This window comes from Pygocentrus nattereri, chromosome 6, assembly GCF_015220715.1.
Source record: "Pygocentrus nattereri isolate fPygNat1 chromosome 6, fPygNat1.pri, whole genome shotgun sequence".
In the NCBI taxonomy this organism is placed as follows: Eukaryota; Metazoa; Chordata; class Actinopteri; order Characiformes; family Serrasalmidae; genus Pygocentrus; species Pygocentrus nattereri.
In genome coordinates, this window is record NC_051216.1 from 20,673,399 (window position 1) to 20,925,524 (window position 252,126).

At 39.0% G+C, this 252,126-nt stretch overlaps 4 protein-coding genes across 10 annotated transcripts in view; 1 reads left to right on the forward strand and 3 right to left on the reverse strand.

Annotated features, from left to right (window-relative positions):
* cers6 (ceramide synthase 6) overlaps window positions 1-4,941 on the reverse strand; it is a 35,608-nt gene extending 30,667 nt beyond the window's left edge. For both annotated transcript variants that reach the window (XM_017692277.1, XM_017692276.1), the window contains exons 1-2: window positions 4,627-4,941; window positions 1,172-1,277 (exon numbers count right to left, since the gene is read on the reverse strand). In XM_017692277.1, coding sequence (XP_017547766.1) covers window positions 1,172-1,277; window positions 4,627-4,796 — 276 coding nt within the window. In that variant the 5' untranslated portion in view covers window positions 4,797-4,941. The remainder of the gene's footprint in view (window positions 1-1,171; window positions 1,278-4,626) is intronic.
* Window positions 4,942-9,430: 4,489 nt separating this feature from the next.
* stk39 (serine threonine kinase 39) lies at window positions 9,431-62,750 on the forward strand. Its single transcript, XM_017692278.2, has 18 exons — window positions 9,431-9,832; window positions 12,291-12,403; window positions 13,890-13,998; window positions 14,564-14,705; window positions 15,511-15,566; window positions 17,055-17,164; window positions 17,419-17,520; window positions 18,086-18,219; window positions 18,716-18,764; window positions 18,881-18,946; window positions 27,065-27,187; window positions 28,159-28,188; window positions 28,811-28,867; window positions 33,268-33,329; window positions 50,984-51,036; window positions 51,882-51,950; window positions 52,062-52,126; window positions 61,174-62,750. Exons 1-18 carry the CDS (start codon window positions 9,727-9,729, stop codon window positions 61,246-61,248), a joined length of 1,521 nt encoding a protein of 506 aa, XP_017547767.1. The 5' UTR covers window positions 9,431-9,726; the 3' UTR covers window positions 61,249-62,750.
* A 1,830-nt stretch (window positions 62,751-64,580) lies between these two features.
* Window positions 64,581-174,875, reverse strand: b3galt1b (UDP-Gal:betaGlcNAc beta 1,3-galactosyltransferase, polypeptide 1b). Of its 6 annotated transcripts, XM_037539326.1 has the most exons (5): window positions 173,839-174,169; window positions 118,596-118,645; window positions 97,846-97,938; window positions 68,940-68,978; window positions 64,581-66,930 (listed from the first exon to the last, which is right to left on the reverse strand). In XM_037539326.1, exon 5 carries the CDS (start codon window positions 66,690-66,692, stop codon window positions 65,700-65,702), a length of 993 nt encoding a protein of 330 aa, XP_037395223.1. In that variant the 5' UTR covers window positions 66,693-66,930; window positions 68,940-68,978; window positions 97,846-97,938; window positions 118,596-118,645; window positions 173,839-174,169; the 3' UTR covers window positions 64,581-65,699. The 6 variants fall into 6 exon arrangements, with proteins under 6 accessions (XP_037395223.1, XP_017547663.1, XP_017547662.1 ...); XM_017692174.2 differs by lacking the exons at window positions 97,846-97,938; window positions 173,839-174,169 and adding an exon at window positions 174,856-174,875; XM_017692173.2 differs by lacking the exons at window positions 97,846-97,938; window positions 173,839-174,169 and adding an exon at window positions 174,397-174,525.
* A 9,698-nt stretch (window positions 174,876-184,573) lies between these two features.
* On the reverse strand, window positions 184,574-208,849 carry xirp2b (xin actin binding repeat containing 2b). The gene is made up of 9 exons (XM_017692279.2): window positions 208,718-208,849; window positions 204,366-204,523; window positions 200,975-201,103; window positions 197,696-197,767; window positions 197,051-197,108; window positions 196,836-196,930; window positions 186,978-196,398; window positions 185,056-185,186; window positions 184,574-184,706 (listed from the first exon to the last, which is right to left on the reverse strand). The coding sequence occupies exons 2-8, from the start codon at window positions 204,420-204,422 to the stop codon at window positions 185,095-185,097; spliced, it is 9,924 nt and encodes a 3,307-aa protein (XP_017547768.1). The 5' UTR covers window positions 204,423-204,523; window positions 208,718-208,849; the 3' UTR covers window positions 184,574-184,706; window positions 185,056-185,094.
* Window positions 208,850-252,126: the final 43,277 nt, after the last annotated feature.

The window sequence follows — 252,126 nt, forward strand, 5'->3', positions numbered from 1 at the left end:
TATTACACAGTTTATTATTATTGTTGTTGTTGTTGTTGTTGTTGTTGTTAATAATAATAGTAGTAATAAAAATGTGTTTATGCTCTGCAAATGCTTTGTTTAAAGATTTTCAAGTTAATGTTTTATTTGTCCTGGGCATGGAGCTGTTTGAGGTTTTGGGCTTATCATGGTATCCATGATAGGGTTAAATCCATATCACTGGACAGCATCAGACTGCTGTTGAATTTTACCTTTGTATACCTCTGACACTTTCTATTAACACACTTGACTCTGAGTGAGTAATTTTTATGTACAAAAATTGTGCATAATGTATATCAATCTGGCCTCAATATCCTGGTAACTTGATTACTTAGAAATTGAGGTCTAAATAACAATGTGAGTCACTATTCTTTGAGAAAGGGAAGAAACTGCCTGAAAGTCTTGGTACTATATCACTCATCAGGCCTTTACAATGTGTTGTATACGCTTGTTACAAAGTTATTAAAAAACTCCAGTACAGGTTTTGGGACTCAATATATAATGGGAGTCAATATCTATTGTAAAAACTGTTCTGGAAACTTTCAGTAGTGATTCTTTGAAGCGGAGCTTTAATTCTGATCATATCATTAAAAAAAATCTCAACATCTCTTAGCTGTTCTTTTTGGGACAGCTAAAAATAAGCAAGAAGAGATCTACTGATTATACTTTATTCGTCCATTATCGAGAATGTTCCTTCAACATCAATCACAGTTTAGTATGAAAATAGAGACAGTCAAACTCATAAGGTATTGGAATACCCCTTTCTTCAGGTGTTTATAGTCTAGTGCAAACTAAGAGAACCCCGTTCAAGAATATATCTTTTCCTATTTTGATAAGGTTACTAGACTCTTCTGAGTATTGTATATTATCATAGTCTATCCGTAAAACAGACACATATACTTCTATTCCTATTCTTTCATATTGTATTCTAATATATATCTATTTTTATTTCTGCCTAACTCATGTCTATCTATCCATCTGTTTATCTGTCCATCTATCTAAGACTTGATGAAATGATTGTGAAATGTATCATGGTTCTCCTACGTATATTGTGTGGTTTTGTATTTGGCATTTTATTATGTTTATTATATTGTATGGTTATGCGTATTGGCCACACTAAAATGTAATACTACTAAAAAGGAAGGCTTCATACCTTGGTGATAGCAGTGAAGACCTTCTCCAGAATGGCATTGGGCTGAGCCTTCTGAGGTCCATTTGCTTGTATTTTCAGTGCCAGAGCACAAGGTCTTGCAATGAACCTGCAACAATACAGCAGCACTGTAAAACATCTTGAATACCAGTTTACACAATGACAGCCAGACAAATTCTGACAAAATAAACAGATCAAAATAAACGTGTCAGTGGTGCCTATAGCAACACGTGTTCTGTCGTTTGTCAGATGGAGATCTGTGTTTCTGTGTTGGTATTGTTCCCAGTGAGAATTTATTTTATTTTATTTACAAGTAGGAGGATAAAGCAGAATATCAACCTTATTACAGAGCAGCTTCAAAGATATGATTATATTGTAAGAAATGTAATTAGTCTTATCACTAAGACAATAACAACAAGCATGCTGAATGAATGATGGAAGACGTCTGTAATACTCGGGGCTGAATTTTGAAAAGCTGAACTGTCATCACTAAATAGGATGACATTTTTTTCATGCATGACAGAATAGCTGGCCATAGTTATTTCTTGCTAGTACAGTGCAAAAATGCAAAACAGCTCCTTTCTGGCAGAGAGAAAATACAAAAACACCAAGTCCATCAAGCACATCAAGAACCACAGGACCAAACAAAGAGGAAGTAGAAGCTGACTAAAGCAAAACAATGCATTGACTTGAAAAGCATTTACAGTAAACCTTACACATTTTATTTGAATGGCTTTCAACTAAATTGGTCAGAAGAATTAGACAAGCTAATTGCTATTTTATTTAGTTTAAGTAAATGATTCCAAAAGGCAAACAATCACATTATACTACAAATACTAGAAATGCAACACTCATTTTTACTTTATTATAAAATTTAGATGTAAATAAAGTAATTTAGAATAGTTTGTTGTGAAATGCTCAATTTCCCCCTTTCTCCATTCTTCACTGTAGTGGTGACAGGAACCAGAATTCCAAAGTGTTGAGTGCCACTAAAAGCTACCTCACAGAAAGCTGTTACATAAAGGGGTTGATACCTGAGATAAGACTATGGCCCAAAACCTGGCAAAAAAACCCCATAAAAACCTCTCTTTTCAGATTTATTACCATGTTAACATGACCAGTATTACATACACTCTCAAAACAGAGCGCCTGGCTTTCTTGTATGAAAATGATTCTATAACACCAAAAAGGGTTCTGTTGTTACAAGCTTAGCATCGTGCTACCATTTTCAACAAGTTTTTATATAGAATCATAGACGACACATTCTCCATCAATCTGAAGAATCTTTTTATCATGCTAAGGGATCTTGCAGTGTTCAGGGTTCTATACAGAGCCACTGTCTTTACTAAGGAGCACATGATAGACTTTCTTTTTATAGAGTATGTAAAGACTCAGAACACATGCAGGTTCACTGGTCATTTTGGACAGCAAATTAAAGGGCTATTTTAGCTCTGTAAACACATGTCTTGGTAAACATTATGACCCCTGGTTCCTATCACCACCACTGTAAAGAAAAATAAGTAAAATTTCCCAATTTCCCAAGACTTTTTTGGACTTGGACTCAGATTGACTTGTGTCTGTAAAAGTAGCAGAATGTTTTCATCCCAGGAGCAGAAAAAAACAAAACAAAACAAAAAAACATCCCCAGAGTGTTGAGTAGAGCGCAGCCCAAACTCTGAGAGAGGAACTGATCAAAATACAGAATCTACTTCACACAATGCAGCACTTTCACCAACAATGCATTCAGGGGTCAAGTTAGAATAAACCATAAGTGATCGGGCTAAAAGAAGTTATATGATCTGCGGGTCCATTTTGGCTCTGGACTGAGGTGTCTCAGAGTGAAAAAAGAAAAAACTAACAGCAGGGAAACTTTAATAGCACATTACTGCTAAGATTCCTCACTGCAAGTCTCCTTGTAAACTGACCAATATACAGTAAAAAATAGCAGAGTGTATTCCACAACTAAAATGCAGCTATTCCTTTCAAAAGCATGGCCCATTTTGTGATTAACTAAACAACCCACAGGATGGAAGTTTGGAAATGTAATGAATTATAAACTAATGAGGTATGAGACAATACATCAAATGCGACTAGACATTTTAAAGGATTAGGAAATGCTGCTGATGTCGCCTCTAATTTGGGGTTAAGCGCCTGGGGTCCGTCCTAATCTTGCAGCTGGTATTACCATGCACCCATGACAACAGGATACACAAACAATGAGATATTTCTTTTTTATATACTCTTTCCAATGGAAAGCCTAAAAGAGAGGTGAAAGCTGACTATTTTTTGATCTGTGTTTTAATGCAAGACGTAAATGCATGAGAGGTAACCGATACTGATGTAATCATGGCACTTCATGTGCACATTTTCATTGAATAAGGAAACAACCCTTTCACAACTCTAACTCTGTCTACAAGATAATTCTGCTATGAGCTGCGAAACGGCAGACTGCATGTGTCTTCCCCAAAGGAGGTAAAAGATGCAGTGTGCTGTCCGGGTCAGAATGGGGGGGACTTTAGAGCAGATGGTCCTACACAAGAAGGCAAAATAGCACATTGTCCTGTCCCATGGGGCACTCTTTTCATCTACCGCATAGATGTCATACAGGGGCCTTAAAAGCTGTTTCAGGTTATAAGCAGTTCCAGCAGTTGCTTAGGGGCCCCAGGCCAACAGAGCAGAGATTCTTACTTGTCCCAGTCAAAGTGAATTTTAAGCAGACCCTTCAAGTAAGATGTTGCTTAATTAGGGTCGCCAAATGTTCTGAAAGGGCCCTAGGAGTCTTGTACTCTCTACAATAACACTAAAATCCTTATTGAAACTCATTAGCAGCTATGAAGAAGTATCTGGTCTTTAGAAATATACAAGAAAAGGCAACATGAACACTGCTAGCCATAAAGGTAACAGCTAAAGTGGCATGCTGTGAAGATGAAGAGGGGGAGAAAGTGGCCAGATGCCCAACAGCTTCAGGAGCTTAGCTCTGATTTTATCAGGAAAGTTGAACGAGTACTGAAGCACGGCGCAGCACAGTGTGTTAAGGCTGAGAAACGGGGAGAAAAGGTTAAGAGCGCTGCGCCGCTGCTAACGAGGAAACTACACCGCAGATCCGGCGTGCACGTCGCGCATGGACCCCGTGTCTAGGAGCTTTAGGCCAGCTAGCTCAATGCATCTTACAGATCTGGATCTATCTCTACAAAGCCGCAAAGTTCCCCGCACAAAACAAGCTTTCAGGCTAATGTACAACGTCTTAAAGCGAGCTGGTTTAGCCTAAACCGTTAGTGCATGAAGAAGTGGGCCAGATCGCAGTGCTGTCATTGTCTGGATGCGTGGCTATGTGGCAGTGTGGCTCCCAAAAGGACCCCCGTCCCACTGCCAGACAGACAATGTGCTCTGAATGAAACACCGAGCGGAAAAATCTCCAGCCTGACTCGTTTCCGTGTCGCAGTTAGTCGTGGACGTACCTCTCGAACACGAGTCGGATCATGAAGACGCAGAAGGCTAAAGGACATGCCAGATACAGATCCTCCGCTTGCGGGAAGGTTGACTCATCCGTGTTTTTTAAGTCAGCCCAGGTTACATTGTGAGGCAGCCAAAACCTCTCGTTCCAAAACCACGCCAAAATACCGGCCATTGCCCCAGATTCCTGCCTCCGATCCTCTCGTCTCTGCTGAAGCCTCTGATAAAGTGGACTCAATGGCCGAGGCTCGCTTACAGTCGTCTTTCACGATTGATCTTTGCAGCTCCTGGAGGATGATGGTGATGGTGATGGCATCAGTTTTAACTCCGCCCCTTTGTAGTTTATTTCTCTCCTGCGCGCTTCAGCGTGGAGTGACGCTAGCGGCTTCTCCGTCGCTGATTGGTGGAGACTCTTGTCCCCCCTCCCACCGCTTAAAGGTGCCCCACCGATGGGATGAAAACGTGGTACAGTGTCGCTGTTTTCAGTCTATCGTTGTGATTCCTAAAACAATCCATTAAGGCACTATAACTATCTACGAATTGCAGTCCTTTGCCTGATTTGATAGTCACCGAATAGTGACATCGAGAGCGCTAAGGCTTTGTGGTAATTGCTTACACTTATTTAGAACGTTTTATAACACTTCTAAAGGTATTGCTAATTACAGAAAACCAACACCGTATTTTAACCCTATATGAATACATGTAGCTCTAATTTGTTTGAGCCACGTGCATTTTCTTCTTGGTAAATGGCGCCACCTACTGGACATACTGGACAGAGGAAACTCAGATATTTCAGGTTACCATTAAAGTGCAGATCAAACCAGCCATTAGGGGTGTACTTTGTGTACTTCTGGTGCCGGTCCCAAGCCCGGATAAATGGTGAGGGTTGCGTCAGGAAGGGCATCCGGCGTAAAACTTGTGCCAAAACTATAATGCGGATCACAAATATGATTGCCATACCGGATCGGTCGAGGCCCGGGTTAACAACAACCGCCTCCGGTGCTGTTGACCAGCAGGGTGCCGGTGGAAATTGGACTACTGTAGGTCGAAGACCATCAAAGAGGAGAGGAGGAAGGTGGGTTAGAAGGCAGCGAGAGAGAAGGAAAGGCAGGAGTGTGGAGGTTATAGTAGGGACTCTGAACATAGGGACAATGACTGGTAAAGGCAGAGAACTTGCAGACATGATGGAGAGAAGGAAGGTAGATATTCTGTGTGTCCAGGAGACCAGATGGAAAGGAATCAAGGCCAGGAATATTGGAGGTGGATTCAAACTGTTCTATCATGGTGTAGAGAGGAAGAGAAATGGAGTAGGGATAATCCTAAAGGAACAACTTGGGAAAAGTGTTCTGGATGTAAAGAGAGTGTCAGACAGGATCATGAGCCTGAAGTTAGAGGATGATGGTGTGATTTTGAATGTGGTCAGTTCATATGCACCACAGGTTGGTTGTCAGTTAGAGGAGAAAGAGGAATTTTGGAGTAAGATGGATGAAGTGGTAGATGGTGTGTCTAGAGAGGAAAGATTGGTGATTGGTGCAGACTTCAATGGACATGTTGGTGAAGGGAACAGAGAGGATGAAGAGGTGATGGGTATGTATGGTGTGAAAGACAGAAATGCGGAAGGTCAAAAGGTTGTAGATTTTGCAAAGAGAATGGAAATGGCTGTGGTGAACACGTATTTTCAGAAGAGGGAAGAGCACAGGGTGACATACAAGAGTGGAGGGAGGTGCACACAGGTGGATTATATCCTTAGCAGGAGATGCCACCTAAAGGAGATTGGAGATTGTAAAGTGGTGCCAGGGGAAAGTGTAGCAAGGCAGCATAGGGTGGTTGTCTGTAGAATGAGATTAGAAACAAAGAAGAGGAAGAGAGTGAAGACAGAGCCAAAGATTAGATGGTGGAAGTTGAAGGAGGAGGATGGCTGCAGGCAGTTCAGGGAAAAATTGCAACAGGCCCTTGGGGGCAGTGAGGAGCTACCTGAGGACTGGGAAACTACAGCTAAGGTGGTGAGAGAAACTGGCAAAAATGTTTTGGGTGTTTCATCTGGTCAGAGAAAAGAAGACAAGGAAAGTTGGTGGTGGAATGAGGAAGTCCAGGAGAGTATTCAGAAGAAGATGGCAGCTAAGAAAAAGTGGGATAACCAGAGAGATGAAGGAAGTAGGCAGGAGTACTGTGAGGCTAGTCGCATAGCGAAAAGAATGGTGGCAAAGGCAAAGGCTCAGGCCTATGATGAGCTGTATGAGAGGCTGGACAGTAAAGAAGGAGTAAAGGACTTGTATCGTTTGGCTAAACAGAGAGATAGAGCTGGAAAGGATGTACAGCAGGTTAGGCCGATAAAGGATAGAGAGGGAAATGTACTAGTGAGTGAACAGAGAGTGTTGAGTAGAGGGAAGGAGTACTTTGAAGAACTAATGAATGAGGAAAACGAGAGAGAGAGAGGAGGACAACGGGGGGTGAGATAGTGGATCAGGAAGTGCAGAGAATTAGTAAGGTGGAAGTGAGAGCAGCTTTAAAAAGGATGAAGAATGGAAAGGCAGTTGGTCCAGATGACATACCTGTGGAGGTATGGAGATGTTTAGGAGAGAAGGCAGTGGACTTTTTAACCAGGTTGTTTAACAAAATCCTAGAGAGTGAGAGGATGCCTGATGAGTGGAGAAGCAGTGTATTGGTCCCCATTTTTAAGAACAAGGGTGATGTGCAGAGCTGCAGTAACTACAGAGGTGTAAAGTTGATGAGCGAGAGAAGGTCAGAAGGAGCTACATTGTGTCTTTGTGGATCTAGAGAAAGCATATGATAGGGTGCCAAGAGAGAAACTGTGGTACTGTATGAGGAAGTCAGGTGTAGCTGAAAAGTATGTTAGGGTGGTCCAGGACATGTATGAGGATAGTGAGACAGTGGTGAGCTGTGCAGTTTGAGTGACAAATGGTTTCAAGGTGAAGGTAGGGTTACATCAGAGATCAGCTTTGAGCAATTCTTGTTTGCAATGGTGATGGAAAGGTTGACAGATGAGGTCAGGCAGGAGGCTCCATGGACTATGATGTTTGCAGATGACATTGTAATCTGTGGTGAGAGTAGAGAGCAGGTGGAAGAGAATCTGGAGAGGTGGAGGTTTGCACTGGAGAGGAGAGGAATGAAGGTCAGTAGAGACAAGAAGGAATACATGTGTGTGAATGAGAGGGAGGCAGGTGGAAAGGTGAAGATGCAAGGAGTAGAGGTCGTAAAGGTGGACTTCAAATATCTTGGGTCAACCATCCAGAGCAATGAACAGTGTAGAAAAGAGGTGAAGAAGAGGGTGCAGGCAGGATGAAGTGGGTGGAGACAGGTGTCAGGGCTGATGTGTGACAGAAGGATAGCAGTAAGAGTGAAAGGGAAGGTTTACAAGACAGTAGTGCGTCCTGCTATGATGTATGGTTTGGAGACTGTGGCTCTGTCTAAAAGACAGGAGGCTGAGCTGGAGGTGGCGGAGATGAAGATGCTGAGATTTTCGTTGGGAGTGACAAGGATGGACAAGATTAGAAATGAGCAGATCAGAGGGACAGTGAAGGTGGAGCAGTTTGGAGATAAAGCCAGAGAGGCCAGGTTGAGATGGTTTGGACATGTGTTGAGGAGGAATAGTGGATATATTGGTCAAAGAATGTTGGAGATGGAGCTGCCAGGCAGAAGGAGAAGAGGTAGACCTCAGAGAAGGTTTATGGATGTAGTGAAGGTGGACATGGAGATGGTTGGTGTAAAAGTAGAGGAGGCAGTGGATAGGGCAAGATGGAGGCAGATGATCCGCTGTGGCGACCCCTAAAGGGAGCAGCCGAAAGAAGAAGAAAAGTGCAGATCAGCTGCGTCCATCTTATTCCTTAGGTGTAGCAAATGTTTGACCTTTAAATCATAAATAATATATTTGCGTAAAAGCACATAACTTAAATATATAAATGCTTATATGTAGGTTGTTCTGTCACCCATGACACCTTTGGGTCTCATACTTCCAACCAGCTCAATGATCTGAGTTAGATGTGGTAAAGCGTGCAGTGCAAGAAGCGCTCAGGACTTGGAGGAATCTGCGTTCGGCTAAATGTCGCCCTCTGCTGGACGAAGTGTGTTCATGTGCGTTATGCCGCGTTCAAGTCATCTCAGAATTAAACGATGTCCATCAATAAACCGTTATCTTTCTTCGTGTGTAGTGTTCCCTCTCTCCATACTCTGCATGTTTGAGCGTTTACCCTCATCTACCACACCACATTCAACTCAAGAGCTTAACTTTGGTAATGAGGGTAAAAATGAAGAGTATGTTATCTCCAGATCTGAAATTGGGAACTACTGTGTTAAATAACATAGTCATAAACTCTGGAAGAACAACACAATTCAAGAAGTCTAGGCTGGTTCTGTTCTTGAATTTAAGACATGACTTTCAATTATTATTTAATCATTCAGACCACTATATGTTTTAGCTTAAGAGAACATATTTGTATGTAAAAAATATAATTTAATATGTAATAAAATGTTTAACCATGCCACTGTAAAAAAACGATTGGCAACCAGATTTTTATACTACAGCACAGTTACGGATTACAGAGCGATGTCAGCCTGTTTTAGAGAATAAAGACGGTCACGATGTCAGTTAAAACGGGAACATTTGTAAACACTAAATAAGCTAATATTACAGCGCCCTTTTGCAGAACGTTGTTCCGTGTCACATCTTCGGTTAAAGTTGGAGTAATTCTTTAAAAAAAATGGGTTATTTACTTTAGATTATACTTCACTGGATGGCGCTCAATCCACTCCAGCATTCAGCCAGTGACAGTTATGTTCACTCGACATAGAAAGGAAATAGCTTAAACTTCCTCTTCGAAAGAATTCGCGCATCCGTCACCTTCTCTCTGAATAACTTTTTCTAAGCTGGGTAAACTGAAGAGGAAGCCCTAAGGCAGATGTTAGGCTTTATTTGATGTGCAGTTTGGTGTCTGGGCGGTCCTGCTGCCGTTTCTCTAGCGGGCAGTAACCCTCCCCGGCGGTGTACAGAGGCTGAGGCTGACGCTGCTGCTGCTGTGTGGAGGTGAAAGTGCCAGTAAGCGGAGCTCCGCGCCGTTAGCCTAGCATAGCAGCGCAGCCGCAGCATCATGGCGGAGCAAGGCGAGTCTCCGGCTCCCGGCCAGAATCCGCAACCAGTGCTCACAACCAGCTGGCCGATTGTCAAGGAGGCGTACGAGCTGCAGGAGGTTATAGGTGGGTACGGACGGCTTTAGTGACATTCTGAGCTGCGGCAGTGACGGTTCCGCTACTTGAGGTGCTGGTGTGTTGAATGGCGAAGCGGGCCTACCGGCTTTTTCCTGCGCTAGCGGTACAGCTCCAGCTCCGGTGGAGCAGCCAGCTCACTAATGCAATGCGGATGTGACAGACCGTCATCGCTGAATTTGACCACTGGCTACAACACAAGAGATTCCGCTTTAGACTTCAGACAAATCCGTATAGAAATCTTCTTCTTGGACATCGTTTTAAAGCAGTGTGATAGATTGTCAGCCCTGCTTTCTGTTGGCACGTGTCCAGTAAGGTGTCAGACATTTATTAATGGCATGTAGTGTGTCTGGATCTGGCTCTTTGAAAGCACATCACAGGTAAAGTCTGCTTCAGGTCCTTGAATGTGACATGTCTTAGTCACATTTGAGCTTCCTAGGAAATAGTGTTTAACAGGCTGTTTATAAATACAACCATGTGTATTGTGATCAGTGTCATTGTTGTTATCTCAGGGCATTTCCTGTGTAATATATGCTGCTTGCCTGGGTGCTACACATTCTTATGGTTACATTACTCTAAAAGCTGTTTTGATGGCCGCTTACAGTTTCTTGTTTGCACTGCCAGTGGCCAGCTGTAGTCAGTTATGTGATGTAGCTAAAGCTTTGTCATTAACGTGTTGTGTGTGGCCCGAATCGGCTCATCATTGTGAAATTCTGAAATGTTATTTGATTCACCTTTTCCTTACTCCTTCACTCTCTTACAGACGTCCTCTGTTGGATGATGCTGGCTCACTGCTCCCTGTTGTGTTCATCACTTCACTGATAACTTATATCTGTTTTATTACATCACTGTTTGCTGCTCTTTTCAAATAAAGGCTGTTAAATAGCAGTTGAGCACAGCTTCACACTTCAGAAAGACTCCCATGGCTCAGAGCCATAGATCAAGCTGACCACTGTAGAGGAGCTGTTCAAGGGCCATATCATATCAGCTGATAAGAGGAAGCGCTGTTAGAGAGGTCCCATGCAGTTCATCTGCGCTGTTTTGAATCAGCACTTCTGTACATTCAGGACCCCCTCCTTCTTATCTGTCAGGAGCAGTTGGCATGGTGTGTGTGGTGGGTCACACACTCCTTCGGTGTGAACAGTAGCACTGCGTTTGTGCATGGTAATTGTGAACAGGCCCTCTGTATTGTATGGTGTCTAGTATGATTGGTACATGTGAAGTGTTATCAGCTCTCATTTCCTAGACATTGCATGTTTTTGTAATGTTTGAAGCCACGTACTGTCACTCAGATATAACATGGAGAAGTGACAAAGCTTCCTCATCAGTCAACATCAAGCAGCTTGGTTTTGCATGGGGGTGGCAATATGACCGTATGTTGTTGTTATCAAGATAAATTATGTCGTAAATGTGTCATGAGTATTGTCAATAGGTCTGAACAGCTGTATGTATCATAAATAATTAACAATTATTTGAATCTTTCAAGCTTTTTATTATTTATTTTTGCAAACGTTCAACTAATAATCTTTAGGTCCTCATACCCGTTTTAAAATGTGACCCTACTGTTTTGCTGGGGTGTTTTCACAGATCTAACTTGTTTGTAAAGCTCAGAAAAACGAAATATTGTAAATATTGTGATACTTATTGTACTTCATGAAACTGTCTTCAGGTACCCTAATTGGTAACAAGGGTACTAGTTTCTGGTGTCCACTGGGAGACATGCCCACTCTTTCATCCAGAATTATTTCAACTGCAATACTTGTGGCGCTTCTTGCATGTACAGCCTGTTTCAAATCCCCCTTCAGCAATTTAGTTAAATTCAGATCTGGACTTTGACTAGACTGATTCCATAACCCTCCATTTGTTCCTTTTGAGCCATTCCTTGGTGGATTTATTTGTATGTTTGGGATGTTTGTGCTGTTGGAAGGTCCATTTTTTCAGCTTCAACTTTTTGGCTGATGGCCTCACGTTTTCCTCTGGTATGAAAGAGAATCCCTGGTCAATTCTGTGATTACAAGTTACCCTAATGGTAGCAAAGCAGTTCCATACCATAACATTTCCACCGCCGTGCTTTACAGTTGATATGAGACTCTTCTGATTAAATTATGTCTTTGGTTTTGGGTTTGGCCTCTGGTACTGTGGTCTTTGACTTGCATGTCTGTAGTAGTTTGTTCCAGAAGTTTTGGTTCTTGCCTAGATATTGATTAGCAAACTTGCCCTGATGTTCTTTTAAGACAACAAATGATTCCTTATAGCGCACCTCCCATGTAGATCAAATTTGTACAGTCTCGTTCTAACGGTAGATGCATGCACTTAAATATCCACAGTGACAAGCTACTTGGAGATCCTGTGATTAAATTTTAGGGTGGCCTGGCCTGGCCTGGAAATGTTGGCAGTGGTTTTAAATCTTTTCACAGGGTGTACTTACTTTTTCACTGTGTTTGTATAGGCAGTGGTGCCACAGCAGTAGTCCAGGCTGCTCTCTGCATCCCTCGACAAGAGCGTGTTGCCATAAAGAGGATCAACCTGGAGAAATGCCAGACCAGCATGGAAGAACTACTGGTAAGGCCTGATAAATCCTAAATGATAGTCCTTTAATCTCTGCCTCTGCCTTTTATGTACAATAACAGACACATGCTTTTTTGTTTGTCCAGATTTCTTTATTCTTCTCCCCACACAGAATCCTCTGTTGCTGCACAGTATTAGCTTAGAGTACTCAGCAGAGTTGATGGTATTCAGATATAACCGTTTAAAAGTCACAGCTGGAGCCAGAATATTTGGGTCACAGCTTAATTGACTGTCATTTATGAATGAATGGGTGGAGGATGAATCCGTTATAGAACCGTAACAAATTTAAGCTGACATAGCACATACTTACCTAGTGTGGTAGTGTGTTTGAGTAGTTTGCGCATGGACCACTTTTAGATTTTTGTCATAGGTGAAGTGTATAATAAATAGCTAATCGTGAAGTTGGTTCACTATTTATCAGTAGTCAAGGTTTTAATATCGATAGTGGTATCAGAAAAAAAAGTCATATCATGCCATCTCTAACTCTGATGAATTTTTTTTGTTTAAACTTTTTGCAGGAATTGCTCAACAGTCAAACACTGGATAAGGTGTAAATTCTGAATGATACTTAGCGGCCAGTGGCTTGTGTTTTTTTTTGTTTTGTTTGTTTTATTTATTGTAAGGACACCACTGATGCATAGGGTACAGTAGTTACCTTCCATAATTTTTAGCCATGCATCCAGCTCCACCAGACCCACTAATCAACCATTTTTTATATAGTGGAACTTATCAAATGCTGAATTATCAAAAACAAAACCATAACCTTATTGAAATCTAAAGAGCTTTTAGGGGCATTAAACTCTTCAGACATTGGGTTCCTATCATTGCCATTATGAGCAATTTTGACTCAAAAAAATTGTATAGAATTGAACATTTAACATCAAATTTCTCTGAATGATTTTGGTTAAATCGTAACCGTCTAATTATGCAGACATTTTGAAAAACCTGTTAAATTTATTAAAATCTGTTACATTTATTAAAAATTAAATATTAAAGGGAACAAAACGACAGGCATATGCAAAAATGCACTTGCGCACACGCACACACACACACACACACACACACACACACACACACACACACACACACACACACACACACACACACACAACAGGCCACTTAAACTGACACTGCCATGATTGAGTTGTTTTCCATTGATTCTTTTTTTTTTGGTGCTTTGGGCCTGGAGAGAGATGGTTTGATGAATGAGTCTTCTGCTGCCAGTGTGCTTTGTGAAGACATAGTAAACAATAAACATTTCTATTACTGGCAAATCAGCACATGCAAATGGGCTTGTATTAATTTCTGCTGGACCACTTTAAACAGCCTGCTAAACGGTGGTAAATGTTAAATGATATAGGGTGTATGTTTTCAGTGGCAAATCTTAAGAACACTTGTGAAATTTAATGGACAGAGAATGAGCTTAGTCCTAAACTGGAGAGTCTTAACTTAATGCATACTTTCTTCTTTCTCAATTCAGAAAGAAATCCAAGCAATGAGCCAGTGCAACCATCCAAATGTAGTGACATACTATACCTCTTTTGTGGTGAAGGATGAGCTTTGGCTGGTTATGAAACTTCTCAGTGGAGGTAAGAACCTTTTTAGTTTTTAATAGTTTATTCATTTTTATTTTACTCTTATAAAGTGGTGCTCCCTCTAACTACCTCCAGTGACCTGCTTCTGCACAGATCTTTTTGAACTGTAAGTCAGAAAGGAGCAAAGAACACATTGCTTAGTTTTAAGAGAACTTAAAAATTCCTTTGCAGTGAGAATCTTCTGGTGCTGTAGTGGCTACCTGTCTTTTAGGATGTGGGCTAAAATATGCCTTACCTAGGAGCATGTGAAGCCAACCACCTCACATGCACCATCATAGCAGTTTAGCACATTTGGAGAACAGTACTAAGTACTTAGTTCTCTCTGTATGACCTGGACATCTCTGCTGCCTGTAGCAGCAGAGAGCAGGGAATCATGTCATGGCTTAGCTGGTGCAGCTCACCTGTGCATTGCTAAATATGCTACTTAAGGGGAACATATTAACTGATAGTTCTTAGCAGACTGTATGAGCTGAGCAGAGGTTTAACAGGGGTCTTGCTGTGTCTTTGAGTTTGTTTGAATGTATTCCAGGCTTAACCACCTGTTCCTTTTTGTATTCAGGATCAGTGTTGGATATTATCAAGCACACATGTAGCAGAGGCGAGCACAAAAATGGTGTTTTGGATGAACCCACGATAGCTACCATTTTAAAAGAAGTTTTAGAGGGTCTTGACTATCTGCACAAGAATGGACAGATTCACAGGTAGGAGTCTGCAGTTAATTATTTAATAGTAAATGGACACAGGCATAGCACTGTCAGAGCAAAATCTTGTTACTCCATAATTGGTACTTTTGATAATTAGTTATGATAATTTGAAAACTTTAAAAGTTTAATTCAAGATTTATTTATAAAGCGCTTTTTACAATGGCATTGTCACAAAGCAGCATTTTAGAAAGCCTGAGAGGAACCATGACTCAAAAAGGAAACCCATCCTAATCTGGTCAGCACTGAATAGCGAAACAATAATACAACAAGAGCAAAATGAATAAGGGATCAGATTTGCTAAATAATATGGGATATGGGAATATGTATTTGGATGGAAGTATTCAGATTAACCAGTTATAACTGATAACTGATGACTGCTGCTAGAGGCTTATATGGGTAACAAATGAAAAATCTATGAAAACTCATCACTGTTACTGAGTAATAACAGTGTTAGTGTTACTGTCACTGACTACTGTTAGAGGCCTATCAGAGTAACAAAGGAGAAATAGATCTATAATAAGCAGTAAATACTGGTTTTCATACTCCAGCTGCTCTTTATTTAACATTTCATGAGAAACTAATAGATTTATAGCTAAATCTTGTTTCATTAACTATATAAACTATATAAACTTACATTAAATGACACTAAAAGTTAAGAGTGTTTTTACAGTTACCATTTTGAAGATACCTGGGTTTTGTTCCGGCAGTGACAATATGTTGCTTTTAAAAGCTCAAAAGCTAAGATGCACAATCTCCCTTGTCTTGTTTGACCCAGATATGTTTTGTGAAAATTTGACTTTAGGGATGTGAAAGCTGGGAACATCCTGTTGGGAGAAGATGGCTCAGTGCAGATAGCAGGTTTGCTTTTTTTTAATGCCTCCAGCTGAGATTTGTTTTGAAAGATTAAGAGTAGGATTGAACAAATAAGTATTCTAGTGTTCAAGTACATATATTTGTAAAAGAAGAGGTCTCTCCTGTTGGAAGCTCAGTTCCAGCATAGTGAGAATGTTTAAATGTATTCCCATAGTCTTTTATTATTCTGAATGGTCCAGCAGCAAATGTAATCCGGTGTTAAGTTGTATACTGTGCACCCTACAATTAAGATGGGATTAAAGAATTCCAAGAACTATGACGGTTATTTATAGCTCTACGTTAATTAAGCTTCTTTAGCTGTGAAAATGCTGCAGTAATGAGTTTGGGGAGTTGTTCTGTGTGTAGCCAGCATGCTATTTATAGGCATCGTGAATGAGATCTATGTTGCTTTTCCTTGAAGCACAAAGGTCATGCCAATTAACTTAAATTAAGGAGGTGGGGTTATTAAACCACTTTTTCTCTTTTTTGTTTTTTAATTACATTAAGGAGACCTTAGATGTGAGACTGAGATGCAGATCTGTCACAGGAAGACTTTTTATTTTTCTATTGAACATACTGATTCTCTATTTTACTCAAGTCTTTTGTCTACAGAAATACTCGATTGTATACATTCGATCTGGGTAATTTGGCATTATTTATTGTTATTGTGATAAATCACATTTGATTAAAAAAGAGATCAAAGTTAGTCCGGTTTAATTTAATTTAGTACAGCACAGTGTGAAATGTTGAATACGAATAATTGGATTTATAGTTTTTGATAGCACCTTTAAAATGTGGCACTACTTTGTCTGTTCTAATATATCAAGTGTCAGAAAAAATGAATATCATGAGAGATTTTGTATCATAAAAAACTCCTGAATTGTTATGATCTTACCGGTTGTCATATTACCCAGCTGTTGTATGAATCTTTGTCAGCCCAGTCCATTCTTGTTCTTTGGGCCTCTGGGATGGATAACAGAAAATGGATTTGTGACATAGAAATAGAGCAGAGAATATGCATGGAAAAATAGGCTTGGAATAAGCATATTTCCATGTTGCTTAAGTGTGAAATGCTCCTGATGTGGGTGGTTTCCCTCCTGAGGGGTAAAGTGGCAGATCTAGTGCAGACATATTGATTTACTTTATGTAACAAGCTTTATAACAAGCACTGCTGACCTTGAATGCCATTGATTTGTGTATAGTTCAAACTAGAGAGAGTGCTCTTGAACTGGGCTGTAATAGTTTAATATGTGAGAGAAAATCACCATTGACTTTTTCTGCTTATAGGCTCTGATTATCCCTGCAGGTACCACATGTATAAAGTTTAGTATAGGGGCTAGGAGCATCCGTAAACACAAAACATTGTATAATACAGGGCTAAGTCATATTTATATTTTGCTGCCAAATTTCTCTTAAGTCAATGTAGGAAAAGTGCTGAAACAAGCGTTCAATTATTCATTATTCACTCATTTATCTGTATAATTCTTCCTGCAGACTTTGGTGTGAGTGCATTTCTTGCAACTGGAGGAGACGTAACCAGACATAAAGTTAGAAAAACGTTTGTGGGAACTCCATGCTGGATGGCTCCGGAAGTGATGGAACAGGTGAGACTGTTCATGAAGCCAGTGTCACTGTTACAGTATGTTACTCAGAATGTGCAGATTACCTGCTTTTCCTGGGAGAGGAATAATATTACTCTTGATTTAAGCCAGAAGACAAGAGTAGTTGTTCATGTTTCTCATGACTTAAGCAAGTCAAAGTTTGTGTACTCAACTGTTTTGCCTTTTGACAATGTGTTTTAAGTTTACCCTCTGAATTCATATGAATCATTCACATCAGTCTTGTATCTCAACTCCAGGTACGAGGTTATGACTTCAAAGCTGACATTTGGAGCTTTGGAATTACTGCCATAGAGCTGGCCACTGGATCGGCACCCTACCACCGATACCCCCCTATGAAGGTGATTATCATTATTTCCTGTATAAACTTGTATCCAAAAGTTTGAATACCCCTGGTCAAATTACATGATTTGTTTATATTCTAAGAAAAATAAGTAAACATTCTCTGAAGGGAACCAACTTAAATGTGACATTTTCTGCAAATGTTTGGGAACAGTTTCTATTTATTGACTGATTTTAACATAATGGATAAAATATAAAATGTGCAATAACCTTTGCACAGCCTACATTATATTTTTTTTCCATTTTATCCCAATGTGTTAAATTCAGCAAATAAACAGTAATTGTGCTTTAAAATGTGCAGAAGTGTCTTCTCTGTAAAGCATGAGTACTTGTTATCACTTAGAAAATCACCAAAATATGTAATTTCATCAGGGGCTGCCAAACTTTTGCAAATAATGTTATCTTCTTTCCCATGTTATGTTTTATTGAAGAAGCTTTTGTCAGCTTCTTGAATAAAACGTAATTCCAACAGAGTAAAAATAAGCCTGATACAAGCCTTTAAATCTGTCATTGCAATGCAATTTTGAACAGTTTAATTGCTGATTTCCCCAAATTGTTGTGCAGGTTTTAATGCTGACGCTGCAGAATGATCCCCCAACTCTAGAAACGGGAGTGGAGGACAAAGAGATGTTAAAGAAATACGGGAAATCTTTTAGAAAACTAATTACTCTGTGCCTTCAGAAGGACCCCGCTAAGAGGTACTCACGTTTTTATTTATGTGGAGAAAATAAGATTTAACACTGGGCCACTGCTTGTTTACATTGTTGAACATAACTGTTTGAACTGCTTGTCTACGTTGGTGAACGTATTGAGTTGTTTTACAGTCTACAATAGCATATTCATTAGTTCATTGATTCACTAGATCTTTTTTGCAGTTTGCTACTGTGAGATGACCAATGAAAGTCTGTCTTTATGGTTCAGTTTTCTCCCATACGTTCAATCACAATCAATAGAGAGGTCCAGTTCTTTGGCGCTCAGTGCAGAAACCCTATTAAGGTCAAATTGATACAGATGCACCCATGCCATGTAATGACTTTTTCCAAAGCAGGATCTGTGCAGTTGTATTTCCTCTTAATATATGCTGTTGTATACAATGAACCTTACCTGGATTGAGTGCTGTGGTTATAGAAATCTATTTTAAGAATGTCCACATGTCATCTTTACTTACGCATTTGCTTCTTCATATCTCCACAGGCCCACTGCGTCAGAACTTTTGAAATGTAAATTTTTCCAAAAGGCCAAGGTACAGCTTTATTTATTTATTTTCCTTTCCCTCCCTACTTCAGATCCCCGCCTTTACGCTTTAAAGCTGCCCGCCACCGATTTGTTTTGATCTTTTTCTCTCGTTTGCTATTGCAGAACAGAGAGTACCTGGTTGAGAAGCTGCTTTGTAAAGGACCAAATATAAGCCAAAGAGCCAAAAAGGTATTCTATTCTCATCAAACATTCCTCTGAACTATAACGGTCATCAAAGTAGACCCCGTATCGACTAAACATTGCTGTCATGCATGAGGGGTCGACCAGCATAATGTCTCACTTTAAGTGTACTGCCAGTACACACTGATGTCTACTTTTTCCATTGGATTTAAACACTCTAGCTATAGAGGCAGAACGACCGTTCTTTCCAGTGATTGCATTCAGCACTTTCATGTACGTGACTGCCATGTGATTGTTGTGGTTCACATATATTAGGCATAGGATAGAGATGAAACACTTCAGGCTACAATACTTTCATACTTCTGTTTGTATTACTTAGGCTGAACTTGGAACTTAAAATTAGTGGCTTTTGACCTTTTTATCAAAAGGGGAATTATATTGATGTTTTAAAATTGCTATATATTTCTGTTGTTGAGATGTAAACAAAGCCATTCAGTGGTAATCGAATACTGATTACGGCAAAACTTTCACAGTTAATCACAGCAACAAATGTTGGAAGTCAAAAAAACTCAAGCCTCCAAATACAGTGGTATGACATAACATTTAGATTTGCGGCCTTTAACAGAAGCTCTTAACCAGAGAGCTCTGTTGTGCTTTGTTATCTACTTGGAAAATGAATATCTTTATGAGTGTTTTGCACATAGGTTAAAAAAAGACACTTAATGGCCAGTCATGAAGAAAATAAGAACTTTGCATAGGCTTAAATGATATGAAGTCAAAATGGCTGCAGTATATTTAGCACTGTATATACAGATCAAACATCTGCCTGTACTATACCAAATTGCCTCAGATCTTGTTCATTCTGCAGTCTAAAGAGGGTGTAAAACATTGTTAGCCCTCCAACTCTGGTTGTGTGGATTCCTGACTTCAACGTGCAGAAGAACCAACAGCAGAGGGCGCAGTGAAACAGATGTGAAATGAAAATTGGTGCTTTCAGACTCTGTAGCTGTAGAAACATAACGCAGTGCAGAGAGACACTTTATAACTCAGAATAATCCAGGGCTCACTTTTCACATTGGAGACAACAAAAGGCGGCTGCAGTGTGAAGTCCTGTGTCGTGTTGACATGGTCAAAATGGTCATTCCAGACTATATAATAAGTAGAGCAGATTTACTGGCCTGCTTGATTTTCTAATAATTTTGTTGCAGAAATAAATATGAATGCACAATGATATCTGAGTCATATTTGCATCAGCAGATATTGGCTTTAAAAAATGTATGACTTTGGACTATTGTTTAAATTTGACCGATGTTATCAAACCTAACTGTATTTATTGTACGCTGGAAGAGTAGAATGTTTAAGCGACATTGGAGATACTGCTCTCTGTGCACAATGTAGTTATAAATTGTGCGATAAAGTTGTTGGATGTGACGATGATATGAGATGCGATAAAATATTATTCAAGTAGTCTGAGTCTGGGTAGATGTACCACAAGTACAGACCTTTTTATGCAAATAGAAGTTAACTAACTTCTCTTTTAAGCAAATAGCAAAAGTTTTTAAAAATGCAAGTATCACTATGAAAAATAAAAGTAATGAAATATGAATAACCATCTACACCAGAACTTTAGTGCATTTTTGTGCACTGTAAGGCTGAATATGCCGTGTCACTGATGATTAGATTTCCTGAATAGCTTTTTCTATTCGTGTTTGCAGTCAGGCTACAAGTACAAATTAATATAAAATTAATCCTTTAAAAATTTCCTTATGATGATGCATATTTGTTGGGACATATGTTACTGGCTTATACATTTGGCCATATAGTCAATGTATTTTATAATAATAATTAGACATTTTAATAATAAGAAATTGTAGACATTCTAAACACTGAGCGTAAAAATAGTCATGCCTTCTGAAGCATTTTTGATAGGCTAGTAGTTCAGGATGGAGTAAATTTTGAGCTGGACATGTGTGTTTTGTAGCTGGCTGTTTAGTGCTTAAGTTATTTGGTATTTGACTCAAAATATTAGGCACAAAGCTGAGGATGTTGCCTTTTTTACATTTCTGATTGAAAAATAACAAAATGTTAAAATATCTCTGATCCAATGAATGGGGCTGTGATTGAGGAAAAATGTTTTGTGAGTGCTCTTAGGAGTGGTTTTACTTTACACATTTGTACATGAGCAGTGACGTATCATGACTGGTTACATGAAATAGCATAAGGATCTGCATAGGCTTGAGTCAATGAGTTATTCTCTGATATAGATGAGTTACCTTAATACAAAATTTGTGATTTTCTTCCTTACTTGGGCCATTTTGACCTTCTGGCTGTTCTGCCCATTTTAAGCATTGACAGCCCCAGACTGCTGAACCTTTTTCATACCTTGTGTTGAGTGTTTCTGTAGCTTGTGCTGGCCAGTCTATGTGTGTGTAGGCTGTGAACAAATGCAATCAGGTAGGAGTCAGGAGCTGGAAAATATATCGCTCATGCAGAACGAATGCACTGTCAACTCAAGCATTCAGGAGAGCCTAATGTTTCTGGGCTCTGACAGCAGACAAAGACAAATGGGGTTTAATGCGGGTGCTTAGGTAACAGGGTGCTGCACTTAAACACGGCCATTTGCATGCCAGGCTGCTTCTTACTCTCAGCCTAACTGACTGTGAGATCTGCTGGGCCGGGCAGGACCGTTATCAGCGCTCCTTCTCTCTTTCCACCTCTAGCCCAAAAAATGACAAGATAGTTCCAGCCCCCAGTGCTTGACTCCATTTAGGAAATGGAGAGACTGTCAGTAGAAACAAATGAGAAGGAACACAGATGGAAGGATATGAAGGAAAGGTGTATTGCTTGAAGGGTTATCAATATAGAAACTAAAACAGGGAGACATACACACACCAACATTTTCTCCTGTATTTTAAGACTCTTCTGTAATAAATGGCCTTATTGTAACAGAGACGGGAATAACCTCACTAACGGACACATCCCAGCTTGAATGATACAAATGGATTACTGTATGGCCCAGAGTTATATTTAGAGCCTGTGTCATAAAGCTAAAAGCTCCGTAATCACCACGCCATTGTAATGTTGTGGCATAATTGACGTGGATGATGTGTGATGGCTTTCTACGTTCCTCCGGAGGGCTTTGAGAAAGCTGGTCCTGCACTCAGTAATCGACTCCAGTCAGTGAATTAGCATAGAAAAAGAGAGTAGAAATCTTCCAGTTGTTTGGGTGGGGTAGAGCCTATGAGTACTTGTTAAACTTGACAGCAGTTGCAGTCACTTCAGCTTTAGTATGCAGCGGTGGGGACCTTTGGGAAATGCATTCTAATTGCGCCACTGAAATGTTGATTGTGGCACCACAAGTGAATAATTGGAATTGTAAGTAGACACTGCTTTTTTGGAAGTAATTACTGGCAAGTGTCATCAAGACCACAGCCGTGCATTTTTATTTATCTTTTGCTGCTGTTTGTGGTAATGCCATTATAAAAGTGAATTTCAAAGCTCATGCGTATCACAGTGATATGGACTTTTTCAGCTAGTGAAGTGTTGTTTGAGTGTACATTGAGGGGAAACATTTACTCAGACACATTTGTTTTTTTTAATGAATATCCTTAAAATTTGTACAAATCTTTTGAATCGTGCTTACAAACAAAAATGAATGCAGTGAAGGCAGATATGTTAAAAAATTATAGTAAAAAATATTCAGACAGAAAATAAAAAACGATATATATACATATTTATAGGTTGCATAAAAGTAAAATTCTAGTTGTTTATGCTGCAAAAAAAATTTATCTGAATTGCACCTGCTGTCATTATAAAAGATGCTTGGTGAAAGGGCTTGCTAAAGTTCTCTGGGACACAGTTATCAAACAACACTCGATTGGAAAAAACAACAGAGCCACAGCGAAGACCTTAAACATGCCTGTCAGTGTCATTTGTTAATATAAGTGGAAAGAGGGAAATTTAATCCCATTGACCAAAAACAATGTAGGAAAAAGATACATGTTTTAACAAGACAACAAACTCAAACATGCATGCAAAATAAGTCAGCACGGGTTTCTAAAAAATCCTAAAATCATAAAAAATGGCCTAATCTCCTGGCTTGACGTGCATAGAAAATTTATAGAAGATTTTGAAAGTTCAAGTCCATCAGAGGCCCCCTCATAACCTTGGGGAATAGAAAAAAAGACAACATTGAACCACAATGCTGTGAACAAATCTTTGTTGAATACTTTTTGTCCATATTTATAAGTACAAAGTCAAAAGACATTGTGTGTTTATTTGAAGTGGGTATGTACCGTGGAAGTATATTAAATAACAAAAACAAAAGCTTCTAAAAACTTTGCTTCCCCTGTATGAGTGCAAATATGTGTGTGAGTTTCCAGTTCATGAGAAAGAGAGTGAAACACTATGTCTGATGGCACTGAGTTAGTTACTGTGTCATTTGATTTCCGTGTCACCTGGCCAAACAGAGCTGTAGCTGTGGAACTGACTCCTCAGTTTCTTTTAGCAAATCCCATATTCTCAGGGTCATGATAAAGGGTGATTTATTGCTTTATTGTCGCTTTTTGAGCATAGTGGATGCAACTTTTCATTATTTGGCACTACACAGTTTAGTGAGACTGTACCACAATCAGATGTCATTGTGGTGATGGGTGGTTTATGTGATATTCTATCTAAGAGTGAAAGGAAGTCTCATGACATTGTGATACTGCAGTACAGAATATTGACAGTGTACATGATGGAGATGTGACAAATGCATCGTGGATAGTGGGCAAGATATTAATTATGCCATCTAATGCAGTTGCATTGTTTTAACATGAAAGATGATCAGCAGCAGTCAGCAATGCATTGCAGCAGTGTTCCTTGCTCTTTGCTCTAGTTCTGTTATTAAGTTGTGTGTATATTGTGAAAATACTGAATCATATACTAGGGCTGCCACTATTCATTGTGTAAGTGATCAAGTAATCTAGCAATTATGATTTTAAATTTTTTAAAATTTTAAAAATGGATGGTGGTGTTCACTTACCACATTTACTACTACATAGGCCACCTCTAATTAAGCCTGCAGAATATACAGTTGATCTGTATAAGCAAACAATTAAATGTTTTGCGCAGACCGTAAATTTGTGAGTGCAAACATGCCTGCTGGTGAGGTCCTGCTGGTGTGGATTTACCCCTTTTCCAGTTGTTGTTCACAAAAGCAATTTGAGTGCTAATATCTTCAGTCTACCAAACACAGCTTTATAAGTGCCTGTGGGTATTCTGTTTATCATTGCAATTCCGATTAAGTACTAAATTGATTGGTTAAGAATGTAAATTTTAATCAGTTAACTTTTTAAATTAAGTATACCCAGCATTGCAAATCGAGTCTATCATTTAAACGCTTGATTCTGTTTCTCTCTGTCATTTGCATTACGTACACAGCTAGACAGTGTGTGAAAAGGGAGAGCACAGGGAAATCGGTGTCACCTGAGGACTGTCACCTTGAACACTTCTGAAACCAGATCCCGCTTCCTCTCACTCTCTCTTTATTTCACTTTCTCTGACTTTGTTTAGCAAAGCTGCTGTACCAGGGTCACTGATGTAGCAGTATAGAACTAGTTTAGTGCACTTACCAATTGATTTAGGCACAGTAGTGATTTTCAACTTCAAAGCTGTTTTTAACCATGAATAAAATAAAATAAAGCCTCGTATAACAAGAAACATGTGCTGGTCTAATGACCTTGGAAAGTACAGTGAGGACATAATATGAATAATTCAATGCTTGACCTTACAGGCACAACCATATTATGAGGCAACATCCATCTTCAAACAGCCTTTTGTTGATCTTCATACAATTTGCTCATTTCTAAGTTGTTGTTTCTCTAAGCCAGCATAGGCAGAGGTCATACATAAGCTTGACAGGCAGCTCCCAGCTTACACTGCGCAGTGTCACGGCTTGGTCAGCAGGGGGCAGATAAGTTCTTTAGTTTGGGTTCCTGAGAGCTTTTCTGTCAGTCAGTCTGAAGCTACAACGTCCAGTTTGTTTCTGCAGGACAGATGTGGCCAGTGCCTAATGAGCTCATCATGGGCTATATTACTTTATGGTGTGAATTCATGAGCGATGTTAATGTTCTGTAGCAGAAGATGATGGTATTGCAGCACTTTGTTGGAGTTCCAGTGTTGCAAGAGTATCACTATCCCTTCTTCTCATTTACACTGATTATTCATGATTTGTCTGTTGTTTACACCATATTTGTTGTGATTTATTGAGCTTGTGTATTATACTTTTCTTTAGTGTATTAGAGGGCGACTGAACAATAAAGGTGAATAATTCACTTTGCCAACAGCCATAATCCATTTGGGTATTTTGGCACGCGAAATGCTTGTAAATCATTCTGTGTATGTGTGTAGGCCCAGGGCAGCTGGTCCTCTCATCTTATTCATATGCTCTGAGCTCGCAGATGTTGTTTGTGAGAATGAACCACTGATGTTGATTTGTTTATTTATATATTATTTTGCTGAAGGTGCTTGAGGAGAGGCTAGCGAATACTGGCGTGATGGTGTTTCTGAAAGAGCATCATGCTGAGAGAAAGGAACATGTTCCTTCACTTTAGTCAAGCTTGCTATCTCCTTCTTACCTATAGCTGGCTATTGCTATAATGTGTAGTACATTGTTCTAAGCTCAGGGGCCTTTTCATAGATTGTGTGATGCCTTTTCTCTACAGCTATAGTTGTTGGCAGTTCTCAGAGCAGGTCTCTCCAAAGATGCATTCAGTTTGAGTTCACTGTGTTGTATTCAGTCTTCCCTCAGAATAAAGCTGCTCTTTTAAAGCACCAGTGATCAAATAGACAAGCCTCTAGGCAAGGTTCCATTCTTGCCTATTGCACAGTGCCTCTGGCCACTATATTTCACATTTTGGCTGCTAAGAATGCAGAGCCTTTGGATCAAGTGACCACTTGCCTCTGAGATTTTTTGTTTTTTGCTTATTACTTTTTACATACTAAGGTGTATTATTCAGTAACTACAGGGGCAGAAAGGATGAGCTATTATTAAGTTATGTGTGTAATAAAATTTTAGCCTCTGGTGGGCCCTGGCTATTTAAGGGGTTAACAAACCTGTTTGCTCAGATGCTGAACTAATTGATTCAGTATTCAGTATCCAGTATTCAAATTTTGTCAGTATTTTATACTATAACCACTGTAATAGTTGTAATGATGACTGTAATCACACTCCATGCTTCCATTGACTAGAGTTTACTAATATCACTCTATGAAATAAGATCTGAAATAAAATAAGGTGTTAAATAAGTTGGCATTACACAAAGAGGCCATCAGTACAAAACCTAAACAGTTCCTAATCTGATTAATATGTTTAGAAGGCAAAAATAAAAAGAAGAAAGAGAAGACAACTATATATATATATATATATATATATATATATATATATATATATATATATATATATATATATAATTTAAAATGCATTGTAACTTATGAAGGCAAATGATGGTAATGCCAATGTTTTTATTTATGTGCACAATTCTTATAAATATTTTCTTTGTCTAAGCAATGCCTGACTGTTTTTTTGGAACTAAAGTATGGTTGTTAATTGTAAATATGATAAACGTGTTTCCGTTATTCTGCTGGCTTGAGTGACCAGACCAGTTGACCCTTACGTTTGGCAAACCTATCCTACCACAGCAGAATTTAGAGAAACTGTACATTTAGTGCTCTGGGAGCTGCTATGTTAGAATTATAGTAAGTACATGCTGTTAGTTCTGTATTTATAAGCTGCTGTTAAGACATTGATTCTAATTTTGCTGAGATTCTGGGAATTTTCCATTGATTTTTTTGCCCCATGTAGCATGTTGAAAGTAACGTGTGTCTAATATTTCATTCTGGCTGAACAGTTCATTTTGCACATGCCAGCAGGATTCAGCACCCTGCAATGCTCATAAAACCCTAATAACTCAATGCTGCAACTGTTCCAGTTCAAGAGATAGACAGCAATGCTATTTATTGATGGAAAAGTATATAAGATTGGTTCTTGATGTGAATATAGACAATGCTCTCAACTGAATTAATGTCCCATACAAGGTTAATAAACAATGAGTTGCCTCTGGCCTTTGTAAAACAGTAGGCTGTTAGGGTTCATATTGACATGAGTATGTGTGTCCTGCTAAGGTGAGACGAGTGCCTGGATCAAGCGGTCACTTGCACAAGACTGAGGATGGAGACTGGGAATGGAGTGATGATGAGATGGATGAAAGGAGTGAAGAAGGAAAAGCAGCTGTTAATCAGGGAAGGGTAAGCTTGACCTCATTTTGTATAGTATATTCTATTTATGATGTAGTAATGACCATTTTGGCACATTCACTTACATTTTTGATGCATTTACTGACATACGATTTTTGGCATATTTACTTACATTAAAATGTTGCGACATTTACTAACATGAAATGAAATGTGTTTGCCTTTGCTTTACTATTAGAAGTAAACCTAAATGTGAAATAGCACCTTATTTACATTCGATAGAGTTGTTTTTCCTCTGATATCAGTGTCTACCCTAGTCTTGTAGCGGTAAGCCTTTTTATTTGAACTTTGCTACATAACATCGACATAGCCATGCCACAAACATGTCATGGGAGATGTTATATGCTGTCATTGGTTGTCACAAAACATTATGTCCAGTGATATTACAGCGTTGTGTTAGCATTACCATTAATGCAGACGTACTAAACATTTTATGGCTAATTCAGTTATTTAGCTAAATTTTACATTATGGCCTTCGTGATAAAATTTTCAGGCAATGGCAACATGACATTGTTATATTACTGAACAAAATCTCTCATGACACCTGCATATAGCATTTGCCATAACATGTTTATTGCATTGTAATGTCAGTGTTACACAGTTCATGGATGTGTACATAGATGTGTCTCCACCAGAGGACTTTTGTTTAGGCTTTAAAGTGGGCTGAAGAAGAAGGAGACTCAATATCATCAAAGCTAAGTCCTGTCTTTGATTGGTGTGTGAAGAATGTATAACTCACATTCATCTCAAGTCGGAAATAAAAATCAAACCCCCTCCACAGCAAAGCAGTCGCAAATCAGCGCTCGCTAATGAGGCTAGAGACACATTGCTTCTGTGTATTGTTTATTACAAAATGCAAATGAACCGGTGCTGATTGCACTCCTACACAAATAGCTACATCTGTCTATCATACTTTGTGGGAGAAAAAGAACATAATATAATCCTGTCTTTTAATTGCGTTTCAGTCACGGAGGGTCAAAGACGAAAACCGGGATGTAAGTAGGCCCCTTTTCAGTCATCATATAGTCGTTATCTTTTTACGGCTAACACATCACTGCTGGGTATGTAAGACGCATTTTAGTAGTTATAAATACACAAAAATAAGATAGAAGAAGCCTAAAGAAATAATTTGTCTGACATGTTTTGTCTGTTGCTGTTTTAATTAACTACTCAAGCATTGTTTTATAATGTCATTACGAGTGTCATGGGACTGCATTGTTTGTCTGATAAACCACTCTAAATGATGTACAAATGTAACATATTTGACTGCAGTGGACAAACAAACACTAATTACTAAAAATGAGACACGGCTTATGCTGTTTCTTCCCCTGTGAGTGTATATGTGTGTGTGTGGTAATCATGCACTCATTTTTTTTCTCACTGGATTAGAAAATGTCATGACTTTGGGCTAGGCTTTGTGGCAGTTCAGAAACCATTTCCCAAAAGCTGAATAGCAAAAATGGCCTCGGTGGTTTTAGAGAGAGAGAGAGAGAGAGAGAGAGAGACAGAGAGAGAGAGAGAGAGAGAGAGAGAGAGAGAGAGAGAGAGAGAGAGAGAGATGGAGAGATGTATGTCTCACCGTTCTACTTTTCACTCTGTGTCATTTTGCCTCTGCAGGGGGAAGTGAATGCCAACAATGTCCCTATAGAAGGCCTGTCCATTCAGCATCCCCAGGTAGGGACTATGCGGAAGTGGATGTGATTTGTCTTGATTCAGTAACCTTGCTGCCCCTTGCTGAGAGGTTGTGCAGTCTGTACAGGCCTGTAGGGAGCCTTTTAGCCTTAATAACTGAGGGATCCAGAGTAGGCCTTTGCTCACTGTGTCTTACTATTACATACAGAATAGCTAGCGAGCTATTTCTCTCATCTTTCTTGTTCTTCATCTCTTTCTTTTTCTCTCTCACTCTAAAACATTGCCTTTATTCATTTTGTTGGCTTATTTGACTTTATTGGAAAAAAAAATCTACTGCACAGGAACATTTCTGCTCATCAAGGTACAAACAATGCAAATGTACCCTAACAAAGGTCTTAAGGTTCAACTGTGTAACTTACATAAGCTTTCCCAGAGGAAAAGGTACATGTATATACCTTTTCATAAACTATAAATAAAATAACAAAAGTTTGGAGTCAAGACAAGTGTATAAAGTCAATGCAATGGAAAAAGTGCAATGGAATATGGAATAAATATGTTCTCTAACTAAAGTAGCCATAACTAAAGACATACCTTTAAGGGTACCACCCCAGTGATGTGTGGGGGGGGCACCCCAGTGACTTATTTTTTCCTATAGTGCACAAAATCAGCATATAGTTAGCAGCATGTCAATGTGTAGAATTAAAAATGAAAAGACAAGAATCAAACTATGAATTATGAGTGCAGCACTGATCGAGTAGTCCTTATTGTGATGCTGCACAGTACAGTCAGTGGTATTAAATCAGTAGCTGCAGGGTACATTCCATGTCCTGTTCCACCTTTCTCTAGACTTCAGTCGAGATTTTAACAGGACACTGCTGATATTTGTGTTTTTTCCATCTGAAATATCATTTGTATTTTGTTTGGGAGGTTCAATCTTAAGCCAGTTTAATCTAAATGTTATACATGCCCCATCAACACAACTTATGTAATATTGCACCAGTAGAGGTGGTTCCATACTTGGAATCTTTGGATCCTAACAGTTCATTCAATGCACAATAGCCCATGCAAGCTTTACAGTCCCTGGTTTAAGTGCATGCAGCAAGATGATGCTTAGGCTTGTGTTGCAGATTGAATTTGCATAATCAACTCTTAAATGAATCATCACATTAACGTAATCAAACCATTTTTCTGCAAGTATATTTGTATGTGGCCAAAGCTTTGATGAATTTATGGTGTGGAAGCATTTCCAATAGCCCAACTGAGTGTCCATTGCACCATGAACAGCTTTTGTCTAAACATTCATTAGGCTGCAGTCTGAGAGAGCAGATTGCTGTTTAACAATTAATGCACAAGTAGAGTCCAGGCAAAACACGGAAAGATAAATAGTAAGCTAACTGTTGCATAACAATGCCTGTTAACATCATAGGTGGAAAACACATGATAGCATAAATCCAACTGAGACTAAAACAAGCTACTAATAAGTTCAGACACTGCTGTAAAGCAAATACAAGCCTAAGGGTTGGTAAAGGTGTGCTCTTTACTACAAAACTCTTTACTGCTGTTTGTTTGCAGCAGCCAAGGTTATTTCTGTTTGTGAGAATTGGTGTGAGATGCAGAGAGTTTAAACTGAACCAATGGCTGGTGCCCTGTGGGCATGTGTGGTCAGGTTTAAACACATTGTGAATTAAACAGTAGGGCCCTTGTAGAAATAACACAACAATAGCATTTGCTTTCTTTCTTTTTTCTTTCATTATTTATTTTCTTCTTTATTCCTTTTTATGTATTCTTTTATTTTCTAGCTCTTTAATTTCTCTCAGACTTTCTCAGTGATACTTTTAATTATAAAAAAAAACTGCCGTGAAATGGACTCCGCGGGGCCTTACATGCGTTAAGGGTTGTGCTTCACTTGACCGCATGAAAAGCCAGGTTGTCAGGGGGGGGATCTCTTCAAGCTCAGATGTAATCTGTTACATTGTACAAGCCAGAATACCCAGAATCTAACATAATGAAGTGTTTTGTGTTGTAAAGTGTCTTTGAAAGTTATTGTACAGGTAGGAGGGCAACATGGTGGCACATGGGGTAGCACTCACAACAAGAAGGGCTTGGGTTTGTTTCCATGGCCTTTTGACGAAGATCTCCCTGTGTCTGTGTGGGTTTCCTCCAGTAGCTCTGGTTTCCTCTCACAGTCCAAAGTCATTGCAGTCAGGCTACGTGGAGATGCTAAATATCCCCTTGGTGTGAAATGTATATGTGTGTGTGTCTGCACTGTGATGGACTGCCTTCCACCCATTCAGTACTGAATTCCCCCCACCCCCTACCCTGTGACCCAGGAGGATAAATGAAGATCCCTTCAGAGATCAAGCAATACAATACAACAGGCTACATGTGATTGTCCCACAGCTGTAATGTAAACCTCCAAAAAAGTTAGAAGTTATTTTTTTATATATATAAACTACATGCTCATTCTGAAATTGATGCCTGCAATACTCTGCAAAAAACTGAGATAGGGACAAATTAAAATATGGAATGTTCAAAAACATATTAAACAGATGCTGCAGTCATGCTTGGCTGTAAACTTAGCACTCAGGAAAGGCCTAGTCCTTTATGAGTAAGCTGAGGCTTGCCACTTTGCCAAAACATGTGTCTGTGAATAATCCAATTGTTTAAGAACATTCCACACACCAAAACTGAATACCCATGACCTGTCATCTCTCATACAGCACTGCACGATACTTTAGAAATACTTTGACAAAAGTCAGCAAACACTTTGTCACTGCATCCACAAATGCAGGTTTAATGTCCAAAAACAGAGTCGAGTTCTGTAGGCTCAAGCTCATCTAAAATAGATTGATGCATACAGGAACCGTGTATTGTGATGAGTTGAGTTCAACTTCCTGATTGTTTATGTAAAGGTTGGACATTGTGTTCTCTAAGCCAAAGAGGAAAAAGACTTTACAGAATGCCAAGGTCTGTCATGGAATAGGGGTGTATTAGTGGCCATGTCATGAGTGCACATCTGTAAAGACACCATTAACATGGAATGATATTTACACATTTTGGGGCAACATATGCTACCATCTAGATGATGTCTTTTTCAGGGACACCCATGCTTATTTCAGCATGATGTCATGATTGGCTCCTCCCTCTCCTCCTTGTGCTTTTTGTTTACTTTTTATCGTCCATGTGCTTCTTTGTTTTTTTGTCTAAGTCCAGCCCCCTTGTTGTCTGACTCCGCCCCTGATCATTGCCACCTGTTTTCTGCCTGACAGAAGTAAACAAAAAGCACATGGAGGAGAGGGAGGAGCCAATCGTGACACATAATGCCAAGTCACATTCTGCACTTATTACGACAGCATGGCTGCCTAATCAGAGAATGCTTCCTGCCTGTAGTCCAGAACTGTCTCTCATTGAAAATGAGTGGTTAATTATGAAGCACAAAATACTACATTAAAAGCCCCATATGGTTGTAGAGCTGAAAACGTGCATACTGGCTTGCAAAACTGTATCAGTTGATGTCCCCAAATGATTATTAAGTGTTTTAGAAATGTGTTTCCGGCATTAAATTTGAACAGCATAAAAATATACAGTTCATAAGATAAAACATTAAATATGTTTTTGTACTTTTTCACTTTAAAACAGTTGTAAAAAAAAACTGTAAAAAAAAAACAATGTGCTTTCTGATTTTATTAGCCTTACATGTTCTGTGCCAACTTTTCTGAAATTTAAGTCTGTACAGTGTTTAATACATTGGGGTATAATACAGTGTACTATTGTTCATTGCAACTTACACACACACTTACAAACCTACATGTGCTCACAATAAAAAAAATGTAAATGCAGAGCCCGCACACAAAGCTTGATAAAATGATAATATGACAGAATATTGAACAATAACGATATTAAGTGTCTCAACTATCACACCTATGCAAACACAAGAATGGATACCTTTATGCAGAAAAATACACAGGACAGACAGACAAGCAAGCTTTCACAGGAGAACTTCAGTCATGCATTTTTTATGTTCAACTTTGAATAGCCACTTTTGCCTTGTTGGAGAAGAACTAATAACAGAAAGAGACAGAAGAGATGGACTCTTTGGAGTTTGATTTAATTAATATTTTACACAAACCATTGCAGGAGAACAAATATATTGTTACAGACAACAGAATGGTTAATAAATTAGCCCTTCAGTATACACAACCCCCACCCCAACTTCTGATTTCATTGTTTTCAAAGTAGCTTGGATCTCATTTGGAGATGGTAAGCTCCCCCTGGCTTCCCTGTAATTCGAACACTTAGCAGCTTGTTACACCAGCATAGATAGTCACCATCTTGTAAAATTTAAGTTGATGTCAAGTGGAGTTTAGAAGGTGAAAATATGTGCTTTTTTCTGTTAAGAAATAACTGATTTTTTAAAAAGTTTTTTTTTTATTTCCACCAAGGTTCAACCGTTGGAAAAAAACCCAAGCACTCAGGGTGCTGTGAACATGGTCCTGAGGCTAAGGTAAGCAAAGCACTTGGTTTTCCACTCTCTCTTCATCGGGCTTTCATCAGCTCTTAAAAGATGGAAAAAGCCAGAACCACTCAGGCATGTTGGCTTTCTGAAGCGACCTAATAGCTGTGTTTTGTGTGCTAAAGAGTGTGTGTATGTGTATGTGTGCGTGTGTGTCTGTGTGTCTCTTTTCAAACGATCCCTTTCACGCGGTCTGGTCGAGAGTCCGTGGAGAGGAAGTGCCTAAATTTAGAGTGATATGCTCTGCTGGATGTTCTGCATTGCGTCCGCCGCTCTGGGTGGAAAATGCCCTGCCTGCTCTCATGCCACTCTCCCCTCAGTTTAAGGTATAAAAGAAAGACCAAAAGCTGTTTTCAGATCAGTAACTGATCTGTTGAACTGCTTTCAAATCTGCCATGCGTGGTGGTGAGCAAGAGAGCAAAGGTCACACATCATTTGTTTATTCATTCATCATCTAACCCGCTTATCCTTTTGGGTCACAGGGGTGCTGGAGCCTATCCCGGCACTCATTAAGTAGAAGGCAGGTGACACATCATCTCCTTAGTAATACGCTACTGCTAGAGTGAAGACAAATTCCCATTTGATTTCAAATGAGGGAGTGAACTCAAAGCAGGAAATTTAGCATGTAATTCCTTATTAATATGCAGCTAGACTTCCTTTTTGTTGATTATTTGATTCAGATATTTTTTCTGTGTGATTAGCCCTCTGTCTTCACATCAAAATGAACAGCACTGTATAAAAACTCTGAGTCATAACATTAACCACGCAGCAGAATAAAAATGTAAATGTGAAATTTATTAGGATGCAGTAGGAAGTCAAAGAGATGGCAGTTTTTCCATCTTTGATAAGATAATAAGTGATATATCCAAGCAAGTCTGAGGCTCGGGGCAGGAAGAGAGAGAGCGAGAGAACGATAAAGAGAGGTAGGGGGTATTCTCTCTGGAGCGACCATATTTATAGTTATTGCACTGAATTTAGATCCTCTTCATTTCTTTGCAGCTTAATGTGAGCATAATTTAAAGGCCAGAGTGTCAAGGATAAAGCTTATAGCAACAAATTCTCTTTAAAACCATAAATGTAGCCCATTTTGGAATTTGTTAAAAGAAAATTATGCATGTGCCCAAACACATGGGAGAACAAATAAACAGGCAAAGGATTGCATGCATATTATCACATACTCGCACGCAGACACTCAAATATAATAGACAATAGTGGAAAAAACAGTTTATTTGTTTATTTTTGTACTGCTTTCTCCTGCTGAAAATGGGGGAAAAGCGAAAACAAACAGAGTTGGGATTACTCAGAAGAATGTTTATGGATAGTTGTTTTCCAGTGAAGCTAGACTTGTGGCTGTGTTTGTATGGTGCTCTGGGGTGATGTGATAACAGCTTTTGTTGGCTCCTCCCAAGGTCCCAGTCTAGTGCGCTGAGTGCCCCCCCCAGCCCCACCTCCCAAACACACTAACTAATCTTCTTTTTCACCATACAAATCACACACACAAAAAGGTATACACATGTATGCAGAGTTTTCCATATAACACTCCCCTTTACACTGTGTGCACAATTATTAGGCAAGTGAGTATTTTGACCATTTTATCATTTTTAGGCATATTTTCTAACTCCAAGCTGGATAAACTTGAAAGCTTAATGGATTTAAGCATAGCAGATGATGTGTATCTGTGTAATGAGGGAGGGTGTGGCCTAAGGAGGTCAACACCCTATATCAAGGTGTGCATAATTATTAGGCAGCTTTTTTCTTTAGGCAAAATGGGCCAAAAAAGAGATTGAACTGACTCTGAAAAGTTAAAAATTATCAAAAGTCTCTCAGAGGGATGCAGAACTCTTGAAATTGCTAAGATATTGGGGCTTGATCACAGAACCATCAAACGACTTGTTGCTAATAGTCAACAGGGTCGCAAGAAACGTGCTGAGAAAAAAAGACGCAAATTAACTGCCAAGGATTTTAGAAGAATCAAGCGTGAAGCTACCAGGAACCCATTATCTTCCAGTTCTGTCATATTCCAGAACTGCAACCTAGCTGGAGTATCAAGAAGTACAAGATGTTCAGCACTTTCAAAAAGACAATGATTTTTATGCAGGACAATGCTCCATCACATGCATCCAAGTACTCCATTGCATGGCTAGCCAGTAAAGGAATTAAAGATGAAAAACTTATGACATGGCCCCCTTCCTCACCTGACCTGAACCCAATTGAGAACTTGTGGACAATTCTTAAACGGGAGATTTACAGTGAAGGAAAACAGTACAGCTCTCTGAAGGCTCTCTGAGGCTGCGGTTGCTGCTGCACAAAAAGTTGATCGTCAACAGATCAAGAAACTGACAGACTCCATGAATGGAAGGCTTATCACTGTTATTGAAAAGAAGGGTGGCTATATTGGTCACTAATTTCTTTTTTTTCTTCTCAGAAATGTTCATTGGAAAGCTTTGAGTTGTTTGTTTATAATTCTCACTTGAACAGATGAAAATAAAAAAGTGAGATGGGGAAAATGTGTGTTTTTCATTTAGCTGCGTAATAATTCTGCAGCATTATAGTTGCCCAATAAATGTGCACATATAGATATTCTCCTAAGAAAGCCAAAACTTCACTTTATCTTTCTTAAACATTCATGTTTGAGGTTTATTAACATTTTGGATTAACTGAGAGCACTGTAGTTGGTCATTAATAAAAATAATCCTCAAAAATAAGACTTGCCTAATAATTGTGCACACAGTGTAGTTTGTCAAGTCCCTACACTCTAAAAGAAAGCCAGCTGGAGAGGGGCTCAGGGAAGTGTGATTATTCTAACCTTTCTGTGTAAATGAATGAACTTAGCTTCCAGTTACTGTTTCTCTTCCTTATAGGTTCTCATTTACACTCCTCCAGTTCTGCTTTACTACTTTAATCTAAAGCCAATATATGGTCTAGGCTAATGGCACTTTTAAAGCCAAAAGCTGCAGTACAGGAAGATTTCTAGGCTAGGGATGTGCACAGGTACTTGATTTCACCGTTCAAGGTGCTAGTATTCGAGTACTGAAATCACTATTCAGATCTTACATTTCATTACAGGAAGACAAAAACAATATTCAGCCCAATAATTCGATGACACACCAACTTTTTGTCTTAACTGAACTGTAAAACCTGAAAGTTTTGCTCGGTATTTGTAAGTATGTTATGTTATACTTTACTGCGAAACATGAAACCTAACTTGAGGAATGTTGCCAAGGATGCATTGTTAATGATGTGACAGAGAGGGCAGAAGAGCACAACTATATAGGCTATGATGGTGTCTAGAATCAATTTAAATAATTTAAATATATATACATTTTTTATTTGTAACTACTATGTTGACACACCGTCCACTGAAGAGGTAAAACCCTATAGAAGAAGATGAGTCTCCATCTACATCAAGTATTATACCAGTTACCTGTAGCTCATTAGCTCATCTTAGGCAGCCTCTGTTATGTTACTCATCCTATACGAAAACCTCCTGATTTCCCCTGGCTCTTTATGAATAATAAAACCTGTTTTGAAGTGTATCCCTCTGCATAATGCTAAATAGGGCAAATCTTAATATCAGCGATGCCTAAACCTTTTGTCTTGGGCAGCGTTGGCTGGCTACTAACTTACATGTCATAGCCGTGTTGATGCTAACTTCAATAGCAACAAAATGCTTAACAGTTCTTTCTATGGAAAGGCGCATTTCTAGTTTGGTAATGTGGTCTTCCACACATTAATGAAGATCTTTACATTTTTGGTTCTCAGTTTAAGAAATCGGTAACTATTCGCTGTATTCTTTTTTTAAGATTTACACTGTACTACAGCAAACTGTAATGTTATTCCAGGCATAGTTACCATGGCTAGGCTGTGAAGAACCAACTGGGTGAGCCAGTTTGCTACAACGCTATCCTGAGGCAGACCAGTGCAGCATTTCTAGTTAGTTAATAAAGTCTAGTTAGCTAGGAATATTAAAGACAGAAGCTCACCAATTGTAGGTGATTTAGCAGTGAAGTTGTGAACCCTCCTAGATGACCTGTATTTCTCACCCTATGGCTACCTCAAAACAAATCATTCATTGTGTACTAATGCATCAAGGCACTAAAAACAGTTGTGCTAGGAATGGACTGCTTGCTGCTTGCAAGCACCATCGCGTATACTGATAGATGAAGTAAGAACCCAGAAGCACATGCAAGATATCTCTTCTCAGTTTGGGGCATCATGCGATAGGGGAGTCCTAGGTAGTGGGTGAGAATTTGGAGAAAAATTGCAGTAGAACAGTAGGATCAAACAAGCTTGTGGCACACCAAGTAAGGCAGAGGTATAACAGGGAATACATTAGAGGCTACTGTCAGAGATAATTTGAAGGGCAGTTTTAGAGGGATTGTGTTAGAAGTGTGGTGGGAGTTAAGTGAACAGTTGAGAGGAACCGTAGGCTGCATCATTGATATGCAGTTCGTCTAGAGTGTTTTTTCTGCTATATCTGCTAAAACTCATCAAAGCTTTGATAACTAGCTGATAAGTTGAATCAGATGTGGGAAGGTAAGAAAAATAAGTAAACACTGCTGAAATAGCCCAAAATTCTGAAGTTCATAAACACGCAAAACACTCTATGCTAATATATGAGGCCTGGTTTAACATGCAGTATGTAAGCATCTTATCGCTGCTGTCGGAACAAAAATCTCCATTTTTGTTGTTTTTCAGTTTTTGACATAATTTGAAAATGCCTGTTGCCCTTTACATTGTGTGTAAATTTCATGAAGTGTGGACCAAAAGAAACAGCCAAAAATGACTTGGAATAAGAATATAATCCACTGACTTACATTAAAAGTAAAGTATGTTTTTTCCTTCTCCTGTAAAGTTACCATTTTGGAGATACAAGGTTTTGTTCCGACAGCAGCGTTATACTGTTATATGAGAGTAGCAACATGAGCTGGGCCTACATGCTATTTCTCTCATGCTTTGGCTTGTTTTGCTTCATTAGATCTCATAATGATAGACTCTATCTACACATCAAATTCCATCACATACAGCAGACAGTATCATGACTCGTACTTCTCTTATCAGGCCTGTTCACTCTAAAGGCATTTCCACTCCCATAGCCGTACAAATCACGCTCAATAGGTTTCACTGAGCTCTGTCAGCTCCCATTACCCGTCACGCCGCTGTTTGGCCAATCGCTTTTGACTGCTTTTGTGTAGAAATATGATGTGGATGTTTCCGTACCTCCTGTCTATGCGGGGATCATATGCAGAGCTGTTTATTTGCTGCTAGTGTATAAGCAGCCTTTTTTATGCAGTAGACGGTTGACTGAGCATCACATTACATTTGATGCGCTCCAGTGATACCTTTTTGTGGAGGGTGAATTACATTAGTCGCATTTCACAGATCGGGGATCAGCTGGAAGCTGGGTTTTTTTTTGACAAGTATTTGTGCCATGCGGTACTTTAACTCCACTGTCTCCATTGTAGACATGGTGTAGACGCAGCATAGCAAGGGACAAATATATTATGATGTCAGTAAATAGGGTGCTGAGGTGTAGTGCTTGACTCAGCCTGTAGACCTTATATAGCAGCATCAGGACCTCACATTCTACTCAGAATTAACCACACTGGGGCCTGGAATTTCACTTATGGGTCACAAAGTGACTTCAAATCCCTGTTTCCTAATGCTTTAATGGTCACTTTCCCAGACAGGGATTAAGCCTAGCATTCTAAATGGAGATTCTCTTTTTAAAAGGAACAAATAGTCCAGGACTAGGGTTAATCCATTTCTATGAAACTGTCTGTGAAAGTGGAGAAAGTCTTTCAGAAATGTGTTTTTTGTTTGTTTGTTGTTTTTGCTGTATTTTTATTGTTTATTAAAATGACATTGTTTTTTGTTAAAATTAAAAACATAGCATTGCTGAATCAGAAGAAAAACCCATTCTCAATTACTGTGTGCTACTGCAGATCACCGTGGAAATAATAAATTAAAAGTCTGAGTCGGACTTTATAGGAGTTTTCAGACCACGTCGTGTCTTTTGTGTATTAATGTCACATGCAGGCTCAGATAAACTGGGTGCACAAGTCTCAAAATGTAAAATTAACATTATACTGGTGGAGATAACATGAGAACAATAGATAATTCACATACATCATTGGAAAACACTTCTTTTTTTGACTGAGTTCTCTTTGAAAACTCATTCATCACGCTTACAATCATTTATCCAAATGTAGCCCAACCGATGGGTCTGTAACCCAACCGATGTTACAAAATGTTTTTGCACACTTTGCACGCAATTAGACCAAAGAGGTCTCCAAATCCACAAAACTTACAAAATGTAGGTTTGACAAAGGCATAAGTGCAGAATCTAACCTGTAGATATAGAATGTGTTAAATGATAATGTAATTAATTTCATAACTAACTCTGAAGTTATATATCTAATTACATACTTACATTTGGATAGTTTAGCAAAACCACAGTAATAAGGAATAACTCTGCTTATAAGGGTTAACTTTTGAAAATTAGAATTAAGACACCTCAAACTGTCCTCCAATAGGGAGTTATCTTATTTGACTGTGTCTTACATTTTTTTTCCTCCCTTCATCAGCCACGCCTTCTTTCATCCTCTGATCTGGGCTGCTCCAGTGTTGACAAGGGTGCACATGTGTGTGTCAGACACTGGCTATGTGAAGGCTACAGTGCTAGTGCTCAGGAACCGAGTGGGGGAGATAGGGTTGATAAAGGGGAAAGAGAGAACGCAGGGATGAGGACAGAAAGGGGAAGTGAGATTGATGAAGAGAGAAAGTGTGCTCAGAAAAAGAAAGGAAAAAGAAAGAAGCGGTGTCATGATCTGAAGTTGGGGTTTTGTGCTGAAGGCACAGTTTCACAGTGTGCTGGACAACAGGATTAAGGTTAAGCTGAGAGTGTTCCAGAAAGAGGGAGTCACACTCACACAGGCATTCAGATAACAACTGTAGCATACAAGACAGAATTCAGAACTATGGATCTACTAGTGCTGAGTGTTACTGAAAGTTCAAATTCAATATCACTATATTTCCCAAGCATATTGCAGTATGAGATAATATTTATGTTTGCATTAATAAAGTTACAATATTCATTCTAGTACTCTTTGCTAAAATAATGTCCTACAAACCTGACATAGCTTCTTTAGATTGCTTAGATCTTCTCTACTCATCAAATTGAAGGGAAGCTTAAACAGTTTTGTTAACATTAACCAAACAGAAAACACATTTACAGAAACTTATTTTGTTATGTATTTAAGTTGCTCTTTAGGACCTAAAGCACTCAGCAAACTGTATACATTAGTTAAACAAGTTTTTTGTTATCTATACATATCATTAAAAAAAATGTATTTGATCAGTATTGTTATGTCATATCAATACTGGCCAATCTTAAGCATTCAGTAATTTTCATTATAATTGTACGAATGCAAGGGACTGTATGAATAAAATAAGAGTTAAGGGGTAAAATGTATGAAAGTTTTTGGTTCCCCATGTGCTTGTAAAGCTCAAATCACCTCAACATATTTTCCCTTATAAAAAAGCAGCAAAGAATTAAACCATGTTAAGTTAGACTTTGAAATGAAATTAAGTTCTTAAATTAAAGTTAAAAATCCTCTGCACTCCAGGAGGTCATAAAGCTGCTGCCACACTGATTAGTTAGCTCCTCTGTGGGGAAAAGTGGAGTGCACTGAAGGAAGAAACAATTAATTGTGCTTGAATTATCGAATGAGTCTTTTTTTTCATTCTTCAATAAAAAATAATGAGCGGGGCTGGGCTCTTTAGAGTTATTTTTGTTGTTTTGTTGCCATTGTGAGACTGGTATTAAGGGAGTGCTTGGCACAGTGGATCTGATAAGAAACAAAATCAGAAAGATCAGGCACAAAAGAGGGTGAGAGCACAAGCAAGCACGAAAAAAAGGAAAACAACAAGCAAGAAGCCAATTTCCAGTGACCGCAGGCTTAAGAATATCACCTCTGGGCCGGAACAGGGCCACTGGCCCTCCATCCCGCCTCACAATTGATTGGATGGCTAATTCCATCAAGGCAAACGTCACTTCTACAACTTGAGCCTGGGGGCTGCTAGAGCTCAGATGGTTCAGTTTTTCTCTCTCTGTCTCTCTCTTTGTGAGTGTGTGTGTGTGTGTGTGTGTGTGCGTGTGCGTGTGCGTGTGAGAGAGTGATTGCATACACAGAAAGCTTGACCTCTCAGTGATGTGAAAACATGAACAACTCATCTATAAATGCACCGAATGGCTTTTCTTTCTTCATTCACACCTTCTGCTCAGCCACACATTCGCCCAATCACAGCAGCTAACTGGAAAATGCCTCATGCTCTGATGTTAAAAAAGACTCACATCGAGAACAGAAACACTTCACTTGGGTATGCAAAGCAAAACTTCTACACTTTTGTACATAAATATATACCATCATTTGCACATAGTCATCAGTGTTAACACCTCAGTAGCCAAGCTGATATCCCTGTAATTTACAACCTGTCTTCACTGGGGGTGTGATACGATGTAGCATAGTGATGTTTGCTTTGAAATTCTAGGTTTTTAGTGTTTCTTTAACAGTTTAGTTTTTCTTCAGTAAAAATATTGAAGTGAAATGAACAAACATTAGATAAAACAGGTTTCCTTGTGGAGGCATACAGGGTGTATAAAATAATGGAAGCACCTATAAAATACTCATTTTGGCCATTTATCAGGTGCACCTACTGTACAGATGAACATTGTAGGCTTACATTTACTGGCTGTAGCTCATCTATTGATGTTTATTATGATTAAAGTTGTATGTCTGACTGGATTTTGCAAGTACAGACCCTTTTTCTATAATGGCCACAGAACATAGCCTGGGAAACACTTGTTGGTTGTAGCGCCATGTTCCTACCACTCTAAGTCTGCCACTTTCTTTACCGCACTGTAATCTGTTCCTTTTATTCTCTTTCACTCTTGCTCTTCTTCTTTTCTCTCTCTCTCTCTCTCTCTCTCTCTCTCTCTCTCTCTCTCTCTCTCTCTCTCTCTCTCTCTCTCTCTCTCTCCCTCTCTCTCTCTGTCTGCCTATCTGTCTGTCTCTCTCTCTCTCTCTCTCTCTCTCTCTCTCTCTCTCTCTCTCCCTCCCTCTCTCTCTCTGTCTGCCTATCTGTCTGTCTCTTTCTCTCTCTCTCTCTCTCTCTCTCTCTCTCTCTCTCCCTCTCTCTCTCTCTCTCTCTCTCTCTCTCTCTCTCTCTCTCTCTCTCTCTCTCTCCCTCTCTCTTGCTCTCTCTCTCGCACTCTCTATCTCTGGCATCTGCTCCTGAGGGAGAATAAGTAGGCAGATTGAGATTGAAGGTTCAGGGCCTGTTAGTTAGATGTGGCTATGACAGGCAGCCCTCGTTCGGCAGCCCTCTCCTACTCATGCCAGATAACACACAGAGTCTTTCTCACTTTATCCCTCCTCTCCCGGCTAAGATTTTCACTTCATGCTCCTGCAGATGGCTGCTTGTCAGCTGAGTAACTGATGCGCTTCTAGTACGGTAGTAAATAAAAGCTAGAAGTTAAATCCTAGCGTATGTGTTTTGATAGCAGCTTAGGTTGCAGCCTACATTGTCGCCCATACCCTGCGATACATCCCAAAGTCAGATCCATTACATCAACTTATGCCAACTCTGATATGCACATGAATGTTCGGCTTAAAATGTGTTTCTTAAAACTGTCACTGTGGCGTTGGATTAAACAGTGTGTGGGTGGTAGTAGGGGATATTTTTAAAACTCAAATGAGATCAGTGATAAGTGCTGTCAGCGTAATCTGGGATTGGAGGAAATGAAGCTAATGCAACTGTCAATCTAGTAAATCAGCGCGTTGGTAGAATAGCACAGCTGGAGGGAAGGTTTTAAATACTGATCAGTGTATGACACACACACACATACACACACCCAAAAACACACTCTCTCTCTCTCTCTCTCTCTCTCTCTCCTTTCTCAGTGGACTGAGGCTAGATTTGACTGTTTATATCTTCATCAGCTCATATGAATATCACTTTGACCATTCATTTATGGTTATGCATTATTGTGTTAAGAGTTCAAGAGAGAGATGAGAGTTCTTTTTATCAGATTATTCAACGTAATCTTTAGAGAGGTATGCTAAATTCATTTTACTGTGGCTCCGTGTAGCCAAACTTTAGATTCAGCATAAACTCAAATGGACAAAGAGTAGGTGTGTTTTCACACCTGGTTTGTTTGCTAAAATGTGCACCAGAGTTTGTGGTTTTGTGATATATTTTTAGTTGATTTTACAACCCCAATTCCACTGAAGTTGGGACATTGTGTAAAACATAAAAACAGAATACGATGATTTGCAAATCCTTTTCAACCTATATTCAATTGAATACACTACAAAGACAAGATATTTAATTTTCAGACGGATAAACTTTATTGTTTTTTGCAAATATTCACTCATTTTGGATTTAATGCCTGCAACACGTTCCAAAGAAGTTGGGACAGGGGCAACAAAAGACTGGGAAAGTTGAGGAATGCTCAAAAAACACCTGTTTGGAACATTCCACAAGTGAGCAGGTTAATTGGAAACAGGTGAGTGTCATGATTGGGTATAAAGGGTGCATCCCTGAAAGGCTCAGTCGTTCACAAGCGAGGACGGGGCGAGGTTCACCACTTTGTGAACAACTGCGTGAGCAAATAGTCCAACAGTTTAAGAACAACGTTTCTCAATGTGCCATTGCAAGGAATTTAGGGATTTCATCATCTACAGTCCATAATATCATCAAAAGATTCAGAGAATCTGGAGAAATCTCTGCAAGTAAACGGCAAGGCAGAAAACCAACACTGAATGCCCGTGACCTTCCATCCCTCAGGCAGCACTGCATTAAAAACCATGCAAAGCGAAAGCCATATATCAAAAACACCCAGAAATACCGCTGGCTTCTCTGGGCCCGAGCTCATCTGAGATGGACTGACACAAAGTGGAAAAGTGTCCTGTGGTCTGACGAGTCCACATTTCAAATTGTTTTTGGAAATCATGGACGTTGTGTCCTCTGGGCCAAGGAGGAAAAGGACTGTCCGGATTGTTATCAGCGTAAAGTTCAAAAGTCAGCATCTCTGATGGTATGGGGGTGTGTTGGTGCCCATGGCATGGGTAACTTGCACATCTGTGAAGGCATCATTAATGCTGAAAGGTACATACAGGTTTTGCAGCAACATATGCTGCCATGCAAGCAACGTTCAATGCCTGCTTCAATGCCAAGCCACATTCTGCATGTGTTACAACAGCGTGGCTTCGTAGTAAGAGAGTGCGGGTACTAGACTGGCCTGCCTGGAGTCCAGACTTGTCTCCCATTGAAAATGTCTGGTGCATTATGCCGTGCAAAATACGACAACGGAGACCCCGGACTGTTGAGCAACTGAAGTTGTACATGAAGCAAGAATGGGAAAGAATTCCACCTACAAAGCTTCAACAATTAGTGTCCTCAGTTCTGAAACGCTTATTGAGTGTTGTTAAAAGGAAAGATGATGTAACACAGTGGTAAACATGCCCCTGTCCCAACTTCTTTGGAATGTGTTGCAGGCATCAAATTCAAAATGAGTGAATATTTGCAAAAAACAATAAAGTTTATCCGTTTGAACATATAGATGAATAAATATCTTGTCTTTGTAGTGTATTCAATTGAATATAGGTTGAAAAGGATTTGTAAATCATCGTATTCTGTTTTTATTTATGTTTTACACAACGTCCCAACTTCATTGGAATTGGGGTTGTACATTGCCAAAGTGGACCAAGTTATATTGGCTAGATAATTGATATATTCAATTGGTCAGGAATTTGGCAGAGACACAAACTCTCTGTTACTTTCATGTTTGTCTCCATTAGTAACAAAAAACCTACAGTTTATTAATATTTATTACAATCATTACAATACAATACAATACAATCGAGAACTGCTATTTTTGGTGTGCATCCATGTACAGATGGATCATTCACACCTTTCCAAATGAATCAAACTGAAGAAAAAGTTTGAATGATCTGCACCAAACAAAGTAGGTATGAAAGTACTCGAAGTTACTTTGATTTCACCTTAAGTTGATTCAGTTGACTTGGTAATCCATGAGCATACGAAAATGGTACTAAACTATCAGGGGGCGGTACCCCTCTTGTCACTGAGGTGGTACGCTCAAGGGTACATCTACAGTACTTTTTAGTTAGGTAACGTAATTGTGCTATATTCCATTGCAGTTACATTGTTTCCAAGTTGTGTTGACTCCAGGCTTTTTATTTTATTGTTCCAAACACAAAGGTTATGAAAAGTTACAAATAGACACAAAAAAAATCAATAAATAAAATAAATAAAAAAAATCATAAAAAAAAACCTTAGAGAGATATACTACACCATCACTGTCGATAAGTTGAATTTTATTCAACATTAGATAAACAGCACAGGCTGATCCTAGATCAGCATTATTTCTCTAAGAAGTTTGATATATAAGGGGCAATGTCACTTTTCTCAGGGGAAAAGCACATACTTTATATCACAAATGTGAGTACAGCCCTCACATTTCTGCAGATATTTTATTATATTTTTTTCATGGGACAACACTATAGAAATGAAACTTGGATATAGCTTAAAGAAGTCAGTGTACAGCAGTATAGATTTACTGCCTTCTGATGTCTAAATAGCTGGCAACACAACTGAGTACACCTCAGAGTGAACATGTCCAAATTCTGCTAAAAGCATCAATATTTTGTGTGACCACCATTATCTAGCACTGCCTTAACCCACATGGAATTCACCAGAGCTGCACAAGTTGCTACTGGAATCCTCTTCCACTCCTGCATGATGACATTTAAGCTTTATCCAAGGTTCATTTCTATAGTGTTGTCCCATGAAAAGATATAATAAAATATTTGCAGAAATGTGAGGGCTGTACTCACTTTTGTGATACACAGTATGTGCTTTTCCCCCAAGAAAATTTACATTGCCCGTTATTTATCAAACTTCTTAGAGAAATCATGCTGATCTAGAATCAGCCTGTGCTGTTTATCTAATGTTGAATAAAATTCCATGACATAATAAGACCTAATCTTAGATCAATGCTTTTGAGAGGCTTCTCTTAGTGACAGTGAGAGTTTAGTATAGCTTTCTAAGGATTTTTTTATGATTTTGAGTAGAACAGTGACTTGTAGGTTTGCACAGAGGTATGAGGTTACATTCCAGTATTTTATCAAACATTGAAATGTTTCTTGCTGATATTTTCAGAAGAACAGGTGTGCTTAGAATAACATTTAAATTGGAATTATGCAAATTATTGCTGTTTGTGTTTATATTGTATCACACGCTTCACATTTAATTGGAAACTGTTGAGCATATTTTTTGCACATTGTTGCACCCAGGGTCTTAAAGAATCATGCTGAAACCTATTGAGTTTGGACGTGGGCCATATCTTGGTAAACACAGCTCATTTTTTTAACAGTTAAGTCAGTGTTTGAGATTACCTACAGTCAGAGTGAAGAGATTAGTTTGTAGCTTTCAGTTTAAGGACAGTAAAGTGGCTTTAGATATAATTTATATTAAATCTTCCTACTGGATTAATTACTTCCCTCCAGCTACCTGTTAAACACCATGACCAGCAGGAGAAAAGCAAAAGGCCTTTGTGAATTTGATTCTATTGTCTTGCACTGAAAAATGTCCTCCATAGAGCTGGCAGAATTGCCGCAGCTAGTATTCAAAGTCCTCCATGCTGTGACGCAGCTACGCAGCCATGTCACCTTTCCACTTTGAAATGTCGAGTAGAGTAGAGCGTGAAGAGAAGGCTTGTTTTCAGCAGCAGTGCCAACTCTGGTCCTTTCATTGTCTTCGTGGCAAAGGGCTAGGTGAGACTGTGCATATTATAAGAGTCGCTCCGAGTTGTCTCTGAAACCATCCGGGACGTTTACAGGGTCACAAGTCCCCCATAGCTTACACTGGCAAAAGCCCATCTGATGTTGAGGCAGAACAAAGCGAGGGTCTGTCTCAGCACTGTGCACGGTTACAGGAGAGCAACTCATCATAAACGCGAATCAGCAAGTGCCAGTCCTCTGCCATGCTCACTGAAGAGGTGTGTTCATACTTCATAGGGTTTGAAAATGGAGCTGTGCACAATATATCAGTATTCAATATTCAGGTGTTCTCACAAAGGAAATAATAAAATTGAATACCTGATGTTCTAGGTACAGGGGGCTTGGACTGAAAAGTTTGCTTTGGTGTCTAGGTCTAAAATTTTAGGTCATTAATGTCATAAACGTTGCACCCATAAATATATTGGAGCCCTTCCTTGATGTGAAGGGTGCCCACATTTATAGAATGTTGTATAGACTATATTATTTACAGACAAAGGGGAAAAATGTAACTATTATTGGCCTGAATATATAATTGCGTTTGAATTGAAGTTAGCAGGTAATAACTCTTCAGTGCACGTATAGTCTTTAGTACACATACTGTATATTCACTAATGCCAGGCATTCCCATTCTTCACATTGCAGTCAAAAAGAGGTGTGGTGGAAAACACCTCTGGCCCGCACATGAAAGATTGGAGATTCAGTTCTTTATTGAGGGAAGAATGTCACAAATACTCCTGAGACAAGACTCCTAATTTTACAGTCATTTATTTTAAGTGGTTCTGAATAAGAACATCTGAAATGAAAGGGGAATTTTCCACCAGCTAAGCCAATCAAATCAGTTCTTGTAATCTCACAGCCAGTCATAACCTACCTTGACGTCAGTGAAGCTCTTCCAAGTGTTACCACAGTTCTCTTCAGCAGTGGCAAAGCAGGTCTTGAGAGTAGAAATTTGAGAGAGAAATTCTGCACAGTGTTTGTTTTGTTGGTTGTACTGTCTCTGCTTCCCGATGTAAGATAATAAGTTTTCCAAGACACTGTCACAGTGCCATAAATGAACGCTAACTGCAACAGTCTGCTATCTGCTGTTACTCATCTCAAAAAAAATGTTTTTGTATTAGACACATCATGGCTTGTCAAAAATTAATGTGTGATAGAAAACATATTGAATATAAACTAATAATCCGTTTGATATATTGCAGCAATTTCTACACTGTATTCCCTCTGTTCACACCATACACCCCTGCTGACCAAAGGAGGTCTCTGGTGGTAGGAACCAGCAGTTGTGATATCTAAAACACAAATTTAGCCATTTTATTTTTATTCCTACTTTTATTTTACTTATCATCCAAAATGACTAGTGAACCTACATATGTTCTAAGTTTTATGTGTAATGCTGTTAATGATGAAATAGTGCTAAATCTTTGAGACTGTTTAAAATATTTTTTAGAGATATATCACAACCACCCTGCTTATACCAGTTCTGCCATAAATGAATTTGAATAATACTTAAAACAGTGTATCAGGCACTTTATTCATTACCATTGCATGTAATAGTTTTTTTGTGATGTAGTGTGTAGCTTTTAGAGGCATTAAACTCTTAGGATATCTGGTTCCTATCATGAACATTGTAAACAATTCTGACTTTATAAATTTCTCTAGGATAGAGAATTTTACATCAAACCATCTGAATTATTTAATTATGCAGACATTTTGAAAAATCGGTGGAGTTTCCCTTTAATGTAAATGTTTACATCAGTCACCATGTCTTATTTAGCTGTCAGGCTATGTAAGGCTAATGAATGATTCAGCTTTAGAGTTTTTACTTGTATTACGCTCCCACAATAGTGTTCCAATTATCCATTGTTGTTATCTGCCCAAAAAAAATCTTTATTGGTGGATTCCCATTAGGCATCGTCAGTTTGAAAGAACAGTGCACATCCTCTCAACAAATAAGGGTGGCGTGCAATTCAAATGCAGAAGCTTTAACCTAAAAAAAAAAAACGTGCCAAAATGCACATCATACGAAGCAACATTTCATCTGCCATAAATATCCAGCAGTGTCTGACTGATTACAGTTTGTGTTGTGCGTTATTTAGTGATAATTGTTAAACCAACTACTCAATGTTTAGCCTCAGGCCTTGATAACACAGAGGGATTTAAAGCATGCAGTTGTAGAGTGTATAAGGAAGTGATTGGTGTAGTGATTGGTCTTGCTCTGCTTTAATGCTGCGAGGCTGCCTTCCTTTATTGTGTCAAATCTAATTAATGCAGAGTCAAACTCCAAACCAAATGGCTGGGCGTGCATCCAAACTCACTCCCACTAGTGCTTTTTACACCTAGCTACTTAGATTTGTTCCTCCTCGTAGAAGAACAACAATAACTGTCCTTTCTCTGTCCTGTCTTGGCTTTGTGCTGTTAGAGTGATAAAGTAAGAGTTGATGGAAGGGGGTTAAGGAGCAGACCTGACTGATTTAGAACACAATAAGACTGATGCAATGTTGCCTTTGCTAAAGTAGCATATACATAGAAAGAACAATTAATAAATTATGATTAAGTAAGCTGAAATGGAAAATTGCACTGAATACTTAATTTTAAATAAAATCAATGTAAGTCTGGTGAGCCTTTAAAAAGCACTAATAGTATCACTCAAATTATATGTTTTAGTGAGCGTAATGAAAAAGGTTTTCATTGTGTACGTTTAGGCATTCATTGCTCATTGTTACATTCTAGCATGTAATGGGTGGGAAAAATAATCAATTCGTAGATACATCATGATTCTCTATTGGATGATTCTAAATAGGTTCACAAAACACTGAAATGATTACAGTATTGAAAGCATCAATATTTATATGGAAGGCATCATTAAAGTGCTAACATAAGTTAGCAATATCATGGTGATGTTAATTGGATAAAAAGAGTCATTCAGTTGTGGTTTTCAGCGTTGTCCTTGACACACAGAGATTTCTCTGCATTCCCTGAATCGTTTAATCATATTATGCACTCTAGGGGGTGACTTGCTTTTTTTTTTACATCTCACTAACTGAATTATGCAAAAAATAAAAAAGGTGCTGGAAGGCCCTTTTAAGAAGTGCAGGGAAACAATCCTAATGTAGGCGGTTGATATAAAAAAAATAATATGCAATAAGATGCATTGAGATTAATTTTGTAATCTCATTATGACACCCCAAATTGAAATCATGAGGTACCTAGATATTCCCTCCCCTATTAACATACACATCAGTTTACCACACTAGTGTGTGCCAAATATTGCATACAGGGGTTAAAGTGGGATTTCAGAGGTGGGGGAGCCCTATTTTCTGCAATATGAGAACCATATTCAGTTTGCTTCATTCTCAGCACTGATTTCATGAAAATGTAACTGTCTCTTTCCTTTTACTTTGCTATTTTAGCATTCATCGTTTGTCACTTTTTGCATCATAATTATATCAAATAAAATGTCTCACTACAGTGGCCAATTTTAAACCCCAGATTGTATAGGAACTAGTGAGCTTATACTGCACATTCACATATTGGTATTTATTCTATACACCAACATTTTAATTTTCCAAGTTTAGTATTTTGTATTTAAAACTTTGTTTGCTGTGTATGTTTACATGTGTGTGGTGTGTGTTGCATGCATATCAGATATTCCCAATTGAAACAGCTCAGTTGGGTTGTGGTTGTGATCTTTCTTGGCTGACTCTTAGAGAGACAGGTGGCCTCATCTTTCTCTCCCTCCCTTCCCCCCTCTCTCCCTCTCTCTTCTCACTCTCTCAGGAACTCGAGAAAGGAGCTGAATGACATACGGTTTGAATTCACTCCAGGACAAGGTGAGAGCTGTTCTGAATACATTATATTAACAGAAGATGGCTAGCACCCCTATGGACACTGCACATGATAAGGCATGATAGGCCATCTTGCTATTGTGTGCAGTTTGTGTTTAGTATACAGGTTAAAAAGCCATATAATACAACACTGACATGTGTGCATATTTACACTTACCAGCCACTTTATTAGGTACACCTGTTCATTTGCTTGTTAACACAAATAGCTGATCAGCCAGTCACATGGCCATAACTCAGTGCATGTAGAGGTGGTCAAGACAACTTGCTGGAGTGCAGACCAAGCATCAGAGTGGGGAAGAAAGGTGATTTAACTGACTTTGAATGTGGCATGGTTGTTGGTGCCAGATGGGCTGGTCTGAGTATTTCAGAAACTGCTGATCTACTGGGATTTTCACACACAACCATCTCTAGCGTTTACAGAGAATGGTCCGAAAAAGAGAAAATATCCAGTGAGCGGTAGTTTTGTGGACAAAAATGCCTTGTTGATGTGAGAGGTCAGAGGAGAATGGGCAGACTGGGTCGAGATGATAAAAAGGCAACAGTAACTCAAATAACCAACCAAAATCTCTGAGGAATGTTTCCAACACCTTGTTGAAAGTGAGCCACGAAGAATTATGGCAGTTCTGAAGGCAAAAGGGGGTCCAACCTTTTTCTAGCAAGGTGTACCTAATAAAGTGGCCGGTGAGTGTAATAAATAGTAAATACATTTATTCAAAGTCAGTTTTTCCAATAGTGTCATTATTTCTGGGGGCACTGGGTGTATTCGAGGGATATCTATGCATTTATTTGCCCTTTTCCTGTCATCTCATGGGGTTTGTTTGCCTTTATAGATACTGCTGATGGTGTTTCTCAGGAACTGTTTTCTGCTGGTCTGGTCAATGGACACGATGTTGTAGTTGGTAATGTTACACTTTATTTCCAGCATAGTGTCTAATTCATGTCAAGTAACCGTGTGCCCCTTTAGGATTGCCTTGTATGTGTGACTGTGCATTTTTACACACGTCTTTCAGTTGCTGCTAACCTTCAGAAGATTGTAGAAGACCCAGTTACCTATAAAGTGTTGACCTTTAAGCTGGTGAGTATTTCAGTGGGAAATGCCAAAAAAACACCTTGTCCAGAAGCATAAAAGTACAGAGGAATAAAGTGAACACGATTCTTTTATTTTTAAATCAAAAGTGTCAGCTCAAAACTAATACTCTAAATCAGTAGTTCTCAGTCTTGGTCCTGGAGAACCACTGCTCTGCACATTTTAGATTACCCCTGCTCCCAGAACACCTGATGCAATTAATGAACTAATAAACAAGCCTTTCCTGAGGTGAGCTGGGTGTGTAGAGCAGAGAAATCTCTAGAACAGTCAGGGCACTGATACTCCAGGACTAGAAGTACCACCGCAAACATCTTGGACTGTCTGAGAAAATATGTAAAGCTGTTTAATTGGGCAGTACACATTTATTTGTTCAAATCCATCCAACCATCCATCCATCCATCCATCCATCCATCCATTATCTTCCGCTTGTTCAAAACATTGATAGAATAAAATTAAATGAACAATGAAATGTACTTTTATGTCTTGTCAGTGTATAAGTTTCCAAACCTTTTCACGAGGAAGCCTGGTATTTCTAGACCTGCAAAAAGTTCACTATTAAGCCCTATTCGCACAGGTTTATTTTTACATGTGGGTGAGGTAATGTACTTTTTATCTCTGTTTCTCTGCGTGGGTAAAGATTTAGCCGTCTTTTACCTCCTTTAAGACAAGCACTAGACATAACCCGGGTTATATTAATCCTATGTGAATCGATATGTCTGTAAAATTTTTTGTGGAAAAGGAGTTTTGTTAGAATGAAAGGACTCGAAGAGGCATTTTTTGTGTTCTCTGTGGCTGAAAGTTCATGTCTACCATCCTACTTCAAGCCAACAAGTAAGAACATTAAAACACGTAAAACTTACAGAAAAAAGTTTGATTCTATGATGTAATTTTGACTGTTGGCTATGAATTTCCAAGCTAATGATAATGTAAATGACAGTGCATTCACTAAGACAAGACAGATGGTTAGGATAAATGGAATAACAGCTGTTTCTACTTATTTCAAGAGTAAAGGCAGTCCGTAAATAGAGTAGCCACTCGTATCTCTGAGATTTCTTATCCTGTGAGAATTGGTGATGAACATAACAGATGTCGTGTGGTAAAGGGATGTTACTCAACATCCCTGTGGAAAACCAATCGTGTCTGAACAGTGCTTTAGAAGTTGATCTGCATCACATGATCCCAAACACATTCAGTGATGTTGAGGTCTGGGCTCTGGGCTGGCCACTCCATTGTTTAGAGAACACCAGTAACTTCTTTGCCTTGCGAAAATCCTTTTTCCTTTTCTGAGTAACAGCTTCTTGCTAGCTACACATCCTTTAACCGACCACTTGCAAAATTCAGAGTGATCTCACCGCCCTTAATTATTGTTGCACCGTCCATCAAATTTTCATCATTTTTGATTTTTTCATACAAAGGCACTCGTTAGCATCCATAACACTTGCAATTAGGGGTGGGTATGATAGCAAAAATCACAATACTTGAAGACATTTTCATGATACACGATATGTATTACAGTAAGTTGGAACAGAAAAAAAACATCCACTAGTGTCACATTTAAAAACACATTTTGTCTATATCTTTTAATAATTTTTAAATTTATCTTAAATGTAATCTCCTCAGAAATATCTCCTGAAAGATTAATGACTTGTGTGTAATGGCTGTTTTGACTGGAAATTAAATAAATGAAATGTAACCTTAGACTTTTGAAGAGTACTATACATATACTTACATTACCTCATACTATAGCCTTACACAGTGCTCAGCATGAAAATAGCTATGATAAGAATTTAGTTGTAATTTCTTATCATGTATCTACAGATTTACTCATAAACATTGTTTTGTAAGTGGTGATTCAAAATTCATCACGTGTGCCTCAGACAGCAGCAAGACTATCTAATAGCTTAGTTTGATTTTGTTGTGTAAATGTACATGCTCAAATTAATGCTTTAACAGCTTTTCTAATTAAACACATTAAAAGGAATGCATTAGAGGGAACCCTGCTGAGCTTTTCAAAGTCTGAACAGAAGACTTTCATGAGAAGTACCAGTGATATATGTTCATATTTTCATCATTTTTTGGCAGGGAAATCACTGCCAGATAAAGTAGACAGATGATGCTATAATTCCTTTTTAAGAAGATGATGTTTTTTCCCGCTTGTCATAAATCCTGCGCTAATGTGATGTATGTTTAGTACAGTATGCATAGGTCCATGTCAACGCATGGCCTTGTGCCGTAGGAGTGCAGGAAACATTAAATACTTTACACACATCCCAATGGATAGTGCAATATGGCTGAGGCCGTTTTTTAATCACTCCTTTAGATGGAGTGCTGCAGTGGAGGTAAACAACATCTGTGCAATTGTGTGCTGCTCACCCTGCTCTGATCATCTGTGGTGAAATGTCTCTTCAGCAGCTGCATGCTTGCTCCCTCAGTGCACCCTGATAGCACTGGCAAATCAAGGCTAATCGACTCAGACGTGCTCTTTTAAAGCACGCATCTACACCTGTACTCTTAAAAATAAAGGTTCCTACATTCTTGGATTGGACCTAATGGGAAAAACATTTAATTTACATAATAGGTATTGTTGCTGTGTCCGTCAAACTTTCAGCTCCAGCTATGTGGTACCAACTCTTGTACTGAAAAACGAAAGTCCAGTAGAACTTGTAGGAGCACAGATTTGTTTAATTCAAAAACTAAACTGCCCTTAGAAAATGTACATTCATGTTTGAGAACAGACAAATTATGAATGTAGGCCAGTTTAAAGATAACGAGAAAAGGATTCTGGCTGCCATGATCAATCAAACCAGGGAGGGAGTTCAATCCTTGGTGATGCTACAGCCATGCATTGCCAAGAATCACAGTTGGGCTAACTCTGTCGGGGTGGGTGGGATGGCCCTCCATCTCCACCATCACTCAGCACAAAGCTGGCCAGTGCAGGTGTCTGTTAGTTGACGTAACAGTCCTGGCAGTTAGTGCTCTTTTCCGGGTCTGTTTAGCTCTCCAATGATGTTGTGTTAATGGCAGTTTGAAAAGATGTGGCTGCTGGCTTTACATGACTCTGAGAACACTTATGCTGGTATTGTGTGATGAGAGGCCCTAGCAATTAGGTGGAAATGGACTTAAATGCAGTGGCGAGTAAATTGGGAAAAACACTAAAAATATCAAACCAGGGAAATTGTTCGAAGCCATGCTAAAGCAGTAGGTTTTCACATGAATTAAGTGGGAGGTTTTTGCGATGCTACCCCTTTAGTTGACTAAAGGGTTAGCTAAAGCTAACACTAAAGCTAAAGCATTGTTAGATGCAGGACTCACCATCTTTTATGTATCATTAATCATGTTAAAATGATTTTTATCAAATACAGAATGAGAGGAAAAGAGGGGTGTTGTCACCCCAGATACATTTTCAATCCTTCAGCCCTCATACAATCCACTTTAATGCGACTGATTTATCAAGCTAACTGTCAACAGCTAAGTTAAAAAAAGCAAGCTAGTTAGCTAACTGAACTGAACATTTTCCTGTAACATTATGTATCTTTAGACATCACATTAGCCTTTCAGCCTTTTTATAGTCCTGTTTAATCTGACTCAATTATCAAGTGCTGACTAGGATTGCAACAATGCCATTTTTTCAGGTCATACGAGTACATGTTTTTAGTACTTACCCGTACTGATATCAATACTGAGTAACTTACTTACAATTCAGTAGATGATTGTGTACATGAGTGCAATGTACATTAACAGTTAAATGGCATGCATTAGCTAGCCATGCTGTATTAGTTACCTTGGATCGAGTAGTGTTGCAGTGGAGAAGAGTCGGATTTGATCTGTGTCAGTAAGTAAAGTGTGGTTCATACTTTTGGTCCTCATCTTTCTTTTTCAACAATAGTCTCTTGTGGCACAGTAACAGCAGAATCACTTTCGAGGCTAAAGCCTCTGAGGAGCTCATGTTTGTGTCAGTCTTTTGTTTGAGCTGTTGTTGAAAGTCCTGTAAAGGCAGGCACGCACTGTGTGATTTTAGCATCTTGTTCTTTGGTGACATTGTATGAAAATACTTAGTCTGACTGACATGCTACGTGAAACACAGCCCTTGCAGACAGCAAGCAAACACGCTGAGAAACTGAGCTACAGCACTTTTGCTAACTTGTGCACTATGCGCTGGAACTAAAACCAGGTGGTGATGTGCGTGAGTAGGACAATGCAGTCTGTCTACCACCTGTTTTCCAATGACAATTAAAAAAAATCAATATTTTAACATTTATACCTTGCAGTTCTGTTCAGACAGAGTAAGGTTGGCATATATGGACATTAGTTCTGCAAATGTCGACTTTTTCGCCTGTTTTGTTAGCCTGTTTTTCCACCCATTTTGGGGAAGTGATTGTGTGTGTTTAAAACTGGGTTTAAATCAAGCCGGATATGCCTAGTGGGAATGTGCCAAGACTAAATGTTTAAAGTAACCAATGACTGCCACAGCAGCAGCAGCCCTTCAATCGGAGTTGTTTGTTCGTTACTGTACCAGTATACACTAGGTATGAGTCACAGGTCACATGTAACATGTCACATGGTATCAGGTGGTATCAGATGTTAGTATCAGTGCTTTTTTATATGGCTGAGTATGAGTAAATGAGAATGGTATCGGGCCATCTCAATGCATCTCACTGCTGACTTCTACTGATCTTAGCATTTTTCTTTAGTATAATGTACTGTTAGACATTTAAAAATGATAAAGTTTACCTTACTTAGAGTGTGTTGTTTTACCACTGAGCTGTGAACTACCTCCCAGATGTTTAGGATAGCATAGGTTTAATTAAATATTCTTCTGTAACACCTTTTCCCCATTTCTTAGACTAATTTTCTACCACTGTCGTTCTCACTGCAGATTTGTTTTGAGGAGTTCTGTTAAATTTTTTCTTTGTTTGACTGAGGGAATGTTTAGAGACTCATATTAAACATAATTTTGTGATCAAACAATCAATCAATCAATCAATCAGTTTAGAACATTAACACTTACATTGAGGTTCTTTAAACTTTAAAAAGGTTCTTCTCACTCGCGTATAAACATGGCTCTTTAAAGGACATTCCATTGAAAGGTTATTTAGGGAACCAAATGTAGTTCTTCTATGGCAAGGCTCCAGAAAACCCTCTTCCGAACAGTTATTTTTAAACGTGTATTATATGGTAAAGGGGTTTGTATTAGAGAAAGTAAAGTTTGTTTGATATCAGTTTGAGCCATCCTCCAGAGAGAACTACGTTGAATGGATAAAGTAAAAAAAAAAGCTAGCAGTTACAGTTTCAACAAGGAGCAGCAAGGGAACAGTTGTGCCAGTGAGCTTGGCCGTTTGATATCTCTTGTTAACACCAGCCCTCCCTACACAGTGTGAGACTCAAACAGATATGTACTGCTGTATATTGAGCTGAGAGGAATTGCACTTTCAGTTGTGCAGGTGCACACAGAAACTCACAGAGAGCAGAAAAACAATAAATTCTTCTTTCCTCTTTCCTTTCAGTGTAATTCATAACACTTCACTGGGAGTATTTATGTGGCTGATGTCACTGTATGTAGTTTTATGGTCAGGCCACTCTACAGGCCACAGCTGCCCTGACTGGCTGAGTGGAGTCAGAGGGAAAGCATCGCCCCAGATACGTTTTTCATCACCAGCCTTTCAGCCTTTGTAAAAACACTCACACACTCACACACACCTCTCTTGCCCAACCCAGCTATAAATTGCTGGAAGCTGTCTAGCCCAAAGCTGCTTCTGCAGCTGTCTGAAGCAGGGTGTCTGGGAGAGAGCAAGAGAGATCGATCACCTCTCAGGTCCTCTCCAGCCTCTGAGTGTGTGCTAGCTGTGATAAGACCCTCTCACTGCCCAGAGACACTCAGATTTTACTTTGCATACAGCTGCAAACACTTTCCAGGGACAGAGATGACCCAGACTGCACAGCAGAATTTCATTAGTGGATTTGCTTCTGCTTCTCCAATTTCACCTTCTTCTGTATTTCTCCCTCTTCTTCCTCCAACTGTTGTTGTCTGGGCTGCTTGATTCTTGATTAAATAGAAATGACATTTTGGCTAAGAATTGAGATCAAGATTCTCATTTACAATTATTTGATGCAACAGTTTTAAAGAACAAATGTACATAAAGTCGTATGCAAATGTTTAGAACACCCCTAGTTAACTGACCTTTTGTTGAATTTCTATGTAAAAATAAGTTAACACATCCTCTAAATAGGAAATTTCTAAACATAAAATGTAACATACCTTTTGCACAGGATGTTATGCTTTTTTCTTCAACATGTTGTGTATATGAAGTGTGTATATGAAGTGTCTGTGTTGGCCAAAATTCAAAATTCAGCACACACTAAGCCAAAAACTGCAAAACCTTAAACAAAAACAAAACATTTTTCTACAATAAATAAAACATTTTAAATATACTAAAATTCTTACAGTATTTAGGCTACAGTATGAAACTGTGAAATACAGTGTCCTTAACAGCAAATAATTCAATTGTTCCGTTAGTTATTTGTTACACTTTTGCTCTGTTGTTTGTAAAATGTTTCCTCATTTCAACACTTGGGCCAATTATCTAATATCCCTTGTATAAACCATGAAATAGTTCCACACAGTCGGCATTTTCAGTGTTGATTTGCTGCTGAGTGCAGAAGAGTGAAGGGAATGAGCAGCTTACTACACTGTTTCTGATTTTCATTGCCATTAAAATGATTTGTGAAGTCTTAGATCTTTACAGTTCATTGTAGGCCTATTTAATCTTTGGTGTTTTTTATTATTACAAAAATATGAATGGAATTATACATTAACTGCTTACTAAATAAAATCAAGTATGATTTTAATAACATGACATATATAAACAAAACAGACAAGCTGTTATAAACTGCTGTAGGCCTTGACTCAGGCTGATGATCCTGCACAAGGTGGAGTTATTAGCCCTGAAGTACCTTTTATCATTGAAATTGAGGAAACTGAACCCTAACCAGCAAGATCTCTCTAATGCACACATATCTCAGCATGCTTATACTGTCTGTGGTCAAAGGTCACTGTGAGAATGGGGCATGGGGATGCTCTGTTTTATGCACTGGTTGTTCAAGTAGAAGCACTGCAGCAGATCATGATTTTGCTATAATTCATTGTATAGTCCTAGTTGAGTTTGAAAAAATGGTGTAATACAGTTTTTTTGTTTTCCTTATTTTTTCATTGTTTAAGCCTCCTTTCTTTCCTTCTGCACTTCCATTCCTGTTTTCCTGGTTTGTTGGAAGCTTGTCAAGTTTTTGGTTCCATTTAATGCTGATTGTCTCACTAATCAATACGTTTCTCATAGCTGTTCATGATTTACTCAAGCCAAGTCTGCTTCAGAAAAATAGTAAAGTACTGCAGCTCAAGTCAATATGACATAAAATATTGTGGGTTCTGGTTGGTTCCACTGAGCTTGTCCTCTTGATCAGAGAGCAAAAAAAACAGAACACAAGATCACTGCAGGGAAGTGTGTTACTGAAAGCTTTGGCAGGCGGCCTAGTGTGCGTGTGTGTGTGCACACTGGCGCTGAATTATTTTACTTTATCATTTAGCAGGTGTTCTTACCCATAGCGACTCAACAAATGAAAGTCGAAGAGCAGAAATATTCCTTAACTCTCCATAAGTAGAAATATGTTCATAGCAGTGTACAATGTCCCAGCCCCTTTGTTGTGAACTCATCACATCTGCAGCCTAAAGAGATGAGCTTAAAGTTCGCACCTTGAAAGTGTGAGAGAATCCGCAGTGCGGATATGTGTGGGTAGCTTTTTCTCCCGGTCAAGAGACTGGTCTGAAAATAGATGTGCACAGGTCAGGCTCTCCCTGTGGGGACCATGATTTGCTCAGAGGTGTCAGAATGAATGGATCTAACACCAAGCATGTCTCAGCAGAGACATATATAGACATACACACAGATTCATTCACACCATAGCCTACAGTTCTACCACACCTCAGTGCTCTTGAGCATATAGTGAATGGGCATTGTAATACAGCCAAGCCTATAAAACAATTCACCATAACTTGACCCTAACGGTTAATGTTCTTTGAGAATTCCAAGACATCTGCGTTGCACTTTGCTCTTTAGGCCCTGGAGTTATGCTGTCATGTGTCCACCATTGTAATGTACAGCTTTCACTAATGATTATTATAACAGTCAAGTAATACAATTGATGATTAATCAAGTCATCATAAGGCCAGACAATAAAAATGGATATTTAGCACGGTGCAAAAGTCAGAGATCATCCTTTATTTGAGTTCAGTCTTAGAAGTTGGTTGCGTTCTCTGATTCTCATGATGCAAATAATGATGCTGAGGTCTGGACTCTGGGGTGGTCAGTCCATTGCTCTGAGAACACCAGCAGCTCCTTTGCTTGATTTGCAAATGTTCTTTTTTGTCTATTTCCTTTTCTCAGTAAGGGCGTCTTGACAGCTACACATCCTTTCAGACTCATAATGCTGAGTTGTGTGCTTACAGTGGAAGGATGGACAGAAACACCTGTGGGTTTTTTCAGATCTGAAGCAAGAGTGGAGCTAGATTTCCCAAAGATGTGACTTTGAGATATTTTCAGTATAGTTTATCAGCTTGTGGCAAGTTTTGGTGATCAACCAGGTCCCATTTACTCTAATAACATTCTGAACTCCAGTTTGAGAAACTCTGTGTTTGCTGTGTCTGTGTCGGTTTGTTTTTTCTGTGTCTAGTCTCCTAAAAAAATTAAATAAAAAAAATTGCTGGGTGGTCTCTTAACTAGCATAGTACTGTAACTAAACAGAGCAGTTCATAGGCACTACTACAACAACCTAGAAAGCCCTTTGAAGGATTTTAATCAATATGTGTTTCTAATTAAGATTAATCAAGTGATCTTGACAGACTTAGAGAAATCGAAGATTTATAAATCACTAGCTGCAAAAACTTACATTACTAAATAATAACAAGCTGTATATATTTCACTGCCTAGAGAACTGATGTTGCTGGTGGAATGTTTTTATTAATTGCTTTATTTATGTATTTCCAGGCATCTGGCTGCGACAGCACAGAGATTCCAGATGAAGTGAAGCTGATTGGCTTTGCCCAGTTGAGTGTTACCTGATGGCCTGTCTGTGACAGATGAGGAAGAGGAGGAGAGGAGGAGGGAGGAGGCCCTGTATGAAGAGACTGAATGCCACAGGAAGAGTAGACTGGGTTTAATACCAATCTCCATGCTACTCCTACACGCTCCCAACTCCACATCCTCTCACTCACCTCTTTCCTCTTCACAACCACCTTCTACCCTTCTTAATAAAGTTAGCATCGCTCAATATCCCAGACACACAACCTCCCTTCAGCGCGTACACATGCACTTCCCTAAGCCTCCCCCCGGCCTAAATGCTGTCCCCGCAATGCCTCTCAACAACATTCCACCGCCCACTTCCCCAAGTACAGAGCAGACCTCAGCCCTGCTAACTCGATGCTCTCAGGTGGCAATAGCTAGTGATAAAAAAAAAAAGATTTAGAATTTGTATCATCATTATTATTGTTGTTGTATTACCTATGCTTTCAGCAAAGCTATTATTATTATTATTATTTATTGAAAAAGAGAATGCCTTTTATTTTCTTTTTCTCTGGTCTTTGTGTTGAAAGATTAGCTTTTTTGGTGCGCACATTAATACCATGAAACCTAAAGATTGTGTTAATTCTATTAATAGAATTCCTCCTTCCAAATGTAAGATGTCTTATTTATGGGGAAAAAGCACATTTTCATTATTCCATACTGAATGTTGTTTTAATACAATGAACAGTACTGTACATATAAGAAGTATGTAATTCAGTAAGAATTAATGGATTATTTTTTTTGTTTGTTCCACTGGAAGGATGAGGCGAGACCTGAATGCTGCCATGTGCAAATGTACTGCTTAATTTTTCGGGACAGTGTTGACGCTTAAATGCTAGAGGTGCCTTGTTCATTAATCCGTGCCTAAGAACATAGGTAACAAGCCGAAGCCGTCTAAAGCAGAGACTGCTTCATTGTTGTTAAAGCAGCATTAAGCAGAATTGCTTTTCAGTCGATACCTTCATTTAATAGTATTTTCTCTGGTTAATGGCTAATGGTGAAAATTACAAAGCTGTAATGCACTTTGACTTTGGGCAGTGCAATGTACATGCGCCTGTGTTTCTAGCGCTTTGCCCTTGGAGAATCATCCAGATTTAACCTATAAGGCTTTGTTGTGTAACAATAAATAGATCCGTAACACACCGTAAAAGGTGGAGAAAAACCCAGCTGCTGATTATAAAAAGCAGTGCTGTCATTCCAGTGCATGATCATTTTTAAACTCCACATCCATCTCTGATTTACTTTATAACAAAGAAATGTTCAAAACCAAAAGACAAAGATGAGTCATGAATCCAAAAATACATACACTAGTTCCAAATCAATCTGTTTTCAAACTGAGGTTGAAAATAGTACTAGCTTGAAGTATTTTATGAAGTTGTTTTCTACATGAAGTGTGGGTACCATTTCTGCATATTATTACTCTTGTTCCTTTTCTGTAATCAGCAAGATCAGCAACTTCAGCAAAACAGCAACCAATAAAGAACATGCTATTATTAACAGAATGGATGGCCGGGTGCTGGAATTCAGTATCATTGTCATTGTGCCTTTTCCCAAAGACATTTATAGATTAGCGTCTTCCTTCTACATTCAAAATGAAATTACAAATCGCTTACATTAAACAATACTCACCAACACACATTTGTCACCATCATTCCTGTTGTTTCTAAAGCCGCTTTTCAGAAGTCCTGGCCAGCCAAGCTGTTTGGTGAATTCATATGCAATGAACATGTCTGTGTATATTTTCTTGGATATCAGAATTGACCACACTGTGAAGAATGAATGATCTAGCTCAAGCAATTCTGATCTATATGGTTTAGCTTTGATTATCAACAACTGTGGCAGTGTTTGTGAGAGACCAATAACTTGCTTATTTCTAGATGTACCAGTATCATCACATAGTGACCTATTTTAAGACCGTTTTACTTGCTACTTTGCATTAAAGCTGTAGTGTTTGTTCACAGGGTCAAAAGTCAGCACCATTTAAAGTGCCTACCGACACACAGTTTATATCATATACAAACAGCTGTTGACAGCATGTCAGTCTGAATGCTGACATGTAGTCATAGCATGTACAGACTTTCTTATGCTTTGATTGTTATAGTCCTTTCCTGCGTAGAAGGAAAAAAATGACTGATTCTTGTTCTTAATGGTGCTATGACAACTACACCCACAATCCTGTAAAGAAAAAAAAAGCCATCCTGTATTTCGAAACAGCCTTCATCACTGCACATAATGCCATGAGCTGACAATACCAAAGACTGAACCAGTTTGTCACTGGTGATGATAGAATTTGGCAGTGGCAGTATCTGGCACAACTTCTGATTGCTATATGTCTGCCAAATGACACTACTTGGCAAAGATAGTGGCTGGTGAATCCCTGAGGGTGGACATTGGAGGTGAATTGGAGAGGTGTGCTTTTACTCTTCCTTTCAAATAATTTTAGAATACCACCATCAGCTTTTAAAAGGGTCATTTCTATACCACTTTTCCTTCTATATTGGAGGGCATTTGTAGAAATGCTGCACTTTTTTGCTGTAGCGTGAATCAGACAACTATTTAGAGGGAGTGCGTTTGTGTGATATCTGAGTAAGTCATTATCTAAATAAGCGCTCATCTACAAAATATAGCTGCATACATCATTTCTTTTCTTATGCTTGGTTAAGCATCCCCTCACCTTAACAGCTCCAGTCCTGCCAGGTAAAAAAGTCCAACTTTGTGCTTCATGTTGGAGCAGAACACAACATTGACACTCCCAGATTCCAGGCTGACAGCTGTCTGTATGTGAGTAGTTTACCAGTCTTATTGGAGCACAAAATTTTACTGACCTGAAATCACTAGACCTCACTCTTACTTCTCAGTTTAGATCAGCAGGTGAAATGCTGAAATAGGCCCACAAACTCTGAAAATGTGACACCTGAAATGTGCACCCAGTTCAGCAGAAGTGGGCTAAAACAAGAACTATCCCAATACAATGGTCTAAAGCTCACCCTGAAAGGACTGGCGCTGTTAATAAGGCAAGGAGACGTAACCACGTATAAGACGCAATTAATCGCAGAGCTCAATTATTTTGGGTTTATATTTTTGGATAACATTAATTTGAAGCAAGGAAAACTCAAGAGCTGTGTCATTTTAGAAGTGACACAAATGGCAGAGAGCAAAAGTTGTGTTCATTTTGAATGAGAAGCCCATAAAAGGAAGCAATAATAAAAGGTAAATAGAAAAGCAAATTTTTGAGCAATCAAAATGCATGTAAATCCCAGTAGGTTCTTAGGTCTTAAATGTAAATTAATTAAATTCTAATTAAAAAGATAAACACTTCAAAGAAGCAGCAATATGCTCGAGTACTTTTATGTTAAAAAAAATCCACAGTATAGTACAACAATACAACAACCTCCCATTGGGACAGTTTCCCCATTATCTATGCTTTTCACAGTTAAATGCCACAAATTGCTTAATAGTATGAGTGAATAAAAAAATAAACACATTAAAATTAAATTTTGGCCTCCACAAGTTCTAGAAAATATAATGTCCAGTCATTTTGTTGAAGTGCTTCTTATAGATTGATATGTAACATACAGATGATGATACATTCCTTTAGGGAATGCATTTACAGTGCCGTTTACCAAGTACAGTAAATACACACTATAATGATACTTTTTACTATGTGTTAAGTAATCAATATATAATATGCATATGCAATAGTAATACAAATATGAGCCAGCTAGATCTGAAGGACAGAGTCATTAACCATCGGATACAGGAAGTAAGAAAATAATTTTGTCATAGTTGTTATAAATAAAGAGTTATACATATTCATGTCTATATTTTTTTTCAACAGAAAAGAAGCTTTTTTTTTTTTTTACACAACATGTAAACAAATAGAACTCAGGCGCTTTCACTTGGAACAAAAGCATCTGTTGGAATATTTTCAACAATATATTAACACTGCCATCATTGGTGCTGATCACCATCAACGCTTCTGTATAATTACATCCAACAGAGTTATGTGCAATGAAAAGAAAAATTGTCAAGGACATTCATGTTTGGCCTCATCCAACTCAGAGTGCACCTTTGCTGAGCAGCTGAGCCAAATTTCTACAGTGTAAAAAACTGTTTATGCATGAATTAGCCTTTAAGGTATTCTAAAACAGCATGGTGCACCTTCACTTGATGCAATTAGACTGGCATGGCAGAAACACTCACACTCGCAGTATACTTTTCAGTGCACCTCCCATTTGCATGCCGGCAGTTGGATATTCTCCACTCCAAGCAAAGGCTCAAGGGGGCTAATCAAAACATGAACATTTTCACTCGACTAAATGTCACAGGCTGTTTTCAGGGCTTAAAGAGACGACTGCATGTGCTCTCCATGTTACGCTGCTGCATGTTGCGTCCTTTACATCCTTTATGTATAAAAATGGGCACATATACATTGCAGTTGTTAGGCATTCCTAACACTTGAGATGTTTCTTGCTGGACATGTCGTTCCAGATCCGATGCATCTCCTCAGGGGAGATCTGGTGCACAGTGATGACTCTACGGTATCTACACAGGCTGTAGGCCATTTTCCAATGATTGAAGCCACTGTTCTGATATGGGTGAATGCCAAGTTTCCTCAGACAAACACCTACGTAAACATCCTCCAAATGCAGCAGGCGGGTGTGGAGGGAAGTCTTATAGATCAGGTCGGCCACATCTGCTGAGAACACATAGCCTGTGCCAGAGCAGAATGGTGGGTACTTGCTCTCTGGGTACAGGTCCCTGGGCATATACCACTTACTACGCATGTCCCGAATAGGTGAGCCGTTTATGACATAGCCTGTGAAATACCTCCTCCTGGGCTTGGTAGTGGGTTTTAGTAATTTGTACACCAGGTTGTCCATGTTCACGAAAATATCGCTGTCCGTCTTCATCACATACTTGGCCTGGTTGCAGAAGGTGGCCACCCATCGCATCCCCATCAGGGTCTTGAGGGTCAGGTTATGGTAGGAGTCCACAAAGTCCTCCACTACAATGTCGTGGAAGATCTGACTTTCTTGCTCCACCATCTGATTGAGGACACTATCTGTGCTGCGGCCGAGGAGGAAGAGGGTGATGATGCGAAGGTCACTGAATGTGCTCTCATCACCCCATGTCTCTCGAATCGCCTGGCGAGCATCAAACTCCTTGTGCGTTGTGCTGATGAGGATCACTAGGAACGGCACATTGGTCTCACACTTCTTCGGCTCGTTAATGATGAAATCGAATCTGTGGGGGTTTAACGGCCGTGTTCTGATGTTGCTAAACGTGGTGGTGTTGGCTTTATGGACTTTCACAATCTTCCGTGCAGGAGCAGACAGCTGGCCCACATATGACGATGTGGGTCTGGATATGCTGAGATACCAGAGGGCGCTCGCCCAGCAAACAACTGTCAACACATAAAGGCATGACACTTTTGAAGGCATTCTGAAGCATTTATGCGTGTTTGGGTAGGTAAAACTCAAGTGGCAAACCAGCCATTAGTGACGGTGCTTCAGGCAAAGCAGCACAAGGCTGCATCTGTGTGCCGCTTGACATTAATTGTCAGAAATGGATGGCTTTAGAGAAAAACTCAGCTATTCCCTCTTCATGCAGAAACAGCAAGAAATTGTTGTAGGGCTCCACACTTTCCTCCTGAGACTCCTCCACAAGTTCCATTGAAGTCTGGAAAACAAGAAACAGCATGCATATGCTTTAAATTCTAGATCTCAACCCAGCCGTCAGGGAGCCATTTAGTCCATCTTTTTAAATATAGTCCAGCTCCCAATGCTCCTGAACTACCTCATCAGGATTTGATTACTTGGTGTACGTGTGTTGAGAGACGGTACAGAGCGAAATGTGGCCTGGATGGCAGACCTTGAGTACTAGGTTCAAACCCACTGAACTATTGATTTATTTTTTTTAAAGCATAGTCAATGCAGTCACCATGCACATTTTTTATTTATTTAAATTTTTGTTATTTATTTATTTATTTTTAACACATAGCACATACTGAGTATAACATGAAATTGTAGACCTATATCTTATGGCTTGTACCCATCTACACTGAAGTGTAATGCAGGTGTTATTTTGCAGCACTTTACTTAGATGTCAAAGAAATTATGATTCCCTGCCAGCAAATCAGACCCTGTTTACTCCTGGTCACTTAATGCATGTTGCCCCAGGAAGTGGTCTGAGACACATTTTAGCTAAATGTTATACAAGTGTATGTGCATCCGTCTTCCCAAGCCACATTATACAACCAACATCCTCCTAATACTACAGCAGCACATCTCAGCTGTTCTGATATCGTTGCCACACCCCCACACCCCCAAAAAAAGCTTTAAATTTAATGTGAAGAGATTTTATTCCATTTTTATTCCAATTTATATTATAGATGACTTCTATTAGTCATGGTTTTATGTCATGGGGTGGGCATCAGTCACAGACCTGCCACCACTAAACAGAGCAATGACTGCTCCTACAGTTTCAGCATGTTTCTTCCTCCAAGTTTAATTCAGTAGCCTTCAGCAGCTCAAGCTATTTAAAATAAAACTCCTCATCATTATTCGCTGTCTCGCTAATATACTTTACATTCTAATGCATGTGGTCCATGATCACAGTGACTAATACACGAGGCTAATGATTCTAAATAGCTGTCTTCTTTTACACATTGGTGTAAAGTCGGTCTAAGAAAGCAATAACCATCTTTTCAATAGAACAAGAAAATCAAGGACCACAGGCAACTGGTTGTTTCATTTGAGCTCATTTGTATTTTACGTGCTACACAGCAAGTGAATTTCAATCTAACTGGAGATGACTGATTACTGAGTGTAAATGCATGTGGTTAAACATACACGTAACAAGCAAATGAAAATGGGGTCGAAATGTTCTTCAGAATTAAAACATTACATTTTAGTTCTTTTTAATAAGAAAACAAAACTAGAACGATGGTATGTTTGAAACATTTGCATTTCTTATCCAAATACTTACTAAAATCCAGTGCTGTTCTGAGGAACAGTATATCTGGGTATTATCTCAAGGCTATATCTGGGGTATTAGAATTCTGATACAACTAAGCCCTGCCAAAGAATATGAGTGAGAAATCTGGATGCATTTTGATTTAGTATTCAGCAGTTTAGGAGCTCATATGGAAATGAGTGTGTCTCGACTACTATGAGGACTTGGGGCTTAATACTGTGGTGTTTTTGATAAGGGTGCTGTAACTGCACAGCAGCCAGTTTATTGGCACAAACTCCTCCCAGTGGGGTGGATAACCACATCAACATGTCATAGGAATTGAAGAATACATGGGTTCAGCACAAAGAACTTCTCATTAAATCTAACCATTAGGCAAAAGGCATTTTGTGTTATTTTAGTTTAGAAACAATTTTTTTCACTTAAATCTCCTCTCAATTAACCTCCAGGCTTATTTATCAGTTTCAGTATAAAACATTATTATGAAAGGGAGCAATTGCAGGTGTGGCCTCATTTAACATGTAAAAGTTAAAAGGTGTCATTAGTAAACAGAATCAGAATTTAAACAGAAATATATTTAAAAAAGCACTAACTCAGTCATTTTAAAACACAGGGCAGTTACAAAAAATCACAAATATATGCATTGATTGATAAATCATATGAAATAACACTTTCAAAATACTTTTTTTTTTCTCTGAAATGCTACATTTACTTACCATTTATTAACCAGCTTCTCATAGGGAGACGAGTGTAATCTGAAAAGAAGACATAACAGATCAATCAGCAAAAACACTTCCAATTCATTTATAGTAAAAAAAAAAAACACATAAAATAACGATGTACATACACTGTGTAGCCAAAATATGTAGACATTCTTTCTAGTTAGTGAGTTTAACCATTTCAGACAGCTGTTGCCAAATGATACATAAAGCCAAGCATACAGCCATGCAAACACTAGCAGCAGAATGTGATGTACCGAAGAGCTCATTGGCTTTCAACATTGAAAAGTCATAGGATGCCACTTTTCCACCAAGTCAGTTAATCAAATTTCTGCTCTGGTCAACTGTAAGTGCTGTTTATAGTGAAGCTGAAACATCCAGGAGCAACAACAGCCCAAGCCACATAATCTGTCACACAGAATGGGGCTGCCATTTGGGGAAGGCCTTTTCTCTGTTTTAGCCTGACAATGTCACATGAGATTTATAAAGAAATGGTTTGTTAAGTTTTGTGAGGAGGAACTTGACTAGCCTGCACAGTCCTGACCTGAACCCCACCAAAAACACTTTGCTAAGAATAAGACAGGCATTATAATCAAACTTCAGTGCACCACCTCACTACAGCTCTTGTGGCTGGTTGTGTTGTTTGGTTGTCCACATAATTTTAGTCATGTAGCATACTGAACTCAACAGTCAATATTGCAAGTTAAACCACGTTAATCTGACCTGGCACTGAACCAAAGACTCATCCAATAAAATGTTTCCAAATAAGATTCCAAAGGGAAAGCATCCTTCAGAACACTATGCAAGCATATAATTCTCTGTCCATGGTCCTGAAAGTCTGTTGCCATAGCCCTATGTGCTTTGATTCCGCCAGCACTGCCTGTACTGATTTGGCACTCTCGGGTTTGTTACATTAGCAGTGTTTCAAATGTTATCTGTCTCAGTCAACCCACAGGGACTCTGTCATGTTTAAAATTCCCAATCTAAACTTTGAAACGTGCTCTGAGACAGTAAAAGGTTATGACAGTTCATAAAAGAGAGAGAATACAAAGGTTACTTAAGTAAGCTACCGCAGCCTTGGAGCCCATCTGCTTTAAACAATGCTGACAGTGACAAAGTGTTTGTGCCAGCAATGAATTAAATAATGCTATCAGGCAGGCCGCTCAGTAGAGCCGAGAATAATGTGTCTGTATATGCATAGTTGTGCTGGTAAGTAGGAGCCCAAGCAGGAGTAAACAACCTTATCAAAGTGTTTTGTTTTTTTAACCCTAAGGAGTCTAATATGCAGCTTTGCATTTCTACAGCCCCACATTTTCCTTACGTGATTCCCATGATGGTCTGTTATGCTGTTATTGATTAGATAGACATAGTATGGGTATCGCTATGCACCATCTCCATATATTCATCATATTTCATGGACGGCTAATCAAACTATGGTGAACAGTATACCGAAGGCCATTAAAATTTCACACCATCTCCCTGCTTCAACTCCTCCCTCACAAAGATTAGGGGAAGGGGTGCCCACAGTGTCATTTCCATTCAGACAGCTTTTCAAAAGGCAAGGACTGCACAAAGGAAAGCAGGAGTTCAAGACCAGGTTATGCAGAGCCTTTTTCCACCATGCTTCTCCCCACACAGACATCAGTGACTCATTTCTCACAAAAACAGCAAACAGTAGGCAGAAGATTAGAATATTAATCTCCCTCATAAAGACTTAGCCTTAAACTGCTACAAATCTACTTTTACAGTGTTCCTTTACAGCTTTGTACACCATTAGCTTTGAATTATATTGCGTATAAACCTCATCTTTATTAAGCCCCAAAATAGGCACAAAACACTGCTGACCATCTGCTGTGCAAAGAAGCAAAGCAGTGATATTCCCTTGCCAGTGCACACGCTAACAGGTGCAAACAGAAAATGAAAATTGCATAAATATATAAAGTTGCTGAAATCTTTCAATCTGCACTGTAGGGAAGATGTAAATCCCTGCGAGGACTTAGCTTGAGGGTGCCTAGGGGGTATAGGAGAATTGATTGAGAGTGTGTGTGTTGGTGGTGGTTGAGGGGGGGTATAAGGAAGGAAATGTGATAAAATCACACTCTGCTACATGGACTGCTGCATTCTCATAGTCAGGGCAAGGCAGGAGGGCAGCCACCCAACACCAGCACATTATATTTAAAAGAAACTTCCAGAAAGCAACCAGATAAGATCACCTGCAGGCCAGCTTACGTGATTTGTGACCAGACTTGTCTGCAGGTCACACACACACACACACACACACACACACACACACACACACACACACACACACACACACACACACACACACAAATGATGGTATGGAGATAACAGCAACAGAAGACCTATAGACTTTTTACAATAAGAGCCTGTTTATCAGACAGACAGGGAGAAAGTTTTGTCAGTAAAAGCAGATAAAGACTTCTAAAGGGCAAATGCCTCATGCTGCAACAAGAAACAGCAGCAGATAGCCACTGTCCATCACAGATAAGCACTGTATGGATTTTGTTTTAAAGCTGGCATAAGCCAGGGGTGTATTCAAAGCAAAACACTTTGAGCACATGCATAGCTTCAGGTACTGACTACAGCAGGATCTGTGCTGTGCTGGTCAGGATCATCCTGTTTACTCTCCAGCACTGATCAACTTGGATAATCTCCATCTTGCATCTAATCTCCACTTTCTCCACATGTTTTTTTCATTACCTACTGCTAATTACCAATGGACAATTTTTTTATGTTCTATTATACCTTCCCCCCTCTCTTAATTGAATGCAGTGGTCCCATCTATCCTCTCTGGGAATTTGGGAACCTTTTTTTGTTATAAGAATTTTGCTTAAGGAATGTATTCTTTTTAGGCTGTGGATATGTTAGAGAGAAAGAGGAAAGAAGGAGAGATAAAGAGCACTGTGGCTCTACAAGAGAAAGAATTTCAGGAATCCCATGCCCCACAGGACACACCAAATTAAAGAGCAAGACACCATACAGTACCGTCCAAAATTCAAGAGATTTTTTATTTAATTTCCAATCAAAAGGTATATGATATATATGATGAAGACTTTGTCACATTGTCACCAGAGTAACCAGCGAAATTATTAAATTATTCATTTTGTCAACAGAAAACATTTTAACAGGATTACACAGAGGACTCAACAACTCAATAAATTCACAGTATTTTTTCATCTTTAGTGACTCCCTTTCTTTCCGGGAGACTTGCTCTCAGTTTTTCAAAGAAATTTGCAGGGATATTCTTACATACTTCAAATCTTTAGCCTTAGAAGTTGGTTGCATTTTCTACTTCTCACTATCCAAGTTTCATGTGTTTGGGAGACACTTGGATAGTGAAGTTCTCCAGTTTTCGAAACTGTTTTGTTTCTTTTGTTCATTTATTTGCCTTTGACTTTCCCCATTCTTATTTATGTGGATCATCTTATATGTAATCTCCACAGAAACATGTCTTTGTACATAATGGCTGTATTGACTGGAAATTAAATAGATGAAGGGTGGTCTCTGACTTTTGTATAGAGAATACAGAATCATGAATCATCTGCTCAAAATTTCACCAGCATTTACCACCAGCACTTACTTTGGATTCACTGAAAGAAAATAAGATGCATACAATTCCAAATGGCCTAAATAGCAATGTTTCTTCTAGACTGATGTTTTCAATCAATATTAGAAATCAATATTAGCAGACTGATACTTTTTGTAAGAAAGAACAGGAAAATTATCAATGAAATGGAGAACACACATACCCAACTCTGCAAGCTCCTGGTGATGATTAACCTTCATACTGCAACAGAATTGTTGACAGAATGAAATCATAAATAATAAATAGAAAAAAAATGTAAAATAAATCCACAGGTGCGGTGCTCATTTGTGTGACTGACAGGAGCTCAGCATTGCAGCAGAAAAGGTAGTGTGAAGCAGTGGACAGCTGACAGCCAGCTGAGCTGAACCACTGCTCTGTCTGCCCTGTCACCTCTCTCTGACAATCCTACACAGTAATTCCAGTATGTCACAGCATCAGTACACCTCAGTACACACCACACCACACCGCCTGCCACACTCTACTCTGCTATTCAAATTTTATTAACCTAAGTGGTTGTACAAGACCGCTCTTCAACATCTACTTCTCAGCCAATCGCAGATTAAATGGTTGGAAAGTGCAGGATACTGTGGCGAACAGATTCATATGTACTGGAGTGAACAGAAGAGAGATGTACAGATATACCTAACTACATAATTCACATTATAGCCATGGACAGTTTCACCTTTAAACACACTATGCTCAAAGTCAATGATCATGCATCCAGCTCCTGCCAGGGTAATGGCTATACAATGCGGACAAATCCGTAAGGAAAAAAAAAAGTCAAATGTGGAATGAAAATGATTCAGCTCATTTAGTAGAGTGGAACGTGTTTGATGTTTCAAAGTGAAATTTCATGTTTTAATTCATGACTTGGCTGAATGGCTTATATCAACTGACGGGTTCATGCACTGACATTAAACCTAGTGCAGAACTATAGTGGCAAGGAGCAGAAGGGCACAGAGTGAGAGTAAAGCTGCTCCATTACACCCATCCATCTCCACGCTGCACGTGGTGCGCCTCTGCTTGCCAGTTACTGTCAGCATATGCATAGCCATCGAGGAGCTATTATCAAATATACAACTGGATTAAATTCAGACGCTGAGGAAAGTAGAAAAGTCTCATGGAGAACTAGGCATAGGTAGGAATAACTCATTTAGGCTGGCCTAATATTCTCAATATCCTAATAACCATACAGTCAGATACATAATTTCTTCTGCATAGTTACTCTTTACTTGCTAAAAAGGCTATGGCAAATTTTATACTTTATTTTTCTCCAATGTGTTAAATTCAGCAAATAAACACAAATAGAACTTGAAAAAAAATGCCATATATAGGTTTATTCTCTGTAGAGGATGGGTTTACTTACTTTAACAAAACAACAACACGTCATCTGTGCTACACTGTACAATGTATTAATTTTCATTTTTTTTCTTTTTTTTTTACATCATTTAAACAGCAGCTGTCTTTTACCTCCATGATGACTGGACCAATAGAAATGCTCCAAAATCACTTGTAATATTTTTACACTATAGTACATTAAAAGTTTTTGCCTTCTACTGTGAAGTTTTTTTTTTTTGCAAAGGGAAAGTGATGATCTGCTGTATAGTGTAAAACTTTTACCATTCTCCATGACACTAATCCCAGTGCAATTCATATTAAATAGAACTTTCATTTCAGTTAATAAACCGGTTTCTGTTAAACCCTGGAATGTCCTCTGCATCACTGGTTACTTTTCTAAGCCAGAGCCATGGTCAAGAAATACGCCTTCAATTTAGACTTTCACTGCTAGGGACATTCGCCCTTAATCTATTTGGTATGCATGACCAAACACCCATCACAGCCATGTATATTCATGAATGAGGAGACAAGCAATCTATTGAATCTTGGGGAAAACTGCAAGCCACTGAAATAGTTAGCCAAAACAACCAGAAGATACAAATTATATGATGATTCATGGGAAGTCAAGGGGCAAATCTGCAGTGGGAGAGCAATGTAAAAACATCTATTAATCAAAGCAGAGGCAACAATTTCATGTAGCTGCTAGGTTAGGCTTTCTGCACTCCACTCAGTAAGGAGAGCAATTATATTGTCCTCTATAGCTCAGAATGGAAGCACTTTGATTTATAGCCTCATATGGGTCTGTAAGCAGAGCTTTTAAATGCCTCGGTGATACAGACGTCTGTAGTTTAATACACATCAGTTTAAATTTATGAAACTACCTATCTTCAGAAATGACCAGACCTGAATTAAGAAATAAATAACAGAACAATCTTTGAGTCTCTCTACTTCTGAATTAAATTCAACCGTGTCATGAAAATGCCAATTTACTAGTCGTGCCAATGACGAACAACCTAAATGTTATAACAGATTTTTTATGGCAGTCTAGATCATAAAACTACACATGGCCAATTAGAGTGTGGTTGCAATAAGAATAAGAATAAAACTTTAGACACAGAGAGTGACTGTAGTCAATAATGAAGCCAGTGCTTCCCCACTGGGTCATTTGGTCATCCTCTCTTTTCAGCTGTTTGCTGTTTCAATCTGAAAGGTTCGGTTTTGACTGTCTGCTGTTTAATGATGCATGAAGGTCTTCGTGGAGGTTGCCTTACTCCTGCCTGTCCCTTTTCTCACCAGATTTCTAATTAAAACTATCTCTGCATGAGGCATGACTTTATATTTTCGACTGATAACACATAATTGAATGATTGCCGGTGGGAAACTCTATGACGGCCACTTTTCTGAAATCGCAAAGATGTGAGAGGCAGAAGATAAAGAAGGCAGCTGGGCTCAGCATGAGGTTCGGTTTCTTAATGTGCTTCCTCCCTCCGTAATGGACATTTAAGAAACATCACAAACCTTAGATCTGTCTCCAATGTAAACACATGCATCATATCAAAGTGAAGCGACAAAAAAGAAAGGACTGAGGAGGAGTGAAGTCTGCCACCTACATACCTTCCCTGGCAGCCTTATTACTAATAGGTGTGGTTAGCCTTCACAGAAATAAAGCACAAGTTGACCTGTCTGAACCAGAAGGAAACAGCAGTTCATCTCAAAGTCATAAAGTCGATCTGGGGACAGTAAAATTCCTGATGATATAAGCTGTTTTTCCAGGCCACCTTGGCCCTTCCTGCAGGGACACAGTGTGTAAGAGATGTATTGTGGCTGGCAGCAGTAATGGATCCAAAGCAGGGAGAATGGCTGGCATAACAGGGAGCATTGAGACATGTTTCTAGGGAGAATTTGAACAAAGCATACAACAGAGGGGGACTATTTGCAGAAACGCTTTGGCTGAACCCTGAAAATGAAATCAACGACTGGATCTATAAGAACCCAACATGCAGAAATCATGGCTTCCATCCACACACATCCTGTGTAACGCAGCTCCTAAGTCATGCTCAATATTTCATATTGCAGGGCTACTATGAAGCGCTACAGGCCAAATCACCCTCAGAATGTTCAAAGACCACAGCAATGAGCAAACATGGTTTGCATTTAAAACAAGATCAATAACTCTTACCTAAGATAAAGCTGAAGTGCTGTTTTTGGTTTTATTCACGAGGCTCTAAGCAAAACCCTAACATAATCAGACAATAGTAATTTACATATTTGAAGCTTAAGGCCTGAATTAAATTGAGGTTTTTTCCATAGTAGCAAGTGAGGAGCAGGAAATCTGTCAGACGATTACATGATTGTGGCTACATTAAGCCGAATGAGAAGTTTTGATAAATTACACTGAACTGGAGGAGGAAAACAAGCTCATAAAATCTGCATTAATGCTGCATTATTCCATACAGTGGGAATTACTTACAGAGGCAGTATCCATTTCTAAGCAGCCTTATTAGCACTTCACCAATTAGACATTTCTGTCAGTTATTTTTCCTGCTTAAAGTGTCAGTGTGTCTGTGGTCATTGTCTAGCATCTTGGAATGAAGCCAGCATGGTCTTACCTTCTCACTGGACTCTAACTGGGAAATTCTACACCAGCGATGTCAATGCCTGAATAAGATGTAAAAGCTCATCGAGAGAGAGGTAATGAGGGTAATGGGGATTATCAGATGCTTTTCCTAAGACTATCACTGGGAGAGAGAGGCAGGGAAAATGAAAAACAGAGAAAAATATGGAGGTGTCATAAGAATCATGAAGTGAAGTGGGTATGGATTTATAGTTATTTGTATAAAATGACAATTAGAGTGACAGAAGGAGGCAGAAACTAAAGGAAGGAATAAGAGTGCAAGCAAGCGAATGAGAAATACGCTGGTGATTTTTACAGAAACTACTGCTAAACCTAAGAATGGGAGTGCACACAGATACTACATATTCGCTAAGCACAGAATATCTATAATTCATGTCCATGTGGTAGATTAATTGCCATGGGTGCACTAAGTGTTTTGCAAAATGCAGGCTCTAGCCCACAGTCAAGATGTCAAAACTGAAGGAATGCAGCAAAGCAGAAATGTCCGAATACAATCAGAAGCATGTGTTCACCTGAGGGTCTCCAGTCTGTCATCAGTGATTACTTCTGAGCTATCAAACCATATCATTAGAAAGCAAGTGCACTTCAAGACCAGATGGCACAGAAAAGTCTGAAATTTAGGTCTAAATATGAATACAGCCAGATAAAAATCTGAGCTGATCAACAGCACCAAGATTTGAAGCTGAATTTCACCCAAGCACTTCAGAATTCAACCCAAACCCAACTGTCACAAATCTAAGAATGAATAAAACTCTGCATTCCTAATGATTGTGTCTTCCGAGTTAGCTCATAGCATAATGACAATGACAACAGCCATCAGATGTTGAATAAAAAATGAATGGCTTAATTATCAGCTATTACAAACTGCTAATCAATCAATCAATGTCTTCACAAGTTTTTTTTTTTGTCTGGAAAAACTACAATTACTTGTTTTCATGCTGGCAAACATGAAAGCATATGAGCAATGAGATGAGGTCAGAAAGTACTACTCTGTAGCAGGGTCCAGCAGCATCACTCCGAGAACATTTTAGTGATTTTAACATGAATAAATGGACCTACAACAAAAGTTACTCCAGCTTGCAAGTATCAAAACCATTTAAGGTCATTAAAGTAAGGAGAAACCTGAACATGGAATTTTAATGCAAACTGAGCCCAATATATATTTTAGAAAAGAACAGTCGAGTCCCACTGGCTTGAAATATTTCAAGCACTGTGGTGCAGCATATCAGCTGTCTCGCTGCTCTAAAACAACAGTGGTGCTTTTACTGTCCCTATTTTACCCAACATGTGCTGAGCTCTCCTATCTAACAGTACGGTTAATGGCTTGCACAGTGATGGTACTATTTTCAAAGCTGGACTTCCTGTAATGGCAGTGGAGATGTGGTGGGATGTTGGAGATCCCTGAGTACAGCCAGTGGGATAGGTTATAGGATGGAGGCTCCTAGGTAGAGCTCGGTGCTTTCGAGGACGTGCCAGCAGGACATAGTGGCTGCAAGAGCTGTTTGTTGCTAATTTTAAGTCATGCTCAGCTGAGGCATTAAATAAATCATTAAACACGTCTAAAACAATAAGACTCATCTCTCAGCCAGCAAGAGGACCACAGCAGTGGATCTACTGCTGTAATGATGAGACAGTGGGGGAGTATGGGTGGTGGGTATACATATGTCTGAGCGTGTGTGTTTATGTATGTATGAATGAGGATTTAAGCAAGAAGTGAGAGACCCCCGACCAGTATGACCCTGCAGAGAAAAGCACTTCAGGCCCATCAGCCTCCACATCTACCACACTGCTGTACTGGAAAGGCTCTAAAATAACACCAGCTGAGTTGCTCATGCTGAACACTTACTGCTTGGAGCAATTGCTAGTGATTTAACAACAGTTCAGAAGCATGAGAAACTCCTTTTTAGAGTTGTTCTCTGCTATGGCACACAGTGTAAAGTCTGAAAGGCTTATATAGTCAATAATGTATTTCATTTCATAGTCAGTGCTCATTCATTGTATTTCGATTATCTCAAGCCTCAAGAAGCAATTTGGAATCAAGTTACAACATAAGCTCATTATTTTGTATAAGCAAATACCAAACACTTGGACTTATTGATACACCCCCAAAATAACTGCGAGGCTGACTTCTTTTCTAGAACTCAAGATTTCATCCCCATATGTGCCGATTTTTGCCCAGGATCAGGATAAAACTGGGGAAATGAAGTTGCCTCTGTTATGCTTTCTCCTTACCAAATAATGGGAGCAAATCTAATAACTGATTGACATTCGTGTATGGGGTAGAAGAAAAAAATCTGTACAACATAGCATTGTGATATTTTGGGTAAAAAAAAGGTTATCAGTACATAGAGGTCCAATGTCATTAATTAATTAGTTGTTAATATAATACCTATTAAATCGATGTAATACATAGTTTTCTTCATCCATATGATGGCACTGAAAGTGTGTTCCCCATCTTTCTGGTGAGACTAAGGCTTCTAGCAGTGGTGGTGTTGATAGGAATCATTGGATAGCACAGTGGATAAGTCACCCTGCACACAAGAGGCTGCAACTATTAAATTAGAGGCAAGACTAATGTTATATTCACGTACTACTGTAACTATTGCAAATCACTGTGAGATAAAAGCATAATGTCACTGTCTAAAGAATAATGTCCATCTCCATTTTGGTTGATTTTTTGTAGATAATTTGAGCTCAGCAGCTGACCTTTACATTGTGGGAAAATTACACAATGAATAGACCAACAGAAACACTTCTTTGCATTGACTTACAAGTTCTATTTTGGAGATACTTGTTCTTCTCTGAACAGCAACAAGATGCTAAAATGTAAATATAAATATACAACATACAGGGAGAGTAGATGATGAGATGAAATGTTATTGTAAATGAGCAACATCTGCTTCAATATATAATTGGCACAAGAGACAGCCGTCAGACGGTGAGTGTGCTTATATGGGAAGAGTGAAAGGAAAGAGTCTATCAGGTCTTACTCCAGTGTGACAACCATGTCAAATAAAAAGACAACACAGTCACTGATAACTCTCAGACGAGAGGCTGCGGTTTAATTACCTGTCCAAGCAGACATTGATTATTAAACTATTCTGTTAACAGTAAGAGCCCTTGTACGAGACTCCTAATGTTACATTCATCTATAACTCCCTCTTGGATAAAAGCATCTTCTAAATACACTGCTCAAAAGAATACAGGGAACACTCAAGTAACACATCCAAGATCTGAATGAATGAAATATTCTTATTGAATACTTTGTTCTGTACAAAGTTGAATATGCTGACAACAAAATCACACAGAAATCATCAATGGAAATCAATTTTATTAACCAATGGAGGCCTGGATTTGGAGTCACACACAAAATTAGGCTGATCCAACTTTGATGTAATGTCCTTAAAACAAGTCAAAATGAGGCTCAGTATTGTGTGTGTGGCCTCCACATGCCTGTATGACCTCCCTACAACGCCTGGGCATGCTCCTGATGAGGTGGCGGATGGTCTCCTGAGGGATCTCCTCCCAGACCTGGACTAAAGCATCCGCCAACTCCTGGACAGTCTGTGGTGCAACATGGCGTTGGTGGATGGAGCGAGACATGATGTCCCAGATGTGCTCAATCGGATTCAGGTCTGGGGAACGGGCGGGTCAGTCCATAGCTTCAACGCCTTCATCTTGTAGGAACTGCTGACACACTCCAGCCACATGAGGTCTAGCATTGTCCTGCATTAGGAGGAACCCAGGGCCAACTGCACCAGCATATGGTCTCACAAGGGGTCTGAGGATCTCATCTCGGTACCTAATGGCAGTCAGGCTACCTCTGGCGAGCACATGGAGGGCTGTGCGGCCCTCCAAAGAAATGCCACCCCACACCATTACTGACCCACTGCCAAACCGGTCATGCTGAAGGATGTTGCAGGCAGCAGATCGCTCTCCATGGTGTCTCCAGACTCTGTCACGTCTGTCACATGTGCTCAGTGTGAACCTGCTTTCATCTGTGAAGAGCACAGGGCGCCAGTGGCGAATTTGCCAATCCTGGTGTTCTCTGGCAAATGCCAAACATCCTGCACAGTGTTGGGCTGTGAGAACCCCCATCTGTGGACGTCGGGCCCTCGTACCATCCTCTTGGAGTCGGTTTCTAACGTTTGTGCAGACATATGCACATTTGTGGCCTGCTGGAGGTCATTTTGCGGTGCTCTGGCAGTGCTCCTCCTGTTCCTTCTTGCCACAGCTCACATTGATGTGCCATCCTGGATGAGCTGCACTACCTGAGCCACTTGTGTGGGTTGTAGAGTCCGTCTCATGCTACCACAAGTGTGAAAGCACCACCAACATTCAAAAGTGACCAAAACATCAGCCAGAAAGCTTAGGTACTGAGAAGTGGTCTGTGGTCTACACCTGCAGAACCACTCCTTTATTGAGTGTCTTGCTAATTGCCAATAATTTCCACCTGTTGTCTAATCCATTTGCACAACAGCTGTGAAATTGATTGTCAATCAGTGTTGCTTCCTAAGTGGACAGTTTGATTTCACAGAAGTTTGATTTACTTGGAATTATATTGTGTTGTTTAAGTGCTCCCTTTATTTTTTGCAGCAGTGTACATAAGGGGACTTTTTTTTTTAAGCTTAAATCTACTTCATAATTCTATTTTGCTTTAATGAATCAAAGACTGAAGCAAGAAGAATAAAGCATACACTTCATTAGACTAGAAAAAATATTCTTTTGGAAGCATATTTTCACTCAAAAGCAATAAATCACAGTACATTGAAATGTCATATCACAGTACTTCAATCACAGAGCTCAAGTATTGTGATATCATATTGTGGGATCTCTAGTGATTCCAACATTTCATTTCTGGAATTTAATCCCCCAGAACCTTTTTTGTAATGGTGATATCTGCATTTATAGTAAGTTATATAAGAAAAGTACTTTTAAAAATATAATTACGGAGGAATTGCGAAGCTAATGAAATAGAAGACCTATTTAAAGAGGCCAATCAAAGCTTTTTCCATAACACTCTGCTCTCTTTACTGATGTCTTAAACTTAGCAGATTGCCTGCAAGGTGCCTGCAGGCAGAAAGACATTTATCACCCATCTTTGATTTATCTCTGCCAGGTGACTCTGATGGCTGTGTAGTTAAAGTGTCAGAGACACACCCCATCCATCTGCCTAAATGGGTGACCAGTACACAGCTATGCTAACGGCCTTCTGAGGACAATGGTAACATCAGGCCAGAAAGGAACGTTCTCTCTTCTCAACTACAACCTTGTGTTATAGGCCAATTATCCACCATATAGGTGATGGAGGTTAAGGCCAGAGCGTAGGCTAACCTGCTGATGGAAAGATGCCTTAACTCATCATGATGTGCTGCACTGTGATGTCCTTGCCACATTTTAGATTTACAAAAATGAAATATGATGTTATTAGGTGTGGATTAAAATGTCACCTCAGCATGCATGAGAAGTGCAGAACAAACTTTACCTTCCCTTATCTTCATGCTCTTGGCTGAAACTCTGAGGCTTAACGAAAGACTGAAAGCTGGCAGGCACAACTCATTGTTTCTAATTACAACAGGGCTATGGCAGATGGAGCCTTTCCAAATTTACTGCTTCAAGTTATTATGCAATCTGCAGCACCTTCATTTAATTATCTCAAAGCATAATAAGCAAACAATGCACATGGCATAAATGAGAGCAGCATTCTGTAATGTATGTAATATTCAAACAATTAAAAGCAGTGCAAAACATCAAGACAGGAATTGTTTAGTTTGCTGTAATTGCTCACTAATTAAAAAGTATATGAAAAACATGCATATGCCTCATCACCATATGTCACACAAATGGCACATTCACAAGAAATCTTTCAACATTCTCAAGATAATTATGAATCTAGGATTGCTCCAGACCATTAAAGGTATTAGTTTATTAGCTATCTGCACTCTGTGCACTCACAATGTCTTTTTAATTTAACCATCCCATTATTAAACACTTTAATCTCCTTCCTGCCAGACTCTTGGGAAAAGCCTGTCTGCGTATCTCTCAGCATTAAAGCGAGGGATTGCAGAAGAGCTACACTAGCCCTTCACCTCTCCTCTATCAATCATGCTCCCATGATGGATGGCTGAGAAAGGAACGAAGGCGAAACCGTTTCAATTACAGGTGCGGGAGCCACAAGGTTGCAGAGGAAACAGCAAAAATAAATACCTGGATCATCATAAATAAATAAAAAAACTGGAGCAGCACTTGTATGAAATGCCAAATTATCATAAATCAATATTGCTGCTTTATTAAAAGCAGTTTAATGCGATGTAAGCCATTTTTAATGAACTAGTAAGAGGGCCAACCTTTTCCCAATGAAAACAAGTGAAAGAGGCTAACGTTAATAACATTAATGATCCATTCCAAAGCCCTCAGTTAGTCCTGAAATGCATTACACCTATCATTTTTCAATTGAGTGTGCTGTGGTATCCATTTGGTAACAGGCTGAAATAAGAAAACAGAGACAGCATTGATAAAATCAGTAAAGGCAAATTAGTACAGTGTTCATACTGTATGAACTGCCCAAATGTTGCATCTTGGTCATTAAGGTACATTTTCCAGATACCATTAGTGAGCATATTTCGAAGAGTTCTCTATGAAAACACTAGTTCTAAAAATGTTTTGCTGCCTAACAAGGTCTCAGACTGCAATTTCAAAATGAGGGAATGGATTAATTTCACACAAAGTGAGTCTGTCCTCTCCACATATGCCCAGGAGCTCTCATATATTTCCTGCAAAAATATGATTGCGCTGTGGGAACCGCTGTTTCCTAAGGACCTCAACCAAGGTGAAAATGAAGGAGAGCTTTTCTGTATGAAAGGCAGGATTTCACATGCATCAAAAGCCCTGCGATAGAACTTCATCACACTCAGCAAAAAAAGTTCAGACTTTAGAGAGAAAGCAGGATGGCAGACATTTATTGAGCGAGTGCCAACAACTTTCTGTGATACAAACAATTCTAAAGCATCCCGTCATATATATATAGAGAGAGAGCGGATGATGAGGTGAGAATGACAGTGCACAAACAAGTGCAGATGTCATCATAAATGAGCACAATCTATTCTACTTCGATACGTAATTGGTGCAAGAGACAGCTGCCAGACGCTGAGTGTGCTTAAATGGAAAGAGTGAAGGGAAAGACTCTGATCTAGTCTTACTCCAGTGTGACGACCATGTCAGCTAAAGAGACAAAGCTGTCCAGTGGCGTTTAAATGCTGAAAATTCTCCACCCACTACTGAGACATCTCCACTGGCTGGAAAGGGGCACAATAAATACACAGAGCAGAAGAAGCTGGACGTATCTTCCCACAAATGCTCCGTTTATTGAATTTCTAGACTAGGAAGGAGCACTGTTAACAGCTTGGAGCCATCATGTGTCACGCTCAGCCCTGCATTCCACACAAGCTTTCTAGAGCTGGCTATGAACTCATGTCAATAAATTCTGAGGTAATCACCATAAAACAAACAAGTGATATTTACATTAATGCACTGAGACACTGAGATATTTTACCTCACAATAGATAATAGTGCGCTGCGGGAGGCATTACCACATCCATCTTCTCAAAATAATTTATCATTCAAGATGCAAATCCTCATCTGCCAGGAAATGTCAACAGTGTGGAAATAAGAATTGAAATGCCAAGCAAACATGAACTTTCATCTTTGAAAGAGGATGCAATCTAATCTGGAAGATACAGCCTCAGGAAAGTTTGGACTTTGCGTAACTGTTCCTGCCTTTTGTTTTTTTTCCTCTTTCTTTTATCCTTGGGTGGAATGACTGTACATAGCACAATATAGTACCAAGGCCTACTGCTGATAAGCAGCCCCACTGGTTATAAAGATCAGCATGGTGGCTGGGGGTGTGAGAGGAATGGCTTCTTTCACAGACTGAGAATTATTTCCCCTGGTGGGAGGTCTTCAGAGCCTCTGCGCCCGGATTTAGACCTGCTGCTTCAGTCACAATTATGACTGAATTGAATTCCTATAATTTATGTCAGTGTCAACGTCCATTTCTGTCTCACAATTTAGCAACGATTTTACTTTGCAGCTGAATGCTGAAGAAAATAAGAATAGGGCTACATGGATATTCACACTGTATGCTTAATTAAAAATGTACAACCTGCATTGTATAAAGATATTTTTACCCTTATCAGGCATGGAGAATATAAAAAAGTATTGAAAGGTTAACTATTACACAAGGTCTGGCCTGCGATTTTCAGAGTCCCCCCAGTGACCAAAGGCTAATTAACAGATACACACTCAAATGATAGAACAGCAATGCTGATTTATTTTCATTTCATCCAGCTATTCAAAATGAGGGATTTTAATTGTATTCCTCCATATGGACATGCTTGCTGTTTTCTGAACAGCGCGCCCTTCGTAACCTCAGCACATTCTGCTTTGTGCACCAGATCAACAACGAAGGAGAGCTGTAAACAGTAGTTCACTGTGCAGAGTGCTGCGACTAGTGAGCAGCTGGGGACAGATCATACTGTCACACTTGAGGCTAAAAAGTTGAACACACTTGACCTTTTCCTAATTGAGAAGTATACACAGTGTCTCTTAGGATACACATAATAAATACATATAACCAAACCAGATATCACAATATAATGCATCATACAAACAGTCCTTTACTAATCCATACAATTCTGAAATATATACTGTATGTGTAATATATGATATACTGACAGGTTTAATGCTGACTGATGGACAAGACACAGTAAGATCACTAATCAACAAAATCTGAGCTTTATCAGTATATATGAATGTGGACTCACTGTCCATAGTTAATGTCCACAATGAATGTGGAGGTCACACTGTCTTTTTTATTCATGTGTTGTAAATGCTTAGAAATGGTTTTAACCTTGATATGACTCAGGTACTAACTATTAATAAACGCTAGCTTTATTCTAATGTGGTACTATGCCAACAGCCATTGTTTTCTTAGTTTCTTAATTCTGTTTGCACAAAACTAAGTCTTTTCATTTTGTTTTTGTTTGTTTCTTGTCCTCTAGTGAAGCCAAGGCCTATGTCAATGGTGGAATTGGTAGGACAAAGTATTGTAAACTGTAGATTTTCTTTTGGGTACATAATTTGCAGTGAAAAGTAATAAATTGCAATTACTTTAATTTGATATATTGCAATTGTTAGCTCACTGCAAAGCTAAAATTGCAGTACAACCGTATCTTGGCTCATGTATCATGATATGATTGATTGTATTGTAGAGTTTTCTCACACCTAATTAAGTATTTTGAAAAATGTGAATGTGTCATCAGGGTCCTGTCTCACAAAGCACATTCATTTTACACAGTTCCTGAAGTTTCAGCATGATAAAATCTTCACAAATCGAACCACGTTAACTCTTTTTATGATGTTGGTTAAAGACTTTCTCTGCTAAGAAAAGTTTGGACACTCAAGCAATGATTAATTCTTGTTTGCGTGGACACGACGTTTAAGACGTATAATGAGTTGTGAGAAACGAGGACTTGCTGAGTGGCTTGTTTTTAAAAGAAGGAAAAAGAAATAAAGCTACATGACCATGAAAAACATGAAGCGAGTGTTGCTTGTTTACTGTTACAACACATCTGCTACTGCATTGGTGCTGATTAGAGTACTATTGTGTTACTTTCTTGACATCTACTGTGTGTAGTATTTCCTCCACTGAAAAGTGATGAAAAGTGATTAAAAGTGACAAAGTGACTGACAACACAAATATCTGTTTGAGGGCTCCCCAAGAGCTGTTTTTGATCTGATACTCTGAACTGAACCTGCCCTGCACCAGGTTAGACATGCAGTACAAGTTGCCATGGCAATGTAGCTGAGTAATGAGATATAATGAGACAGAAGATTAAGGCTAAGATCAAACTGGGCTTTAACTGAGCTTGATTCTGAAAAACATTAACATTCCTACAATGTTGTAAACAAGCCTACTCCAAATATGAGTACAGATTGTGCCTAATCGTTTGAGTGAGGAGTAAGGTACAATGTTAAAATGTCATGGTTAGAATCAAAAATAAGTTTTATAGTTTTTATTTTTTAAGTATGAAAAACAAATACAATAAAAAATGTTTTTGCATCATTTGTGCTGAGTATATAATGTAAGATAACACCAGCCTTCGCTCATGGCCAGTGATTCAAGTTTAATTGACTGTTCTGACTGCATGACGTCCTTGGGCAGGGAGTTTGTAGCTGATCTGATATTGCCCTTCTACATAAACAAGACCACAGCTAATTTACAGGCCCCCTGAAGATGTAATGCCTAAGGCAATTTGCCTAACTTAGGCCTGATATAAGATCACCACTGTGTGCATGTGCTTCTGATCATCTGTGCGTTTCTGTGTACAACAGCAGCCTGGAGCCCCGCAGCAGTACACATAATGAGAGGGTATCTGCAAGGTTCACAGTCATCCTCTCCATCTCCCCCATCCCTCACTTCCCCTCCCCCAGCTTTCAATGCATCTCTGACTCTCATGCTTTCTCTTTCTGTCTTTTTTTCTTTCCCCTTTGCCTCTCTCCATCATTCTCTTTGTCTCAGCATATCTCCCTCTCTCTTTCCTCTCTATCTCTCTCCCTCAGCTGTAGCAGGTAGTCATTAGGCCAGAGCAGATGGTGCAGCTGCTGATTGGTATCGGAGTGTCTTCTCACCCAACATGGCTGTGACGCATCATGGACACAGTGCAATCAAAATATCTCTCCAACAGCTACCACAGCTAAACATTTCTCATCAAATATGTCACTGTTTACTGCAATACGCTGCAAAGGCATTTGCATAAGAGTAAACAAGATTGTATAATTTGGAATATGCTTGATGTTCTCATTTGGTTAAGACTGTGTACTGCAATCTGTGAAACTACCATTAATTAGCGTAAAATATTGCTGCTTGAAGTAAGCTCTCCGTTCACCAGCACACTAATATAATAAATATTCACATTATGCATATTTACACTTGCATCCCTTTCCAGTGCACATCTATACCAGAAGCATGCTCTGTACGTTGGTTTCCATTATGCATACTGTACCCAATGGCATTGCTCAACTGTCAGAAGCTCTCAATATCAAAACGTTTGTGCCTCATAGGAATCCAGAAACATGAAACAAGGTGGTTCCACGGTCAACCTTCTGTGAAATCTGTGACTGCTTGACACGGAGCTATTTAAACGAGAAGGAACTTATTTCTCTTTAAGTATCCAGTAATGAGGACTTTCTAAAGCATGCTGACATTTGTCTGAAATTGAAGCAGGAGACGTTTCACAGAAAGCAGGGCAGTAATGGAGGGATATTTCAGCATGAAAGGATGGAACAGAGGGGAGTACGTGTCTCATCGGCAGCCATCCTCCCTGCTCTCTCACCTCATCCCAATTACATTTGTTTTAATAAGACAAAAAGCTCAAACCAATTTCCTACACATTATTACCTTCAGGGAAGATCTTGTCGAAAATTGAACTCACAATCTGGTAAAGGTTGACTCTTGGGTTGCCTTATATAGAAACAAAGCAATCACACAGTTCCAAGTCAATAAAACCGGGTTTTAGCAGGAGATTAACTGATATTTCATATCATCTAAAACGGAGCCATACTGTAGTAATAACAGTAATTTCCACAAGGAGAAATCAGCAGGAGGAACAAATTAATTTGATAGTATCTGCAAAGGCATAACAGCCTACAGATGCTTAGTATTGAACAATGCAGTTGCTTCAAGCTTAGCAGCAAATCAAGCATTTTCCAAGCAGTTTACTACAACTAAACAAAAAAAACTACTCAGAAATAAACTACTCAAAACAGCCAGATGTCACTAAACTCTATACAAGACAAAAGAATAGATGATGATAATAAAATAACTACCCTGAAGGAACAAATGAATAAATAGCTCTATCTGTCATAGAACACAAGTATCCATTCCTGTTTGTATTAGCTTCTGGAATAGCAAATTTGTGAACGTGGATTAGAAGAAAGTTTGAGTGCTTTCTAATAAAATTGTGGAATTATTTATTAATTGAGAACCATTTGTCACTGAAATTAGACCTCTGCATTTAACCCTCCGTGCAGTGAAACACCCACATACATGCACACTAGTGAACACACACACTAGGGAGCAGTGAGCACACTTGCCCAGAGCAGTGGGCAGCCCTATCCATGGCGCCCGGGGAGCAATTGGGGGTTAGGTGCCTTGCTCAAGGGCACTTCAGTCATGGACTGTCAGCCAAGGGGATCAAAACAATGACCTTCCAGTCACAGGGCTGGTTCCCTAACCTCCAGCCCACGACTGCCACGACCGTTTTTTTTTGGGACTGTATCTGTGGCAAACATTTTCTGGAATGGCTTGCAAAAATTGTTCCAATTAATCCCAAAATTGTTCAACAGGGTTCATGTCAGTGCTCTGTGCAGGCCACTCGAGCTCCTCACACCATGTTGTTATCAACCTTGCATTGTGCACAGGGGTACAGGGTCTTGCTGCAATAGGAAAGAACCCTCCCCAAACTCCTACCACTAAGATTTAAGCATATTATTGTCTAAAATGTCTCTGCATGGTGTAGCATTAACATTACCCTTCACTGGAACCAAGGGGCCGAGCGCAAACCCTAAAAAACAGACCCAGACCATTATCCCTGCCCCACCAAACCATACTGTGGGCCCTATGCATTCCAGAAGGTAACATAATCCTAGCATCCAGCAAACCCAGATTTATTCACCAGACTGGTAGACAGTGAAGCATGACAGCAGACAGTGAAGCATACACCACTCAAGTCAACACTTGGCACTGCACATCATGATCTTAAGATTCTGTGCAGCTGCTTAGACATGAAAATCCATTTTATGAAGCTCCTGATGCACAATTCTTGTGCTGATGTTGCTTTCAGATGTAGCATGGAACTCTGTAGTGACTGACACAACAGAGGACAGGTGACTTTTATGTGCCATGCACTCCAGCGCTTAGGTGCCCTGCTAAGTGAATTTGCATAGGCTTCTGCTTCGTCCCTGAGCTGTTGTTATTCCTAGATACTTCCATTTGACAATGATACAGTTATTTACTTACAGTTGACCAGGGCAGATCTAGCATGACGACATCCCATGACAGTACCACATTTAAAGCCACTGAGCTCTTCAATACGACCCATTCTAATGCCAGTGTTTGTTTACAGCTATTGTGTTTGATTTTATACAACGGTCATCTGTGGGTGTGGCTGAAACAGCTGGCCTCTACATATATATGTAATATATAAATATATTTTTTGTAACTCTTGTTTTCAGTCATTAAATTCTCAATCCCTAGGCATGTTCATTATACGTTGTTCAATACAGCTCATAAAACTGGAAAGAACCATGAATACAGGCCACGAGAAACTTTAGAATTTGCATTATTGTCCACATGAGTCCTTTTGTACATTCTGGACAGAACCTTGAGCCTGTTGGCTATGAATAAAAAGCTCATCTAATCAAATATGTATTTTTATAATAAATGCTCAATGTTACATTTCTCTCACCGCCTCTCAGAGTGACCTTTAATCTGCAAGATTAGAGACCTTCTACAAAGGAGTAATGAGATCTAAAGACAAAGGTGAAAGTTGGTGAGCCTGAACTGCATAGCTTCGTTATGACTGGAGCCCACATGAAGAATGCTAAAAGCTGTGGTGAACAGCACACAGTGTAATGCTGCCATCCGGCTCATGGCATTAGCATTATCAAAGAGAATATCTGAGATGAGAGAGCACAATGAAACCTGGAGACGACAGCAATCATTATGTCCATTAGGATGTAGCAGAGGGAAACTGAAGCCTGAATGGTACAGGTAGCTTATGGTGCAGTTGTATACAGTCGAGTGGCATTGATCTTCATATTTTAAGATAATACTAGCCTTTTTTGTCTATAAAGAATAGATTTCAATAGAAGAATCATGACCAGAGCACTATATGAAACAAGTATGTTGAATCAGCACAAAAAACAGGCTGTGTGAAATAATAGCACACCTCACAAAAATCTACTGCACATGAACCAAAAAGTGGTCTGGCCAACGTGTTGCCACAGGACCATTAAACCTTCAGGAGAACAATAATGAAAACTGTATGCTAATTATTTTACTCTTCCCAATTTTTGCAATTTAGCGGCCTATGATTTCAACCCTAAATACTCTCCTCTAATCTCTAGTCATGCAGTATAACTATTTAGCCTTGTGAAGCTGCACCCGGGGATTAAATCTCGAGATCAAAATAATACATGCATGATTTGGCTCGGCCATTTCAGTTTAAGCATGCACTCCAGAGAGTTGAGTTCTTGGAATAGGCACAGTAACATCAACTCAGTGATTCGACCAGGAAATGTAGCAGCTTAGGTCCTCTGTCTTACACAATGTCACTATAGCAACAAAATATTTAAAGGCTACAATATGAAAAAAGATGGTTCTACATGGGTTCTTAAGCACAGAAAATAGAACCATGAACACTTACAGAACCTATTGCATGATTAAAAGGTTCTTTGCATCATGAAATGGTTCTTCAGATTGATTGAGATGGTTTTATATCAAACCTTTTTGAAAAAGGTTATATATCGCATCAAAATTAGTTACTCTATTGTAACAAGCTTAATACTGTAGCAATAGAGGAGCCCTTTTTATGCTATACAGAACCCTTTTCGAAAAAGGTTATATAAGGTTATATACACACATATACACTATATAGAACCATTTTCTTTACTAAAGAACCCTTGAAGAGAACAATCTTGTTTTAAGAGTGTACATAAGACAACTTTCAAACAACATGTAATTAAAAGGACTGAGGCCTATGTTAACTGGATATGAAAGGCAGCTGTGGGGAATTTGATTTTTATTAGATTACTTAGGCTTAATTTACTTAAAGAAGAGTTGGGGACAAGCAGTGATAGAAAAAAGTGCAAAATCCAATATTTTAGTTACAGGCCATTATTTTAGGAGTAGGACAGAATGGGGATGGCTGGCACAGAGGCTGGTTGGAACAATGTTAATTTCAGGGGCAGCAGTAGAACTCTCATAAAAATGTTACATCACAAAATTATTCCCCTCTTGACCAACATTTAACCATTTTGTTAAGGGTTCTAACCATACAATCTGTGTTAAAAATAAAAACAGCTATGAAATGCTAGGTAGCTAAAATAAATTAAATTACAGAGCTGAGTTCTTTTGTGGGTAGGGTTGACTGGCACATTGACTTTGGGGTTGGATGGCAGTCTATTCACACATAGAGCTCTCATCACTAACCTGTACTATTTTGCATTATATACTACAAACATACTAAATAGCAATCTAAACAACATATTTAGAATGCAGTACTTAAATTTACAGTAAATTTAATTTGTAGTAAAATCTACAAAATTACCAATAAACTGTAGGCCATTTAATAATCAAGTCTATGTCAAGATGAAAATAACATTATTTGAACCCAAACTACTTGTGTATTAAATATGCATTTTTAAATGTGAAATATAAAGAGAGGGCTTCTACTTTTTCTTGAGTAATATTTCACAGACAGTATCTACTTTCACTCCAGTACAAGACTTGTGTATGCTGATAAAATAAATGAAACTTTTTTTTCTGCAATTTGTGGTATGGTTTAAATAAAAAAGCCCTGATAATTCCTATTTGATGCCTTTTAATGGTGTGTGCCAACCAACCCCATGTTATTTATATTAAAACATGAATACACTAATTTTCTGTCACTGAAACAGGTCTAATTTTGTCACTGACCAAAAAAGCACTATAAAAAAAACAAACAAAAATAATAGGATTATAGGAAAAGTCAAATTTTTAATGCAAGTTAATGTAACTTTTGAAGTAATGTCAACTTTTGAAGCAATATTGCAACAATGATTATTTTCTATGAATTAAGGTCCAGGTCTTTTTCTTTGGCCAAGAACACCAGCATATTTAATTTTTCTGCTTTAGCCCTGAACACTGAACATAGTGTTCCAGACTGGCATTAAGTTGTGGTTGTGATGTCACAGCACAGGGGTGTTTGGTTGCATTTGAATGGTATCTCTCATCTACAGGCAGTTCACAAGCTCTGGGTTACTGGGTCCAATGTTGAACTTGTTAGGCAACGTTGACGATAATGTAGGCTATGATGGAATATATTGTAGAGTGGAAAACTGTATCAATCAGATGAAATAATACATCTTGAGAGGAGGGTGTGTGCAAGAGTCAACAATCAATTTCACTCTAGTACAAGGTCATGTATTTTTTGGCACAACCACTGGCCTGAACTCCAGGTCTGGTATTGTTTATGTGGGGTATATGGGCTCCAAGAGTATGCAGCATGTACTAACTCAAAGTGCCGAGAGTGCAGAGCATCAGAGGATGAGAGGGAGAGAGAGATAAGAAAGGTAATTTAGTTTCTTTACTTCCCTTCTCTCTAAGCCAGTACTCTCTAGCAGTGACCCTCATATTATAAACAGCAGAGCTGAGCATTACTAACATCACAAGCTGTAGTGTTGATACCAGCCATGGGTGCACATCTGAAGCCAGTTTTGTGATTCAATTCATGATGGTAAAGATTGGGATTTAATAAGGGGAAAGATGGTCGTTGTTCAGCAAAAGGGCAACTTAGCCTCTAGCACTAACTGTGCCTGCTGCACCCGTCATCCTTCTACAGCTCTCAGCTGCAGCCTTAATGCAGGTCATTATGCAGGAGATTGGTTTATTTTCATCTCATTATCAGACTGTCTGCAGTTCTCCTGTCAGTGCCGCAGACCTGCACTGTCGTAGAAAGATTACCTCTCTCTTCAGTCCTGTATTAAAGGCACTAAAGACCCTCTGCTCTCTCAGAGACCCGGGGATTACAGCGCGCTACAGAGGCTTTGGAAATGTCACACAATGCACAGTCGGAGTCGGAGGCGAGCCTCGCTGGGGTTTTGCAAACCTCAGGACTTACAACTGCAGCCAAACACAGTAACAACTGTCACTCCACTTTACTTCTACTGTTTAAACACTGAAGTGAAGTAGAGCAACACTGTGCTACTTCAGTATCATCTAAAAGGCACTTACAAATTCAACTCTATTATAAATTGTGTCTCTAATCTGAGATGCTGGCTCTGGTTTCTTCCTTTTTTGTATTGTGAGGAGCAGAAATGGTACCCCCACCCCCACCCCCCACCCCACAGCACTTTTGTATTTTCACTAAATTGGCACAGACCCCCTAAAGGAAAATCCAGCTGAGAACAGAACATTAAAGTGATTCATTTTCATTATATACAGCGCTGACATGCTATACTTTAGCTAAATTGTCTGATTTCACTTTGGCTGTTCTTGTACAGCATGACTGATCATATTAGTCAGTGACATTTACTTTAATTTTGCCGTATAACTTACAGCACTAATAAGACATGGATATATTTAATTAAGCAATTATAGTAATACTTCTCCATTAGGAATTTCCATTTGAGTGGACTACAGTTATGTTATAGGGTGGAACCATAACAGTCACCATCCACCAAAAAGGTGTGTAAGAGTCTTCTATTGGGAGTCCACACTTTCCCTTCTGAGCAGGTGAGCTTTCCTGAATTCCATTACCTCACTACCTCACTAGGATTAGCTCATGTACAACAAGCTTGAACAGATCGTACAGTATTTTGTCATGAACACAATATCATGGTAAAATTAGATTAAGTCCTATATAATTAGAGTAGTGCAACTTAAGGGGTGTTAGACCAGGGATCACAGAAATCGACACATCTGTGGTTTAAGAGTAAGATCACCTTGTTCTTCAGAATGAGCTACACAGACATTCTCAATAAACTGAGAATTGCAGCAGTTCTGGAATACATAAACAGCCCTGTGGTGATCACAAGCACAGAGGAGGGCGAAGTGATTATTGTCTATTGTGTGAGTGATTAGATGCTGGCTTTAGGGAGTTGGCATAGACTCGTTTATGCTGATCTTAGGGGTTTCACAGGCATTGTAATGCTAGCAGATACAGATCCACAATTTTCTCATAGCATTTTGCTGGTGCATGTAAAAAACAGCTGTTTTTATTATGTTCCCATGTTCAGGCTTTAACAGATAGGAAATATTCCATTCAATGGACAACAGTACATCAGAAGTATTCAGTTCTTACTATTGTCCTGAAGATGGTCAATAGTAAAGACTATAATGTGTTCATCAGTATTATTGAATGGCAATATTTTGCACATTGAACACACAGGTTTGCTGCTGTTCTTTAATTAGAAAAAATGCCACTATAAGCTCTCCTTTAAGCAAACAGTACAACTATATGAAATTACAAAATCACTACTCGTTACTGTGCAAAGTGCAAAAGAAAGAAAAAAAGACTTACAGCTCTTAAAAAAGATGGTTCATCAAGCATTCTTTAATAAAGACATGGTCTGTATAGAATCATGAACATTTTTCAGATTGATGGAGAATATGCTGTATATGGTTGTATATAGCACTTTTTTGAAAAGGGTTATATAACACCAAAAAGGATTCTGCTATTGTTACAACATCAGGCTTGTAACAATAGAAAAACCATTTTGGCGTAATATAAAACCCTTTTTAAAAAAGGTTCCATATAGATCCAGATACAACACATTCTCAATTAGTCAGACAAATGATTTCACAATGAAAAGATTCATTTAAGCATGGCAATGGTTCTTTGACTGTCCATGGTTCTATACAGAACCACTGTCTTTTTTTAAGAGTATACTTACAGCAAGCACTTTTTCTTCGTGCGCTGTAAGGTTGCACCACTGCTTGGCACATTTTACATCTAGGACCAACAACTGCCATTCCATGTTAAGCATTTATTAGTGACAGTACAGTTGTTCAGCTGTTCATGATTGCCTACTGGGTTCGATTCAATCTTACGGCAGTAATGCCGAAGCTGTAGACTTAGATAAGGCTAATTCCTGTGATTTAAATCACATTGGCCTGTAAAGAATTGTAATTTGTCATGTAATGTAATTGGAGCCTTTATGTTACCATAGCCCTTTGCAGTGCTTTTAGAAAGTCATATCATGATAACCATCAAAGCACTGTATGATTCACTGTACAGCTCTAATTCTGAACACCTGTACAAAGCTGTTGTATAGGTCTTTAGACGATTCAGGGAATTCATGTGAGCGTGATTTGTACATTTGCACACTGAGGCCAATTGGAATTTCAATCTTGTAGAGGGTGATACTGCAATGATGATTTAAATGAATATTGTGAAGTTGTAATCAAACAGAGTCCTTCAGCTTTTACACAATGATATTTGTGTATAAGTAGCTGAGAGACTCAAAGGGTAGAAATGGTCCTTGGATGCAACTTATGCATGAAACACTGGCTTAATTTTAAAAAGCTGTGACTCATTCCTTTATCAGCTGACAACTGCTAGAAAAGTCATTCCAAACACATGCAACACCATCAGAATAACATTGTTTTGTTGCAATGACACTTTTTTCATAATCTTAGCTACATTTTTCATAAGTGTTTTTCTCCATGTTACAAAAATGAAGCTTGCCAAAAAGCAACAGTGTCTCTTTTCTATGCCAGAACCATTTTGAAATTCATACTGCTTTCTTTGATGGTGAAGAATGAGAATGAGTCTTAAAAAACGATGAATAAAAAAAAAAATGATGTCTATTTCAATTCAAATGACACTTTCTGTATTCATACTTCTGCACTTGCATTATTTTGCTACTGGTTTGCCAGGAGATAACCGTAAGTGCTGCACCAATTTAACAAGCCATTTATGGGTGAAGCAGACCAGTCTGGCCTCCCATCAGAAAAGTAGTGCAACATGCTAGTCATGAACGAACTTCTTCGATTCTGCCCCAGTATGAGTCACTGAGCGTGAAGTGATTGTAACAGCTCTTAAAACAGAATATGGCACCAAAAAGGACTGAGACTTTAGTTTGTTTTTTTTATTTATGGATCCTTTGTGTATATACAATCACCCACACATAAACTCATATTTTATAGGTAAGAATATATTGAGTATTGCTTTTTTCTTTCCATATCTAAATGAATTACTTACTGTTTTGAGAGAAGGTTTATGGCCTATAAGAAAAATATGAGGCCATAATTCACTCAGCAGTAGATTAATTAGCTTCCTTCTCAACATCATGACCAAACAACAGTATATCGTAATGCTGCTGACATCAATTAAGACCAAAGCCTCTGGCTCACCTCCACTTAGGAAATTTCTGCACAAAGATTTTTTTGAATTACTCACCCTCAGACACTAGGGCTGCTATATGATCTTAAAGATGCGTTCACAAGAAAATAGCTGATACAAAGCCACATCCATATTTAATAAAGTTTTGACATCTGCTTGTGTATCTGCTGCTCGTTTGGCCCAGTCTCAGTGGGGAGATTAAAATGATGGGAAGCCCCAGTGAGACACATGCTCACAGCTGCTGCCTCACACGTGGATCAGCCTCCACGCTGAGAATTCCTCCACAGAGCACTGTGGAAAGTCACAGACACGTACTGTACCCACATTCATTGCCCATACGCCAATCAAAATCAAACCATCAAAGCAGGGGAAGGCACCCACCATCTGGGGAGGAAGGCCTACATGTCCCAAAACTATCTTCTCTTGTTTTTTTCCCCCCAAAGAATCGCTTGTTACATTGTCTGAATGGATGGTAGCAAAACGGCTGCAACTCCATCTTGACAGCTTTTACCACACCAGAGTATGTGACGATTACAACTATCGGAGGAGAAAAGCAATGTGCAAACAGTTCCAGTCTACTGGAATAAGTCTTTAGTGCATTCAGGCTAATTCAGCTTTCAAAGGCCTTGTACAGTGCCCCACCACTGTGCGGCAGCAGGTTCCCCCTTCTCAAGTAAATGTTGATTTAAGGTGAGGCAATTTTTGAGTAATGGCTACAGTTACAAGTAAGACAAGAGGAATGGGATGAGTTATAGATTGGCCGACTTCAATTTGCAGAAGGCAGCATAGCATCATGCACCACAATAGAATCAGACTTCTCTTTCTAAAAGAAGAAAAGAAGGGTGAGATTCAAAAGTTTGTTATTTCCTTTTAATGAATCAAATACTTGCCAAAGCATGATCAATATATGATGGGTCAGGATGGGAGAGTAGGAACACTTAAGATTTTGGGTGTCATGAAGCACAAACTGATGTGCTGAAATGGTGAAATGAGACAAAATCAGGAAAATGATTCACCAATAAGTGTGCTGTCTTTTTACTAACCCTGAGATTTAGGTTTCCTTTTGTAATATATGTATTGGAGTGCTTCTTTGAAAAATCAACAGTCACAATACTTGCATTTGAACACATTCTGCTCTGAATGAAGGTCGCTGCTTACTTGCTCTGCATGTTGTATTCTCAGAGAACAAACTCAGACTGTCCTAAATGAAAGGTAGTGCTCCCTGCTGACCTTGACTCTCCACTCTCCTCCCTACAGGGAAGGATGGTGAAAAATGCATTACCATTCACATTGAGTCAGTGAAGACCCAAGATACAAAAGCCCAGTTGAACATGTTGGCTCTTAGCCATCGGACAGATGTGGCAAAACCTGCATTCTTCTTTTCTTACCTATTTTATGCATACTGCATTCCAGCTGTGATTCATTATTCAACACAAGACCACAAGGCAAGCACAATTAGTGAGTTGTTTTCGTCATGCGTTTCAATCATTTTGTCACAATTTATGGCCTACACTTTGACTTGAGATACTATAATCTTAACTGTCTAGTTTTGCAATGATTTTTTGTTTTGTAACCTTTTTTGCAGGTTGTTCGCTTTATGTCAATCCTATTTATTTCTCTGAAGATATTATCTCAGCAGTTGCTGCTATATTGCTGAGCCAGGTTTTTTTTTCCAAACTGAAGGTTTTTTTTTTTCCTTTCAACTTCAGCCACAACTGAAATGTGTGAGCCTGCACTGCCCCTCTCTACAGGGTTTCTGCAAACTGTTAAAATATATCTGTAACCTTGTGAAGATCAGTGGTCAAACTGGTGTAAAATTATTGACACCAAAGGTTTAGAAGAAGCTAGAACATGCAACAATCTGCAAAGCATATTTGATTTCTTTTAATGGGTTCAGTCCATCTGTTCAAAATTTTTCATCGACACAGCTGCCAAAGAGTCCTGATACAGTAATATGAAGTATACTGGTCTGATTTGATAGTACTGGCATGAAACAGTGTGAGGCTTTTGCATGAAACCAGTCCTGAAGCTCAGACTCAAACTCAACACTTTATTTTCACATCAACCACCAGAGCTGCTGTAGTACGCCTACGACAACATGATAACCACAACCGGCTATTACAAACCAGATACAGTAATAAAAGTTCAAATGTAAAATAAAACACACCAAGAGAATGTTTTAAACGTAACACCACTGAAAGGGGTAAACTACTAAAATATCCCTATGAGGAATCCAAACCAGATTAGCATGTACAGTCAGATCCACAATGATATGGGCAGTAAAAAAAGGTTCCATTTGTTGCATCTGAACACCATCACAGTGGATTTAAAAAGAAGCAGGCAAGATGTGACTGAAGTGTAGACTTTTAGCTTTAATTAAAGAGGTTTAGCAAAAATACTCCATTAACCATTTAGGAATTACAGCCACTTTTACATGGTCCCACTTTTGGACAACTAGTTATTGGACAGCTGATTGATAAGCAGTTTCATGGCCTTGTTATTTTATGACAAATTAGGAAGATAAAAAGTGTTGAATCAATTTGGTACATTTTTAAAAAGAAGTAATGCACTGGTGAGCTCAGCAACACCAAAAGGCCTGAAAGACCATGGAAGATAACTGCATCACAGAATTGCTTCCAAGGTGAAGAAAAAATGCTTCACAACATCTAGTCAGCTCAAGGACAATCCAAAGGAAGTTGGAGTATCACTGTCAAAGTCTAGAATCAAGAGTGAATGTAAATACAGAGCATTTACTTCAAGATGCGAACCACTGATAACACTGAACAGCAGAAAGGCTGCCCAGTTCTGGGACAAAATTCTTTGGACAGATGAAACCTGTACTAGAAGAGTATAGAGAAGGAAAGGAAGGACCTGAAGGACTGGTGTTTGTTGATGTTACTGCTGACAGAAGTAGCAAAATGAATTCTGAAGTGTATAGAGCTACACTGCAAACTCATAGGGCCACAATTCACAGCACAAATGGATAATGACCCAAAACAAACCTTAAAAGAAACCCAAGAGTTTCTTAAGGCAAAGAAATGGGATGTTCTTAAATGGCCAGGTCAGTCACCTGATTTCAATCCAACTGAGCATGCTTTTTAATTACTGAGGACAAAACTGAAGGCAGAAAGACCCACAAACATGCAGCATCTGAAGACGGCTGCAGTAAAGGTCTGGCAAAGCATCTCAAGGGAGGAAACTCAGCATGTGGTTCATCTCCAATTGAAAATGAAAAATAAGTCTTATATGTATAATTGTCAGTTTGTCTAATTACCTTTGAGCCTGTGAAAATGGAAGGGCTATGTATAAAATGTGTGTAATTCCTAAACGGCCAATTCAATATTGTTGTTAAACACTTTGAATTAATGCATAAAGTATATACCTCAATAACATCTTGATTGAGGGGTCTTTTAAAATGTTTTGTCCCTCTCTTTGTATGCAGATACAGTACTAATTATGATATCTCAGTGTAACACATTCAATAGCTGAGTGATTTCACAAGATTGGTGCCAAATGCTGATTTAAATTTTTTTATGTCTAGAAATCACACTTTATCCTCTATAATTTCAATTACATATTGCTATTAATAAAAACAGATTTTTCCCACATTTTGTGCCAAATAAGATGAAGAAGTCCAATCTCATCACACAGAAGTTGTAACAGGGTGGAATGTGATGGGGTAGAATAGTTCATGGAAAATTGCCTGCCACGCTTTCTGCTATTAAGGTTAGAACATTTAATAACAGCAAATTACATGATGTTTCTGATAAAGACTGCCAAAAAAAAAAAACACTGTCAGTCTAGAGTGACTGGATGGACGTCCTGTTTGTCACACTCCATTAAGGATGCAGAACACAACAAATTATTAATGTTGAACAAATACAAAATGTATGAGCTTTTGAACTTCATCTCCCCTGAAAGCTTAAATGAGGTAATTTACTCCTCATAATGACATTTAATGTGACAGTACATTACTAAATAAGTTAATGTGATGGGATAGAAGACAAACCTCAAAGACAAATGATTACATTTTACTTAAAATGAATGCCTTTATATTCCATTAATATGTTGTGTCAACATTAATATAAGAGTATTTATATTTTTAGAAACAATATTTATGTTACAGTTGTATTTATTAAGTATCCTATTTTATTAACTGTTGATTTATCATTGTTTATCATTCATTTATATTTCAATTTCAGTTTATTGCTCTCAAGCCTTCTCTATTACTTTTATCTTTTGTTTGTATCTAAGAAGTTTCTTTTATTTGTATTCTAATGTGTGCTGTTCACTGTTTTATGTATACTGCCTTACTGTTATTTGTCTGTAAAGCACTTTGAGCAGCATTTTTATGTATGAAAGGTGCTGTTATTATTACTAGTAGTATTAATTTATAAATATTAATAAACAACAACATAAAATTATCTTTTACTTTGTAATCTTAGCTGTATGTAGACACATTAAGAACACTTTTCATTCACTTGAAATATTTCTTTTCATACACCATGTTAAAGGTGAACTTTAAATATTTAAGCTTGGAAAACATTTACAATTGAATGGAAAATTTAATCATCCCTAGTACAATTTCAAGTTTTGTTCATTTGATATTTTTCTACAAAGTTTAGTGCACAATTTCTATTTATTTTGGAAAAAAATCAATCTAAAATGAACCATTACATTACATATTAAAATGTGCAGATGTGTGGAAGATGTTTTAACTTATTTTCACTTAGAAAATCAACAAAATGTGTAATTTGAGCAGGTGCACTTAATCTTCTACATATGACTGTATTAGTATATGCTTTTATGTGTATAGTCCATCTTCATGGTACGGCTCAGTTACCAACTTTATTTGTAGATCATTAATTTGTAGCAGAGCCTCCATTCAAAAGTGGGATGGCCTAGGAGAGTATGATGGATGAGCAAAAGTGTGAATGTGTTGTATGAGTGAGAGATGAAGATAACACCTAGCACTTACTCTGGACAGCCGGAGGGGATTCATATGCAGTAGACACTGTGCATGCGTGTGTGTGTGTGTGTGTGTGTGTGTGTGTGTGTGTGTGTGTGTAAAACCCATTTTTCAGTGTCAAACTTGAGGACACTAACAGAGGACAACTCTCTCTGTCCTTATGCACACCTCTTTCACTCCTTCTCCATCTTTCTTCACCCACTGTCTCCTTCCTTATGTCCATCTCCCTCTCCCTCTCTCTCTCTCTCTCTCTCTCTCTCTCTCTCTCTCTCTATGTTATAATATTCCCATCCCTCCTGGTTTTGCTCATTGTCTTCCTCTTAGTGCCCAAATAACAAAATGAAAGATATCATCTATTTGTCTCTTTATTTTATATATTGTAGAGTTATCTGCTTTTCTTTTATTGCATTCAATAGATCTTCCTGATGCAGTCCTGATGAGACTGAGGTAAACACACACTACACAGTGCGCTTTGGGATGGTGCTACCTGGAGTGAACTGCGTCTGTGCTGCTGACATCTGGGCTGCTTTTAGAAAATTACTATTATCTTATTTATTTATTTTGTATTCCTGGCAGATCATGGAAATAATATGTTAAGGGGCAAATTCTGCCCTCAATGACTGAATAATACACAAAATACCATTAATATCATTTTTTTCAGTATTTACTGTGTCAGCTTTTAGGAGACTTGCTTTCAGTTGTCCAAAAAAAAAATCTCCTTGGGTATTTTTCCACACCTTCAAAGTTCTGAGGTCAATTGTATTTTATGCTGGATTTTATATCTATAAATATATGAAGAGTAGCTGATTTTTGCACAGTACTGTATGTGCACTTGCAACTGCAACAAAATCAGCCATTTAATTAGTGTGATTCATGTGATTAGTGTGATTAATGTAATTCACAAATGTATTACAGTCATAAGTTTATTAGAAGGTTCTTATAAGTTTGGGCTTATTTAAGTCTGTGTACCTGCGTTGGGCATAAACACTGAACATGGGGCCCACTGCCCTGGTTTATTTCTGGAGGCGGGTCCAGGTGCTGCTATATGATCAACCTCTTTCTTTCTCTATCGCTCAGTCTTTGTCTCCTCTTTGACCCAATTCTTCTTTCTAGAAACACAGGATATCCAGTGTGTCTGAAATCTGCTGAAAGGGATCTGCAACCTTGAGATCAGAGAAAGTGTATAGAGCTCAATCATTTCATCACTGTGGCACAAGCTGCAGCACTGGGTAACACATGTGAGTACAGAGGTCTATGAAGATCTGTGTGTTTGAAAACTCAGGGAAAAGAAAGAGAGTGAGAAAGTGTGTGTGTGTGTGTGTGTGTGTGTGTGTTCGGGGGTGTGGGGGTGATGGGGGGGGGGGGGGGGGTATAGCAAGAGAGGAGCATGTTGGCCCTGCGGCAAGGACCTCTAATATAGACCAGCCATCTGCTTCTGTACTGCTGCCCCCTCTGACAGCGCCTAGGCTGAACAGCACCACAGTGTATAACATTAGACTTCCAAACAATACAGCAAAGTGAACAGCTTAAACTAGAGGTGGGCGATGTGACAGCTTGATATAATCACGATAAATAATGTCACAATAAACTTTTCTGGGCATGTTGGGGATATCGATAGTTCAGACAGTTAACTATCTTCACATATCATTGAAAAGATTAGATGAGGCTTCTAAGTGGCACAGATGTCTAAATAAATTTGGGGTCAAGCATTCTGTCATTATTTTCACTGTATCATACCTGCGTACCTGTGGTAAATTGGATTACACTTCTTATACTAAGCGTTTCAAGCTGAAATGTGTGAGTGGAGTTGGAAATAGTGTAGACCACTGATGTTCAAACACAATCATCACAGAATAGCCATGCATCAGCCATTTTTAAAAACCAGTAGCCAGGATCGCTGTCTGTGATTCTTCAGATAAAATCCAACGTAGAGTAAAAGGTAAATTCATTGTTGTTACTATTGTTTGTGTTCACTGTCAGCACTAGCAGTGTATGAGAAATAATATGACCACAATATAAATGACAGAGATGTTTGCCTATTTCACCGTGTTATGCAATGAAACTTCACAGGAAGTCAGCCAGGGTATGGATAGTTTTTGGTTTAGATTAGTAACCATACCGTGCTGTACTGCATAGGCCCAGGGGCAAAAACACCTTAAGGATTGTTGGGAGATAGCAAGTTTGAATAGACCATAATTTGTCTTTGTCAAAATGTCTTCAAGTATTCAAGACCATACCGCCTTGAACACACTTTCAAACATAAAAGTGCATAAATGGTTCAGGGCTTGGATGCATTTTTATAATTTTATTTTTTCCCTGAGGTCCTTTGACACGTCTGAGTTTATGCCTCAAAAACAACAGAAATCAATTTTTATATTACCGTTTTTCAACCACATTATACCTTAAAACTGAGCTCACTAACCTGGCTCCAAAAATCTACCTTCCTGTTGAGTCAAGTTCTACCCACAATCTGCTACACCTGGTCAAGCTAATGAGCTTTTTCCAAAGTTTTTAATTGGCTGGATCAGAGCATTGGGTAAAGGGGGCAGTAGGCTGTTACATTCAAATTAAAACAAAACTTGTGAAAACTTAGAATTAAAGGGTGTTTTGTTTATGTGCCTTTAAGATATACGTAAATGATCTCTGTTTTGATTGGCTATCCTGTATTGTATCATATTCCAAAAGCAATCCAGACTGTAAATCCAGTGCGAAAGGGTGAAGGAAATACATGCAGACTAAAAGATGGACAGATGAAAATGTGATGGTATTCATGACGTCACAAACAGAAAATTCAAAAATGGGCTATTTGTACAGCTCAGCTTACATATTTGGATCATGTATGCTTAATAGTGCATTACAAAACATACATGCTACATCAAACTTACTTCAGAAAAGCAAGAAAACTAAATTATATTGTATTCACTCAATGGAAAGAAAGTGAGATACAATGTAAGGGGGGTTTAAATATAAATCATAATTTTTGCATCATTTACAGAACTCCACAGAACATATGAACGTCCGTGTGCACAATTATTAGGCAAGTGAGCATTTTGACCATTTTATCATTTTTAGGCATATTTTCTAACTCCAAGCTGGATAAACTTGAAAGCTTAATGGATTTAAGCATAGCAGGTGATGTGTATCTGTGTAATGAGGGAGGGTGTGGCCTAAGTAGGTCAACACCCTATATCAAGGTGTGCATAATTATTAGGCAGCTTTTTTCTTTAGGCAAAATGGGCCAAAAAAGAGATTGAACTGACTCTGAAAAGTTAAAAATTATCAAAAGTCTCTCAGAGGGATGCAGAACTCTTGAAATTGCTAAGATATTGGGGCGTGATCACAGAACCATCAAACGACTTGTTGCTAATAGTCAACAGGGTCGCAAGAAACGTGCTGAGAAAAAAAGACGCAAATTAACTGCCAAGGATTTGAGAAGAATCAAGCGTGAAGCTACCAGGAACCCATTATCTTCCAGTTCTGTCATATTCCAGAACTGCAACCTAGCTGGAGTATCAAGAAGTACAAGATGTTCAGCGCTCAGAGACATGGCCACAAGGTAAGGAAGGCTGAAACCTGACCACCACTGAACAAGACACATAAGCTGAAGTGTCTAGACTGGTCCAAGAAGAATCTGAAGACAGATTTTTCAAAGGTTTTATGGACTGATTAAATGAGAGTGACTCTTGATGGACCAGATGGATGGGCCCGTGGCTGGATCAGTAACAGGACAGAGCTCCACTTCGAGTCAGACGCCAGCAAGGTGGAGGTGGGGTACTGGTATGGGCTGGTATTATTAAAGATGAGCTGGTTGGACCTTTTCGGGTTGAAGATGGGCTCAAAATCAACTCCCAAGCCTACTGCCAGTTTTTAGAAGACACTTTCTTTAAGCAGTGGTACAGGAAGAATCTGCATTTTTCAAAAAGACAATGATTTTTATGCAGGACAATGCTCCGTCACATGCATCCAAGTACTCCTTGGCTCGCCAGTAAAGGCATTAAAGATAAAAAACTTATGACATGGCCCCCTTCCTCACCTGACCTGAACCCAATTGAGAACTTGTGGACAATTCTTAAACGGGAGATTTACAGTGAAGGAAAACAGTACAGCTCTCTGAACAGTGTCTGGGAGGCTGTGGTTGCTGCTGCACAAAAAGTTGATCAGAAAGTTGAACAGAAGGCTTATCACTGTTATTGAAAAGAAGGATGGCTATATTGGTCACTGATTTTTTTTATATATGTCAGAAATGTGGCGGCACGGTGGCGTGGTGGGTAGCGCTGTCGCCTCACAGCGAGGAGGGCCTGGGTTCGATTCCACGGCCGGGTGATCAGGGTCCTCTCTGTGTGGAGTTTGCATGTTCTCCCTGTGTCTGCGTGGGTTTCCTCCGGGGAGATGGGGAAAATGTGTTTTTCATTTAGCTGCGTAATAATTCTGCACCATTATAGTTGCCCAATAAATGTGCACATATAGATATTCTCCTCAGAAAGCCAATACCTCACTTTATTTTTTCTTAAACATTCATGTTTGAGGATTATTAACATTTTGTATTAACCGAGAGCACTGTAGTTGGTCATTAATAAAAATAATCCTCAAAAATAAGACTTGCCTAATATTAAAAAAATAATAATTGATAAATCTGATAATTGCACAATAAATATAAAATATAATTAGTCAAGTTTAAAACCCTGCATAAATTGTACTTCTGGAAAACTAAGCTTCACAGATGTAACAAATGTAATGCCATAGAAGGTACACTGATACATTAATTATGGACATGTAGTAAGCTACAGACATTTTGAGCCAGTATATTTAATTGCCTGTCAGAAGCATTTAGAAATGAACAGAAACCTAATTCACTTTGCGCTGCTTTGGGAACAACTAACAACTCAGTAACCATGGAGAAACATGAATGGTAAGCCATTCTCTTTAGCATGGTTATTGCAAAAAAAAAATTATACAACCCTATTTCCAAATAAGTTGGGATGCTGTGCAAAATGTAAATACAGTGGGGAAAAATATTTAGTCAGTCACCAATTGTGCAAGTTCTCCCACTTAAAAAGATGAGAGAGAAGCCTGTAATTGACATCATAGGTAGACCTCAACTATGACAAAATGAGGAAAAAAAAAATTTAGAAAATCACATTGTCAGATTTTTAAAGAATTTATTTGCAAATAATGGTGGAAAATAAGTATTTGGTCAATAACAAAAGTTCATCTCAGTACTTTGTTATATATCCTTTGTTGGCAATGACAGAGGTCAAACATTTTCTGTAAGTCTTTACAAGGTTGCCACACACCGTTGCTGGTATGTTGGCCCATTCCTCCATGAGGATCTCCTCTAGAACAGTGATGTTTTGGGGCTCTCGGTGGGCAACACAGACTTTCAACTCCCTCCAAAGGTTTTCTATGGGGTTGAGATCTGGAGACTGGCTAGGCTACTCCAGGACCTTGAAATACTTCTTACGAAGCCACTCCTTTGTTGCCCTTGATGCCCTTGCTGATGGAAGGAGGTTTGCACTCAAAATCTCACAATTCATGGCCCCATTCATTCTTTCATGTACACGGACCAGTCGTCCTGGTCCCTTTGCAGAGAAACAGCCCCAAAGCATGATGTTGCCACCCCCATGCTTCACAGTTGGTATGGTGTTCTTTGGATGCAACTCAGCATTCACTCTCCTCCAAACACGACGAGTTGTGTTTGTACCACACAGTTCTACTTTGGTTTCATCTGACCATATGATGGTCCCCCCGTATGGTTCTGGGATTTCTGCTCACCGTTCTTGTGATCATTTTGACCCCACGGCTGAGATCTTGCGTGGACCCCAGATCAAGGGAGATTAGCAGTGGTCTTGTATGTCTTCCATTTTCTGATTATTGCTCCCACAGTAGATTTCTTCACACCAAGCTGCTTGCCTATTGCAGATTCAGTCTTCCCAGCCTGGTGCAGGTCTACAAGCTTGTTTCTGGTGTCCTTCGACAGCTCTTTGGTCTTCACCATAGTGGAGTTTGGAGTGTGACTGTTTGAGGTTGTGGACAGGTGTCTTTTATACAGATAACAAGGTCTAACAGGTGCCATTAATACAGGTAATGAGTGGAGGACAAAGAAGCCTCTTAAAGAAGAAGTTACAGGTCTGTGACAGCCAGAAATCTTGCTTGTTTGTAGGTGACCAAATACTTATTTTCCACCATAATTTGCAAATAAAATCTTTAAAAATCAGACAATGTGATATTCTAAATTTTTTTTTCCTCATTTTGTCTCTCATAGTTGAAGTGTACCTATGATGAAAATTACAGACCTCTCATCTTTTTAAGTGGGAGAACTTGCACAATCAGTGGCTGACTAAATACTTTTTTACCCCACTGTAAAAACACAATGTAATAATATGCAAATCATATAAAGCATAGTTTAAAGGAAAATATGACAAGGCTTAGGCCCTCAGGCAGCACTGCATTAAAATCAGACATGATTCTGGAGAAGAAAATCACTGCATGGGCTCAGAAACATTTCTAAATGCCACTGCCTGTGAACAAAGGTTGTCGTTAAAACTCTGAAACATAAAGAAGATACCATATAGAACCAAGATCCAGAAATGTCACCTTCTCTGGGCCCGAGCTCATTTAAAAGACTGAGGTGAAGTGGAAAAGTGTCCTGTGGTCCGACGAATCAACATTTGAAATTCTGCTTGGAAGTCATTGACACTGTGGCCTCCAGGCTAAAGATCACTCAGTTTGTTATAAGTGCACAGTTCAAAAGCCAGGATTCATGATGGTATAGGGGTGCATTAGTGCACATGGCATGGGTGAGTTACACATCGGTGAAGGCACCAATAATGCTGAACAATAGATACGTTTGGCAACACATGCTGCCATCCAGACAACGTCTTTCAGAGAAGGCCTTGCTTATTTCAACAAGACAATGTCATACCACATTCTGCATATATTACAACAGCATGGTTTGATTTGCACACGATTTGCATTCTATTTTTATTTCCTTTTTGCACCGCATTCCAACTATTTTGGAAATGGGGCTGTACTACAAATGTGGAAACTAGAGTCAGTACCAAAATATGAAATGTGGACAAAGGAAGTAATCAATGTATTGCATTTGGAGAAAAAGTGTTTTTTTAAAACAACGAACTGTTAGCTATTTGGAAAATTAGATTAACCTGACTCAACTTGTGAGATACCTATTGCTGCATATAAGTGTACATATAAAGGTGAAACTCTGGATTGGAATAAGGCAGGCCTTTAATTAGTACAGGACCTTTACATTATTTGGAGGTTCTTTAAACTTTAAAAAGTTCTTCACGCTAACAGCTCTCATTTCCAAGAGCAGAACCAACCTCTAAAAGGCTTTTAAGGGAAAGAAAAGTGGTTCTTCTATGGCATCAATCCACATGACTCTGTTTGGCACCTTTATTTTGTAAGGTAAAGCAAGGTAAGGTAAGAGTGTAAGGCAAATCATGAAGAGCTGGCCCTCTCTGGCAGTGCTGGGACCACAGACCCTCAACAACTTGAGCATGTCCAGTGAGAAATTTGGTAAACAGTGGAAAGAACCCTCTTGAATCTATAAGTGTATGATGGCATGCATTGTGTTGATCATGTGTTCTTGTTGCTCTTGGTTGATAAAGCCCGCCTCTGTGAGCAGATGGCCAAACCAACTGTGCAAAAGACTGGAGGTGCCGGGCCTTGGTTCAGCATTTGGGGTACATAATTGGGCTAGCCCCAGGGATGAGTGTCCTCTTCACTCTCCACTTTCTTTTCTTCCTCTATACCTAGCCATCTCAAGGAGTCTTTCTTTTTATATACATGCATACACATATGCAGACTGGACATGAGCATAGCAGGGTGAGAGACTTGTAAATGAGAAGCTACGGATGCATTGTGAATAATAACTTGCGCGTGAGTGTGTGACTGCAGGAAGCCGTATGGCAGTCTCTAAACTGTGATCAGCAAATTGTAATGCTAGTGTGTGAGCCTGTGTGAATGCAGAGCAAAGGAGAGAGTGAGGAGGGGCAGAGAGCAAGAAGAAAAAAGCCACACGGGAATGCTTTTTTTCATTTCATTCCAGGAGCCAACATTCTCCCTTCCACAGCTCATCATCAAATGTCTGCTTCTGCTCCAGCACTGATGCCTTTAAAACTCATTCATCCTCTTTATCAAGAGAAACACCTCCACTTCAAACTGTAACGGTAAAAATCGATTCTCCTTTTATCATTATTTTCAGAGGCAGAATTCTAAACAGTGCAAGCTAGCAAAAAGACTTGTGAAATAAATGAAGACTAAAGAGAATATGAACAAGTAATATTCAGAAATTTCACTAATGCCTTTATGAACTACCAAAGAGGTCAGTTTTGTCAGCTGTAGTATTAGAGTATGCAGTAGGCCATGTGAGAAATTCTGAGTGTCAGAATTTCACTGACCTTTTTCAATGCATTATCACAGCAACTTCAATTTGTCAAACAAGCAGAAACCAGAATGCCCCTGAATTCGTTACAACGGCTCATGTCAAAGTGACACGCTCTCCTTGAAAAACTCATCTGGCAGTGCTGTACAAGAACAAAATGAATCTGTGATCATTTGCCCTAAGGCTATCAGAAGCAATTTCCCCTAAAGCTAGCAGAGAACAGTAATAAGTGATTTGGATATGACGCTATTCATCTAAGGTCTGTTCTCTGGTCTTGCTGCATCATGTTTTAATATACCGACGCCACTGAAGTCCTAGCTGAACCTTTGGTAGAAGAACATTTCAAGCAGCTGGAGACAGAAGTGAAAACAACAGAGAATTTCTTTTTTAAATTGTCCTTGATATCTTTAAAAGCTCAGCAGATGGATTGAGCATTACTGAAAGTCATTCCATGCTAACGTTACCTTCTCCTCAGTACCATACATCTTACTAGCAATTTACTGTTTCCCTGACAGACAAATGACCTTTTAAACAGCACTGACCCCACCCTGACCCAGAGAGGGTAACTTTAGAACAGCATAATTGCCTCAGAATGATTAAGACAGAGAGACGCATGGACAGACAGGCAGACACAGATTTGGGTGGGATAATTTAAGTTATGGGTGGGACGTGAAATTTCTTCAATAATTTACTGTGATGTCAATGTAAAGAACTCATTAAATCAACTGACTTGCCTCCACTTCATATTGATCCGTCTAAATAAATACATCAACTGCTGCTGTTGGGTTTGAAGCCTGGGGACTGATGAACTGCTGATTATTTTGTGCTTTGCCACTCAGTTTGAAATCTCTTTAATCTTAAACTTAAACAATGCTTCCCTGCGGCTTTTTTCAGCCATAAAAGCAGTGCCTCAATGCATCTGCAAGTGTAAATTTAAGAGCAGCACAACATAATACAAAATAAACAGCATGTTTAGAGGCATTCAGAAATAAGTATTGCCAATATAAATAAACCAGCAAAGCCAGAACTATCCAAAGGCTGTATTTCATAAATAGGATTTCCTTACTATAAAAGCCCAAAAGCCAGTTTGGATTTACATACTGGGTTAGTTTCTCAGATCCAGAATTTTAGCCTAGTCCTTAGCCTAGGCTAAAATTAATTTCCAATGGGAATTCCCTGTTAACACTGAAATTTTGCCCAGGATTAAAACTTAATCCATGTCTGGTGTATAGAAAATAGTTAACTTTTTAAAAAGTTTATGTGAGATTCTCGCAGGGTCAGCTTCATTCAGAGTCATACAGCTTTCTCAGTCATTATAGAACCATCCACAGCGCTGTTCATCATTGAGGACACATCCAACCTATCTTAGTATTTACCAGCTTCCTACTATTTAGTTAAAACCTTAAAAAGTTTTAGAGTAGCAGCATCACACTTGAATCCTTTGGCACATGTATCTTCAACAAAAGTGTCTTAATATTATTTAAACAATAAAAAAAAGCAAACTCAAACATTTGAACTGTGATTTCCAACTTTAAATGGTGGTATAACTGTAGGCACGTCACAGTACAGCTGGTCTACTTGCCCCTGCTTCACTGGTGACATGAAAGGGCTATTTTCCATGATTAGTTCCACTCTTTTTGCAACCCTGCAGAGCTGCTGTCTTGTAAGCGGTGCTGTGGGAGATGAGGACCAACTGGAGACAGAGGTCCACATTCTCAGGAGGGCTGGGGCATAAGAGACTGCGCCTATGGTGCATTATTCATTATCCATTCAGCCGGTGGTTACAGAATTCTGCGGGCTGTACTTCTCAGAGCTTTCTAAATGTAATCTCACTTCAAGGTCAATGACTCTGCAAAATCATTTTTCCCTAGGTCACTCATACAATCCTTTGGATTCAAAGCAAATCAGACTCCTAAAGACTCCAATCAATCCCACGCACAAAACAGCATGTCCAGCAGGGCAAGCTCCTAGAGCCATAAGCATGTGTTAATACATGATGACAAGTCAAGGCACATACCATGCACCTGTAACATTGTGCCCTTGAGAAATCCACTGAATCCTTTAGTGTTCTAGTGAAGCTAGAGCCTTCTATGGCAAAATGAAGCAATACATACACACTTAAAAAGACAGGCAATATATTTGCAAGCATTTCATGTCACCACTTAAGAGGCAGCTTTAAAAACCATGGTTGCCCCAAATGGCAGGTTTGATTCCCCACCCCCACACATCATGTTATACCAGTAAGAGTCCTTCAGCTTATGACAATAAGACTTCTAACACTACAATCACTTGGCTCTATAATATGATTAAACTGTAAATCACTCTAGGTAAGAGCATCTACCAAATGTGTGTGAATGTAAATTTAAATATAAATGCATTAAGCACATTGAGTGTCTGGTTCTTATCATCACCACTATGAACAATTCAGATTCAGTAACCTTCTCTAGAAATGAGTATCTGACAACAAAGCACTCTAAATGACTTTGTTAATTTCGCAATCATTGGATTATACAAAAATCTGTGAAAAAAAACCCCAAAAAACTGTGAAGCTGTTTAACTACACTTCAACTGTAATGAAATCAATGGATTGTGCAGAGGCTAGGCTATGCATAGCCTTGGATGACTAGTCCTGCTGTTGCTTAACGAACAGAGCGCCAAGCCCTGAACCCGTATTTAGCAAATCCCCAAATAAGAGTGCTGATCTAGGATCATCGTTGCCTTTGAATACATGAATACAGCATAATGAATACATGGTCACAGACCAGAGCTTACACCAACATACTTAATAAACAAGGGCCCTGGCCTGGTGAAGAATTAGTTCTCACAGAAATGCCACTATTGCTGGCTTAGGGGGAATTTGCTCTCTGTTTTCCCGAAGGACTCAGTTAATGTGCATTTCTTTAATTAGCCGCTATAATTTCCATCCAATTGATCAGGGTTATTGACGAATAGATTAAAAGTAAGGGGAGAGCGGTGGTAAAAAGGCCATTAATCCTGCAAGAGGCGAGAGTGATAGGAGAGCAGTAGCATGGTGCTGCAGAGGAATCACTTGCCGTTCAACAGCATCACACATACTGCTGTTCCAGTCAATAACACTCACACTCACATACAGGTCTGCTGTAAGTAAAATATCCTACTGAGACAGTGTCTGGTGGCAGCCTCCTCATTCACAAAATTGAATATACAATGACAAAAAGTCACATTCTATTAAAAATAACATGTTTCACAAATATTTGGACTTGTCGTTGTCAGTAACTGCAATATCTGTTCTGCATTTTGAAATGAATTTCTGGATCTGTTTTTGTTGGTTAAAACCAGGGATGGTCAATATAATAATACTGCACACATGATAAATTACAAATCTCAATTCCACAAAAAGTTGAAATGTGAAATGACAAAAACAAAAAGCAGTGAATGGTAAATTCTTTTGTTTTATTTTTTTGGTAAATATACACACTCATTCAAATTTGATGCTTTATCTTTCAGTGTTAATGGGGCCTTCACAGATGTCCAAGTTACCCATGCCACGGGTACTTTCTACCCCCGTAATATCATGACAGACCCTGGCTTTTAAACTTTACATTGATAACAATCTGGAAGGACTTTTTCTTTTTTCACCCAGAGAACATTATTTGACCATTATGTCTATTATTTCCATATTCAATATAAAAAGTAAACTTATTGGACCACAATACATGTTTCCACTGTGTATCAGTCTGTTTCAGATGAGCTCAAGGCCAGAGAAGTCTGGACATTGTTGACAAATGGCTTCTCTTGTGTATAGTAAAGCCTTAACTATACTACAAACGGTGTTTATTGACAATGGACTGTAAAAATATTCCTAAGCGCTTGTGGTGAAATCAATCACAGAAGCAGGCCGGTTTTTGATGCAGTGCGGTCTGAGATACTGTAGAGCACAGACATTCAGCTTTTTGATGATATATTTCTGATGATATTATACACTGATATACCTAAAACACTTGCTATTGTTTGTTGATTATCACTGGTTTTAAACAGTTAGATTTTTCTTCTGGCAAAGTAGCAAGCCTCAAACCCTTACTCAAACCCAAATCCTTACTCATAAAGGACCTGGTCTTTCTTGGACACTCCTTTTCTACGAAAGCATGACTACATCACTTGCCACCACATGCTTTTCTGAGCTTTCAGTGGAAATCAGTACTTACATTGAACAACTGCATGTTTCACTGCAAATAGAGCACAATTAAATTTGGAGTCAAAAGTCACAGGACGCTGTTTTATTTTATTTTATTTTTTATTCTATTTTCAACTTTTATCTCTGGGGTCATCTCAAATAAATTGTGTATGCTGAGAAAATCTGCAACAAACACCACCTTCAGCACCGCATTGTGGAGGCTTGCGACAGCATTTCTCCAGAGATTCTCATGTGGGTTCATAACGACTGGATCCTGCGCCTTCAGCTCTGTGTTCAGCACCAGGGACAGCACACTGAACAGGTCAAATAACTGTGCATCACACGCAACGTTCCCAGTTTTTGTTGCAACTTTGTGTGTCGATATGAACCACAAGAGATTCTGATTCTGATTGTGGCAATCAATTTCTGAGACAATTCTGGTCTTCTTTGATATGCTACATGACCACTTTCCCATTGGAAAAAATTGCCCTTGAGCCAATATGGCAGCTTTCAAGATGGCGGCCATGTTCTGGACATAGCCTAAAAGATAGGCCCCCTCATCCATTACATGCTGGGGTATTCAGATGTCATTTTCCCTTTTGTTTCTGAAATAAAACAGCATCTTGTGACTCTTGACTCACCCCATAGTATGTGAAATACAAATCACTGTATACTTCAACTAAGCAAACATCTAAAACAAGCAAATATTGTCATACATATCATGTATCATGAAAATGTTTGTATCATGATGTCATTTTTGCCATGTCGGCAACTGCTAGATGAAACCCCTTGCCATTAAACTGAATAAACTGTCAAAGCATACAACACTTACGAATATTGAATATCCAAAATACCTGTAAACATGTTTTAAAAGGAATGACCAAACCACTGCCTTACAAAAGCCTTGTTTGGTGAATCACTTAATATGAGCATAAATAACTCCACATTCCTGATGTCGTGTGTCAAAATCAATTCCACTCTTTTCAGCAGAGCTACTGAGAATAAACAGAAGGAAATAAAGAATGTAAGGATTACTATGATTAAGGTACACACACAGACACACAGCTGAGCACAGGGTTGCTACTACTATGCGCTAATTCAAGTCGCTCCTCTGAAAAAGGAGTTTTAAGTGTTTATGAGGTCAGTGGAAAAATATGAGGCCATGACGTATTGTGTTTTCAGGCTGTCAGAAGCGTTCAAAAGCAAACTTAAATGTCCCTGATGCTTTGATTTACCATTTTAACTTCACTGCATATATTTAATGAATCTTTGGACAAAATGCTTGGAAATAATGTGATTTCTAAAAGCTGTGAGTGCTGAAGAAAACTAAATCGGTCTCTAAAAATTCCACTTGCTGGGGTTGCACCAAATCAATACTAAGTAGCATTTAAGGCACCAGAGAACATTCAACACTGCCAGCAGTATCTTCTGTGCATGAGCACATGACACAAACCTAAATAATACTAATGACCAAAACTATAAGCATGGTGGTTAGAAGAAAACCCCTCTGCTGACAGATGACAGAGCCAACGCAATTTGCACCATTCCATTTTTAGACAATGAGTTTTTAAAGCGAGTGAAATGAGAGCTCAGCGCAGATGAGACTCCTAAAGCACTCCTGGTGTTTTAATGAATGCTAATTGTTCCAGCGAGCCAGCTGGGGATCATACCACCACAGCATACTCACGGCCATAAGTCGTATGGTTAACCCACACAGCACCATTACCATATATTTTCATATCACTAACTGATCATCTTCATCATCCCAAAAAATGTATCCTTTTATATGCTCTCATATGATAATGAAAGAAAAAAAAAGGGGGCTCTTGGTCAAGTTTTTGGGAAGCTTAATTAGCCAACACAAATTAAATTTCTAATACAGTTAGTGTGAGCCATTTTGCCTGCATTATTCCAAGTGTGCACTCGATGCAGTTGAAGCCAGCATTTCTAATGAGGAAATATAAATAATTTGTTATTCAAGTGATTCTGGCCAGTGCCCTGTGGTAATGACTAGAAATTAAGAGACAAGAGCTGTTAAAGGCCTTTGAATTAGTCTGAGTGGCACAACGTGCAAATGCAAGAGAGAACTGATGGTAAGAAGCAATGTCTGAAGGTCAACCTTCAAACAAACCCAATCTCATAAACAGTGCTGTTTAAAAGGCTCTTTCTGTGCAGCACATAAATAAAAACTCTTGATGGCACCACTGCAAGATCATCACAGTTAAACTGACTTGTACTAAACTCTTCAGAAACAAAGATGATTTTCTTCTTCTAAATATCAAAAGGTGTCACAACTACAGGCAGCCCCACACTGAGTACACCCTCTCCTTGCCAACACCAACAACTGTCTAATGTTATATGAGGTGCAAGAACACATATCAACAATTTTTTGAGATTCTTCAGCATCCTTAGTACTCGCTTATCTGAAACTGATCTGTTGGTGACGTGCTCAGGCACTAGGCCAAGGGTCTGCAACACGTGACTCTTTTACTAACCTGCTGTGGCTCCACAGCAGAATTATAAAAATCATCTTCTGCAGTAAAATAAACCTCTGATGATCATTCTAACACAGTTTTCGCAATAAATGGTATAAAACACAGTAGTTACTGTGGCCTATAACTGCTAACTCACCAATCTTTAACCTGAAGATCAGTGCGTAGACTTTTGGTCACATAGCAACACAGATAACAGTTTAAGGTTGAAAGAAAGGTTTAAGATGAACATTGATGATTTGGAGATAAATGGACTTATTTGCACATATAGGCACCTCCAGCTGGTTTCCTAAAATGTTTAATCTGCAACTGTCAAACACTGGTGTGGAAGTTGCATTCTGGCATCTAATGCAACAATTAAGGTGGAAAGGAAAATATGAAAAAGAAGCTACTGAATGACAAGCTGACTTAAGCCTCTGTAAGGAAAAGTTTCTTCCTGGAGATGTGAAAAAACCAGCTACAGCTGAGCTAAAGCTTAAAGTAGAGCAAAGTAAATCTACATTTTTGATTATATTACACTGTTAGAAATAAAGGTACCATCCTGGTACATGATTCGTTCATTAAGGTACAAACAATGTAAGTGTACCCTCGAAGGTGCAACAGCGGTTTTAAGGTCCAACTGTGCACCTTAAATAAGTTTTTCCTAGAGGAAAAAAGTGAACATTTGTATCTTTTTATAAACTAATGTTTAAAACAGAAGAATAAAATAAAAAGCCTGGAGATGAGATGGGGTGTGTTCAGCCAGTACAACTTAGAAAATATCATTTCAATGGATTATGGTACAGTTATGTTCCCTGACTAAAGGTACTGACATGTACCCCTGAGGGTACCACTACAGTGACAAAAAGGCTACTGCCCCGGTGACAGTGTTGTACCTTTTTTTCTGAAAGTGTATAATCTGGCCTATGTCAGGACATAAACTTGTGCTGAGACATATTTACAACCAAGACAGTAAAACGTTACTTCAATAACATGGACATAAAATGTTGTGGCTCTTTTTGTTGAAAGGACAAAATAGCTCTTCTTAACTTTTGGGTTGTTGACCCCTGCACTAGGCAACACTTCAACATGATAACTGAAGATTGGGTTTTATAGCTGATATCTAGCTCAGTCTGCATTGTGAGCATAGCTACCTCCCCCCTGAAATTAGTAAAAAACTAAATATTCATCACATGTCCAGGGATTTTATAAAAAAGCCTCTTGAGAGCCTTTCTTACTTTGTTGGCATAGAGGCAATGACTAACTAATTTTAAAGACCTGGTGACCCTGGATGCCACCAAGTCCTTTACTGTCCCCGTTAAGGGCCTAGAAGAAAATGCTGCCTTTTGAACAAATCATCCACTGTTTGTGGAGGTTTGTGTTCTCTTTTAAACAGTTTCCTCACAGCTCCAGTGCTTTGAAACGTCTTGTTTGTCCGAACAGTGGAGATGGTGTGAAGCTACTGATTTATTTGTGTTTTCTGATCATTTCTATGATGACGGATGACTAATAGTGTTTGGGCTGCACATCACTTCACATTTATACTCATGCGAAACAAGAAGTTAAGTGCTTTAAGTGTAAAATCAAACTGATAACATAAACAACAACGTTTTTCCTTTAGCCTTTTTGCATATTTACAATAATTCTGAAGAGTGCTGTATTTAGACATAAAATACTTGAAATGACATTTATCCTTTGATTCCATGCAACTCATAATCCAACACTCAAGATGTTTTTATATCCCTTACTGTACTGCAAGGCTGCATCTTGGGTTTACAACAGTTTGCCACAGATTCTGAGGATTTAATTAAATTACCTTAGACAGTGTAATCATTAAGCATGACACTGCCATGTGGAGAGAGACTGAATAGCAGAAGTCAGCTTTTTTAGAAACAGAATGTGACCTTGTACCTCAAATATCTGCGGCACTCTCCACTCCATGACCACCCTCCTCAGCTGATCTGTGAAGACAGAGGTTAGAGGTTGTTAGAAAGTGTTTGAGACAATGACAAGCATACATAGAAAGACAGAAGACATAGCAGATCAGAGAGAGTGGGAGAGAGAGAGAGAGAGAGAGTGCGAGAGAGAGAGAGAGAGAGAGAGAGAGAGAGAGAGAGAGAGAGAGAGAGAGAGAAAGGAGGAGGTTGGCAACACAGAGTAAGACAGAGATCACAGAGAAAGGATGACAAAGAGAAAGATGGATGGGGGATGAATGACTGCATTCTTTCATGAGTCTGTCAGAGTCTGTGACTGGAACAATTGATTATTAGGCTTGGTTTGTTTGGAAGGCCCACTGTGACCTGTCTCCATGAAGCCACACTGCTGAGATTGATGTAGTCTGGTCTAAGTGAACGGAGGTTGTGTCCTAAAATAAGAAGACCTATTGCTGAAAGGAGCTCTTCATATCCTGTCTGTTATCATCCATGTGCTTCACATTTTCCTCTAAGCTTCTGCTTGGTCCCAGGACTTTTTTCCTATGTGCTTTCCACTTCACAGGACTACAGAGAACTTCATACGCATGCATGTATTGCTGTGTTACAGTAGACAGCCCATTTACTCGAATGGAACAGGAGAAAAATAAATGGGGAAAAAAGCTAATAAGTCTTTCAGCAACATACTGAATTTATGTGAAATTGGCTAGTTACAGTCATTAAGAGAAATCAGATGAAAAACAATTAATACACATTTTTTACCATGACCAACACATTTTTATTGGTCCAGAGACCAAAAGATAGGCATAGCTGACTCTTATAATGTATAAAAAATTTAGGCTACATTAATGTGTTATTCATGTTCCCTTCTTCCATTAAGTCTAATTCGGGTAATCCTGGGCTTTTCCCTTCTCTTCGCTGCTATGTTTCAATACTGGCAACACATTCTGCTTTCCGCCAATGTAAATGTCAAACTTATTGATGCATGCTATTTCATGGGAAATTAGAATGCTACAGCCCTTGTCACAGAAAGGTCAGACAGAGTCTTCCCTAATGAAACAGTTTTTGACCTGATTATTATGTCTGTACACCCAACAGTGCTGACACAAAACATTATACTGCCATCATGGCTGTTTTTTCCTCTTCATTCTATGAATAAATAGATAAATAAACTTCATGTGGATAACATGCATCTATGATTGAACTGTCAGGGGATGTGCAGTCTTTACATTGCATATAATAATTTACAGCCTCTTCAAATATTTCCACTCCTTCAGCAGGCTGATATTTGAATAATCAGTTCAGTGCACTCTTTTGTAAATAAGCTGTCTTTTGCAATGATGAATGTGCACACTTCTCAGAGCCTCGCTTATAAAGGCTTAGCGTTAATGGAATCACGTTTTGGAAAACTGAAGTGGAATTCCACTTAATTCTAATTTCACAAAGCTCCTCAGCTGCTGTGGCAATGACAGTAAACAATGTTATTAACCACTACTCACAACATGATGTATTCATTCTTTTTTAAACTTTGCCAAGAGGAACAGTTATTGCTGAGATATTAATTGCTGCTGACAGCTGATGACTGCTGGCATGAAACTGCAGGGTAATTAAAGAGGTAGATTCATCATATTTATTTTTTTGACAGTGGCAGGGCAGCAGGACTGAGTCTGGGAGTGAGGCTACCAACTGAGATGACTCCACACATGGCCCCTGCAGAAAAAGGTTACAGTAAAATACAATACAAACAGATATGGGCAGGTAATGCATTCAAATGTGGGAGTTCCAATCTTATGAATGTTAAACAGGAGGTATGAGCTATTAAGGGGAGATTGAGGAGAAACAGGCTACATAAGACATTCCTGAAGAACAAACCATCCTATACTTTTTGATTTAAGTGAAAACATCATCACAGACAGTCCAACCTGAAGGACGTTTTGCGAACACTGAGGCAGATTTACTCTACACTATCTCCAATTGAACTCTGTTCAAATGTTCAATGCAGTGTAAATCCCTAAGTAAGTGAGTAGGCGAACTTAGTAGATCCAATTTCCAAACATGGTTTGTCTCGCAAGGTCATAACATGTTGCTACAGGCTATAGCTGACAACTGTGCAGTCATCATCCTACCACTTCCAATGCTTCCACCCTGTGTTGATACAAACAATAGCAAATCAATTTGCCCAATTTAGACAACAATACCAAGTTAAAATCAGACAGCAGAGATGTACAAAGGCAAAGAAAAAAACAGGAGCTTGGGGGAGAGCATAATGATTTGATTGGCTATAATATAATAACAGCACTCACAGAAATCAAATCAAATTGAATTATTTTTAAAAATCTGCTCAATAAATACTCTCTCTACTCAATTGGGTACCCCTGTGATTAACCTATCCAACCTGCTCTGCGTCTATGCCCCTGCCCTTAGCACGTAAAATTGCTTGGCACAGTGACAACAAAGTTAGTTGTACAATAATGGGTGATCCTGGACTTCAACGATGAGATGTTTGGCATTCATGGCTCTAAAATTGAACTCTTAAATTTTACATCATTGCAAAACAACGGAACATCTTTTGGCGTCGCCTACTATCAACATATTAAATACAGCATTACTGTTAGTGTTATATGTAAAATGTGTAAAGCAATAGGGGTTACTATTACAAAGAAATCGGCCTCACCCTGAGAAGCTTTTAAAGGATCTCATTATATATATATATATATATATTTGTTTTTGTAGGCCTTCTTGCAGATTTGATGTAAGCAGCTATTATTATTAGTAGCTATTATTTTGTCCACATAATCCTAATATCTGGTACTGTAGACCATTTGGCAGTAACATTTAGGCAATATGAGCATACATAATTAACCTGATTTTTATTTTTTTTATGTAAAATACACACATTTCTAACACAAGCACAGGCTGATATTTCTCGTCAGGAAGTAACAGCACATTCAGTTGCTGAATAGTAGCTGCATTGACTTGACTTTGTTCTTCCAACAACAAAGCTGACTCATTTTTAAGTACTATTCCTTCCTTTTAGTTTCGCTAAACTGCTATTAATAAGCATGCAGTGCAGAGAGAAAGCTGGCCACCACATGTAGAACGTGACAGTTCAGCACCATGGACAGCTTTTTATTTCTAACACAGGCTCATCATTTTCAACATTCAAGATGAACAAGCTGAACAGGATGCAATGAAATTGACGTCACAGCACATTCAGTTGCTGTATATTAGCTGAACTGACGTATCTTTGTTCTTCCAACCACAAGGCTGCCTCATTTTTAAGCACTATTCTTTCCTTTCGCTATTGCTAAACTGCTATTAATGAGCATGCATTGCTGAGAGGAGGCTGACCACCACAGGTAGAATGTGCCAGTTCGGCACCGTGGACCGTTTTCAGCTCTGGCCCTGGGAGCGCACCTTAGGTGGGCCATCACCATGGAGAGCTCCCCAGCGGCGAGGCTGGAAGCACACCTTGGTCTCTTAGTGCAATCAACACACATGGAGCCACTCCAGCCAATCAAGAGATATTCAGAACACACTCTACTCCTTTTCACCATATTTCTTTCTCAGGAGAACTGTGTCACACAAACTAAATGTCAAATCCCACCATAAGCTCTGACAACTCCCTAGTGGCAGCCAAAAAAATGCCAAGGAAAAGCTTTTTGTTTATTTTCTTTCCATCATGTTTTATCTCTTTAATGTACAGCCCACTAGTACTAGCTCCCCCTTCGTCTGCTTGCCTTGGATCTGCTAACACAGCAATTTTGCACAGTCCAAGATTGCTTGGGAATTATTGGTCTATATTGATGATTGCTAAACTAGGAGGCCCCAACAAATCAATAACTATACTGGACTCAAAAATCTAGCATCTAGCTCTACCATAGAATACTGTGAAATGTTTTTGTGGTTCGGACAATTGTCAGAAAAACAAAACAACCAGAACAACCAAAATCAATACACTCAAGTATGTATTATTCCTTTTAGAATTATTCTTGGTGAAGATGAACAAAAATTATCTTTTTTTAGTCAGCTTGAGTTTACACAGAAATAGGAATATATGTTATCTACACTACACGTTTAATAAAGGGTCCTAAATGGATATACAGTTGGAATGTACAGTAGTAGGAAAATCCATCGAGCCAAAGAACCTTTTGTGACATCTTTATTTCTAAGCATGAAGACACATCTAGAAAAGTGCTGTGTTTGAGGTTTTCTGATTAAATATTTTACCTAACTGAAAAGTTGCTCTCACTCATATTTTTAATGTGAGATCAAGCTGATGAACTACAGTCAACATTTTTCATAGTCTAAGTTGATTATGTTTACGAAATATGCTAAAAGTTCTGGAGATACTTATTAGAAAAAAGCTCATGGCAGACTGGGAAGGTTGCTGAGGGAGCTACAGCAACCCTGGATTTCTAGAGCAAATGTTTAGTGGAAGTTGTAGTTGATTGACTGGAAAGTGGCCTGATACTGTCTAATCAAAAAAATTCAACTATAATATTTCTCCCACTCAGTGCGAGTTTGACTATTGAATCCTCATTGTATAGCTTGGCTTTGAGAGTGACAAAACTGGCTATGGCACCACATGTCAAAGATCTGACTGGTCATTGCTTAGCTCATTTACATAATGTTAATTTAGAGCAGAGTGAGTATTTTGTGCATCAGCTGTTTTGAGGTGTCAGTTGTATGTCACAATATAGCATGTTCTGGCACGTTCTGTGTCATTTTGCCAGACGTCACTTAAGTCAAAACACCTTCCTGCGTCTCTGGCTCACAGGCGCTGACTGAAGAACTGAACAGCTGTGAAATTCTCCATTCAGAGCACACACAGAAGAAAGGAGTGAGCCATGATGGGAGGAGGTAAATACAGCAAGAACCCCTCTCTCTCTCTCTCTCTCTCTCTCTCTCTCTCTCTCTCTCTCTCTCTCAGCACCTCTCCCTCTCTCAACCTTTTACACATTTTTCCTTCAAGGACAAGGGGTGCAGGTGGGGGGTGAGGAGAGGAGAGAGATAACAGAAAGAGGGAGGAAGAGTGATGGGACAGAATGGAGGGAGGTGAGAGAAAAACGTGATGAAAGACAGTAAGAATACACAAGTGATCGATGCTACACTTGATTTACTTGAATAGGGTATTACTAAATGCATTTTTTTTACCAGGTGGTGTGTTTTTTTTGTTAATTTATTTGCAAAATTTAAAACACAGACAAAAAATACAAAAATTACAAGTAATATACAGTGCAGGGAGAGTAAAAAAAACCTTGAAAAACCCACCTAAATATTATTAAAATATCACAATATTAAATAAAAGACAAATTTACATACAGGACATAACAAAAAGGGGACATTAAATAACTATAATAATATCAAAATCAACAACGTGTGTGCATAAGTAATGAACATATGTGAAATTATACACGTTCATACACCCGTGTTGCCTCGTGAGCAACAGTAATGATGGGTTGTGCCATAAATTTCTTTATTGTAGAAAGAATATTTGAGACATTAGACAAGTCTTATTGTAAGTCTATTATAAGCAAGTAATAATAATGGTCCAAGAATAGACCCCTGTAGAACTCCACAGAGTAATCTAGCTTGGCAGGAATAGCAAACCTTTATAAAAACAAACCGCTTTCTGTTTGAGGTATAGTTTTTAACCAATTGTATGTGATATGAAACATTTAACATAAATGATTATCTGCATCAAAAACTTTTGGTCAATGAAAATACTACAAGTAAATCCATTTCCTTCAAGTGCAGAGGTAACTTTGTCAGGTGAAGCAGAGCATATGTCAAGTGATTTTTCCAAAAACCATACTGACATTTATAAAGAATAGTTATTTTTTTCTAATATCTCTGAAAAATAGAGATGGATCATATGCTCTAAACATAAGAACCTTTGGCAACTTTTAAATCCTCTGGATTTTCAAAGACAAAGATAAATGTGAGCAAGAGGCTTCATCTATTTAACAAGGAATGCAGAAATACTGCCATGACCAGCAAGTTATTTTTAATTTATCAGTTATGTCATGTATGTCTTGGATATAAGTGGGTTTAAAGAATATGTCATCCCATGAAATACTAACAACAAGTTTTTAAATTTTGAAATATTTGACTTCCCCAAAAATAATTTGTGCATTATTTTCACTGTATCTTTAAATTTTATTAACCTTGGTTGAAGAGTAATGAAATATGGGAAAATGAGAAATCTGATAAATCTGACCACAAGACCCAGATTCAATTTCTTCACTCAGTTAGTTAATTAATATGTTATTGATAATTAGTTATTAATTAAGTTTTTACAGAAATTTCAATCTTTCTTAATTCATGTTGACAAGTGTTGAGAAGTCACATTACTAAAGACAAACAGTAGATTAAAAAGCAGAAATGTGCTTTCTTGCCTTGTCATTAAAGAGTTAATGTGCATAGCAAACTAGAAGTGAAGATGGATTAAAGAGATGAGAGCCCACAGATGCAATTACCTTTAGAATATCCTTAATGTATGTGCACACCACATAGGACAGGCCATTTTCAGGCATTATACACAAGCCTAAAGAACTAGTTAATATGAAAGTCTCTACAATTCATTACTGGGATGAGTGTGAAATTAGGAAGATAATAAGGACTAAAAAGGGGATTTAAACCCAAGAGGAAGTATGCTTATGAGGATAAAGCGTGTAGAAATTAGATCCCATACTGCGTCTGAATCACACAATTACTCACACATTTCTCCCACTCAAGGAAGTAAGCTTGGCAAAAGGGTGAATATGAACCAGGTGAGCAAGTTTTGAGATCAGAAAAGCTCAATGATGGGGGCTTCTATCTGTGCACAGCAAAGCAACTGAAAACTTGTATGTCTTACTATTCTACAAGCTGAGATCTTACAGCAATAACTGAAAATTAGTCCAATTAATTATTAACTTATCCAGATTTACATTCAACTTAACCATTGATCAAAAAATCTAGGATATTCCACTGCAACTAAATTTAAAAAATGTTTATAAAATTTGTGAGGGTGCTTTAATGTAATGGTGACTTCAACAGTCATGCCCCAGTTGTATGACAGCCTGATAGATGCAGGCCTCCACAAATTTGATATCAACCTTTTAGAAATCGAACATGCCTCTCCACTCTTCCACTCAGGAATCAGAGAATCAGTCAAGGCTCTGAAAGCATACTAACAAACTGCTATCTTTAAAATCAGCCTAAGCACTACAGGTCAAGCGTAAAATGGACCATTCCTATTCTGACGGCTCAATAGCTAGAAAATGCTATTTTGTCTCAGTGAGTGTGGTCACGTTCCACTCTGCTCATGATCCTCATAAAGAAATAGCACCCTTAAATATGTTTCAAACCACAACATTACTCATCATTAGTGTACTGCTAGGACGTGGAAATGATTGAACATTATTTCTTGAGTTTAAAGCTGCCTACTGTTTGCTTTAGAGCACCGTTCTTTGTGTATTTCAATCAGACACTCTGAAGGACAAAATGACAATTTGCTTTAATCACAAATAATACCCCTGAGCAATAATAATTCCGACAATTTGACTGAAGGAAAGTTGGAAATACAATTAGGCAGAATGCCTGGTAGGCTGGTAAGCAGAGGCCACCTTGACAAACCCATTAAAAGACTCAGGAGCAGAAAGACAGCAGAGACTGCACTTACCAAAAAGAAATTTACTGTATTACCTCATACAGGAACAAAAAAAATAAAAATAAGACAAGGTTTTGGCCTTGGAAATGGACAGAACAGAACTGAACCTATATCTCCCTTTGTTTCTCTCTCCCTCTCTCTCTCTCTCTCCCTCCACTCCTTTGTCTCATTCTCTGTCTCCGAGCAGCAGCAGTGGCAGATTTCATCAGCATTTCTTATGACACCAGGGTGATGGATCACAGTAGGAGGGCTGCAGGATGTTTGTTGCTCCTTGCTGAGTTCCTTGCCTGAACGCCTGTGTGCTCTCTCTCTCTCTCTCTGACTGCTCTTTCACTGTTCTTTTCTCTCTGCCTGCCCCCTCCCATAACAGACATATTAATGAGTGTGTGCTGTTAGTTGAAACATTGCTGACAGCTCCAGTGCACAATTAAGTGCTCAAAAACTAATTATCGCCCCTCAATGAGCCTCTTAACACACACTGACTTTCAGTTTTGACTGACACTGGAGAACTTAACTTGTTGGTAAACCGTAGCCAGAACTTAGTGGCCTGCAAACCAAATATTTCAATGTGAAGTTATTTATGTGAGATGAAATGATGCAGCCACTCACAATGAAGAGATTTTCTAGATTGATACAGCTGATATCACCTGAACTTATAAAAGCTTTTGACAGCCTTCAGCTTGTGTTTGTGGTGGCTAAAGAACTACACTCACTTCACAGAAAACAAGTAAAAACATTCATTTGAGAAGCTGCAAAGCATTGCTGCTGGCCATCTTTGTGGGTGTTGCCGATTCTCTTTATTTACTGCTATTTGCTGTACTTACCCTGAAATTTAATACACATGTCAAAAGTAAATGGTGCGTAGGCTGAAAAGAAACAGTAGGAAAAACACTGAGATATCAAGATCAGCAATCTGACTAGTGGCAAGCTTCAGCTAGCACAACTGATTTAGCTGAACAACCCAAGCTATAGGAGAGTGTTGTAATGGCTAATAAAAATACTGTATCATCACACAGTGCATGCCAAATGAAATGTTACTGGAACTGGACAATTTTCAAAGTAAACACAAAGCACAACAATTAATTCAAATTCTACCTCAGGAAAAGGCACAGACAAAAGGAAACAGCATATGAGTAAAGTATATTTTGACCATTGCTTTTGAAAAAAAGCTGTGTGAAGACCAAGCGCTACCTAATATGAAGAACATTAGCTATGCCAAAATGAACAGGATCAGTGGCCACACTGTCAGCTTTCAGTCACTAATCCGGAGTTCTAAGACTACTTCTGGACCTAATGTCAGCACAAGAACTCTTCATTGGGAGACTAGATTTCCATAGCTAAGTAGCCACACACAAGCCTAAGATCACTATGCGCAATGCCAAGCGTAGGCTGGAATGATATAAAGCACACCTCCAGTGAAGTTTGAAGCAGTGGAAACATGTTCTCTAGAGTAATGAATCACATTTCACAATCTGGTAGCCACAAATCTGAGCTTGGCACATACCAGGAGAACACTACAAGCCTGAACGCAGAGTGCCAACTGTAACTGCCACTGTTCCAGTGATGTGAAATCTTAATGCCACAGCATATAATAACATTCTAGAGAACTGTGCTTCCAATATTGTGGATTTTCTGGTGAAACAATGCAGTACAATTCTCATGTGCACAAAGCAAGATCCATAAAGAAATCGTTGGCAAGATTTGTGTAGAAGAACCTGCACGGAGCCCTGACCTAAACCCCATCCAACAGCTTAGGCATAAACTGCCATGCCGACTGTGAGCCAGGCCTTATCGCCAAACATCAGTGCCTGTCCTCTCCCATGCTTTTGTGGCTGAACAGAAGCAAATCCCTGCAGCAATGGTCCAAAATCTGGCAGAAAGCCTTGCCAGAGGAGTGGAGTCTTAGAGCAGCAGAAGAGGAAAAACTCCATATTAATGGCCATGGTATTTGGAAAGAGATGTTGGACAAGCAGCACATATATGTCAACTTTGGGTGTCCACATATACTTGACCTTTAAAAGTGTGCTCCTGTAACATTTATAGAATTACTCCCATTCAGCCTGACCTCAGGCTGTGCATTACGGCAATTAAATCAATACATAATGGATGATATGCTTTCATACAATAACATATACGGTACATTACACATATGGATTTCAAGTAGAAAAACTATTTTGAAAATAGTTGCTTTGGGCTGATTAGCATTCTCAGTATCCCTCTGTTTATCACCCATTATTACAGCACACCCGTCTTTGTCAAACAGCATAAGTGCAAGCATTAAATGTATCAGACGGTGTTCTTTATCTGATCTCTGTCTTGAGGCAGAGTCTAATAAGAGCAAGAGCAAGAGCGAGAGAGAGAGTGAGCAAGCAGTAGAGGTCCATGTGACAGAGTGCTTAGTAGTGCTCTTTGTGCATTCTGACCAGTATGTCTGTGTAGAAAGGCTTGTGGCGGGTCCTCTCTAGAGCAAAAGGGATGGGAGGCAGCGATTAACCTTCAGCTCGCACTCCCTGTACTGCAGCCTGACAGACATCATTAGAGCACAGACAGGCACAAAGATGAACGACGTTCAACAACTCAGAAGTTCATGCAAATTCAGCTCCCTCTATCAAACTTCCCTATCCGGTTTTTGTACCGCAATATTGAGAATACGAAATGTAATATATGTGTCAAAAGTAAACGGTGCAGAGACTGCACTGCAATTATATGGAAAAACACTCAGATATCTATCATCAGTTGTCCTCAACTGCAGGTTGGAGGGGGTTATTTTTGGAAAACAATTTGCTATGGAGGGACTCAAAGATTAGAATGCTTGTGTTAACATCTTACACAGATAATTTGTTTTTATATTTGTAGGAAATATCTTGCACAAAGTTTTAGCACTGTTTTTGCACAGTTAAGTGATTTTTTACACTCCAAGGACTTCATCAGACCAGACCAATTATTAAAAAAAAAAAAAAAAAAAGTTTTAGCTTCTCAATGATATGGCTGGAAAGTAACTTTCATTGCTGTGCTATAAACTGTTTTTAATTAGCTAATTTGCTCTTCATCAGCTTATTTTATTTATGGTGGAACAGTTAGCCACTAATAGGCTAGTCAATCCAGCCTGGGTTTGGGGATATTTGTAGTAAACTACTTGATAGAGGCCAATGAAGGTGATAAATCAGAGCTGTTTAATTGCACATTTGGGCCGAGCCGCTGTTTGGGTCACCTTGCTGCAGGGAGAATTTTCAGCCTAATCAGTGTCTTATCATGATCACAGTGCCCACGGCACATCTTCCTCTGGCCCACAGTGACCCTGACTGACCACACTGTAGAAGGTGCCTCAGAGAGAGGGGTGACTTTTACTGCTAATGATAAGAATACATAAGCGTCAGAATTAATGTATATATTAATGTACAAGCACATAAAGTTTCTAAACTTTCCTTACTGCTCTGAACAAATAACAAGAACAGACTTGATTGAAGAAATATCTAAAAAAAAAAGTTTGTGCAGCATTGTGGTGTGGATAGGTGTGTAGAACAGGAGACTGTAGGATACTGTGTTTTGTAAGGGCCTCACATATATTAAAAAAAATTAGCAGCTTCTTTGTTTGATTTACACATTTTTTCTGTAATACCTTCTTGACAGTTACACATCCTTTCAGACCCATGAAAAGGATGTTGAGCTGTTGAACTGTCTTCTTACAGTCGAAGGATTGACAAAAACTGCTGTGGATTTTTCAATATGAAGCAAGAGTGGAGCTTGATTTTCTTCTCTCCCTCAAAGTTGAAAGCTTTAAGTACTGTTTATCTGATGGTGAGAGTTTTGGTGGACTACCAGGTCTTGCATGATTTTACAAGTCCCATTTTCTTAATAGTTTTTCATATTTTTTTAACTCCAGTTTTGGAAACTGATTTTTCTCACTCATTTTCTTTTGACATTTCTCTTGCTTATGCAGGGGCATTATCCTATATGTAAAATCACTGCAGAAATATCTACTGAAAAAATAATAACTTGTATGTAATGGGTGCTGTGACTGGAAATTCAATAGTCTCTGACTTTTGCACAGCACAAGATAGAGGCCTACAACAAGCCAATACAAATGCATTAATTCCATCAAGTATCAAGAGGGAAAAATTTAAATGCATCAAAATAAAGGGAATAGCGTAGTTCATTATGTCTGTAGAATATATAGTGTATGGACAAAAGTATATAGACACCTGAATATCACCCTCATATGAGCTTGTTAGACATCCCATTCCAAAAACCATGGGAGTTAATAGAGTGGACCCTCCCCCCCTTTGCAGCTGTAATAACCTCCACTCTTCTGTAAAGCGTTTCCATAAGATTTTGGAGTGTGTTTTTGAGAAATTGTGCCCATATAGCATTTATGAGGTCAGACACTGATGTTGGACAAGATGGCCTGGCTTGCAATCAATGTTCTGATTCATCTCAAAGGTGTTTAATGGGGTTAAAGTCCAGGCTCTCTGCAGGCAACTGAGGTTTCTCCACACTAAACACAACAAACCATGTCTTTATGGATCTTGCTCTGCACACAGGGGCACAGTCATGCTGAAATAGAAAAGGGCCAAGATGTTGCCACAAACTTGGAAGCATATAATTGTCTAAAATGTCTTTGTATGCTGTAGCATTAGCATTACTCTTCACTCAAACTAATGGGCCTAGCCCAAACCCTGAAACACCATTAATCCTCAGACCAATATCCCCTCTTCCTCCAAACTTTGCTGTTGGCACAATGTACTCCAGTAGGTAGTGTTCTCCTGGCATCTACTATACCCAGGTTTGTCCACCAGACTGCCAGATATCGAAGTGTGATTCATCATTATAGAGAACACATTTTTACTGCTCCAGAGTCCAGTGGAAAAGTGCTTGGAATTACACATAGTAATCTCAGGCTTGTTTGCAGCTGCTAAGCCATGGAAACCCATTTCATGAACTGAAGCAAGGTTCTTGTGCTGACGTTGCTTCTGGAAGCAGTTTGGAACTCCACAGTGAGTGATGCAACAAAGGACAGAACATTTTAGGCTCCATGGGCTTTAGAACTTGGCAGCCATGCTCCGTGAGCTTGCCTAGTCTACTGCTTCAAGGCTGAGCTGTTTCAGTTCAGAATAATAGCTCTTGCAGTTGACAAAGGGCAGATCTAAAAGAAGAAGAAGAAATCTCACAAACTGATTTTTGTTAAACGTAGTATCCTATGACATTGGCAAATTTAATGTCACTGAGGTCTTCAGAACGACTCATTCTACTGCTAGTGTTTGTCTATGTACAAACTACATGCTTGATTTTATATACTTGTTAACTCAGGTTTTTAGATCGGACATGTCCAATAAATATTTGATGAAACGTTTACTGAATTCCTGAAAAGCTGATTATTCAAACACTGCTGACCTACAATGTTAATAATTATAGATATCAATATCAACATAAATCCATATCCAGAGTGGATATCAGAGGGCAAAAAGAACGAATCTGTTCCAATCCTGTAACAAACATATCTAGAAATACCCTAAAATCACATGTGATATGATGTTGTTTCTTCCTGAGGGGTAGTAGAGCATTTGAACAGTTTGAGCATGACGACTACGCTTTGAAGCACATTTAAGATGAGCATCTATTAAAAACAGCTGCTATTAAAGCTTAATAGTTTTAAAGTGGTATTGTGCCATCTCTAGCTAAAATAACTCAACTGGATTCATTTTACAGCACTCCTCCCCCTACATGAATTAGTGTTCCATTCCTCTATAATGCTAATCCAGGCAGAATTTGCCTTATTTTCTACATTATATGAATGCATATATACTGGTATCATGGACAGACATGTATCAGATATCAGATAGTTCCACTGCCCCACAGTCTCCATATCTATATCTCCCTAGCTCCAAAGGCCAGCAAATGCTTTTGTAATTCATAGTGACCCATCTTCCCTTCACTACCTCTCCCACTCTGTAGCTCACTGATGCGTATGATAGCCATGACGCACCTCTATGTGAAGCATGAGATGAACAACACCCCTCTTCTGCCTTCCATAAGTGTTCATTCAACACTGTATTTTGAACGTTCTCATCCAGAACCCCTCTTGTGGTTGAAGAGAATGGAGAATAAGCACCATTTACAACTGGCATGGTATAGTGATGCCCAGCTTTAAAAATGTTTAAAGAACACATTTATTTCTCAAATACTGCAATTATGAGCACAGACTAGGGATACACAATGATATCAGAATCATGAGTCATTCTAAAGAATCGTCAACTTTTCTGTCTATCCATAGGTGTCACTGGTGTCACCAACCCTCACTGGTGTTACACATAAGAAACACCAGAGACGTAACACCAGTTACATTTTTGATAAAAAGTGAATTTTACAAACTGGCTGCTACAGAGCATCAAAGCACATGTTATCAATTATGGAATATCTATGAAAATATGTAATTTAATTCATTTGTATTCTTTTTTTCACAATTACCTAAAAATAAAGTAGGTCACACCAGTGACATCAACTAAAAGCTTCATATAAAATCATGAGCTAAATTCCTCAGAAAATAGGTAAAAGGAAGTCAAGTGTTAAGTGTGATTTTTATTTCAAAATAAGAGAAAAAAAACACCAATTCCTGGGGGCAACTTTCATTATATATTTTTACAATATTTATTTGGTATTTGTTTTCATTATGCCGTTTATATATTCTATAGTCATGTATAGATTATTGTAGTTAAAATAGCAGAAGTGTTTTTTCCTCAAAATTAGGTGCACACCCTTCACACATGACTGTGGTGACAAGCACTTCTGAGGTGCTTCAAATTCTAGGTAACTGATTTATAAAGCTATATCGCTAAATTGATGGCTGAAGATGATGTAATTGTTTAAATAACATTGATTTAATTGAAATTATAAATAAATTGTAACCCTAACATGTTTAAGTGTAATATATCTGTAAATGCTAGGGACACAAAACTGGACATTTCTGTAGAATGACCCTCATATCTGTGTCAACAGATAATTGCTGAAAAAAAAGATGATTAGATTTCACTGACATTTCAAACTGACATTTACAGTATTACGGAAGAGCAGGTAATTCTGGTCTACAGCAAATCTATATTCAGCATATATATATTTTATTTACTTTACTTTACTGCATTTGTAACCCTACAGAAATAAATGTTGTATTTCCCTGTAATGCTAATTCAAGATGACATAGTCCCAGTTTCCACATTTTACAAATGTTTATATATCGGCATTAGCAGATATGTACATGAAAAACATTGGATATCGCCTTGTCCACAATTCCCATGTCAGCACATCCCTAGAACAAACAGGCAGTTGTGCTTTCATTTCATTTGAAAGTATCAGACAGAGGAATGATAGGATAGCAAACATGCTTTAGAAAGACTATAGTGCTGAACATCCAGGATTTTTGGGGGATTTCCTAGATGAACAGTCGAACAGAAATGGTCAATAGTTACTTGGAAACACATCTTGTTACATTAATTTACATTATAAACTGGGTTGGGCAAAATACTTGACTATTTGACTGAATCAGTCCTCTGCTGCTCCCCCAATCCCCCCCGAGTCCAGTGCAACACCAATGTTAAACAGACTGCTCACAAACACGTCCACTGAGGAGATTATTATTCCTCAAAGGAGTTTTACACTGATATTAATAATAGACTTACCACACTGCTTTATCAGTCGACTCTGGCTTTAGCAGGAACTGTTTGTAAAGAGGCTGTAAATTGAGGTCCTCTTTAGAGTTCATCTAACGAGCGTGATTTTGAAAAAGTCAATAAACAAGCACTGATTGTGTTTCTTTTTGAAGAGATTTTATATTCATTATTTTTATTTAGTAGGTAAATACTCAAAGTAAAATCCTACCAATGTTAAAGTAACTATTCTGAATACTGTCTTTATAAAATTTAACCCCAACTGAAATCAGATACTTAATCTCTGTATTCTGAATGCACATTCCCAATACTTCTATTACATCCCAACTCTGATTATAAGGTAAGAATGTTTTTATGCCTTTCCTTTAAAGCTACAATTTTTGGGATGCAAAGTTGTCTTTGATTATTCTGTGCTCATATCCCAGACTTTTCACATATGGATGATGGTCAAAAGAAAAACTTAGAATATCAGGGCTTTAACACTGATGTGCACTCATCTTGTAATTATAATATTTCAGACAGGACAAGAGGTGGCATAATAACTGTTGTGATTTTGCCAGTTACATTCTGATTAGCCACATGCACTACACATGCAGCAAGCTTTTGTCAATCCAGTGGAAATTTCACTTTTGCAAGCAGTTGTCCACTCTGCTCATCATGACTGAGCTGTTGAAATTCTCAGTTAATGCTTTTAAAGTTTTTTTGTAAGCTTTTAGTAAATTTTAACTGAGATATTCCTGTGCGTGCATCCACACAGATTTGTTTTGGTTGTAACTCTGTGTTGAAAATAGCCTGCCAGGTAGTTATTTTGCATGAAATGCACCAGGCGGACAACAGCTTGAGAGATTAGATAGTTTCACACGGAAAGATGACAAACTGCATGTTAAGAATTTGGGTCTTTTTCCTACATGTGATGATTACACCACATAACAAATATAACATATAACACCACAAGATAACATTACTGATATAACTGTGTGTTTAATCAGAAAGCACCTATCTGACATTAGAACATTAGAAGAGTCTTTCTCCAAGCAAATAGGACTATCACAACACCTGAACACATTTGTCTCCTTTGGAGTTCATCTAAAGGGACAGCTGGAAAAAAGCTAAATCTGAACATATCCTGATTACTTGTGAGCTCTTTTAACATAAAAAAAAAAAACATTCCATCTAAGGAGCTCCTTTAACTAGTAAAGGCATTCAGCAGTGTACTTTCCAGTAACAATGAATATACAGCGGCACTGATAGCTCCACTAACGGCTCATCCCCCCCCCGCCTGAGCCTATAGAGGCAGCCTTCCGCTGCCATTAAACCTACAGCACATCACGCCTAAAGGAAGCAGACATTCTCTCTCCCAGGATGGATGGTTTCTTCACTTTCTGCCTTTGATCCCCCCAAACAACTTCTCTCTTCTGGTGCCAATTTGGCTTTCAGGCAGGCTGGCCTCATGGTCCTCTACTGTAAGACTGATCAAACTCCACCTTCTCTCCCCCCACCTCACACCCCCCATCTCTCCTACATCTGCTTTCTTTCTCCCTTACTCCCTCTCTCTTTCTTAGTCCCCCCTCTTCTCTTTCTCTCTCATTCTCCTTTTCTCACTCTAATGTCTTCTCTCTCCCCCCTTCTTTCTTAGTCTCTGCCTTCTTTTGTTCCATTATTCTTTCTCTCTCACTTTCTCTCTCATTCCCTTCTCTTGTTCTTACTCCCAGTCTTTCTACCCTCTCTCCCCTATTCTGTCCCTCACCTCCCTTTTTCTATTCTCCCCCTTTCTTTCTCTTTCTGTCTCTCCCTCATCCCCTTCTCTTATTCTCTCTCCCTTTCTTTCTCATCTTTTCCCATCTCTCTCCCTCCCTCATCCCCCTTTCTCTGCCCCTTCCTTCCTGCTCCCCCCTTTTCTCTCCCCCCTTCTCTTTACCATCTCTAGCTTGCAGTCTGTTTCTCCTTCCCTTCCCATCTTTTTTCTCTCCATCATCTTTCTCTTGCCCTCCCTCATCCTCTTTTCTTGTTATCCCTCTTTCTTTGCCCCTTTTTAACCTCCAAGTCTCTCTCCACCATCTATCAATCACTTTCTCTCTCCCCATCTCTCTCCACCAGCTCTCTCTTTCTGCCTCCTCTCTTCACTGCCTTTTCACTACTAAATGACGTCCTTTTATCCAGCCCTAACCAGTTCTGGTCATCATAGGTGGATGAAAAGGGGTCTTTAATCTCTGGCTCAAATCCACCTGATAGGGTTTGGATCCCAGCTTTGTGCTCCTGTATACTAAACATTATCTAGTGCTGAAGAGGCGGCACTTGTTTTCTCCCCTTTGTCACTAATTGATGCAATTATCATCCTATTCTTGGAGAAAGGTTGCTAAAAGCAGGCATGAGTTATGAAGGATGAGGAAGGCATGAGCAGAGGGAGCGTGGTTGGTTGTTAACCCTAATGAGAACAAGACTTCCTGATCTCTGCCCGAGTGCTCTCATGTTGTTTAGTTGGCTAGTAATTGTACTGTTAGCATGAACCAACCACTAGCTACACTAGCTCGAGAAAAACTGGCTTTGAGGATCAGCAAGAGTGCATCTTCAAGTCAATTCTAGAAACTAGAATTCCTCTAACAAGGCATCTTAATAAATCAATATCCATTACAGGCCTCTGGAAATTTTAATCAAGGGCTGCTGTTCAAACTAGTTTAAGCAGGCTAAGCCTTCAGGGTGATTTCCCCAGTTACTCATATTAGAGTTAAATCTCAAGGCACTATTGTGTCTTGCGAGCTGTTAACAATATTGCTAGTTGTACATAGGGTGTATGTGTAACACTGCAGTGTATAGCACACAAATCTCAACATGCGTACTGTGTAGTGGGTAAGAGGGACAGGCATGTCATATCCCACGTGTGGCTTGCACTGTGTTGCGACATTTGTGCATCACAGAAGGAATGTGCAATACTCTATTCTGTAACAAACAGATGATATTAAAGGCAAACAGTCATGTTTGTATTTCTTAAGAGTGCAGTGCTCAACTGTGGGCCTTATCTACCACCTTTGCTCTAATGTTCAGGTGTATTAGATCACAACTGTAACTATACACTCCAGGGGGGATATCACCAGGAGCGGGACTGGACATCTCTGTCTTGTATCTCTCAAGCTTAAGCAACAGAAATGGCATCCTTACCAATTAAAAATACAGACGCCATTATTTGAGCATGTTTTATTTTGTAATAACTGAATATAACAATGTGCTTACCTTTTCAGTGTTGGTAATGGCAAAAGATGAAACATTTAATTGTGAGGCAAACATAAAACAATGATTTTTAACCAGAGTACACTGATGGAAGAGAGATTATAACAAGCCTAGCTGCTATGACAGGAGGAAACATATGCTGGGGTCTATGAGATCACGTTATGAATGCAAAACAAATTCACTTCAGTATATTTTGTGTCCTTCTTAAAAATATTCAGGCTTAAAGGGTTTTAAACACATGCAAATGTTTCTCAAAACATCTTTTGTGTTTCCTTCAAAGTTCAGGTTAATAATAACAGCCAACTACTTATAATAATAATAGCAGCCACCTTTTACGTGTTTCACAATTTTTAGCATTGTGCAGTGAAGACTGGCACTGCCCGCAACAGCACAGGCCAGCATATTCACTGACTCAGAGTAAAGACACTTAGCTTTTTACCAGTGCACAAGAGGCATGCAGCAGATAAGAATACAGAATTCTGATCAATCTGTTGTAAGCCACAGTCGAGTGTCATCTTCAGATTACAATGATAACCCCTGCAGAGTGAGGCTGTTCATAAGGCTATCCCCAGTAGCCCTCTCTAAGGGTCCACCACCAGGGGTCCTGAACGAGGACCTCTTTGTACTGAAGTAATAATACAGGCTTGAGCAACTACACTGGCTGCATCACGCCTCTCCCTCCCTCATTTCCTAGGCACTAAGCTCTGAGGACTGAACAGCAGTGAACACTTGAGCGGAGAGCAGGACAAAGAGCAGGCCTCCGCCACGCCATATGTCACCGCCGCAAAGTCCTCATCATCCCTCTGAGCTGTGCCAAGTGGATTTTCTGCAGCGTTGACACACAGACCTCAGCCCCGCATGCTTTTTGAAAATCATCCACTGTCCCCTTTCGTTACCCCCTCTGGGGATGGCCACACAGTACCTCCGTTACAGATGCAAACTAAAAAACCAAGGTTTTTTGATAGTGCTAGCTGGAGAATCCAGGACTCTGTTATGTCCTAGGCTCAGTATGGGAGCTGTTAGTATATTACTAATATGATGGCCAGCTGTATCATTTCTTAAACAACAGAAAAGTAAAAAAAAAAATGTAGTAGAGGCCTGAAGGGCTTTTAGGTCTGGATATTTACACATTTCCACTTTTAAATATTTTATGCTGGTAAAAGCTGAGTGCCGTGTCAAATAAAACACATTAAGTTTGAATGAATGACATTTACAAGTTATTTGACTTGACTAAAGCAAGAGACCGTAAGACCATGCACCAACAAGGTGCACCACAGGCAGGGCTAGTGGACATGCTAGCAGGGCTAGCAGTCTGCTATACTAGACCAAGCCAAGGCTATGTGCTATAATTATCCAAAGAGAACGGGTGGTCATTCCATAGGTGTCTTAATCTTTTGCTCCCTCAATAACATCCCAAATTAACACTAACTCAGGCTGTAGCTGACTATAAAAAGAGAGAGTGGAGGGATTACTGAAAGAAGCATGGCTCAGCCATTCAGGTAAAGGCCTCCCATTGGTGTGTTTTACACTGTTTATACATTGTTAACTGGCTTACTTGTGGCATACCAGGGAAATTAATTCCTTAGGAAGAATTCCGACTGGTATGTCACCCACTACCATTACCCTCCAACAAAGTAGTGGTGTTACAAATTCTCCCATGAGCATTAGCATTTTTACAGCTCCTTGTCAATGCACACTGAAAAAGCTAATAGGCAGGTAACTGAATGAACTGCTGACCATTTCTGACAAGCTAACGCTCAAATATGGACCTTTTGTAGCACAGTAAATTAATAATCACATTATTTTGCAGAATATTTTTGTGTGATACTTATTTTCATGGCATCTAAAAATATTAAAATCTGAATATATTCAAATACATGACAAACAAACAAGGGAAATATTAAAAGTGAAATTCTGATTAAAGTTAGCAGCCCTTATACAAAATATTTGGTCAATGTTTACATTAAAATGTGTTTTAAAAGCTACAGTAATAATGACCTTATAAATAAGGCTGGGGTGAATGATACTTTTTATTAAATATTTATCTTGATTTTTCTAAGCTTGAGAAATAAAAGACGAATAAGTGTGTGTGTGTGTGTGTGTGTGTGTGTGTGCAGTGTGTGTGTGTACTTTGTTTTAGATGCAGAGCACTGAGAACTAGTGATGATGTTTTAAAAACTTGAGGATAACTTAGTTACAACCCCAATTCCAGTGAAGTTGGGACATTGTATAAAACATAAATAAAAACAGAATACGATGAATTGCAAATCCTTTTCAACCTATATTCAACTGAATACACTACAAAGACAAGATATTTAAAAGTTCAAACGGATAAACTTTATTGATTTTTGCAAAAATTCAATCATTTTGAATTTGATGCCTGCAACACGTTTCAAAGAAGTTGGGACAGGGGCAACAAAAGACTGGGAAAGTTGAGGAATGCTCAAAAAACACCTGTTTGGAACATTCCACAAGTCCATCCATCCATCCATTTTCTAAGCCGCTTCTCCGTCAGGGTCGCGGGGGGATGCTGGAGCCTATCCCAGCAGTCTTCGGGCGGAAGGCAGGATACACCCTGGACAGGTCGCCAGTCCATCGCAGGGCAGACAGACAGACACAGACAGTCACTCACACATTCACACCCAGGGGTAATTTAGCATGTCCAATTGGCCTGACTGCATGTCTTTGGACTGTGGGAGGAAACCGGAGAACCCGGAGGAAACCCACGCAGACACGGGGAGAACATGCAGACTCCACACAGAGAGGACCCCGGCCACCCGGCCGGGGAACCGAACCCAGGCCCTCCTTGCTGCGAGGCGACAGCGCTACCCACCACGCCACCGTGCCGCCCACATTCCACAAGTGAGCAGGTTAATTGGAAACAGGTGAGTGTCATGATTGGGTATAAAGGGAGCATCCCTGAAAGGCTCAGTCATTCACAAGCAAGGATGGGGCGAGGTTCACCACTTTGTGAACAACTGCGTGAGCAAATAGTCCAACAGTTTAAGAACAACGTTTCTGAAGGTGCAATTGCAGGGAATTTCATCATCTACAGTCCATAATATCATCAAAAGATTCAGAGAATCTGGAGAAATCTCTGCAAGTAAGCAGCAAGGCAGAAAACCAACATTGAATGCCCGTGACCTTCAATCCCTCAGGCGGCACTGCCTTAAAAAAAAAAAACATCATTGTGTAACGGATATTACCACATGGGCTCAGGAACACTTCAGAAAACCATTGTCAGTGAACACATTTCGTCGCTCCATCTACAAGTGCAAGTTAAAACTCTGCCATGCAAAGCAAAAGCCATATATCAACAACACCTAGAAACGCTGCCAGCTTCTCTGGGCCCGAGCTCATCTGAGATGGACTGATGTAAAGTGGAAAAGTGTCCTGTGGTCTGACGAGTCCACATTTCAAATTGTTTTTGGAAATCATGGACGTCGTGTCCTCCGGGCCAAAGAGGAAAAGGACTGTCCGGCTTGTTATCAACACAAAGTTCAAAAGCCAGCATCTCTGATGGTATGGGTGTGTGTTAGTGCCCATGGCATGGGTAACTTGCACATCTGTGAAGGCACCATTAATGCTGAATGGTCCATACAGGTTATGGAGCAACATATGGTGCCATCCAAGCAACGTTTTTTTCAGGGACGTCCCTGCTTATTTCAACAAGACAATGCCAAGCCACATTCTGCACATGTTACAACAGCGTGGCTTCGTAGTAAAAGAGTGAGGGTACTAGACTGACCTGCCTGCAGTCCAGACTTGTCTCCCATTGAAAATTGACAATGGAGACCCCAGAATGTTGAGCAACTGAAGTTGTACATCAAGAAAGAATGGGAAAGAATTCCACCTACAAAGCTTCAACAATTAGTGTCCTCAGTTCCCAAACGCTTACTGAGTGCTGTTAAAAGGAAAGATGATGTAACACAGTGGTAAACATGCCCCTGTCCCAACTTCTTTGGAACGTGTTGCAGGCATCAAATTCAAAATGAGTGAATATTTACAAAAAACAATAAAGTTTATCCGTTTGAACATTAAATATCTTGTCTTTGTAGTGTATTCAATTGAATAGAGGTTGAAAAGGATTTGCAAATCATCGTATTCTGTTTTTATTTATGTTTTACACAACGTCCCAACTTCACTGGAATTGGGGTTGTATAACCAACAACAATAAAATGATGTGCCATGAAATCTATTACCACACTGGAAGAATCAAAGTGTGGATGGCACCAAAGAAAAGAACAAAAAAACCTAATGACGCATGCCTACTCTGAAACAAAATGCACTTAGCTAACCTAAAAAGGAAACAAAAGCTAACTACTCTACACTTTACATGCTTACATGCAACTAAATGTGCCCTGTAATTCAGAGAATTTTTTAGATGACAGTTTCATAACAGATGCCAACTGGAATTAGTTTTTGTTTACATTCATTAGTTCCAGTAAAGCAAAGTAGAGTTACACAAATGTCCAGAAGGACCAAAGCACAACACATTCTAGTGCTCTAAACGTTGAGTTAGATCAGCTAAAGATCAAGAGGCTTTTGAGGTGAACAGGTTGCATAGATGCAGACAGAATGGAAAAGCGTGCCATGTTGTGGGCCCTTGGGAAGAGATTTGAACTAACAGCGAAGTAGAGGTTGAGTTTGTACAGGCAGATGCAGAAAATAGACACAGAGAAGTAAAAGCTGTCATTCCTGACACTGATCATTTCTGAGCATTTCTGTTTGCTGTTGAAGCAGGTATCACAGAGAAGTCTTTGCAGAGAGAAAGCTCACTCTGCGTGAATAATTGAATAATTGAAGATCCACATATCTGTAATCACCAAAGCTCAATTTTAATGGTAATCACAGATGAAAGTGTCCTCTTTCGCTTTCAAGGTTTTCAGAGTGACAGCTCGTGATGTTAGTCATAAAAAGAAACTCCCTACAATAGATAATTATCTCCCAGAGGAGCTGTTTTGAAAAATAAACTTGTGGTTAAACGTCACGAGTTTCAGCTGGTACTACAACACAAAATACAGCTTTCAGTAATACAACTCTCTATTAAACATCTTACAATATAGATTATGTAAAGACTGTGCACAATGTTTAAATTAGTCTACACAAAGGTAACATTGCAAATAAATCACATTGGCATTGATTAGACTAGAATAAGTCAGTAAACACTGGAGGTGACACAATTCTACTTTTTGTTGTCCAATACGGATACCGATACCAACAACCTTGAGTACTAACTGACATTAATCCAATATTTCTTCTTTTGAAACTGATACGCTTCAAATAGAGCCATTTGTATTTTTTAATCCCTTAAAATGAGCATCCAAAAACAGGCTATAATCGCTACTCAATCACTCTACTACTCCATAGGAAGAAATATACAGCTATCATCACATTACACAATGTGAATGTGTTCAACATGCATGTGTTCAGGTTGGATTTGTTACACAATTTGGATCAGATTCATTCTTTTTTTCTCCCACCAATCCAGCATGTTCTGCTGATATCTGCCCAATGATGATACAGTTACTGGATTGGTGACACCTCTAGTAAACATCATTGTCATCTGAGCTAGGTCTCACTGACGAAGTCTTGTTAGGGATGCTACTGGAATCATGCTTAACACTTTCTTTGGAGAGGTCCTTTGTAGATGATTAAACTCTTACTGATAACAGATTATCAGTAACACATCAAAAACATATCAACGAACACATCTTGAAGATGTCCTGCTGAACATTAAGTAGATGCATTGTTAATGTTACTTCCATTACACAAAACCTAACTCCCAAATTCCATTACCCAACCTCACCCAAAACCTAATCCTAACCCTAACCTTAACCTCAACCCAAAACTAATCCTAAACCTAACCTTAACCTCAACCCAAAAGTAATACTAAACCTAACATTAACCTCAACCCAAAACCTAATGCTAACCCTCTTATGTTTTTGTTACTGAGAGTCTGTTGAGTGCTTGTTTCATCTAAAAGGACCACACAAAATGGTTGTCACCAGAATCATATCTGTATTAGCAGCAATTTCCAAAAAATAATAACTAATTAAATATTCATATATAAAAGTATGTGAAATTCAACATACAACTTGTTAATGTGTATTAAAATGAGCAGAGATGTTCTCTCTCTATAGGATGTGTTCTTATTTTCACTTAGAAAATAAACAAAACTTGACCAGGGGTGCCAAAATGTATCAGCATCAACCCACAATTCCAGTATTGGTGCATTTCTGCCCTATAGCTCTGTTTCATGCAGTCAAAAAGATCCTTAAAGAGTAGCAGTCACAGCAGTCATTCTCTTAACTTAAAAGGTGGGTCTACCTGAAAATGGGCCACAGAAAATGACCAGTGTAGAAATGATCCTTAAGCACTAGAAGTAGTGTCTGATTACTGACTGTAGAGCTCTAAGCAGGTACAGAGGGATATTGGGGTTTAGAGAGTGAGGCTATGGGGTTATAGCACAGAAGCTCAGAGGGGTATCTCAGAGGGACCAACAGCTTCTTTGATCCTCTTCACTTCTTTCACCGGCCTGATGAGATGAGACTCCACAAACCCTGTCTTTCTCTCATCTCTCGCTCTTCTCTCATTCTCTCCTCTTCCACTCCTCTCTAGCTCACTCTTACACTTTCTCTTCTCCATTTCCTTTGGCCATTTTTTATGTCCTCATGCTCTGTCTGTGGCTGTCTGTACTTTCACCTTGTCTATCTTCTCCGACCCCTGTTCAGTCTGTCCTCACCCCCCCCCCTTTTTTTCTTCCTCTTATTACTCACTCTGTCATGGCAGGCCAGAAATGAATTCCAGCCACATTACCTGATTTCTGCCAGTGTGCTGTAGTCCTGTAGACACATCGCAAATATGTATCCAGTTAAGTTAAATATGACAGGTAGTTAGGGGAAAAATGTAGTTTGTGTGTGTGTGTGTAGGTCTGCACACTGAGCATAAGAAAAGCTCAGGGACTAGCTAGCTTCATTAAAATGCTTCAGTCGAGCAAAAACAGGCATAAAGGGCCCCTTGTGCTGCACCCCTGCCACAAAAGCGAGACAGGCAGCTGTGAAGTCATTCCTTCATCAGGATTATTAAGCATTAATAGGATTACTCTCCCATTTTCGTCAAATCTTTCTGCCAGGTTTGAATGTCCAAAGCGTCGAATCCACGTAGCTGTGGCCACCTGAGCATGACTGAGTCACGGTGGCTGCGGCCCCTCTGTTCTGTGCCGCGGTTCTATTGTTTCCAGGCGACAGGCGGCCCTTCATCTCCGCTGCCGTTTGCTCCAGAGCAGCTGACCTTTCATATCCCAGCTGTCTGAGGCCAGATCATATCTAAAGCTGCTACATGCTGCAATTAGAGTAGTCCAATCTGAGCTGCGCAAATGCTCTGACAGAGGGCGAGACAAAAAGAGAATCGGAGAAACAGAGAGAATTGACTGTTCAAAGCCATTAAACACAGCAAACATTAGCTCAAACCTCATGTGGGAGGCAGTCGTCCTCCAGCATACCATAAAAAGGATGAGCACGTGTGTAAATAAGAAGAAAGCAGATCCAGTGCGCAGCAGACAGCGATCAATCCGATAAGGCTGTATCTCACAGCTTCAGATCAGAGTGAATGACTTAAAGCAGCGCAGCCTTTAAGATGTAAAGTGCAGCTCATAAAGAAACACTGATAAGGCAGCTCCCAGGCCCACAGCTGGCCCGTACTATTCCTTGAGGGGAATGTCCAGCGGAGCATTGCAGCTGGAGCATAGCGCATGGCAGAAGGAACAGCCCAGCTCTACATCTGGAAGTCTTAATGCTTTCACAAACTCACTTTATTTACGCCATGAATTCATTAATGATACAGCCCGCTTAACAGTTCTACTGCCTCTAAACTCCAGCCACCTCAGATCATGCTTCTCTCCCATAACAAAATACAAAATCATTGGCAAATATTTTATTCAACAATAAATGCAAAAACGTAATTATCCCTCTGATACTGAACCATCGTAATGATAAGTGGCTCTGAAAGTCTGGTACCTAATCCACTATATTTATGTATTATAATGTAGATGAACAATAATAGTTATGTCTGCTGTATCTAATGTGGCTTTGTAAAAGTAACCAGTGATTCTTCTTTAGACGTTTGACCTGTCTTATGTTTACATATGTACACTGCAGCAACAGCAACAACCATCACCTGTGCAGCTCCCATCCCTAATTCTGGCAGCAGCATCTAACAAAAAGTATCCCAGAATTATTTACTGTTTTCAACAAGTGACTCATTGAAATATTGACCTACTATGTTCTTAATAATGACAATTTTATTCCAAACTGTCAGATGTCAGAAAAGTTTATGATATCACAATGACCAATATGACCATGGTCATAACAACAATTGTCACAATATGCTTTTTTGAGCATATTGTGGACATTGTCAGTACTTTAAAAATGCACATTTGTGATTAATAAGACAGCACAGTTAGTCCTGTTTAAATGGATTTAGTGCAGTAAATGTTCAATATAAATCTGTGTATTTATAACTTCTGCAACAAAATTTCCTGAAGTACTGTGGCAGTACATTTTTGCCAACAGCCCACCTCTAACGTCAAGTCTATTTATACCAATGGTCACCAACCTCCCTCATAGCTCCCTCTACTCTCCTACAGAGTATAGTTTGCATCTAATATGCTGCCCCTTCCTTACTCAACACTACAGATCCTGATCCAGCCAATCAATGACTTCACATGATGTCAATTAGCTGGAACAGGTGTGGCTAATTGTGGTAGAAACTAGTCTCTGCAGGAATGTATATCACCAGGACAAGAGTTGGTGACCACTGATTTATGTGCTGCTTTCAGAAATATAAAGACAGAAAAAATAAAAGGGAAAACACACACACACACACCCACACACACACACACACACACACACACACTTTTCCTCCTCTACCATGCAGGAAAGAGGTTTCATATAAACCTGATTTAAATTGCAAAAAAAAATATATATAAATAAAATTAACAGCATCATCCACAAAATATTTTTTATCACAGCATCCCAGCTTTTTGTGCTTCATTCAATGATATAAAGCAACTGTGAGAGTAAAGATTAGACGTATGTCATTGTTTGACAATGCTTGCTTTCGCCTTCTCTTTTTAAAAACTGAACAACTGCGCTTGCTGTTAGGAACTGATGTGCTATGCAACATATTATTAGACAAGGATACATACAGGCACAGAAATGTAGAGGGAATGAGTGATAAAGAAATATGCATTCTGTCAGAGCGCAGACACATAAAAAGGAAAAGATACAGTGGCAAGGCATTCCCCAAGTCCTCGAAAATGAATGTGGAATGAAAGCTTTATCATGTAGATCACTACAATGCCATTAATGCATTTTAATGTAGTCAGAGTCGAATGCACCATGCAGTATATCAACTTTAGCGCCGATAGCCGTTCTAGCCTAATTTAAAACTGACTAATGGAGAGGAAAGAAGGCAAGAGAAATAAAGAATGGGAGGAAGGAATGCAGAGAAGGAAACGATTTAATGCCAAGCCAAACTGAGAATATCCGCCAATTTAAATTGCACAAATCAGCCTGGAACTCACACTTTTCATTCAAACACAATTAGGCTCCACATGAGTGTTCATGTGCCTGTCTGAGCATATCAGGGGATGCATGAGTGTTCACATGTCTGCCTGTACAAGCCAGTCCGTGAGACAGAAAGCATGTATGTGATAGACAAGCAGATGAACATTGCTTCATTAAAATGACAGTTGGCCATTCAGGAGACAGTCAACCCGTGGGGTCAGCTGGCAAGCTAAGTGAGAGGGTATCACAAAGCTGTCTTATGGCTGAGCATCTGGACGCTTCAAAGTCAGAGGCTGTCATTTCTACATGACCCCTGCACACGCATATACAGGCACACAGACTCACACACACAGCTCTTTGGCTGCTAATCCATCAACTGGCTTGGAGCTCTGCTGCAGACTAATCGTTTCTCCTCCATGTTTGGCTGGTAGGCACAGCATCACAGAACAATTTAAAACGATGCTAAAGCACTTCCACAAGTTCAGATGTCCAGCTGGAAGAACATGGCAACAACTGACCTTGTACCAAAAACAAGGACAGTGGCACGTATAGGAAGTGGATATCAAATCTGATCTCAGATCAAGCCATTGTTTTAACATCAGGCATGTACTTCTACCAAAAGAGAGGGCATCAGAGCACATATTTGTGACACTAACAAATTGAATTGCATTGGAAATATGTAATTTAATATGGATGATAGTCAAGGTGCTTTGGAACATAGGGACATGAAACAAAGGGCTGCCTATGCATTTCCGCCTGTCATTTGCATACATTACCCAGGACTTTGACAGGTTCTTTTCTGAATGACAAGAAGCATATTAGCTTCAGCTCCAGCATTCAAGGACACAGTAAAATCAAACTGATTTATTAACATTTTTCCCCTGATCTCTATAACCATAGGCTGCACACACAGCAGCATTAAGGTTTTTCTCTTCTCCTCTAAGAGCTCTACTGGGGTATAATCACTTGATAATACAATTCGAGTGGCATGATAATTGAATCTGAGCAAATTAAGGTCAAACTTTTACAAGGTCCTTTTCAGTAGAAGAAGAATCGCAGTGGTTCAGGTAACACCATCATATGTTTACTGGTATACCTCTGTGCTTGTCGACAAATGAAAGCAGGAGTAATTTATGGGCATCAAGCATACTATTTTTCAAACGACGGCCTGTTTGCAGGCTTTCTGGCTCCCTTTTAAGTCAGAAGAGTCAGCCACACTTTTAGGTTTCCCTGGCAAGGCAGATTACACTAAAGGGATGCAGTAATAATTGAATATTTCACACACACACACATGCTATTAAGCCACTTATCCTTCTGGGTCGCGTGGGGAGCTGGAGCCTATCCCAGCAATCATTCGGCGAAAGGCATTCTCAGGTGGTTTCTCAGCCAAGTACTAACCAGGCCCAACCCAGCTTAGCTTCCAAGATATTGAATATTTCATATCAATTTAACTTACTTTAAATTGGTAAAAGTTCAAACCTCTGTACATTAAAGCCAATTCACTACTCAAATCTACAGTTACTCTTAAAAGAACATTAGCCTTTGACTTTGTTTATGCAATGCCATCTAAAGTTCTTTAAAGATAAAACGACTGTAAAAATGTTGAATACACAAGCAGTGTTGAATATAATATTGCACATTTTATAGAACTTCTAAATCAAGGCTATAATTCCTGTGGATGTGTGCTGAGTTTTTGAATTTGGCATTTATTCATCTTCTTTTCTCTCTTTCTCCATTTGTGTTTTTGAAACACAAGCTGTCACTAGTTCTATTAACACACACACACCCACACAAACACACACACACAAACAAGCACAAACCCTGCAGGCATGGCATGTGGACAGTTTCACAAGTCCTAATTTAAGTCATCCAAAAGGGGAAAAAAAAACAAAACAACCGCAACTACAGTTACAGCATTCAGTATCTTTATGTTTCTGTCTTATCCTATCACAAGACATACTGTTGCTCTCACCTGCTATGCAATACAATAATGCTCATCTAGCCTTAGCAGATGGAGCTGTATCAGGTAAAAGAGAACAATCTACACCTTGGTTTTTGCTAATGAATTTCAAACATTTGAGCAACATCAGATATTTTTATATAAGCAACTTGCCTGTATATACAAAGGGAAATGTAAACTCTGTTTGCAGTACAAACCATTTGTGAAAAATTCAATGTAATGTAGCGTGAGTGGAAAGATTACAACTGACACCACAGGCAGGGTTAAGTCTAACCATGTTGGGGGCTAGCTGCTAAAAAGTCAACACATTTCTATGCTGTTCAAAGCAGATAGGCTTTCCAAACTAAATACATAATATGCCTCAAAATAAGTATGACAAGTGAAAAGAGACTTAGTTTGGACTACAATAAATAAACAGAACAGCAAATGTCAGCTTGAAAAAGCAAATATTTTATTAACAAGACATCTGTAGTATGCTTATGATGAACATGTAAAAAATGCCTTATATGAACTCTGTTGGACATACACTATGGGGATATTTTGTGCTCTCTTTGTTTACTTCAGTAGGCTTACTGGGTTAAAACCATCACTGCCATGTGGAGGCTGTACTACAGGCTGTTTATATGTTTCAAAATGGTGCTGGGTAACGAACACCAAAAACAATAATAATATAGGATGTATATACACAATTCAATAACTGAAAAATGAACAAAATCTTTCATGTTTCAAATGACATTAACCCTTTTGCTTTAATGCACAGTCCTTTGCTGTTTAGACATTCCACCCATACCTGCAAGAAATATGTTATGATCTGACAAAGACTAAAAAAGCACTGGTTTATAAGTACATAGTTTCATTGATTGCCTACACACATTCATATTTGTAAAACGACCTGTAAAATAAATAAATAAATAGTTACTTTTCTTTTTAACTATTACACAATGTCTTCATAACAGTCCTACTCTGAGGAGTGTGAGTAATACAACTGCACACCTACACCAACATACAGGCAGGAGAATACTGTCAAAATCTTAAAGCAATGCTTAACTGTAGACTCTGATTTCTGACTTTTTCTTTACTCCAAACACTGTCAATCAAGTTTTTTTCTAGAGCACAGTGATAATAAAGTAGTCCAGGTCAGCTGTTTCAACTCCAGTCCTGTGGATCAACTGCCCTGTGCAGTTTTAACTGTTCCCTGCTCAAACACACCTGATCCAGTTCATCAGGTATTTATCAATTATCCTTCATGAATTTCATGAATACCTTAAATTGTGCAGGGTGGTGTATCCGGAAACTGGAGTAGAGAAACCCCTAGTATAGGTAACCTAAAGAGATTTTGGGTGATAGCTTTCCCTACTTCTCAGCTTCAGCAGTCTTATAGCTCCAGTGCAAAGTTAAAGAAGCAAACTTCGAACAATAAACATCTCTTGGCTGACTTGACTATATCAATCCAGGAGGAAAATTGCATAAACGTTTTGGTTATCCATTTCTTAAGGTGATAATACTAACTTTAGCTATGCTGTCCGCATTTTCTAAAACAGTGCAATCCAACTTTTTTATAGCTTCATAGAGTCCAAAACAACAAAATGTCTCCACAAGACCATAAAAGTAAGAATGGTTTTATAGTTTCATATACTCTAACTTGTACGTACCTCAGAGACTCTTAAGGTAAGCCCATGAGAATAGTAAATGTGATTTCCTTCAACTGTAAATGGATGAACTGATGACTCTAACGACAGGAGTTGTCACAAAATGATGACAAATAACTGCAGCGAGGAACCACATCCTCTTTATGGTTTAAAGCTGTTTCTTTTCCCAGTTTTATTGAAAATCATTTATAAGGCTGGCAGTGTCACAGAATCATATGCTAATTCGAAATGTAATATTCAAATGGTGAAGTTCTTGCACTGAAGCGATACTCAGTGTAAGGTCAGTCAGACTGGAGGATGATAAATTAACTTCTGAAATTTACAGATGAATCGCTAAAAGGATTTAAAATTTAAAACAGAATCACTTCTGAGATTTAAAATTGAATTGCAAGCAAGAAATTCAATGAGTTCAAATGATTTAATCTAGCTCTTTCTTTTCATATTTCCTCTTCACACATACACAAAAAAACAGAGCACATGAGGAAAAGGCTGCACAGAGCAGGGGTTACAGTATAATGTTATGTTTAATGATATGGAATTGCTACATTAACATGACAGTTGCACTTTTTAGTGTGCAGCATAATCTGTGTGTGCAGCAGACCAGTAATCATAGTAATCTCACAATCAGTCTGAGCATTTATTGATGCTGGAGAAACTCTACAACCCACTGAATGGCTATTAAACACATTCAAATATAAGGATATTACTGTTTATGAGAATAACACAGAAAAAAGCTAGTGAATTGTTATTGTAGCTGTTCGGATTTACTGTGACAGAGTGAATTAGCCATAGTTTTGACTGGAAGAGAGCAAAGTGTACTAACACAAGCATGTTTCTGAGTTGTTATTCACATCAAGATGACATTTAAGCTGGAAAAATCAGCATTTTCTGCTGAAGAGAATTAAAAACCTTGCATCTTGGTTTAATCCACCTCATCTATGTCATCAGAAGTAATCCTGATACACTCTCTGAATTTACTTCGTCTTGTTCATTGATACATTATCATTTAGTCATCTGGCTCAATCAGTAAAGTTATAACAACCAGCAATGACAACCAGGCTTACTAAGGGAAATTCAAAATGATACCATTAATTAAGCGAAAACTTAAGTAAGTTAGTAAAAGTACTCAAACATCAGAGGGATAAACATTAGTGTCTCTTTCCTTTGTATAGGTCAGTACTTAGTATTTTATTTTGGTTAGTATTTGCTGCTTATGCCTTTTTGTGGATAAAATGTGAAGTCTGCAAGACATGGTTAGTACAAAGCCACACATTTCAGAATTCATGAGTCAGGTGATATTATTAGCAGTATTTGAGATTAGTGTTTTAAACCTGAGGGGTGTGCATTTAGTGTCCAACATGTTTGTTGGACACTAAGCTGTCTAGTTTGAAAAATTATAATACGGTTGAAATTATTTGTTTATTTCTTTGGTATTTGTTTCTCCGTTTAGCATTCCAAAGCTTTGTCTTTTTGTAAACTCATCATCAGCAAAGACCTTTGGATAGAACAGTTCCTGTTAATATATGGGAAATTTGAAATAAATGATAGCTGGTTTAGTTGAATATGTCGAATTCAGAGCTCAGAGCTTTCCACATTACTTTTGAGGCTAAAAGAGCAAAGATGCCTCATATAGAATCAAACGTGATAATTTAAATTATCAGCTGATGAGAAAAATGCACAATGCAAAATTTGCAATAAGAGTTTTACCATGGAGGCTTGGCAAGTCCAGTCCACACTCCAATCCACAGCTCCATCATGCAACTGCTTTAGCCAGTAATATTAGCCGTTTTCTCCCATTCTTTCCTAATTAAATAATTTTACAGCAGGTTTAAACTTTATAGCAGATCTGTTCATTTAAACAAAGTAATAATCACGTTTTCACATGAGCAGAATCTCTTCCACCCATAGTTGGTACAGCACAGGAGCTGCTCTCTGAATCACCGCCAAGATCACATTTTTTCGTAAATTATTACTTTAAATTACCAAAAATAGTTGTGAATTCTTCTGTCAGAAAGGGGAAATAAGAAATGTGACTGTATCTTTATGAAGTTTACACATCACATTTGAGTGTTTTGACAGATGTAATACCCATTTCCATTGCAGCCAGTGTGACTGAAACAGTGATTAAAATGGAACCATAACTGCTTAGCCAGAGTGACAAATAAAAACTGCTTTAAAATATTTTTTGAAGATGATTCTGAGAACAAGCATTTGAGTACTAATTCGGAAACATCAATAAGTATTTGAAGTTTTGGAAGCTTGTAAAATGCTGTCTGGGCTAGCCCTTCAAATTTCAACTCTTAAAAGAGAAAAAAAAAGGTTTTGAGCACTGCTTAAGTAGATGCATATTGCTTAATTTGCTTTAAAATGAAAATACTCCACTATAAATACCGAGATCATTTTCATTCTGAATTCACCGTGCATTATTACAGATATGAAATGAGTGAGGCACAAAACAAAGGCTTGACACCGAACACTCAAACTCCCTTGTCGCAGTCCTTGTTTAACTCTGCTCATTACCGTTGGGGATGGCAGGCATTTACAACTTACACAGATGCACTTCTGCCATTTATTTTAACAAGGTGAATCATTAGAGTAAATTGCTTTTGACAGAGCCTATTAAAATAATGCTGTCATTTTCTCTGCATGTGAGGCAAAAACCCTGCGTCTCTTCTCATGTCCTCCTGTGGGACACAGGTGCTCCGAGGCTCCCAGTTAACACACGCCGCCTTAATCCACACAGAGACACAAATAAAATGGTAAGAGACCATTCATGAAATGTGACAGTGCAGAGAATCTGAGGAGAGCAGTCTGTACCAGAGCTACACTGAAACCGAGAGGTGATTCTGCCAGCATTACATTAAGAAAGTACTGGTAGTGAAGTTACAGATGGTCTCTGATATGTCCAGTATGTTTTTAATGGCAACACTAAACAGACTAAGGGATCTATAATTTAAATTTTTTGTTAAAACATATAAAAATACAATAAGCTTTACGTGAAATTAAGGGATGCACTGAAATGGGAATACCGATGGGCCGATGCCGATCTTTGATATTTCTTGTATCTACCAATACCAATGCCAACACAGATATATAACCATTTAGAAAATGTATAAAATGTGTCGACATGTACATGGATTAGCATTATGGAAAAAGATAACATTTATTTCTGTAGAGTTACAAATAAAATGAAATAAAAATGTAGCAATTTAGTACAGAAGCCTAGCATTTCTTACTCTTCTGGAATACTATAATACTATGTCTGCAAATATATGCTTGAAATATGGTCAAATCTAATCACCTGTCCTATGCTGTTTTTTAACTAATTATCTGCCAATACCAAACTGATTCTGATAGTGATATCATTGTGCACAAAATCTAAATGTGAAGGACCAAAGAGAATCATATGGCTCACATTCACTTTCATATGATTCAGAATACATTTACTTAAGCTCACCTTTAACTATTATTTCAAGTTTCGCCTGGATAAATAGCAGAGGAGCAGTTTTCAAATATACCCTGGCGAATCATCCATGCGATGAAGCAGGATATACACGTAATCATACCTGCTCCACTCAGTGCCTCTGGGAAAGGCATTTTGCAGAACTAATTACAGTGAGAACTGTCAAAGCTGGCTTAGTTTTCATAATAGATGGGTCAAAATAAAATCCAACCTTTACATTTTAAACCTATATAATATTATTCATACTGTATTTCATTAGATGTGCTCATAATCCACTGCAGTCCAATTTAAGATCTCATGAAATTAAAAGGTGGACACGGTGTAAGTGTCAGCAAAATGGAAAGGGCCTTTAAATTAGCCATTAGTTTTCCACAGTGGAGAGTAATTGCTTTAGTTGGCTGAGAATGCAGGAAATAAAATTACATACAATGTGATAAAAAAAGCTTACATAGTTTATCTTTGCTTATACTAAACAACTGCTTTTACATCCAAATGATATAAAAATTTCTATTCTCGTAGGCTATTCCATACAAACCACAGCAAGACAATAGTATTCCTATAAATTAACACAATATTTAAACACTGGGTGATGTAATATTAGCACTGACTGTACAACTAACATGCCATACTAGTTAAACATGCTCAGTGCCAAAAATGGAACTCATGCCTCTATAAAAACGCTGCCTATGTTAAGGCGGACAATTTTCACACATCAGACAAAACGACAAGGTTTCTGAGTAAAAAACATACGTGAGTGAAATCAGGTCTCAGCTCTCATTCTCAAGAGAAACGGGCCACTTCAAAATAGCCTCAGGCGAAATTACTTCAGAGACAAGGCATCTGGCTAAACTAAGCAGCCACAAAGTCTTGGATGGGAAAGTCTGGCATTCGCAATTCCATTTTTCCAACCACAACATTTATCTTTTTTTAATTTGACAAAGATTAAGCCTCAACTCAGATACCATCACTGTACTTGCTCCTCCGTCTACTTCAGTGCAAATTTATGCAGAATTACCAGACAAAAAGGTAAAGCAAATGAGTTTGATAATAATAATAATAATAATAATAATAATAATAATAATAATCACAATAATAATAATTCTTCATACCATTAACCATTTAGCATGGATATTTTCCACACAATTAACCAAACAAGAAAACTTTTACCAACATAGGTCTAAAGTGAATGTTTACAGAATGAAAATGCCTTAAGGAATGAAATGGAAAATCTAAGAAACTGAGAATAAGAGCATAAGAGAACACACACACACACACACACACACACACACAGGGCTACATTATGGCAGCAGTGGCTGAGGTGTACACATGTGGCATTCTGTCAGGCTCATGAGTAGACTACTGGGGTGATATGGCAGAATACCTGCAAATTACTTATACTGCCATATGGCTTAATACCAAAACCACACCATGTTTTCTAGACAGGATGGAAAGAGTTGGGTTAATCCCAGCCAACCAGAAAAAACGCACCAGGCGCAGATTTACATGCATGTCACCCGAATCCACTGCAAAGGAAAAGCCTGCTGTCCCTCACAGAGCTTATTATTTCACACTCTCCAGGGGAATGGAACCGATTTCCCATAGCCAGGATAAAAAAAAAAGAAAGCAGCCAGGATAAAAAAAAAAAGAAAGCAGCCAGGAGAAAAAAAAAGGATGGGGAATAGTGGGTGTTGGACCCGTCACCTATATCACCTCCAGACAATACAGCAGCAACAGGCTCAATGAGAGCTGTTCTTTTCAACAGATCTCATTTGTAACACCACACCCGGTCCCTTTGTTACTGTTGATTCATGTCATTTGTCAGTCCAAAGCAAGGGCGTGCAAAACATAATACTGGCTATCAGTGGCATGCACAGACTCTGGTAAATGCAGGGCCTGAGGGGTTTCAAAACAGCAGTCTGTGGGGACACTTCTGGAATTGTTCATATCAGAATTTTTGCAGTACATGAAAATACCATTATAGATAAAGTTATTCTTATATTGTGGTTTTTGTATGTAGATCCATGTATATTCAAGTTAATTTAATATATATGTATATTCAAGTTAATTTAATATATATGTATATTCAAGTTAATTTCTCTTGTTGCAAGAACCAAGAACACATCTAATGCCAACAAATATTTAATATGTAGAGTGACAATGTAATACAAGTCTTTATTCAACAAACATTTTACTGTTTCATTCTTAGTGCTACTCAGAAGGCCTGTGCATAAATGCTGCGTGATGACAGCAGTTAACTACCAAAAGGAGTTTTGGCCAAACTTTGGTATAACACTAACCAAAAATGACATGAATCTCAGTCAGTTTTTGATCATTTTTAAAAACTTTTAAAGAAGGTTATCTTGATACTTGTTTCATAGTGTAGACGTTTCTTTATGACATATTGTTGCTGCAAAGCTTATCAAATAAGACTGATGTATCCTGCAGGTTATGACTTTGTAAAATTTAAGCTAAATTTAAGCCGAAAACTAAACCAAGATTCATGACACACTGGGAAGAAGACCAAAAACCAACAACTGAAAGAAGCTGATATTTAACTAAAAACAGTTAACATAAACTCTTTTTTTTTTTTTTAAACTGTTGCTACAATATGTCCCTTGAAACCCAACATGCTTGAGGTTTTTCTCCCTACATCACAATTGTTTTACTATTATTACTATTATTATTTACAATATGTAGACATTTAATCAATTATTATTTTAAATATGCTTATTTGCAAAAATAAAACATCATATTTAGGTCAACCTCAGTTATTAATCTGGCAAAACGCTATGCTCACATTTTGTCTTGTCGATGTAAATAGTTTCTCTTTTCATTCATATGGAATTCATCCATCATGGATAAATGGTTACAAACAGGGTCTTTCCAAAAAAAAAAAAAAAAAAAAAAAAAGAAAACAACAACAAAGACACCCCAGAAAAACTGAAATGAAGGAAATACAGTAGTTATCAAAGCCCAAAAAAAAACGGCCACATTCTCTTCAGACTAAGATTTACTCCTTACAAAACGGTCAATCTGACACTGAGTGGGCTTCTTTCCATCCAGGAAAAGTAAAAGAAGTACAGAGAGTATCTCCACCTAATTTAGGATCTGGAACTTTCAGATACAGCTTGGATGCCTGTAACTCAGTTTATGCCTCATTTGAGCTGATTTCAGAGACGCTAACTCCATCCGTAATGAAACAGAGGACAAACATAAAGAAATTAATGTTGCATTTTCTCCATTCAAAAAACGCATTTGGTGTGCAGGACATTATCAGTAGCATCTGACAATATAAATGTACTCTAGCCTGAAAATATTGCAAGAACATTTTACAATAAATTGTGTTCGGTGTGTAAAGGCCTTTAGACTTCACAGAACAGAAAATGAGTGACTGCTCTGCGCTCAATGTGAGGTGGTAAATAAAGCTTTGAGGCCAGACAAATTAAGTCATCAGTTGGAAGCTAAACATGGAAAATAACATGCCAAATGCATCTAACCTTATTCACAGTATTTGATTACTTCATGAAGAATACCCCATTGCCATGTTGGTAGGCAGCCTGTAACTCTGACTGTGCTGAAGGAGCTTGTGTCCCCAGTGTTACGGTAACTACAACCCTGCAGCTGAATAAAGACCAAGCAAAATACAGCAGAATGACCATGAAAAACATGAAAAGATATGTAGACACTTCAGAAAACAGAGTTCAACCAGTGCATGCCATTTTATAAAAACATAATAAAAGTGGCTACCAAGACTGCCAAAGCTCTTAAATAATAAATTCATAAATACATATAAAGATGAAGCTTATTCCTCGCCAGCTTCTCTTTTGAATTTTTAATGTTTTGATGAACTGTGCTACCTGATGGGCTGAATTATCCTATCAGAAAATGCTACCAGCACTGAAATCTACAGGTAGGATAATCTGATTTGATGAATTTGATTTGATAAATTTCCTTATCAGAAAATGTTACCAGCATTTAAAGAATAATTAAGATATTGTGATCACCTAAAACACCTTATCAAAGAGTTAGTAGCTCGCTCATGTGGTGCAGTGGTAGCGTTGCAGACCGTCGACCATAACAGCAGCGGTTCGAACCTCGGTCCAGGCGCATCTTCAGTGGCGGTGGCCGCTGTGTTTTGCTAAATGTCCTTTGGGATCAATGAAGTATCTCTCTCTCTCTCTCTCTCTCTCTCTCTCTCTCTCGTAACATTAAGCTGTACTGGATTAACATTAAAAACACAAAATGCTTGAAACATTAAATAACTACTCTATAGTAGTGACATGCACATACTTGGTAGGACCACTCGACAACCGAACACTGTTCCATCCTAAATGGTGCTGCAGATACACTGAGGTGCCTTAAATGTACAATGAATTTCAAAAGTTGGCGAATACAAAGCAAACATCAGCTTCCCCAAAAAGTGCATTAATTTACCTCAATAAATGCATCTTTACTCAACATACATCTTACACTGTTGCTTGGAGATGTTTACTGAGCAGCTAACGAGCAGCACAGCGAAGCTATAGTCAGCCTTTAGAGCTGTCAAGCACGTCTCACTAACTGATCAAATGACACATCACTTACTTCCCCTACTACACTAATGAGTGCACTTGTAGTGGTACATGCACTAACTTTTACACACAATTTTGCATGCTAGTATGCGGTTTGGGACGAAGCAGGAAGTCTCATACGTTTAGATTTCACCTTTCACTTGTCACTACAGCAGCACATCAAATACACTGATACACTTTAAAAACGAGAATTAAAAAGTGTTTAAATGTTTTACTGCTTTTGCCAAATTGGTTATGGCTTTGTTATCTCATCATAAACTGCCACTGTGCCACTGAATGAACCGGAAGTTGCTACAAAAATGGTGACAGCACAACTGTGATGTCAGCAGAGTAGTTAGTAAGCCCATTTGTAAATAATTTTGCAAGCAGCATAGTAAGCACCTGGAGCCCATCAAAAGGGCAGTATTTATTTTGAGACAAAGGGGCAGGGGGCTGAGCATATGCTTGTGCATTCCAGTGTGCCAATGGTCACAGCACAATAATAAGAAATGCTGTTTTTCAAAATTTCACAATTTCTACTGTTTATTTGCACATGAGCTGATGCTTTTCTAGATATTGCATAACTGTACACCACTGCACAGGAATTTACCATCACAATCCATTAATATGATTCTCCGTTTTACCACTGGCTGAACAAAACTTGCCAAAATGATCTTGTTGCCTGGGCTCATCAAAAATTGACAACTTGGGGCAACTGTCCATAATTTCAGCTGACTTGGCAGAACATACCGCAGCCCAAATGTAAGAAATAAGGGAATGGAGTTATTTGATTTTGAGCTGCCTGTGAGACATTTTAGCTTCTCCTGAGGGAAATCAGCTGATGCTGAAGATGGTTTTTAGACCCATTTAAACCCTCTGTGGAACCAGGAGATCAGTAAAGAGCGACTCCTTGGCTGCTCATATCTCATTTTCACATCACTGATGTGTAACAGAAAGAACCTGAAATGTTAGTCTCTTTTTGTATTCGCTACAGGTTTTATGGGCAATGAAGCTAAAGGAATGCACTGGTATTTTTATTTCAATTATATTTTCTTGCATTTATAGCATGCTGTTGTTTCTAAAACATGTTTAACATTGACTGTGTACACAGACAAAAGCACAAATTACCTCTTGAGGCTACTATGCAAGTTAACAAATCCAGCTGGTCCACAAATTCAAAGCTTTAAATTTCACTGCGTTTGACCAATCGAGACCAAAAACATTACAGCAATGCATAAAAATTGCACACATAAAAAATGCTGACTAAAATGTGAAATGTGAAGCTTGAGCTGAGCTGATGTATCTGCTTTGAGGTGTGACAGTTTATTATCTATGACTGTTACTCAAGAAAAAAAACATCCAGCTCAACCTTTTTGTGTGATATGAAATTTCTTTATCATTGCACAAGACCAGCTTACATCTCACAAAATATAATATGCAATAATGAAAACGTATTCTGGGTGGCATTTCCCAAAAGCTTTCCAAAGTAATGATTATTGTTAGATGATAAAGTGTTCAAAGTGATAATCACTCTACCATATAAAGATGATTGTTATACGATGCTTTTGGGAAATCACCTGGCAAATTGGAAAAGAGAGAAAAAAGTAGCCCATGATGAGCAACCAATATTTCCATTCCTTCTATTACAACTGGAAATGGAAAACCTTATACAGAGGGTGAACAGCTGCAGCAGTTTTTGTATTACTGAAAAGAAATGCGTAATCATATAGCTGACAGTAATCACCTGTCAACATCCAAGTGAAAGTACTAACCATCAAACGTAGAGCAGGCATCAGACAGACAGAGCTGAGGGCCATATATTGATCATCTGAAAATGACAGACTTCATTTAGATATGGATTTTGTGACCATATTATGATTTAACTGAGTAATCTGCATATCCATCATGCTGCTGCATACTGCGCAAAACTGAAACAAACAGACAGCTAATGAGCCGTACACATCGCTCTCTCTGGCTCATCAAATACCTCGGCTGTCTGCAGGCTCTACTGGAGACTTCATGGCCAAGAAAAAGATATGCACCACAGTATGTCAAACATAAAAGGCCAGTTTAAACCTAATCCCAAATCCAGATTAAGCCTAAACCAGGACTAAAAATAATTTCGTAATTCTCCATTCACAAGGAAATTTAGTCCAAGATTAGGCTTAATCCACAGCACATATCCTAGACCATTAATGCAATGTAAGAAGAAATGTGAAACTTTTTTACAGAGAAAATAAGAAACATTTCATCTAAATGTAGCTTTTCACACAACTGAAGCACAAAATTTCAAATCCTAAAAACCTTCCCTTGATTGCATAGTGGTCTGGAAAAGTGCTGGAGCAAGAATATTGTTATAACATAGTTTAACAACAAGGGGTGGGCAATATGACAACATTTCATTGTTACTGGTGCTACTAAATGGTGCTGCATTTACATTCAGCGCCTCAATCATAATTTAAGGTGTAATGGGAAAATTGGAACAAGCCTTATAAAGCAGTCGAACATTGAGAGACATTTTACAAAAAACAATTCAACTTTTGAGGAAAAGAGTCCTGGCAGAGATGGGAGGAAAGCAGCTATAAATAAATCTTAAAGCAGAGCAGAGTAAGTCTGTGTTTTCATTTATATTTTTAGCCTACACTAGGACATTATCACATACTGAGACATATGGCACATTAAATGTTGTGGCTCCCAAGGTAGTTTGATTTTTGTTGAAAGGACAAAGGTTGTGACTCCAGACCTAACCTATCTTATAATACAGAGGGTGCTGGTTGGATTTCTCACGCATCTGCCACAACCTGTCTGGGCACAGACTGTCTTTTGCATTCCATCAACATTACGCTATAAATTAAAATTCAGAAAATCAATTTTCAATTCAGAATCATCCATGTCCGCATCGCAATGCATCTAAGAATCTATTTTTCCCCCCAATCCAACTGCACACCGCCGCACAGGTATTCATCACCACAATCCATTAATACGATTCTCAGTTTTACCACTGGCTGAACAAAACTTGCCAGAATGATCTTGTTGCCTCGCCAGATAATGTTATTGTGCTGTACATGATCTGTAGCATGTGTTGGTGAACATTTTGCTGTTCAATGATTATTGTACAACCATAGACTCTCACTCAAGCATGTAGATGTTCACTCCTCTGTGCTCTGAACAGCAGTCCAATGTGAATCACACCAATAACCTAATTCTAAAAAGCTCCCCAGGATTATTTTAATCATCATTCTTGCATTTTTCAAACTTGAAAAATAAAATGAAGGTAAACATGACACTCCCAACTTTATTTATTTATTTATTAAGTTTTAAAAATGCATTTCAAGGTTGACATTGACCAAAATGTCTGCTGAACATTTGGTGTGTTTCATCAAATCATATTGTGACATTATCATGATGTATACTGTATCTTTAAGTTGCTTACAGTACTAGCCCAAAAGAAAAAAATCTAGAGGAGCAATGTAACTAGAAATGCCTGTGGGTAAATCATGAAATGCTGTGGTTGATAATTTTGCAAATAATCCAAAAAAAAAAAAAAAAAATCAAGTGAATCTGTATTGAAAATGCTGGAAATTACCCTCAGACAATATCACACTCTGGGAAACAAGCAGCAGAAACAGTGGAAAGCTTAGCTTACTGCAGCCCAAAGCCTTATAGCTGCCCTTTAATAATCCACTGTTCAAAACAATGAAAGTGAAGAAAACATTACTTGTAGGTAGGGCTGGGCGATAAAACTTTAATTATCATGATTTAACTGTTCCTCGATAGAGTGATAAGAAAGGTTCGATAAATGTTATATATAATACACCATTCTCACACTTCCACGTTCAGTGAAAGCCCTGGTGGCATTTTCTACTGCAAGGAGCACGACACTACTCTACTGTCGCCAGGAGAGGGCGCATTTCTGAGTTTTTCGACATTTCGATTAGAGAGGGAGGGGGCGATGAGTAAAAAAAGGTCACCAAATTTACTTTAGCAACATCTGAAACGTGGAGTTATACATTCCCTGTTTGACTGGTGTGACTGGCGATCTGTTTTCCCAGTGATCAAGTGCAAGTGATGAGAAGTCCCGTAGCTGTGCTGACCTACAGTGAACTTACCTCTTTCCATACATCCTTACAAGCTTTAGCAGTGGGTAAATCACAATCCTCACAACTACAGCGCCATCAAAAAAGTAAATATTAGTACATTCCCAAGCAACGAAAGTAAAAGAATAAAGGGAGTTCATGTCAGTTACAGCCCTGATATAAATGATAGTAAACTGAGGATGCTGTGAGGCATTGGAGAGTGGGAGAATGCTATCTTAACAGGCTAGCTGTTTTTAGCAGCTGGCTAACTTGAAGCAGCGCTTCGTCACTCGCACAACACACCAAATTGATGATACTGTAGGTCAAACATGACACAAAACCACCACGTTTAGTTTAAACGTACCTAAAAGAAGGACTCTGTTTGACTGATGTTAGATATACTTCAGTTCACCCCTCAAAACTACTGTAGAGAAACGCAGATGTCTGCTAGCTGGTGTTTGAATACTGTGCTCTGACTATGCGGCGGGACTGATGCCAGCAAGGCCGTGTGATTCATCACTGACATACTGAGCCAGCTAATATTTGCTGTTTGTACCAAGTTGAGAGACCAAACAGTTTAGCACTGTTTGTGACCACTTGTTTAGCATTTGTAACGGGATAGCCATGCATTCGTCACCAGACAGCTAAAAATAATCTGTTTTCTTTCTTAAATTTTTAAGAATCGTGATATGTATTGATATCGACCGATATGAATTTTATTTATCGTGATAACATTTTTGGCCATATCGCCCAGCTCTACTTGTAGGTATTACTTAATATTATTTAGCAAGCTGTTTAAGTTTAAATTATCTCTAGTTATCCTTCAATTCTTTTTCCCTTTGCCTTATTACCATACTTATTGTCACTACATTAAATAGAATAGGCGTTCATTTTACTGCAGTCATCTTCAGCATATCAGCCTAAATTACCATACTAGAGTGGGCTGTGCATGTTCTACTCATTCCCATTCTATGTGAAGTGCATATGTGCTGCATTAATTATACAGTACTTAAAATATATACACGCTCACTACCATAAATAAATATTCCTAAGGCCACACTCTGAAGATCATCTACAAACAAACAGCAGCAAATGCAGACTTCCACAGCTCATTCCTCTAAACTGCTCCATCTCTTTGGACATGCCGACATTAGGGGGTGGTAGCACAGCCTCCATCTTTACCACTAGAGTCTAATCCCCTATTGAACAACAGCAAGCAGTGAGAAGAAAAAATAGGGGTGTATTCTCTATAATTTCATTTAATTGCTAATTTCTGCTTTAGAAATCTTGTGTTAAAGTAGTAGAAGAAAAGGAATAAGATCAACAACAAAAAGACGAATGAGGTAGGACGGAAGGTTTTAAGTAAAATTCTAGAGCCAAGGAACATTTCCCAGGCCTGTTTCAGCTATCTGAGTTATTGCCTTTATTCTAAGAGCACTCTGGCTCTCCCCACTAATAAATTGCAGTGCTCAATATCAGAGCAGAAAAGTGTCAGTTATGAAGACTGAACCTGGCACAGAATTTGTTTTCCATCTCTTAAGCAGGCTGCCTCCTGCATCTCCAAGAACATTGATTGCGCCTTCCTCCTGTGATGAGATATTGGAGCACTGGAAACAACCAATAAGTGAATAAAATAAAAGCAGAGCTCTAGAGCCAGGCAACGTTCTGCATGGATCGCTTTTAGGGTCATCTCATTTGAATCTCTCCTGCTGGTGTGTGTGCAGCACAGTGCTAGAATGCTATTCTGAGCAACCCTTAATCAATGACAATAAAATGTCTGTATTGTTTTACTGACTATATTTATAGTGACTGCCTAGGAGCACCCATAAAGCTGAACGTGGTTCATTGATTTGTTGACCACAGCATCAGACAAAAACATATAAAGCCATCCTTTCAAATAATAAGGCAATAACAGGGCCACTATATGCCAATGGGCTATGGTACACCAAGCTTTCCATATATAGTCCCTAATTGTGCCAACCATTGTGTGCAAAAGACGCATGTCAGAGCTAACAATCTATTTAGCTCATATTGATAACATTAACAGAAATTAAACTATAAATAATTGATTAACAAGCATTTTTCAAGCGATCTAAACACTTAATGCATGCATTCATTTAACCATTACTGCTTAGCAAAACACAACATTTACTTTACTACCCACAAGACACCACTAGAGGGTCACCCCTGAGGATACTACTTGGGTCTGTAATGAGCAAAGTGAAAGGACTATAGAACTAGGGGGTTGTCAGGTACTTCAATAACTCCCCTAAGTGTTTTATCAGCAAGGCTGATACAAGTATCTTTAGCATCCTGACTAAAACATCATGTCAGAAAGCAGCTCACCAAGCATATGATGTTAAGAGCATTTATATTCATTAAAGCACCCTACATGTTAATGTCATTCAAATCAACTCCAATTTATATGGAAACACAGCGTTTTGAAGGGACTCCAGAGGGAGCAGTTAATTGAATCATGAATTAAAAATGAATGCTGTACTTTAAAACATCACATAATAATTACTGAATCATTTAAGAGCATGGCATGTTTCTGAATTTTTGTTGGAGCTGCTGCCATAGCAACTCTGCCTCTGACCCTCCTTCAGTTTCCATCTTTGATAGAATATATAACTATGCTTGATAAGTGTGATTTCTCTAACCCTCGGCTGCTTGTCCTTGAGTCTATATACTGCTAACTTCCTTCTTCTCTTGGCAAGCGTCACTTTCATTTGACTCGAGAGCAATGTCAATAGCATCAAACCACTTCCGAATGCATTCTACCAGAGCCACTTCCAAATTCAGAAGTCACAAGGACACTGTAAAAGGAAACACACATGTTGCAGTGTATAACAGGAAACTTAAACATATGGCACAAAAACAGTTATGAATAGAAGAGTTCAAACCCAAGCCCATATTTGACTTTTGGGATGTATCGATAAGAGAATTCCAAGCCATACACATATCTCTAGGCACATATCTGTCACTGCTGATGGATAAAACATAATGGACATTTTACAAAATGTAAAAACTGGAACTAGCTTGGAAGTGCACTGACAGCCACCAAAATATTTTATTCCTTTTTAAACAGATTTTCTAAATATTGTATATTGTTATTCATATGCAAGTCATTCATATCATACGTGTAATGCGAGATATCAGCTGCTTGTGTTTCACCATTTCCAAATCTGAGTCTGGATATCCATGCTACCCCTCCAAGCCCTTGTCCCCCAACTGTCATTCCCAGCTTTATTTCACATCTGGGGAAAAACACTGCTTTGATTTGAATTTTTAGTTAAATATAAACATCTGTCTGATGCCACTACATTTTTTGTCAGCTCAAAGAAATATGATTCCAATATCATTCACTTTATGGACTCTGAGCATCGTACTTGAATTTCACAGATGAAGATTCAAGACCAGTTTTTTATTGCTTATGTATTAGGTTATGTCAACACCAGTTTCATTCAGCAAGTTTAAAAGCTCTACATGTTGCAAATGAGAAAAGTAAATTATTTGCAACTGTGGTTTGTTTAAATAAAAATTTAACACAGTTTCTGCTTTCTGCAAATTGTACAGTCAAACTCACAAACCCAAGCAATGAACCCAGCTAGAGTGAAATTGTTCACAGACATGGCAAATTTGCCTGGACGGAATTTTACCCATGTTCATTTTTCAGGTATTGACCCATGGAATTTCAGTAGCTAATGGAAGTGGAAAGATGGAAAGATGCTTATATTATAATAAACTACAGAAATAAATGTCATCTGCATATATGTTAGCCTATAAGCAGTTCATCCATCTTTATACATAAATTCATAAATTATAAATTCAAACAGTGGATTTCTGAATACATTCTTACTCACACTGTATTTACACAACCACACACACAGAACACCTAGCAGAATCACTCTGTCACAGAGAAACACATGAGAAAATAGGCTTAGATAGCCATCGTATGAAAAGGGATTTACCAATTTGATAAAATCAGATTGAAGACCCCAGGAGCCCTGTACCACTGCAAGAGCAAGGATAATACAATTTGATCATTTGATCTACTTTCTGTGATTACAAAACAATAACTACAAACAATGCTGTTATGATGGGATTAGGAAATTGGCAATTCAACATCATTTAACTCATATTTTGTTTGAACACAATTTCATCTTGGAAGTACAGATGATATTTCAAAGGCAACAGGCCAGAATATTTTTCAACCGTTCACATCAGTTAAAGAACAAATAAGTCACTTGTCACACTTAATGTGTTCAGTCACTAAATCACTGACACCAGAAAGCCTTTTGTGTGCTGGGCTGCTTCCACCTGCAGCAATACTGAGCTGGAATATCACTTCTTATCAGAGGCAAAATTACTCCCCTATTGCCACAGCATACTGCGGTGACACAATGCGCTGTCTGGGGCGCCGCAGTGGCCTGCTCTTTGTTCTAGCCCCTCTAAGGGATGTTTTTTAAATAAACTTCCTCCACTCTCCTCACCAGAGGGAGAAAAGCTCTATGGAGTAGATGCCTCACAGTTATGATATTTAACAGCACACCCACACAGACATGCAGGATGCACGTCTCAGCTCGACACTGTTGAGACTGAGCTCGGCAGGCCTCTTCTCTGTGGATTCGTCTCACTGGCTTTAACGCAGGGGTATTCACTGTATGGTCTGCACTAGTCTGACATGGTCGGTTGCATTTGGGTGCTTTCAAGACACATGCATGCAGCTCTAGCAGCAGGTAATATGACAGGCATATAGAAGGCTAGCTCTGACTGAATTGATGGCTGCAACAAGAGAGTGGGGAGGAAAGCAGCAGCTAAGTACATGAAAGGCTTCTGTATAAGAATTTGAGCTATGGTACATTAGATTAGGCAGATAACAAATTAAGATTTTATTGTTATTGTGATAAACTGCATTACAATAGGGGTGAGCACCGTGGCAAAAACACAGCATCATGATTGAGACATTTTCACAACACATGAAAAGTGTTAATGCTGTTTGGTAAATTGACCAGCTGATAAACCAGCAATGCCACATTCAGAAAATAATGTAAAACTATGAATATAATGATTTTATTCAACACATACTGTGCTGCTCTAAAGCCATTTAAACAGGCCTAATTATTCTCTCTTTGTAATGAAACATGCAGCTGGTCAGTGCTTAAGAACTGATGATATCCACACTATGCTCAGAGAAGCACGCTGTGTGTAATGTAATGTGACAATAAGTATCCCTACATTACAATACACATTTCTCAGCATATCACAGATATTGTCAGTAGTGTCGCTAAAGAGCACAACTGCTTGTTCCATTACAAAGAGCATAATTAGTAATGATGATATCAGAATCATATCCATGTTGGCAGACCTATATTTGAAACTGATGTTTAGATATATTTATTGCATATTACTCATTGTCCTGCAACTCTACAAATAAATGTTATTTGTCTCTAATGCTAATCCAGGCAGATTTTCTTCCAACTTCCATATTTTATAAATGTGTATGTATCAGTACCAGTAAATTTAGAAATAGCACATATCAACAGCGGTCCACAATTTTCCAAATGGTGCATCTCTAAATACTAATCCTTAACTCGATTTAGTGCAGCACAGAATGTGAAATGATAAACACATTATTTAACACTTTTTTTTTAAATATAGCACTATTATTTGAAAGGGCCTGTTTAATCCTTGCAATAACATGCATTTTTGGTGACTGCATCACATTCAGATTTCTCCTGATGAAAAACCAAGTGTAAACACACTCGGGACACATTGTGAGCAGATTACAATCAGATCACTCAAACCACATCCAGAGGTAGTCAGAGACAGATCTTGGCCACATTTAACACAAGTGTAAGCGGAATGTATTTTCGTTATCTGTACACAGTTATGTGAGCAAAAACACATCTGACAAGCACTGATAAGCAAATAAGATTACAAACAAGAAAATGAGAGATGGAGGATATATAAGGTTAGAGCTAGCCCCAAACTGAGAGCCTTCTGACACTCTGGACCAATGAAAGCATCCATGTCAAGCTTGTCCACTCGTATTGTAACGGGGAAGAAAGTAAACAAAAGCAAAATAGAAACGGTGTGCTTTTTATGCAGGATAAGTACAATCAGATCTGTAACACTAGAGACACATTTTATTGAAAAGTGTAAATGGAAGCTAGCCACAGTATATCCAGCTGTGATAAGGACAAAAAAAAATACATAGATCCAAGGTGTAAACATGCTCAAAATTGAGACCCTATTACAGAGGGACAATTTAAACTAGGGCTGTACAATAAATTGTACTTTTATTGTTCTCATGATAAGCACATTGTTAAGAGCAGCAATGACAGAATTGATCAAGTTACCTCATACACACAACACCAGTAAAGCATTATTATGTTGCAGCACAAACTTTTAGAAGCCTAATGGGTGCTAATCTGAGGCTGGATCAAACACCGCTTTCCTACATGAAGGATGAGTAACTTAACCATTAGGCTAAACAGTCAATCGCAAAACACACACAGCTCAAATACTACTCCATTCACTGCACTACAAGCCTGTAAAACACATCAAACATTAGGATTGTTCTCACACTCAATATTGTTTTAACTGTGTGAAGCAGTAATGGCCTCTGTCATAGCAAACATCTTTAATAACTAAACAAAAACAAGTGACCAATTTATTCACTTTTGTGCATCTATGTAAAAAAAGTATATACATTTGTTTTTGTAGCCTTTTACAGCTGTTGCTGTAATACTGACTGTTTCTCACAAAAAATGTGCTTGCAGTTCTAATGTAAGTAGTTACTAGTATTTCAAGTCTGTACTTGCACCACATCCAGTCAGAGGCATGTTATTTTGAAAAATAATTTATTGCTTCTATTATTGTCAGTGATATCAGACAGCTTTTTGAACATGACATTTTATATGAAAATCATATAGCCTTAGTTTAAACATGTCACTGCAGATTTTATCGCCAGAAAAGAAAGAACAGTTGAACTACATATTGTGCTAATGTGCACTAATGAAAGGGGGACTGAATATAGGGTGAAATTATTTGAATCACATTAATTTTCATTCACAGATATACACCTATCATTAAATAGCCTGTACTTTCTCCACAATAATCTACAGTTCTGATTATTCTCAGCTGATTATTTTCCATGTTCCAGTTTAGAGGCACTGTTGTTGAGCCATTCTTCAACAAATTTATCCCAAGTTGCTGCAATATTCCTCGGACCACCTGATGGTGCATTCAATGGTACCCAGCAGTCTTGTTGAGGTGGTGCTCAGCAAGGCACAAGTGCAGGGGGTTACCAGTTCAAATCCCAGCTGTGAAATTTTATTGATGTGCCCTTCAGCGAGCTAGGCACTTAATCTGAATTGCTCCACTGAATATCCATTTACATAAATGGGCAAAAATGTAATCCTTTGCCTTGGATAAGAGCTTTACTTAGTGAAAGCAGCAATAGAAAAGAAAAAAATAAATAAAAATCACACGCACACACACACACACACACACACACACACACACACACAAAAACACGATAGTTTGAGTGTGGTGCACACATAGTAACAAGGCTTTCTCACATTCAGGCATATAGTACAGTTCTGTATAGTCAGGATAGCGAAAGCTAGAGTAGCTTAGGCCAGTTGAATTGGCAAGATGCAATTACGGTACACCAGCTACCATTCTCTGATTCACTTGACCAGGAACCACACAACACTAATTCCACAATGGCCATACCACTGGGCTCAGACAACCAGCAAAGCCTTTCAATAAAACCCAATTATAAGCCTTGCTCCAGAAAGGCACTTTAAAATACACCTTTCCACCCAAAAGGGAACACAGAAAAGAGTGCTCTGAGGCTTAATAGAACTCACCAGAGCCTTCGGAAGACTCGCTTCATGTTATAAAATAAATAAACAACAATATTGTCTTCGAATCCAAACTTATTACTTGTCCTTTTCCGGGAAATGAAGTTCAATATCCCAAACCTCCTTGAATGACAGCAATATCCAGTCAATGTGGAGTTACCGGTGTACCCCCCACCACCCGCCACAGGCAACAGTTGAGGTACGGAGCTGGAGCAGTGACAGCCAAGGAGCCTTCTGTTCTATTTGCACATCATTAGGGCCAAGTTTTAGAAGTCAGAAAGATGATCATTATCTCCTGCCCTTTGTTTTACACCCTCTCTTACTGCTGCACAAGTTCCCCCATGAGAATACCTTTTAGAAAAAGAGACAGTAATATCCTCCAGGACTGCCTAACACTGCACAAATTAAGGATGGCTGGAAATCTAACAGTAATGAGCAGATTTAACCCACTGAAGAAAGAGTTTAAAACACAAGAGCCCATAACAAGGACAAAGTGGCCCGAGTGTTTGACTCTTAAGTATAATGTCCTGAAAGTAGCCACATCGATTCTCTCCTGCTCCGACACCTACAGATTTGAAATGTCAGGATGGTAGTGTGACTGCTCAAACGATCTCGCTTACTGAGAACTGGAGAACAGCAGCAGCAGCTTCACTTGGCAGCATGGCAAGATCAAATACCGAAAACCATTCCTTGCTCATGCTCGGAATTAATTTCACACGTCAATATTGCCAGCATGCTCTTATTGGCCTCATGGTGTGGCGTAATGTCGCTGCATGTCAATGCAGAAGAATCAATTAGCCCTGGCTTTTATTGAAGCTTTTCCAAGATTCAATCAATACGTCAATGTCAAGACGACGGGCACAGAACAGTAATTAAAAAGTAAGTGCCATCCTCTCCCACCTGTAAGTGTATGCATGTGTGTGAGTTCACGTCTCTGCATATCTAGATAGAATTACATTATTATACAGCCCTCAAGTGACAATGACGGAAATTAGCCACAGAATGAGTAGAATTGTATGTCATCTTTAAAGTGGCAATATTGTACATTAAATCTAGTACTTTATTTTTTTTCCTAGGATCCATTTTTAAAGTATGTGTGGTCTGCATCAAAAACAGTAATAAATCATTTTTACATTTCCAATCACCCTCTCTTTAACCATTTAAACTGGTGTCTCAAACCACTAGCAAGGCGTCTATTTGAAAAATAAAAATGAAGGGGAAAAAAATGCCCCCCCCCCCCCCCCCCCCACTCCACCCCGGTATAAATGAATCTACAACATATACACTCATTTGAGTTGATGTTTACTAGTAACTGTTTTGTCATCAGAACCACCACTACTCCTAATTGTTGCTATTATTATTATTATTATTATTATTATTATTATTATTATCATCATCATCATCATCAGTAGTAGTACAAATGCATAGAGTTTAACAGATATTTCAGTGTTCCATTAAATCAAGTAAACTGACATTTAACAGTAGAATCATAGAAAGCGTTTAATGTCACGGCATCAGCATTCCTGTTAAACACAAATAAAGTTACTGTGAGTGACGTGTAGTCAAAGGAGTGCATATTAACCGCCTTCTCAATGTAGTTTGATAATTTCATTAATTTCTTAGTTCTGACATGCTGCATCTGCTGCTATGTAATGAATGAATCCCCATAGGCAGATTTATAACCATTGGTCTAAATTAGTATAATAGCTGATATAGTTATAGCTAAATTGCAACTTGCTCGCTTAGTGTGCACCGTTCATGCTGTATCAGATTTTCGTTTAAATGGTTTTTCTTGCATTCAGCACTCTTTCTTTTAACATTGTAGCATCAGCCTGAGATAATTTAATATGGCTTATGTTGGGTAACCAGTCACAGGGTCTGGTGGGTGAAGCGAAGCTATATGCATCATATGTATGTATATATGTATTTATGAATGTATGAATGCTAACCAGATTTAAATGATAATCGCAATGTTGTAACAGGCCCTATGAATCAAGCTACTGCAACCCGGTAGTTCAAGAACTCTGCCTCAGAATTACTTACTCACAGCTTCACATTTATTTTTAAAAAATGAGGACAAGTTTTCCATGATGGACCCCTCAGAACAAAGCAGTCTCAGGAGGACAACTATATGCTAAATATCAAGGATACAGCTCTGCTATCCAGGACAGAGAAGTACCGCAGAACACTTGGGAACTTCTAAACAAACAAAAAGAAAAATAAAAAACCCCTGTGGGAGCAGGTTTACAAAAACCCATTGAAAATGCAAGTCTGTCCTCACCACGAAAATGCATTTCAAATGCCTAGGTCACAAAAGCAAATTTCAATGCATCAGCACAATTCGTAATGGATTTCAAATAAGTCCTTGCAAAAAGCATGAGCAAGACCCTGGTCCTCACAACCACAAAAAAGACTTACAGCTTTGTGATTTGCCTGAGAAAAGAGAAAAAAAAAACAACTTGAAAGCATTCTGCCTCAACCATTTATTACACTTTTCTTTGACACCCGCACAAAGAGACCTTTAGGGTAACTCGGGAGAGGGGACGAGAGGAGACATGTGGTCTTTCAATGCTCAATCCTCACTGTCCCTCCACGACCAGAGCTCAGATATGTGATGCTGTGAAAAAAGCTGGGGGTTGAGCGACAGCAGCTGCTGCCCAGCTGAAAGTGTAATTGAAACCAACATGTGGCAGGATCAGAGAGGGATGGATTAGCATTTTTTTCTTGCCAGATGACAAGCTGCAATGTTTTTTTTTAAAGAATGAGACAGAGAAAGAGGGATAAAACCAAAAATTTAGAGACTGTGTTAAATGACTATGAATGCATCACTGTATTCCACAGTTAATGAAAACCTTAGGCAAAAGTGAAGATATACTTATCACTTCTGAGCAGTATTTACCACATAAGATTATGTTCGTTGTTCTAAATAAGGTCAAAAGCACTGGTCACTGTCCTGCTTCAGTTACGCATGCCTGTCCGGCAGCTTTTCTTACTGGCAAACTGAATTTGACAGATCAAAAGGGCTAAATGTTGGATCAACCATCATACACAAAAACACACATTCGCGTTTGGGAAAATCAATACAATCGATTTCCCAACGCATTCTTAAAACAAATGAACAGGCATTTAAAGGGATTTCTGCAGCACGGAGACTAAAATGACAACTGCTCATTCCAACTAATCGAGAGACAAGGCGTTTATATGACTTTTGAAGAGAACGGCTCAACAAAGCCCGTCTAACGCTACAGGACCACGCTATTGTGAAGAGGGACTGTAGAAATGAACTCGGGCCACTTCTAGCTGTGCGATCACTCCAGCGCTATCCAGGTGAAAGTGGCTGTCCGTGTCGTGGTGAGAATGAGCTAACAGTGTGAAATGAGCTGCAGCTGTGACTCGGGCTGATGGAGTGTTAGTGGAAGGCGAGAGAGAAGCGAACATCTTCAAAGTCTCATTCTCGGCGCTCCAGTACAATATCATGCATGAGTGCGCGCCTCAGCTGCGGCTTATGCCCCTCTATTCGGACAGAAAATAGCTGGGCTTACCTCACCTTGGGTCGCAGCAAACAAACAGATGCGGGAGGAGGCTGGAAAAGAATTATGTGAGGCTTGGACGCGAGGACATGAGCGCGCGGGCGGGAGTTTGATTAAAGCTCGCTCACTGATGCAAGTAATGAACGCGCGTTTAACGGCTCTCCACGACCCGGACCCGGACGCGAGCGTGAGCGCACGGACGATGTGAATGAACTGAAGGGGACAGTCAAGAGACGTGCAGTCCGAGGTCCAGCGCGCCCAGGTCCGCCGTACTGTAAACTGTGTAAAGTCCTGAAAGCATGAGAGGGACGCTTTCAATTTCAACACAGCCGAGTTTCATCGCCAACAAAAAGAGAGGCAGGGCAGAGAGAGAGAGAGAGAGAGAGAGAGAGAGAGAGATTGCCTCTCAGGAGCTCACAGGTCCAAGCCCATCCTATACAGGCGGGCTGTGTAAACACTCACAGGCGCTTAAGTACACCGCAGCGACTCGGCCACCAGAAACACAGAAACGTAGTTTTAGTTACCAAAGCCGCACAAAAGAGGGAGAAAAAAGAGAAATAATTCGCTCACCAGACTGCCCAGCAGCATCACCACATCCCGCCGGCTGCTCTGCTGCTGCTGCTCTGGTGTGTGTGTGTGGTGATGCGAGTCTGAGTCTGTGTGTGTGTGTGTGTGTGTGTGTGTGTGTGTGTTTGCGTTCAGCGTGTCGGCTCGGAGCACAACAGTCCGCTGGAGGAATCCTGATGGCACGGGCTAAGCCAATCACAGCCCTCCTTAACCTTATTCCAGCCAATCCGGTGCCGCGGAACATGGCTACTTTGCATAGCAAGGTAGATTGACGTTGTGAAGAAATTCGTAGAAACTTATAGGAACCGATTCCTGTCACAAGTGTGAGACAGTCACCACGAAACGTTAGAAAAAGTTAGAAATACTCGTGTGAGACGGATGTACGAATAGAAAGAAAGAAACGGACTACGTCTGAAGGACGAAGGAACGAGTCACTCTATTAAATCACGGCTAGATACGAACCTGTAGCTGCGCTAATTGCTGTGCCATTCAGAAGCGGCGAAAACTCCCATTCGTTCATTCACTGCCTCGCTGTGCCTGCAGGTGTGCACTCGATACTCAGGCCGAGCGGAGAGTGCTCCAGAGGTCTGCAGGGTTAACGCCAGACTAATCTAATTAGGAAAGATGGACTAATCTATAACACTGTGCAGTCTAATGCTAGCAAGGTTGCTCCCTTCATTCAGCTGACGGCTACGTAAAAGGAGGGAAGGAAGACAGGCTAGTTGTGGTCAGGTGTTCACAGACAAGCTTAATATAAATTGTGCAGAGGACGTTTCAAGAATAAGCTGCCTGATTGTGCTTAGGTAGTTGGAGCTCATCCACCTGCGAGTGGAATTAATGCTCTTAGTCACCTTCTTTATTCATCCGAAGTACATGGGACAAGTGGATTATGTGTGGTGCCTTAAAGGAACATGCGTTGGTATTTCCTTGGATAATTCTGCACAGCTGTTGAAACTCTACAGGGGAAATTGTATTTTTAAAACTACTTTTATGAATCTTTAAGCTGATTCTCTTCTCTTTCCTTACTACCCATTATTGGTCTAATGAAACCACATTAGAATCCCTTTCGCCTGAAGGACTTGGCCGCAACTGCCATTGGCACAAAGCAATCTGACAAATGCATGCTTTCATAAGTTCCCTGTCTGTCTTGTCTCAGGGCTACGAACAGCAAACCACCTTCATCAAGCATGCCAGCCAAGTGGGGACCATCCCTCTCTACTTGACAGCCTCTTTGTGGAAGATGAGTTTTGGCTCAAAGATTGCGCTCTTGGAGAGCATATGAAAGAATAAAGACACTTCACATTTTCCTGAGATGGAAGATTATTGAACATGCACTGCATTCACAGAGAAACCAATGAATTGTAATGGAGAAGGCAGTATTGGTACGTCTGAAACAGAAATAGGTTGGGTTCCCTCACATCTGCCCTTTTTCTCCTAAATCTAGACAAGTAAGCCAACCACTATGGAGGCACACACCCAGAGGATTGTAGAAGCAGGAGCTAATGAAAGAATGATTAAGGTAGGCTTGAGAACAAAAACACATTTAATTGAGATAAATGATGCAGAGGTCAAACTTGGCATGCGGCTGACTTTAATGGTACATGAAAATGCCAGCATTGGAAATCTAGTGGAGCACCTGCAGAGAAATGTGCATCATGTGCATCTAGCGGCAAGAAAGTTATTTTTGGTTGATGCTAATATCTGTAAATCTATGATAATGTGTTACATGGATTAAATATACATTTTTATTGCCCATTTTGTGTAATACTGAATAAGGCATTTAATTCAAAACTATTTTTCCAATTAAAAATGAAGCCGCAAATAAGGCCTTGGAAAGTAGATTGTCATTTTTTTCCTTTTTACACAAAGCTGAGCTCATTATTTACACTGGCTTCCCTGTTAAATTGCACCTTGTCTACAAGTCTGTTAACATGCATATCTTGCTGATATATTGAAGCGTTATAGTCTATCCAGTAGTGTACGTTATGGACATAAAATGTGATGTGCATTAAAGCTGTTGGATATCATAATGATGATATGAGAATGTATAAATTATTTTTAAAAATGGCCTAAGACCAGTTGTGACAGAAGTACAGGCCTTTTTTCAGCTGCGTAAACAGAAATCTAACTAACCCTCTCTTTTTAAGCAAACAGCAAAATACTATAATATTAAATTACAAAAACACCATCACTGCTGTGCAAATTAAAAACAATTGGAATACTAACAGCTACTTGCATCAAAACTGCAAGCACTTTTTTGTGCACTGAAAGACTGAGAACATTTTTTTTATGATGTCTACAAAAAGAGATAAATATATATTATTTTATATTTTTATAAATATTTATGTTTATTCATTTATTATTTAGTTATTAAATATATCTGTTGTTACAGTAACTGCTGGAATTGCCTCCAGCACCCCCCACAACCCAGAAGTATAAGTAGTGCAGAATGTGTGTGTGTGTGTGTGTGTGTGTGTGTGTGTGTGTGTGTGTGTGTGTGTGTGTGTGTGCGCGTTGTTACAGCAGCCACTACTGCCTCTCACACTTAAAACACAATACTGAGTGTGAGAACAATCCAAATGTTTGATGGGTATTTATAGGCTTGTAGTTCAGGATGGAGTAGTATTTGAGCTGTGTATGTGCATGTTTTGTAGTTGGCTATTTAGCTGAATGGTTAACTTACTTATCTCCCATATGGGAGAACAGGGTTCAGTCCCAGTGTAGAGAAATACTCATTAGGCTTCTAAAAGTTTGTGCCTGAAATATAATGATGTCTCGCTGGTGTATGAAATAGTTTGATCTGTTGTTATCACTGTAACAATGTGTTTATCACAATAATGGTAAAAATATGTTTTATTGTGCAGTCGTACTATCCAGATCACAGCTCAGTTGGTGGAAGCAAACTCCAAAGTGTTTTTTTTTTTAAATCCAGACATAAATCAAGATAAAAACATATTTGTTTAGACTAGTATATGTCTAGAAATACCGTGGCTCATTTTCTACTGTATGTAATTGTGCTGTTATTTTCATTCCAAGTATGGAATACGCCCACCGTGGCAGACATCTTTGCGTGCTCCTCCTGCAACCGACGCTATTTATTACTTATTTTAACTTTAGTATTTATTTTAAGTGTACAGAACATCTACGTTACAGTCAGTTACAGTAAAGAGGCAGTCCTGGAGATCTGTAAAGTTCATCATGAACTTACCTTTAGCCTCTCGGACTTCAACTTTCTTTTACGCTTGCACTCCACCGGCACCAGCCGGCAAGGCCCAGCAGCTCCGGCCTCAGGTGAGCGGTGCAGCCGACGAACAGAGCGGCCAAAGCGTAAGCGGGGCAAGAGAGGTGGGCTACATGCTAGGCTAAAGGCTAGGGCTACACGGCCACCGCTACCTAGCCTGTTGCTAGCTAATGTTTGCTCCCTCGAAAACAAGCTGGATGAGCTGAGGACCAGATAACAACCCAGCGTGAGATCAGAGAGTGCTGTGCTCTTATCCTCACAGAGACCTGGCTCTCGGACAGCACGCCAGACTCGGCGATTCAGCTGGAAACGCACTCCGTCCACTGCGGGGACCGCACGGCAGCGTCGGGGAAGAACAAAGGCGGCGGTGTCTTCATCTACGTGAACAACAGGTGGTGTACGGACGTAAAGACTGTTGAAAAACATTGTTCAGCTGACTTAGAGCTGCTGATGGTGAAGTGCAGAGCCTTTTATCTGCCTAGAGAGTTCAGCTCTGTGCACATTCTGGCTGCTTACATCAGCACGTGGGCTTTCCAACGAGGGAGAGTAACATACTCGACCAAGTTTACAGCAACGTGAGGGGGGCCTACAGGGCCGTGCCTCGGCCACACTTCGGACAGTCCGACCACATCTCCGTGTTCCTCTATCCAGCATACAGGCAACTCCTCAAGCAAGCACTTCCTGTGAGTAAAACTATCAAAGTGTGGAATGAAGAAACTGACTTGGTGCTTCAGGACTGCTTTGACAGTACAGACTGGGTACTTCAGAACTGCTGCTATGAATGAGGACTGTACTGTTGATCTAGAGGACTATGCTTCTGGGGTAATGGGCTACATCAGCAGCTGTTGTCCCTACAAGGCGCTGCAGAAAATACCCCAACCAGAAACCCTGGTTAAACGGTGAAGTTCAGTCCATGCTGCGTGCCCGCCATGCTGCATTTCTCTCAGGCAATGCTGAAGACTACAAAAGGTCCAGATATGACCTGCGTAGATCTATCAAAGAGACCAAGAGAAAGTACAGTTCACTGTGACATCAGTGGATGTGTGCAGGACCTTGAGGAGAATAAACCCACGGAGAGCAGCCGGCCCAAACAACATCCCCGGGCGTGCACTCAGGGTTTGCTCATCAGAACTGGCCGATGTGTTTGTGGACATATTCAATCTGTCCCTTGCGCAAGCTTTTGTGCCATCCTGCTTCAAGTCAACCACCATCGTACCCCTGCCAAAAAAAAGCATTGTGACCAGCCTAAATGACTATCGCCCTGTTGCACTCACCCCAATCGTGATGAAGTGCTTCGAGAGAATAGTCATGACTCACATCCAAGAGACCATTCCAAACACTATAGACCCTCTTCAGTTTGCATACCGACGGAACAGGTCCACAGACGACGCAGTGAACACAGCCCTTCACACAGCTCTCACACACCTGGAGGGCAAGGACACCTATGTCAGGATGCTCTTCATTGACTACAGCTCAGCATTTAACACGGTCATCCCACACAAACTCTCAGAAAAGCTCCTCACCCTCGGACTGACACTTGCTCTCTGCAACTGGGTGCTGAGTCAGATAGACTCCAGTCAGTCAGAGTCAGCAGCCGCACATCCAGCACAAGAACAGTCAGCACAGGGGTCCCACAGGGCTGTGTGTTGAGCCCCCTTCTGTACACACTCTTCACGTATGACTGTGTGTCCTCCCAGAACAACACCAGCATCATCAAGTTCGCTGATGATACTACAGTCGTTGGACTGATCACTGGTGGGGACGAGACAGCATACAGGAAGGAGGTGGCTGAGCTGGTGGCCTGGTGTCATAACAACAATCTCTCCTTGAATGCAGACAAGACCAAGGAAATGATTGTTGATCCAAGGAGAAAGCAGGAGCTACACACACCCCTGTATGTTGGTGAGACAGAGGTGGAGAGGGTGAAAACCTTCAAATTCCTCAGCATCCACATCAGTGAGGATCTCACCTGGTCTCACAATACACACCTCATCATCAGGAAGTCCCAGCAGCGACTGTACTTTCTGAGAAGGCTGAGGAAATTTGGCATGCCAGCCAAAATTCTCAGCACCTTCTACAGGAGTACGATCGAGATTGTTCTTACCAGCTCCATCACGGTCTGGTATGGAAACTGCACTGCTCAGGACAGGAAGGCTCTCCAGCGTGTAATCAAAACTGCCCAGTCCATCTCAGGAGCAGCCTTCCCCACACTACAGGACATTTATCACACCAGGGTCATCAGAAGGGCACAAAACATCATTAGGAACAGTATACACCCCCAGCACAGACTCTTCACACTCCTACCTTCAGGCAGGCGTTACAGGAGTGTAAAGTCCAGGACAACTAGACTGACCAACAGTTTCTATTCACAGGCCATCAGGCTGGTGAACACCTCACTAACTACCTCTTCCCCCCTCCCAATCTGAACTGATTTAACCTTGCACTCAACAACTGCACCTTACCTGCACTGTACTGCTGCTGTTAGAACAATACTGTTTACATCTATTACTGCACAGTAATATTGTTTACTGTTTACTGTTTACATCTGTTTTCATCTGTCACTTGATGCACTTTATGAACAGCTGCTACACTTATTTGCACATACGCACGTGTAACTTTAATTTTATTTCAACTTTCCACATACTGTACACTTTTTGCTTTTATCTTTTACTACGTTTTTTTAGAGTTATTCTTATATTTTCTTTTTTTTATTCTCTTAAGAGTATATATGGTGAATGGAGGAACAGCAAAGTAAAAATTCATTGTACAGTGCAACTGCCTGTTCTGCTGTGCACATGACAATAAAATCTTGAATCTTGAATTCATTTTTATCTTTCCTATGTTTTACCTAATTCCAGTCAGCAAACAAAAGAAACATGTACCTCCAATTGACAAATTTACAGGAGATGGGAATGTATTTGAAATGCTAATAAAAGTAGAAGACTGTGATTAGCAAAGTGCTTCTCCTATATTAAATGTAAACCAGTACAAAACAGGATATTTGATGTTTTACCTTACAGACACTCAGTCTAATGCCTGCACTCACTGATACACTGCTATTCTGCTGTAAAACATACAGAATATGGCTCTTGGTGTTGTCATGTTGAAGTTAGCCTGTGTCCCTAAAAAACATGGTGTCTAAAAGTCAGCATATGTTACTTCAAAATGTGTTCAGGGTAATGATGCCAGAAGTGTAAATTACCCACTAATATACCCCCCCATACCATGATAGACCCTGGCTTTATGCTGGTAACACGGATGATCATTTTCTTCTTTGGCTCAGAGAACATGATGTCAAGTTGCAAACCTGGACCCATCCTCACTCATAAAGGTCTTTTCTGGATGCTCCTCCAACTTTCTTGAAACTTGTTGCAGGCATCAAATATTTCAGAATGACCATATATTTACAAAAAACACTTTACTGTAGGGTACTGTTCATAAGGCTATAAGACATCCACATAAGCTTACTATGACAACTATCATAACCTTATAAAATGTTTGTAAATGCTTGTTACAATATGCATCATCTGTCATAAAGGCTACTTTAGCTAACTTTGATCAAAATTGACAAGTTTATCATTTATGGTGAATGACATCTATTGGAATAAGCCTTTATAAACATTTATGCAGGGTTCCATCAGTTAAAGGTAGAACAGTAATTATCTTGTCTTTGTATTGGTTTTGTTCAAAAATAGGTCAAAGTTGGTTTGTAAGCCACTGCTTTCTGAAATTTCTTTTAGGTATTTTGGTTTATACAGTTATATTGTGTAAAGATTTCATAACTAAAATAATGTTCTATAATTAAAGATTATGTATTATTATTATTATTACTATTTCTATCAATACTACTACTACTAATAATAATAATAATAGCTGTTGTGTTGATTTTTTTTGTGCACAATAATATAACACACTTGCAGTACTTATTACATTACTGTCACTTTATGAACATTTTTTACATTTACCACTTCATGGACAGGTTTTCATCTTCATTTGGTGTTTTATGGTTGCCATAGATACACTGCTATAGGTGCACTGTCAGTGCACATGTGCATACTTAATTAAGCATATTTACTTGTACTTCTATAATTAGTACAACACTGCTATTTTTGTAGTCTTTTCTCCTTCCATTACAATATTGATGTTAACTCCAGTACTATACATTTGTCCTTGTACACATGCACATTTATTCATATTCCATAATATTAAAACTGAAATTGCATATTCCTTTAACCTGATGATTTGTACTTTTAAGTAGATTTCTGTCTCCATCTCCATACTGTCTTCCTTCCTTTTGTAATGTACAGTTGTAGAGAGAAATTACCTGGCCTTACAAGCATTTCAATGAATGTACAATATGTCCTTGGCATGTTGAACCTAGAATAAGCCAAACTATGAATAATACAAAGCTTTGTATGTGTCAAGAAAATCTTTCGTGTAGTTAACATTTATGCCTTTTGACCCCTGCTAATTACCCGTATATGATCTGTAGAAGACCTAAACTGCCCTCATGAAAATAGGCTGAAAATATCTGCCACAGCAATGATGTTCACTCAGGGGATTTGTGAATAGGTTGCTGGAGGGATTCATTCACAGTTTCAAAAGGAATTCTGGAATTCAATACCTCATGCCCTGTCTACCAACACACTGGTTCCCCAAGGCCAGTCTGTAGAAAGAGGTATTGATTTAAACCAATGTTAGCTGCTTGCTTAAAGCACTTCAAGTTGAAAATCTTTATGCGTAACACCGAATGAGTTCAACCAAACATCTGCAATGCAAAAAAGTGAAGTCGTAAATGCATCCTCTGTAACTAACACATCCATCACCAATGCTTTATGTACAATACTGTATCATAAATGAGCACTTTATGCAACTAGATATCAAAATGTCTAGATGATGACACTGAATTTGGTAATGATCAAATGGAGATTTGTTATTTGAATAAAATAAATGAACAATGATGTGAAAAATGAGCAGCTTTGAATACACATTTGACTGGGGAAATGTGGAAAACAATACTTTGTTTTGTCTTCTTAAGCAGGAGTGAGGCTAAAAATTCTTTTTTAGGTTGTATAGAAGTATAGCATTCCTGTTATGATCTGTTAAGATTTGTGTAACTTGACTATTACTGATATTGAATGCTTGTTACTTGTACTCTTGCCTTTGATAACATAGGCACAGCTTCTCAGTACTTTTTCCACTCCTGAGATAAACTTGTTTAACAGCTTTTCTGAACAGTTTACTGACTGACCAGGGACTTAATGCATCCTCACATACCTCATATACAAAAAATCAAAGCATACAGCATAGACACTGAATGGAAGAGTGTTTATTTGTCAAGACATAACTGAACCAGCCTGACCTGATTAAAGGATCAGGAACTCGATTGTACAAATCATAGAAGACTACTCTAAGAACATTATGTCCATTGCACAATATTTTCTGTTTAGATCAGGACAAATGCCCAAAACAATGTTAATACCAATTAGAAATGAACTATACATATGATCAGTTTAACCCTTCTCTAGACTGCACTCCAGGTGCTTGCAAAGGCAAAGTTAAAAATGATAGGCAGAAAGATCCAGGATAAAATATCAAATAAAGAATACAAAAATACATGAAGACAAATCTGAAATGTTTGCCTAAACGGGTGTTTCTGTTGTGCTTTCTCTATGAACACTGGGAAATGTAAAAAATTACTTTAGCTCTCTGAATGAAAATGAAATACCCTAAACAAGCCCTTGGATAGACTTTAAATATGGCACCTTGTTATCAAAAGTCATTTTCCACTAACCCTTCATCTGATCAAGCAAGTCATTTTAATTTTCCTCAAATTGCTTGCAAGTTGAATCTAACAGTTTGCATTTTGGATTAAGATATTATCACTTGCTTGTTGTCTCCATCCTACATGGTCTTTCACATTATCTCACATCTTGCTACATTCTGTTTCCTTTGCAGTACAATCACTTAGCACATAAACCCTCAGCACCTGCTTTGCCATCTGTCTTTTTCCATAATCCTCATCCATAGTTTCCTTCCATGTCCGTATCCGTTGTCTTTCACTTATTACCTGTCAGAATCTCCAAAGAGAAGATTATTGCTTTGCTGCACTATTCATCATCATGATTTGTTTTCCTGCAGTATTTTCTTTACAGTTCCTCAAGTAATTTTTACATCCACTGTACATGTTCACATACACTGCATGTCCAAAAGTTTAAAGTTCTGAAATCAAGGCTATTCATAAGAAGGTTGTTCCCCTTTGCTGTAGTAGCAGCCTCTATTCTTCTGAAAAGGCTTTACACTAGATGTTGGAACATGAAGACTTTATGGCACTGAGCCACAAGAACAGAGTTCCTCTGCTTCACAGCCCAATACGGGAGAGCTTTATGCTTCTCTAGCCACTGTTTGGCATTGAGCATGATGACCTTAAGCTTATCTGTGGCTGCTCCAGAGAGTTCCATTTCTATTGGCATTGCTTTTCTTTGGAGATCGTGTAAGCATGTGTGCACAGTTGAATGCCAGTGTCAGCAATGGGTGTGCCTTTAATAGCTGAATTCACTAATTAGAAAGGGTGTCTGGACACTTTTGAACATACAGTGTATAAGATATCTCTGTGCCCCAAGCACCCGGGTGGGCTTTACAATGTTATTCATAAAGCATGGTCCTCTGAGATATTTTCCGTCGCTGTTGCTTTGGAGACTTTGAAGAATCACTCTTGGGAGGCCAAACTGGTTTTACTAATTGTATATCCTGGTCCATGGTAAAGGGTTTCTTTGGGGGGTCAGTTTGAGGGGGCCACACTAAAGAAACTTTATTTGGGTTTTTGGGTGTTTGATCAGTTTTCTCATTTAATTTAGATGCTTCTTTTTCAAACATGTCTAATACAGAACTGACGCTGCTTTGTGAAAGAGAATATCTCCAGTCGAGTCCTTCAGCATTCCTTAAATTCCTGGCATTCGGTAAATCTTTGTGAGATCCAAATCCTTCACCAAAATTTCCTTTAGATTTGAAGAGCTGTTTATAATGGGGTAAGCAGTATAGGTGTCCGTGGAGAGAGACGTAGTTTCCAAGGCTGTTGGATAAATGGCTTGATTATTTGAAAGACAAAACATATTCACATATTTGATCTCAGCTCTCAAATGTCATCCTGGACATCACTTCTAATTATTGATATGACAGCTATTTAAGTATCTCCTGCAAGATATCTGTGTAGGGCCACACAATTATAATGTTCCCCATAGTACGTGTAACCTATGGGCTTGCTGATGACCACGTTTGGAGATAACAATGAGTTGATGTGTTACAACACATTTATAATGCATATGAATTGTTATTATGTAAGTGCATAGATGCATATTTCAACTAATTATAAATTCATATAGTTGTTTCACATTCTAAACTGTAAACATAACATGACATACCTTAATTTATTGTTGCAGTGTTCACAGGAGAAACAGGATTTATGGAACTTCTTTTTGTCTGCTATCAGGCCTTCCATGGGGTACACTCTCTTCCGACACACTGTGCACATCTCCGACTTTGGAACTCGAATCTGACCAAAGAAAGACACAAATTCAGTTCTAAACAATTCAGTTTACTTTGTGATTCATGATGTACAGTACTTACTAGAAAAGTAACTTTTAATAGATGTTTCACTGGTAGAAAATGCTTAGAAAACGCACAGAATACACAGAAAACATTCATAATAGTATACATACAAATAATATTAATATAGTAAGTAGTGATGTTAAGTATGTCAATGTGTTTAACCATTTTCAAACCTCTCCTTGTGGCAGCCCACTATTAATTGTGGTGGTCATTTAACACCTTGTTTGGCCCAATGAATCCTTCATTATGTTTAATCAAGTGTGGTAATGTTGGAATTGAGCACATCTGAGATGGCTATGGGCCTTAAGAAGAAATTTATTGTCTAAGAAATCTAAGAAATTTATTGTAATTATGTTTGTTTGTATTATGTTTATTTATTTACATAAAACACCATTAATGTTAAGATAAACTGCTCTGTGTACTGACACCAAGTAACACTGCAACTTCACAAAGCCTCCATATTGTGCAGAATAGTTTAAAATAACATAAACCTGAAGCAATTCAAAAACAATAATACAAAATATGAATGTATTAGTGAAGTATTTATAATCTATGTCTACATAGGAAAAAAAATCGTACAGATCTTATAGACATATGAGACAAGGTTATTAAAAATGATATATCAAGACAAAATCTTAAAGGGTCCATATCTTATATTTTTCCCCCTTTTTCCTTTGAATCCACATATAATGTTTATGTGGTTTTATGTAATAAACATTGCCATAGTTGGTTTTACATCACCATTTCTTTATCCCTTGAGATGAAACTATTTTTGTTTTAGACTGATATATGTCATTTGAGCTCTGTTCAGATTGGCTGCCCTGTCTTGTGCCTAATTCAAAAAGCAGTCTGGGCTGAAATAATTTTAACACAAATGGATAGGGCTAAACTGCTATAGGCTGATGAGGCAGATTTTTGTAAATGTGTTGTTGTTTGTGGCATCACAGAAACAATGTATTCAAAGGATTTGCAGCTTAGTTTGCATATATGGGGAGTGAATGATATGATTTAAACTTTTACAATGATTACATAATGCATCAAAGTGGTTTACTTCAAAAAGGTGAGAAAAATGTTGTTTTCCATCATACGGGTCCTTTGAACTTAATAAAATGGTAATTTTATATAATGTACTGCTCTTCTTTCATCAATTTATTCACTGTTCACTGGAACAACAGATCATGCAATTATCACAAAGCAACAAAAACAATGTGCAGTCTAAAAAACTGTTCTATTGCGTGCAAACTGAGTATTAGTCTCATTTTCAAAACACTGAAAATAAGTAGTTGTTAGATGTTATTTTTTTCTGAGTGTACTCCCACCAGGGAATCATGCAAATGGGATAGAGGTTGTTCAAAGGGTCACTTAATATTAATTCTTAGGGTAAATGCTAATATATTTAGCAGGAACAATTTGCCACATGATTCCAGTTTCCTGTATCTGTCTTTAAGTCAGAACACACAAACACACATAAAACAAAAATAACATGTTTCATTTAAACAAATGCATTACATCCAATCTAGGCATGCAGGGACATACTGCGAAAAGTTTGTTTACTGGCAATCACAAAAATATGCAGTTTAAGGCGCATAAGGATACACAAGCAATATGAATAGGTTTAGCCACTATTGTCTGGTAGAGAAAGGATTTGCTCTGCTTCGGCTTAGTTAGTTTCCAATCCCATCATACAGTGAAAGCATGTTTCTCAGCAAATTCCTTGCCACTTAGGTTCTCTCACCTGAGACGCTGTAGCCCAGGCTTTTGAACACACTCTCACTTTCAGTCCACGTCATTTGGAAATTCTTCAGCAATTCGTCAGCAGAGGCCTCAGGTGATACCGTCACCTCTGGGGCCTTTTTCTTCACAGCGTCGGCATAAGAGAATGGAGCAGGTTGTGCGAAAATGCTCTCTGAATGATTAGATATGGTTGTGGTGCTTCTTGTTCCACTTATCTCTGTGCCAAATTCATCGACAGTGGAGAAATGCTCTCTGATGGTTTGTGTCTCTGAAAAGCCTGATGGGTCGACCGACTTCTCCAGTTTTACTTCTTTGCACAGAGGCAGAGGGGAGGTCTGCTGGGAGCTTGCCTGAGATGCGTATTGAGGCTCGTGCTTTGAACCTTCAGATGCAATTTCACTCACTCTTGACGCCTGCTCCTCCTGTTTGTTTTTTTGTTCTTTGATAGAGGAACTTTGCTCACCCATTTCAAAAACATTTTTAATAACCTTGATGTTGAAAGCCGCAGTATCCTCTTGTTGACTTGCTTTCTTCTCTGCGTCTGGCTCTGGGTCTTGTGTTTCACTGCCAGGCCTTTCAAGGATGTCAATGGACTCTTTCCCACCTACCTCATTCCCTTGTGACTCAAAACTGTTGACCAGTCCAGGCAAGTCAACTTTGGGCAGATTCCCTTTTTCTTTCTTTGGCACTTCAGTCTCAGCTTCCTCTGTGGATAGACCTAAATGCTCAGAAATATCAATAGGATGTTTTTCTGTGAATGTTTTATTTACCTCAACTTTCTGAGCCTCCTCAAAGAACCCTCTCTCCTCTCTAACTGATGTTGTCACCACTTCTGACACAACCACTCCTGAAGATTCTTTATATTCCTCCAGAACCTTTGAGTCCACAGAAGGCTGTGAATCTATTTTGATCTGTCGATGAAATGAGGCTGGAGTTTCCACAATCTCAGACTTCTTACAGGCAACCGGCACAGGATGAGGCATGGGATCAGGTGAGGATCCACGTGAGAGTTTAGCCGTGGCTTCTCTGAGCCTCGTCAGACTGTCAGCTCTGGCCAGAGCAGGTGATGGAGAGGCTCTGCTTAAGCGAGATGTGGGTGTTTCGGATCTGCGTGGTGGAGGAGTAGGTGGCTTTGGTGGAGGAGATGGTGCTACTCTCTGTGGTGAGTCAGTTCTTCTTGTAGACTCAATTGTGATGAATGTGGGAGAGGGGGAGCGCATTCTTATCAAAGGCGATGGGGCTCTGAGTTCAGCAGGTTTAATGCTCTTCTCCTGCTGTTTCCGGCTTTTGTGAGAGGCTTTCTTCTCCTCTACTGCTTTCTTTTGCATTTCAACCTTTTTAGACCCAATGGTGATCTTTGAAATCCTTTGTGTTGCTCTGCTTGAAACCAATTTTTCAGATGTAGCCTCACATTCATGCTTTTCAATAGCAGCATTTCCTTCTAAGTGCATTAGTTTTGCTTCAACAAGATTTTGCACATGAGTAACAATCTCTTTGAGTTTCTGCATGTTGTGCTCATCTGCTGCTTCTTCCAAATCATGCCTTTCCTTTGGCTCAATAAGCCACTCTGGGATTTCACTGAGCAAAGTCTTCACACACTTGGAGTCCATTTTTTCTCCAGCTTCCAGCGATTCTGTAATACGAGACAGCAACTTCTGAGCTTCTGCACATCTATGTGATGTCTCCGTGCTCTCTGCTGAGGTCTTGGCAGGCTCCCTTTGTGCTGGCTTCTCTGACACTTTCATTGGAACATTTCTGCTTTCATCTTTTGATTTGTCAAGAATCTGCTGGCTGCCCACTTCCTCTTCCTTTTCAGGGGGAGCCTTGACCTGCTTTTGAGATTTCATAGCTGCACCCTGTTGGTGCAAACTCTGCTGGACATCACTCTCAGTGATGACCTCTTTGTGGACCCCACAGTGTTCCTCCTGAATTGTTTTGTGAGTCTGCACCACAGTGATCTCCTCCTTTTTCTGATTAGATGTTAAGACGGAATGTTTTGCCACTGAGGGGGAAACAGGTGTAACAGTATTACTTTGTGTTGCACTCTGAGCTTGATGAACTGCTTCTTTATCTTTCTTGGGTTTAGCTCTCCTCTTCTTCTTTGGTGTGGCAGGGGTCTCTTCAGCCTTTTGCTTGACCTGTTTTTCCACCTTGTTCTCTGTCTCACTGAGTTTTCTTTCTTTACTTTCTTTCACCTGGACATTCTCCTGTGTGACTTTTATATCTTGAGCTTGATCTGCGGGCTTTTTTTCTGTGCTCTCATCTTTGCTGCTCTTGCTGCCTTTCTTTCTGTCAGATTTCAGATTTTTTGGCTCACATTCCTTATTTTTACTGTCTGTGTTCACCTTTCCTGGTTTGGCCTGATCAGGTGAACTTTTTCTTTGGCCTTTAGATGCTGAGATATCAATTTTCTTACTTTCCTCTGTCTTTGTGTGTTTTCTAATGGCATCTGCCTCACTGTTTACAGAAACATTTTCAGATACAATTTGCTTATCTTCTGCTTCACTGACACATTGCTTTGTCTGTACCTTGGCAGAAACCTGTGCAGTACTGCTAATAACCATTGGCGACTGTGTAACAGAGGTAGACGTCACCTGTTGAATACTGGTCGTCATGGACCGGTACTTTTTCTTCTTTTTAGACGAGGCGGATGTAGTCTGCTGCTGAACTGAAGTGGCTTGGGATGTCTGATTAGAGATAATGTGTTGTTTAGTTGGGGAAATAATGGCAGATTCAGAAGGAGATTTCTCATTTGTGGTGGAGATCAAAGACTTGCTTGGGGGAACATCTGAGAGAGTGGCATGCTTGGATGAATCATATGATTCTGTGTCTGATTTGGCTTTGGTCACAGTTTTTTCAGCTTTCTCTTGAGCAAAATCAAATGATATGCCCTGCTCAGATTGTGCTGTTCTCTTGCCTTCTGAGGAAAGCATTTCAAGTGCTGAGCTGACTGACTCATGCATGTGAATTTCAAAAGCTGGAGAGTTGGGTGGTGTGCAGCTCTCCCCTCTCTGCTGTCTGTATTTATGCTCTGCTTTTATTAATGGAGTTTTGAATTTACTTATTGGGGATTTGCTTGGTGGTGGAGAGGCTGGTGGGGTCAAACATACAGGAAGAACAACCTTCTTAGGAGGACGTGGTGACTCAGGTGGCTGCATTGAAACGGTTGACTGGATCTCAGATGAGAACACAGTGGATGAGACTGATGAAATGATATTTTGTGTCTGTGCTTTGCTGATTTTCTCCTCCGTTTCACTGCTTGTAACCACTTGTGTAGTCGTTTGGGCCTGCATATCCAGTTTGTTAAAATGCACAGCTGGCTCCAGCTTTGGCACTTTACACAGAGCTGGAGCTTTGACTGGTTTAACTGTTAATTTGGTAGGTTTGGCTGGTATTGTATTGGGAACAAGATCTAGCTCCTGCTGAGAGGGAGGAGGGGGAAGAAACTCTTGTTCTGTTTCACAGGCAGGAGGAGGAGTAGGTGGAGGAGGTAAATGATCAGGATCTGATTTCACTGGGTCACTGAGAGGTGGAGGTGGAGGAGTGGGTGGAGGAGGAAGGTCATTGTCACCCCTGATGAGAGGAGGAGGGGTAGGGAAGAAAAGAGTGTCATAATCTGGAGGGGGAGAGGGAGGGAGGGGGAAGTCAGACTCTGGCAATGGAGGAGTGTTTGGTGGGGGTGTTACGCAAACCTCCTGCTGTCTGTCTTTGGTTTTATCTAATCTGATTATGCCTTTACTGTTTGTTTTGAGGTTGCGGAATTCTGTTTTTAAAGTTTTAACCCCGTGGGTCTGAACTATTGTTTTGTGTTCTACCACGGTGGTCTTTGACGCCTGTGTGTTTGTTGTGATTTGAGCCGTAAGCGTGCTTTTCTCTTCTCCGCTTTGCATTGATTTAGTGGTTACAAGCTTCTGTACATTCCTCTGTGACTCGCTGCCTTTGGTGAGATTTTTCACCGTGGTGGCAGGCCTTTGTGTCTGGATCTCTTGCTGCGAGGGAGATGGGGTTTTACCTTTGGGGACCTTAACCTTTCTTATGGGTTCTCTCCTGGGAATCTTTGGGCTTGCTCGCTGTGCTGTTTCTAGCAAGCATTTTATTGTTCCTTTAACATCTCCTTTTATCACCTCTTCTTTCTCTGACTGAACCTGTTCTTGTGTGTCATACAGTGCTTTTATTGACAGCTTCACATCACCCTCTGTGCTGGCTCTGCGCTGCATTCTGGGAGATGAGGGAGGTTCCAGGAAGAGCTGAATTGTTCCTTTGACATCTCCCTGGACTCCGGTCTCTTGCTGGTAAACCTTTTTCTCATTAGAAGCCTCTTGCAGACTCTGCAAAGCTGTATGAATGTTTCCCTTTATAATCTCTTCTTTCTCCACCTCTCTCACTGCTTGCTTTGCTTCCTCTAGAGATTTTAATGTACCTTTGATGTCACCTGGAACTAAGTCTTCAATAACAATATCAACTTTGGTGGTAGCTGAGTCTTTCAGTGATTTTAGTGCTCCTTTGATGTCACCAGGGACTATTTCAGGCTTTTCCACCTCTTTAGGCTGCTTTTGGGCATCCTCAAGAGATTTGAGGGCTGTAGGGATGTCACCTTTTACAATCTCCTCTTTGTCTAAAATGACCGACTGATTTATGGACTGTGTCAGTGAGTCCAAAGTGGCTCTTAAATCACCTCCCACTATCTCTTCTTTCTGGAGATGTTCAAATGAGACAGGGGGCTCTGTCATGAAAACCCTTACTGCGTTATGAACATCACCGGGCACAATGTCTTCCCTGTCCACCAGGCGACAGATTTGAGCCTGATTATGTATAAGGCTTAGTTTTGTTCCTTTAACATCTCCACACATAATTTCCTCTTTTTGTATTATACATTTTTCATCCTGTTCTGGCTCTACCTGGAGCTGTTTCAGGTAGTCCAGAGCTCCTGACTCAATACAGGTTGAATAAAAGTTCACATTTCCTTTTTCTGTGTCATGCACCTTAATTTTAACAAGCTCTTCCATGTCTGGATTATACAGTTTTTGTAGACAGCCTTGTACATTGCCTTTGATTACATCTTCTTTTTCAATGATGGTGCCCTCTTGTTTATTGAAAAGAGAATATATAGTCATACGAATGTCTCCTTTCTCATCCTCCTGAATAAGGATGCCATGCTTGCCTGTGTTTTCCTTCTTCAACAGCTTGTTTATGGCTTCTTGAATGTCACCACAAATTATTTCCTCTTTCTCCATATTGGTGCCAGTCTGCTGGTTGAACAGCTGTTGCACTATAGTATTGATATTGCCTCGCTCTTGTGCTTCTATAATAATTCCTTTCTCTCTTGTCTCTTGTCTATTGAGGAGGTTCATCATGATGTTCTGCAAGTCTCCTTTGATGATTTCTTCTTTTTGAATCTCTGGAGCCTCTTTATTCATCAGATTGTACTTAGCCATTCGCACATCCCCAATTTCATCAGTCTCTATAATAATGCCTTTGGATTCCACCATTCTTTGACTGTATAACTCATGTAGGGTTTCTTTTATACTTTTACCAATTATTTCAGTTTTTTCAACATTGCTCTCATTGAAGTCAGGTAATGGAGTTGTTTCAAATAGCCAAGTGGTTGTTTTCACATCTGCCTTGGGTATTTCTTCATGAGCAACCTCCTTAATCTCCCTGTTCTCTTGGATGTGATCGAGTGGATTTTTCTCAAACATCCACACAGAGTGTTTTACATCTCCCTTTACTTGTTCTTGCATAATGACTGTGTCCATCTTGTCTTCTGAGTTTTCATCATGGATCTGATCAATAGCGCGAGTCTCAAACATCCATTTAGCTGCCCTAACATCTCCTTTATGTATCTCACTCATGCTAACAGTGCGAACTAACTTCTGTGATATTGAGTCAGATTCAAAACGCTGTTTGTTTCCCTTGACATCTCCCCCTCTTACATCTTCAACAGTTTTAAAACAGCTTTTGCTGTCGTCAGCATTCTTGTCAAGAGGTTGGGTTTCAAATCTCCACCTAGCAGAACTGACATCACCTTTTTGAATATCTTCTTCAGTAACAGCTTTAATAAGGTAGACCTCTTCTGTGTCTCTAATGGAATCAAGAGGCTTTGTTTCAAACAACCAGCGGGCACCCACAACATCCCCTTTCAGTATGTCTTCTTTAGTGAGTGTTGTAACCTCATGATAGTGTCCCTCATTGTCCTGGATGGCATAAAGTGGCTGTGTTTCAAACATCATGGCATAATTTCTAACGTCTCCTTTCTCCTCTTCCTCACGGATGATTTTCTGCAGTTTTTTTATTTCTGACACAGAGGAGGCCTCCTGTATTTTATCTAATGAATAGGTCTCAAAAATGAAACGGCCCTTGTCAACATTGCCACCCTGAACATCTGTCACTGTGCGTGCCCCCTTTAGTTCATGTGGGTTCTCACGGATCTCATCTATGGGCTGGTTTTCGAAGAGCCATTTGCAGTTTCCAACATTTCCTTTTTGAATGTCCTCAGCCTGGGCGGTCTTCAGTTGGCGCATGAATTCCTCAGAGGTTGATGTTATAACATCAGAGGCCTGAGTTTCAAATATGTATTTCATGCGAGATACATCTCCAGACTGGATATCAATTTCAGTCACTCGCTTAAAAACTTGTCCTTCCTCCCCACTTATGCTATCGAGGTTCTCCGTCTCGAAGAGGAAACGAGCCATTCGCACATCTTTTCCCTGAATGTCTTCTTGTTTTACAGTAGATGCTTTCAGCACAGTCTCTGAGTCATCTCGGATGGTATCGAGGGCCTGAGTTTCAAAGAGCCAGGTGCAAGTTTGCACATCACCCTTTTGAACCTCGTTAGTTTCATTTTCGTTCTTGAGCTCAACCTTTTCATAGAGTGCATCCATTGGCTTGGTTTCGAATAGCCACTTACAGGTTTTAACATCACCTTTCACTATTTCAGTTGTCTCTTTAGTAACACACTCGTCATCTTCAATATTGCTGAAGTATTTGATGGCGTCAAGAGGCTGGGTCTCAAAAAGCCATTTTGCTGTTTTGACATCACCTGACTGAACCTCCTGCTGAGTAATGCCCTTAATGACTTGGAATTTGGTTATACTTTCATCAAACTGGTCAATAGGGTGGGTTTCAAACATCCACTTACAACTCTTGACATCCCCTTTCACAATCTCCTCACGTCGTATAGTTTTCACTTCATGATAGTGACCTGAGCTGTCTTGCATGGCATATAATGGTGTGGCTTCAAAGAGATCTTTGTTTGATTTGACAGAGCCTTTGGTCACACCTTCAACTTGAATCCTTTGATTTTCATCATATCTGCTCAGATCATATGTTTCAAAGATTTGCTTATAGTTTGTTACATCCACTTTTTCAATATCCTCTACATTCACTGTTTTTGTTATTTTCTTTTCCTCCTCCCTGATTTGTTCTAGAGGCTGGCTCTCAAAGACCCACTTCTGGTGTCTAACATCTCCCCTCTCCTCCTCAGCTGTCACCCTTTTTTTAAGCTTCCCCACCTCTGCAAGTTCCTTCAACTCATCTTTTGGAGCAGCTTCAAAAAAGAGTCTGGCAGACTGAACGTCTCCTCCAATAATTTCCTCTGTGTTGACAGGTCTGGCATTTGAGTCATCCTTTAATGTGTCCATGGGCTGAGTCTCAAACACCCAACAATTCTTGCGTACATCACCTTTGTATGTTTCTTCATCTGTTTGTTCAGTATTGACCATTTTCATAATTTCTTTTTTTTCCTCTCTGATATCTTCAAGTTTCTGGTTCTCAAATAGCCACTTTTGGTGTCTAACTTTCTCTTGTTCAGAGATCACTGCTTTCTTCAGCTTGCTCACTTCACCATCCTCATTCCGGATGCTCCCTAGGGCCTGATTCTCAAAACGCCATCTCTGATGTCTTACATCCCCCCTCTCCTCCTCTGAGGCCACCCGTTTCTTCAGCTTTCCCACCTCTGGCAATTCTTTCAATTCATCTAATGGTGCTGTTTCAAACAAATGTCTTACAGATCTTACGTCACCTCCAATGATGTCCTCAGTGGTGACTGGTCTGGAGTTTGAATCATCTTTCAGTGTGTCCATGGGCTGGGTCTCAAATACCATACAGTGTTTGCGGACATCAGCCCCAATGATCTCCTCTTTCTGTTGCTGATGTATTCTTTCCCACTCCTCATTTATGGAGTCCAGTCGTTTTGTCTCAAACAACCACCTACCCCTTTTCACATCCCCTTGTGTATTGTCTTCCATGGAAATACTAGAGATTAGTCTAACTTGAGAAAGGTCTTTCTCAATCTTGTCAATGGGCTGCGTCTCAAAAAGCCACCGTGATGTTTTGACGTCACCTTTCTCTGTCTCTTCTCTGCGGACAGAAGTGATTTCCACCAAATTGCCTGAGTGCTCCCTCAACACGCACATACACTGAGTCTCGAAAATCCAAACAATTATCTTCACATCGGCTTTGATCTCTTCCATGACAGACTTCAGACTCAGAAGGTGCTTTTCATCCATGGTTTCCGTGTCACCCAGAGAATCCATTTCCTGGTTTTCAAACATGTACCGCATAGATCTCACATTACCCCGGGTTGCCTCTTGTGTGAAGACAACCTCCTTGGTTTGCTCATCATCCCCATGCATCTTATTCAGGGAGTCCATCGGTTTTGTTTCAAACAGCCAAGCTGCTGTGCGGACATCTTTTTTACCTACTTCATCATAAGAATGCTTCTTTTCGGTATAACTACTATTTGTCCCTAACATATCCATGAGTTGAGTCTCAAACATCAAAGCAGTGTTCCTCACATCACCTCCAGCTATAATTTCCTGTTGAACTATCTTTCTGCTGTCCTCATCATCATCTGAAGAGTCCTTAATGCAGTCCAGGGGTTTGTTCTCAAACATCCACCGCATGGACTGCACTTCCCCTCTCAGGATCTCGTCCCATTCCAGATATTCTCTTTCCGGGCTCCTGTTAGGGCTGCTCCCACTGTGCTCAAAATGGTACGCGGCCTCCTGCACATCCCCTACCAGCTCCTCATCCCCGTCCGTCTCATTAACCTCATAGTAGAAATCTCGCTCCAAGTCTTTCCTGACATCAGGGTGAATGTGCTTGCACAGACGCTTTAGTTCCAGTAGCTCTCTCTGTTTAAAGTATTGCTCTTTGTTGATGGTGAGCTTTATTGGCTGTGTTGATTCAGAGGGTTCTGGGAAACCTGTGTCCTCAGATGTTTCCTCTAGTAGGTCTGGCGGTGGTGGGGGCAGATAATCCAAGTCCTCATCATTGGTAGCAGTCAAAAATTCTGGGTATTCTGCCTCAGCTCCTGCAGCTTCTACTGTATCCTTTGATGTGCCAGATATCTCACCCTTGAAGGCTTGGTGGTATACATTTACACCCGAAGCCCACTGTGAACTGGTGATGTCACGTTCAATCTTTTTTTGGGGAGAGAAAATTTGGTTGCATCATTCAACATAGCTCTCTGGCCAACTTTTATCTCAGTGGTAATGTCTGATAAGATATTACCAATTTTGATATAATCAATTTTGAAAAGGAAATCACTTTTTGGAATTGGATGTTCAAAGCTCATCAACATATCTCAAACCCCCTTTCAGATTAGAATCCTGACTTTGATAATGGATACAGAGAGTGGATTTACATAAAGGAAAATGGAATGTAAGAAAATGGAGAGCCTATCAGTGCTATGAAGGTTTGTAACAAGTACTCTTTCATGGCTCTAAAAAACCTGCTATACAGCATAGTAACTAAGCATATTCTCTGTAGACACTGTATCAGCCCGAACTTCATAGTTATGCAGTATCCCCAAATCACATTGGACTGAAAAAAAACAATCACTGCAAAAGATCATTACCTTAATTTTCTTACTTGGAGCAGCTTCCTCAATTGTTCTCTCGAAGTGCTGCGCCAGTTCCTTAGTTGAAAGCTTTGGGTAGTACTCTTCCTCTTCTGCAATCATTCAGATGATACATTTCTTTAAAAGTCTTTATAATGATACTTAAATTGGAAAGTACTGCAATCAAGAACAGTGGAATGATTCTGTAAATGATGGATTGAATAATCTCACACCATTATGATTCTCAACACTTGAGGCCACTCCATGGTGGACACTCAAATCATGTGAAACCTGTGAAAAGGACACATATAATTATGGACAAGACAACTGTTTCAAATAAATTATAATAAAAATCCTATGTTTTCACTAGTGAGCCATGAACAGGCCTTCCTCTAGAATTTTCTATCTTAGAATACAAAGTACTCACACTCTCTCCCAGATTTGTAGTGTTACTGTCATTACAAATGGTTTCATTGTTTCACCGAACTGGGTAGGTCCTTTGCAAAGTTTTCTGGCAAATCACTAAAGCTACTTGCAGTGTGGCTTGTTAATTTGGAGAGGGTAATTCAAATCTAGCAAAGAGGAACCTTGGGCATTAAATCTATACACAGAGTCTAACCAGATGTAACCCTCTGTCTCAAAAGGGTCCCATAGGAGTCTGACAGATTAACAGTAGACGCTGACATTTAGCATATGACTATCTCATTAGTTATCACTTTCATGTGCCATGGTAGGATAGCAGATAGAAAAAATAAATTACATTACGGCTCTTTCAGCGCCTCAGAAATGTAAATTAGAGCCCTGTGATTGCCTGTGTAGCTTCATTATGCTGCCTGTGTGGGTTAGTCGTTAAAGGAGCTGGCTGAGGGCATCTGTACCCTTTCATCCTGTTGGGCTTCTCCTCTTCTGATTCCATGCCTTACTGACAGCTCAGATGAGTTTGACACTTCCTGTGCAATGGAATACAGAGTCATGAGCTGAACTGGAAGTCCATGCAATGGCAAGAAAAAACATTCATACTGCCAACTCTTCTCTAATAGTCATATGACAATTTTTAGTTAAGCTCCCTTGACAAAATACTCACACCTCTCTAAAACAGGGACCCTTTAGTCTCCACACCCACCAATACACATACAGTCATTTGCAATAGTTTGGGTGGTCAATTGATATATTTTTTTAATTTCTAAGTGATTATAAGTACACACCCTCTACAGAGCACATACCTCTGCACATCTTAATGCAGTTTAATTGCTAAATTTAATATAATGGGGAAAAAACTCAGCAAATAAATAGAAATTATACACTAAAATTTTAGAACTTGCTGAAAAAAGGCAGGAAATGTCAAGTGTCTTTCTCTTAGAGAATGTTTTAACTAATGAGAAAATCAACAAAATGTGTAATTTGACTAGGGGTGTTTAAACTATCGCACAATAGGGATGCATGATTGGAATCAGCCAAGATCAGACTCAGCAGATGTGTGCAAAATCCTTTTGATTTTGACCAGTCTGTTTTGCAATTTTATGATGTAAATAATGTGAGGCAGGTAAGTACTGAGTGCTGTATATAAATGCTGCTATTGCATCTATACTCAAATATTGTACCATAATTACATATGACTTCTTGTGTAGCCAGTAAGCTCTTACTTTTGATGTAACACCTTTTCCTTTTACACATTTAAAATACCAGTTTAATAATTTTATTTGTATTGTGACATTGACTAGGAGACAGCACTGGAAATGTGATCAGGTTTTCATTTAGTCCACATGGTATGAGTTTTGAGTTAAAAAAAGCTGTAAAAAACAGCTAATTTGGCTGTAAAGCAATACAAATTGGCAATAAAAAAATCCTAATCATAATCGGTGCACCTCCGATGATCTCTCTCTCTCTTTCTCTCTCTCTCTCTCTCTCTCTTGCTAAATCTATCTATCTATCTATCTATCTATCTATCTATCTATCTATCTATCTATCTATCTATCTATCTATCTATCTATCTATCTATCTATCTATCAAACTGTCTACTTAACAGACACTTGCTGTAACTCTTGCTCTATAATTTTAGGCAAGATTAATTAATGTTCAAATAGTGTGCATCATCAAGAACAGTGGAAAACACCCTTAAATAATGAGAGGCAAACTGCAGTGAAATCATGCTAATGTCAATAAAATTCAGCATTCTTAATGTCTCTGAATCAGCCTGCTCAGCTGGCTGAGGAATAAATGGCATCACTTGTGTCCCATGTTTATTATTGTTGTTGTTGTGGTTTTTGTGTTTGAAGATTTATGTATTGTCATGCTCAGGGGCCCTCTCAATGAATACCATCATCTGCAGAACACACCAGTACCAAGCTCAAAGGTCTGTGAGGTAGCACATGCACTGATGGATACACCTTTACCTCTAGAGCTTAAACGGGTGGAATTTAACACATAAGTAAAGGCAACCAACACAAGCTGGAGAAATGCAGACATTTCGAGCTGAAATCCCAAAACACTTTAGCTCCTGTTGTTGGGTTTGTAAAATAATGGAAGTGAAAGCAGCTCTCTAGCCCTCCTCTCTCGTTCAGTATTCAGCCTCATCTTTTCTCCACGGCTGCATCAGGGACTGGTCCCTGCAGGGGGGGACGAGGCATGCAGGGAGAGGCACTGGTATGGATGGATGGGCTGGATTGGATTTGGATTGGCAGGCTAGGATTATACAGGCTTTGGCGCAGATGAATCTGCTTTTTCATTCTTTCTCTCACTGCTAGTTGTCTGGTATTCGTGCAGGTGCTGCGCGCATGCAGTTTGCATTTATGAATACTAAAGAACTGCAGAAATCTGCGTGTGAGGTTTAACTCTGTGATAACGAGATAATCTAAGCAGATTTGGTTGCAGAGACGTATTACTGTGGTTAAAATTAGCGTTCCCAATGACAGTCCTGAAAATCCGTCAGTGTAGTCATTCTGTTATCGGAGTCATGCCCATGTTAGGAACTCAAATCAAAATCAAATCAAGACATGTTTATTGTCACATCACATTACCACATGTGTGAAAATATTAGGTGCATAGCCCCCTAAAATACAAAAATACATAAACAATTTATTTTATATATAGGTCTAAGCTGATTTCTCTAAGGTAAAAACTTTTTGAAAAACATTTTTGAAAATCACAACTATTATGCCATTTTAAACCTGATAAATTTTTCCGTACAGACATTCTCTCTGAATGACCCCACACCCTCTGAATTATAATGTCATGTCAAATTGTGAATTTTGCTGCATGGAAGCTGACACTGCTGTGCACTAACTTGACATCAGAACTCGCCAAGATACCTCAAGGAAACAAGCAAGCATTCTCAAATGTGGTAGTTAAGCTGCTTTGGCAGTAGTAGTGTACAGTTTGAGTAGTTGATTATGATATATAACTGTTTGAAGATGCATAATACTGTGTGTTGTAACACTTTACTCAGACTTGAATGCTGACATAACCATGGTATAAACATGTTATGGCAGATGTCACATTCATTCATTCATTCATGGCAGATTTTGTTCAGCAACGTGACGTGTCATGTTACTATTATTGGTAATCAGAATCAGGATCAAGATTTATTGGCCAGGTATGCTTACACATAAAATGAATTTGTCATGATATCCTGATCCATATGTGCTAAGCCTACTCTAGTTTGTTGTTATGACAGCGAAAACTAAAATATCTGTTATGACAATTAATGGTAATAATAACAAGGCCATGACAGGTGTATGGCATGGTTATGTCAGTGGTATGTAGCAGGGTTTATGTTAAGTGTTACTGTTTAATAGCAGATTTACTTTGGTGTGATGTCACACAATGCACAGGTCTGGTAGCTTGCTTGTGTATCTAGCATTATTTGTATTTCAATTACTTAATGAGGGTCCGGTGATCTTCTGGTAAAAAAAATAAAAATAAATAAAAAATAACTCATTCAATTTTCCCACAGAGACCCGGAGCTTCAGAGACACTATGTGCCTAGTGTGAGGGGTGCTAGGATTGGGATTGGGAACTAGCATTTGAATTAGGGTATGAATTTAGGCTTGGGTTTAGGTTTAAGGGTTAAAAACAGTGATTTTTTTTTCTTTCATTGTTGGCAGTCTCCGCGCTCTTTGCAAGGGATACTTGCATTCTATTAGTAATCTACTAATTACCTGCATGGATCTGTGTGTGTAGTGGAACTGTGTGGCTGTGTGTGTGGAAGAAAGCTCTTCACTCTCAAACTGTCTCCGAATGCTGGCCAATCCTCCAGGCAGGGAGCAAACCTCAGCTTCCTCCAGGACCTGACGGAGAGAGGGAGAGAGATTGACACATTAGCTCTCACACCTCAGCACCAGTCATAAGCCAAGTTTTTAAAAGGGTCAGAACAGGCGTAAACATGAGAACACACTCATCCCCCCTTCCATTATCCTTGTTTTCTCCTTTCATAACAGTACCTTTGACTGCATTATTTTTCATTCACTGTCAAGCTGCTAATTCACACATATCTAACAGCGCTCATAGTCTCAGACACACATGCACAGAACACATATACATACACACTCATACCCATGCACACCGCAGTTCAGCCCAGCAGTGAACTGACAGGCATAAAGGCGTAAAGGTGATGAGTGTGAAGAGTAGCCTGTAGGGGGCAGAGGTAGCATGTAGTGCCATCTATTAATACCATTGAGTGACTTCTCAGGGGAGCAGAGGAGGGAAGGATTGAGAGAGAATGGGTGTCAGCTTTCTGTAAAGGTGTTGAACTCATATAGGTCAGCTATCATCACATTTCACTCCCAAACCATGACAAAGGCGGTTCACGCTGACCCTGCCCTGAATGATGCCTGGGACTGGTGGTCTTCAGGCTTTAGAACAGTTCCCAAAGCTCTGTCTCTGGAATGTCACAGGCAAATTGTAACAGAGCCAAATGAATTTGCCCAAGAGGGTAAAATGCTGTATACCACACAGTATTTCTGCCAACAGTTACACATTCACAAGTTTGTTGGGATTTTGGCTATGTACAGTTTGAATGTAGGAAGAACTCTTTCATCTGCATATTGAACTGCTTTTCAGATGTATAATCTAAATTCTCCTCTCCCTCTCTCTCTTTCGCTCGCTTTCACCCTCCCCTCCCTCTCTCCCTCTGAGCAAGGGTGAAATCAAAAACACTTCAGTTTCCTTTGTTGCTGGATTTGCAAAGCCATCAATTACTGCTAAAATCAATGAGCTGGAAATCGTACCTGAATTTGCGAACAAAAGGAAGGAAATAATACCCTTTTAACACAGTGTAAATGTAGACATGAAAAACAACCGCATCTTACTGACTATTCTTTATAACCTTTTTCATTCATGAGCCGACTAAATAGATCCTGAATGTGCGTCAGTCTGTTGACACTATACTTCACACTCTTAATGCCATTATGATTTGCTGTAGATTACTTGGTTCAGCTATAACTACTATTTTGAGCTCAAAATCTTGCTCATATTTACATTTGTAAGCATGTTTACATTGAATTGTAGAAATGTTCACAAAAACATCCCAACATGTTTTCCATTGTCACTTAAAAAATAATCCAATTCCTCTATAATTATTATTAAAGTTATACATATGACAAAGTGTACTATGTAATTACTGGCAAGTTTCTATAGTTTGTAGCATAATTCTAAAAAAACACTTTAAATACAGTAATGTGCAATAGTGTGCAACTACCTATCATTTATTGAATTTACAGCCATTAAGTGCAATTTATCTAGTTTTCATTTCATTTCATGTAAAAATGACACAGAAATACAACAAAATATAACACACAGTTTTTAAATATTTTTATTGTAGGGGTAACTGCAGTTTGGTGATTTTCCTTGTAAAACAAACTTAACTCATCAGTTATTTGTTAGTTGATTTGCTAGACTAGGGAAATCATCAAACTCTGCCAGACACCGGCCCTTAGTTCCCCACCCCAATTTTTTTGTCCACCCTTTTCCTTTACTACAGCGTTATTTCTTTGTGTCACTATCCAAATATTCCCAATTACAAATTTAGAATCATGAGTCCACTAAAGGTGCAGTAATTCAGTGAACATCCCCTCATGGTTTGCTAGCTGTTTGTTCTGTGTGCACACTGCACTGAAAAAAATTCCAGTGCTCATAATGAGAACTAAACAAAGTGGCTCCAGACAAGCCACACAACACTATTCCAGCCAATCAGCAACAGGGAGTGTTCATGCTTGTGCACAGGACAAGGGGGAGAGGATGAGCTACATGCTGAACTCCATGCGGCATAAAGAAGGAGAGATGACTGAGAAACAGTCAAAGAGGAGACAATCTGAAGAACAAAGATTGAGAAAAAAGTTCTTAGATTGGGCAAGAATGTTTCAACAGTGGAGAGACCTCTGAAAGTTGACAAGGCTGAAGTTAGTTTCCTATTCACATTTTCCAGGTCCAACCTAAATCGTGCAACAGTTCTATTCTGTTACCTGAAGGGAGTTGCTGCACCATTTAAGGTGGACTGGGAAAATTTGAACAAGAAACTGATGAGTCAGAATGTAACTGCTGCACCATTTAAGGTGGAACAGGAAAATGGCAGCAATTCTAGTCAGTTTGCTAATCCACAACTTTACTAACATTAGTTAGATTACTTGCTGTGTCTTTGCGCTAACACTGTCATTGTCATTTGTCTAGACAAAATTTGCAAAGTGTTTTATGGCCATGAAAATGTAAAAAAACAACTTTGTTATCCCAGTGTTGTCCACCTTGGCAATGCACATCCACAAATTTGGAGGGTGATATTTCTAAAGATGCAATGAAGGGAGGGGTGTATTTGTTTTGCTGTCAAGTTCAAATATCAGCAATTATTCTCCAGAACTGTACGCTCCACCTCAAGGTACACATCCCTTCAGACCCACAGCATTGATTTATTGTCTTGATGGACAGAAACGCTTGTGGGTGTTTTCAGATCTGAAGCAAAGAATAGAGCTAGATTTTCTTCTACCTCTCAAAGATGAAAGCTTTAGGTACTTTTTATCTGATGATGAAGGTTTGGTAGTCTCCCAGGTTTTACAGGCTTGTTCGGGGTACCATGTTGTCTGAATCTTTTAATTGTTTTTTTTAATTCTAGATTTGAAAATTCTGAGAAATGAAATAAATGAAGGAAGATGTCTGACTTTTGCACCGTATTGTATGTGTACCCAGACCTTTGTATACATTATGTGTAGCTATATAGTGTATATATTATGTTTATGTACACTATATTGCCAAAAGTATTGAGTCACCTATCCAAATCATTGAATTCAGGTGTTCAGAACACCTTTGGGATGAATTAGAGTGGAGACTGTGAGACAGGCCTTCTCATCAGTGTCCAACCTCACAAATACATTTCTGGAAGAATGGTCAAAAATTCTCATAAACACACTTAAACACACTTAGTTAAAGCTATTATAACTGCAAAGGGTGGGCCAACATATAAAGCCTGTGGATTAAGAATGGGATGTCACTCTACATCATATGTGTGTGAAGGCAGACGAGCGAATACGTTTGGCAATATAGTGAATATGTAAGGTAACTTACCCCGCTGGAGAAGTCTGGGGCATCCTGCTTGGAGACTGCAGCCTGGTACATGGCCATGCGATTTTTGAGAGGGATAGGTTCAGAGTGAGGCCTGCTCCCCTGCTGCTCTGCCCCCTCACGATTACCAGGCCTGGATACCACCACCACACTGCCCCCAGCTGAACATAAAAACAAACAAAAAAAACAACACACTTTATTGAAAGCAAGCCACTCTGACAGCCAACTACATTCCACAATAGAATTAAGACATTACAAGTTTTTCATATAATTTGAGTCCTTTGCTGTAAAGTTCCTGCTTTCCTGCTCACTGCATCAATTTAATGGAGAAGCAGTTTCTCTTCTGAAAGGCTAGTTTGCAGCAGAGCTGCAAATGCACAGCCCTCAATTGTTTTTAGCAGCAAGGGACTGCCGATAGTACATGTTGTAATAAAAAAAAACTTGATCATAATAATATTTAAACAACAATCCAATAGGCTGATTAGATTTTAATTATGCTATTTGTTTAAAAAAAAAACACCATTATTGGAAGAATCATTCCATAACAAATAACAGCTCACTAATGACCCCACAATAGTTACATAACATCCTGTACTTGCACTGTGTAAGCTGAAAAATTGCATAAGCACTCATCAAAAACAGAAGCCTCTTTTTTTTTTAAATATAGCTGCAGACCATACAAGGAGTTCCTATTCGTATATTCGTAGAGACAGGGATGCATTAAGTTATCCTCATGTTATGCATTTATCAATGGTCGCTGTTTGGAGGGTAAGGCACATCCATGTTTACCTGAACAAAATAGCGCAGTGATTTTTCACTCTACGCCACAGGGTGCTGATGCTATAACTAGTTCAGACAGCAGACTGTGTGTTAGCCTTGTCTTACAGGATCACCTGCTACCTCTGCGTTGTTAGAGCATGAAGTCACTCTGTTATTCCATCCAGACTATACATAGCCAGCAAGGCATTCATACAAGATGGTGCCAGACTGAAAAAGAACTTCAATGAATCAAGATAGTCCCCTTATACTGGAGCATCATTCAAATCAATTACACACGCTCGTCTCACTGGCAGCCCAATTAAACATGGTAGAATATGGATTTATGTTGCTCCGCCTATCGTAAAACATTGTTAAGATAATGAGCTGCTGGCTGCACAGACATTCTATACCTATGAGGATGAACACACACACACGCACCAGAGCTTTCTCATTACCTAAGGAGAGTGTACACTGCATCTGAGCCCAGCCAGTCTGTCTGTTTATGTTTGCTCTGTTGTACATGCACTGTGCAAAAGAAAAATGCCTCATTTGTGCTAATGTGAGCAATATCATGAGCCAACGGTCCTGACTTACTGAGTAATTAAGGTGTCAATAAACATTTGTGATCTGTCATAGCTATCAAACAGAGCACAGTTTTGCAGTTCATGTAATTCTATTCTAATTGCACAAAATAACAACATTGTTTATTTTTATGCAGTCTATGTTTAGCATGGATCCTGTGTAAACGTTTCAGTCCTCAAACAATGCTCTTTTTCCTCAAATAGCACTGGAAATCTTGAAAGGATTCAGCCATGCACCAAAATAGGATAGTCAACCGCCATAACAAGAAATAACAACCCTAATTAAAATAAATCACCATGGCATGAGCGTAAAAAACAAATATTTCAATATTTCAGACAAGATTGCTTTCATTTGCAGAGCCAAAAAAAGGACAGCAGAGTTGACAACATGATATGTGCAAAAGCATCTTTCTGACTAATTAAAATGTTCAATTGACACAAAGCCATTATTAATGGCATGTTAAAAGCAATGCATAATTAGGGTGCTCCAGTTTTAATAATGAAGTTGCCACAAGATTTCTTTCTCCCTCAAGAGGCATCTTTAAACAGATCTTTTCTTGTGGATATATCTACACACGCATTGTTAGGAGTGCATATTGTGAATTAAAGCCTGGCTGGATATTGAGTATATGCATTTCAATCAAAACTAATCCAATTATATTCCAATCTCCTATGCATTTCAGACAGTAATGCATGTACTAGCTACAGCAGCAAGTTGGCACTATCTGAATAAATGAAGCAGTGAGCAAAACCTTTAACATTCAAATATTGGCACTATCTGAATCATTCAGAATGAATCATCATGGAGGAAAAAGGAGGGGCATGTCAGGATTTTGCATTTTCAGCTCTGACTGCTGATAGGTCCAGTCAACATCTGCATTTTTAAATGACATAAAAATGACAATACAAACAAATGTTGCCACTCTTGAAGACATGCTGGGTCTCTGCTTTGTGTGATATTGTTTTGGTATTCCTATTTTCTTTTTCAGATTACTGGATCCCTCAAAAGCAATTGCAAACGGGTTACATCACGCTCACTCTGCATGACATAAATAAGGATGTGGAGAGTCTTTGAAAATAGCTCACTAAAGTCAGCACACAACTCTTAAATACAGGCTACACAGAGCTTGAATCACATGATATGCAGTTGGGAGTCTCGTTGGTAGAATATGGCCTCCTTGGGCCCAGACCCATCTCTGACCCTATTTTAGCCCCACTGGAATGGGGCGCATGTTAATGTAAACCAGTCAAGCTGTCAGGAGGAATGAGCCATAGACTGCCCTGAAATAAGTATGGTTAATGCTACTTGCATGCATTAAATGCCTTTAAATGCTACTGTGGATGATACTCTTGCCAAGTTCTTTATGTCTAATAGAGGTTTATTTTGCAGTGCACATTGGTGGTCATGATGGTTCAGATTGATCAACATGTGACCCGAATAGGGGTTGAAATGTGTCAACAGCTCTGGCCTATCTTGTGACGAGTTATGTTCAGTCGAGAGCTCGCATGACAGGAAAGTGAAGTAATCTAGGCGCCAAGTACCTGCAAAAATAAATCAGTCTTATTTTAAACCAGTATAGCCAGAAGGCTCAGGTTTCCAAGGGAGAACAGCAGCGAGAGAGCCTGACAGAGGTTAAAACTGAAAGTCTGCGAAAGTGAACTCTGGGTCATTCAGTTTTTAAATATGGCTAATTAAATACCACTTAAGTAAGCTGAAATCAAAAGCACTGACATCACGTAGTGATTACAGTAAATTGGTCCAAAAAAACCTGTAAAAAACATTGCTCTCTGTGAACAAGAAAAGTTGGCTTCTATGATGGTGATAATTACACTGAGAATGCTGTTGTTCAAAAATTGCATTTCTGATTTCATATTTCAGTCTGCTGTGAAAAGCCAGTTATGGTGCACAACCACCAATCTCACAGCTATAATCTCAAAAAACAAAAAACAAAAAAACAGAATCACATAAAGGACAGACCAAAAACAGAATAAATAACTTTTTAGACAATCCCCAGGGCCCTCAAAGCTCTTTTACTATACATGATCGACAAATTCACTTGTACTACACTACATACTGTGCCAGGGTATTCAAGAAAGCTGTACATTTCACAGGGCTGAAATATTACATCTGACAATCCTTTAATATTAAAGTATCTGTGGCTAAAACAATATGATGTACATTCCCAAAATGATTTTCAGATCTAGTTCTAGACTAAAAGGCTCTTAAATACAGAATTTCCTCTGACACTGAGTCTATCCAAGACAAAGCATATTCTGGATATTCTTAAAAGCTTACTGCTGCTATAGGAAGAAAACCCCTGCATCTCAATTTTTGTTGTTTTTCAGTTTTTTTTACATCATTTTAAAAAGCCTGTTGCTCTTTACATTGTGTGTAAATTTCATGAAGAATGAACCAAAAATGGCCCAAAGTTACTTACATTAAAGGTAAAGTAGGTTTTTTACTTCTCCTATACACTTTTCATTTTGGCCATACAAGATTTTCTTGTGACAACAGCGATAAACAGAAATGAGTCTTAATTTATGCAGAATTCAGAAAATGGCCTAGTATGAGTTCAGATGGGCAAGTAATAATGCCAAAGTAATGCCAGTAATGCAAATCACTAAACTGAAAAAATGTAATGAAAATTTTGTATCAACAAAGTTGCTTAAAGTAACTTGTTACTGGGTTATGGTAAGCAATGAAATTTGCATCCTCAGCAGTCTTGTTACCCTTTATCTCCCGAAAACACCTGCAAAATTTTCCACTCTCCTTGAACACTAAGAAATGGAGCAATGCATCAGCTCCCACTGGACCTTCCATACTACAGAAGGAGGCACCTCAATCAATAAACACTTTGCCTAATAAAATGACTTTTACTCCAACAGCTACAAAAAAGTGCCACCTGTCTTTGCCACCCTGAACATAAAAAATAAAAAGGCTGTTCCTATAATTGCCTATTACACCATGCAAGACCAAACACAAGTGGATCATTCACTGGGAGGAACCCAACTCACCAACTATGTGTAGCTCTAGCTCTAATGGAGGAGGGCAGGGTGTGATAGAACTCCACAGTGCTCGGCCTGGCCTGCAGGTCGCCTGTCGTGCCAGCAGTTGTGACAGTCCTCCAGTGGTGGTGGAGACCAGCTCCTCCAGCAGCCTCACTATGTTAACTGGAAAGCTGAGGGACAGCTGGTTTTATTTCCAAACCCTCCTCTCCCCTGCCCTCCCAACCCCACGTACTGCCACTAAAGCTTTTTTTAGAGGCTTTCATGCCTTCCATGCTGAGTTCCAGAAATCCACTTCCCTGGACTTCCTGAGGCCTCAGAGACCCTCCCTTTGTACAATAAATCACCATTCTTCATTCTATCATTCCATATGACATTATGCTAAGGACTGAGGATTTAACTGAGAACTCTGACTTCTGCATTTCATAGTACCAAAATAGGTCAAAGCTATGAATTATAAATATTGGCAAGACAGCATATGTCAGAATGAAGAATACTGAAAGGTCCAGCGAAGTCTTCTGTCCATAACATTTCTCCCTGCAGGAGATAAAGGACAGTAGCAAATTGTTGATCAGTGCTTCATCCTTCATACTCTGACTAATCAACACGAACTGCATTCTTTATTTCAGTCCCTTCATGATCTTCTGGACTATAAATTACATCTCAAGAGTCATAAGTATGTCTGGTTATTGCTTTGCTCACTCCAGTAACACAGCAGAGAGTCTAGCTACATCTGAAGAGTTCTTTTATGTTGATTTTCAAAACTATCTCTCCCCCAAAACACAGCTCAAATGCTAACAAGGTGTTGGAATACAGAGCATGGGACAAGCTCAAGGGAGGAGTGGGTTTGAGGCCTTTAAACTGGGTCACTGCAGCAATGAAGGGGCCTGAGGGGTTTCAAACAGTACAGTAGAGACACCTGAGGCCTATAGAGAGAGGGAAAGAGAGAGAGATAGAAAGAGAGAGAATTGGTTGTCCTTTTAGTCTCAGCTGGACATCAGGCAGCCTAGGCTATCCTGTTCAAACCCCCAAAGGAGAGGGATGAGGCTGCATGAGTTAATCAGTAATGCGGCAGGATCTAGCAGTGTAGCATAGAGTTAAATGACACCATCTCGCCGCTTCCCAAGCCAGGCTGTCACCTGTGCTCAGAAATAAGCCAGCCGTCTTCCCACTCCACATCAACAGCAATGCCAGGAAATCTCAGAGCAAGATGATCCAAAATCCTCTGAGTACCTTCTACTGCCGCCTCTGAACACCTGCTACCTATGTGCAACATCAGAGGAAAGGAAATGAGAGAATGCATGAAAGTCAGGAGTGCAGAAGAATAAGGAAAGGAGACAAAGTGAAACTGAAAATGATTGTGTTAAGAAGACCGTACAACATGTAGGTAACTGGACAGCAACACAAAACCGAATTTGAAATGAGACATGTTGAAATGCAGAACATTGTTTTTTTATTTACACATTAGTTATTTCAACACTAAGTAAAATATCCCACATACAGCACCTCACTTAATGTGAATGTTTGAGCTGATATCACCTTTCTCAGTAGTTATCTCAATTTAACAGTATTATTTAATGGTATTCACACCTGCATTAAACCTAATACAGGAGCACAAATAATTGGACAATAGAAAATGTTTGTATGTTTTTAGTCTAAAATGTTTTGAAATGGATGGAATTTATTCATCACTTTGCTGACAAAAACTCCAACTTAATAGAATTTAAGAGATAATGAGTTGAAGTTTGAAGCACAGAATGTCAGTTTTAATTTGATGGCATTTACATTAGTATTATGTGCATAACCTAATCACATTTTATACATACTTCCCTGTTTTACAGAACCATAAATAACTGGACAAATGAAAAATGTAAATTAAACAATGTAATTTGCTATGCTGTTCGGTTACGGATTACTGATATTTTTTTTGTATTCAGTTGCTGCCTGAAATGTGTGCCCCATAGACATTGCTTCAACACTCTGGAATTCTCCTTTGCATGGAGTGTAACTGTTGGCTGTAACTTGGCCTTTCTCCTCTTAAGGTTTACCAGTAAAGGCTTACCATCTCTGCACTGAACCCTTTGAGGTCACACTGGTGTATTTTTCTCTTTATGGTCTTTGACACATCCACATCTCTGCCTGCATGCTGGAGTGTTCTTGACCCGATGAGCATTTTTTCTTAATCATTCAAAACATTCATTCGTCTTTTACTATTGTGGTCACTTTGTGAGGTTGTTTGTGACCATTTGTATTATATTAGTGTATAATTTATATTAGCTGATTATATTAGCAATTCATTAATCTCCCAATTATTTTGTCGGTTAATCAAGTAATCAATGTATGTAAGGCCAAAGAATAAAAATAAACTTAGCAACAACATACAGTCTATAAAAGATTCCAAAATACTTTACAGAAAATAGGCACAAACATACATATACATAGTTGTTTGCAAAAGTTTGGTCACCCCTTGTGTATTTACAGTGTTGAACTCAGTAAACATTTAGAATTGGAGGAACATGTCATATTTGTTTCCTGTAGAGGTTGTATTCACTTATTTTTCACTTAGAAAATCAACAAAATGTGTGACTGGGGTGTTCACATTTTTGCATATTGCTGCTGTCAGAAGAAAACCTTGTATCTCCATTTTTTGTTTTTCAGTTTTTGTCATAATTTGAAAATACCTCTTGCCCTTTACATTGTTTATAAATTTCATGATTAATGAACTGAAAGAAACGGCCCAGAATGACTTGGAAAAACGTCTGGTTCCACTGACTTACATTAAAAGTAAAGTATGATTTAAACTTCTCCTGTAAAGTTACCATTCTGGAGATATGAGGTTTTTTTCTGACAACAGCTGTATGACTGTATAGCTAAGAACATACATGGGTGTGTAAATCATGCTCTATTTCTTAATGTGAGAGAGAACTACAGGAGGATTTTAAAATGTGTATTGTCAGGCTATTTCATAAATCAGGCTGTTTTGTTACTTCCAATACAGAGAATTTAGAACAGCAAACTACAAACATTCATGTATTGATGAAATCCTGTTCTCTAATGCTTACAAAGGCTCCTCCTGGAGAATCTGCTAAATAAGGCTTTATAATGATCTCTGGACAAAGAGTTCTGGATTAAGTGTTTAAGTATAATTTGAAAATACCTGTTACCCTTCACATTATACATAAATTTCATGGTCAATGGACTGAACTGACCCAAAACGACTGGGAAAAATGTCTGGTTCCATTGACTTACATCAAAAGTAAAGCTGTATTTTTCCTTCTCCTGTAAAGTTACCATTTTGGAGAAACAAGGTTTTCTTTCAACTATATATGGACTATATATATATATATATATATATATATATATATATATGAGTATATATAGGAGAGTATGAGAGTATGGATACAAGCTACATAACTTCTACAGGGCTCGATCATTTTAGATTACATTTAAAATTCTGCACTTTAGATACATATTTTTTTTTCCAAATCTAACAAGTTGGAGTACCAACCCAAATATTGCTTCATTGTGTAGTTACACAAGAACAGGACAACTTCATAGGTTCCACAAAGAAAAGGTTTATCTAGGTCATATTTAGACCTGCACATGTCGCAAACACTATCATCATTCAACATGCTATCCAGTCCCCCTCAGCCATTTAAAACACAAGCTATATTTATAGAATCAAGCCATGGTTTATGCAACAAGAAGCAATTCTTAACACACTCTGCACTGTCATCTCTGTATGGTACTGTCCTCTTTTTTCTGCCTGTCAGTGTCCTTTGATGGTTAACAGTAAAGTGAAGCCATGCAGAGAGGCTCAGGAGCTAACTACCAGCTGAGCCTGTCAGCTTACCTTCCCTTGCTCTCTCTTCTGTTTCCTCTCTTTCTCTCTCTCTTTTGCTTTCTCTTCTTGCCTGCAAACAGCTGTCTCTCTTTAACCCACTTGCTGTCTTCTTCCTTTCTGAACCCTTCTTTTTTTCTCTGCTGCCCTCTATATTTCTCACTCTCTAACTGTCTCTCCTTCACAGGAGCTGAACAGTGACTTCCATCACACTCTCTGCAAGCCGTTACATCTGACTGAAGACATGCCAAGATCACCATAAAGGAGAAAGAGAGAGAGAGAGAAAGAGAACAAAACACAATCTCCACACACAGAGAATAATGAGCAACCTGTTCTTCAGAGCACTGCAGTTAGCTTTTAAGAGCATTTGACACCTCATTTATCTCTGACAGGTTTATTCTATACACACACACATACACACACACACACACACACGCACACACACACACACACCCACACCCACCAAACTGTATTCTATACAGCAGGTCAAGGTTGCCACAACTTTTACAGCAGATGAATAGGTACTGACAAGGGCTGGACTTTGTATCATCTTCTGTCACTTTGGTAGAATCCAGCTCATAATTCACCTTCACAGAACTCTGTAGGAAGTCGCATGTGTCACATACATGCTCGTGTTTAGTATTTCTAACCAGGAGTGCTAGACCACTCTCTATGATTGACAAACACAGCAAGGTGTCACAAACATAATCTCACAGCTTATTTTCAGAGGACCATGATCTGTAACTGTCATCATAAATATTCTGCAGGTGAACAAAACTCACGCAGATGGAAGGAAGGGGCTGGGATGTGACAAATATCAGGATGCTTAAAACGCCCTCCTCACAAGCACTGATATATTGGCTTAAACAGGAATGAAATTACCCATACAGTCCTCAGTATCACCTCATGTAACAACATTTTAATGAAAGATAAGTAAGGTTCTGATATGCGTATCTACAAACACTGTGCAAAAGTCAGAGACCAACCTTCATTTATTTAATGTGCAGTCAAAATGGTCATTCAGTACAAAATTAGACACCTTTGGGGCAGTCATGGGCTGGAGGTTAGGGAACTGGCCCTGTGACCGGAATGTTGCCAGTTCGATCCCCGGTGATGACAGTCCATGACTGAGGTGTCCTTGAGCAAGATGCCTAACCCTCAATTGCTCCCTGGGCACTGTGCATAGGGCTGCCCACTGCTCTGGGCAAGTGTGCTCACTGCCCCCTCACTGTGTGTGTGTGTGTGTGTGTGTGTGTGTGTGTGTGTGTGTGTGTGTGTGTGTTTCACTTCATGGATGGGTTAAATGCAGAGGTGGAATTTCCCTGTTTGTGGGATTAAAAAAGTACCACTTAACAGGTGTGCAGGGCCTGGTAAACCACCAAACCTGTCACCATCAGAATAAACAGTACTTTCAATATTAGAGGAACAGGAGAAAAAAAAATTCAAGCTCCACTCTTGCTTCAAATCTGAAAAAATCCACAGGTACTCATGTCCATCCTTCCAGTGTGAGAAGACATCTCAATGCCTTGAGTCTGATAGGATGTGTAGCTCTCAATAAGCCCTTACTGAGAAAAGGACACAGACAAAAAATTCACAAATCAACCGAAGATGCTGCTGGTGTTCTCAGAATAACAGGCCACCTCAGAGTCCAGACTTTATTACAATTAAATGTAGAATGTAGTGAACTTAATGGCCATTTTAGTTTGAGGAATTAAATGACTGAAGGGTGACTCTCTGACTTTTATAAAAACAGTGTTATAAAAAGTGTTAGATGATATCAACAGCATTAAAAAAACTGCTTATCAATTTCAAGGTTACAAAATACTAACAGCCTTTCAGGACAAATTATTCACATTTCACTAGCAGAGTTCATAAAGTATATATCCTTCTATTATATTACAAGCTACTAACATGACTGCCTTTCCAATGATGTGCTACTTATTTTTCATCAGCCAGGTGAACAAGGAAATAAAAGCATATAAAACCAAAACCACCTTCACCTTCTTCAAGAATAAAGTGCACAGGAAAGTAATTTAAAATCCATTAAATCATTTTAGATGGTTTAGCCTTCATTTCCAAAGAAAGGGAAAAACAGGGAGAACAAATTATGAATGCAAGAGAAAGTGAATGAGACAGCGTTTCCGTGCTTTTTTAATGACTTTGTTATGGCTGCGTAGCATAATTAGATTTGCAGTAATAAAAACACATTTGTCAGCCTAATATATGCAAATAAATATTTGTCATTTTACGTTGAGAGCTAATTGTGTCCTGACATATTAAAATTACCAACAAATGTTTTTTTCCATTACCCCATAATGATTTTACCATAGTGTTTATGATCGTAAAATCACACAGATTGCAGAATTATTGCTAATTCACAGCCATGCCATCTGACACATGGAGACAGAGTACTGACTTTCTGCATGTCACCTCTCACCGAAATCAAGGTCTTCTATTGTCTGTTGTAAGAGGAACTGAAGGTCAAATTCCACCAACATTCAACTTCTAGCACACAGAACTCTGAGCACTCACAAAAAAGTGAGAGAAATTTGTCCAAGGTAGCATGGATGCCCTAAGCAATATTCAGAAATTTTACAATTTTCAAAAGACCCTTGCAATTGCACACAGACAAAGAGGAAAGTTTTTGTTTTTTAGAAGAACATGATTATTCACTGTATTGTTAGAGTGAAGGTTGTGTCTAGTCCTGAGAAATGCACTGATAATGTACGCCTTGAAAAGCTGTCAGGAGTCCTCCAGGGCATCTGCAGGTTGTTTTTGAATTTTGGCCTGACCCTTATGACAGGACATGATGCATTTTGATATCAGATGCACCAAAAAGTTCAGCAGATGCTACATTCACTATGAAGCTTTGAGGGATGGCTTTTGGGTGAGAGGTAAAGTCAGGGCAGAGGTCATGGATGTTAAGCTCAGGCTTACATTAGACTAGAAGCTTTAGTCCATCTTTAATCAGGCCCATACATTACTCCGGAGCTGCAAAACACTCCTTGTGTGCATTGCTAATAAGGTGCAGCAGCTGGCAGGTTTGGATTAAGGTCCCTATCAGCATTCCCCTAAGCTTCCCTGCTACCATTGGCTAGCACTCTCTCTTCTCCAGAGAACTTGAGTGTCCTTCCTTGGCTCTTCTCCCAGACAGAACTGTGCATTACAAGATCATATTTTACGGGCATGGCGACACTGTTGCTGGCTTCCTCTGATACAGCCACTAATAAAAGGAGAAGTCCAACACTACCAATAGGGCTTCATCCCATCAGGCTCCACAGGAAAGTCGAGACAGGGAAAGTGCTACAAAACAAGATGCCATTAAATGTGGAGCAATGAATTGCTCTTTAAGGGCTAGTTTTTTTCTCAGCCTCCACAAGCATTACTGAATCATTTAAAAGATGTGCATAAAAAGCATCAAGCGTCAGTACCTCAGTAACAGAAATTCTGCAAACAAATGGAAGACTAAACCACTGCACAATCATAGGTGAATCTTCACCAGCTGACCCATATACAGTTAGACCAGTAACTGTGGCACACTGAAAGCCCGCCAAAGGGTGCAGGGCTCACGCAATCTGCTCTATTCTCTAGTCCTGGCTTTGTGTCAACAACCTCCTCTCTCTTCCACCCACTGAAATCTCAATCACAAAGCCATTACTGACAGCAATGTGCTCTAATGCTTCTTCAGCCATCAATCATGGGGGCAGCAACAATACATGATAATAAAGCAGAAGCTATAGACTTAAGCTTGAATGGAGAGACTGTGTTCGAAACATTTAATGCCTTGGCATGTGAAAAGCACTCTGCAGAAGAAGAGTTCAGGTTGAAAAGGTGGTCAGTAAAGGTTTATGATTTCAAAGTAAGTTGAGGAATAAACTGAAGACTGGACATTATAATACAATGTTCAGTGATGTTCTAAAAATTCAGCAGTATTCAGGAATATCATCCTGCGTTTCTTCTTAAATTTGATCTTGAGAGAGGTCCTATAAAAAAGTCTACGTCACATTCATGATGAGTTCTTAAACTGCTGAATTGTTTGTTCTCTTCAGTGCGTGTAGACTCTGACATGATTGTCAGTTTTCAAGTTCTTATTTGACAAATTTCTAAACCCTTTTCACAGTTTGGAGGTCCCTCTGTTAAACTGCACTATTTTTTTTTATTGTTTCAATGAATTTGTGTATGATTTACAACATTGAAAATGAACTAGGTTTAGTTTATTGTAGGTGAAGAACCAAGTCAACTTTCATAAAAGTATTTTTATTATGATTAAATGCTACATTTTTATTGTGGTAAATTATTTTTTGTTACGATGAAGGCTGCAGTATACAGCTGCCCATTTTGTCTCAGCGCAGACTCTTTTTGGAAAGGTGCGAATTGATTTCCAGAAAGGGGTTCTAATCTCTCCCCTTTCAGCCCTCATTGCTTGCTAGCAGCTCAACACAGACAGCGTTTCACACAAAGAGAGCCACCAGGGTCCTGGTTAATATGAAGGTTATGGGGGAATATTTTATTTAATATTGAATAAAAATATCCAAGTCGAATTCCATTCTGCTGGCGGAATAGCCAACAGGAGGCCTGCAGGAGAAGGTCACACTCAAATAGACTGAAATAAGGATTTATTTTATAGATTTTATTTGAATTTATTTGTTTAGAATATTATAAATAATCTAGGGATGGCGGTGGACTTTTCTAGAATTCTTAGCAGCGCTGCTGGTTTCTGTTAATTTGCTCATCATTTCTCTTCGTAGAATTAATTTCTCTGTCATAACCTCTTAACTTCATGCTAAACGTTGGGTTTGGATGCATGATAATGTTTTGTTTTTAAATTTACCACTTCAGTCTGTGTTGTGAGATTAACTGATGTAAGAAGTCTGTCAGTTTAGCAGTTTCTGTAAAAAAACATATGAGCATATGGGCCTGAAAACATTAAATCTTCAAACTTAAAATGTTTCCTTTTGTCTGTTTGTTGCAGCAGTAAGCAAATTACTAAATAATGGTGCTTTATTGGTGAGATTTTCACAGGTAGCAATAAATATGTTGGACCTCAATATTGCCAACATCAGTCAGGCTCCAGTTTTAAGGTCCTACAATGCCACGGATGACAGGGCACCCTGGACTAGGCTTCATTTATGCCTGTGGTTCAGAGGTTTGTTGCTGCAATATAGTGACTGAATTAGTATATTACAAATGTGCTGTGTATGTAAGTGCAGGGGCCATGGTGTCTGGCCTGAACACAAGTGTTGGTGTGCTGTATCATGCACAGACAGGAATGTGTCAGCATTCATCATTCCTGTACACCTTTCGCCTTACACACTGCTGAAAGGGCACACTGACATCACAGGAGGCATCCCAAAATAAAATATACACATTCAAGTTTTGTATAGTAAGTGAAGGACAACCACAGAGGGAGAGTGTGTGGTTATGTCTAAATGTATATGTCTCTGAGTGTATGCAGGAGTGCCATTTCATATCAAAACATTTTGAAATACTAAGAAAAAGTGAAATCTTTGCTACAATTAAATATTTAACTTGATATGTGGCATGAAAAATTCAAGCTGAGTTGAAAAGAAGAACTATACTGTACAGCTATGTTTTGCGAGGTGGAAAGCACATGCATATTTATCATGAAACATCAATAAAGAAATCTGTCACCATTCATTTTTAATCAAAAACCTGCCGTGCCAAGGGTGCTGAGATATCCTGACATACTTTTGTGGAAGTTATCTCTGCATGGAAAAGGCTTATTTCCCCTGATTAGCTGAAAAACAAGTGTAAACACGCATCCACAAACAACAAAAAGAAAGCTGACACCAATGCACAGAGCAAAAGCCCTAAACGTAAATAAACCCAGCTCCCTCGTCTGCAGCATCTCATCAAATTATATTTTAAATTAGCATTTACTGTAAACAGGTTCCAGGGGTTAGACGTTCATTATGAACTGAAATCGGGGCTAAAATATTAAAGCTACTCAGCAGGTTTTGAAATAACATGAATGTAAATTAAACAGTGGCTATATACATTGATCAGCCATACCTTTAAAACCATCTCATTGTGTCTACACTCATTGTCCATTTTATCAGCTCCACTTACCGTACAGATGCACTTTGTAGTCCTACAATTACAGACAGTTGTCCACCTGTTTCTCTGCATGTTTTGTTAGCTCCCGTCCATAGGACCACCCCAGAGCAGCTATTTTTTGCATGGTGGATCATTCTCAGCAGTGCAGTGACACTCACACAGTGGTGACATGTTAGTGTGCGTTGTGCTGGTATGTGTGGATCAGACACAGCAGTGGTCACAGGACACTGCCCACAGGACGCTCTTGCCTGGATATTTTGGTTGGTGGATTATTCTCAGTCCAGCAGTAACATTGAGGTGTTTAAAAACTCCAGCAGCACTGCTGTGTCTGATCCACTCAGACCCACAGAACACACAATAACATATCAAAACTATGCCAGTGTCACTGCAGAGCTGAGAATGATCCACTACCCAAATAATACCTGCACTATGGTGTTCCTGACCTCTGGAGAACAGGGTGAATGGGGGCAAACAAAGTATGCAGAGAAATCGATGCATTACAGTCTTTATTTGTAGAACTACAAAGTGCTCCTTTATGGTAAGTAGATCCTGTAAAATGGACAATGAGTGTGGAAACAAGGATGTATGTAGATACACAGTGCAGTACATAAGCACTGAACAGGAACTTCATTTTCGCTCTTTAAGCCCTGCAGACCAGCACATGGAATTCGAAATGAAACATTGACTATGAGTTTAAAATGCAGACGGTCAGTTCCATTTTAATTAATTAATAGTCCATAACAAGGTTTAGCCACACAAATGCATGCAATAATCAGATTACAGATTCTTTTGAAAACTTGTTTCAGTGCTCAATGAACAGACATCGAGCATTTAATTTTTTATAGAAGACAGGGACAAATAAAAGGACTGCACAGTACAGTCAGAGTACATCCATATACATCCACTAGAAACTTCCTAACCTCTTCCAAAGTCACAGAATGAGGGATAATTATAAGGAGATACATATATTAATTTTATTCAATTATAAGCAGAAGTTCATCCTGCGACCCTGAGGGAGAAGCGGTTTAGAAGATGTGTGTGTATGTGTGTGTGTGTGTATAAGCAGAAGTTCATAGTACTGTTTTGCTAAAAGAACTTAAAGTCTAAATTTATTAGCCAATTCAAGGCAGAGGAGAGAAAGCACGTTTAGGGGGAGGCCTGTTTGGTCAGGACTGTGATTAAAATATTGTCAAATACAGTGTCCCTTACTTTCCATTTTACTGCTCCTGTGCTGTGAAAGTGCTGCTCCCACTGATTAGCAGAAGCACACTGGGACTGGACAGTAGCTCTCCAGCTGAGTGCAAGGGTGCCCACTAAGTATTCCTATAAAAGTAAGGGAAAACAAGAGTGAGCAAGAATGAAGAATACAAGTTTTGTCTTCACAATCCAGTATAAACTTTCTGAAAATAGCTTGGTTGTTTAAGGCACAATGGCAGATCTTTCCCATCTCTGTCTCAAAAATGTTTTGCATAATTTTCCCTGTGTGCCTCATATTTCACAAAACGTCTGGTGTCTTAAGAGGAGATGAGCAGAAAATAAGGCTATCAGGGGAAAAAAACCCTCTTATAGTCATTGAGAACGCACCAGCTTTAATGTACAGTAATAGCAGTAAATTCTGCCTTTCATCTGAAAACATCAAACCACCACCACTTTTTGTTGGGTGCAGTACTGCTGCTATGGCAACATCAAAAAGCCACATCACTGATAAAAAAAAAATCAGTAGCCTATACATCTGTTTCCTTTTTTATCCTCAGGAACCTAAGATGCTAAAAAGTCATTTTCAAGCACACTGAGTCTCTAAGTGCTTATCAGGCCTTCAGGCTGTGAAAACTTGCTTTTGTCTCTAAAATCTATTTGCAAATCAAATGCTCCCCTGACAGTGCTTCCGCCAGAGCTCCTCCGAGGGATTGTGGGTAGATTGTGGCGGGAAGAGAAAACCCTCCTCTAATCACCGGCACAGTCAACTTGCGCTCTGCTGCGCTTTGTTTGCTGAAAAACCGTGTCTAAGAAAATCCGCCATGACAAAAGCAGGAACAACACAAAACTCAAAGCGGCTCTTTTCAGGAATATCTCCCCCTGGATCAAATTATCGTCTTTCGCTGACGCTTATCCCTCTCTCTTCCTCTGTCTCACTCTGTGAAAAGTTCTCCTTGCACTTTTTAGACACCTCACCAAGTCACTGTGAAGTTCAATACCTTTTGCTCTACCATAGAATATCACAGGCTGCCCTCTGTTATTGCTTTTCATAATCATGGGGGAAGATTTGCTCTGTGTGAGCGAGATAGAGAGAATAGCATTATGGGAGACGACATTCTCTCTCTCTCTCTCTCTCTCTCTCTCTCTCTCTCTCTCTCTCTCTCTCTTTCTCTTTCTCTCTCTCTCTCTCTCTCTCTCTCTCTCTTTCTCTCATAGGTTGGCTCTGATCTTCCTGTTCATCCAGAAGGTTTATGAAGCTGCTCTAGGCTTAAGAGGATGGTGCATCTCTGTCTATGTGGTATATATTTAGTATGGGGTTATTGAAAGGGGCTTTCCAGTAGAGTGCTGAAAAAGGAATCAGGCTATGAACAGGGAACATATACCCAAAACAAACTGACAAACGTCTTGCACACCATGCAATACACACCTTGTATTTCCTACACCCAGTCCTGGAGCAGCCCCCACCCCTAGGTGGGTGAGTTTGTATACACAGTCCAGCCAGTGCACTATGCAATTTGTATTATAACTAAATCCAAGTATAAAACCCAAACTCATCATTTATGTGTATATATGTGTATATATATATATATATATATATATATATATATATATATATATATATGTGTGTGTGTGTGTGTGTGCGTGTGTGTGTGTGTGTGTGTGTGTGTGTAAGCTTTTTAACCTTTAACTCAAGTGAATTAAAAAAAAAAAAAAACTTGACTAAGAATGATTTTTCATAAAATCATCTGTTCCACAGTTTACATTTACAGCTTTTTGCTGACGCTCTTATCCAGAGCGACTTACAATTTGGTCATTTTATACAGGTAGGCCAAGGTGGTGTTAGAAGTCTTGCCCAAGGACTCTTATTGGGTCACAAAAATCTATATTTTAACAGCTTTACACATACATTGAAATATCTCCTTTAATACAGTGTATTTTTTTTTATTTGATCTATTTATGAGAACTTTGTTAATTATTTATTTTTTCTGACACCACCTATTTTGTCATGTCCCTCATGGCCTTCAACGAAAGTATACTTAGAATATACCAAATACAACTATAAAAAAGTCCATATATTTTGATGTCAACCTAAACAACTGTCTGTGTTTAATTGTTTGTGATATTATTTTTCAAAATTAATTGATAATTATTTATTAAAATCACATTATTTAGTTCTGTACCTAAGTAACCCCTCAACCCCGTAACACAAATGAATCTCCCCCACAAAAACAATGGTATGATCCATATGATCAATATACATCAAGAAGTGACATCACTCAAGTCTTTTGGACAACAGGACAGCAAAGACAGGCAAGTGGCTTCCTTCTTTTATTTAATTTTGGTCATTTATCTTGTGATATTATGGTCGCCCAACTCAGTGACTCAACACCGTCACATGAAAAAAAGATAGAAAACTATTACTTATAAAAAAAGTTTTTTTTATTTCAAAACTATATGCTAATTCTGAATCTCATGCATGCCATGTGCTCTCTCTCTGGTATACAGTATGTAGAGCAGCGGCCATTTTGTGCAAAAATCACAACCCCGTCACACTCAACCCCGTTACATGTTTGACTGTGAGGTATACATATCAATGATACATTTAAGCAAAAAATTTGAAAATGTCGAAGTCCAATTTGAACCATTCTAGTGGAACGACCCATCTAGGAACCTTTACGTAGTAATTCATCACTTCCTGTTTCCCTGGGGTATGACATGACACAGAAGCCTTTTTCTCTTATCCACTCTTCAACATGCGAAAGACAAGAGAACACACCATTCAAGTAAGGCAGATGTGTGTCGACCTTCAAGTCAGGTAATGGCTACAAGAAAATAGCCACTCGCTACACATGCCCATATCTACAGGCAGAGGAATCATCAAGAAGTTTAAAATAATTGGAACAGTGGCAAACAAGCCTGGATGAGGACATAAGTTTATCTTGCCACCACGCACTGTGAGGAGGATGGTAAGAGAAGAAACAAGTTCTCCAAAGCTCGCTGTTAGAGAATTGCATCAAAGAGTAGCATCTTGGGGTCACAAAGTCTCCATAACAACCATCAGGCGCTATCTACATGCCAACAAGCTGTTTGGAAGGCATGCACAGAAAAAGCCTTTTCTCACTTACAAGCAACGTAAACATCTGGAGTTCGCTAAGCGGTACTGTGAATTATGGGGGAGGATCGGTGATGCTGTGGGCCTATTTCTCTTCCAAAGGCCCTGGGAACCTTGTTAGGGTGCATGGCATCATGAACTCTTTGAAATACCATGGCATTTTAAATCAAAATCTGGTGGCCTCTGCCCAAAAGCTGAAGATGGGTCGTCACAGGGTCATTTAGAAAGATAATGACCCTAAACGTTTGGCCAAATCTACACAAAAATGGTTCACCAGACACAAAATCAAGCTCCTCCCATGGCCATCTCAATCCCCAGACCTCAACCCAATTGAAAACCTGTGGGGTGAGCAAAAGAGAAGAGTGCATAGGAAAGGACCCAGGAGAAGGTTAAGCGCTGTCTTGTTGGCAAAAGGAGATTGTACAAAGTATTAACATCAGGAGTGCCAATAATTGTGGCACAGATGATTTCATATAAAAGAATTAGTTCTTCATGTGGGATTTTTTCCCCACAGAATAAATACACTTGAATTAAAGGTTGGATTTGTCTCTTTTTTTGCATTGTTGTCCTATATTATTTAAAAAATTGGAAGCCTAAGCCCACATCTTAACAAGGGGTGCCAATAAATGTGGAGGGTGCTCTCTCTCTCTCTCTCTCTCTCTCTCTATATATACATATATATATGTATATATATATATATATATATATATATATATATATATATATATATATAGATAGATAGATAGATAGATAGATAGATAGATATAGATAAATGGATAAATATATGTATGTGGATGAATATATATATATATATATATATATATATATGTGTGTGTGTGTGTGTGTGTGTGTGTGTGTGTGTGTGTGTGTGTGTGTGTGTGTGTGTGTTTGTGTGTGTGTATGTATAAATATAAATATGTTAATGTGAGATTAACCATTCTAAAGAAACTTTGAACAACATTGTATCCGTGTCACCATTGTTGACGTCTCGTGACAGGAATCAGATGTCTGAAGCAGTCAATGTCTCAGAAAGTTCCCTCACATAACGCTAATACATGAAATGATTACAAATACATTGCCTGGTGTCTAAGATGTTGTCTTATGATACATTTACAAGACAAAGTTTGTAATCATCATGTAATAAATCATGTTTTCAAAAATACATGCAGGTTACATGTATACCATAGGACAAAAGTATTGGGACATACCTCTTAGTCATTGAATTCAGGTGTTTCGTTCAGTCCCATTGCCACGGGTGAATAAAATCAAGCACCTAGCCATGCAGTCTGCCTTTACAAACATTTGTAAAGAATGAGCTCCCTGAATTTGAGCATGGTACTGTAATAGGAAGTCAGTTAAGTGTTTAGAAATCACACCAACTTAGGCACAAAGTGGCAGACCACGTAAAGCTACAGAGCGGGGCCGCTGAATGCTGAGGCACACTAACATCAGCACAAAAACTGTGTGCCAGGAGCTTCATTGCATGGCTTTCCAAGGCTGAGCAGCTGCATACAAGCCTTACATTACTTAACATAATGCCGTGTGTCAGATGGAGTGGTGTAAAACTCACTGCCACTGGACTCTGGAACAGTGGAAACATATTTTGTGAGTGACGAAACACGCTTCTCTATCTGGCAGTCTGATGGACGAATCTAGGTTTGGTGAATGCCAGGAGAACATATTTTTCAGGGGTTGGCATATGCACCTTAGTTCCAGTGAAGGGAAATCTTAATGCTTTAGCATACCAGGACATTTTGGACAATTATGTGGTTCCAGTTTTCTGTTCTTGCATGACTGAGCCCCAGTGCACAAAGCAAGGACCCTAAAAGGTTTGGTCCTATTTCACCATTATCTGCATTACATATATAAGTTCAGACATGTGTAGGTTCACTGATCACTTTGTATAAATAAAATGTCTACATTTGTGTTGAAGACATTGTGTCACCTGGTTCTAATCACCACCACTGTAAAGAAAATTTAAGCAGTAAGTTTCTCTAAAGTGAACCATGTCACATTAAACCACTCTGAATAACTTTGTTCACATCAACCACTGAATAAATGCAGAAATTCCTTCACTCTTACACTTTTTTCACTCAGCCTTATTGTGGTATTTCTCGAAGAAGAGGAACAGCAGCTGGTTATTTAACTGAGAGTGAAGCAGCAGGCGTCTGCTCGGCTACGATTATGGCCGTAAGCTGTGATTTCGCAGCTTAGATAAGGCAGATCAGGGGGAGAGATTGGATGTAAAGTGGACAGTGCTGGACTGTGTCGCCGTGGGAGACCAAGGGGATTTAGGAGCGACGCTCTATCTCTTCCTCCCAGCTTTACTGGGGTGGCCTGTGGGAGAGAGGGAGAGAGAGAGAGTGAAAGTAAAAAAAAAAAAAAAAAAAGCACAGGAGAGAGACAGAAAGACTGAAAGAGCTGACGGGGGAGAAGTCACTCTTGTGTAAATCTTCATTTGGTAGAAGTGCTGAATTTAAATGGCAGGCCTTTTGTTGCAGAGGCTCATCTTTTGGCACATGCCGGTCTCTGGTGATTGGCTGTGGGAGTGAAGCTCTGTTCTGTAACTCTAGTTTGAGAGAGACAAGTAAAGCTGCTGTTAAAAAGCAGCATCCAGCAATACACAGCTCCAACTCTATATTCAGCATCAGCCAAGATCACTGCACATTAGGAGCATAATGTTTGTAAATAAAAGAATACATGAATGGAAAGATGTTTATATAAATCTAAATCATGTACAGAGGTGTTTGTGCATGTTCATGTGGCACTTATGCATGTTTTATGCACTCCTCATATGTGCACTGTGAAGTAGTGAGTGCTCAAGTCTGACACTGCTACAGCATTTTTCTCTCTCTCTCTCTCTCTCTCTCTCTCTCTCTCTGTGATCATCTGTCTATATCACATTCTCTCCACTGTGCAGAAATGTCTTTTCTTCATCTCTCTTGAGCAGAATACAGAGTACTAAGCAGACACACAGGCTCAGAGGCTTAATCTAAGTGACAATCTAAGGCACACACTGTATGTCTGCTATAAATTGCTGGAATTTGTTTATATTCACCTAAAAATGCACAATGATGTACAATGGCAGTGCAGAAACTGAGACCACAGATGAACGTTCTCTGACTTGTCTCAACATTATTTATACCTGATGTCATTCACAAGGTGCAAGGCCTCCTTACCTGCAGTCACTGGGAACTGAACCTCGTTTTACTTTCATTACTGAAAATCAACAACACATTCACACTGAATATAAACACAATCATTTCTCTACATATTTAAAGTAAAATCTTCAGTCAGATTGGCTAACAGGGATAACAGGTCACTGCTTGTCATTCAGGATCAGATTAATAATCACAATTTAGTCTAAATAGTGGTAACAGTTGATGTTAAGATTGAGAAGAACAGGTAAAGAATTGTATTTTAACTTGACCATCATTTGCTTTCAAAAACCATAGTGCAGAGTTTGACTAAGAATAGTCAATTACACTGTTTACTGTTATCTTTAAGGGCTGGCATAGACAGCATTTTACAAGTATTGAATATTCATTAACATTTCAGAACAAGCATTTGAATGCTGGTTCTCAAAAACACCCTCAAAAAACAATAGCATTTAAAGTGTCTGACTGAACAGATACTCTTCCATTTTATCCAGTGTTTCAGTGCAAAATGAGTACTTGAATACTGGTTGTCAAAACCACCCTAAAAAGCAATAACATTTGAGGCGTCTGACTGAACAGATGCCCTTTCATTTTTAAGTGTTTCAGTTCACACTGGCTGCACTAGCACGCATCTTGGATCCATTAAAACGTGAGCCTAATTTGTTCACTTGCATGAGAGTGAATTGAACACCAAAGAGAACAAGTCAAATCACATATCCCAACTTTCTAAACTACATTTGTAAAATCATTAAAATTTTTAAATAATAATTTAATAAAATGTTGGTGTGGTAGTGTCACTGCAGCTCCTGTGCTGTACTAACAGTGTGTGGTAGATACTCTGATACTCTGATGCATTAAAAACGTAGGAATCTGATTTCATCTAAATAGACAGATTTACTATTTGTGCTATAAAGTTTTAAACCAGCTGTGAAACTGTTTATTTAGGAAAGAAAGGGGAAAAAAAACAGCCCCACCTGAAAGTGTTATGTGACGGAGCTCAATTGAGGCTGTGTGGATTGAACACATGGCAGTCCTTGGAAAAGTACCCCTATATTTACAAATGCTTTCATGATGCACCGGCCTCTCACAAATATTGCCTTGAGAATTTTTCTTATCGTCTGATAATTTAAAGCGCTCAGGTAATTTTTTAATGGTCACATGCAGTTCAGTTTGTTGGTGATGTGGATGGAGGAATGAATTTATGATGTATTAAACTATCCATCCATCCATCCATCCATTTTCTAAGCCGCTTCTCCGTCAGGGTCGCGGGGGGATGCTGGAGCCTATCCCAGCAGTCTTCAGGCGGAAGGCAGGATACACCCTGGACAGGTCACCAGTCCATCGCAGGGCAGACAGACAGACACAGACAGTCACTCACACACTTACACCTAGGGGCAATGTAGCACGTCCAATTGGCCTGACTGCATGTCTTTGAACTGTGGGAGGAAACCAGAGAACCCAGATGAAACCCACGCAGACACGGGGAGAACATGCAAACTGCACACAGAGAGGACCCTGGCCACCCGGCTGGGGAATCGAACCCAGGCCCTCCTCGCTGTGAGGCGACAGCGCTACCCACCACGCCACCGTGCCACCCTGTATTAAACTAAACCAGTAATAATTTATTTATTTGTAACATTCCCATTCATTAACAAAAACTTTTATATCTAAAAATCAATTGGGAAATGAATACCAACATAGCAAATAGATATTTGAGTACTGAAAAGATTCAATCCCTGGTATTTTTTTTTTGTCTTTTTTTTGTTACATTCTGAAATGCGGGTCTTGACTTGATCAGGTCTTCATGTTCACTCTGCCTTGTCTCTAATGATCTCAACTACAAGATGTGTAAGGGACTCACAAGTTTAGTCTATGTTCAGTAGCACTATGTAGCACTGTACGTCGAATTTCCACAAAAGAAAGAAAAGCGACGAATTACCACTGACATCTAATTATGAACAGCCATGAAAATAAAACACTCCCTCACTTTGGGTCAAGCTGCCAAGCAATAGAAAACAAAACCTTAAGGTGTTATAGAAGTGGTAAGAAGACTTTTACCTTAGAAAAAAGAGTTTTGCTGCTGCCAAGCTTGTTGCCTGTGGCAGAAAAGGTCAACAGTCTATTAGAATCTTGATGTCTCCTGTAATATCAAAGTTCCAGTTTTCCATTCTACCACAACAAGAAAATCTCTGAGACATTATTGCCTGTGTGCGAACCAGACCTTTAAACCAGAGTACACCACAGGTTCTCTCTTTCTTCATTAGAAAATGATATGATGTGTCTGCTCCACACTGCAGACCTTCACCCGAAACTCTCCAGATCCTTTGACACTCAGAGAATCCTGGGAACGCTCAGGGTTTGATCACGTGCAGCCCATGCAGGAGCTGTAGTACTGTCCGTACTGTCCCCTGTCTAAACAGCATAGGATGCTCCCAGGCTGTTTGGAGGAGACAGAGCTTTGTCTATGATCTGACTGGGGAAGAGGTGAGAGGAGCAGAGGCACTAGGCCGCAGGCGAGGAAACTTTCCACCCCCCTTCCCCCTAACCCATTCTCACTCTCTCCCCTTTTGGCGCTTTCTCTCTTTCTTCCTATTCCTCCAGGATGTTAAGGTACTGCAATTAGCAACACGCTCAGGTCCGTTTGCAACTCTTTGGGAGCGAGTGTTCGGTGAGTAAAATGTATGTATGTGTGTGTTTTTCTCAGATACTCAAAGAAAACGGACAAAGTGAAACCTGGGAGTCTGTCTGAGAGACACATCAAGAGACTCCCCTTACAAGCACTTAAATACATCAAAGGTTCAGGAATGTTGGTGGATGTGTTTGTGTGTGTGTGCTGAGTTGTTTATGAGTCATTCAGCATCATGGGGCTCTCTACAAAAGGATGCAAATAAATATGTGAGTAGAAGTGATGCTTCAGCAATCCAATACCAAACATGCTGGCGAAATACAGAGCAGCCACTGATCGTAAACATGTGTAATGTCTGGAAACCCCAGAACACAGAGAATCTCAAATAACAAACACTGAAAGAAACCGAATGTACGTGAGTCAAATGTGTGCATAATTCCACACAAAAAATTCAACCAGTACCGGGCAGTACAGCACTGTGCACCAGTCAGAGAGCGCACTTCATTTATTTAATGTCCAGTCAAAACAGCCAATGCGTATAATTTATTCATTTTTCAGGAGATATTTTGTGAGGCAATTACATATGACATAATCCATTAACGTAAGGAAGAGGAAAGTCAAAGAAAAACACGTGAAAAATTCAAAAGGTTTCGAAAATTGGAGTTAATAGTTAAAAAACTATTAAAAGATGTAGAGAAAACTGCTACCTACTATTTAACAACACTGAATGTGTTTGGGATTAATTGGATTGTGAAAAGCAGAAAATGCAACAAAGTTCTAAGACTGAACTTTACAGGTGTAGAAAAATAGTCGCAAAAGAATTGAAGCTGTAATAAAATCAATAGATGAACACATTAACACAGAAAATATGATGTACAGTGGCAAGAAAAAGTATGTGAACCTCTTGAAATTTTATGGTCTTCTGCATTAACTTGTCATAAAATGGGATCTGATCCTCATCCAAGTCAAGCATATCGACAAATATAATGTGCCCAAAATAATAACACAAAATATTTTTTATCCTTCATATCTTCATTGAGAACAACAATGAAAACATTATCGTGCTAGTGGATAAAGTATGTGAACCCTTGAGTTAATGATCTCAAAAAAGCTAATTGGAGTCATACCTGGAGTCTTGTTAAGAAAATGAGTTTGGAGGTGTGTACTAGAGCTACTTTGACTGATAAAAACCACTTAGACTTTTTGAGTTTGCTCCACACAAGAAGGATATGCGTATGTAAGCCATGCCTCGCCAAAAAGAGCTTTCAGAGGATCTACGATCAAAAATTGTTGCTTTACATAAAGCTGGAAAGGGTTACAAAGCAATTTCAAAGACTTTAGAAATTCACTAGTCTACAGTAAGGCAAACAATCTACAAATGGAGACAATTTGGGACTGTGGCTACTCTGCCAAGAAGTGGGCGCCCAGTCAAAATGACCCCAAGAGCACAACGGAGACTTATCAATGAGGTAAAGAAACAACCCCGAGTGACAGCCAAAGATTTGAAGGCGGCATTGATGCAGGCTAACATCTGTGTTCATGAATCTACAGTTCGTAAAACTTTGAACAAGCAGGATGTCTATGGCAGGACACCACGAAGGAAGCCGCTGCTTACTAAAAAGAACATTGCTGCACGCCTGAAGTTTGCGAAAGAGCACAGTGACACTTCACAACGGTACTGGCAAAATGTTTTGTGGACAGATGAAACTAAGATTGAACTATTTGGAAAGAACACGCAGCGATATATCTGGTGTAAAAAAGGCACTGCACATCACCATAAAAATATCATCCCAACCGTCAAGTATGGTGGAGGGAACATCATGATTTGGGCCTGCTTTGCTGCATCAGGGCCTGGTCAGCTTACGGTCATTGAGGGGAAGATGAATTCCCAAGTGTATCAAAAAATTCTACAGGATAATGTGAGAGAGTCTGTATGCCAGCTGAAACTCTATAGAAGTTGGGACAGGACAATGACCCAAAACACCGGAGCAAGTCCACAAAACATGTATGAAAAACAAAATCCGCCTTTTGGAGTGGCCAAGTCAGAGCCCAGATCTCAACCCTATAGAAATGCTATGGACTGACTTGAAGAGAGCTGTACACATGAGGCATCCAAGGAACATGACAGAGCTAAAGCAGTTCTGCTTTAATGGGCTAAAATTCCTCCTGAACGATGTGCAGGTCTGATCCACAGCTACAGGAAATGCCTGGTTGAGGTTATTGCCGCCAAGGGAGGGTCAACCAGCTATTAATTCCAAGGGTTCACATACTTTTTCCACTATCACTTTAAATGTTGAATGAGTGTGTTCAATAAAGTCCTGAAAGAAAATTTATTTTTGTGCGTTATTATTTTGGGCACATTATATTTGTCGATATGCTTGACTTGGATGAGGATCAGATCCCATTTTATGACAAGTTAATGCAGAAGACCATAAAATTTCAAGAGGTTCACATACTTTTTCTTGCCACTGTATTTAGCAGATACTGAAAAAAAAACTTGTACATAAAGGGCATCTTGACTGAAAATGAAATAAATGCACATTTAAATTAGCATTAATTCTCTTCTTAATAAGCATGAATAAAGTACTGTTATTCTCCCCTAGAAAAATGTCTTGCAGTCCTGACATGGCTTGTTTTGACTGTTTTGTTATGTATCCTATTAAAGCTGATTCAGAGAGAGAAGGCTTGCTGTGTGTTTAGTCTTTTATGTATTTTGAACGTTTCTGTCAAAACAATCAGAAGAACCCAGCAAATTCCACAGCTGATAATAATCAGATAAAATCCACAAAATAAAAATAAAAACTCAAAGCAAACCACTTGTGAAAGGGGACACTGGTATTTTATGGTCATTGTAACATTATTAGAATGTACATTGTCAATATTATCTTGCTAAAAACATGTCCAATACTGAAAGGCAATATGACAATGTATGAGTATCTCAGTACATCGGTAAAGGTGTCATTGTGCACAGCACTGATGTGCAGTATGTGTATAGTGGAGTTGCAAAAAAAAACCTACAATATTTTCAGTTCAATAAATTATTTATATAAATACCTTACTTCTTAAAAATGACCAAAAGACACTCTATAAATAACAATTCAAGGATGATCCTTAAAAAGATAATCATTTTTGTAAATGAGATGAAACAGTGTAATCATGAAGAAAGGAAACAGAAAAGTAAGTTCAGAATAATGGAAAAGTTCTATGCCTATTAAAGGTTATTCCGAGAACTGTACTTCCCAGCCAAGCACCATTTGGGAATCTATTTGTAAGAGCCTAATTAAAGTGGGAATGTGCTCTTCTTGTTGCTGTTATGAAAAATCCTTGTGTCTCTGATTTTGTTGTTTACAATTTTTTTTGCATAATTTGAAAATACCCTTTGCATTGAGTTAAAATTAGAAGGGAGGAACAGACCAACAGCAATTACCTGGAAAAAAATCATGTTACATTAAGTTTAATTACTGAGTGTTATTATCAGAGGATCAGAAGTTCTGTCCCCGGTGATGGTACAGCCAACCGGAAATCCAAGACAGCACAATTGACCTTGCTCTCTCTAGGAGGGTAGGATGGTCCTCCCTCCCCCTGAACACTCAGCCCAATGCCAGCCAACGCAGGCATCTGCTAGCTGACAAAACAAAACTGGCGATTAGCGTCCTACTCCGAATGCGTTCAGCTGTTCATTGATGTTGCATTAGCAGCAGATCGAAAAGGTGTGCTGGCTGGCTTTACATGACGGCTGAAGCTTGAGCTAGTCTTCACCCTCCTAACACTGGTGGTATTGTGTGACTGAGGGAGTCCTAACTAGTGAGTGGAATTAGATACAACTGAATTGGGAAGAAAATTGAAAAACACCCCCCTCAAAAAAATCTTTCTCCTGTGAAGTTACCATTTTAGAGATACATTGTATTCATCCTTCTCACTGCTGAGGTCATGTTTCAAAAAATGTTTCTTTTGCTCCTTATTTGATTTATTCATATAATAAATATGTTTATTATGTTTTTCTATTCCACTATATCCACTATGTGGTGCTCAGATCATTTTTTGTTATTTTTCCTTCATAGTATTTATTGGTATTGCTTGGTTATTTTTATTAGTATCAGTATCAAAATCAAAATGTTGGTATTGTGACAACCCTAGTGCACACACACACACACACACACACACACACACACACACACACACACACACACACAAACAGGTGCATCATTCAGAGGAGATACAGTAAAGCCTATTTTCACACACAGCCTCCAAAATCTTCTTCTTTTTCTTCTCCTTCCCTCTGCACTCTCTTTTGCATCCATCTTGGCTGCAACTTAATGAATGCAAATCTCTCCTCTGCTACCTTCATCATCCTTCAGAAACTTTGTATCCTCCCATTGCAGAGCCACAGCCCAGCCTGTTTGGCCTCTGTGTGCGTGGGTAGGGCTGATCAACCATTTGGTGTTAAATCTGGAGTGGGTGAAGGCATCATTTCTGACGCCTACACGCTTGGTCTGGAGGTCAGAGATGGTTCAGTTCATCTGCTGGAGGAGGGAGAGAGAGGCACTAAGTGCCCGTGCAGTGTCGTGATGTCGAGGGGATGATAGAAAGACAAAAAAAGAGAAAGGAGAGAGTGTGCATGAGAGAAAGAGGGGTCTTAATTACGCTGCTCTCCTGTTAATGCTTTAGTCTGATGCACACTGCTGAAATGACCTTCACGCTTCCCATTACAGCCACTTTCACTCTCTCTCTCTCTCTCTCTCTCTCTCTCTCTCTCTCTCACTCACACACACACACACACACACACACACACACACACACACACACAAACATGCACACTCAAACTCATTCTCACACATAATCTCTCTCTCTCTCTTTCTCTCTCTCCCTCTCTCTCTCTCTCTCTCTCTCTCTCTCTCTTTCTCTCTCGCTCACTCTCTCTCTCAGCCTTTCACGTTTTCCTCTCATTTCTCTTCGCCATGGCAACCGGACCCCATTTATGAAAAGTCCTTGCTTTTTATACTTGCTGCTTTTGTCAGGCACACTAATTTCTACACCTGATGTTTGCCCAGGTAAGAAAAAAGGAAAAAAGCCATCCTTAATATGAATGGAGAGAGCACCGATACAGTTTACATGTGCTAAACAACAAGGAAATGACTTCTTTTAATAAAACCTTTGTCAAATATACAAAAGCCAAATAGGCATCCAGTTTATACAGTTGACATTGAAGACGTGCTTGTGTGTACAGTGTGTCTGGCCTTGGCTCCAGGTGCCTTGTATTACATTGCCTGATGGACTGTGATTGATTTTTCTCCAACATAAGCTTCATAATGCAGCCAATTTCTCACTTCATAGTTAAAATGCTGATTATTTCCAAAGAGGAAAAGTGCGTTGTTTAGGCAGACTGTGTCGGACCATGCCAGAGGATAGTGCCTTTGTGCTACATAATTGATGCTGTGGCAGAGAACATATTGCGCCCTCCCCATTCACACACTTTCTCACGCACGGAAACATGCGGGATTCTTGGCTTCCCAATGATGTGCTAAATGAAAAATTCTCTCTGGATGTATACCAGCAGGCCAGGCCGTGACAACATGAGGGATGACCGATAAGAATTGGCAGAGACAGTCTGAATAGGAGCAATGGGAATAATACATAAGCCTGATTTTTAATTTAAGATGGAGGAACACGAGGGCGGATGGTGCTGAAGGTGGAAGGTGGATGAGTTAACTAGTGTCTATCTCTCAGTCTCTTTCTGTCTTTCAGCAAGAGTGAAGGTCTTGGAGAATACATATCATGCTAGAAAGATTTACGGCGGGCAAAGGGTTCACTGCTGCTGATCCCGCCTCTTAATTAGATTTCCCACTGTTCTAGAGAAGGATTTTAAAAATAAAAAAAAAATTCAAATAGGGGGAACTTTTTTCCACATTAATTAAAATAGCACATGGAACTGAAGTCATGCACGACTAGAAATGGTCAAGATTGGATTTTTGCTCCAAATATGCAAATGGTAATTAGGTAATTATTCAAAATGAATTTTAATGTAAATAACATTAAAAATAAAGTTCATAATGTAGGTAAGTGCACTAGCATTGTATTTGAATGCTGTGCTACACTTTAACCAATGAGCCAAACATATTTATTGTTCACAGATTAAGCTAATAATAATTATCACCTAACAATGGTTCATGTCAAAGTCTGGAATATATTAAGCATTAAGCGAACAGTGGGTTCTCATAGTCAATGTGCTGGAAGCTGCAGAAATGACTGGGTATGAAGACCTCAGTGACTGTGAAAAGAGCTAGATCATTATAGCCAGGCGAATAGGTCAGAGCTTCTCTAAACAGCAAGGCTTGTGGTGCTCCTGGTCAGTAATGTTGAGTACATAACAACAAGAGAGACCATAAAATGGTGACAGGGTGTTAAGTGCCCAGTGTTCATCCAAGCATGAGGGCAACAAATCTCATCTGGTCAGAATCACTAGCAGGGCTTCTGTGGCACACAATTTTTTAATGTCGGTTATGGGAGGAATGTGTGACAACATACAGTGCTTGTATGGAGCTGCATATGAGTTCCCATGTTAACCCCTGTCCATCACTGAAAGCATCACAATAGGTGCACAAGTGTCAGAACTAGTCCCGTTTTCCTTTAAGGGTGGATGGCCAGGTACATGTGTGCCGTTTACCTGGGAAAGTGTTGGTTCCAGGATGCACCTTGGGAAAGAGACGAATGTAAGGTCCTGGGCGTTGTTCTGCTGGCAAACCCTCTGGGCATTCACGTCAACATCAGTTTGACACATGCCATGTACCTAAACTTCGTTGTGGACCAGGTACACCTATGTATGGCAATCGACCATAATGGCAGTGGCCTCTTTCAGCAGGATAATACACCCTGCCATACTGTACATATTATTGTGAATGGTTTGAGTAATTTGATGAAAAGTTCTAGGTGTTGCCTTAGCCTCCAAATTCATCTCTATCCTCTGTAGTATCTGTGGGATGTGCTTGAACAACAAGCCTGTGGCAGCTTCACCCTGCAACTTATAGGGTTAGGGTTAGCTGCTAAAGTCTTGGTGCTAGATAACACAGGATGTCTTCAGAGGTCTTGTACAGTCCATGCCGTGATTTTTCATTGGGAATTAAAGAGTTAATAATACTGTTAATGTTAAAAAAGCTAATAAAATGATCCAAAAATAAGGACTTTTTTTCTCCAAGATAAGTTTGGATAAGTTATGTCAGCTTGTACTGCATTAAAACCAACTGTCAAACATGTCTACATTCTGAGAAAATGGTACCTCTCACTCTTCCCTCTCTCTCTCTCTCTTACACACACACACACACACACACACACACACACACACACACACACAAAGCTGTCTATCAGCTGTACTCAGGTCTCAGTAAAATAATGATCTGCCACCTTCCTCAATTGAGCCCAGAAAACTCTCAGGAGAGATATCTTTTTCTGTTAGGTGCTGCTCCAGACACATTAAAAGTGGAAAACTGAGAAAACCTCACATGAAAGTGTGAAAAAAAAGGAAAAAACAGGGACTGTGCATACATACAACAAATTGGTGCTGGGATCTTGGGCCAAAGCTAGCCATTGGGAAACCACTCAAAAAAGGAAAACCTCCCACAGGTGAAAGAGTGGGACAAGACAGTATATCACGAGTATCTGTCACAGCAGATAGACCTGAGAGGCCTTGGGTATGTTAAGATGAACATAACCCTACATTCATGGTAACAGCATGTATATTTAGCCCCTGCTTGTCCTATGAGACAGTCAGTCCTGACACCCAATCTCTGTGCCCAAAAACTCAGAAGGAGAGGCTAAATATAACTGTCTCAAGTGACAAAAGAGAAGGGACAAGGACCGGGATGACCTACATTCCCCCATATGAGGCCTTGCATTACAGTTGCTGGTTTGCAACAACTGCAGCAGGACAGGGAAAAAATGCATGTTTTGAAACAAAGCATTCTAAAAAGAAAGTATTCAGATCACTGCCTCCTTATGTCTACACAAGGCGAGGCAGAGGCATCGCAAACTCTGCACAAAGTGGGGGAGCTGAGAGGCTGAGACAATTCTTCATTTATCAAAGGCCCGAGATGACAGCCAGATGCAGAAATAGGACCTTTGATATTGCTCCCTGACAACAGAGAATGTGTGGTTGTGTGTGACTGACATTTATCAAAGAAGAAGCATTCTTTTTTAAAACTCTTGAACCAAGCTTTGACAGTTTATGTTTCAGTGTTTTCCTTTTTAATATCTTTGGGGATCAGAAAAGCAAAAAATAAATAACAATGATCAAGCATGTGTGTTTACAAACTAATCAGATATGGCATGAAGCCTTTTCTCTAAAACCTTTTTGTTATTTTGTTGCTTCATTTCAACCCAGTTGCAGTTTCATGTGGGAATGAGGCACAGAGAGCACCTTGTGAGCTGTGAAAAGCCAGAAGTATTCCTGCAGAGATTTTTCTGACACTGTGATGCACCAAAGCTGGTAGTCCAGGCAAGTAAAGTGAAGAACATTTACAGCAGCTTTAAGTGCACTGCATTACACATCCATCTCATTACAGTATCCACTAATTCCTGGCAGACAGTGACCTCTGACAGGCCCCTCTCCTCTGGAGAATTGTTACACTCTGGCCATAATGTATGCCAGGCTGACAATTACATAAGGAACTGTGAGTTGTGATGAGTCTCACAGACGTCACACTGCTCCCCCGTGGAGAAAGGTTGTCATTACATAGCCTTTCAAACGCTTCACCAAAAGAGAGATTGAAGCCTCAAGCTAGAGCACCCTAACCAGTTCACACTTGTCCACATCACTGTCAAATGATTAGGCAAAACATATCTGAAGCCATGAACTTACTAACTTCTCATTAGGCATCAAATAATTTCAGAATTGTAGCACTTCCTTCTCATTCGCAATTAGAGATTAATGAGATGATTTGCTCCTCAGCAGGCTGCTACTGAAAATTGCGTCAGTGTTTGTGATCATCTGGCAATCATTCCCTTTCACTTACTAATACAACATCACTCTAATTTATCTTCCTTTTCACATATTAGCTGGGACTCAACATTCATCTTCATTAAAACACATTGTGTATGAATACACATCTCTCTTTCTCTCTATGGAGCCCATCAATCTGACGCACAGGCCTATAACCAATCCCTCTGCCATGTCTCACAAATTGTAATTAATCTCAAATAATACCAGAGCAAGATGAGAAGGCAGATAATAAAGACTGGTGAATTTCATTGTGACCCTGTAGCACATTGTCCTGAAATTACTACAACTCTGCACATGCATCACAAAGTCATGTTGGCACACAATCAATGTACAGCAGAAGAAATTACAGTCATCAAGACTATCGGGTGTTTTAGAGTGACTGCTAAAGCTCTGCTAATGCAATGTCATAGATTTGTTCATTGCGCTGCCATTTGATTCTGTATAATTACCATCAAGACTTGACTATCCATTAATTCTCCTCTGGTCACCTTGCCACAACAGAGGCCACAGAAATCAATCCTGAGAGAAACACAAGAGTGGCAGACAAAGGCCGGCTCATGGGGAAATGAATGCACAGTAGCTAACGCTGGGGGGAGGGGAGGACATGAAAGAACAGCTCTCATTAAGATTCATTAATAAGCAAATGACCAGGCTTTGGGTCAGAGAACATACTATAGAAGTTAAGCAAATTAGACACGAGCCATGACTAAATGTAATAAATTACTGCACGGCGACTTAAATCGCTTCTCGACAACTTATTCTGTGGGTTTGCTGGAACTACAAGGGTCTTATAGGATCTCTAAGTGAGAGCAGTCCTTGTGATGTCCTATAGTGTGATGGTAACCCCTCTCTCAAAATCCTTCAAAAATGGTACAACATGTCTGCGAATGGATGCATTATCACAAAAGTCATGTGGGGGGTACCTGTTATTATGCAATCTTGCTGAGAACAGCCATTTCTCCTGCCATGTTTTGTCTGCACCACTGATCCTTTCATTGGATGAAAGACCTTAGAGGTGATAGATATGGCTTCGAGGGCTTGGAAAACAGTTTGCCTGTAATTAGGTTTGCTGTTAAGACCCCTCTAATCCGCCTCCATTCAAGGGTTCGACATCACAACAGCAGTGTAATCCTCTCCTAGTCGCATGCCCCTCACTGAACAGATCATTTAAGACTGGCCAGTTGAAGGCTGAACCCCACCCCTGCTCTCCAATATTGCAGATGCACATCAAGCTCCTTATGTCTAAAAAGGGATTCATGTTCTAAATTGAAGGGTACTGTGAGAGATTTTATCATGATCTTTGAAGGTACCAATCAGATAGACCAGTTTTTAAAAATGGAGCAAAGGAACATTTAAAACAAACATCAAAACTACAAGAAAGCAACAGAAATGCATCATTTACAGTATTGACATGTTCTCAAGTAGCTTTTTATCCATGGTGCAGCCATGGTGTCCCTTCAGCATTACTGACTGGATTGCTGAGTGGCAAAGGTGTGGATTTACTTTACCTTGAAAGAAGATTAAGCTGCATCCCGATGAGCTGGGAATGCCTGCATTTAGGGGGTGTTTACACAGCAATATTCACTTGTTTTATCTGATGAAGTTAAGATCGTCTACTTAGTAGGTACTATAGGTTTTGAACCACAACAAATGGAATATGTAGGAGGGAGTTTTTCTCTGGATATGGTTCAAATCCTGTATATTTAAACATAATTAGGAAAAATGTGATGAAATTTTGATAATAAAATGACAAAATGTTGAAGATGCAATTTGCTGCACAATCTCTTGGGATAAATTTTAAGCTAAATGTAATTTCAAGTTATTGCTAATAGATAACATTTTAAAAGGCACTTTGATGCATGCATCTGCTCTTTTATTGTCTTAGCAGGGATCTTTGATTGTATTAATGAGAAAAGGAAGGAATAAAGATGCTGTAAAACTCCATAGTGAATGATTTGCAGCGCCGGCTAGTAAGTATTGCTGAGTTATGTTTCATAATGGCTCATTTCATACCTCCCCTAATAGGATTTCGCCTCACTAACCGTCACGCCTTACAAGATGGAGAGCATGCAAACAACTCTCTGATGGCTTCCACAAAAAGAGAACGCGTGTAGCTTCCAAGAAGCACTGACAGCCTAAAAAAACTCCTACCTTCCAAATGCTACGAAATACATCAGGACGAACGTTATTCTTCAACACACCTCAAATATTTCATTATAATTCCCATAACAAGAAAAGAAATAAGATGTCTGCAGTGCCATTTTACATTTGCACAAAAACTATGACAAAAATGATTCTCATACCTGAGTAGCTTTCACATATAAAATTTTCAGCACTTCTGTAGCTACATCAATGAGCTGAGTACCTCATTCTTCAGAGTAGAGCTAAGACAAGGGGGCTTTCGTCTTTCTCCCCCATAGACCCATTGCACTCTTGGAATTTTCATTTGAACGAGCAGCATGAATTAAAGAAACTCTACTCTGACACCTCATCAAAACGTATCTGAGTCACAGTGGCAATACTACACTGGAGTGCGTCTTATGTCACTGCTAAATTTAATGCAATATTCATGCACTTTCAGTGTATCTTTAATTAAAGCTTTCTCTGTTCTCTTGACATCAGTTGTGATGATAGCACTATGAAAATTATAGGCCCAGTTAATAAACAGCCTGTGTCATAGCCCCCCTGTATGGTGCATATACCTCAGCACACTGAATAATCATAGCAGGCTGACTGGATGTTTTCCACTCAAAGTGAAAGAGGTAAGATGAAAATATGTTCAAGTGATGTGTTGTGCATGCAGACAGCAGAGTCTTGCAGAGAGGTGCACCCTCTGCATATAAACTCTGCATTTCCATAAACGTTTATAGTGTTTCGCTAAGCTGCACTGATATTAAAACAATATCTCCCCACCCTCTGCTGCCCTGTGCCTCACCAGTGCATTTCAATTAAACCTGCCGGGAAAGGACATGGGCTCTTCACACTTTCAGCATATTTACATGCTGGTTTTGTATTTGGAACGCAACTGGGTGTTTTTAAAGATTTAATCAATGAAGCTTTATTAGCTCTCACTTTATCAAGTTCAAATCTCAGCTGTGCTATGTTTTCCCTACAGCTTGAGCACCTAGTTCTCACCGGGAAGGATATGATGACACAAACTTTGCAAAAATGATACTAAGAAGTGCCTCAGTTTATTTAACATCTGCACATAACATATTGCAAGGTTAACTGAGGTCTCAACAATGCTACCTAGCAATACTCTGAGGATTCCAGTAAGGGATAAAACAGAGACTGTGACATTTTTACAATGGATAACTAGACACATATTACATGTGATTATATTAATACAAAAGCATGTTTGAATTTTTTTTTTTTAAAGTTTAGGGGCCCTAAGCAACATCCTACTTGGGGGCTCCCAATCATATCACAATCATATAATTTTATACAAACCCACCACAATCATATCATTTTGTTTGCAAGAAAAAAGTATTAATACTTCAAGAAAAAAGGTTGAATGCTAGAATGAACTTACAATGAATGCGCTTAAAAATTATGGTTCTTCAAGGGTTCTTTGGGAAAGAAAATACTTCTATATAGAACCATGAACACTCAGTGAACCCATTCTACAAGTAAAGGATTCTTTGCATCACGAACAGGTTCTTCAGATTGAGGGAGAATGGTTTCAATATGGTTCTTTATAGAACATTTTTAAAAAGGACTCGAAATAGCACCAAAAGTGGTTCTTCTATTGGTATGATGTCAAGCTTGTAATAATAGAACCCTTTGTGCTATATAGAACCATACTGAACACATTCTCCATCAATCTGAAGAACCCTTTCATGATACAGCGAACCCTTTAATCATGCAAAGAGTAATTTGAGTGTTTACAGTTCTATATAGAATCATATTCTTTAATAAAAATTATATAGCTAATATTATTGATAACACTTTCCACTAAATCTCCCACAGTACTCTTACTGTGTTGTCATTACTACCTAAAACAGAGGGCAATGGCAAATCTCTTTTTAGTGTGCAGCAGCACTAAATAAAACAGGTAACCTAATAGTTAACTTCCTTTTTATTTGTTTCAGCATTATGTGATTATTGTCTGTCTACAATACACTACAAAGTGTCCAAATATGTAATTCCGGTTAATAATACTGCTTGTTTTTGCATTTCAATATTGACATTAGATCAGATTAGATTCACATTAGATATCATGAGAATATAGTAACTTGCCATAGTTGTTTACTTAATTTTATGCATAAAAAACTTACAAATTGTATGTGGTGCTAGCAGAGAAGTCATATCAGCATCGATGGATATTGTTATAAGGCCAATATCAGCAAAAAATGTAATATATTACAGGTTTCAGTTTTGTTTTTGAAAAATACAGTGTTATTGTGTCATCTGTAGGTGCTAGAATTGTAAGTAGCTATGTGTGTATGCCTCTCGATATTGTTCCTCCTACTTGTCAAATTTGCACTGAGGTAAAATGACATCAAAATAGATCTGTTTTTATAACAACTGATGCTTGTTGGAATAAGCCTTTATAAGTGTTTTAGTAGTTTTATGTCAGTTGTCATAAAAGGCTTATGTAGGTGTCATGTAATTCTTTCTGAGGTCTAGTTTGAGTAGTTTGTGCATGATATCCTACTTTTAGGCTCATCTTACATTATGTGTATGTACATTATGTTACAAATGAGCTATTTTTAAGCCAATATCATGACTGACAAATTAATAATAATAATAATAATAATATGCTTTTCAAACAGAAATCTACTAAATTGACGGTTCCTGATCTTGGTCCTGGAGTACCCCTACCCATATTTTGGAGTTTCACTGCTCATACCCACCTGATCCAACAAATCATCTAATTAACAGAGCAGGACAAACACTAAAATGTGCAGAGCAGTTCCACGCCAAGACCAGGATTGGGAGCCACTGTTCTGAACAATCAAAGCCAGCCCTCACTTTGATTCCTAGACTCACACTCTGATATTGCAATCATACAATCCAGCCATGAGCAAACATACTTGCCAAGTCTGTGTTGATGCTCCTAAGCATTAAGCGACAAGTCCACTCTGCTGAAGAAAAGTCCTTTTAGTTCTCTCTGTATGCCTGCAAGCCTTCATCGCTGTATTTCAAACTGTGAACCAGAGTGAGAGACAGAGAGAGAGAGAGAGAGAGAGAGAGAGAGAGTGAGAGAGAGACAGAGAGAGAGAGTTGGGGATTTTGCCTATCATAGCTCTTCCATTTCCTGATTGAATTTCCATTGTTGTAGAAACTGAATCGTTGTCTCATGGGTCACTGCACACATGCTATGAGGACAGTAGTAAAACATTAGAGAGACAAAAAGGTGAAGCAAGAGAGAAGATGCAGAAATGGAGAGAGAAAGCATTTTGTTAGAATTCCTAATTCAACACCATTATAGACCATTTACTTGCCATGGGATCTGTGTGGAAGGGAAAGATCTTCTTGAATGATTCTGACAGATCTGTCTCATATGCAGGGCTGAGTGAGGAACATAAGATAGCCTAGATCTACCTGACATCTATGCATAATTCAGCAACACCTGTGTAATGTGAGGATGTAAACCAGGTCTCCTAATAGTCTCATATTACTCAGTTCTATTCAGGAAATACTGCTGCCTCTCCTCTGCCTAACTGACTACTAAAGGGACAAAAGGAAACCACTCTATTCAAGCTTAGCTGCTGAAGGTAAAAGTGAGAAGAGCCCGATTTCTGCAGTCTGCAGCTGCAGCCTGTACCTCATTGTTATGAGTGGACTTGTCATACATAATGCATTTGATATGGTCATTATGAAATGCAAATAGGAGTCTATTTCACTGCTTCTGATAAAACCCAGAATCAATCATTACTATAATGACACATTACATCTTCCATGCTACGAACTAGCAGAGCAAGGACCCGCAAGGTCATCTGTATAATACAGTGACTGGCCATATAAAAATGTCTTGGTGGTCATCAGGTGTTAGTGTGAGGAATAATACAACCATAGTAATAAACAAAAAACAAGCAAACTGTCACGATTGGCCCCTCCCAGTCTCCTCATGTGCTTTTGTTTTGTTTTTGTTTAGCCTGTGTTCTGTGTTCTGTTCATCATGTCTGTCCCACAATCTCTCTGTGTTGGCTGTATGAACCTGGACTGTTACGACTACAACCCTGGATTTGCCCAAAATAAATCTCACTTTACTCAGCACATGCGTCCACCTCCTCGCTCCATGTTACACAAACATAAATAAATAAATGGGAAAAGGTCAGAGATCTCTCATCATAGATATGATATCAATATTTCAGGAGATTTTCTGAGTAAATTAGATATAACATAATTCATATGGGAGGGAAATGTCAAAGAAAATAGTACTTTCTAATACTAAAATGTCACAATCAGATAAACAGTACTTAAGTCTTTCATCTTTGAGAGAGGAGAACATCCAGCTCCACTCTCACTTCAGTTCTGAAAAAATCCTCAGGTGTTTGTGTCCATCTTTCTACTGTGAGAAGACAATTTAACACTGTGGGTCTGACAGGATGCACAGCTGTCAGAAAAAAGATAGACAATTTGCAAATCAAACAAAGAAGCTTCCGGTGTTTTCAGAATAATAGACTGACTACCCTCAACATCACTGAAAGTGCTTGGAATTATTTGGATTGTGAGAGGCAGAAAATTCAACCAACTTCTAAGACTGAACTTCAGAGGTATGGAAAAATATTCCTACATATTTCTTTTAAAAAATGAAAGCAAGTCTCTCAAAAACAATGGAAGCTATAATAAAGAGAAAGGGGGGGGGGCTAAATACAGAAGAACAGCAAGTATTCTATTTAGTTGAAGATTCTGGTAATTTTTGGTTTAATGGATGTTTTTCATTTTTTTCCTAATGTTGAAAAATGAATATCTTGTACTTAACGTCTGTTTTGACTGGAAAGTCTCTGACTTTTGTACAATACTGTTAATGAAAATGAAAAAAATACGTTTTCCATGGTGATCTATGCAAAATTGAAATGGAAAAATTGTAAACAGTCCTTTTCAAAAAACATATGCAAAAATGAAAATATTTTTTCACCCACAAACACCCCCACACTCACATGCACAAATCTGTCCCTCTAAATGATCAGCCCCACAGGTAAATACCTTTAATGCATGCCATTTTGAACCATTAATCCAAATTACTATACACATGTGGCACTAAAAAGCTGTCTCTTTAAAACACAAGCCCCCTATCCTGGGAGACACACACAGATTTGTCATAATCATATAAAGTTTTAATGCGCTCAGGGATCTAGCGATAGCACACATTTCCATTAGCATAACCCTCTGTGTGTGCAAATGAGTGGGTGAAAAAAACATTCATGGCTCCACACAGGACCAATGAGAAATACAAGAAGCAGAGCCCACCCAGGAGAGCTCATTTGAGTTAATAAATGCAATTTAAGTTGAACAGAGATCGCCCATCTCATTTGCAGAGTGTAAGATACAGCTGTGCATGATTAGTGGAGACGGCCCAGGGCGTGAATGGAGACAGCAGTAAGCATCTTCACATCAGCAAACAATAGATTATTTATCTACAAAACACAGAATAGTGAGGACAAATTAGTGTTTTTCTTTTTTGATTTGTAGAATGAAACCATGCCAAAACTGAAAGACATAAAAAAAATTCTTCACACATTCCCCTAACTGCATAGCATGAGTCTATGGTTCATTTCACTCTTAACAAAAGCCACAGTACAGACAATGGTGGTTTCAACAAAAGGTTCTGACTGAAGAGCGCCTATAGTGGGTAAATTGAACGCTCTGGCCAATTATCACTGTGGGTTTGCAAGGGCTTGTTGGAAGTGCACATAAGAGCCAGCAGCCAGGTATTGTTGCTAGGCATTGTCATGATTATAGGAAGATGCACACAGGTGCTGCTATGTTTCACAGAAATTATTTTTAGCTTCTCTGGTATCAAAGGAAAGAGAGTTACTTACGCATGAGCGCCCTGGTAAATTAAGTATGCCAGTTGAATGTCAATGTTAAACAAATGCACTGGGAAAATAGCACACAATGCCATAGTCATTATAGGCATGACTGTTCTTCTGTAGGACGATGTACAAAGGCACAATAATAAATGTGAGCGCCGTACTCACAAGATGCCATACTTAGCAGGAGCATCTATTCAAATCAGTAGTATGTTGCTTTTGGAACTGTGAGCATGCAATTTATTAAAGCTGCTTAATGGATATAAACAGTTGTATTATATTAAGGATCTACACCATATTGCATAATAAAGAAAAGTAAGAAAGATCTTCTCCTAGACAACAATAAGATCAGATGGAAAGGCAAAAGAGACTCCTGCTTAAGTCGTTGGTTGCTCAGATGCTTCTCCTGAGCAAAAGAGGCCAATAACCTCACATGTCTCTTTTTGAGTTTTAATAAAGACATACATTGTGCTCAAGGTTCATCAACACCCACGATTTTCTGAAACTAAACTAAGATTAGAAGCCTTTTCACTTTTGATGCTGTAAAAGACTATTATATTTTCTATGTGAATTGGACATCGCATGTTCCTTCTCGTCTTTAATGCTATTTCTCCAAAAGAATATCACTATCACTAGGTTTGCTGAGCTGTAAAAGAGCAACATTTGAACAATAACGCTTTCCTCCTTAAAACTGAGCACAACTGAATAAATCACTGTGCATAGTCCCATCAAAATAACTACACCATCTTTTTTTTTTTTTTTTGCCAATGTGACTTTAGTCAAACACATGAAGATTATATTTTAATGATCACCAATTTGTCATAATAATTCTACCTTATGCCACATCACAGCACTTGGAGAACATCAAGGTGAAATGACATTCACTTTGTACCTTAGCCATTCAGTTTGCAGCTGAAATGGTATATAATTTGCATAATTTGTCATTTTTGTTCTTAGTTCTTAGAATTACAACCAATTTGTCAGAAACTGATTATTTAAAACCTTAAACAAGAGCCATCACCTTACACAGATGTCAGATATTAACAGCTCTTTCATCAGCAAAGCATCAATGCAGAAACCTGTGGTTAAAATTCTGCTTTAATGAAGCACATGAAAAGCAATTATCTCAACTTGTACTGTGTCTGTCCTCATCAAAAAAGACTCTACCAGGTTGGCATTTACTGTGGAACAGTGCTTCAGGGCTAGTAAGACCTATGACTAACACTGAGTGAAAACTGTAGACAGGCCACTACGTTGTATTCCTATTTACAACACTTCTTCACCTACAGGGTGTTAATATATGAAACAAATGACTGTAAAAGATTCATGTAATGGAATGCAGTTATGAGAGATTTAGAGTTTAATGCCGTATACAGGTTTATCTCCAAGCATAAGTTAGCAACAAAGAAAATGGGTTCAAAAATATTTTAACAAACTAAGGTGTTAGTGCCACCCAGTGTTCAATTTCAAATGTGCATCACAAGGTGAGACTTTTTTAAAACACATTTTTTCAACAGCTAACTTTCTTCATACAACTTTAACAATAAGACACACACTCTGATGAGGCATGTGGCCTTCTAGAGGTCTTACAAATTGGCCGAGTACAAGCACAAGTGCATTTTATTTGAGTGCTTATATGCATAATCCAAACGACACACAGGCAGATAAATAGCACTTTCGATCCATGGAGAACACACCAAAACAAGGTGATAATGGGAACTACTGAAAAACATCTGGACAAACATAAAGAAAACCTGAGCAGGCAACAAAGAACACAAATATTACAAACCTAAACCAAAACCATTCAACAACAAATAGCAAACAATGCTGGCTGGGAATCAATGGAAACACAGGGGGTATAAACACTAACACAGAAGACAAGGAACACCTGTGACAAATGAGAGTGCAGGGCTAGGAAACAAGGAACAGGTGAGGGCTGAAGTCAGCTAACACAACAAAAGCAGATGGCACTAGAAAACAAAGGCACATGGTGGATGTAAACAAAAGCACATGACACATGAAACACACAGGTGCAATATTTTCTCCTTCTAGGCCAGTAAATGAGGTTTCAAATCAAACACAAACCAATGTAACCCTGCATGCTCTGCTCACAGTTTGTCAAATGCTGAGTTCAGACATTCTGGGTGTACTTAATGTGCCACATTTACCTTGTACACACATTTGTTCATACATGCGAACAACTTATTTGCCAACCTAAACAGTGAAACTACAGAATCATTCTTCACCTGCATGGATGGCAACTTTTGGCAATATTACTTGATTTGTAAAATAAATGCATTTATGTCTCAGTTATCTGCTTTTTGATTTTAAACCACATCTCTGAGAAGTCAATCACTTATGTGCAGTTAATGTAGATTGAATTAATCATGTTTAGTTCTTTATCTTTAGGTTTTTTACCAAGTCTCTTGAGTATCAGGAACTATGGAGTTCATGTGAATCTAATACAGTAATGTCATTATGGGGCCACTCATTTCATTTCATTTGAACATTTAAGACCAGTGATGGTAGTAACTAATATGTTAAATGACGTTGTGATAAAATACCCTGCTATTGCTATAAGATTACTGAACTTAAATTACTGAATTTTTTTCCACATTTTCTTTCATTTTCCATTTCCATTTCCATTTTCCTTATTTTTGGTTGCAAAGTGCTGATTATCTTTGGTTGCTATGTTACATGGATAAACATAGCTGACTAGAAGCTTAGGTCGGCAGTGTTACCCAGTGTGACACCTTCTCTCAGACATGCCAAACCCAGTCATTCATTTGATTTTCTAACTTTAACACTTGAAAATTATCAGCATGCCTGATTACTTTTTATGCTTCATGTGATTGCCACATGCCAGTGACATTGCACAGTAACAAGCTAATATTAGAATAATGGGCATTGTTACTGGAAAATCGGGGTACAGGTATTCATTTTAATCCTTTTTTTTATTTCATTCATTTTTTAAATAATTATGCATTTTGAAATAAATATTAATATAAATATTAATTATGTTATCTTATCATTTGTAAATAAATATTGGTAATTGTTAATGATGAGTGCAATGTACAACAGTAGCTAAGTTAGCTAGTTAGCAGGCTAACTGGCTTTTCCAAAAAACATGTATATAACTTATTTAAATTACTATAAAGAATAAAACTACAATATACAAAGTGTAGTTTACGCATATCTTGCAAACATCAAATATCAGCATTTAAGATATATATATATATATATATATATATATATACGTATATATATATACATATACGTATATATATATATATATATATATATATATATATATATATATCTTAAATGCTGATATATATAGTATTAGAAAAGGAGTTTGAATAGCACGATTAGCTTGGCACTAGATGACCAGGCAGAAATTAACATTGTCATGGTTGTTATGGCTATGGGATGAACAAAAGGTAAAAAATATTGCTATGCAATAAAATACGTGGCTAGCATTTGTTCTTAAAACAAAAGCTGATAATCTTACTGTACTGTACTAAGTGCTACTTTGTTTATTGAACTTGCTGTGATATTCCATGAATTGTAATGTTTGTGCTATGCTGTAGAGATGCCGTCTCTCCAAATGTTTTAGGGTTGTGGAGGGCCTTCAGTCTTAAGGCTAAGGTCCACGACAGAATCTCTGGTGATAAAGTCAAAGCCAAGCTGTAAGTTAATTTTTTATTTTGTTGAGTCTGAAGATGTCAAATTTGTGCCTTTAATCATGTCTAAAGTCATGTGACATGAGTCCACACTTCTGTTTTTTTATGCATGCAGCTGCAGGTGGGTGAAACAATCTGATTCAACATAATGTTTCTGAATTTCGGGAACTGTTTGATATACTTGCTTGTTTGTTTGTTGGACCAATAATCTATTCTACTACATATAGCTAAAGGGTTTTGTTCTAGAGCACATTATATATCACTTTCATTCATTTTCCTCTCTTTTTCTCTTGTATGTGGGCTTTATAGAAACAACAAATATTAATGTTATATTAGAGAATGTTTTACATTAGAGAAGTAAAAATGTGTTTTTTGACAGAGTGCATTATACATCAGCTATTATTATTTTCAAGTCTCTTCTTGTTACATATGGATAAACAGCAGTCTGCAAGGAAACTCTTTGGTTATTATATACTTATTATATACTTATTGTATTACACAATAGATGTCATTAAATATTCATGCATAAATTATAAAATAAATAGTACATAGTCCCTCTTGTGAAAACAAAAATTTTATATGAAAAATGCATGAATGCTTAAAAATAGAATAAAGCAGATATAAGTTTATCTGTGTTTGAAAATATACACTGTTTATACAGCTTATTAGTCAGAACATGACCAACTCAACTACTGAGCTAGTGTAATCTACAGTTTTTGCCACCAGATGTCAGTATTGGATTGTTTAGTGAAAAGTCACATTTTCAGAGCTGTATTTTGAAAAAGTCCATATGATTCTGTTCTTATCGGTGAAGTTTGTAAGCAAAGCGTGCAAAAAAATGTTTATTCATTTATTGACTTATTTACTTATTTAGTTATTTATTTGGTGAAACATTTGTATAGAATATAGCATTTACATTATGTGGAATAATAAACTCAATTGGGCTTCAAGATAAGCCTACACCACACCAACTATAAGACAGGTGTAGGCCACAGTGCCGTTATTACTGCTACTAATAAACATGCATCAAGACATAATTTCAAAAGAAATCTGTCAGGGCTGTTTCTGAACAATTGAGGGTCCTAATACCACCACAGTTCATATTATTAATCATTGTATTATTTATACTTTGTGACCTCGTCCACATTTTACATAATGAAGTAAATGCATTTTGTGATATATAAGATACCCTGGCTGCACCTTGTTGAATTTCATATTCATTGCACAGAAAGCGACGTCAGAACTGCTAGCTTGCCTGGCACCAGCAAGCATTCCATTTCATCATTTGCTGTGCTAACCTCAAAGTAGCTACATCAATGCACTTTGGTTGAGTCTGTTAATCAGAACTACACAAAGTCGATGGATTTAACAGTACTGTTTATCTAAGCATTAGCCTATGCAACAGTATTATAAACATCTGAAAGATGTGGTTATGTCTTGTATAAAGAGCATCTTGTAATGCGTGGGTCTTGTAGAGGAAAATCTTGTAGTGGGCATTTCTTGTTGAGGAATCATCTCATGGTAGGTGTGTCCTGAAGGGGCACATCTTGTAGTCTGCGTGTCCTGTAGAAGAAAATCTTGTACTGTCTGTGTCTTGTAGAGGGAACATCTTGTAGTGGGCATGTCATATGAAAGGAACATCTTGTAGTATCTTGTAAAAGGCATGTTGTCTAGAGGGAATATCTTGTAGTAATCAAATCTTGAGAAGGGAATGTCTTGTAATGGGAGCGTAGGGAACATGTAGTTTGCGTGTCTTGTAGAAAGAGCATCTTGTAGTGGGTGTGTCTTGTTGAGGGAACATGTACTGGCCGTGTTTTGTGGAAGGAACAAATTGTAGTGGGCATGTCATAAAGGGAACATCTTGTAGCGTATTGTAAAAGGCATATCTTTTAGAGGGAACATCTTGTAGCGTATTGTAAAAGGCATATCTTTTAGAGGGAACATCTTGTAGCATATTGTAAAAGGCATGTCTTTTAGAGGGAACATCTTGTAGTAAGCATATAGTGAGGAGGGAGTAACTTGCAGTGGGAGTGTCTTGTAGAGGGAACATCTTGTAGCATATTGTAAAAGGCATGTCTTTTAGAGGGAACATCTTGTAGCGTATTGTAAAAAGCATGTCTTTTAGAGGGAACATCTTGTAGCGTATTGTAAAAAGCATGTCTTTTAGAGGGAACATCTTGTAGCATACTGTAAAAGGCATGTCTTTTAGAGGGAACATCTTGTAGCGTATTGTAAAAAGCATGTCTTTTAGAGGGAACATCTTGTAGCATACTGTAAAAGGCATGTCTTTTAGAGGGAACATCTTGTAGTAAGCATATAGTGAGGCGGGAGTAACTTGCAGTGGGAGTGTCTTGTAGAGGGAACATCTTGTAGCATATTGTAAAAGGCATGTCTTTTAGAGGGAACATCTTGTAGCGTTTTGTAAAAGGCATGTCTTTTAGAGGGAACATCTTGTAGCGTATTGTAAAAGGCATGTCTTTTAGAGGGAACATCTTGTAGTGTATTGTAAAAAGCATGTCTTTTAGAGGGAACATCTTGTAGCGTATTGTAAAAAGCATGTCTTTTAGAGGGAACATCTTGTAGCATACTGTAAAAGGCATGTCTTTTAGAGGGAACATCTTGTAGCGTATTGTAAAAAGCATGTCTTTTAGAGGGAACATCTTGTAGCATACTGTAAAAGGCATGTCTTTTAGAGGGAACATCTTGTAGTAAGCATATAGTGAGGCGGGAGTAACTTGCAGTGGGAGTG

What these genes read in the sequence shown, in the direction of transcription:
- stk39 (XM_017692278.2), top strand. Translation starts at nt 9,727, where the DNA reads ATGGCGGAGCAAGGCGAGTCTCCGGCTCCCGGCCAGAATCCGCAACCA. An exon ending in TGTCCATTCAGCATCCCCAG is followed by an intron (nt 28,868 to 33,267) that starts GTAGGGACTATG and finishes ATTTCCACCAAG; the next exon opens with GTTCAACCGTTGGAAAAAAA. An exon ending in AACATGGTCCTGAGGCTAAG is followed by an intron (nt 33,330 to 50,983) that starts GTAAGCAAAGCA and finishes TCACTCTCTCAG; the next exon opens with GAACTCGAGAAAGGAGCTGA.
- b3galt1b (XM_017692174.2), bottom strand. Translation starts at nt 66,692, where the DNA reads ATGCCTTCAAAAGTGTCATGCCTTTATGTGTTGACAGTTGTTTGCTGG.
- xirp2b (XM_017692279.2), bottom strand. Translation starts at nt 204,422, where the DNA reads ATGGCCATGTACCAGGCTGCAGTCTCCAAGCAGGATGCCCCAGACTTC. An exon ending in ACACACACAGATCCATGCAG is followed by an intron (nt 197,768 to 200,974) that starts GTAATTAGTAGA and finishes TCCATTGCACAG; the next exon opens with GAAGTGTCAAACTCATCTGA. An exon ending in CCTGGGCTACAGCGTCTCAG is followed by an intron (nt 185,187 to 186,977) that starts GTGAGAGAACCT and finishes TTCTTTGGTCAG; the next exon opens with ATTCGAGTTCCAAAGTCGGA.